At 39.8% G+C, this 243793-nt stretch overlaps 1 protein-coding gene across 3 annotated transcripts; it reads right to left on the bottom strand.

Moving 5' to 3' along the window:
- Positions 1–21918: 21918 nt before the first annotated feature.
- Positions 21919–169173, bottom strand: epha3 (eph receptor A3). Of its 3 annotated transcripts, XM_054787917.1 has the most exons (19): positions 169013–169173; positions 159412–159476; positions 147198–147858; positions 101593–101748; positions 98780–99139; positions 89905–90029; positions 79124–79286; positions 77627–77732; positions 77155–77219; positions 74831–74956; positions 69534–69719; positions 64015–64076; positions 57765–57974; positions 54683–54832; positions 54405–54598; positions 46859–47014; positions 42866–42987; positions 33293–38519; positions 21919–22469 (listed from the first exon to the last, which is right to left on the bottom strand). In XM_054787917.1, the coding sequence occupies exons 1-17, from the start codon at positions 169104–169106 to the stop codon at positions 42906–42908; spliced, it is 2961 nt and encodes a 986-aa protein (XP_054643892.1). In that variant the 5' UTR covers positions 169107–169173; the 3' UTR covers positions 21919–22469; positions 33293–38519; positions 42866–42905. The 3 variants fall into 3 exon arrangements, with proteins under 3 accessions (XP_054643892.1, XP_054643890.1, XP_054643891.1); XM_054787915.1 differs by lacking the exon at positions 42866–42987; XM_054787916.1 differs by lacking the exon at positions 42866–42987 and having other exon boundaries at positions 77627–77729.
- Between the last annotated feature and the right edge of the window lie 74620 nt (positions 169174–243793).

The following is a 243793-nucleotide window of genomic DNA, read 5'->3' as shown; positions in this document are numbered from 1 at the left end:
AAAATAATAATTCTGGGTGAACAGACTTGCACGGTATTGGCAGTGAGCAGGGGCATCCTCCAGCAAAAGGTCAGTCTGCTGGAGGTCTTGGTCAATTATGTCAGAACAACGGATCCGCAGTTGGCCACGAGGACATCCTGGTTTGTTCTTCGGCAGAGCTCCTCACTGGAGATGTGGTCATACCACCACACACCCTCAATGGCTCTGGGGTGGGGGGAATCGGGACCATAACCCCGACATGCATTAGTTTAGTTTGGGACCAGCTGACATGCAGTCCCTGCTTCACTGCCTCCTCATTGAACATACAAAGGCTCCCTCCAGCTCAGCATATGAGCCGCAGAGTAAAGTGGCGTCATTAGTGTAGTCCAGGTCGGTTAAGTCGTAGTCACTGATCTGTCACTCATCAGACAGTCAATAGCATAGTTACACTCGACTATGGTCATTACCTTTGGGTAGTGACCGAAAGGACAAGGCTTCGGGTACAAGTGGGCGAAATGAGTTTTCTCCGTAAGGTGGCTGGGCTCTCTTTTAGAGATAAGGTAAGAGGCACTTTCATCCGGGGGAAACTCGGAGTAGAACTGCTACTCCTCCACATTCAGAGGAGCCAGATGAGGTGGCTCGGGCATCTGGTCAGGATGACTCCTGGACGCCTCCCTGGGAAGGTGTTAAAGGCACATCCGGCTGGTAGGAGCCCTTGGGGAAGACCCAGGACACGTTTGTGAGACTATGTCTCTCAACTGGCTTGCAAATGCCTTGGGATCCGCCGGGAAAAGCTGGACAAAGTAAGCGGAGAGAGGGAAGTCTAGGCTTCCCTGCTTCGGCTGCTGCCCCCGCGACCTGACCTCAGATAAGCAGAAGAAGATGGATTGATGGATGGAACTGGACTTTAAATGTTGACTCTCATTCTGGCTGAACCATAACCACGGGTTACATATTACCTGCAGTAAACAGCTTGCCAGCAAAGAGTATCCAAAAGATGGTTTTGTCCAGTACGAATAGTCAGTGCTCATGTTTTCTTGACTCTTCAATAGTTACCTGCTTGGCATGCATACTTCAGCAGTTTCAGTCATCTGTGTCGACTGGCATCATTTTGACAAAATAACGACCAAAAAAAATTTGATTTTTACAAGATAATTTTAGTGCAAATGTAACAGTAAAACACAGGACTGAGTTTTGTCAGACGTCTTTGTCATAATAATGAACAGTTCTCCTGAGTTCCCATTTTGCTTTCTGTGGAGTGTTTATTGATTTTATGCCCCCTCACCCTCCACCTGCCTACCTGTCTTCATGTGCTCTGCGTTTTCCCTACAGGCAGTTGGCAGAGTTAGATGGTCTTTTTTTGAAAATAGAAACCTCTGCGGTTTGCTGTGTCTCAATGTTGCCAACAGGGTTGTATTTCTTCAGGCACTCTCCCCAATCCATACTGTATACTCATACCGCCATATTTTTTCCACACTCATTTTACTTTATTTTTAATTCATCTTTTTCATTTTGCCTATGTGAAGTCATTTTTTTAAAAGTTCAACCCTGTGCCAGGAAGTATCATTTACGACAATGAAGAGATGAAATGTGGTGCTGGGTGCAATTATCACATATCACTGAACACTATGGTTTCTCTACTCCATGGTATCAAAAAACTCTCCAGTAATACAAAGAAAGGTGGAGAACTCAATATTCCACCTTTGCCAGAGATGCGTAACTGTGGGGCAGAGTAATAACACATCATGTGGTAAGCGCTTTTTCACTCCGCTAACCTTGGATGAAGTCTCAGATGAGAAGAAAATGCTATTTTCACCTCACTCTTGAGCCAGAAGTGCCCTCCCGATGAATTATGTGTGTGCATGTGTGTGTGTTGGTGTTCCATTTTCAGGAACGTTATCTTCTAAAAAACCACGTATTTATTAGCTATTTGTGAAGTTTTGACAGGTTATGATATGCTGCAACAGTTTGGTTTATTTCCCATCAAATAATGTACGAGTTTATTCAATGTAGTTTTAAGGATGTCAAATTAATGTGTTAATTCATTGAATTATATGATTCATTTAATTAAAATTGTAAACAAAATGAACACATGAGCAGCAATCAAAATCCCACAATTCCGCTAAAAATATTCCCATTATCAATAAATGAAGAGGATGTTTTTACATTTTTAAATAAAAAAAAACATCAAACGGATTCAAAATAGTTGTCGATTGTGTTTGTCGATTGGTTGGATAATTTATTAATCATTGATTAATCAATTAATGTTGCAGCTCTATTCGTGATGGGCGTATTGATTCTGTTGTATCGATACTCACATGACTATTGAGTGAGTATCGATTACTGTGAAAAAAAGAGCATGAATCACTTCCACATCTTTCAGGGTAACTTCATCCAGGCGTTTGTGTATTTGCAGCCATTGTCTGCAGAGAATTGCATGTCAATGAGCAGCAAATAATTTTTAATGTTTACTATAAAGTTTAATGCCTCCATTCCAGCATCGGCTACCATACGTATTTTGGCTTTGGCCTTGTCTATCTATAAAGTTTTCTGGTTCATAGTAACTTGATATCTCGGGAATGCCTGCTGGGAATTTTGTTACATCTGGCATAGACATACACTTGGACTTCAGGATGGATTCATGACAATTTGTTGGACTAAGGTCAAGTTCACTGCCACCATCGCAAAACATGGGCTAAAACAACTCAACTCAGCCAATATTGCTCACGAGCAGCATGTCTAGAATGCCTGTGACATCATTCGCAAAAAGAACAAACCAAACGCCTGGAGAGGAGTAATTCTCATCATTATAAAGTTAAAGGGGATTAGCTTACATAGCCCTAACATATATAGTTTTTTTTCCTGGCAAGCTGTTCTTTAGGAGAGGCACGTAGATGTTTTGTCGTGATTGTTTATTCACTCAAACACAGATCAGATGGTCACATTGGAAATAAATACTCCACCTGGACAGGATCTTACACAGCACATCTTCTGGAAATTCTGACAGTGAAATGGCAGAAAGACAATTCAGGAGGTGATTTATTTCGTATGAGACATGGCCCTGAGATCTGGGAACACATCTGCTCTCTTTGTTGGTGCTGAGCGGGTCACTCTGGTTTAACTGCTGTGCTGCTGCCGAGATCGCTTTATAATCTGATAGACATGATGCAAAAAATGGAAAGGTTACACTTCCGAACCAAAGGCAAGGGAGGTTTGTGGTTGTTGGATGGAAATAGAAGCAACCTTCTTGCCTTTGGTATTTTATTTTAACATTTGTTCTGGACAGCATCTTCCAAGGTAACTACTCGGCTTGACAAAGTTCTGCTCACAATTCATATTTTTCCATTGGCAGACGGGAATCGAAGCACGTTCAGCTGATATTATTGATGATACAGTCGAATCTGTTTATGTCGACACTCCTCGAACAAGTTGACTGATGCTGACATAAGCGGTTGACGACATAACCGATTTGCTTGTGACTTTCGACAGAGACATTAAGGAAAATAAGCAAATAACATTGATATTTACTCTCATCTACCAGATAAGAGCCGTAGTGATTTTGTTAAATGTCTTGACAACAATAACCATTTTTCTTCTGTTTTCCTTCTAACACACATCAGCGGCAAAGCAAGAAGCTAGGCTATTGTTATGGGGCCAAATTACTCCACATAAATAAACATTATTGTACTGATATCTAAAAAGTATGTGGTGTCCAATCATCACGATTGTTATGACTGACATGTTTTGTGAGTGCAAGGTTTTATTTGCCGCTTTTCACGTTTCTTTTATTTTTTTTTGATGTGGCGGTGATTGAACACTACAGATAACAAGCAAGCTTTGAGTGCACTTCAACTTTAAATTTTGACTCACCTGTCAGGTTTTTAGTCAGCAGGTTTGGAGAATGTGTTGTATGTTTACTTTATTTTCCAGTTTTCCAAGGTAATATTTTGAAATGGAAAATTGACAGTCCCAAAAACGCCAATGTCTCAATATCGCAATGAAAAAGTTGGTTTTGATTCAGATTGACCAACAATACAGTCTGCATGTGGACAAAAGGCAAAAACAAATTTAAAACAAAAGGTATGTGGCCTCTGGCTGGAAAATCACTGAAAAACCCCAAATTCCCCTCCGTGTTCTTATGTGTTTATGTACCGAGCCACAGTAGGACATATCCCCCCCCCACACACACAAGTTCATTCCTGCGTCTCCACTCATCTTTGTCCTTGGCTCATGTGTCAGTCGTCATATCTCTTTCTTCTTGTATCTGTCTCTCGCTCTCTCTCAGTGGGATTCTGAACCCTAAACTACTTTCCCTGTGGCCTATATAACCTCTCGGGTCACATCCTCCCGGTTCCTGACCTTCAGACTCACTGCAGCCTTGGGAAAGTGTTGGCGGACTGATTTACTGATACATGGGACAGTGCATCTCCAAAGAGGTCAGCAGGGGCTCACATTGCCTCACTATCCCACCAACGAGCTCTGTACTTTGGATTAGTCATGATTTAGTAACAGGGTGTGCTGGATCTGATGAACAATGTTAAAGGATGTTGTGGGAGGCATGTGGGCGGGGGCGGGGTGGGGGGGGGGTAATGACATCATCCAAAATCAGGTTCTTTATGTGTATTTCTATAATGCAGTGTTTTCATATAATGAACGTATTGTTTTACAAACAACCCCATTTAAGGTCAAGGGTGGAAAATGTTCAGCGAAATATTTGTTTCAAACAAAAAATAAACCAAATGCATGCCCAAGAACGTGGTGTTGTTCCATAGAACTGCCCTTTGTGATCAACACAAATGATTCATGTTGGAATGGTGATGTGAGGTCATGTTTATCATCCAGCACATTTATGAGGAGGCGCAAACACTGCGTTGAAAAAGTCAAGGGAGAGATGGTATGAGCTAGTTGTACATCGGTGGTTGTGGTTTGTGCCTAAAGCAACACGGACAGTAATACACAGCAGAGCAGACAGCAGCACTGGTGGATTTGCAAAGTCCAATCTCGCTGGTTCTGAAGCTATGCACAGTAGTTTTGGACGATTTCTGGTTTAGTGTGTTTTTTGTTATTTTCTGGTTAGATTTAGGTTAGCCTAGGTTAGATGAAGTTCTTGATTTGCCTTTGCAGTGCACTGATTGACTATTTCACCTGAGGTCTGTACTACGAAGCAAAGCAGCTATGAACCGGTAATGGTAAAAATTTGATTTTTTTATTTTTTACATTTTCTTTGTAGCTAAGACATCTAATCCTTTACTTTACTTGGAGTTATAAATATATGCTCCTGATTTCCAGCATAGATTACATGCTTATTTGGGATTTTTTTTTCGATGATTTAACCTTAAAATAAAAATATTAATAGTGGAAGAAGACGCAAAAGTAATAGTAATGGCATCAAAATTGATGATGTAGAATTTTAACATTTTTTTTGTCATCAATAAAAATGACAAAACATCTGGGCCCTATGTCAGTGCTGAATATGCAGTATATACTGTATAGACGGCTTCAGACACCATCATGGTGGTCCTCTCTTTATTACCTCTATTAATCATATGGCAGTCATTTATTGAGCCAAACATTTGTCCCATAACAAACATAAGCCATTTCTGACATATTTGGAAACAATGTCAAATCACCTAATGGCAGTTCACACTAAACACACAGCTCAGTCGATGGAATGTTTTCCATTTTGTTCATGTTCATGGTCTTTGCTCAAACAAACATCATTAATATCATTCCACTATTGCTCCCACCAACCATTCTGGGAGAATAGTCTCATGAATGTGTACATGAAAAGGTTTCGGTAATGACTTGAAAAGAAGACCTCGGTTTTTTAACCCCTTGATTTTTGTATGATTCGGTTTTTGACAAGTATTTTTGCCAAAATTTTGCCTTAGATCTCACTTTCTTGATTACCGTACAATATTGCTCAGAACAAACAGTCGTATTTAACCTTTGATATGTTGTTAGAATTGCGATAACTAATATCCTGTAAGGGAAATTTAAATGATAATAAAAATAATCAGGTTCCCCTGTTCAGTATCATTCCGTGGACAAGTGTCCAAAGAGAGTGCCAGCACTTTGATAACGAAGGTGAGAAACATTACTGATTTCAAGAAAGAATTCATCTCAAAGTACAAAGACGGCGTGCATGTGGCCGATCTTGCCAGGATATCTCCGCATCAACAATAAGTTGCATCCTGGTGAAGAAAGAAGAAATCATCAGGGTCATATGATGTCATCTAAAACCTTATCTTTGTCTAATATGTGTGTCTACAGAGTCAACAACTTCTCTTGCAATCCTGTCATTCACTTGCCTCAGTCTCTCACATCTGAAAGTGCACAACTGCAGTCTTAAACATCAAAAAACGGATCAGCAAATCCTCTAAGAAGCCATGGCAGGCCAGCTCTTCACACATAAGAGCCACGGACATCATGCCAGCCGCATCAGACACCGCAGTGTGTATTTGTCGTATAAGCTTACACCAATAAGTACAGTATGAGAGCCATTTGAATGCCAGTCTTTCTGAAATGCAACAGTTGCTTTGACCCATCTGTAATAAGCATGCACAGCCCCGTGGCATGCATTAAACATTAACACCAAGTCTATACAGCCCTTTAATCCAGCACTCTCGCCCTTCATGTGGGCCAAGGGGACAATTCCGCAGTGCTTTGCAACACAGTTTGGGTTTTTTTCGCAATAAAATACATTGTATGCAGTTTCAGTGAAGATGCACCATATATGGGCTGGTGATGTGTTCTGTGATATTATTTTATTATATAAGTTGAATTTAGTTCAACTTGCTTTTTCACCCATCAAAGTCAAGATCAAGTCACTGTTGCTTCCAGGAGTAATACATTCTTAACCAATCTCGTGACCCGCAAAGCAAAAACCCTTTTTATTTTTTAGGATATCAGATGCAAAATAAATAGGGTTGCTGAGGTCAAAGGACAAATGAGTTCATGTTCCTTGCCACTGATCTGTCATATTTTTTCTGCATTCTCTTCTTGTATCCATAATGTTGGGGTAACCGTAACTGATCCAAGATGTTTGATGTAGTTGGAGTCGACGTCAAACCAGAGTTATGTCAGCGCTGCTCCTGCTGGGTAAATGTCCAACCAATTTTCCTGCCTACAACTAAGTAATCACTTAGGAGAGTTGAACTACACTGTCAAACTACAATAAAAGTGGCACAAGCTCATCTCTGACATTTCTGGAGGCTTCTGGGATGAGTTACCTACAAATCTGAGGACATGGGGCCTCATTCACGAACATCTTCTTAAAAGTCTTCTTAAGAAGTGTACTTAAGAAGGCGCGGGTTGGAAACTGCGCCACATTCACGACACGTTCTTAAGTAGGGATAATCGTTCGCACCGGTGTTCTTAGGTTGATGAATGCCAACTGCGATGCCCGTGCATGTAAGGCCTAGTTTGCATAGGTCACCGCCTATTATTTCCTATATAAGGTAAAATATGTGCCGCGCGCAACAGGCAGCTGGAGGCGGAGGTGGCAACGCGCAAGGGCAAGACTGAGGAGCAGCTGGACAACAAACGAAAGAAAAACTTCAATTCTACTGAAATAGAGGTGCTTTTACAAGGAGTGACCAAACACAAGACCACCTTATTTTCACGTGTATCCACCCGTCATCAGGCCATCCAAAAAGAGTCGGCATGGAGCACCATTGCAGGAAACATAAATGCCGTTTCCACGGAGAAACGCACCACCGCAGAGGTTAAAAAGAAGTGGTTTGACTTAAAATAGACTCAAAAAAAAAAAGATTGGACTGCACCGGAGGGATCTGGAGGAAACGGGAGGTGGGCCATCAATCAGAAACCAAACCATTTCGGAAACTCTAGAAAATATTTACACAATGATGATGGAAAAATAAAGTCAAAATACATAGTTTGTGTGTGACAATGTATTTTTTCTGTGGTTACATTTGATTAGACGCTGCCTAATTAATACAGCAGCCCCGTGCTCTGGCTCAAGACGTGGCTGGGGGCGCATGTCGTTATCTGGGGGTGCTCCGTGCGCAATAGACACACCACGTTTCATTGCGATGTTATTCTGATGATCCTGCACACCTGCAAGAACAGAGAGGGAAGCCTGAAGCTTGACATCAAATATTCGTCGCTTTCAGCAAATAAATCTACTGGTCCCTTCACATTCTCTCTCTGCGCAGCACACGTCCAGCCAGCTACTTTTTTTTTTTGATGAATTGGGATTTGAATATATATTTATCCATGGAGTATATTTTAGTTGTTTTGATGATGAATAATTGTTGGGATATTTTATTTGCGCTACATTTTTGGGATCAGGTTGCAAAATCCATCATGAGGGCGATTGCGCATTGAAAGTGCAAGCTTTGCTTGTGCGTAAGAGTCCTCCTGAGCGTTTGTAGAATTTGTTCTTAGATCTAAGAACTGTGAGTTAAGAACACGTTTCGTGAATGCCAAAAATCTTCGTAAGAAGGCTTTAAGAACACATTTGTGCGTAAGAACGTTTCGTGAATGAGACCCATGGTTCTCAGCCGGAAAAGGGTGGACTGCATCTTTCGGGTTGGTCTTTGCCCAGGTGGAGGAGTTCAAGTATCCCGGGGTCTTGTTCACAAGGCTTGAGCGTGAGATTGACGGGCAAATCAGCACAGCGTCAGCAGTAATGTGGTCACTGTACAGGACCGTCGTGGTGAAGAGAGCTGAGCTGGAAGGCAAAGCTCTCGGTTTACCAGTTCATCTCAGTTCCTGCCCTCACCTAAAAGCAGGATCCTGGTTAAAAGTGGCCGAAATGAGTTTCCTCAGTAGGATGGCCGTCTGAGATAGGGTGAGGAGGTTCGTCATCCGGAGGAGCTCAGAGTCGAGATTTAAGATGTCTCGGACATCTCGACCGGATGCCTCTCTGTTCTGGGCATGCCCAGCTGGGAGGAGGCCCTGGGCAGACCTTGGACAAGCTGTACGGATTATGTCTCGCAGCTGGGTACACCTTGGTGTGCCTCCCGGTGGAATTGGAGCCTGGTAAGTGTGGCTTTCCCTACTGAGACCGCTGCCCCAGCGATCCAGAAAAGTAGAAGAAAATGTACGGCTAATGCGCTCAAAGTTTTTGTCCCTTCCAGCCATGGAAACTGTTGTCTTGTTAGCAGTGGTTTGTTTTAACTTGACCCACCACAAAAAATACCACATGTTATATTTGTGGTGAAAATGTGTTGATTTGTATCATCAATAATAAATCGCAACAGATCTGGAGTTGTGTATGGAATTCCGGGCCTCATCAGGTAATCACACTTCCCCTCTCTTTTAAACAGACAACGATTCCCGGAGTTAGGTGATGATTGGGTGCGTGTAACATAATACATTTTATACTGAACGGCACATGCACATAGCAGGCCTGGGCTTGTTTAAAGCAGGGAATTACATTGCAGTGTTTAGTGGGTTCCAGTTCAACTCTGGTATTAATAGAAGGCTGGTTAATCTACTTTTATCACGACCAGATGGTGGCGTTCATGTGTTTTAAATTTTATTTTAGGGCTTCCAAATAGTCCTTTCTAAAAAAGGGTCAGAATGATATCCAAATTTTATTGGGCTCCAGAATTGTTGTTTACTTTAAATTTGAACATTCACTTTGTGGTTTGTTGAGAGGTTTTGACAGTGATACTGGCAGGCAAGGCTCTTTAGTGTTTTTCTTTAACCATTTGATTTCTTTGTCAGAAATAGTAAATTGAATAACAGTATAATCGTGCATACAGTCAACATCTGCAATAGTTAAAAAAAACAAAACAATTATCTAAGTATTTTATTTTTAGCTCAGATGTACCGTATATATTTATATACAGTATCTAGTGTTACAAGTATACGCTTAATTTTCAGCATAGATTAAAAAAAGGTATTGCTAAATATATATACATATATATAGAAAAATTGCTAGAATTTGCATTTTGCACATTTTGCACATGAGGTTTTAAGTAGAACTACAATATGCAAAAACAAGAAGGGGGAGTGAGACAAAAAGCATTTTGAAAAAGTCATTTATTGAAAACAACAATTAAACTGAAATAGGCTTTTTATCAGCTGATCAAAAGACTATAAAAGTCAAAATCTGCTCAAAATTGTCATTTTCTGTCAGGCATTCACACTGCCATGCCCTCCTGATGGATAAAGCTAAGAAGCTTTCTCTTTCGGCAGATTGTCGGCTGCATAAGCAAGGCCTCTCGCAGCGTGCCATTGCTGCTGAGTTTGGGTGCGATAAATCAGTCATTCTACATTTTTTTAAAGATCCTGAGCATTATGAAACAAAAAAGTCAAGTTGTAGACCAAAAAAAAAAGTCACACCTGCGCTGAGCCGGAGGATCCAATTGCTGTCCATTAAGACACAGGGCGGTCTTCGACCCACATTAAGGCCCTTACTGGTGCCGACTGCAACGCAATAACCATCAGCATCTGCGGGAAAAGGGTTTAAAAAACAAAAAAATAATTCAAAGACCTCGTCTCCTTCAACGCCACAAAACTGACCGTTCAGACTTTGCCAGGGAGCATCAAACATGGGACATTGAAAGGTGGAAACAAGTTTTATTCTCTGAGAAAAAAAAATTAACCTTGACGGTCCAGATGGCTTCCAATGTTACTGGCATGACAAGGAGATCCCACCTGAGATGTTTTCTACCCGGCACAGTGGAGGGGGGGGTCCATCATGATCTGGGGTGCTTTTTCATTCAGTAGAACACTGGAGATTCAGGTGGTGCAGGGTCGTCAAACGGCAGCTGCTTACTTGCAGATGTTGCAGCGGGCATCCCTCATGACTGAGGGCCCTCGTCTGTGTGGTAACAGCTGGGTTTTTCAACAGGACAACGCTGCAGTTCACAATGATCGCTTGACCAAGGACTTCTTCAGGGAGAATAACATCACTCTTTTGGACCATCCTGCATGTTCCCCTCATTTAAATCCCATAGAGAACATTTGGGGATGGATGGCAAGAGAAGTTTATAAAAATGGCCATCAGTTCCAGACAGTTGATGCCCTTGGTGAAGCCATCTTCACCACTTGGAGCAATGTTCCCACTAGCCTCCTGGAAACACTCACATCAAGCATGCCCAAACCAATTTTTGAAGTGATTAACAAGAACGGTGGAGCTACTCATTACTGAGTCCTACTGAGAACATTTTTTGTTCTGGTTTGGAAAGTTTTTTGTTCTTTTTTGAGTGATGGTCTTAAACTTTTGATCAGCTGATAAACAGCCTATTTCAGTTTTCAATATGTTACTTTTTCACAATCCTTTTTGTCTCACTCCCCCTTCTTGCGCTTGCATACTGTAGCTCTACTTAAAACCTCATTAAGATCCAAATGTGCAAAATGCAAATTCTAACAAAATCTTAAGACCAGTTGAAAAATTGCTAGGATTTGCATTTTGCACATTTGGATCTTAATGAGGTTTTAAGTAGAGCTACAATATGCAAAAACAAGAAGGGAGAGTGAGACAAAAAACATTCAGAACTTGTAATTAAAAAAAAAAAAAAAAAAGAAGCATTAAAAAATGCGAAAGGTGAACCGTGATAGAACAAGCGAACACTGTATGACAAAAAGTTGTACTACTTTTAGCACTTTTCAGACATGGATAATGGCAATTAGAAATGACAATCACAGACATATTTCATTCTTTATTTTGTTTGAAACTAATCAGCAAAAAAAGCCCCCAAACACAAACATTATGCCATATTATGGCAGGAGACAGAACGATGAAGCGCTCTTGCCAGCGATAGCACAGAAGTCCAAATATGCTTGCTGGCATGGTAATTAGGAGCCACATATTTTCCGAGGCAACTTGATGCCAGGGCGATTATTACCAGTCCCTCTGATGAATGTTTCATGAGCTGTTATTAATGCATTTTTTGTGTATATATTAATATAATGGGGATTCTAAAAAGAGGCAGACTGAGCATTTTTATTTAGCATTATTTATTTTACAGTCCAGACACAGCATTGGTTGGTTATGTGCAGATTCGCGTCGCATTGTTTGTCTGGGCCCTTAATACAGTGAGTCCGTCCATCAGCGATGTTAGCTCGCCATTGTGGAAAGGGAACATCGGTGTCTGGAAACTTCAAGCACAATAATCCACATGAAACGCATGTAAACCGAACACTTAGTAATGTAAATAAAACCCACTCTGTGCTTTCATTCATCTTCCACAAATGTGTCGATACACTCCGTAGTGACACATGCTTGCATTTGCGCACACACGCACACAAACATTGGTGCAGGTGCAGCTCTGTTTGACTGATGAGTCTGTGTTTCCAAAGAGCAGGCTGCTCCATGACAGCTGTCTCTACACCGACTCTTAGCACGAAACTCTCCATCCCGCTCTCACTTCACTTTCTTCCTCTTTCTCTCCTTCAACTTGCTGGGATTTCTCTGTCTGTCTCTCTGTCTCTGTCTCTGTCTCTATGAGGCATGCCGAAGTCAATTTTTCATCTCCAAGAGTGAACTGCCAACTCTCTAGGTACGGTAACAAGAATAAAATTCTATGTCATCTAAAAGAACTTAACTTTCCTCTATATTCCACTCCAGGGCAGAATGAAAAGCAATCTGTAGTGGTTTGGGGTAGGAGGCGGGGGTCAAACTAGAGAAGGGAAGCAGCTGCAGGTATCGTAGTGCCAGGATTGCATCTCCACATATTGACCAGAAAGTTCAACAATTACCTGTTAGCTCAGTCATGCAATATGATTAGCATGGACACTGATGATAATGGATTTTACATGCAATTACACCAAGGGGAGAATTAACCGTGTGTGGGAATAATGAGACAATTGTCTGCTTAGTGTCAGCTTTTTTTGGCGGACACACAAGAAGATTTTATATTCAGACAGTCTACGGTAAATCTTCATTATTTACATAAAGATAAAAATTCCAGCTGTCATATGGAGTGAATTATATTTTTTTAGAGTAGACTTGTGTAATTATTATTTATAATATTTACTGGTGCAGCGCCATGTAAGCAATGTTCACTGCAAATGAACCCTTAGTCGCTCAATGTGTTTGTTCTGACTGTGAGTGTCAGTACTCAAATTCTGCTCCCATGCAAGCCCAATGTTGCAATATTACAACATTTCTCTAAAAACTTACTAAAATATCCAAAAACTTAAATTTCTGCATTAGAGGCCTCATTTAACAACATCAGAGAGGTGATTGTTAAAGTCTAAAGGCCCTGTCACACCTTGACGATTTAGGCAGCGCATGCCTGGCGTGATCATTTTGATGGCATACGTTGAACTGCCGCCGTTTTTTTTTTTTTTTTGCAATTTTGGGCGTATACATAGCGTATTCATAACGAGGTCGACGTAAACATGACGTATTAGTAACTTATATAGAACGTTTGTCTAACTTATAGACAACTCATATCAACGAATGCGTAGCGTGTTGCCGGCGTTCACAACTTATGCCAAATGCCCATCGCCTGTCACACGTAGACGAATTAGCCAATACGCTGGCTAAATTTGGCCAATACGCTGGCGTACATCTAATAAGTTATGTGTAAGTTTTGTATAAGTTAAGAGCACGCTGAGGCACGCCGGCATACGTCGTAGTACGTCCAAGTCGTCCAAAAATTTGGTGCATCAACCAGCCATACGACTTGTGTGTAACTTACAAATAACGTGTGTGAACGGGCGTCAACGATCGCATCACTTATTGCCCGCGGATGCGGGACGTATGAATCATACGTTGACATATGTCGAAAAGTTTGGTTCATGCACCAAAGTTTGGACGACTTCGACATACTACGGCGTATGCCGGCGTGCTTCCGCGTACTGTTAACATATACAAAACTTACACATAACTTATTCGACGTACGCCAGCGTATTGGTCAAATTTGTCATACGTTGGCGTAAGCTGGCTAATTCATCAAGGTGTGACAGGGCCTTAAGCCATGGGTTTTTATTGGCCCATGGCACACTGTAAAAATACAATTAAATAAGAAAACAACAGCAAAAATGCAAAGCAGCAATTTTATGAATGAAATCATAATATTACGATAAAAAAGATGTCATCTGACGGGAAAGAAGTCATAATTTTATGCAAATTAAGTTGTAATATTCGGAGGATTTTTCAAAAAGATGTTATTTTCGAAAGTCCTAATATCATGAGAAACAAAACAAAAAGACTTAAGCTGCACATTTTGGAAAATTAGGTTGGGGAAAAAGGGGGGGGGGGGGGGGGGGGGCGTGCCAAGCTGGGAGGACTTTCAATATTAGTGCAGAGCTTCCAACATGTACAAATTTGTTGTACTCGGCATGCGATTTTACACTTAAATACACTTGTATGCTTCACTGCCCTCTATTTTGTTGCATTTCGCTGGTTTCAGTTTCGGGTTCAGTCTGTACAGTACATAAATAGATATTACAGTATCAGTTTCTTAAAAGTATTTCGAATCAGGGGGGAGCGAAAACATTTCTGTCCCCCAGTGGGAGCATGACAGGAAATAACTGAGAACCACTGTATTAGGAGAATAAAGTCGTAATATCTTACGGGGAAAAAAAGTTGTCATTTTACGATAATAAAAAAAAGTAATATTCTGAGGAAATTTCTGAAAGTCAAAACAAAACAAAGAATGGCATTGCAAATTTAGGAAAATTATGCTGGGAAACGTATATTAATATTACAAACTTAATATTACGAGAAGAGAGTCAAAATATTATGGAAATAAAGTTTTAACATTACAAGATAAAGAAAATCAAAGTGTTGAAATGTTTGGAAAAAACCCCAACAATAACAGACATGGAAAAACGGGCAATAAACATGTAGTTTAAGGAGAAAAATGTCAACATAATACACTTTTTCCAACTATATCACAAAACTGAGAAACAGGCTGCTTTTTCTTTAAATATATACAACTTCTTAGCATATCTAAATGGGTTGGTATACAAAATGTAAAATAACTAAGTGGCCCGTCCATCCTTTGATTTTTCAGCCCTCGATGGAAAAACTTTGGACACACCTAGCCTACGTTGTGAGTCAGAAAATGCGTACAGATCTGAATGAAACTGCAAGACCACAGTTGGACTCATGCAGTGTATTAATAACACGCCAAGACAGGCGCCATATAGTACACCAACTAGAAAATGTACGCAAACCGACGCAAATTTTTTTGACATTAGCTCGAAAAACAGGCTAACCAAACCATACGCTACAAGTGTTGGTGACCTGCCGTGAACAAAGAAATGTGTAAAAAGTGGCAGCTCTTGTTTGCAACAGCGGCAATATTGTAAAAAGAGAATATACAGTAATTGCGAAAAAGAAGAAAAACAACTCTTTCAGTCCTTTGGAAATATATCCCCCCCAGGAACACCTTACTTTGTAACTTACAATAACTTGATTTGCAGAGTATCCCATAGCACCATTGGTTGTGACCCAACAAGAAAGAAAACAATCATTCTTTCGCTGTGACACACTCTCAGGGCTCGACTGGGAGCCGAGCATCACTTAGAAAGTCATTAGCGTTGGCCCTTTCCCAGTGGGTGTGCTACTCTACGCATATATCAATGCTGGTGAATGCATACAAATGGTTTCCATTACTGCATCTAAACTCTGCACACACAGTTGCCCCCAAGGTAAAACCACCTCTGATCACAGATCTGACTGATAAGAAGTGTTTCTCGAAACTTTCACTTGTTTGGTGGGGCAGGGTGGCTGGCCTTGGTGTAAACAGATGGTCCTGGCTCTAATGAGCACTTGCTGATGTTATCCAAAGTTGGGATTCCGGCTGTCAGATGAGATTTTCGCACTCGACAGAAGTGAAGTGACCGAAACGGTTTGAAATATGAGCAGCGTGAATTTAAGACCACGCAGACATCCTGGTGTAAGATCGACTTGGATATTTGCATTGAACTGTAGAAATGCACTTGTGCCCAGTTCTATGCGTCACCTATGGTATCTCATATATATATATATATATATATATATATATATATATATATATATATATATATGATAATCAATACAAAGTAATACAAAACTGTTTATTATTATTGATGCTACAAGTTTAGAATCAGTCTATCAATAGCAATAACAATAGCAATAGCAATAGCAATAACTTCTCATGGAATGGAAGGCCTGCTTGACACACACTCACATAGCACAATCAGAGTTGTGCAACACTTAGATCTGACTCATGGAAAAACACCGGGATAAGAGGCACACAACCGGTGAATTGTTCTCTCTTCTTTCTCACACAAGATTAACGTTGAGTTGCTCACTTAAAAAAAACGCTCAGCTGCTCTTTATGTTCTGTTCATCCATAATTCTGGGCTCTTTGTCCATTTCCTTGTCAGAATCCGAATCAGAATCAGCTTTGTTGGCCATGTGTGTTACCACATTAGGAATTTGACTACGGTCAACATCACTCTCTGTTACAAAGTGCAACAATCGTAAATGTGTTTATTTACATAGAATGTTAGAATTTGGTATTTACAATGTTGCAGGTTACAAATTCACAGTGTTACGTCCAGAACAGTATGTAGTGCAATGTTCATGCATGCAAATGGCAGTGGTTGGTATTATAAATATGGATAAATGTTGATGTAGAGTCCAGCGCTGTAACTCAGGGGTGTCCAAACGTTTTCCACCCATAGTGAAAAATGAAAGGATGCAAGGGCCACTTTGATGTTTTGTGAAGCAACACATGAACATATGCTAAAAAGTTATATGTATTTCCAGAAAAAACTGAGTCTCAGCTTTGTGACAATGCTGAATTCATTAATTTGGTTTATCTGTTTCTCATAATATTCTGACTTTTAGGAATAACATTTTTTTCTTTTTATTCCAACTCTATGTTACTAAAATGTTTTTTTTTTCCTCATAATATTACAATTTTATAAAATAAAATTGTGATATTTATTTGTAACTCGTTAGAATATGACTTTTTTTTCTCTTAATATTTTGACTTTATTTTTTAATATTTTTTTAATTTTCTTTTTGTAATTGTGACTTTATTCCCATAATATTTAGAATTTTAATTTTCAATTAAAAACCGTTTCAATTTCACGTCATCAATGACTTGCTAGAAATTCCCATCGAAACAGCCCTTTCCCTTTGCTATCCCACTTTTTTTTTTTTACTTTTTTTGTAGCTATAAACTTGAATAACTTATTGGCGCAATCTTCCTGGGTTTTAACATGGTAACTGTTAGCATTGTTAGCATGCTACTGTTAGCATTTTAACCATTTTCACAGGTTTAAACTTACATAGACATTTAGACATTTTACAACTTTATTCGTTGTTTTGCTTGGTCCTCATAATATTACAACTTTGAAAAAAAGTAAGTCTTTCTCTTACATATTTCAACTTTATGATGTTAAAATGATGTTACTTTTCCTTGGAATATTACAACATTGTTCTTGTAAAATTACGACTTTTTCTTGTTTGAGTACAACTTTTTTTTTTTTTTTTTTTTATGTGCCGCAGACCAACAAAAAACAGCAAATGTCCCCTAGGCCACACTTTAGACACCATTGCTGTAACCAAATATATTGCTCTTATTTTTAAATGCAAACCCTTATAAATTGTATTAGTTTGCATGAGGTTTTTTTTTTTTTTTTTTTTTTTTTTTTTTTTTACCAGCAGAACTGTAATGAAAACAGCTTATGTTCATTTTAGTACTGCTTTTTTTCTAACTTATTTGCTAACATTACTATGGGATCAAAGCTATTAGTTAAAATATGCATAACACATTAACTTATACAGCCCGAGGTGCTTTAAATTGTGTAGTTTAAAAGGTGTGAACATCATTTTCTATACATTTTGTCAAGTTGACAAAAATAATATACTGTAGGATTTTATTTCTCTTTATTGAAACAGCCTCTCAATCCATATGTTAAAGATTATCTGGAACAAACATGAGCGTTGTGCTCGTTTTTTACCCAAAATTGACTTTTATTTTGTTTGACGTCACCTGTGTATAAATCGCACATCTAGTATGACCATGATGAATGACTAGAACTAATTTCCATCATCATGTGGTCTGATTATAGACATAGTATACACCGTAGAATGATGTGGGAACCTTCTAATTTATGACTTTCCAGAGTGCAGCGTCCAGATGTATAAACTTCCCCCTGAGGTTCATACATAACGTCAAAAATATTAAAATGTGCATACACACGTCTTTTATCAAATTTGTTTTGTCTTCTTTCACAAATGTCAGTCATATCAGTTGAGCATACGTGGACAAGCCAATCAGTCGAGGCAAAGACTCAATCATAAATCCGAGGAGAAGAAAAGAACACTACACACGTGTTTTTTTGTTTTTTTTTTTTACTCCTTTCATAACAGAGTTGCCCGCCATAAAGAAACATCTTGTTCATTTTTACAACCTATTACTCCATTATCTTTTAGAACATGTCCACACAAACACACATATTTTCATGAAGGCACATTTTCCCCATTCTTGTGTTAAAAAAACACACATTCACCAGCTGACCGGTGCATTTTGGCCAACCAAATGCCTGAAAAAGCAACCAGCGCTGACTTGGCCGCGCATTATAACACCTCTATTCATCAATATAATGACATAAACAAATCAGAGCTCGCCCAGGAAACATCATGAATGTGTTTTTTTATCGCCTGTGTGCGTTATAAGGGTGCACACATGCGCGTCTTCCAACCAACACCGAAAGTCACTCTATCAAGGCTTTTAAAAATATTAATGTGAATAAATCATCGCTGTTTCGTAGTTGACTACGGCCAATTATTAGTTGTAAAAAAAAAAAAAAGCATATTTATAAGTCAAGTATTTATAAGTCAATTTTACATATAAAATTTGAATAAAGTAAGCATTTTCAAACATAAAAATGCCTAAATGAACTAAAATACAAATACAGTAATCCCTTGTTTATCGCGGTTAATTGGTTCCAGACCCGACTGTGATAAGTGAATTTCCGCAAAGTGCGATTCCTTATTTATAATTGGAATACATTCGTAGTTAGAGCATAGAAAACCTGTTTAAGACCATCTAAATACGTTTTTTAACATTATTAGAGCCCTCTTGATATGAAATAACACACCCATTTAGGACATAAATAAGACCTGTGCTTCTGTGTGTTCTGATGTTGTCACGTCTTGTCTTGGGCATTGTGGCGATGACCCCAGTATGCAGAAAGCAGGAACCAATTGCAGGAAAGAAACATATCTTTTAATGATAGCTGCAGCGCAGCGCCAGGAACTCAAGAAAGACAGGTTTGCGGTAGCGTGTCAGGCTTTCACTAACAATGCAACAACAAACTAAGATGCACGCACCTGAACTAAATGGAAGGAGAACTCAAATTAGCAACAGGTGCAAGTGATGAAGGAAAAAGCAAAGCAGGTGGACACAAACCAGGCAAAACAGGAAGCACTACCAAAATAAGAGCATAAAACAGGAACTAAGGCATAAAAGTGGCAACAAACTAAACTGTCACACAGGCTGGCACTCATGGATTGTGCCAGATGTCAGGATTTCAGAGTTGAGTTTTAGCTTGGCTAGTGGTTAGCGCTTTTATTCAGTATCTTTTTAGGGATCGTTGTGCCTATTGTGAGATAATTCAGACCTGCAATAAAAGCCTGTTGTTCTGGCGACCAAGTCTGGTGTGTGTGTGTCTCACCGAACATTACAATGCCATTATTGACACCTAGAGACCAGTGCAGAATACTACATATCATCACAATGTCTTGCATCGTCTGAATGCCTTATATTTGTATTTTAGTACATTTAGCCATGTTTTTATGCTTGAAAAAATATGTACAATTAAATTAAACATGCATATTTTATGACTAATTCTCAGCCATGTTCAACCATGAGACAGCATGATTTATTAATTCATATATTTTTGAAAATCGATGATAGAGGGATGCCGCAAAATTCAAAATGTGAAGTAGCAAGGGGTTATTGCATAAGGCACTCAAAAGATGCGTTCAAAGACATGTTGCAATGTGTAGTATTCCATACAAGTACTATATGGAGGTAATGCTAAAAACCATACTTAGAAAGACAGGTTTTCCATAAACGAGGGATTACTGTAATGTCACACATTTCTTATGACACAAACCAAATAGCTACATTTTGCCCGTCCACATACACCCAGCAGGACTTTGGCTGCAGTTTCTAAGGACAAAAACATGCATGTGGACGAGAGGCCAAAACGCATAGAAAAATATGCGCTTTTAAAATATCCACAGTCATATGGAGATTGCCTTACATATACACAGTTTTCTTTCCTTTTTGGAAGTGTGCAGCACATACCATGATGAAGACCCAACAGCAAACCACACAACTACGTACACGACCGACGTATACCGACTCATTCCTCACACACTGACAACTTTTGTTCCAATTCGTGACGTCAGCTGGAAAGTTGCATACGCTCCGGACTTTCCGAGTAGGATGAAATGCTCATCTCTGTTGGTATTCACTTCCTATAACTTATACGCTTGACGATAACCAAGGGATCCAAATGAAGCTGTTAAACCTTAAATAAAAATCCTCCTGATCGCTCCACTTTATGCGGAAGGAAGGGGAAAGAGGTGGATTTTGGTATTTGGGAGGATTGTGTTTGATCACACTAAACCTTGACTCTGATCTCTCCTCACATTTTCCATCCATTGACACTGAAGCACTAGCGGACCATCACATCATTACAAGGCCTTTGATGGCCATACCTCACTTACCTAAAGTGGGCAATGTGCCATGTGTGTGTGCCAAGATTAGCTCTAAGCCGGAATGTAACGTCAATATAGAACATTTGTCTTGAATGTATTGTATGGCCCCTTGACTCCCTTCCTGAACACTTGGCTTTTGTTCAGTGAAAAGACGCAAAGCCAGTATCCTGAAAGCTTTGTGTCTGTACATTCTGAATTGATTTAGTGGTCCTCAATAGCTGCACTATGGCTAAAATGCTAACAGCAAACATACTAACATCTGACATAACGCTAAGTGTCTATGTATATAGACACTTAGCGTTATGTCAGCATTATGTCAGATGCGTTTATACCTGATAAAATAGTCACAATGCTAATATGCTAATGTTAGCATCCTAACAATTCTAGTATGCTATTAGTATGTTAACACCTAACATAACGTTAAATGTCTATGTAAGTTTAAACCTGTGAAAATGGTTAAAATGCTAACAGTAGCATGCTTACCATGTTAACATGTTAAAACCACTTACCATGTTAAAACCTCGGAAGATTGTGCCAATAAGTTATTCAAGTTTATAGCTACAAAAAAGGTTACAAAGTGGGATAGCAAAGGGAAATGTCTAGCAAGCCATTGATGACGTGTAATTGAAACAATCACTCTTTCATGGATATTTGTTTAATATCAGGTTTTCCAAATTATTCTTACCTAAATTACACCACATTTGAAATTGGTTTAAAAAAACAGAAATTATACTCAGTATTTGATTCCATTCCATACACTGCAGTAATATGATTTATATACGCAATCACAAAGGCAAAATGATTTTATAGCCCCTAAATGCTAGCTTCCATCCAACAATGCCCTGCTGTAATTCACTATTAACAACATAAAGCCTCCATTAAGACAAAGTGTCATGTTACAAAATCAATAGTGACATGTCTGACAGTCCTCATGACTTTATCTGTCTGTCTATACAGTATGTCCCCGGCATACTCTTCATGCCATTAGTGAATTTCAACAGCCACTTCCCTGAACCGTTTGGCTGACTGTAATTGGAGAGCGAGTGGGATTCAGAATGCATAAAAACCCAGATGATATTGCCTAGCTTGTTAATGTCATTTTCCCCCTTTATGATAATATCTGATGGGGAACGACTCAGTGGTTTGTGTCTGTCGCAATAAGCTCCATCCTGTTTCTGTAAAGCCCTCACCAGTCCAATAAAATCCTAAATATATACTGTAGCATATGCTATATTGGTGTTAAACCTCCACGAGGCTTCAGTCATTTGATGAAATAGGGTGACTAAGACGTTTATTAATGGCGTTAACAAAATGCATCATTTAGGAGGCAAAATAACATAACTACATAACTACAGTAGTGCCTCGTTTTTTTGTATTAATTTGTTCAGACAAGGTCAGACAAAAAAACGAAACCAAACTATTTTTTCTAGGAAATAATGTAAATCAAATTAAACTTCAGACAGCTTCTCACCCTGACAGCTGTAGGCCAGTTGGCCTGTCTGTCAAAAGTTTCTTAACCAGATTGCGCCATTCAGTTTTGTCAAGGGCCATTGTCTCGTTGGGTGATTTCTTTGATTCGTTCCTCCCAACGTTTTCTTGGTCAGCGCAAAGGCTGTTTCATATTGGGCTTCCGGTCGTCCAATATTCGCTTAGCCAGAATCCTTGGTCCAAGTTTGTTGGGTTAAATTCCTGATGGTCTGTCCGTTTCGAGGCTTTCCGCGTTTTTCTTGAGCAAGTTTTGATCCACCACCGGCTTGCCAGGCCTGTCCCGGCTTTACCGCTTCGGTTGGCATTACCTGGTGGGCACAAAAGGTTCCAGACACCACTGTTTGACAATTAATAACAGAAAAGTTTTATAGAGAATAATTTGTTTTACATTCACTAAACAATGCAGAATAATTACACACTGTCTCTGTATTACGAAAACCGAGCAAACATTTCATTACAACTTTGTGGTGAAGTTTTCTGCTAAAATAGGGTGGCCAAACCTCCTGTTTTCCCAGGACATGCCCTGTTTTCACATCCTGTTCTAGCCGTCCTTGGTGTTCCTCAGAAAGTTATGAAAATATCCTGGATTTCATTGTTTTCCATTGGGCAATTAAATTGGCCTGCATCAGGGCACTTTAGAGGCTGCTGTGTAGGTGGCTTTTGAATTTGTATTGCCAGAAAGCCAAAGAAAAAACAAAACATGCACACAGTTAATCCTCTGACGCTTGCCGGGTTGAAGTCTAGTAAAATTAGGGCGTTATGCACAACGGTGGTTCAAATTCCCAATTCTTGTGACTCTAGAGAGCACATTTTTCCCCAAAAAGATCGGTTTCATTCCAAAACAAGCATTCAACCTCAGGTTTCTGTGTCTTTCTGTTGTTGGAATCATTTTCATGCTGGTTTTTGAAAGTTCTTCCTTTGGAATTTGTGTCTCTACTTATCGTAATATATCAATTTTCTATCCATACCGGCGGGGGACATATTTTAAATGTATTAAAATTATAAGGCATGTTTGAGTCAACTTTGAGTATCATTTGAGTATCTTCTACTCCGAGTGTCCTGGTTTTTGTTAATCACAATTTGGTCACCCTATGCTAAAATAGTATCACTTCCTATAGACACACTTGAGGGAAAGTTCACAAAAGGACATGTGGATCCACTTCTAATGTCATGGCACGTAATCTAAAATGAGCTTGGAGTTTTCATGGAGAGGCGACCGGTGTCATAATGTAATATTTATGTTTAAATGACAGACGCTCTCGTGCTTTACCTAATAAATCAGCATAGGGCAACACAGGGAGGAAAGGTTGTTTGCTTGAGTCACGTCAGTCTGAGTTTCATGTTTCCAAGCACATGCTTTTTTCCCACTTTAATTAATGTTGTAGTAACTCCAACCTATGACACGATGCTCCCTGACCTTATCAAATGATGAAGACTTTGTGATCTTTCTCAAGCTAACCCTAACCCTATTTTTATGTCTTTTTCTACCCTTAACCCTAACCGAAAATAACCACCCTAACCATTGTTTGGATGATAATATTTTTGTAATGTATGATTACTATTGTGCACCACATTGAATGACTATTAATCTAAAAATATTTCACATAAATACAACTTTCTCACTAGTACGACCGTTTGCATCCTGACTATTCTTTTCGCATGCACAATAAAAGCAAACTTGTTAATAAGGACATTTGATCTTCTCTCTCTCTCTCTCTCTCACACACACACACACACACACACACGCGCACACACAGAATTCCAAACAAGAAGGTTCCCATGAAAGGAAAGCGGCGCCTTAAAAAAAGCCTTAACCAAATTTGACAGTCAACAGCACTGTTAAAGTTGGCCTTGCTGTAACCAAACACAGCGGTAATTGTAAATGTCAGGCAGAATTAGCATGAAAGTAAATAGCTTTACTTTCCCCCGTGCATACAGTATACACTACATTAGAGGGACAAGCAGAGCCACAAGATTTATATTTATGTACTAAAGGTAACAGAGCCCGTAATTCCAAAAATTAATGTGTATGCTGCAGAGGGATTATCATGTTTAGCACATTTTCCTGAATCTGCCCTGACATTACAGTCGCAGGTTCATCCACATTCTCTTTCTACACAGGATTACATTGCAAATGAAAGGGCTGAGGTTCTAACTGGGGGTGAGCTACTCTTCCCCTGCATTCCTGCAGGACGAGTGCGGTATAGCTGACTGACTGATTGGCTGGCTGACAGAGGGACTGTGGTAAATTGTGAACTGGCTCACTTTGGGGAAAGGCCGGAAAGAGCTTGTCATGTCTCCTTTGCAGACATGAAAACACATGAGGGAACAAAGATGAAGGGGGGGGGCTCTGGACGGAAAAGACGAGATAGAAATCTTGCTTTATGCGCTATGTGCAAGCATCCATGCATGCACGCCTCCGAGCCTCGGCAGCACGTGGGCTTGTGTCATTTGTTGTTTTCGCTGTTGTCCCAGTTGCCCGGTGCTGTGTTGTGCTAACTGGTGAGGTTGGGTCATGGTTCCTGGCCTGAGTACTGTTAACACTGAATGCAGATTAGTTTATGGTTCTTCTGGGAAGGGCTGCTCACCCAATAGCCTCATGACTAATATTAAGAGAAGTTTCATGTTGACACTCACTCTTCAGATAAACAACAAATAACAGAAAATAAACGGCACATTTTATAATCAAGGTTAACACCATATTAGATATTAATAATACATCATTAGATGCAGTCTAATAGCTCAGTGCAATATCAGCCTAATGACACACACACACACACTCACATAGCACGACTAAAGTTGCCCATGGAAAAATACTGGGAGACACACTTTTGACTAATTTCAGTGAATAGTTGTGCCATATCCATACCAACATTCAATACGCATCCCTATGTAGCAGCTGGAGAGCTGTTTCCAGGATCCTTTACAAAACGACTGTTTAAGTCAAAAGTAACATTAAGATGTGGCCTTGTGCCTCTCTGAGCCGAGGGAGGCGCAAAAACAGCCCAAGAGCGACTGGCCGTCGCAGACAGGCCTTGTCAGGAGTGTGTCCCTGCATCCCTGGCACTTGACCCTAATCAGAAAATTCAGAGACACAGAAGAAACTCAGCAGTAAATCAGCCTGCCACTCCTTCTCACATGTGGGGTTTGATCCCAGTGATATACGACTTTAATATGTGCATGAAAGGATGGAGAAACGCAGGAATGAGAAAGAAATATGAAGTGAGAGAAATGGAGGGATGGGAAGAAAACGTAAGAGAAACATGCCTGTAGCACACAGTTCACCTTTGTCACATACAAATGTACAAACTATGGATAAAAATACTTTTCTTGATACAAACAGAGCTGGGAGAAATGGTGGCAGAACAACTACACCGATCTGTTGATATGCTATGAAAATAGATTTCACAGTTTGATGTGAAAATTAAAAGACATTAAATAAAATATACACACACACACATTTGTATTTACATTTCGATTTAACATTTAGATTTATACTTAGCATTTAGATTTATAGTTAACATTTATTTTTACCTTTCATATTTATAGTTAACATTTTAATTTATATTTAACATTTAGATTTAGATTAAATATATTTAGATTGATATTTATCATTTATTTTTTTACCATATTCTAGTCAATATTTTAGATTTAGATTTTAGATTCAAATTTGCCACTTAGTCACCATTTAATTTCTACCTCAAATGTGAAAAAAAAAATTCTTAAAGGTGAGGAAAAATGAGCTAAATATTCATTATATACCAACTAAAAAAACTGTGATTATTTTTTTTTTCTTTTGGCACCCCATGTACCTCAACACCTTGCAAAAGATAATTAATTTAATGTGAGCAGACTCTGAAAGAGTACCTCAGTTAAACTTCTGTTTTCAAACACCTCAGTTTTTGTATGATTTCGTTTTCAATGAAAAAGTTGCCTTGGTTTTTTTACTATGTCTCAGTTATTGTACAATATCGCGTCAGAAATTAGTCTGTACAGTATCGCTCTACGAGTGCCCAAACAAAGCACCCTACGCGTTGCCGACTCACTGTCAGTGCAATCGTACCCCCCGCATTGATAAAGACAGAGAAGATGGAGACATTTTTTAAAATTCTAATTACAATTTACATATTTCCCTTAAATTGTGGTGATTGCTCAAAAACCACATCTTTGAATATGTAGTCCTAATGAAGCAATGCAACTGGAAGAGTGACGGGAGAGCAACAGGAGAAATGAGCTAAGGGAGGGAGGAGCTGTAAATTAAGGATGGGAGATGAGACGAGGCGAGGTGAGAAGGGAAGGAATAAGTGCGAAAGAATGGCGGGTGGCAAAGTGCTGACATCAGAGCGACGCAACATTCAGCTTTCACTGAAAATCGATTCTCTCTGAAAGGCGCAACGGTGTTAACAGCTGGGGGCCCACCTCTCAGTTTTGCTTCCATCGCCATTAACATTAGCAGACAGAGTGGTAATAGCACTGCCCGCTCAGGTATAACAGCGTGAAGACAGATATTCTCCTTGATCTTCCACTTTGGCTCAGACCGGAGGGATGCAGCAGGTGATGATGTAATGGCAACATTTAGTAGGGGTTCATTCTTGTTTGTCGAAATCAGTTACCTAATCCTACATGTAACTAAGGGCGTACCATGCACAACATAGCGTGTGCAACATAGCCAAGTCATAGAATGACTGTGTAAGCTCCTCTTAAGTGCTTAATGATAATTGAACACATTTCATAATACAAATCATATGCAAAGACACAAAATAATCAAAAATTGTAAGCCACAGCACACTCGCTCACCTGCATCTACTGCATTTGTGTGCGTAATAAAAACATCATTAAATTAATTTGTCTACCTGCACAAAATAAATCAGAACAACTCGAAACAAGATCTACAAAGTCAGGGAAATTCCATTAATATAGAAATGTAGAAGTGATAGGATAAGCAAACAGCATGAATTCTCTTTGTGAACGTAGGCTAGACAAAGGTGGACTCCCACACAACTCCAGCACGGTAAACAAATCCCTCATTTATCGTGGTTAACTGGTTCCAGACCCTACCGTGATAAGTGAATTTTCATAAAATAGGATTCCTTACTTAGAAATCAAATATTTTTGTAGATAGAGCATTGAAAACCTTTACCACCTAAATGCGTTTTTTAACATTATTAAAGCCCTCCAGATATGAAATAACATCCCTATAGTCATCACTTGTAGAACCAAACATAGTGGACAAAAGAAGATTAAATAACCATTGAAGACATGAATAAAACTCGTGTTGCTGTAAATGTGTTCCGGAGCCGAGGATGTTGGGGTTTCAGAGTTGACTTTCAGCTTGCCTCAACAGTAGTCCGTTTTAGGGATTATTGTGCCTGTTGTGAGTTCATTCAAACCTGCAGTAAAAGCCTGTTGTTCCGGCGATCAAGTCTGGCTCTGTTTGACTAATAACAGGCTGTAATGAATCAACCAGCATGATTTATTAATTCATATATTTTTGAAAAACCGTGATAGAGTCAAGCCGCGAAATTGGAAACACAAAGTAGCTAGGGATTACTGTATATGAACTAGTTACACACGTGCGGCGGAATAATAGGCACGCGGAGTAACGTGTAGTTGTGCAAAAGGACAAAATTACTTTTGTTCTTTTTAGTTAACCTTTTAACTTTAACCAGTCCAAGTCGCTCAAATGCCACTTTTGGCTCAATGGCTAGTACTCTCGACTGTCATTCTGCTCACTCTGGTTTGAGCCTGGGCGGAGAGTGGAGCTGGCTGGACCAAGTGGGTTACATAACTTTTGACCTCCACTAAAACTGAGCTTACATCACTGTCTTATGAAAGGAACGTGTTCATAACCCGAGGACCACCTGCACAAGCTAACATCTTGGGTAATCTGCCTTACTGAAGACTCGGTGCTTAGCACTTCTAAGAAATACAACAATAAGCAACTTGTACTTCATGCTCAGAAGAACAAACTCTACCTCATACCACCAAGGATGTAACGGGTTGCATTGTGATTATATTTCCACTTATTATTGTGCTACCATCATTTGTTAGAATGACAGAAGGTGCTGCGAGTAAGGCAGTCCTGGGACTTTTGTAAGTGTGCGAGGTGCACTCCATGTTACTTTGGTGATACAATGATCGAGGAGCCAGTGTGTTCTTAGGTTCCTTTGAGAGAACAGACAGTACAAAGCTAACATTCATCTTTGTGTGTCTCTGTGTGTCTGACAGTGTGTATGTATGTATGTAATGAAGACAGCATTTTGACAGCTTAGAGCACCAGAACACCGCAGGGAGCATCCTTGCAGCATACATGAGAACATAGACCATTCTCTTTGTGGCTGCATTACAATTCCTGTAAAAAGATAAACAAGTTGTGTAATACGGATAATCGAAATACGACATTCCGGTTGGTTATGTATGCGCTTTTAAACCCCCCCCCCCCGGCCCACAGCCCCCCCAGAGTGGACTTCCAAAGTTAAATCTCCACTGCAGCTTAGCAGGGAACCCGAGTGAAGTGTTATGCGTTTTTAACATGGTGTCAGGCAGCTGCACTCAGCTGGAGGCCGGTTTTCAACTGGAACTGAAAGGGAAGTCTGCAGAGATTGTGCATCAGACCACTGACGCCTAGAGGAGACCTTACCTAAACTAGATTTAAGACTTCCATAATTTCTTAATTAAATTCAAAACATTATTTGGTGGTTACGCTCAGGGCTGTCTTTGACTAAGGAGTTTCATAGTTGAAACTGATTTGTTAGATTTAGTTGACTAATTTTCGACCCTAACATTAAACAGATGTGATTAGCAACTTTTTCTACATCAAAGAAAAAGGCTACAACACTCAGATAAGCAAATAAACATGGCAGGTGTGCAACAACAGTGCCTATATTTATTTAGTGACCCAGAACGCAGAAAACAGTTCATATAGATGCACAGTCCTCCGCCTTTGGTTTTGCCGGTTTCAGCCACTGCTTTATCTTTACGAAGTGTGTGCCGGTCGGCTATCTCAATAGCGTTGTCCGGTACTCCGCTGGCTGGTCATGTCTCGATGAAAATAATGACGTTTGCAGTCCAAAGGTCTCTTACCGTGAGTGATGTGGCAGTCGTAACTTGTCCATTTTATTCACTGAAAACCACACATTAACAATAAAAATACTCAGTAAGGTACGTCTGTGCAGCGTTAGCTTCAGCTTAGCTTGTATTCCTGCGTGTCTTCCTCCACTTTGTTAACGTTCTCGACGCCGCTTTTGAGCACTTCTGCCTGGCTGGGTGGTGCGTGTAGACTCCAGTACTCTGGAGACCTCAGGGACGAGCCGAGGATCGGTGATAAAATTCAATATCCAAAAGCTCTTGTCGAGTGTGAGATGTTAAACCAGACCTGATATGATCAAAATAATAATTGAAAAACTGCAAATCTGGAAGAAATGCTGGGCTTTGCTGTGTGTACGTGCCGCCATCTTGTGTAAGTATAGGTCTTCTATTAAACACACACATCATTTTCAATTCTTTATTAACACAAATGAGGCTGAACTTGTATCACAATAAGCTATTCATAGTAAAAGCAAAGACATTTTATGTAAAAATGTAAGCTCAGGAGCAGCTGTGGGTACCCCCCAATGTAGTCAGAATGGCACAATCTTGATCACATGACATTTTCATAGGATGCGACTGCGAGATTGATAGTCAAATCAGACGCCTCTGAATTGAATCGTCGAATATTGTAAGACACCCTATGTTTTTACTGCCCTTTGCTCATTAAAAGAGGCCATCATATGTGATTAAACATTTGGGTTCTGTGACATGAAAACTGTCAGGAAAATATGGTTTGTTATAGCACTTATAAAATGTTTTGTGTTCATTATTTTATTTAATTTTACAAATATTAGTTATAGTTATGCACTAACATTCATATGTATTTCTGCGAAGATATACATTAATGTCACACTGACTTGCTATGATTATCTGCTTCTTGTCTCCAAAACAAGTCCGCCACATGCTTATCACCTGATTCAAATAGCCTTGGGTGTTTCGGCATGGCAGTCTGCCTTTCATTATCTCTGTCTCTCACTGGAGAAGGCGATCGACCCTCCCCAAGCATATGCTGTTTCCTATATTAACTAACATTTTAGCATGAATGGCCACATTTTCTCTAGAAGCCGTCTCCTCACGTTGTATCGATGTGTCTCCTTGCATTCAAACTTTATGAAAGTGCACCTCTCATTATTCTCAAAGAACTTGTCTCATCTCTTTTCTACTTTGGCGTAAGCAGCAGATTTTCCCTTGACAAAGGCCCACTGAGAGACATTGGTTGTTGTCAAAGGCTTTTGAACATAGCTGCATTGGTGACATACATATTACTCCTATTCAACTAGGGCAATGCATTGCATTTCATGCCCCTTCATGAAGTTGTTTTCTCATTATCATTGCTCTCCAAGTGGAACTGTGCTTCCTGCTGCAAAAAGGAATGCATTGCACCAAAGTGCTGCCAAGGTAGATGATGAATGGTACTGGTTAACCTTTGCTTGTTATACCACAATATTGTACGCCATTGTTCACAAGTTCTCCAGAATCGGACACAAGTGACATACGCATTGCACTCCAAGCGCAACAGTCTTATACTTTTTATTCGCTCTCGCTTCATCTCGCCTCAATTTTATTTCTGCCTCTTCCACTTCTAGTCTGCCTCTGTTTCCCCCCCATCGCCCAGATAGTTTGATCACCGGGAGGCTTTCGATAAAAACAGGACAAAATTGCTGTGTTCATTGTTTCTTGACATAGGGAGGGCAGGATCCTGTTTTCTCTCCGTGCACATCTCCCTGGAAACATCTGGACAGTGTCAACCTCACAACACCGAGCAGAGTGACCATCATTCTTTCTCTTATCATCACCACAGCAAACATCAAACAAAAAAAGGTAACATTTTGTGTAACCATGGCAACATAATTGACAACCACTTTATTAGCAACCCACCCTTTCAGGCCACACCTTGCAACCTGGAAGGATACAACGCTGGGTTGGAGGTAAGCAACAGGCAAGCCCATTCAAAATTTCCAATGAAATTTTTCTAGTTTTAGTTAACGATTGGGCATGATTTTTTTTAATGAATGTTGTTGAGCCAAAATGTTGAAAATCAATATAGTACTTTTTCCATTAACTTACATTGCTTATTGCGGTACGATAATCACTCGCCACTTCGCTCTTCAAATATCGCAGCTCACTCTTGTTATTCGTGGTTGAATACGGCCTATTGTTATTCACAAAATATGCATATTCAAGCAAATTTTACATACATTTTGCCTCATCAATTTTACACATAAAAATGGTTAAATGAACTAAAATAAAAAATATAAGACATTGTGATGTTATGTAGTATACTACAGTGGTCACTAGGTGTCAGTAATGCTACACTGATGAGACAATAGCTGCCAGAAGTAAAACAAAATTAAAACAATTTAAAAAGTAAAAACAAGATTGTATGACTATCTTATTTATACCTTATATGTCATATTTTTTCTTATTATGTCCACTATATTGGATAATACAAGGGTAAAAGTATAGGGGTGTTATTGCATGTCTACAGGGCTCTAATAATGTTAAAAACCGTATTTAGAAGGTCGTAAATAGGTTTTTTATGCTCTAACTAGGAATACATTGCATTTATTAATAAATAAATAATCCTACTTTGCGCAAATACACTTATCACGGTCGTGTCTGGAACCACTAAACTGCGATAAATTTTGTCTTATTTTGCACAAACAGCGCTCATTTGTGATATGCATCCCGTGGCATCACAGTAAAAGAAGCAGAATGTATTCATTCATGACACAAGATGTGCTGATGGCTGCTGCCTATATCAGTCAGGGATGTAAACCTCTGTGATGGACGATTCAATTCAAATTAGATAGACAAGTTACAATAAGATTCAAAAATGATATTTTAACCCATTGACTGCCAGCCATGTTCAGAGCAGAGAGCTTTTTTGGCATTTTTGCTGAACTTTCAAGACCCACGGAATATTGAGTTTTAGGACTACATAAACATTGAAATTATCTAAAGAAATTTTAGACTTTCTTCTTTCATCAGAAAAAAAACATTTGTTTCTAGCCTTTTTGTGTCTTTAGATATTGGTGGTAGAACATAGGGTAGTTTCAGCAAAAAAAAATAATTTTGACCAAAAAACAGGGAAAACAACTTTTTCTGCAGAGAAGCAAATTCAAGCAGAGTGACGATGGGGTCTGCTGGATGTGGGGATGAATCCCTGCTGCTGACCGATCCAGACGGCAGCCACTCGTCAGAAGAATCAGGGTAGGGTTCTGAGTCACCCGACTCTGAACTGCTTCCGGTGTCGCGCCACATGGCTCAGAAACGCTAACCACTAGCTTGTTGCTTCGGCTGCCATTGTCAACTGCATTTGTATCTACGTCACCTACATCACCCATGTCACTTCTATCTTTCGCGATCACGTCACTACTAAAGGCAGACGCACCGCCAGACAAGCTCTGTGACAGTGTTAGCTGCCTGTATTTTTTGTCTCCGCTCGATTTCTGCATGTGTTTCGCCATTTTCCTCTCTCAACCCACAATCCGTCTTCTTCATTGACAATCTGTCGCTGCCGGTTGGAGGAAAAGAGAACTGTTGCCCCCTACCGGGACAGAAATACATCGCCGACAAGTCAGAAATTCACACACAAGATGAATAAGACTTTGATCTGTAGCTCCCGCGAAAAAAAGCAAAAGATGTCAATACACGTCTTTGGCAGTGAAAGAGTTAAAAAAAAAAAAACAGAACGATTCGATGCAGTGTACAAACGATATGATTCGATTCTACGGTTAATGTGTGTTGATGTAGACATTAATCCTACATTATAAAATAAAGATGCCAATTATATGAAAGTGTCATTCTTACAGTATTTTCTAATGTGTAAAAGAGCACATCATATCACCAAGCATGCTGTTAGGCACTGGCAAAAAGTCACCAGAATAACATGGCATATGTTTATATTGTTTAGATACAGAGCAAAAAAAAAAAAAAGGCTTGCTGAATGAACATCTTTTTCATTGATCAATCCCACCCCTAAGATGTCATAACAATAATGACAATAATATAAGAATACAACATTTCAGCATGATACAAGATACAAAGCAAAAAGGTTACCATACTCACTTCTGTTGGTCTGGCTGCTCAAGTTTGGCGCCCTGCTTGTTAAATCCAAAGACGTTCGTAACTTTACTTTTTTGGGGGGGGTGGCGGAGTGGGGGTGGGGGTGTGGGGTGGGGGTGCGTGGGAAATCTTCCGCGGTGACTAGTAAATAGCCGGAAGTCGTGGCGACTCGTAAATAGTTGCGCGAGGACTACGTCATTTCCTCCTTTTGCTCAATTTTACGACAGCGCTTCTGCGACGTCACGTGTTGTGGTAGTTATTATTCTTTAAATGTATGAACATAAATGGTCGATAACCATACTTTATATATGTAATATGTTGGGAGGTTATTTTAAGAGTGACCCTTGTTAAAATACTTAGCATGGCGATGTTGCTACCGTCTTATGACACCCACCAAGACTGAGCTACGAAAAACACAGCGCAGACTTAAACGTCATATCCGGTTACGTGTAACGTACACAAATAAATGGAATAAAACACATAAAATGCAGTTCTATTTCAATGTAAACGACCATAAGCAGAGTGCAATGATTTATTCAGCTAAAGTATGGAAATACCATCCATCCAAACATACCTTCCTAGCAAATGCTTTTATGTGTATTTATTTCAGTGGCTAAAAAAAGGTAAAATTATTCATGGAACAAGAAGAGAGGGCTTATAAATTGTCCACTTGCACCATGGATAGGATATTTTAAAAAAAAGATTGATTATGTTGTTATTTCTCAAATTTCTATCTTAACGTTTTTGGGAGTGGAGGGGGGGACGTACTGTATATTACTTGCTGCCATAAAATAGATTGACGGATGGCGTAGATTACACATGCCTAACATGTGACTGCCAAAAAATAGGCCGACCACATATAGACGTGTTCTACACATGCGTATAGACCCAGCTGAACTGATTGTGTTCCAGGTACGTATTGCACGGTGACACGGCCTTCTACCATTTACACCCATTCTCGTCTTCAGCCATGTAAAGCTATGGAGCAAGCGTGACAATCCTTTGAGTTGTTTATGAGACACTGTCAACCAATTGCTTCTCTCGCGATACCCGGTGCACGTCTCCACAATCGATTAATCTAAAGATTTATGGCTGATCGTTATCGACACAGGAAGCTTCGGAATCGTTCCTTCGTCAAACCGGATATCCGGTCGCATCAACAACCCTAGCATGAGTTGATATCAGTATCAGAAAACGAATAGCGCCAATATCGAGCATCTCTAGTTTTTACACACTCAACATCACACCCACAACTCAGTAAAAACTCAAAGGGTAACCTTAGAAATGTAGTTTGTAACTGCTTACACATCAAATAAAAACACGGAACCAGGTCTGTCATCATTCCCTTTTTTGGAAAATATTTTGAGAATATTTATTATAAAAATATAAATGTTTCCACTACAAATCCTTTTACATTAGTTGACAAGGCCATCTACAATTGAACACGTAAACTCTCACACAAACACACAGGTCAGTCTTGAGACAGAATAGAAGGGTTCTGGGTATGGGGTGCATAACAGTATTGCTCTCAGATGTCCCAGGTTGATAAAGTAAGCAAAAAAAAAAAAGAAAAACACGGACACATAATTTACTGTAAGCTTTAAAAAAAAAGTCACTGTGCTGTATAATGTTAACAAATAAATAATAATGTAGCCACAGTTGAATTTTTATTGTAGAAAATAAAAACAGGCTGACAAATATAATTCAAAACAAGATAAAGTATAATACAGATGATTTTTGTCTTTTTTTTAATTAAAATTGTTGCACAATTTGTCATTATTCTTTTTATACATACAAAAAATTGTACAAAGAGGGATGGCATGTACATATTGCAAAATCTGTCTGGCTAGTTGCTATATCGTTATGATGGTTTACATTATATACACGCTAATCAGATCTCATAGCAGCAACAGCAGCATCCACAGGTAGAACACTGGACCGACCGATGCCATGAACGCAGCTGGGCTTCCCCAAAAAGCACCAAAACCGTCCCTGTTCATCGTGTGTGTTTCGTCCCCAGCCAACTGGTACGATTCCCATTTTAAGGAAAGTGCTCGCATATTTGTGTACTAAGTGCATTTCTACTGCACCCATCGTAGATGAATGGATTTCATCCAAAATTATAAAGTGGTACCAGTTCACAATACCGGTCACATGTGTAATGGACCAGAATACATGCAGATGTACAATCTTGACCATCTAAATTTAAAGGTGCATTCAGGGGATCCCTTTCTGGACATATGCATTCGGATTCCATTCCTCAAGTATTTATTTGCAGTTTTGACGGACGCTTCACACTTTGTTGAGGGCATTGATGATAAATAAATCACTTAAACCAGTGGTTCTCAATTATTTTCTGTCAAATTTTTCTGTCGATTTGAAATAATATTAATAACCTGTCGTGTCAATTTTCTTATCTGTACAAACCATTGTATGAGTTGCTGGCACAGCATCATTCAAGCATGAATGAAGACAGACCTTGAAGACAGACCTGCCAACTGTGAAGAAATTTTATGAGTTTCGTCGCCACACCTCTCACGACGCCCCAGAAGCACTGGTTTAAACCAAACTAAAGCAGGAGAGCTTGCACGGTGATCCCGAAATGACGCAACCCAACGAGGCACTCAAGTTTGTGCATGAAATCCATCACATATGAAAATAAAAGAAAATGCATTCATGAAGGTTAATTTTTTTGCTACATCATAATATGCTGAAAGTTTCGTAAAATAAACATTCATAAGCCAAATGCAAGTGTTTAGAAGTTTGTTTAAATATGTTTTTTTTTTTCTTTTAATTTGATCAAATTTCCATTCATAAAAATTTTGTGTAAAACAAATATTTGGATGTTTTAAAACACACACATACAGTACACTTACAGTTTTTGGAAGACCTGTGTCACGTGACTATGCACTTTATACCTGATTGGCTGGTTTTTACACATTTTCACTTTAGTCAGTCTTAATTTCCCGGAAGTGTGTACAGTAATCCCTCGTTTATCGCAGTTCATTGGTTCCAGACCCGACCGTGAAGTAGGATTCATTTTTTATAAATGGAATATTTTCGTAGTTAGACCACAGGAAACCTGTTTGGAACCTTCTAAATGTTTTTTTTAACATTACTGGAGCTCTCTAAACATGAAATAACACCCCTATAGTCGCATTTACACTAGTATTACCTAATAAAGTAAACATAATAACAGCAAATAAGACATAAATAAGACTCGTGCTTGTGTGTGTTGTTGTAAAACTGGTTCGAGTGGTGCGGACAGGAAGTTATGTTGGGGTTTCAGAGTCGACTTTTAGCTTGGCGCGGGTTACAGCCGTGTTTGGGATCTTTGTGCCTGTTGTGAGATAAATCAAACCTGCAATAAAAGCTTGTTGTTCTAGCCATCAAGTTTGGTGCTTGTGTGTCTGACCGAACATTACAGTAATATCACTGACACCTGGTGACATATAGAATATTACATATCATCACAACATCTTTGAATGCGTCTTCTGAGAGCCTTATATTTGTATATTAGTTCATTTGGCCATTTTTATGCGTGAAAATGCTTAATTTAGGCAAAAAAATGTTGAAATATGCATTTCTTTTTTTTTTTTTTTTTTTTTTACCAATAATAGGCCGTATTCAACCATGAAACAGCATGATTTATTAAAAAATAAGCTGAAGCTGTGAAATTGTGAAAGAGGCGAGGGACTACTGTGTGTGGATTTTGAGACAAATTTTCAAATGTATTTGATTTTTATTAACGGAATATTAAAACACTGTATTTGAGAAAACTGAATTTTAAAACACATATATTTTATGGAATGACATCTTCAGCATAAAATCATGTAAAAAAAAAAATTTAAAAAAACCTTCCCAAAATTCAAACGGCAAACATTAACTTTTATAACTTCAGTGCCTAAAAAAACTTTGGTAATAAAGAAACAAATGAATCTTTATACAGTATGTATTCCCATGACTTACTGTATGTTTATCTCAGAATAACAGACTAAGAATGTCTTTTGTCACCTTCAAAGTTTATGTATCAATCTCAGCTTTCTGACGGTGTGTGACTGTGTGTGTGGTTGCTGAGTCAAACTTTTGTTTCCCAGGAAAAAAAAAAACTAAAGTACAAACCCACCTGGACAAAAAAAAAACCCAACATCCGTTAAGACAATAAAAATGTCTGAGGGAAAGGTGTGAAAAACACAACTTCATCTTATCCAGCATCTCTTTTAAGAGTTTCCCGCTCTCCTCTTTCTTAACTCTCAGACTGTGCGCTCTCAGCTCCCTGCTTTGCTCGCCTCATCTGTTTCCGCTTGTTAGAGAAAATATAGATCAAATAATGTGTGCATCCTGAGATTTCACACAAAGGGTCTACGGGTGGCGGGAACAGCACTATAACGTTACAATATCTGCTCATATCACTTGAAACGTACGTATAGCCTATAAAGTCGAGTGTGAAGTGTGTTATTGCCCCTGTACCTTCAAAGCACACTGTGAGTGCAGTGTGACCGTGGCCCCCACGCATTGCAACCCCAACAACTGATTATCACAATTATTGCTTTTATGTGACGGGTCTGCAGAATGCCGTTGATTAGAACACATTGAGTTAATGTGTAGGTAGTTACAAAAGAATCTGAAGATTTCATTAGTCCAGGAAGGGTCCACACCGAATTGGCTGCTGCTGCTGTCTGTCATGAAGTGTCCCAAAAGGCAGCCACCTTGCTCCACAGGAGGAACCACCGAGCATCCCGGGATGCGCTGTAAAGGGAGGGCAACGTCGTCCAGCTTCACTGGTACCGAGTGGTTCTGCTCTTTTCCCTGCATCCCAGTCCTGCTAGTTTTTATACCTGACCGGTTATGGGCTGTGTTGGCTCTAACGTGCATCTCTACCATCCTTTATGTGTCTGTAAGGCATCTCAACTTGAGCATGGATCATCTGTGGGTTCATGAGTCAACCAGTGCAACACTGGGCCCTTCCCATTTCACTGCCAGGACTTTACTGTCGAATGAAAGCCCTCATTTTAATAATTTCTCATCAGTCTTCTGCCATTTCTGCTATGGATACACTGTCATTGCATACGCACGCTCCCATCATCAGTTGACGCACACCTCTCCTTTGTTGGCTTTGTCTTTTTAAACAGGTACTGGGCCATTCTTGGTGTGAGATTCTAGGGCTTTGAGGCTGCTCACGATCTTCTTCTGTGGTCCTGCAATTGTCACTCCAACCTTTTTCAAATCCCTGGTGAGGAGGAGTGGGGGACAGAGAGGAAGAAAGAGGGAGGGAGCGGAAGGTCATTTACCAGACACAATCAGGGAGCGGGACGTGACAAAGGGAAAGATTGGGAGAAAAAGAGATAGAAAGTGTGCATTAGTGATGAAGGATGTGACATCCCCGTGACATTTAATGGCATGCTCCCAGCACGGCTCCCTTCACGTTCCCATGCAGCTGCCATTCACACCGGACTGCATTTCTCAGAAGGCCACTGAGCTGCCACTGCTCTGAATGAGGATATGCCTCTGCTCTCCATCACTAATAAACAGCAATATAGGCCTGTGGCAATACACTGACAGTTGCAGTTATGACCTGTCAGTGGAAGAAACAATCACATGCAATGGTCTGGTTTCTCGCGTGAAACTGAATTGGAGCTAACAGGCAGGTGGGGATGTGGACAAAGGAGCACGGCTGGCACATGATACATAATTAAACATGCAATCCAACAAAGTCCATTCATTTAGGGAAGAGAAATTGCTCATTAACAGCTACCACTTCACTTCAACCTTGGGTGTGCACCACACAACTCTTGCAAATGTCGTTCGTGTAATTAGAAACTCGAGCCATTCGAGAACTCCGACTACTGTGGTTTGCAGAGTAATTTCAAATCAGGTATTAGTAGAAGCAGATCAGTTGCAGTCCAAGTGAATCAAACTGGTTTTAGATATTTTAGTTTGTTAAGTGTTTATTATGGAAGCAGGTTTTGCAAAGCAGCAGACTTTTTTAGATAGACATTGCTTTACTCCGTGCGTAAACACAAAAGGGACAGGTTACATGGCATGGGATGTATCAGGTTTGCAGTAAAAAACAAAAAAACAAATACAACAAAGGAGTTGCAGGAACAAGCAGCACTAATCTGCAAAAGGGAAACGATAGCCCAGTTTCCATCCACACAATATCAGTGCAAAATATTATTGAAGTGAACATTTACAATGAGCTAATTGAGCCGAATGTATATTAGCATGTGTAGTCAACTACACGGTCCAACATGTATGTCCAAATACCAATTAAGGCGACCAAATAAATGTTGTTAAATTAGGGTGACCATATTTTGATGACCGGAAACCAGGACACTCAAAGTTAACTTATGATTTCAATACATTTAAAGTATACCTCCACTGTATGAATACAAAATTGTTATATTACAAAATACTTTCGCCAGTTAAACCTCAGATTTAGTGTGATTCGATTTTCGTTGAAAAGTTTCGCTGACATTTTCTTCCAGAAAAAATTAATGACCAAAACCGAGGTTCCAATCTACAACCAAAGGCACAAATTCCAAAGAAAGAACCTTCAAAAACCGTCACAAAAATGATTCCAAAAACAGAACCGAGACATGAACCTCAATTGTGTGTTAAGTTTTAGAATGTAGCCAATATTTTCGGAAAAAATGTGCCCTCTAAAGTGACAACAACTTGGGAATTTGAACATCCCCAATTTTAGGAGACTTTAGAGGATTAACTCAGTGTGTATGTTTAACTTTTTTTTTTGTAAACACTAATACAAAAAGCCGCCCACACGGCAGCCTCGCGGGGATTAACATCACACGCAGCAAAGTGCCCTAAAACCAAAAGTAAATTTAATGGCCCAATGAAAACCAGTACATTTTCATCACTTTCTAAAAAACATAACAAAAACCAGGACGGCCAGCAGAGGACGTAAAAACACTACATGTCCTGGGAAAAGAGGACAGGACAGTTTGGTCACCCTAGTTAAATGTTGAAAAAGCAGGTCTGTGAAAGATGATGTTGATTTATGTTGTTTCTTTTATAAAGACTATAATGAGCCACACAATATCTTGTGTTCCTCTTAGCTTGACTCAAGATACTAAGTTAAGAATTGCATTCATATTTTTTATTCAAATCAGCACATTTAGGCAAAAGGATATATTAGAAGGTAGGGCTGAGTGATATGGACCAAAACTCATATTCAGTTATATTTATGTTGAATATCGATATACGACATATATCTCAATATTTTTTCTGTAACCCCTTTTACAAGACACAAGCATGTCCTTATTTTGTGCCAGGAACACCACCCTGTCAATTGCATCAGGCTTGGCTGACTTCCTGTCTGACTTCCTTGTACATTTTTGGTAGAGCTTGGTGTGCTAAATAATTGTGACTGCGAAGCTCGCTGGACATCGCGAGTCCCTTGTTTTCAGCAGGTTTATAAATCTGTTTTTTGCACTGCTGCAACGGGTACCATATTCGGCTGAGCCGCCGGGCTGCTATACACCCCTCCTACCACCTCTTGCATGCACGGAGGGGGGTGGGCCAGGAGCTCACACACAGTGCAGAGAGATGAGGAAGATACAGTGCAAATGCAGTCTATATCGATATTAACGATATGGTTGTTTTTGATATTATGCTTAAAGTAAATACCAATATATTAATAATATCACTATATCGCCCAGCCATATAGAAGGGATATTCGATAATATTGGCATACGTTTCGGCATAAAAATCAGTTCTTATCAGTATCGTTTTTTTCTACTGATAATGATATCAGTGCACGAGTGATGATGTGCTCCACACAGCAACAAGCTTACTAGCTTATTATGTCCACGGTCTGGAATTATTTCAAAGTTTGAATTTGAAAGATGCATTTTGCAATCAAAGCTCTCGTTAAACGAGGGGTAGGAAAGCGTTTTCCGTGACATGTTGAATGAGCCCAGTTTCTAATTTCACAAATTTTATTAGTCCAAATTGTCATTCTTTGCAATTTACTTTGTTCTCATGGGAATGTTTGTGCCACATCGAAATGTGCAGTAGGGCTACAACTCACGATTATTTTCTTAGTCCTCTGCGAGCCAGAGGTCATCATCTCTTTTGATGACTGCATCTGGCTCTCAGACATTCCTTAACATGATAAAATGTATTGAATTTTTTTTCCGCTTCCATTTCAAAGTAAAACATTACAGAAATCAGTGTTTAACTAACATTCAAAATCTAAAACATTCTTATGCATTTTAATCCGTCCATTTTCTACCACCATGCGGGTGGCCAGAGCCAATGTCAGCTTTCCTTCCGATATTTTTCAGGTCAGACACCAAAACTCGATTATTATTGGATAATGTGGTAGCCTGAGAAGTACACTTCCCTCCTTTAATCAAATAGTCAGCTAGCTACAGTAATTCTGCAGAACAAACCCTTTTGACGAAAAAGATGGGGAAAAGAAAGAAAGATGAGGAGCGCTGTGCTCAACCATGCAGCACCAGGAGTGCATTAATGGTAAGAAGAACATTATTAAAAAGAATCAATTCAGACACTTTTTATATTCTAAAATTGTTAGCCTTTCTTAAAAATACACGTGTTTAGTTGTATTCAGTGTTAAAAAATATTACACGGCTCTCACGGAAATACATTTGGAAATATGTGGCTTTCATGACTCTTAGCCAAAAAGTTCCTGACCCCGGTCGATTAATCTGAAGCTATTTTTTTCCATTAATTGAGTAATTTGTGTTTGGTTAGGCCCTAGGCCCTAACCAAACAGTCAGTGGTTTGGTCAGCAACATATCAGAAGAGGCAAAAACGTCAATCGCTGTTTTCCAAAGTCAACACTGATGTGTGTGAATATCTTCTTTTGCCTAAAACACAAAGATAACAGGCCTGCTTTCATGGATGACCAAGAAAATTAGAAAATATTCACATTTGAGAAATTAGAGGATATTTACATGTTTAAATCAAAAACATTTATTCGAATATCAAAATAGCTGTCGATTAATTGGATGATTGATTAATCATCGATTAATGTGCAGCTTTCCTACTTCCATCGTTGCCAGCATTATTTAATTGGATTTATTAAGACTAACCAGTAGGAAAACATGTTATTTTAGTTGAATTGGTCACATAAATACGACACTTTTTCTATAACTTACATAGCATATTGCAGTATTTGTGTTAATGTGCAACAGTGTTTATTTGTGAAATGGCATCAGTGGCATCACGGGAAAAGAAGCATAATGTGTTCATTTATCATACGAGATGTGACCTGACATTGCTGCTTATATCGGTTTCAGTAATGAAGTTGTGGACAATATCTGTCTATCAAATATGTTACAAGTTGTCATATTGCCTGTAGAAGTAACGACGAATGGTTCTTGTGTTGAAGTTATGGTCATCAAACATCATAAAGAGGACATACATGTTTGTTTTTTGTGGAAAGAGGTTACACTCTAAGTTTATAGATATGCATCTACTGTATGTGGGATGGAAACATAACCATCAAGTTATCAGTAATCCCTTTGAAACCCAGAAATGAAGGCCCATCAAAAGGTCCGCAGGAGGGCCTTGCTGTGCTGCACCACCCACCATCCAGAGTCCGAGGAATCGAAAGAAGAGCAACTGGCTGTTAGAGAGTGGTGATCCCCATGGATGGCTCCCATTCTGGGCAAGTTGCTGGTGTGACGTGGACCTCTGTCAGAATCACTCTACTGAGACACAGCCATGCCGAGCAATGTTAACAAACGGCATCACTCTTTGTCATGTCTTGGGTGGTATTTATCTTATCGTTTTGTCTTAAAGGGTGGTCTCACACAATATACTGCACACAATGTATACATGATCAGAGTTGCAGCACAATATAATTGAACAGAAAAGATGAAGTCATGCACAATTCAAACAATGCAATCAGAATACATTCGAAACATCAACACACGCTAATTAATCTCCGTTACCTTGTGAGTTCATATATTTGTGCTGTCATTTTTTTTCTTCATATCCGAAACCTTTTGAATGACCTCATGAGCGACGTGTTAGCTCCCCCAACCCCCACCCCAAGTCATCTTAATTAACTCGGCCTGTTTGTTATTTTCTCATCAGGACAGCCAAAAGGAATGATCTCAAACACAGGAAGCATTGCCAAAACACTCCAGCGATCTACAAATTTATGAAACCTGCAGGTTTGATTACAAACCACGGCCAGAGATCGGTATCTTACAGAAAAAAAAAGTGGAAAATTAGCTGTCAAAAGTTTCTTTTCGCAGTGTTTGTGCAGACATTCCCATGACCCCGGTGTAAAACCTCTGCAGGGTATTTTTATTTACAATAATTAAATGTGACAAAAGCACAGTGTGCACTCTATGGATTGCTGTCTGTTGACCAGATTGCTCCTCTTGGACATGAAAGCTATACTCTACATCAGCATGGGTGTGTATATATAAAGGGGAAGGAGGGGCATCCTTGAGAAGGACTAATCCGGTATGTTAGGACATGATCTAAAGTGTATGCTGGATTAGAGCTCTGTTTTTATGATAATTTCCTCAGTATGTCCTTGGAGGGTTTGAAGGGTTTTCCTGATTTGCAAAGGAGCACAAAGTCTGTGTGACAGGACTTAAAAAAAACTTTGAGATATGAAAAATAGTCCTGACTACATGATCCAAAAAATGTCTCTGTCTACATGCACGGAATTTAAGGAAAAGTTAATGTGAGAACGCATTTGCAGGATGTCAACCGCATGTCATAGCAACATAGTAGAGCCAGAAGTCTTCACTGGAAGAATATTTTAGCCCATGAGAAGCCTTAAAAGGCGCTGCCTGTTTTTTTAAATACATTTCTTGGTTAGTGACCAGAACATTACAGTCAATGGCAGACAATATTCAAGCAAATGAAATTTCGATTCTCTGGTAGACTGGTGGAGTCACTGCTTAGTGACTCTAATAAAGAAAAGTGATACATTTATCCGTCTAGAACTAAACCGAATAAAATATGTGTGAATTTTGCATGCATGTTATTCAAAGAGAACAAACTCTCCTTCCAAACTGCTTCATAGAACCGGACTCCAGCAGATGAGTTGGCGTACTGCAGCCGGGTATGATTACTCGTCCATGTCATGGTAATCCGCAAAGACTGCATCGAGGCAACTGAACTCTTCTTGTTTGTTGAACAAAATGGCTTCTTCACAAGGAAAGAGCTCCACCCTTGTGGCCTATCGTCCACAGCATCAACTCCCCCACCTAGCCACCACTCTTGCTCCACTGTGGTTGACGACACCACATCCACAACTTCACCAACAAAGTCTGTAACCTGAGACTTGCCGACCATGAAACCGACCTCGCTGTTCACATGGATCCCCACCACTGCGACCATTGGTGGGGTCAGGGAACGACTGAAACTCCAGTCTACAGGACAAAACCAACCTCACTCCAGACCAGTGATGCCATCGACTTTAACTTTGCTTTCGCACCACTTAATTCCATTTTAACAAATGTTTCTATAAGTAAAAACATGGTCTCCCCAGTCTCCTCCCATTGTGACCAACATGTAGTGAAGTGGAAAGAAAAGCACTAGAGTCCTTGATAGGAACTAAGCCCAGCTACTAGTTCAGGTAGGTTGTCGAGACATGGCTTAGGATCAAAACCTGTGAAGTTGATTTGTTTACTGAACACATCAACTCTACAGACAGAAACATCTGTTTCACTCCGGAGGACACAACAAAGTGTGGGAAGGGAAAAACGGATGCCTCAATATTGAGGTCCACAGAAAATTTACCCACATACACCAGTACCTGCTCTTTGACTCCCATCACCCGCTAGCTAACACAGGGTTATCAGAACCCTCAAGCACAGAGCACAGACGATCCATACCATCGACAACAGACACACATCAGGAAGGTTCTTTCTAACTGTGGGTATCCTAACTGGGTCGTTGTCAAATCCGCCAAAGGAAGAAGGGCCACTACGCCCGAGCTTGAGGATAGAAATATGAGGTGGAATTGTGTGGTTTGTCAGAGAAACTCAGAAAGAAGGAGTTTCTGTAAACATAACATATCCATGCATTTCAAACCCACCAACACCCTGAAACAAAAGCTGGTTCACTCAGAGGACAAGAAGCAAACTCAGCAATGTTGTTTATGCAGTGCAGTGTAATGAGTACAATTACCGCTACATTGGAGAGACCGTATACAGTATGTCAAATTACAAAGCCGTTACCAAACAAAGCAAACTTTGTGGCATCATCTATAGTCTGCTGACAACAATGTCCTGGCATCTCTCCCCCAAAGCTTGTCTCATTCCATAGGAAGGGTGGCCCCTAATGGACGGCAACAAAAACAACCCTTTTCTCCCACCCCCAGGAAACACAATCACTGGAGACATAAACAGGGAGACTCCACACTTGAAAATTCAGAACTGAAGAAGCCTTTTCAATTCAAGGCAAAACCTCTTCAACAAACATACAAAGTCCAGTTGCCTCGATTCAACCTTTGCAGAAATATGATTACCGTTTGTCGGAGGTCAGAGCGTGGCTAACACTTGTGCTGACTATCAAGGACTAGATTAAGTCTGCACGAATCAATAGAGTAATCTCAACACAGTCCCAGTCAAGGCTGCTAGTCCTGTAGTGGCGGTGGAGTCGGCCTTGGTTGCTATAGCCTCATCTTTCAGAGGATTAATACCGAAATGATCCAATTTAGCATCCAGCTGTAGGGGGAAAAGTGTAGGGCAATGGGATTTCTTTTGTGCAAGATTACTCTTGTGTGGTGTGTTCTGTCATCTACAAGTCTGCAGAGTAAGCATTTCTTGTTTGGGATATGTTGACTGTAGATGACTTTTCATTGATTAAACATACTCACTGATGGAAAAAGCCTGATAAATATCTGGAGGATATATACATGGAATAGATCTTTCGTGTAATGCATTTCAAACAATGAATGAGAGAGATTTGCCTGTCTTTTTGTTGATTATTGAGACAATAAATAGTTGGGCTCATACTGCAGTGACACACGTCTAGTAGTTCTGTAGTGTCAGCACTATTTTGGACCTTTAAATAATTTCCAATCATTGCTTGATGTTTCCTTTGCATTTTTTTTTCATAATGCACATTTGAGTGAACACCACATGCTTGCATACCGATCTGACACCCATGCCTGCATTTGCTCTTGGAAAGGCCTCCCTTGCTGCTCTTTTCACTTGTCAAATTCCCCCCTCTCATTCCAGCCTTGAATAGTTGCGCTTTTATTCCAGTCTCACTGTAGAAGCTCACAATCCCACTTGACTGTCTCTCCCTCAATCTCGATTCCTGTCCCTCTATTTATCGCTTCTTCTTTTCACATTCTCAACTTCTCCCTGCGTCGTCATACTAACAACATCGAGAGCGTGGCGAAATGCCTGTCATGATGAGTTACCATGAGACCTTTAGTAATGGCTCCATAGCTTTTTTTTATCTTCTTATGAACAAGACAGAAAGATTGTGTGTTCTTTATCAAAGGACTTTCTAAATTCTCAGTAACGCTTGCCTCACAATTTAGTCCCTGTAAAGACTGTTGACATGAATAGGCAAGAGTGGCCTAGTGTGTTTGTGTCTTACTCTGTGGAAGTCTTGGCCAGAGTATCACAGGAGCTGTAGCTGACCCCAGAAAAGGCCTCATTGCAGGGCAAGGTCCTCATTCCATCCATCCATTCGCCCATCGTCCCAATTGAGGGAACCTCTGAACTGCTTCTATCCAACAACAAGTTGGCTGGCCTGAGAGGGAGAGTGGAAGAAAAAAAGCATAAGGAAAAATGTACTTGAAGTTTATATGCACAAACAAATACATACAGCAGATGTTTTTTTTTTTTTTTTTTAAATTTATTCCAGTTTTCTATTCCAGGGCCGCAAAAGGCCCATGCTGGACCTTGAACTGAGCATTTCAAACGCTCTGACTATTTATAATGATCATAAATTGAGTGGCACTAAGTAGAGCATAGAACCCACCAAAGCAAAAAAAAACCTGACTTGGATGAGCACCAAATTGTCTCCAGTTATAAATACCTACCTCATAAAAATGCCTGATGATTTTATTACAAGGATTAATGCAATATTTAGTGATGAAAAAAGGATAATGTTCATAAATAATCTTAATTGTGATGTTTGCTACATTTCCTGAACCCGTATTCATAACTAGCGTTTACTTCCTTGGCAAATGCTCCAAATCTTTTGCAAAGTTTTGCGGGCATTGGTAATCCTATTCTGTATATCACACTTCCTCAGTGGAAGTAAAACATGCATCGTATTCACTACATGTCATGTGAGTTGGTTAATACTTAAATTCAGAGGAGGGCTTGACTGTATGCTTTTAACAAGACGCACCTCTTGTAGTATTTTTCTTAGGACGGCCAAACGTCCTGTTTTGGACGCGATAAAAATATCCTAATTTTCATTGTTTTTCATTGGGCCGCCACACTGCCCGGCACTGGGGCACTCTGTTGCATGAGATGTAAGAGAAGCAGCAGTTCGGGCATTTTTTAAAAATTAGCATTGCCAAAAAGCTGCAAAAAGCCAAAGAAAAATCGAAACATACAACAGAGCTAATCCTCTCATGCTTGCCGAACAGAAGCCTCGTAAAATACGAGGCATCATGCACAACGGCGGTTGAAATTCCCAAGTTCTTGACACTTTAGAGGGCACTTTTTCCACCAAAATATTTAAATTTACAGTTACATTCCAAAATGGAACAAGCATTTGACTTCAGGTTTCTGTGTCGTCTGTTTTTGAACATTTTTCCTTTGGAATTTGGCTTTGGTTACAGATAGTAATATATACATTTTTTATCCATACAGAGGAGGCCAACTTTAAATGTATCATTGAAATTATAAGATATCTTTGAGTACACTTCGAGTATCATTGAGTATCTCAATCCAGGCAGTATCCGGGCAGAGTGTCCTGGTTTTTGGTAATCAAAATATGGTCACCCTAATTACACTTTACTTATACAATCATAGCTACCAAGACCATACTTGATATTGAAAAGCTAGCTCATATCTAACAAATTCCAACAACTATGTTCCTTTTTTGGGAGGAAAATAACTAAGATGATAGTAACATTTCAGAAGAATGTGCCATCTTAAGAAATTCATGTAGTGTTAAAGCAATTTTAAATTATGTTTGGATGCTTAATCTATTGGGGTTGAGTGGAACTTTGGTTAGCGTCATTAATCCGTTCCAAAAGGTCCGACTCAAACCAAAACATATTCTAATATCTTTTCCCCTAAGAAATAATCTCAATTAATTAATCTGTCCCGGATACCCAAAAACGTAAACACAAAGCACGTATTTATAGTTTTACAATTATAGTTTTACGTGGAGAAAATGCACATAAATGACGAATGAAAGGGACAAATGAACATTTACTTTTTACCTTGATTGACGATTGCTGACAAAGACGGCTATGGAGCAGCAAGATCCGCACACACATCACCTTCATGTTTTTGAGTTATTTATTGAATTCAGTCGTGTTTCTAACGACTTTATCAAAATGCTGGCACTTGCAACTTTCTGTAACTCTGTTATGGGTTAATTTGCAGCCGTGATCAATGAAAAAAGCAGCGACTTGTGCCGCAACTGTACCAATAACTCTGGAATCAACCGCTGATGACATCATACACAGTCGGCTGAACTCGGGGAAAATGACTTCCGGTTCAATGTGATAAAAATACATTAAGAACACAGTTGGACTCACGCAGTGTATTAATAACACGACAAGACGTGCGCCATATTGCATGCTAGCTGGGAAATGTACAGTATGTAAAGCAAGAACATTTTTTCGACGTAAACCGAAAAACGCACTAACCGAGCATTGCTTTGCTACTTGGAAAATCAACAGCTGTGATCTTTTTAAAGTTTCATTGCAACGACCCTTGCGCAACCGTTCTTTGCTGTCTTCTATAAACACTGTACATATGAAATGAAACACACATAAATTGTTACTTCAGTCTTCTGTGTTTGTAGCTTTCAGTAAAACTCACACAATGTGACAAATGTGTTTGACATTGGATTTAACATACACAAGAATGTGATTATAATAAAAAATGCCTGCATCAGTTTCTCCCTCATGTCCTTACGTCAAAACCTCATCTCCGGATTGATACACCATGCAGAGATAAAAATAAATATACTATATTCACCCGGGCTTAAAGTTTGATTTGCATGAATTTCAATCTCAGGTTTCAGTCACCGATAGAAGGTGAAGGAAAGGCTACGGGTTCTGTTCTGACTGGCTTTGATTTATCGATGCCGGAGAAGATGAGGCAGGCAGGGTTGGTGTAAATTACTGGTACACTCAAGATACAAAGGAGGGGTAGAGTACAGCAGGAAAGATGAGGGGAATACAGGACAACAAAGATGGTAGTGTTAAAACTGTATAACTACTAGGGCCTGTGCAATATGGATTTTTTGGGGGCAGACTCCGATATTAGGGAATAAAAAAATTCCAATAATCGATATATCGGCCGATCGCATTTTTTACATTTACTTTCATATGCCCCTTCAGAACCAGAGTTCTTTTTTAGTAAAAATCTATTTTGTAATGACTTTAATCAACTACATTCCCCATGATCGTTTAGGTACGGATGTAAAAGTTTATCAATGTACGGAAAAGATGCTACCGTAATAAAGACAAGGGAGACACTCGATGGAACAAGATCGTGATTAATCTTACACCACTGAGTTAAAGGAAACAAAGAACTTACTGGTAACTTGTCAGTTTCACCACTACGTTAGTGTTCGTAGCATTAGCTGCGGGTAGCTCTTCCACCTCTAGGAATCAATCTCATGTCCGATGAATCCATATTGCAAAATTTAAATGAAATTGATCCATAATTGATCGAATATATTTGTTTTTTTTACCCCGCCTTGGGTTATTCCTGAAAAATAAGTGCGAACGTCGCCGTTTTGGCTGATGACCAATTATTCATTAATGGCAATCGGTTGATTATTTAGCTGTATAGACCGATTAATCAGTCCGGGCCCTAATAACTACAGTCCCTCGCGTATTGCTGTTAATTGGTTCCAGACCTGATGTGATAAGTGAATTTCGTGAAGTAGGATTCAATATTAATGGAATTTTTTTGTAGTTAGAGCATAGAAAACCCATTTATGACTCTCAAATATGTTTTTTTTTTTTTTTTTACCATTATTAGAGCCCTGTAGACATGAAATAACACGCCTATAGTTACCTTTACACTCTTATTATTCTTTGTTTACACTACTTTGCTAATGCGCAGGTTATGTGATCACTGCAGGGACACAAGAGACTGCCACGGCTTTAAGCATAGCATGCTAGCGAGCTAGCTGGTTTAGCTAAGCATGTATTTATTTTAAACTTAAGAAAGGGCTTCAAATGGAATGGGGAAGGACAAAGTAAGAAGACAAAAATTTCCCACTTCCACACGGAATGGGAGGAGAACCTTTTTTCACTCTATCATGTCAGGCATGCCATGGTTGACTACATAATGTAATGTTATGTCTCATCAATGTAATATCTCATCATGTTTTGTGTCATAACTGATGCCTAGTGACCAGAATACTACATATGACTTGTCTTTCAATATTTTTGGACTAATCATGGGCCATAGCCAACCACGAAAGAGCGATCATTAATTCATTAATTAATTAGTGAAAAAAAAAAAACGCAATAGAGTGAAGGAGCGATGTTCAAACTGGGTTGTATTAGTATTTAAACTAAGTTACTCAATTTGTATGCAATTTAAATGCCTTATTACCACAGGGGGTAAATATACGTTCAAGGCAGTGCCGTGGGTGTCGTTACATTGATTGAGTCCTTTCCTGCCAGAAAAGGTGCGTGTCAAAAAAATAAATGGCTTACAGAACCCACTGGGAAGACTGGTGTGTGAAAAGAGGGCACATTTGTGACTTGTGTAACTTTTGCGTGAGGGGGAAAAAGAGGATGGTTGAGATGGCCAGGTGGGATGGAAAAGCAAACACCCAAAACTGACTAACAATTGAACCAATGTTCTGTCAGGGCAAGAATGTTTGCTTTCCAGGCATATTGATCATCTTGTATTTGCTGTCTATCGCTTGTATCTCTTTCCTCTGATCTCCTTTCCCTTTATCATCTGCTTTCTCCTTGACTTCTGGGATGTAAACTGCAAACGACCTTGTTTTCCCTTCTTTATCATTCTCTTTGTTTGCTATGCCGTTGCATTTTGGGCTTCAGTACATCCCACAGAAACACCAGGCAGAATCACTGGCAAAGACGGCAAAGAGAATTTTAAAACCCCTTGTGGACTTAACACCATCAGAGTAAAGAAAACACCAGACAGAAGTAAAAATATAGTTGCGAGACAATAAACAAGATACCCCCGTCACATTTTTATTTCCCTCCCTTCCACACTATTTGTCATTCTTTTGACCTCCACATAACCAGGGCTGTGTAACTCTTGTTTTAGTGATCTTCAGGGAGGAGAGAAGGAGAAGAGAAGAGCTTGTGCAGACACACGAGGGCACGACCGCGGGAGAGCAATTCATCTCTCGCTGTGGTACCGGGACAATTCCCATGGAGTCCCTCGGAGAGGAGCGGCCGATACATGGAGTCAGCGATGGCCCTTTAAATTGAATTTCTGATATGCCTCTGTTGGATATGATGGATGTGATGCAGCGTTAATCAGTACTACTCAGGTGGTCTGAGGGAAGCTATTAACCTGAAATACTTCAGGTGTGACGCTTTGATTAGATTTTACTCGTGCATGTATGATTGTTACTCTAAATTTTGTGATTTATATTACACGGTGTAATTGGAATGGATGTCTATGATAGCTTTACTTAAAAACATTGATGTATGTATAATTACCACTTTAATGACAAGGGAATGTACAATTAGCACCCCTCATATTGCATATCTGACTATGTATTGAAGGTTGGCATTATTTTCATGCATATTGTTAAAATTCCATCATAAAAGAGACAAATGTCACCCTTTTTGTGTTATTTCTATGCTTTTAGTGGCCAATATGGAGAGTTGCAATGTCACATAAACCCAAAAGAATGCAGTTTTGGGTAACTTTGGACAGTGATGATCAACTGGTGGGATGTGGGTCGCCAAATGTCCCCTCGAGTTCTTGTCTTTGCTATTCGCTTGCTACGTGTTGCGCACCTAGGCAGCCGCGTAACCATTGCAAACAGTGCCTTTTAAATATAAGATATTGTAGGGGTGTGAGTTGAAAAATGTCTGCAATTTGGGTCGCCGTTTGTCATTGAGCACTGATGGTGGGTCCCACAGCCAAACCAGTTCAGAACCACCGACATTGGAGACTGGAATTACTTGCACAACGGTGAAATGATGAGACGTTAAGATCATTTACAATGTGTGTGTGTGTGTGTGTGTGTGTGTGTGTGTGTTTTTAAAGTCTGTAAGCTTTTTCTTCCCAGTTGTTGCATCCTCAGTTTATCAGGTCTTTTATGTATAAGCCATCTGCAAATTTAATTTAATTTGTGATATATTGTCTAAAATGTTTGAAACATGCCAAAAACAGAATTAAAAAAAGGTCACTCAGCAAAAATCCAACTATGTATGTAACAGTAAATGGCCGAGTCTTTAAAGCAAACACTGATTGACAAATTTTGTGTTGTCAATTAACATAATTTGTCGAGCACACACATACATTATTCAGTGACGCCATTACAATCTTACATATCTACTCTGGTACCACTGTATAGCCAGCGTGATAGACAGTGGCCTCCAGCCCTGTTTGGACTGTTGTTGGCCTATAATTAGTCTCTGACAGCCAACCTTGACCCACTGACTCCAGCACCTCTCCATGCAGAGACAGTAAACTCTGACCGGGTCCCACCCCTGAACCCTCCAGATGCTATGCTCATGGTCCCAGGCCCTGGTCTGGGCGTGGGGAAGAGGGAGGGGTGCTCCATTAGCCAGCCAGGACAGCTCAGTGACAAACGAGGTGTGCAGAGTTGAGTGCAGCTGCTCCCGCTGCGCAACTGCCTCCGCACACACACACACTTGTCATAAATCACCACACTAGACTCTGTCGGCCAGCCGGTGCTCACCCAGTGTTAAAAGCCAATCAGGAAAATTACATGCAAACTCCAAGGGACCTATTTTCACTTTCTTAAGAAATCATTAGTCAATGTTATGAGCTCTGACGTCTCCATAATACCACATGCGGCTGCTGGAGACCCCATTGGCTGCCTTGCTTCCTGCCTACAACTGACAACTGTACAAGCACTACCCTCATCCCCCATGGCTCTCTAGGACAGAACGGTTGCCCTTCCAAAGGCACAAGGCATTAAAAGGGCATTCACTGATTTTTTTCTAATAAAAACACATCAAGGTGATAATAATTTATAAATACAGTAATCCCTCGCCACTTCGCACTTCAAATTTCGCATCCTCACTCTATGGCATTTTTTCAAAAATATATGAATTAATAAATCATCACTCTTTCGAGGTTGAATCTGGCCTATTATTAGTTTTTTTTTAATGCATATTTAAGCAAATTTAACCCAAATTTATTTTGCCTAAATTACACATTTTCATGCGTAAAAATCACTAGGTGAACAAAAAACCCCAACAAATTAAGGCATTCAGAAGATGCATTGAAAGACACCAGTAATGTTACTGATGACTGTGCAATGTACTCTCCAGAAACTGAAAGTAAAAGAAAGCACAAGGTGTTATGTTTTATTTATGTCGTAAATGGCTTATTTCATTTTCTCTCCTCTGTTGGGTAATATGAGTGTAAAGGTGAGTATAGGGTTGTTATTTCATGTCTAGACGGCTCTAATAATGTTAAAAAAAAGTATTTAAAAGGTCGTGAGCAGGTTTTCTGTGCTCTAACTAAGAACATATTTGACATAAATAAGTCGCGGAAATTCACTCATCACGGTCGGGTCTGGAACCTATTAACCACGACAAACGGGGGATTACTGTAAACAGGAGAAAGAGAAAAGGCCATGAGAAGTCAAGCTTTTATGTCGAGACACACAGTATATAAGATAACGTATGTTGTTTGGTTTTTGGGTTTTTTTTCCAATGAAGGTACCCCCAGAAAGTTAAAGTTATAAACTGTTGAACAACACAAACACACACACAGAGACATTGTTATAAGTATAAGCATACCTTGATGTGGTGTTGGCTGTAATTTTCAGACTACCGGGGTTGCGTATAAGTTTATCCAGAATGCTGACTATCTGTTCAAACTTAGGCCGGTTGTTTCTTTCCTTCTGCCAACAGTCCAGCATCAGCTGGTAAAGTGTAGCAGGGCAGTCCATGGGTGGTGGAAGGCGATAGCCTTCATCGACAGCCTTTATCACCTGGATAGAGGAAGGGGAATACAAGTTAAATATAAATGTTAGTTAGTTGACTGTCTTTGTGACTGCGTATTACAAACTACTCACATCCTGATTGGACATCTCCCAGTAAGGCCGTTCACCATACGACATTACTTCCCAAAGCACGATGCCGTAACTCCAAGCATCACTGGATGATGTAAACTTTCTGTAAGCAATGGCCTCTGGAGCTGTCCATCGGATGGGGATCTTACCGCCCTGAGAAACAGAGCGTTAGGGGAAATTAAAGGTCCATTGAGTTTGTGCCAAACCTACTTAAAGGCAAAGTTCGGATTTTTTGACATGAAGTTGTATGACATCCCCATCAGCAGTGTAGTGCATCACTAATGAACAAGAGTCAAATTGCATGCTGAATACGACAAACATCAGACATGTTGGCAGGTCTGCACTGATATTGAAAGTCCTCCCTGCCTTTCACGCCCCCCCCAGTGGGACCCGCCCCACTACTTGAGAAGCACTGAACTATTTGTGTTTACTGAACCTACAGTTGTAACTGTCTCCTGGAATACAGTACATCATTTCAATCTCAACAATCTGAGCTTTACAATGCCGTATGACCCACCTAGACACACACATAAGAGGCAGTAAGAAAGGCCAGGGGTTAAGACTGTGGGAGGGAAACCGGAATACCAGGAGTAAAACCATGTATTACCGACTGTTTTGCCCCTGCCTTTAAATTATTAATCCAAAATGATTTTACAGCTCAATTATGTCTGGCAGTTGGCACCAAGATTCCAAAATGCTGTGTTTGGATGTCGCCTAAATAAGTGAAAAGCTCACCCGTCCAATGTGTCGTTGAAAGGCACTGTGGCTCTGCATGGGGCATTCAAGTTTTTCCATACCAAACTTATCTAACCATGCATTTACGGACCTTCCTTTGCACACTTGGGCACACTCATGCTGTTTCCACATGAGTGAATTAAGATTTAGATGAAACGAAGAGGTTTTCTGCCACATCTGATTGGCTAACACTGTGTCAAGACGTTCGTCCGTATAGTGCACGCTAAACACACAGTCGTTCTTCTGCCAGAAGACTAGCAGTGAAACCTCCCTCATGTGCCTCAAGAAGCCGCTGAGTCACATCTTATCAGCTTTAGTTCGTATACATTACATTGCAAAAATAACTGTACTAAAATATTTTCTTAAAAAATATATCTTTCCAAACATAATACAAAGTTTCCTGCAGCTTTCCCATTGCAATGTCGACTTCATTTGTCATTTCACTGAGGAACAGGACAAAATGAGGAAAATGGAGCTGAGGGAGGAAGGCGCATGGCAGCCAAAACCAACAAAAGTCATCGGCCAAGTCTAGTCAGTTCACGCGTGGCGGTGTGTAGTCACACACGTCGCCCTACACCAACACACACTTCTACTGCCCAAGGAAATACAGGGGCATGTATACGACGCACACAAAATTGCATACACATGTGCATTATAATATTAAACATAATATTAGATGAAATACAGACGTAAAACTCGATCCCCGACTTCAAATGCCTGATACATCACATAAAACCCACAATATAATCAGGAAACATATTTTGCCTAATGGATATCGCATGAATCTATTAGTATATTTGGAGCATTGTCACTTACTGCGGCATGAGGCGGTTTATTATTGTGTTTTATCATTTCCCATTCTGTATTTCCAGTAGAAAGGCAAATGGCACCGTGTTTATTTGACAAGCAATCTTTGGCTGGCAAATTACAGCATGTTTACGAACAGTCTAGACCACATTATCCTGTGATGAAAATGACCACACACATGCTGCAAAATAACACAGCTGCGAATCTGCTGCATGCCAGGCCCGCTGGTACTGTTAAGTGGGATGCCAGTCAATGATTGGCGGATCATTTGTGTTAGTTCCAGCATAAATACGCACAAGCCAGTGACTTTTATGCCAACATTATTCAATATTAATTTTCTATCTTAAAGGGTAGATTTTGCAAAAAGGTGCAATTTTTATATGAACTATACATTTTGGTGGGTCAACATTTTAACCGTTCAATGTTGTGGCTAGACTAGCACCTTTTGGAATGGATTTATGACGCTAACCAAGGTTCCGCGTACAGTGTTCACATTGCGGTTCACCTTTTGCGGACTCACTGTTTCACTGATTTTTTTAAAGTGCAATTTTGCATGTTTTTTTTTTAACAGCATATGAACGCGCATTGTGTTCTGTGTCCTTCTGTATTAGAGAGATCTATCGGTGCTCTGTTGTATGTGTCTGTTATTGCATTTACTATTGCTACCAGTAGAGGGCGTTGTATACTCATGTTAGAGTTGAAGACGTGTGCAGCTGGGGTAAAGATGGCCCCTCACCTCGTTTCTGTTTGTGTTTATGTGCCTGTGCGAGCCACAACAGTCTTGATTGGCTAAGGGAGAACCCGCACATTGTGTTCTGCGTCCTGATTGGCTGTAGACCATTGTCAATCAATCTCCTTCATGCTGTTTCCTGTTGTGGTCGATGGTGGCTAGCAAACTAGCTAACCGCCAATAAACAATAAGAGAAGAAGAAGCAGCTAACCGGCTTTAGGGTGCTATTAACCATTTTAACAAGGTTACAAAAACGCTACAACACACGGTCAGAAGAGTGAAATACGCCTGAGTCTCTCAATAATTTCTTGTGTCCAACCTAATAGGTTGATCATTATAAACGAAAACAAGAGCGAAATGTGAGAAAATGTTAATGCCTGTCTGGGAAAAGTGTATAAAGTGTATGATGAGGGTTTTTACAGCCTTAAAGCATAAACTTTGTGGATTTCACATATTCTGGGCTATTTTGTGAACCTTTCACCCGCGATAAATGAGGGAACACTGTATATGGTACAGAACATATACAGTATATAAACAATTGGAGGATGCCCAGTTAAGATACATTGAGTCCATGGCTGTTTGCTTGGATTTTTTTCTCTAAACCAGGTGGGAAAGTACCAAGGTTCCAAACCCATCAACTGATTCGGACCAGAGAAAGTGAAAGTGAAAAGCACACTAACATAGCACAGACATTTCATTCTTTTCATTCCATTACTACCCTCAGCGTTTTTACTGCATGTTCATTGCACAAATGGAGCTCCCAGGGCAATGCCCTACATAATTACTTCACTGTCAGGTTTGTTTTCAGCTTACCCTCGTGGTGTAAGCGGCCTCGGGGTCATCCTCCAGGACTCTTGACAAGCCGAAGTCTGACACTTTACACACCAGGTTGCTGTTGACTAAGATGTTTCGAGCAGCCAGGTCTCTGTGAACGTAGCCCATGTCTGACAGATACTTCATGCCTGAGGCGATGCCACGCAGCATGCCAACCAACTGGATTCCAGTAAACTGGGCGTCATGTTTCTAAAAAAATAAATAAATAGGGGGGAAAAAATTCAACATATGTGCAAGTTAATGTCACACTTCTCATTGAGCCACAACTCTGACCTTTCAGCAATTTGCATTAAATAAAACCACTCTTGTAGTAACCTTTAAACAGGCACCTTTGACATTTTGTTCCACATCTTAAGTCAAAGGTTAACCCCAGAAGTTCCACACAGCTCCTTGCGGAATTATGAAGGAAATCAGGGAAATATTGTCTTATAGTTATTGTTATTCATTTGATCAGTGTCTCAATGAAGTTTATTAAGGCAAAGCATATCTGTCTATTTATTAAACAAGACACTGAAATAAAAGCAATACATGTACTACATCAGGGGTGTCCAAAGTGTGGCCCGGAGGCCATTTACGGCTGGCGGCTGTTTTTTTATTGGCCCTCAGCACATTCTAAAAATACAGCCACAACAAGAAAAAAAACAGTAAAATTAAAAAATGAAAAATTTGTAGTAATTGTATAGGAATAAAAATATTAAAATAAAGTAATAATAATAAAGACAATTAATAGAAGCTGAAATATTAAAAAACGAAACTATGCAATAATTTAAAAAGTCGTAATAATATTAGAAACAAACAAAACAAAGAATTAAATTGCAATTTTAGGAAAATTAAGTTGGACAAAAGCCAAATAATATTATGATAATGGAGTAAAAATATTACGAAAATAACCACCTAATAGTCCAAAAAAAAATGTACAAGAGGAAAGCAGCAATATTTGTAAAAACAAAAAGGAAAAACAAGAAAAACATAAGAAAAAGTTCTTACTATGTTTCGTTACCAATTACACAAAGCTGAAGTGCAGGCAGTTTTTTTTTTTTTTAATATCAAAAACACTTCTGCATTTCTATTAGACATGGTTTTTACATTTTTAAATGTAAAAGTGGCCCCAGCATATGACCATTTTTTGGTATGCGACCCTTGGTGGAAAAAGTTTGACACACATACACAAGTATTAGGACAAATGGCAATTGTACTTACACTAAATGTAAATGTAAGACTATATGGACGTGTATGCCGTGGATCCTGGCACTTTTGTGATTCAGAATTCACGGGCGTGTTGGACATTGAGTCTTGACCATCGATGGGAAAATGTTTTCAAACGTTTTAATTTTGAGTTCTCATTTCGAGGACCAGAAAAAATAGCCACCGAACACCAACAAAGAAGAAGTCTGTGGACACCAATGTTGCAGGAACCGTGTGTGGCGGCACTCAAAAGTTTGCTGAACTTCAGTAAACAAATAAACAAAAAAAAGAAACATTTGCAACACAATTGTGTCGCGTGAAGGAGGGTGCATGACCAACATGATTAAAAACCTACAGATTCGTGGTGTAGAAATAATAGTGCCCTGTATTTCAAAAATCAAATAAAACAATAAATTGCATCTGTCTTATGCCAACATTGAAGCAACAAACAAATTATACCACTGCTAATACGGTGAGTCAACTCCAATATCCAGCTAATGTTAGCCCATGTACTTTTTCATGGACAAATGACCCAATGTTAACGCTAACGTTAGGCAGGCAGTAGACCAGATCTTTTGGGGAAGTGTACTCCTGTGGGAAGAAACTTCATAATATTTATATACAAGTTCAATGGTTTGATATTTATGTCCTGGTTGAAAACAGCTCTGTGAGAAATGCACAGTAAAGTTCACAAAAAGTTCATATAATTAAAAAATTCATGGAGAACTTCAGACATTTCATCCAAAAAGAACTCTGGCTAGAACCCTTAACTTTTTCTTAAAAGAATCGGAATTGAGAATAGTTAGGGACTGGAATGGAAACAAGGAATTGGGATCAGAATCGGAAATATTGCATTTTTTTTTATTGAAAACTAGCCATCTCATCCACCATAAGTCGGTAATAATATATAAATATGTGATAATACAGGCAAAATGTACAGCATACCACTGCTGGAAAGCCCACATTTGTCTTTATGCTTCACTGATACTGTAATGTTTTTTCATCAAGCATTAAAAGCACCAAAAGTTTGGCTATGGAAGCGCTAGCTTTGACAGTCAATCCGGCCACGAAACTTGCGGAAAGGTGAACTCATAGCAGGAAGGTTTTGGGGGGGGTGGCGCGAGTCGTGCGTCAAAAATAGACATTTTTACAGAAGTATCTATTGCTTGTGGTCTTTCGGGTTCTCCGCCGGTCGACTGTTTTTACGATCTTTTTGTCTATTCATTCCCAACACATTTTGTAAGTAGTAAGCAATTTAATGGGCTGCTACAGAACTTTTGCAAACGGTTTCAGCACCCAAGTCACAGGACACAAGAAATATACTTTCTGTTTGCCATGGTCTTCACCGGTTTATGAGTAGTTTTATATTTTCCGTGATTTTCTGCTGGATGGGAGAAAGATACAAACGCAGGAAGTTTGTCATAAAAGGGAGTAATGTCGGGCAGTCAATTTTAGCATATGACTAAAACTCTGAAGGTTTGTGGAAATGTTTTGTCTGTGCTTGTGAGAGCACATCCTTTTCAGGCTAAGTGCAAAAGGAGTATTTCATTTTGTTTTTTGTTTACTTATAAACCTAACTTGACCCCTCTCATTTCGACAGGAGCAGTTAGTGGCCAGACCACCTGGCATAGTCACTTCAAAGCTTTCCAGAATCAGACATATGTTATAATGCATAACCTATGAATTTGTGTGTGTGTTTGTGTGTGTGTGCGCATGTGAGACATCTACAGAGATGAAGTGCAGGCCTTGGGAAACATGCCAGCAAACAACAGCTACTCCTCCAGGATGAACTATGATGCAGTGCAGACATGTGGAAAAGGGCTAAAACATGAGTCTACCAGCTTTGATGTCACTGTTATGACTTGGCTCTCATGCTTTGACTAATTTCAGTGAGGCAGGTCAACTCCTTTTTAAGTAGCAGAGACATGGTAAAAATACAAAAAAAGTCCCTCCCAGTATGATGAATATGTGGATGTAATGGGGACACAATCTAGAGACATGGGTTGGTGGTTGAAGGAGCAAGGGGACTTCCAGAAAAGTCTATGCGAGTCTGAGAAGTCATGGAAGAACACAATAATCAGTCATGAACTCAGTTCAAGGATTCGTTGATTATGTAGTGCAGGGGTCCCCAACCACTAGGCCGCGGCCCTGTAACGGTCCATTGGTGGGGCCGAACCGGAATGTGAGAAGCTTTCAGGTGCAATGATAAATAAAAAAATACACTTGTGAACAACTACATCAAATTTTATGCAAATGCATATCAATTTTGGAAATAAGGGCCATTATTTTATTTAAAAAACAATATACAGTTACAAATCGCATAGTTTTGGCATTTATATGTTGTTTGTTGCAAGCGGCGACCTGTCCCACTTTGTGCGACGGCCCCTGAACGCCCCATCGTGCGTGTGCTAACTTTCTCTCATGCCGCACAGATAGAATACTACTGTATTTTTACCATTTTTCTTTCACCTCATATTTGGTGTCAAATGCTGATACTATGTGGGAATGCATAAAGGTAAGTTTTGATGACTTACTGAGTGCTAATGTGCACATTTGTCTGAAGTTAATTCATGCTAGCACACTGCCTTTTACCACACACGTCAAACAGCGATATAATCATCTCTGGAAAACAAACTCCAGGCTTGTACTGGTGGATGGTGGGTCTGCATTCATTTTGTGCTTTTAATTTGACGTTGTTCATGTCTTAGTTTTACACAATACATAATAAATAAGATCAATTAGATCGCTATAATGGACGAACATCCCCCCGGTCTGCGGGAGTGTTGTGGGAACTCAAGCCGGTCCGTGGGTCAAAAAAGGTTGGGGACCACTGATGTAGTGAACACAATTCTGCCTCGGGTTGGTTGGGTTGAAACTCTGTCTGTGCTTAGACGGTGTCTGAACAGTATTTGAATTTTTACGGAATTGTGTGAGTTGAACAGAATACTAATTTATATATACATTACTATACTAATTAAAATTTTACCGTGTCGGAATTAAGCGCTGCTGTTGGTGTGTTAAGGTTGGTAATAAACCTTAAAAAGAGAGTCAGACTGGGTGTCTTGTCGAGATGTTGCATTACTTATAAGACGTTACTCAGTATCACATTCAACACTTCAATCAGTTAGCTAAGTCGGCATTCATTTAGCACCAAAATGAGGCACCAGTAGCTACTTCTGTGCCATAGTTTTGGTATGCATACCTACTTCCACCTTTTATACACAAATTGTGTTGAGTGTTCGTGTGAAGCGCAACGGAGAAATGTGTGCAAATTTACCGTGTTGGAATTGAGCTCTCCTGTTGCCGTGTTAAAGTCGGTAATAAAGTTCACATAGTCTGTCAGACTCTGTGTGTCTTTGTCGGGACGCTGCATTAATTATAAGACATTACTTCCACAATATCACCTTTAAGCACTTCGGGCAGTTGCCTGAGTCGGCATTCATTTAGCACCAAAATGAGGCACCGATAGTTCCTTAGTTTGTCAGTCCGGTTACTACCTTTTACATCGGCATCGTTGCCATAACAATACCCCGTATTAGTACGCATCGCCACTTCTGCCCTTTATGCACAACTTGTGTGTGGGGCACGGCGGAGAAACGTGTGCGAGTTTCCAGTGTTGGAATTGAGTGCTGCTGTTGGCGTGTTAAGGTCCGCAAAAGAGTTTAAAAAGAGCGTCAGAATCTGGGTGTCTTTGTCGGGACGCTGTGTTACTTATGAGACGTTACTTGCAAGCAATTGTTGCAGGTCTGCATTCATTTAGTACCAAAATGAGGCAACAATAACTACTTAGTTTTTCGGCCCGACACGGTGCCATAACGACACATCCCTAATTTTGCCTTCTACGCAGTGGCGTCAGGAAAGACATCAAAACGGTTAGAAACATGATCCACTGTAGCAAACTCTGAATGGAGAAGTCGAAAGAGAAGATAATACAGTTACAGGCACTGTTCTTAATGTTTTAATAAGTTAAAAAAAAACACAAGAATAGGAAGTATTACTGGAAAAAAGCAGATAATAACATCAACATCACTGTGTTTTTGCATGCTTTCTGAATTAGACCAGGTAGCTGCTTAATGAGCCATGCTGTAAGCAAAGTCACCGCTGTCTGGCTGCAAATTGCTTTATTGCGTTCCATTTGACATTGACTAAAGAAAGAAAGCATCATGTCGCCTGACTCATAGTTTGAAATAACAGATGTGGGAAGTTAGCTCATGTAACCTTGCTTAACCTCAATTATTTTTTTTTCCCCTGCTCCAGGTCTTCCCCTACACTTGTGAGGTCTAATTGACTTTTAGGCCACGATAGTAAAATGAAATTAACAGCAGTAAACCTACATTTCTTTATTGACACACAGGTCGAACGTTATAGAAGGTGATTCATATTTATGTCCTAAACAGAACAGAACTTTTTGGCGTGGATACATAATGCTATGATAGTTTCGCCGTCACATTTGTGCAAAACACAACAGAAGAGATGTCTGGGCTGGTCCAAGAGCTCTTGAACATCTGAAGTAGTGATGTGGTTTCTCGATGATGTGATTCTACTTATTGTGAGCCAGTGTACCATCAAAATGACTTTGAGGATAATATTTGAAGAGAGAATTACCAAATGTCTGTGCTTAATTCAGCCATAACTGAAAACACAAGTACTGTCAGGTGAAAAATGGGGGAGGAAAACTCAAATGCAGAATGGTGATAGCAGTACAGGTAGCATGTAGCACGCCGCCTGTTCAGTTCAGATATCATACCTTTGTTTAAGGACAAATTACCTAACATAAAGACAATGACTGACTGGAGATCTGCTTTGTAACTAAAATACAATTAAAATTTTGCAGTCATACTGGAAATAAAACACAAATCCCTCACCTCGCCTTTCTTTTTGTCAAAGTATCTGTACTTGTGATGAAAGTTGGGAGTCCCCTGGCTTAACTACTGCACTTTTTAAGAAGAGTTATGACGTTGAGCTTTATCAGATGTGGAATCCTAACCACCATTGGTCTGAAATGTGCCTCGATTGTAGTGAATAATTCCAGATATGCACTCACCCTCAAAAAGCTGTCCAGTGACCCATTCTCCATGTATTCTGTGACGATCATGACAGGCTTACCTGCGAAAGAAGAGGACATTTTAAGTACATTAGTATCTCAGTTTTTGGTTTTTGTTTGTTTCTGGGTCAATTAATCTGAAGTGTGTTGTTTCAACTAGTCAAGTAATCAATATGAACGGTTGAATGTGGTTTGGTCCACAACATCTTGGAAAAGTCGCTGTCTTGTTTTGCTACAAAGATAATAGAACTGCTTTCCTGATTCCATCCATCCATCCTTTTTCTATGCCGCTTATCCGCATTAGAGTCTCGGGGGTGTGCTGTATCCGATCCCAGCTGACTGGGCAAGAGGCGGGGTACACCCTGCACTGGTCCCCAGCCAATCGCAGGGCACATATAGACAAACAACCATTCACACTCACATTCATACCTATGGACAATTTAGAGTCGCCAGTTAACCTAACATGCATGTGTTCTCCCCGTGCGTGCGTGCGTGGGTTTTCTCCGGGTACTCTGGTTTCCTCCCACATGCCAAAAAAAACCACGCATGCTTTCATGGAAGACTAAGGAAATGAAAGAAAAAAAAATGTAACCACCCAATGTCCGTGAATGCACCTCGCGCTCTTCTCTGTTCTATTCATTTGCTACGCCGCCACAGGGTGAGTGCCATGTTTACAGGCAACTTTGTCAAACTTTAGTGGGAGGCAACACACAGCTGCAGATACCTGCCGGAGAAGAGTGTGCCATAAGGAGAGAGACCGTGTCTCACCGCTGCAGGTCACGTTATTTTGCCTAGGGGACTTCCACCCACAATGATCTAGGCAGCCGCGTAACCGTCTCTTTAAATATAAGATATTTGAGAATGTCTGCAATTTGGGTCGCCGCTTGTCACTGAGGGGTGATGCTGGTTATCCAAACTAGTCATAATTTTTAGGAGCTCCACCAGGTCAGCTGTCAAGGAGTGACATCTTTACTTCAGTGTAAATCCATACAGCCTGTTGTCATCTGTAGTTGATCAAACTGCAGCCACCACGGGGTTTGCTACAGAGGAAAAACAATCGTTTTAAGCATCTTTTAAATCAGCCGTTGTTAAATCAGCAGGCCTGGTGTCAGGCCTTGTTTGTGTCACAGATGGCTTTGTTCTCTGTGCTTCACTCTTGACTTGCCACCAGCCATATGCTTCGTCTCCGTTTTATCCTGATGAATGTGACTCGTCTGTCTTTCCACGTCTCGTGTGAACTTCCCTCACATCTGGATCACGAAGAAGGTTGTGTGACACCAGTGGTGAAACTGGTTGTTAAATGTAACAAATCTATTACCCCCAATAAAACACGTTATATTCACATGGTAGTAATGATTGATTGCTTTCATTAAATCAAAGCAGAATGCAACCGAACTGATCTGATATCAATTACTGTTTGAGCAGCATGTCACATATGCCAGCCTAAACCACATAAGCCACATACGCTGGCCTCTTCAAATGTTTTATGTTCAACGAGGGAGTGTATATTTATTGTCATGCGATGTGTTGTCACAAATAGAAACAGACACAGACACACAAGTTACGATTTGAGGAACTGAGATGTCATTTGAGTTTTATATATATATATATTTATTCTGGTGTAAGGTTACACAGAATTCTATAGCCTGTAACTAGAGCCGGCTGGCCCATTACGCAATATAGGCAGACACAAAGGGAGCTGTGTCAAAAAATTCCCCTTCAATACTACGAATTGCTATTTACTCTTAAATGGAAAAAGTAATATTGAATCAAAGCAATGCCAGAGTAATACTGTATTAGTACAAATTATAAGAAATAACTCAAGTGTAATATCTGCGTGTGTGTTGCTGAGTGTTACCATCGTTAGCAGTGTGGAGAATACCATTGGCTGGCGTGAGTTGTGGCTGACAGCAGCTCCTATGTGAATGTTCACTGCACCATTGCAGTAGCATTCTACTACACTGACCACTAGGTGTCAGGAACGTTACATTGAGACAGCCACCATGTATGCTGTCAATGCTAACGTGTGAGTCTATGTACAGTATGTCCATTTCTATTATGTATTATGCATATTTTGTCTTATTATGTGAAATATATTGGGTAATACACGTATAAAAGTGACTATAGGAGTGTTATTTTTTAAACAATAAAACATTAAAACATTTAAGACATCAACTTGTAGTTGTGTGTGTTGCTGTAAATGTGTTTCGGTGCTAGGGGAGCTCTGTGGGGGGAGGACAGGAAGTGATGTCGGTGGGTTCACAGTTGAGTTTCAGTTTGGCGTGGGTTACAGCCAGTAGCCCGTGTTAAGGGTTATTGTTCCTTGTTGTTATTGTTGTGCATGTTGGCCACACAGCGGGGAGATCGGGAGGACCTGGGTTCGAATCTCCGCCGGGCATTTCTGTGTGGAGTTTGCATGTTCTCCCCGTGTGTGCGTGGGTTTTCTCCGGGTACTCCAGTTTCCTCCCACATTCCAAAAACATGCATATTAGGTTAATTGGCGACTCTAAATTGTCCATAGGTATGAATGTGAGTGTGAATGGTTGTTTGTCTATATGTGCCCTGCGATTGGCTGGCGACCAGTCCAGGGTGTACCCCCGCCTATCGCCCAAAGTCAGCTGGGATAGGCTCCAGCATATCCGTGACCCTAGTGAGGATAAGCGGCATAGAAGATAGATGGATGGAAAATGACAGAGTGAAGCTGCAAAATTCAAAGTTTACAAATACATTGGCTTTGTTTATTTTCATTTTGAAGACAGAGATTGTGTTCTGAAGTGAAATAAAAACATAAACAAAATCTTTACACAGAAAAGACTAGCTCCTGCTTCTGGCACCTATGTCCCAAACTCAGCTTTGCCATCCTACAAATTACAACAAATAAACCATTTGAAACAAAACAAAATCTCTAAAAAGTTTCAGCCAATGATGAAAAATAAAAAAATAAACACTATAATGCAGCAGAGGCCCTGAAAAGAACATCAATCCTCCCTTTTTATTACAAATCTTTAATTTATGTGACTTTTTTTCACTTTAATGGTCTAGTTTAACCATCTGAGCAACATAGTTTGTCTCAATAAACTCACAAAGCTTACTTTTACAATCATAGTTTATACATCTCTGTCCTAACTCCTACATCACGGAGATGGATGACTGTGTTTATTAGAGGAAGGTTTTATAGTAGCCGAGTGGAACACACAACCTGGTTCCTCCCTCGTGTCTTCTGGCCTCTTCGCTTCCCCCCTTTTTCTGTTCGGATTGGCACCAAAGATAAAAGGCCCTGCAGTCCCTTTGTTGTGTCGCTCTGCAGGTGTGGATGACTGAGTGCGTGTGAGCGTCAGACAACATCCGTGTGTGTTTGTGCCTCTCTGAAAATATGCAGCCGGTGGATCAGCCAAAAGCAGCAGCGAGGTAAATGGAGTGTGAAAGTCTCAGGATTATTAAGAATTAACAGGAGCAGCTTAATAAATCACCCGCATCCGTGTGTGTGCAGAGCAAATGGACCTAAAACTGAGCCTTGCTCCCGGGCTGCTCCAGCTCATGCACATATGTTCAGGGTTTCCCCTCACTCTCTCTCTCACAAACACATTTACGGCACTGAACCAGGTCCAGCGGCACCGAGCCAAATTGAACGTGGCATTTTGAAGGTGCAACATTAATATGAAAGTTACACGCAGCACTCATTTTGGTTAAATTTGATCTCCATGCTTGCCAAAACAGTGGGTCAGCTCATATTTTACACCCTTACTCACACATCACAAACCAACAGGACCTATTGAACCCTAAATGCCTACCTCACGCACGGCGCAACCAAAAATAACACAAGAAGTAACACATGTGCAACACATACTGTAATTGTACTATGCTAGGTACTATGCTGGTATCGTAATAGACATTTATACACTAATATACATGCATAACACCACTATTTTATACTAACTTATAACCCGCAAGGCATGCTGGGAAGCTCACTCACACACTTCTCCAACAGGAAGTTACCCAGCAAGTAACCTGAAAATAAATACAGTGAAACCTCGATTAGCGTACACTCTGGTTAGTGTGTTTTCTGGTTAATGTCAAAAATGCACGCCAAAATTTAGCCTCGCTTTGTGTACATTTTCCCGTTAGCTTAGATTATGTTGCACGTCTTGTTGTGTTATTAATACAATGTGTGAGTCCAACTGTGTTCTTACTGTATTTTTATCACAAAATGTCCTCGTTAGCCTCCTGTTCTCTTCCTAATACGTGGAAAGAGGAACCGTCACCCCTCTACGACGTCATCACTGGTTGATTCTGTAGTTTTTTTAGCTAACGAACAGAGTTATGCCACAAGGCTCTGCTTCTCTTTTGATCATGGCTGCAAAATAACCCACAATGGAGACAGGACAGGCCAAGTGCCAGCATTTTGAAGGTGAGAAACAATATTGAGTTGTCCGAGTGGATCTCGCTGCCATATTGCCGTCTGCTAACAATCACGTCTTCAGTCGAGGTAAAAGTAGTAGTAAATGTTCATTTATTCCTTTTATTCATCATTTATATTCATTTATTTGCATTTTCAGCACGTAAAACTACAACTTGTTTCGTGTTAACATTTCTAGCTTTCTGGAATGGATTAAATGGATTTACATTATTTCATCGGAAAAACTGATTCGGTTAGAGTACGTTTCGGTTAGAGTCGGACCTTCTGGAACAGATTAAGGATGCTAACCAAGGTTCCACTGTACATAAAATGTTTCTTTTAAACATTCATTTTTAACTTTTTTTTAAGGTTTTGGCCTACATTTGACTCCTTAGGATAAAAGTATTTTCTAAAATGTCAGACAATCCGGCTGGATTGAATTACAAAAGGGCAGAGCGCAATTAAGACATTGAGATCACACAAGAGAATTAGAGAATTAGAATGAGGGACCTTAAAAAAGGGAAAGCAAAAATTGAGGACAATTAAGTGAAGCTCTTGTGGTATTTTATTCACCATATAGCAAAGCTGCTTAACAAGACTCGTGCCTCAGGGAAAAATAGAGGCCAGCCATGTTTCTCCGCGACAAAGTTCAGACTCATTATTTCGTTTTTTTGCAGTCTTTCCTTTTTAAAGACTCCTTCTGTGTGCTAATGATGTCCTATAAAGAGACCCAGAGGGGAGCAAGCAAGAGATATGGATTTATGCCCGCTAAGGACACAGCTTTGATCACAGCACATTGATCTGCAGAGATTTACACCACGGCAATTCGATAAAACTGCTGCGCTTTTCACTAAAGTGTCGGCCACTTTAGGGCCATTTGTCAAAGACATTTCCAGATCAAAATCAGTAAAAAGACTCCTGAGAGATGAGATCTGTCATGGAATGTGGATACAAATCATATATCTGATCTCTCCACTTATATTCTACTACTGTCCGTCTGAATGAGCCAGCATTTTACCACTAAAGCGCTTTATTTTGAACAGGAAAACCTCGACGTGGTCATCAAGTGAGGTCAAGAGAGACTTGAACTGGTTGTGTATCATGAGGAATACATTTTACTTACTGCGTGTTACCACACCCTCCAGCCTGATGATGTTGGGGTGGTCAAACTGTCCCATGATTGACGCCTCAGCGAGGAAGTCTCGCCTCTGTTTGTCTGTATATCCTCCTTTTAAGGTCTTGATGGCCACGCAGATCTCCTTCTTGCTGGGCAGCTTCAATCGACCACTGCACACCTCGCCAAACTCCCCTAAAAGTCAAACCATTCAAGTTGTAAGAAAAGGTCAAATTGTGCGGATTTGAGTTTAATCGGGGTTTGTTGCAAATTTCAAACGATTTCCTTCCTCGTACAAACTTTGGGTGGGCTACACACTACATCACAGATCATTAGCTGGTGGACTGCGGTCCGAGTCCTGATACCACGGACCTGGACCTATAGTCATTTTTCTTGAAAGGGCATTTCTATTTTGACCGGTGCAGCTTCTTAGACTTTACAATACTGCCTGATCAGATCAAGAAACCCGCTGACCAGTTGCATGCACGTTAAGCCATCGCACATGATACTACTCAGCCAAGCAAATCTGTGCATCCAGGCGCTAAACATTCCAACTCCAAATACAAAGACAGACAAAAGTGGAGCGAAGTGAAGTGAGTGAAACGAAAGAACGAGTGCGATACGAGGAAAAAACAGAGAAACAAGTGAGACATACAAACAGGGAGGACAGTGAGTCGAGTGAGACACACGGAAAGGAAAGAAGCTAGTCAGACATACGGCGGGAGAGAACAGAAAGATGAGTGAGATGCAGGGAAAGAAAAGACAACCGAGTGAGACACACGGGCAGAGGGGACAGAGAGATGAGTGAGATACGGGTTAAGAAGAGCCAAACAAGAGAGACATTTGGAGGGAGAGGACAGAGACACGAGTGAGATATGGGGAAAGAAGAGCCAAACAAGAGAGATTTACAAAGAGAATGGACAGTGAGACGAGTGCGATACGGGGAGATAAGAGATATAGGGAGTGACACAGAGACAGAGGACAGAGAGACAAATGATATACGGGGGAAAGAACAGCGATACGCAGTGAGAGATACGGAAAAAGAGGACAGAGAGACGAGTGAGCCAGAGACATCAGAAAAATAAAAACACTCGGTGCTCTCTTAGAAGAGAAACTTGGACAGCAAAAGGAAAGCTTTCAACCCCTGAACGGACAGACTCATTTACGTTCATTGTTCTTTTTGGGAAGCACAAAAACAGTTTGTGTCATAATGCCGTGGCACTCATAAAAAGTGTGTGTGAAACACCACTATGAGACAAAACACAACGTTTTGGACCAAACACACCCATTCAAGTCTGAACTGAGGTCACAGAAAATAAGCAGCCTGAGAGCTCAATATGAGCAATGCATCCAAATCCTGATCCTGTAGGTCAGTGGTTCTCAACTTTTTTTTTTTTCTTGCGTGGGGCGGAAAAGTGGGGTTCCGGACCTTTGCTTGAGGAAATGTTCTATAACTGGGCCTATTTGCATTTTAGTTGAACACCCCCGGACTACACTTTGCTTGTTCACAGCATGTAATGCATACTAATATGTGCTACTGATGTAAGTATCGAGAGTGTTGAAGTTAATCCAATGATAACGCACAAGCAATGGTGTGTTTGGGGTTTACTGGAAAAACATTTACTGTGTTGTAGTAGAAGTTACAATCTTGAAGATGGCAACTGTTATGTGCTGATCTCATAGTAAACCCATTTAACAATGGGTGTTCCTGATTAATGCAAATAAAAGGCTTAATGGAGATAATTCCCATCTAATTGTCATGGCCTTATTGTCTGTTAGCACAACTGGATGCGGGGTGAGTCAACATGCTCTGATTAGCATTCCTCGCTGGTGAGGGGATCCGTGTGTTTAGATCTGCGTGTTTACTTCATCCTGTGCCAGCATGTGTGCGAGTGCGTGTCTGTGTGTGTGTGTTTTGCACAATGTACAGTAGGTTGTCCGTGGAGGCTGCATGCTTCAAATGCACCCATCAATGCTGCAGCTGGCTACAGGGATTTGGCCCGGCTTTAGACAAGCGGATCAAGAATGCGTGCACTACAATATACACTATATGCATATGGAGCGCAAGGTGATGTCAGAGCTAAGACATTTGCAGATCTCTCGCTCTTTCTGGCTCATACTATAATTTCCCACTGCAACTCTGGCTCACAGAGCATGGGTCAAAATCTGGACTTGAAGCAAAAGGGTCTGGAATAATTTAAGGCAGACTAATTACAACCTGTCTAAATACCAACATCATGCCTTTTCTTCCCTGCTCGGTTCTATCCAGCAGTGAACAGACCAGCCAGGGCAAAGGAGCGCTTTCTGCGGTCACCTTGAGAAAGTGGAGATCTCGGTTTAATAAGACTTCATTAGGTACGCTCACTTCCTGTTCTAAGAAAAGAAGGTATCTCACTTTGATGGGAAAAAAAAACATGTTCTGTTTTTTAACATCCAATCGCTGATTGTCAAGAACATCTAGTTGACCTGTTTAAAACAGTTGGATTTTTACACTGTCTCGGTTTATATGCAATATTGCACTTAACAAACTAGACCGGGATGGATTAACTGGATTTACATTATTTCCTATGAGGAAAAGTGCCTTGCAAAGAGTCTTTTCATACATTTGAGTTTTCGTCTGACCTTTTGGAACAAGTTAATGACAAAAATCAAAATGTATGAAAACTGAGGCAATTTTTCCCGGAGGGACTAATGTACATCCAATGAATTCATCCCGGATTAGTTTATTAAGCGCAATACAGTTGTCCCTCGCTTGTAGTGGTTAATTGATTCCAGACTCGACCACGATAAATGAATTTCCACTAATACTTTAATATATTCAATAGTTTTGTAGTTACCGGAAGCTAGGGCAAGCTAGCGAGCTAACCAGCGAGCCTCAAATTTATATCTTCTAAACTTAAGAAACCAAAAACGTACCACTTCCACACAGAATGGGAGGATAACCTTTCTTCACTCTATCATGTCAGACATGTCATGGCTGACTTTATGACTTCATGCAGTGTTAAGCTAATGTAATGTTCGATAATGTCTCATCAATGTTTTGTGCTGCTGCCTAGTGACCAGAATACTACATATCACTTGTATTTGAATGTGTTTTAGTTAATAATAAACCATAGACTACCAGGAAACAGCAGTTCATTTCTGATAAATATATCCAATACAGCAAAGGAAGGATAATCAAACTATGATATTGTGTAGGACGACTATATTGTATGAAAACCGAGACTGTACAGGTGACACTGTACTATATACTACTACATACACCATATACAACCCCTGGCAAAAATTATGGAATCACCAGTCTCGGAGGATGTTCATTCAGTTGTTTAAATTTGTAGAAAAAAAAACAGATCACAGACATGACACAAAACTAAAGTCATTTCAAATGGCAACCTTTTGGCTTTAAGAAACACTAAAAGAAATCAAGAAAAAAAGATGTGGTAGTCAGTAACAGTTACTTTTTAGACCAATCAGAGGGAAAAAATTACGGAATCACTCAATTCTGAGGAAAAAATTATGGAATCACCCTGTAAATTTCCATTCCCAAAACTAAGACCTGCATCAGATTAGATCTGCTCGTTAGTCTGCAGTTAAACAGGAGTGATCACACCTTGGAGAGCTGTTGCACCAAGTAGACTGACATGAATCATGGCTCCAACACAAGAGATGTCAATTGAAACAAAGGAGAGGATTATCAAACTTCTTAAAGAAGGTAAATCATCACGCAATGTTGCAAAAGATGTTGGTTGTTCACAGTCAGCTGTGTCTAAAATCTGGACCAAGTACAAACAACATGGGAAGGTTGTTAAAGGCAAGCATACTGGTAGATCAAGGAAGACATCAAAGCGTCAAGACAGAAAACTTAAAGCAATATGTCTTGAAAACAGAAAATGCACAGCAAAACAAATGAGGAACAAATGGGAGGAAACTGGAGTCAACATCTGTGACCGAACTGTAAGAAACCGCCTAAAGGAAATGGGATTTACATACAGGAAAGCTAAACAAAAGCCATCATTAACACCTAAACAGAAAAAAACAAGGTTACGATGGGCTAAGGAAAAGCAATCGTGGACTGTGGATGACTGGATGAAAGTCATATTCAGTGATGAATCGCGAATCTGCATTGGGCAAGGTAATGATGCTGGAACTTTTGTTTGGTGCCGTTCCAATGAGATTTATGAAGACGACTGCCTGAAGAAAACATGCAAATTTCCACAGTCATTGATGATATGGGGCTGCATGTCAGGTAAAGGCACTGGGGAGATGGCTCAATAAATGCACAAGTTTACGTTGACATTTTGGACACTTTTCTTATCCCATCAATTGAAAGGGCGTTTGGGGATGATGAAATCATTTTTCAGGATGATAATGCATCTTGCCATAGAGCAAAAACTGTGAAAACATTCCTTGAAGAAAGACACATAAGGTCAATGTCATGGCCTGCAAATAGTCCAGATCTCAATCCAATTGAAAATCTGTGGTAGAAGTTGAAGAAAATGGTCCAACCTGCAAAGCTGATCTGGCAAAAGCAATCAGAGAAAGTTGGAGCCAGATTGATGAAGAGTACTGTTTGTCACTCATTAAGTCCATGCCTCTGAGAATGCGAGCTGTTATAAAAGCCAGAGGTGGTGCAACAAAGTACTAGTGGTGTGTTGAAGTATGCTTTTGTTGTTGGTTTTTTCATGATTCCATAATTTTTTCCTCAGAATTGAGTGATTCCATAATTTTTTCCCTCTGATTGGTCTAAAAAAGTAACTGTTACTGACTACCACATCTTTTTTTCTTGATTTCTTTTAGTGTTTCTTTAAGCCAGAAAGTTGCCATTTGAAATGACTTTAGTTTTGTGTCATGTCTGTGATCTGCTTTTTTTCTACAAATTTAAACAACTGAATGAACATCCTCCGAGACTGGTGATTCCATAATTTTTGCCAGGGGTTGTATATATATGTATATATATATATATATACAATACAAAGACATAGAAGAAGGAGAACCGATTTAATGAATCCACCACAACAACTGCTGTCTTTTATCGATTTGTTCCTCCATCAAAGAGTTAAGCTTTAAAGAGGCTGGGACATTAAAATGCTTTATCATTCCCAGTAGCTCATTTTATGGCATACACTTAACATAACCTGCCACTGCACTTAAACCCAAGAGCCTTGCATGTGTTCCATTTTGGGTATGGTACACTTTTGTGTGACTAAAGTGGAAGATGTTATAGAAAGCATTTAAGGACGGCAAATTATTTGTCTATATTTGGATGCACGCCACTGTGTTTTTGTATTGTTTTTGTTTGGTCTCACCTGCTCCCACAACTTTATCAATGGCAATGCAGGAGGCATCCAGCTCCTTGGCAAACTCATGCACAGCCTGGCTTGGGTCCTCGTAGGTGTGAGGGTCTACGTAGGTCTTAATCCCCGGCAGACGCACTGCGGCGGAAAGAACAGATTAAGAACTGTCCGACTCATATGGTTTTAAATCCTGGAGTGGAAGTACCATGATTCAATCAAAACTAAAAAAAAACAAAAAAACACATGAACAACCATTTCCAACTTTTACAATGATGTAATCTCCTTTGTCTCGCTTAGTTCCAACATGTCAGGAAACACACAAGGATCCTCTGCAGAAGCCAGTTAATACACTAAAACATGTGCTACAACAGCTTTACAGATGTTTTTAAATTGATAAGTTTATCAGTTTAGGGAAATCCCAGCCTTTTCATGAGCAGAATTTTCTGCTGCTGGTTTGTGTCACAGTGTGCTCGTTTGGCTTCAATGGTGGAGGAGTAACCCAAAGAGGAAAGTCATTACAACACATGACGGCTCATTCAAGCCTAGGTCACAACTGGATGTACGACGTAGCTGTGGTGACCATGAGGGAGTAAGATCTCGACACGCATGAAGGACGTACGAAATATCCGAACGCGCGTTGGCCGTGCTAATGATGTATGTGGGGTGCACGTGTGGCGCATGACACACATAGGAGTCTGCAAGTACCGAAGAAATTAACATTTTGCCCAAACTTGACACCAGCAAAAAGTATGAAAGACACACGTTGACCTTACGAGTGATGCACGAAGACGTACGAAGTGCGTAGGTTTGTCTTGCAACCTGGAAAAAAAATGTAAGCGCCCGGAGTTCGAAAATCATCAAGTCACACGTGCACCTACTGTGCGTTTTTCTGCACATAGGCCGGCCGTAGGAGCCCGTACGACCCTTTGTGACCGAAGCTTTAAAGTGTTTGAAACTGCAAAACTTAAAAAAAACGTAAAAAAAAAATGCAAAAATGGCAGTAATTTGACAAAAATAACAGATGGAGAATAATGTTATCAAAATAAGAGATAAAAGTTGTAATATTACAAGAAAGTAAGTTGTAATTTTACAAGAATAAAGGACTGCAACAGGAGGAGGACAGTCCGTTTTAACAAGGACACAAAAAGGCTACAGTACAGCGGAACGGCGCCAGGATGAAAAGGCACGGCTACAGAAGTGAAATACACGTGAGTGACTTGATCATTTCTTGTGTTCGACCTGTGGGTTGATCATTAAAGTTCAAACAGAGGTTTGAACTTCTTTGAGAGTGTTTAAACCAGAGAAATGTGAGGGGTTTTACATCCTTTAAAAATAGATCATAATAGTAAAGAAATGAAGTTGGCTACTTTGCGGATTTCACTTATCGTCGGCTATTTCGGGAACCTGTCCCCCGTGATAAATGAGGGAATACTGTATTTGAACATTATGCTACTAAAATGTATTTTTCCTCATATTTTTCCAGTTTTGATGTTGTTTTCTTGTTAGATTATATTTTTAGAATGTGCCGCGGGCCAATAAAAAAAACAGCCGCGAGCCCCAAATGGCCCCCGGGCTGCACTTTGGAAACCCCTCCCCTGACACATTACCCCCTCTGAAAAATGTTGAATATTTTACATGTCACATGGTCCACAGGATCCAAATACAAGTTTACACCTTTATTTTTCTGTATATTCGATCATATTTCAACTTTGACTGAAATCTCAGCACAGCCCTGTTACCTAAATAATTTTTATGACGTTATTTGAGCATTTTTAAAATACATTTTTATGTTGAAACGCTGTAATGAGCCTTGTGTCAACATGGTATTAGCAGAAAACGCCGTGTGGCTACATTTGATTTACTAAATTCTATGCTAAAAACTCGCTCCAGTTGCTCGGTCAGAGTCATCGATGGCGTAGGACATTTGTGCAAAAATTTATACAAATTGGGCGTAATTCACAGGTGTATTATCAGACAAGAAATGTAAGTTTATTTACAACAATTTGGTGGAATGCCCAGTATAATGGTAAATTATATAAAATTTTCAGTACATTAGGTCATCAGAGAGAAGTTCTGCCTAAAAAGACTCCTATTAGATTACAGGATGTTTATAGTCCCTTTCCAAATTTAGAAAACATTTGTTTTCATACTATCACACTAACTTTGCCTACTTGACCTTTGCTTGTTTAGAAGTGCAAAAATGCTATAAGTAAGAAAAAAACATCTACGGGAATGAAACAATCAAGCAATTTAGAATGCAACCAACTAATTGGAGTTCAGTGACCCGTTAAGTAGAGACAGGAAAGACCGAAGAAGAAAAACAGTCCGGTACTTACAGTGCCCATTGCCAAAGTGCAGTCTTTTCTCATCAGGATGTTTGGATTTGCTGTGGCAACAAAACCTGCCAATCCAAACAGAGAAGGTCAGAAGCTGTGTCGCGTCTAATAAGGCCATTGGCCGAAAACGGAGGTCTGTAAAGCCGCATGCACGTGTGTGTATGACGGTGTACACGGTGAGTGTGCATCATCGCAACACTTATGAGCCAAAAGAGGATCCGTAAACTTTAACAATATGGGCAACCGATATCAGCCTATTATTAATGTCTCTCGAGTAAACACCAATGAGCACTAAGTTGTGTGTGCTGTCACCAAGCATTTAGATTGTTCATACGTCATGCAGACACCATGTATGTTTCAGATACGAGAATGAACTGATTGTCATTTGGGGGTAAGAATTCCGGGATATTTCTTATTTGATTGTCTAATCTAGCTATCCAACTATTCAGTGTTAGGTGACATGTAGACCAACCTGCCAATCAGGACGTAGAGCAGCACTGTCAGCAAGATGATGGCCACAGCTGAGGAAATGGCGATTAAAACAACCTGGCTACTCTCACTAGAGATGGAGAAGGCTGCTGAAAGACACAGAGCGACAGGTAGTGAGCGGTATGGTGTTCACAGCAATACATACTGCACACGTTTTATGTCTTGAAGATTTACAACAGGGGTGTCCAAAGTGCGGCCCTTGGCTGTTTTTCTATTGGCACGCGGCACATTGAAAAATATAATTTAACAAGAAAGCTAAAAAAAAAAAAAAAAAAGCAAACATAGAAAAATCAGCAGTAATTTTATAAGAATAATGGCAAAATATTAAGAAAAAACAGTTGAAATCTAACGAGGAAAAGTCATCATTTTATGAGAATGTTTGATGTTGCAAAAATTATTTTTGCAGCGTAAAGTTTTAAATATTAAAGAAAAAAAAGACATTTTTTAAAAAGTTATAAAAGTATGACAAGCAAACAAATTTTTGGAATATTAGATTGGGGAAAAACTTACAATATTACGGGAATAAAGTCAAAATATTATCGGAATAAAGTCATAATATTACAAGAAGAAAATTTACAAGAGGAAAGTTGAAATCAACAACAGAAACACAAAAAACAGCTGTAATTTTATGAGAATAAAGTCAAAATACTAAGAGGAAAAAGTTGTAGTCTAACGGGAAAAACTGTGGCAATTTTACGAGAATGAACTCGTAATATTATGAGGAAAAGTTATGTAATTTTAGCAGCATAGAGTTTAAATATTAAAGGAAAATATTTGTTCTTAAGTCGTAATATTACACGAAACAAACAAAACAAAGTTTTTGGAAAATTAGGTTGGGGAAAAAGTTTGAATATTATGGGAATAAAGTCATAATATTACAAGAAGAACATTGACAAGAAGAAAAATCAACAGAAATGGAAAAAAAAAACAGCTGTAATTTTACGAGAATAAAATCCAAATATTAAGAGAAAAAAGTTGTGCTCTAACGACAAAAAAGTCACAATTTTACGAAAACAAACTCGTAATATTATGAGGAAAAATTACATACATAGAGTGCAAAGAGAGTTTCAACATAGAGTTGAAACATGAAAGTTTTGTTTTTATTTTCTTAAAGTCGTAATATTATGAGAAAACAAGAAAAAAAACCAAAAACTAAACAGTTTTTGGATAATTAGTTTGGGATAAAAGTTATAACATTATAGGAATAAAGTATGAAGATTATTGAAGAACAAACGTTAAATGTTTGGAAAATAAGAAAAAGAGCAAACTACGTATATATCACAAAGCCGAGATGGAGTTTGTTCTTGAAATATATATAGATGATTATATCTACATGTGCTGCTTTACAAAATATCACAGTGGCCCCTCGTATCCTTTCATCTTTCACTATGTGGCCCTGGGTGGCAAAAGTTTGGACACCCCTGATTTATACGTTTGTGCAACTGCCCTTCATATCCTGTGCAACGCAGCCACCACTTACAGTCGGGACTGGTCTCAAACTGGAAACTGGGACTGCTGGCTCCGTATCCAGCAGCTGTGCGGGCTCTGATCTGCAGCAGGTAGGCAGTGTTGGGCTTCAAACCGTTCAGAGTCACGTTACATCCCCTGGCCCGAAGGATTGTGTAGCTGGTCTCCTGCTCCTCCTGGAAGATAAAGAGGCAGGGATTCGGACAGAGAAATTAAATACACAGCCTTGGGTCTACACATTAATGAATACAGCATGTGTGGTGTATCATATGAGAAGGTAGGCTGTCATAAGCGCGCACACCCAAACAATGCAGACAGTTTGACAGCGTCCCACCCCTTATCTGATGAATTACGGCCTTTCTATTTTACGACTTCTCTCATGCTGATCTACGCTGATAAAGCCATGCAAGAACTTCCACACTGACTCTACACCTTGCAACCAGATGTTCAGGGAAGAAAATATTGGAAAAAAGACAGTAGATGAAATGAAAATCATACTTTAGTTTTAGTTCCATGGAGGGACATTGTTGCTTGATAGTATAGTGAGTATATTAAAATGTTTAATAAGTTGAAGGGATGAGCTTTCTTGTACATTTTTTATTTTCTTATTTAAATAAGGATTTCTATTAAAGAAGTATTTTCTGGAGTATCAGTCACACGTTTTTCCACAGTTTGTGACTTATGATCAGGTGTGACTTCTATGTCTAAATATATATATATATATAGTTTAACATGTGCTGCCTTTAAGATAAAGTGGAGGGGTAGTTGGTTTTTCACGCAGCTAAACACACAATTTCAATTTTACATTTTCTGTACTACTTTCTAATATGCTTCTGCCTTGGCAACGTGTGGCTGTAAGTAATGTGCAACTATCATGAAATGATACCTGTGTGGATTGACAAATGTGGCATTTTAGACAGCAGTGCTGTTTAATTCGGACACTAATTATGTCTAGCTTGGAGATTGCGGCTAACTGTGCCTAACTAAATGCACATGTACGATTTTCCACTCTATTTTAATTCATTCGTGAAAACGAAAATGAAGTTTTGGTGTTAAAATACGGCTGCTTGATGCGCTTAGGTGCAGAAGACGTTCAATTCATACTGGCTCTGACTATGAATCAGGTGGGTGGGCATATGCCTCGTGAATGGATATACCCCCCTGCAGCTGTAGTAAAAATGCCATTTAGAGGAATTACTACTGACCCATTATGCTGACCCCCTATCACATTACTCCAACCTTACCTCCTAGCCTCACAAGACTCAATTCAGTTTAACGAGATAAATGGCTGAACCTAAACAAAGGAGATAACGCCAGATTAAAACACTTGACGGCAATCTATTTGGTATGAATTTAACAATCCTGAAAATAAACCTTGTTTCCCAACACGGCCTGAAGTCCACAAACCACGTCAAGGGAGTGAAATACCTCTTTCATTCTGGCTATGAACAGACAACACTTTTTAAAAGGCAACTTGCACAGACAGTATAACACCCAGTAATGGGAGGGATCAGGGTTTTATAGCACACAAAGCTTATTTAACTGGTATGTGTGTTAGGGGGTAACTGATACAGCAGGCCTGCATCAGGATGGCTCCTCATCGCGGCCATAAATCTACTCACGGCTTGTCACCATGAAGTGCTCGGGACAGCATGTGATCCCTTGAAAATTACACACAGGTGTGGTAAGAGGACCTTTGTGTGTGTTAAGCAAAGCATCGCAATGCCAAGCCGTGTGATTATGGGCTATCTATGTGTGTGTCTCACCAGAGCACTATAAGCCACTGCGATGTAGCAGGAATATAGCAGTTTTTTTTTGCTTTGGCAATCCAAACAAAGCTGAGGAAAATGATTGCCAGTGTAAACATACACACACACAACGGCTAAACAGGATTCCTTCCATTGAAGACCAAATAAACATACCAAACTAGCGCATGTGAAGGTCTGTACGCTCTCAAGGCTACAAAACATTCAAAAAACATCTTTTTCAACAATGCACTTAAAAACCTTTTCAAGTAGTGGGTCCTTATTTTGGCTAAATCAATAATGAAATGACTACCAATGCTCAGTATTATATTATAATTATAATACACTAATTAATAAATAACACTGTTTTGTGGTTGAATACTGCCTATTATTAGTCCAAAAATATGCATATTTAAGCAAATTTTACTTTTTTCCCCTAAATTAAGCATAAAAACATAAACACAAAAATGGCTAAATGAACTAAAATAAAAATACATAGAATCAGAAGATGCATTCAAAGACGTTGTGAAGATATGTAGTATTCTACACTAGGTGTCAGTAATGTTATTGTAGTGTTAGGTGAGACAAGCACCAGACTTGATCGCCAGAACAACAGGCTTTCATTGCAGGTTTGAATGATCTCACAACAGGCACAATACTCCACTCTAGTATTACTTATGTCTTCAACGGCTCTTCTCTTATTATGTCTACTATTTTTGGTAATACAAGTGTAAAGGTGACGATAGGGGTGTTATTTAATGTCTAGAAGGCTCTAATAATGTTTAAAAAAAACGTATAGAAGGTCGTAAACAGGTTTTCTATGCTCTAACGGCAAAATTATTCAATTTATAAATAAGAAGTCTTACTTCGCGGAAATGTACATATCACGTTTGGGTCTGGAACTGCGATATACAAGAGGTTACTGTACAGTCCTCCTTCCAAGGCACCAGTCTACTACAAATCATGATATTAAAGTATATTCTTGAATTGGTGGAACACACATGAATCCATGACGATTAACTGATACATGCCATACAAGTTGTATCTCTGTGGGTCACGTTCTTCCATTGATAAGTCTCCATAAGCCTTTATTTCTTGATAAAGGGCTTCAAATGCTACTGATTAAGGGAATTTAAGTGTGAACCAGCAAAGTAGTAGACACAAGCATTAAATGTGTTGATGTGTAATGAGTCCTCATTCCAAAATGCTTTTGAACATCAGACAATTGCGTCCTCCAGGCTAAGAGGAAAAGGACATCCAGATTTTTTTTTTTTTTTTACCAGCTTGAAGTTGAAATTCTTTGATGCCACATTGTGTGACTTTGTGTCTTCAGTGCCCGTGGCATCTGGGGTAACTTGCACATCTGTGAAAGTACCGTTAATGCTGAAAAGCACTTCCAGGTTTCCTAACTGCCACCCACAGAAGGAGCTTTTTTTTTACGGATGTTCCTGTGTATTCCTGCAAGATTAACCGAAGGCCACAACTTATTCACGCTAATGCAGTGTGGCTTGGTGAGAAAACGGGGTGGGTGCTTGAGTTGACTGAAATTGTGTGACATGCGACAAAGGACAAAACACAAGGCTAAAATAATAAATATGTACAATTGACTGCTGTACAATTAGAATTGTTTGTTACCAGTGGTTCTCAACTGGTTTGGTGTGGGACCCACCAACACCCCCAAGCGGAGACCCAAATTGCTAAAATTTGCAAAAATTTTAAAACTAAAATTTCTCACATATCACATAATTAATGAAAATATTAAGGGTTACTATTGTATATTGCTGCTTTAGCCATCATACCTAGGAGGATTAAATGTGGGCAGCAACACAACTTGTCTCTCTCTTTATGGCACGCTCTTCTCCAGCAGATATCTGTAGCTGTGTGTCAGACGGATGGCACGTCCCCACTCGATGTCCTTTCCCAACCGCTTGAGCTTGACAAAGTCGGTCAGAAACACAGAATGCACGTCGTGGCGGCGTAGCACAGGCAAAAATGGTAGGTGCATTCACGAACATCAAGTTGTTACATTATTTTCATATGTTTTTTTATTTTTATTTTGCCCGGTCAAAGACGTTACGGGACCAGACCACTTGAGAATCCCTGGTTTATGCAGTAGTTTAAGGAACCAACTTAACCTCACAGTAAAGCCAGAAAACACTATGATTTTAGCAAAAATAAATAAGAAATTAAATCCAAGTTTGTGTGTGAATGCTGAAGCTGAGCTGAAATGTAGAATGAAGGTTGTAAACCAATACATGTAGATATGTAGTAAGTATATAAGTATTATATATATATATGTGTGTGTGTGTATACAGTCAAACCTGTCTTAGCGGCCACCTGTATAGAACGGCCACCTGCCAATAGCAGCCACTGAAAAATCCCCCCCAGCAAATTTACATGTTATAGACCCTGTGTATAGCAGTCACCTGTCCAACGCAGCCAGCAGCCACCCATTTTGTCTCCCTTGGTCAATATCTGACTGCATATAGCGGCCAAATTACCAACTCAAGTAGAAGCTTCATGCACGAAAAAGTTTCATTTTTCAATCAATGAAGCCGTCGTGTGTAGATTTTAATTACTGAGTCCTGGCTCAGTCACAATCATTCACAAGATCCACACAAACTGTCAGTTGTTCCACATAAAAAAGCCGTCTTCTTTTGAGCTTGCTATTTCCTGGTCAAACATGTAACTTTAAAAGCATTTGCACCAAAACATTACTGCAAATTAGGCTGGGAACAGGACGTGCTCCCAGCGATGCTACAATAAAAAAAAAAACATACGCTAGCGTGCATGCGGCAGCGAGAGCAAAACTGAGTTCGGTTGTACTTAATTGAAGTATTTTAGAATGTACTCACGTTATTTTTCATCAATCCTCATCCACAAATCCATCAAAGTCCTCATCTTCTGTATTCGACACAAACAAAGCCGTCTTCTTTTCCGTCCGCTACTAGTCTGTTAACTTGTCAGTGTTATTCCGCTCCGAAGCAAAGAAGGAAACTTCTCCTGTTGCTTCTGCCAACTTTATTTATTGAACGCGGCCACCAGACAGCAGCTCAGAACACACACACATCTCTCAGCATCGTCTCTCCTTCCTGCTTGCCCACAAGGCAAAGGTTAAACAAGCCCCACTACATAGCTGTCCAGCCAATGCCTGTAAGAAATGACACCGTTTATTTCCTGGTGTGCACTGGTCAATACTGTAATGCCGCTTGTTGTGGGGAAGGAGAGACTCACGTCGCAGATGCCCTTTAATGGCTTTATTAACAGCGGAGAACACTGCAGGACTTTACATCCACGCCAACATAAACACACTTCCCAACTCTCTCCAAACTCACAGCTAGCACTGAGCCTAGCTCTCCTGCTCGGGACACCAAGAGGTGAATAAATGTATTGCAACTAATGTGAAACTGATGAGGGGTAGGATTAAATAAGCTTTGCTTCTTCCTACTCCTTTTTGGACATGCAAAATTGTGAATTGTACTATGTGATGTGCTACTGTTTGACTCATGCATGTTCAGGATTAAAACCATGAACCATGATAATAACAAGCCTAGTAGTGCTGTACAACTTTTATCCGCAGTCCGCAGTGCCCTCTACTGGTCAACATTATTATTATTTTTTTCCCCCACCCCTTTTTTTTCTTTTTTTTCCTCTTCTGGTCAACATTCAAACTGGACGCCAACCTGTCTATAGAGGCCACCTGTCTATAGCGGCCACTTTTGCAGACTCCCTCTAGTGGCCGCTATAGACAAGTTTGACTGTATATATATATATATATATATATATATATATATATATACTGTATATATATATCAGGTTTGTGATATGGGTGAAAACGCCTATTATTAGTATGACATTTTGCCTTTTTTTTTCCAAAATATTTCAACCTTCTTAAAAAAATCTTTGTAAATTTTCTTTTGGTAATTAAAACTGTTTTACCAAAATATTTGGACTTAATTTGAATAACATTCAAAGTTTTTCCGCAACCTAATTTTCCAGAACATTAAACTTAATTTTGTTTTGTTTGTTCGTCATAATATTACCAGTTTATTCTTGTAAGATTGTGACTTTTTTTCTCGAGGGAATGCAACCTTTTTCTCTTAAAATTTTGAATTTACTCTCATAATATTACAGCTGTTGTTACATGATAACTTATTCCCCAATCTAATGCTACTAAAATTACATTATTTTTTCCTCATAATATTACGTTATTCTTGTATTTTTTTCTCTTAATATTTTGACTTTATTCTTCTCAATTTACTGCAGATTTTAAAATTTTTACTGTAGCTGTTGTTGTTTTTTAGTTTTCTTGTCAAATTATATTTTTAGAATGTGCCAGGGGGGCCTATAAAAAAAAAAAAAAAACAGTAGCTGACCGCAAATGGCCCGTGGGCCACACTTTGGACACCCCTGAAGTAGAGGAATAAATAGATGAAAAATGGGGTACAGTTTTAATGCTTTAATGCTTTTCAGCATTCACATAACTACATAGGTTAATCATGACAAATAAAACAGTTACTGATCATTTTTTAGTATTCAAATGAGTGCCCAATAAAGCGTTAAATGTTTTCTTCTAAATCATTGTACATGATATGCCTTTTTTAAATCCTTGAATCTATATTTTGATAAAACGTGTTGCGAGGAGAAAAATACATTTATAAAAGTTACAGAAACGGTTATACGACCGGATGGAGCACACAGTGTTTCGCATGAAAATGCCCAAACCACAAACAAAATAGAGGAACATATGGTTTTTCGAACACATATTATCATCCTTTTACTGAATGTTCTTTCTTTTCATCTCAGTTCTTCTATTCTTCTGTCACACCAACTTTTTTTTCAATGTGTGGATTTGAGCTTATGTCTTCAAAAAACTTTGTTTGTGCTCCAATGTGGCCTTAAGCCTTGGCATGCAAGTTCACCTAAACCAGCCATAGGAAGAGGCCAGAATCCGGTGTTTTTATGGTGGCCTCCCACTGGTGTCCTTGTTCACTCATCTGCATGGAAGAACCTTTTGTCTGATGTTTAAAATCCCAGGCCGCTGTGGAGAATCCCGTGGAAAGTGTGTTGGCGTTTGTGTGCATGTCCTTACGTGTCCCTGGATGTGGCTAACAAGGATTCGTGCAAAGGCCCTGCACTTTTAAAACCCGCTTTTTCAATTTCTTCTTCTTGTAATGAAGTAGCATTTAGTGCTGTGTGCGAATGAAAAAGCCCAGTATCAGTCATTAACTTTTCCCCTTGCTGTTTTCCAGCCATGTATTAGCATCTTAGGTAAGGGTGGCTGAGCACCGAGCAGAGTTTAGAGAGGACACCGCTTCTGTCTGCCTACTAATCAAGAGATTAGGGGCCAGGGTTGGCACTCAAGCAAACTGTGATCTGGGGCACACACACACAATGAATTTACCCGAGTGACTAAACTTGCATCCATGGCTAATTTCACCATCAAATGTCAGCGATAGAGCAGCATCGGTGCTGAAAGCCAGCCTAATTCGTTCTGTGCTAATTTCTCTCACAGAGGAATGAACAGGACCGTTTACTGTCTGCCATAAAACTTGGCTCCATTAAGGAGAGAGGACAGGATGGATATCGCTTCATGCTGGTATCATTTTTTTCTGCTGATAATGATATCGGTGGGGAGTGATGCGTGCATGCTCCAGCGACAAGCTTGCTAGCTCAGTACTTTGCTTTGTTTTATAGGGATGTTTGTGCCACATAGAAATTTGCAGCTTTCTAAATTGTATCATTCTGTATGATCGGACCAAATCAGTATGAACCAAACACAAACAGTTAGTGGTTTTGTCCGCAACGTCTCAGAAAAGAGACAAAAATGTTATTGACTGTTCCAAAGTCAAAGCTGATGTGACTCATAATCTTGTTTGCACACACACAACACAAAGATAATAGGTCTGCTTTCATGGATGACAAAGAACATTTAGAAAATATTAACAATATCACACATGTCTAGAAAATACTTCAGGTGAGAATAAGTAAGATGGAGTATGAAAAGGGAAAGACAAACACAAGATGAAGAAACCCTATATTCAAACTGCAGGATGATGATTTTTTTGTGTTAAAATCCAATTTTTTAATGTAGTCGTTCACAACAAGAGGAGGCAGTTGAAGTGGCTCGGGCATCTAGTCCAAATGCCTCCTGGACGCCTCCCTAGTGAGGTGTTCCAACATGCCCAGCCGGGAGGCGGCCCCGGGACACACCTAGGACACGCTGGAGGGATTATGTCTCACAACTGGCCTGGGAACAACTCGGTGTCCCCCTGGTGGAACTGGAAGAGACTTCCCTACTGAGACTGCTGCCCCTGCGACCGGGACACGGTGCAAGGAAGTGGATGGATAGATGAGTTCACATTACCAAAAAAATACGGCTTGTATTTGTTTGTAATGTGAATGCAATGCGTCCGGGAAGTGACGCACAAACACGGTACAGTGTTTACGGAAGTCTCCCTGGTGCATCTCTGACAATGTCAAGGATTTTGTGCAACCGGAGTCAACAGTTTCCAACGCAACTGTTAAGCAAATTATTTTGCGTAGGAGTTTAAGAAGACAGAGGGCAGAACTTTTGGCTATGGCAGTTTGACATGTCTGTTTCGAGGAGCGTGTGGGTGGATGTCGAAGCCAGGAGTGGTGGAACATTAATGTGAGCCGCTTCACTGGCACAGATTTTGAAAATAATTCGGATGACAAAAGGAACTTTTGCCGACATCTGTGAGTACCTTTTCCCAACTCTGGAAAACATGTCTTTCGATGATGTATGAGTCAGATACACGCGACCCGAATGTTCAGACTGCAGTAGCATCCGATACATATTGGTTTTTATATCTACTGTACATACGAAAGAGGCCTGGGTCGCATTTGAACAAATTGGAATAGAACTGCTCACGCTGATGCAAAAATCAGATACAGGTCACATATGAGCACAAAAAGGCGGAATTGACCTGCAGTGTGATCATAGCCTTCGTCGACACATACACACACTACATCCCAACCCTCACCGATGGTCAAGAGCTTTGGGTAGTGACCGAAACAAAAAGATTGTGGGTACAAGCGCCCAAAATGAGAAACTCAGAGTAGAATCGCTGCTGCTATGCATTGAGAGGACCCAGAAGAGGTGGCTCAAGTATCTGGTCAGGATGCCTCCTGGATACCTCCCTGGGGAGGTGTTCAGGGCACGTCCAACCAGTAGGAGGCCTCGGGGAAGACCCAGGACACGTTGGAGAGACTTTGTTTCTCAACTGGCCTGGGAATCCCTCAGGATCCGCAGGGAGGAGCTGGACAAAGTTGCCTGGGAGAGAGAAGCCTGGCCTTCCCTGCTAAGGCTGGTGCCCCAGCAACCTGACCTTGAATAAACGGAAGAAGACGGATGGATGGACATTGTTGACAAAATCAGGTGAGAATGTTGGATAAGAAATGGAGATAAGCACTGAAAAGTTTTGGGCTGATTTTAATTGGATATCCTTGGATAACATCAGGCAATTTTCAGAAACACAAGAATCTTTTAAAGTCTGATTAGTGATTTACATTAAGATATAATCACACTTCACCACATTTCCATATTACATTTAACCTTCATCTTCCTGACGAGGGTATAGACCCAAAACGCTTCCCTTTAAGTTGCTTCTCACAGGTGTTTTAAGTCCGTAGACTTTTATTTTTAGCACTGATGTTTTTGATGTATCAGAATCCTTGGAGGACCCTTGTCAAATACAACCAATTCTGCACATGCAGTTTTAATAGTTTAAACTATTTAGAGAGTTCATGTTGTGTGTGTTACGTTCTCAAGAGAGATAAAAGGACGGGAGTCTTTGTCAGTCACATATCAAACACGGATATCCTCTAGGCTATTATACATAATTCCTGAATCATATTTAGGTGATTTTGTCTCTCCTCTAGTGTCAGATGGGACAGGCTCAGCTCCCGACAACAATATTGATGACAAACAGCAACACAATTCCCAGTCTTGGTCGGCTCAAACCGGGAAACGAGAGCTCAGTTCACCAAACATCCATGTCCCAGAACGTTTGGCTTATAAAGTACTGCTGCAAAACTAAAATACAGTGGAACCTTTGACAAGGTCAGACAAAAACCTAAAAGTAGAAAACCAAAGCAATTTTTCCCATAGGATAAAACTTAAATCAAATTAACCTGTTTTAGATGCCCAAAAACATGAACAAAAAATAAATTTTTATAGAGAATAACTATCATTGTACATGTAGAAAACAATGTGAAATTATTATAAATGACAAATAGATGGATGTTATTGTTGATGTGGATTTCCTGGACGTCCTGGTACTCGCAAGTTATTTTACCAGTCATACTCAACAATAAATGCACGGACAGTTAACCCGTAACGCTTAGGGTGCTTCGTGTGGGGTCTTGATTTTACGGAACGATACAGTACAGGTCAAAGGGACTCGTTTGTTAAGTGCGATATTGTATGAACGAGACAGTGTATGAAAACCAAGGTAAAGTTTTAGCAAAAATCTTCAACAAAAACAATCATGCGAGAACTGGGGCGTATGAAAACCGAGGTTTGACTGCAGACAATTAACAAATATGACCTTTAAAACATGTATTCTCACACAACGCAAAATATTTTCCGCATATTAGTATAATGAGTTAAATTATGGAACTAATTAAGCAAAGAATATGCCAATATGTGCCATTTGTAAAAACAGTGCAAGCCTTCGAACTAGAATACCTTTATCCTGCATTTATCTATATATTATTGATACATTAAGCAAAGTTGTTAACTCCTGTATTCATTTGTCTTTATTTATTTGCATTTATTTACTATTTAACGTGTGAAACACAGTTTAAAAAATTGTTACTGCTGGAGAAGGGTTAGGATAAAATAAACTACTTCTTCCTACTCCTTCGTGGACATGTTAAATTGTACATTGTTGAAGTGTAAACATGTGATGTTCCTGAATGTAAATTGGTAGGCATGTCCAAAACAAATTAACTGTGACCATGACCAAAAACCAGGCTGACAAACACATGATATAAAGTATAAACCCATCTTGTCAGTACCAACCTTTTCATAGTATTTGATCTCGTAGTCGAGGATAATGCCATTGGGTCTCTCTGGCTCCATCCAAGACAAGGAAACACTATTTCGTGATGTCTTCTCCTTTTTGATGACTATTACCGGAGAGGGAGCTGGGGTAGAAACACAACGAGAGAAAAGCAGAGAATGTGAGACAGTGAGTTCTTCTATAAAGAGGTTCAGTGGAAGTTCAGTTGCCGGTGTTGCATCCTGACAATTGTCTATGGTTCCTGTTAGCCTAATTCAGTTTTCTGCCCAGTGGGGCCCACATTAAAGTACATAGTCCCGGATTCGTGGGTTGGATAAAGATGATTTACACAAAGTAGCAAATGCAAACAACACACACTCACTCCCAAACACACAGTTCTCATGCAGAGACAGAGACGTACACAAGAGAGGAGAGTGCTTAGATCTCATATTTCAGTCTAACCGGTGTATATAACTAACATATCCAACCTAAATGAATACATGATGTCTCCTCCAATCCCCTGATATGGGACACAAGCGTACTTCCTGTGTGCCCGGTTTTGTTTCGCTTTGGTTGGGCTTAGTGTACACAAACACACTGAAGGACCATGGCTGGGTTACAGAAAGATTAGAGTTTGGTTAAAAAGTTCCAAGCCTCCAACAGACGGACAGAGGACTCATAGACCTTCATTCTTTTTATTAATGAACTTTTTGCACTTCATTATGTCTTAGCGTGAGGCAGGCTCTTCTGGTGGAAATGCACCGAGGGAAAGAAAAGCCTTTACCACTTTTGGGGCACTTTTGGTCTTAACCAAAACCATCATTTAGGATAAAGGCCATCTTAACCAAAACCATCATTTAAGATAAAGGCCATCTTTGAACATGTCAATGGATCTGCTCCTAAAAAAGTGACAGGGATAACTAAGCAGCGCAGTTATCTTAATTTTGGCTGAAAAACCAGAATCAATATCCCAGTGAGCCTTATTTTGATTCTGGAGAAGGGTAAACGATTGTTTGCCTCTTTTTACTCCTCCCAATAATCCGTGAAAGCGTTAAAAGGTAAGGAATTGTTCTTTCCTTTTTATTACAATAAATTACCGTGATAAGTGAATTTACGCAAAGTAGAATTTTTTTTATTAATAGAATATTTTTGTTGTTAGAGCACAGAAACCAGTTTACAACCCTGTTTTAACATTATTAGAGCCCTCTAGAAATGAAATAACTCCTAGTCACCCCTTTACACTCGTATTACCCAATATAGTAGATATGATAAGAGAAAATAAGACATTTTAGACACAATATAGACTCACACATGTCAGCATTGAGTAAGTTCCTTGTTGTCATTTCTTTTTTACTTCTGGTTTTTGTACAGTACTTCCTGCATGTAACATTACCGACACCTAGTGACCAGTGTAGAATACTACATATCATCACAACGTCTTTGAATGCGTCTTCTGGATGCCTTATATTTGTATTTAGTTCATTATTATCAATTTGAATGCTTGAAAATACTTAATCTAGGTGAAAAATACATGCAATTTACTTAAATATGCATAGTTTTGGACAATAGGCCATAGTTAACCACGAAACAGCAATAATTTGTCAATTGATATATTTTTGCCAAAAAACGTGACAGAGTAAAGCGCGAAGTGGCGAGGGATGACTGTAAATTTGATTTATTTGCAAAATTCATAAACTTGCTATAGCACTAAACCGACAAAACAAAATGTAAACAGCTAATAGCTAAATTATTATTTTTTTTAAATATAGGTCATCTATTGAAAAATTTTACTTTTTGTTGAAAAAAATGAATAAAGGTAATTTGTAATGGTGATTGAATGCTGTGACAGTCCCAATTACTACGAGAGGAAAAATAATTATTCTTTTTATATACATACAAATTTTAAATTAGAATATTATTTTAATTTTTTTTGCAAATTTTGTTTATTACTGCTGCATGCATTTGAAAGTCAATGAATCATCTTGTTTTGGTTGGTGTCCACTATCCACATACCTCAGGAGGTTCACATGGTCCCACTCTAGTCATTTTGTGTCCCCCCCACCTCCCTTTTTTCAGTCTCTTTCTATACGCTCACTTTCTCATTTCCCTCTTTTTACTGCTCTCTAATTGCCAGGCAGCTGCGGGGCCTGCTCTGCATCTGAGGCATTGACTTTTAATTTTATTAGACCACAGGAAAAAACATGTTTGTCTTTGAAATGTTCAAGCTTTGGTTGATTGGGATTATAAAGCCAGTGTGTGTCTTTGTGGGCACGGGTGTGTGTTTTTGTCTTTCGGTGCATATATACCCATGTGCATATCTGCAGGAAGTTTTTTTTTTCTTTTTTTCTATAATGAATCCAGATGGAGAGAATCTGTTTCCATACCCCCTGCTCCTCTTCTCCTCCTCTCCCTCTGGTTCTGATAGCGGGGTGACGCTGGGCTTTATATTGGCACTGTGGTTTATGGCAATAATGATTTAGTGCGTCTGAGCAGCTTGGAGGCATCACCACTTTTTTTCTTCTTCTCCACTTTTTGTCCCTTCTCTCTTTCGGCATGTCTATTGCAAATCACTTCATTTGTTGTCGCTTGCTTCGTCTATAGTCTAACTTTAAAACTTATACAGGACGCCAGGTCAATAATGGCTTACAAACTGGCCCGTGCGGCCATTAATAAGTGATTTAGGAGTCTCTTATGAGAGTATTTGTCATTCCTAAGGACCATTAGCCATGGAGCACACTGTAACTCAGTGACAATGTAGGCCTAATGCATTGAAGTCATTACTGAAAGTAAATTAAAGCCTCATTAAAAAAAATATTGAAAAAATAATTAAAAGGGTATTCCACAATATTGTATAATTACCCCCCTAGTTATCTAATCATTGTGCGGGAAACCCCAAATTGCTTAAACCATCCTATTTTTGTTCAATATAACATTGATATACTCTAACTGGCCACGGCATTTGGTACGGATCCAAAATTCAGCCTTTAAAGACGGAGAAAAGTGCTAAACGTTTGCATCCACCCCTTTATGCAGGTTCTACTGAGAATCTGTATTGTATTTACAGTATCTGTACAAACCACTGTATGAGTTGCTTGCACAGGCGCCGTTCTCACATGAATAAAGACACTAACAGACCTGCCAACCTTGAAGAAATTTCACGAGCATAGTCCACCCTGCTGTGTCACTTTTGCCCAATTTTGCTCACAAACAAAGCAAAATAATAACAAGCATATCTTTGGTGTACCTCTCACGCACATGCAGTATGTGTCTCGATGTTGCCAATAGTGAGCATATTGAAGGATTTTAAGATGTTAAAAATGACATTTAAGCATGATTACTTATGTAAAATCACGGTCTAAAACACTTACTTTTGACGAACATTTTTTTTCTTTTCTTTCTTATTTCTATACACTCCCCCAATGTTGATTTCAGATATTCTAGCATACATTTCAGATGGCTAGTACATGTTTAGCATACTGTATATGCCTTGTTTTTCTCATTCCATTGCAGTTCAGAGGGTTACACTATTGGAGCAAACTGCTCGAAATGCAGATCACAGGTACAGGTTGTCAACACAGCGATGACCATGAGTTGGAGGGCAAAAAGATGAGAGGAGGAAATCTATCTGACAGCACCTTGACAGCACCGCCTGGACACACTGCTACCACCCAGGGAAATACTTAATCCATCTTTTAACAGCTTTGGCATCTCTGTGTGTGAGTAGATCAGGTAGGGCTGGCGCGCCGACATACTTAATCCTTGTAAATTCCCAGGGCCAACGGAGAGTGTGCAGCTGGAGGCGGAGATATTCTTTAGGCTGAGAGACAAGTGTGCATACGTGGGGGTGTAGTCAGGTGAAGTGTGCCTTGTTGTCTTTGAGCTTCAAAGCATGTCTCTGCTCTTTGTACGATGATCAAAAATGTGCAAAACTTGATCTCTTGTGACAATCACTCAAACTTTAAAGATAGTTCTCAAATAACACTCTTGACTATTTGCATGTCGCTTATAATTCTTACCATAAATATACAGTAAAAGCTTTCTCGACCACACAATCAAAAATGTGTTGCTGTAAATCTCCACGGCCCTCTCTTCAAGTCAAGACATACATAAGTGAACAAACATACACAAACAACTATATGTGCCACTAATCCGTGTCCTGTCATTTGAAACGGGTCTGCTTCTTATCATGTATAATATAGTACAGCTGGAGCCGCGCCGTGTAATTACAGCGAGCATTCATACAAATGTTTTGTAACTTTAAGTTCACACGATCTGACTGCTGCCACACGATCATATAGACCGTAATCATCCCACATGTTTGCCTTATGTAGGGTCTGCTGCAGCTTCACCCCCCCCCCCCCCCCCCCCCCCCAACTGCCGTGGGTAAAGCATGCAACATTAAAAACATAATAAGTTGGGATTCAATCATAGCATTGTTTATCGTGCAAAATACTCGGAAATATGCAGGGCACTTGAACGCCTCATCACCGAACGGCGCAGTGCTTGAAAGGAGAAAGTAGGCAGACAGTTACGAGTTGTTCTGTGTGCATTCGATCGACAAAGACACCAGACACACACACATACACTACCAGTCAAAAGTTTTAAAACACTCCAATTTCTCTGCCGGAAAAAACAAAATTTTTAAATGTTTAGATGGTCTGTCTCTTTTCCATTGCAAATTCCCTTTTTTCTTTCCATTTTTGTAGCAACAAAGCATTTTCTCCAGTACAATGCTGTTCAACTGATGTTCACGAGGGTATAGTACCACAGTTTGTTCCGAACAATGTTTTTATGCAGACAGAGGAGGTAGTAAGTCCTCCAGAACTTGGAACACCTGTAGGAATTAGATGCACCAACTGCCAAGGCTTGATCAACCTCCAGCTTTTAATTTGTTGACCCATTTTGTGGTCCCTGAAACAAGGCCTTTTTGTGTAATTCTGAAATAAACATAATTTTTCAGTTTTGGGTAACCTTACCTTTTTTTTTTAAAGCTCTGGCACTTCACCACTTACCTTTGTACCATTTCAAGCTATTCATTGGACTTGAATTTCAATAAATAAATAGAAAAATTGGGGTGATCTAAAACTTTTGACCAGTCATCTTTTGTGTCCCAACTCTAAAAGACGGTCTATCCATTCTTCACAGAGACAGAGTCACCAACGCATGGATGCTTTGTTTGGCCACCACACTAGTTTGTTAGACGCATTGTTTAGCCATACAATAACAGCGACAGTCTACAAAAACCAACACGATGTTTTTTGTCGAAAACCCAATCCTACAAACACCGGGGCATACAAAAATCGAGGTTTGATTGTAACTCTAAATCATTTAATCACTCAACCGGGGGTTGGACGTCTATACCTTTTTCTCTTTATCTTGAATCTTGATTTTCACAAGATATTTCTATGCGTCCATCTTTGTGGATCAGTTTAGGGATGTCCCTTTTCTGTTGCACCTTGACTGTGGCCCAGTGGAGAGAGCAATATCCATAGTCCAATATATCCAAGAAGTGATTCCAACAGAAACATTAAAAAAAAGCTTTTATACTGTAATGGCTATTGCCTCTCTGTAGCCTTTCCTGGTTCTTTGGACCGGGTTGTTATCGCAGAAGCCAATGATCACACAATTTAAAAGGTTTACAAACTGTATTAAAAATAAGAGCAACATATTCGGTTACAGCGGTGCACTGTAGCATCAACGAGGAAGATCGACAAAGAGCCCGAAACGAAGTACACAAAATCTTTAGCAGTTGCCGCGCCCCTTTAGAAAGTGAAAGTTAAGTTTGTGTGAGTGAGACCAACACATCTGTTGTCTGTCTCTGCTACCAGTGTTTTCCCATTAGTCATATGTAAGTGTTCTGCAACTCGGATTGCGCTACGTGCATACGTGTGTGTGCGTGTGTGTGTGTGTGTGTGTGTGTGTGCATGTGTCATGAAGTGTGAGCTGTTAGACTGACAATGTACTGAGATATTAGACTGGAATTAAAAGTACAATAATAATAATAATTATTATTATTATTATTATTATTATTATTATACAAATTCACATATTCTATTTTTACTTCTTGGACACATGTAAAGGCCAGATATCCCCCCAAAATAATTGCCTATATAGTGTATAGAGGGAAAAAAGCGTAATGCCAGACTTTTTCCATTTTTAAACCAACTATCAGCAACTGCGACACAATGAATAGCTGAAAAAAGGGAGAAAAAATCTCACTCCAGATACAGACGACACTGAATCGAGAAAAAACCCCTCAAAAGACAGGCAAGAACAAAACTGTGTGAAAGTATTGCAAAATGCACATTTAAAGTGTGTTGTGTTTTGCTTTAAGTCAGTATTTTTACACCTGGAATGAGGAAGCGCCACGTCTCTTTGCCTGCTCGTTCTTCCGAGCGCTTTAAAAGATGGATGACATTTTTTTTTAGCCCATTGTTATACTAAAACTACTTGTAAAAAGGATGACATTTTCATTTCTGACATATCAGGCTCCTCCAGGCTCACTGAACATGATGGTGTTTACTGTGGTCTAGTAAACATCAAGGACTTATAGTAAGTGTAGTGCAGGGACATTAAATTTAAGGTTAGATCATTAAATAAGAAGCGAAGGGTGCTGATAATACGCTGCACTTTGTTTTCTTTGTGCACCTGCCACAACTTATCACTTCAAATGTCATCCGGGTCGTGCTGTATCCAGAAGGGTTGAGTCGAGACAGCGTTCAGCCCTCACGCTACGTGCTAGATAGCGTGCAGTTTGTTAAGGCTCCTTTGTGTCTCGTGCCTCCTTGCCTTCTCCCTCCTATGTCCTGCCGCGTGTGACCTAGATATCTATCCTAGTGTGTCATCTGGAAGTAAAAGACAGTTGCTGGAGGAAGGATGCAGAGGTGTATACTTTTTGACACCTGTGGTATTTAAAAAAAGGCATGGCGTACAGTTATATATTAGGGGTGTAACGGTATGGCGTCCCCACGGTTTGATACGTTTCTCGGTATTAGAGTCACGGTTTGGTTCATTTTCCGTACAGTGAGGGTACAAAATACAAACCATAAAACTACTTAGCTAAGAAATCCAATTCTTGAATAATCCTGGAGCCCCTTAATCTACTTGGTCTGGAAATTGAATCAAACGACCAACAATAAATACAGACACCATGGTAGGTCACAAGAAAAATGAATGATATCTGACAAAAGAATTGAAACTGTCTCTGATGTGTCTAAACAATATCATCACCACAACAGCTGCAGCTACAAACACAAATATAAAAGCACAACAGCCCCGCCCAAAACAGTGGTTCTGTTGCTGTGCATACTTTCATCCCATGTGCACGGGACAATAAAACTGAGTAAACGAGTATCAGACATAAGAAGAAGGGTCAATATTATGTACTTTGCTGTACATGCCTACCCTCGTATTCCACCGAACATGTTGGACCGCCATTGTTTCAAGTGTTTTTTATTTTATAATCCTGAATTGACCTGATTCCATGAAATTGCTGCATCTCTTCGTTGAAGGAGTCTTTGTCTCAATTGGTAAGCAGGTGGGTGATTCCCGTGAGCATCAATAGAAGGGTTGTGCCCATTTTCTCCTAAACCATCTGTAAAAATCCTAGTCCTCATGTAACCGCCAGAAAAACATACGTGGGTGTTTTATCAAAGCTTTGGGATACAAACTTGCATCCCTGACAAAAAGTCTTTTGGTGTCTGAAACTGAAGGTTTTTGTTCAGCTTCTCTTGACCCAACATTTAATTCTAGACACACCTTAAAGAAAATGTGCCCAATGTGAATTGAATGGACACATGTGTTGATAATCTTGATTGGCCATCCATGCGGTTTGTCTTGCTTGTTCGCTGTTTTTCTGATCTGTCATTTGTTATTTTCATAGCCTTTGGCCTGTTGCTACCGTTTAAGTTCTGTTTTGACCAATCAGTTGTAACCCGATACGGACAGAGCAACACTTGGCAAGGTTCCTACGTGTCCTGGAAAACCCGGAAAATGATGAGAACTAATTTTCCAGTCATGGAAAACATATGAAAAATGAGAAAAAAGCTCAAATGTCCTGGGAACACTGAAGTCATCCTTGAAAATGATATTTGTTCCCCCTGCCTCATGAACGGATGCTAGCTGATTGAAAGGTATGCACAGGCAGGTGTGTTGTCACCTTATTTTCAGGGCAACATTAAGGCTTCTCTGCTTCTGGTTGGCACAGCACTCCATGTGACACTACCAGACAGTCAAATTTGCTTTTGCTTCCAATTGGCTTTGTTGGTAGATTTAGAGAATTGCCAGACTTTGTGAAGGACTTAGCTCCTGGAGACAAAACCAATGACTGTAAATTGAAAGGTGTTGATCGTATCGGTCCGTGTGACTTTATAACTTGTCTCTGTAGTGTCTGAAAATGTCCTGGAAAAGTCTGGAGAAATAAATTCAGGCAGAAAGTGGGATCACTGCTCGGTAGTGGCATTCTCAGGGCATTGGATCACTCGCAACTGGACTGTTCAGGTTGTCTTTGAGGCCGTTACTAAAGCTGTTCTATCTGGTCAGACTAGAGCTGTCCCACGTACATGTTGAGCATGAACTGATGAAGCCTGCCTGAGTGGGAAGCCAAACGTCTTCTAGGACAACAGTCAGTTGCAATCGATGGGATGCCCTGAGAATACAATGACCAGGATGAATGACACGCTTGGTAGTGGTAGTTCCGCAAGGGATAGCCAAGGCCCTCTCCTGATGTCAGATGTCAAAGTTTATGATCTTTCTGTACACAAGTACTAAATCTGTGTTTTAAGAGGGGCAGAGCAACAGAGTCAATTTTGGCATGCTTGTGAAATACGCCTCAGCACATGCTGTGGGAATAGAATATTCACCGGGTATTATCTACCATCTGCTTTAACATCTTACCGGCTTGATTGGTGGTGATGGTGACAGCGGCATACTGCCTCATCTTGGGCGCCAGTAACGAGACGCCATTCTGTGCCTCAATCTCGAACGTGTAGTTGGTGTGAGCTAGCAGGTCTCCCACCGTCACCGTGGTGTTTTGTAGGCCCGTGGCTCTCGGTAAAAAGCGTACATTGCTCCGGCAGGGTTCACACCGTGGGCTGCCACCATTGCTTCCGTTTGCACCTCCAGCACGACATCGTTTGCAGAGGACAGTGAAGGTGATGTCCCTGCGGCCGCCTGTGTCCTCTGGCCAGCTCCAGTCTAGGATAACGGAGGTCTCGTTGATGGAGGAGATAACGTTACGAGGAGCTGAGGGAGGGCCTGGTGGTCAGAGAGGAGAAGGACATGAGTAGGAGGTGAGAAGAAGAGGAGGTCATTGGAAACTCAGGATGTGAAGAGGAAGCAAAAGTGGAAAAAGGTGAAGTCATGAGATGGGGAAAAAAGGGGAGCAGTGCAGAGAAAATGACATTTAATGGCAAATGGCAAATCCACTCACCGGCTATTTTATTGCTGCGATGTAAGCCAATACATCAGCTCAGCAGCTTTGAATTGTACTTTTACAAGGCTTAGGATTTTACAGTTTTTGTTGGCAACAACAGAAAGGTAATAACCTTCCTCTAATGTTTATTCCTGGTGTCAAAGTAAATGGTGGTTTGTGAGTGTTAAAAAAAGGTCCTGACTGCTATTAATGTGAAGATTTCCCCCCAAAAACCTAAATAATGCAGTGAAGTATGGGACTATTAAGACCAAAAAAGTCACTAATAAATTAGTTAGGTCAGTGGATCCCAAACCTTTTTTTCTGGGCCTGACTTTTTTGGCTATGAAACTTTGCAGCCCTCCTTCTTTCCCCATAATATCTCTGTGGTCACACAAATGTGATGATGCATGTCATATTTATCATTTTCTTTGTTGATTCTGTGACTTTAGTTCTGACATGGACAATTTTTCATATTCAAGGCCAACACTAAAGGACCTCAAACCACACCTCCAGCTGTTGAAATCCTTAATCACATTTCACGTGGTTGCACAATTTATCTTTTCTGTTTCAGCCCGTGTATCACTCTGTGTGTCCCAAAAGAGATGAGTTCTGTCCAGCTGACCAGATGGTGTTTAGGTAATAACAGCCTGTCATGACAGTTCTTCTAATTAGGATTCTGTCCATTACTGAGGGTCTCCATTTGCATGTTCTACTCTTCTCTTGCAATTGGTGAAACATGATGAATGATTTTCTCCCTTCGCACTTTAGTAATAAATTAATACGTAATCAGACATGAGGGAACGGGCTGATTTATAGTTTCATGTGAAATGGATTTTGGACGGCTCGCAAGACGAATCTGCAATCAATTCGCATCAGAGGAGGACAAACAGAATTGTGTCGGGAGCCGAAAGGGTGAATAAGCAATCGTAACGTTAGTGATCTGTGAATTCATTACTTCATTTGCTTATTGCCATTGTTTTATTTAGTGTCGATAGATTTTAATATGTTGATGTCACGATAGATTCTCCTTATATTTGAATTCACACATTGAAGGGTCAGAAGCTCAAGCCAACATCCAGATTCCTACGGAGTCCATAAGGGGACATGATTAAAAAAAAAATCCAGAAAAACTTTTGCAACATCCTGAGGAAGTCTTTAAAGCCTCATAGGTCCTCCTCCATGACCGCTGCTCATTTTATGATTGGCAATCAACAACATGTGCAGCAACTGACTCAAAAGTACCAGAAGTAAACAAATGCTCAAAAAACTCGGGATCTCTAAAAGGTTTCCCAGGAGCTAGCAAAAGTTTCGCTGGAAATGGCTTTATATATATTTTTTATTTTACAAAAAGCTAAAAAAGTGATACATATTATGTTACATATTGTGTTATTAGTTATTAATATCAGCATGTCAGCCTTTTGCTCTATTTTCCCATTTTTTGCTGATTTGTTCGTTGTTTTATTTCAACAAAGTGTCGCGGGCCACTAAAAAATGAGCCATGGGCCGCGCTTTGGACACCCCTGCTTTTATAGCGTGAGTCGAGCGTGAAACCTGACGTCAACTCTATGAGCAACCACAACTGTCATCGATTATTTAGCTCATGAACTTGTATGGTAATTAAAGAGAAAAAGGGAGTGTTATGGCAACTGGAAATAATCGATGCGTGACCACCATCAGTGGATCCAAAATTGGAAGAATAGGCGTTTACGGAGTTGGGCTGTCCGCCCTCTGAACGAGTCATATACAGCCAGGGAATAATACAAGCTGACCAATCACAGCCTTAAAGGTCAGCTTCGGCGCAGATCAAGGATTTTTTTGGAAGTGCACGTAAAGCTCCGCCGATGGTTTTGAAAGGGGAGGAGCCAGCTGCTACGCTTACGTCGCAGAGAAGCGACGAAATGCAACAAAATGCATACCTGAGAGGGTCAAAATGAATGCAGTGTACAAAAAATGTGCACATGTTGGCAGGTCTGCAATTGCAGATAGTTTAACCGAGTCTTGATGTATTTATAGTTGTGGATTTGTTTTCCAAAATTTAATCCCATGCAATATAATTCAGAGTAAGATGCATCTGGAAACATTTAGAGCATCATGGAACACTAAACCTCATTGACAGTCAAACTAATGGGGGGGATTATCAGTTCCTTAGGGCACGGTGTAGACAGGTTTTATTGGATGTTTTATTGCAAACTGAAAAATCCTTCCACACCACATCATACTTTTTCACTCGTGAGACATGAAACAGGGGTAGCTGATAATGAGATGATCAAAATGATGTGCAAACATGCACACTTACGAGTACAGGCCATGGAAGCCGGGTCTCCTTCAGCACGGAAGTAGTTTTTCTCGCATCCACAATGCAATGATCCTTCATGGTGAGCGTAGCTATGAGGCGGACACTTGGAACACTCCACATTTCCCAGCGTAGATTTGTAGAAGCCTGCCCTGCACACTGGGGACGAGAAGAAACAGAGACATTCAGTGTCATACTGAAGCTGCACATCGGTAAGCACCTAAGAGACACGTTCTCCTCCACAGCAGTGTAAGCCATGGACGATTGGTGGTATTCATTACACAGACACACACATACACACGGTCATGCACATTCAGACTCGGTGTATATCATCTGTTAATGTAACAAGAACCCATTAACTCCTTGTGAGGAAAGAAACAATGATTCTCTGAACTGTCTCAGTTTACGACTGCTTTGTTTATCAGAAGAGCAATGCAAATTGTGCACTAAGATAAATAAGGATGCTTCCTATAAATACAGTAATCCCTCGTTTATCGCTGTTAATCGGTTCCAGACCTGACCGTGATAAGTGAATTTCCATGAAGCTATGGAATGAATAAATGAATAAATGAATAAATCTAATATTTTCATAGTTAAGGACATACAAAACCTGCTTCCAACCTCCTAAATAGGTTTTTTGACATTATTAGAGCCTTTTAAACATGAAATAACAACCCTATAGTTATTTTTACACTCAATACAGTAGACATAATAAGAGAAAATAAGACAAATAAGACATAAATAAGAGTCATGCTCATGTGTGTTGCTGTAAATATGTTCCGGTGCTCGCGGAACTGAGTGGGGGCGGACAGGAAGTGATGTCGGGGGTTCAGAGTTGAGTTTTCGCTCAGTTTTAGTTTTAGTTAATTTAGCCATTAGTATGCTTGAAAATGCTCAATTTAGTCAAAAAATTTGCTTAAATATGCATTATTTTTTTTACTAATAATCAACTAATAATTCAATCACGAAAACAGCATGATTGATTACTTGATTTATTACTTCATATATTTTTGAAAAACCCTGATAAAGTAGCTGTGAAGCGCAAAGTGTGGAGAGATTATTGTATTATTTAGTCCCTTATTTACATGACTTGCTTTATATTGTCGCAAGGGTAGTTATATCATATTTTTTTGTATTCATTTGTAATTTGTGAACTATGTCAATTGGCTGACATGTTAAAAGAACATAAAAAATAACTATTGTACTGCACTGTGACAAATCAGTGATTTAACCCAGTGCTTCTCATGCAGTGGGGCGGGTCTCTCTGGGGGGGGGCGCGGCAAACTGGAGGGAGGACTTTCAGTATTAGCTCAGACCTGCCAACATGTGTGAATTTGTTGTACTCAGCATGCAATTTGACTCTTGAATACGGTTGTACGCTTCACTGCTCTCCATTTTGCTGCATTTCTCTGGTTTCCGTTTCGAGTTCAGTCTGTACAGTACAGATAAATACATTTATATCAGTTTCTCAATAGTATTTCAAATCGGGGGGACGCAAAAACATTTCTGTCCGCCTGTCGGACCATGACAGAAAATAACTGAGAACCACTGATTTAACCTGATACTACTGCACATGTACAGTACAAGAAAAAAACATGTTTTGCAGCTACAACAGAATGGTAGCAGAATATGTTGGCTCAGCAGAAAAGGACAACACTTTCCTGCAAATCCAGAGACACTGATACTACTACCTTATCCATCACTGACATTGGCTCACCACGGTCCCCATTGTACAGTAAATACTACACCCAGTCTAGTGTGTCTGTAGAATGACGGTTTAAATGGCCAAATGTGATCCTACTGGTGGAATGACAACCACAGTTCTTGCTGACACACCCAGAAAACAGACCACCATTCCAGGATGATACGCCAGGAAATTAGACATGACAGCAACAACCCCCGACCAATCAAAGAAAGAAGAAAGAGGATAATCACTGGGTCAGCAGAAATCCACCAGCATTACCAACCAGAAACGTAGACAAGTACAATGAATTAATTGCATCAAGGTGGCAACCTCTGGATAGCATCAGACTAGAGCTGTCCTACCTAGTCCTTGAGCATGAACTGATGAAGCCAGCTCTGATGAGAGGCAAAGCGTCTTCTAAGACAACCAGAACAGTTTAGGTGTGATCAATTCAATTTGCTGAGAATACAACTACCTGGATGAATGATGAAGGTGGCTACCGAGGGTAGATTATTTCATTACAGTCATTGGACAGCTAAGCACCGACCACTGCCCCAATTGAATCAGATTTCCTGTATGTACTAACCTGGAGTAGAATTACAAGTTACAATGTTGCAGTTTCGGCATTGGGCTATCCAATAATGCCTCGCTTATTGTAGTCTGGTTCCAGACCCAATCATGATGAGAGAATTTCCGCAAAGTAGGATTCCTTATTTATAAATGGAATATTATGATAGTTTGAGCATATAAATCCTGTTTACCACCTTCTATATATGTTTTTTAACATTATTAGAGCCCTCTAGATATGAGCAACCCTATAGTCTCCTTTACACTCGTAGTACCAAAAGATAGTAGACATAATATGAGAAAATAAGCCAGTGAAGACATAAATGTGTTCCCAAGTGGAGTTGACTGGGGTGCGGACAAGAAGTGATGTTTGGGGTTCAGAGTTGAGTTTTAGCTTTGCGTGGGTTGAAGTAGCCGTGTAAGGGATTATTTTGCCTGTTGTGTGATAGTTCAGACCTGCAATAAAAGCCTGTTGTTCAAGTCTTGTGGTTGTTTATCTCATCCAACATTACAATAACATTATTGACACCTAGTGAGCAGTGTGGAATACTACATTTTATCACAACACCTTTCAACGTGTCTTCTGAATGCCTTGTTCTTGTATTTTACTTCATTTAGCAATTTGTATGCTCAAAAATGCTGACTATATTCAGGAAAATTTGCTTCAATATGCATATTTTTTGCCTAATAATAGGCCGTTTTCAACAACCAGCCACCAATAGCATAATGTATTCATGAATACATTTTTGCAAAAATGTGATGGAGTGAAGCCACAAAATTCGAACTGCAAAGGACGACGTATACTCAAAACACAAAGCCTCAAAACCACAATAGAAATGTAAAACCGTTTGTTTATGCATTGTGCGTATTTGCTTTCATATTAAATAAATCATTTTTGTGACAAATGAAATTCAACAAATTTAGCAGGTTGCAAACTGTGTAACATACCGCTGCTAAAACTGAAAAAAAAAAAAAACAGAAACCAAAAAATTCACCATCCCGTTATGAACAACGAGCTGCTTCATCTCTAACGTACGACGTGAATACGTAGGCGGCGTTACCCACCAGAATTATATATCACAGTGAGGCTCTCATAACATTTTTAGTGCGAGAATGAATATCTTCTGCTTCACTTATGAAGTTTTCATATGACAGTCGTGATATGTTGTGTTTTCTTAACCACAACTGTAGAAATATTTTCCTAACAGCTGGAATCGGATAATACAAGTCCTGTTTTTCGGTGGGTCTGCCAGGAAAGAAAGGAGGGTGATGGCAAAATCAGATTCCACTCAAAGGAGCTAACTCCTCACTTCAAAATGTGTTCCACTGACATACACCAGCAGTGTGTGCAGGGGTGTGCTCAGAAAGTGTGATAGCATATGTGCACCAAGATAGAAACCCGGCACCTCTTCAGCTGACAGAAGCCCTTTTGCACAGCCTGTTCATGTTGGTAATGCTGTGCAATTATTCTAACTCTAAATGGAGTGTGCAGAGTTTGAACAAGGGAGGGCACAGGTGCCCCACTGTTATGCCGACCACTAAAATAGACACAGGGCTACGAGTGGGCATGAGTGGATAAACAGCTTATTTATCCACCAGCATGATTGTAATATTTGATAATACTCACCATAATTCTTCACACAAGGAAGGTCTGGTTTCAATTTATTGTTTAATTCGTTATGCTGAGTCTGCTGTTTTATTGAACCTTCTTGATGTATATTGAAGTCATTAATTCATATATTTGCTGTTGAGAAACCTAATTCATGGCAGACATGGCTCAGTGTTCTTGATCACACTGATTCTTAGCTGCATAGCAGAGCTTCTTAATAGTAGTTTAATGGGATTTCTAGTAAAAATCTCAAATGTCTGTTGGCATGTGTAAAAAAAAAAAAAATACCACACGCAATAACACATGAATCATCAAATCAATACCAGCGGCGGTAACAGCGTGTCTTCACAGAGAAATGCATGAAACGACTCAGAACCTCGTGAGGGTATATCACAGTGTCTCGCCCGTCTCGACAAATTGCCGCCTGAAATACAATCCCGTCATTCACTTGTGAAGAGCATCACAATTGCTCAGGCAAAGACACACACATACACACACACACACACACACACACACACTCACACACACAAAGACAACTGCCACATGATATGTTGGTTTTGTGAATAACTAAGGTTACAATTTTCTCAATCAATACCCCTGGTCATGGGACACCCTCATCAATAATTAACATGTCTTCTGCACAGCCGGGTGGTCAGATGTAGGCCCCGATTGAAACGAACCACTCAACATAAACGAAAAGCATTTCAACAAAGCTCAATGCTAATTTACATTGGAAATCCCATACACACGTTAGTCATTAGCATTTGTGATTTACATGGCAAAGACCTCCAAATATGACAACTAATTGCACATTTAAATGTACATTCCACCTAAACACATGATGCATAAGCATAATATACTTCAGGCAAACCGTATCTACATCTCCACAAGAGACAGGACTGACACACAGTACCAACTTCCTGACTGTGACACTTCTCAGAGGACAAACTGAACGCAAATGCATCCCTGCTGTCAAGAAAAAATCTGCTTCTGGCTCCAAAGTAGATAAGCGAGACGAGACAAGTGGTTTGAGAATAATGAGAGATACGGTTTAATAAAAACTTGCCTGCAAGGAGACAAATCAAAACAACCTTCTCAAGAAAATGCCTGACTATTCATGATAAAATGTTAGTTAATATAGGAAACCATCTACAGTGGATCTCCCCCTCCTGGGAGGGACAGAGACAATGAAGGTTATTTGAATCAGGTGATAAGCATGTGGAGGACTTGTGTTGGTGACAATAAGCCTGTCGCCTCTAGCAGATAATCATCGCAAGTCGGTGTGACATTAATGTCTAATACTAATATTAGTGAAATCAAATTGAATAATGGACACAAGACATTTTATAAGTGCAATAACAAACCATATTTTCCTAACACTTGCAAATGAGACATATAATATTATATAATAATATACGCACTATTGTCGCAAATTCTGCACTAAATGATTGAGAACTGTCTGATGGAATTTGTCCATTCCAGTGTGACTTTCTGGTCATGGTGTGTTTCGGACATGTTAAACATTAAGAATTAAGAATTATTACGTTTACACAGTCCAACATGCCCAAAAAGGAGTCTTTTAATCCATATATATTACCGATAATTCACTCACACCATGTTTTAACATATTTGTGAAAACTAGTACTAATTGGGCAACCTTACCTCATCATTGTGATATGCCTCGGTTATAAAATACAGTTATTGATTATCGGGATGAAACTGAACAAGTGGCTTTGCTCCTAGTTCATGTCCTGGTGACCTCTGACTTCAGTCTTTACTTATAAATCGATTGGTGTCACACTGAGAATGTGGGAATGTTCCTCCGTCATTGACCTGACGGCCTAAACTGAAGCTTCATTCCAAGTCGTCATTGCTCTCGGTAATCATGACTCAAACATCAGAGTTCAGTCTGGCAACAAACAGCAGTTGAGCAATGCGCCAACCCAACTATTGATTTCCTGTTTGCATACCACCTCGCGCTCATTTGTCATTCTGTCAGAAAAAAAAGGAAAGTATAATGGCCTAACTTCCTCTTGCTACTGATCCTCTACAGTTCTTCGATTGCATGCCCACCTCGGCTCATTTTTGTTTTGGAAGTTAGCAGTAAGAACGGAATAAGAGCATGTTTGTGAAGAAAGGGAAAAAACACATAGAGTTCATATTAATGTACCCTAGTTCCTCTTCCAATGAAGTTGATCAAATGCAAATTGTTGAAAGATATTCAATCCAACCAAAGCAGCGCTACCAAATTGCATTCAAGCAAAGCAAATACTGGCCTCATATGCTGGTCTATGTGTGATAATTATAACAGGAGGTCAAGTCTGAAGTGGCCTTCTCTTTGTTGTTGGTCTTTGAAATGTAAATGACTATTATAATCAACACATGTGATGATTTAAAGGCTTTTGTTAGCAGAGCCGCTTCACCCTGGCATGACTTTAACAAAAGACATTTTGGATTGAGAACTTTTTCAAAGACGCCACTAAAGTTACCACAATGTGGCGGAATCTAAAAGTGTAATAACATCTAACAGAAGTGAATATGAACATTAGAAAGCTCAGAGAGAGACGAAACGGCCACAACACTAGACTGTCGCGATCGTATCGTAACGTCTACCCAGGCGTTGTAAGGACGACAAAAACAATTTATTTTTTGACAAAACATAACAAGCAACTGTCGGCTTCAACCACAGCAAAACAACATCAGCAAACTGAACTGTCCTTTCTGCACAACTCCATCCATCCATCCATTTTCTATACAGCTTCTTCTCTTTAGGGTCGCGGGGGCATGCTGGAGCCTATCCCAGCTGACTTTGGGCGACAGGACTGGACAGGTCGCCAGCCAATGGCAGGGCACATATAGACAAACAACCATTCACACTCACATTCATATGGACAATTTAGAGTCGCCAATTAACCTAACATGCATGGAATGTGGGAGGAAACCGGAGTACCCGGAGAAAACCCATGCACGGGGAGAACATGCAAACTCCACACAGAAATGCCCAAGGGAGAATTGAACCCAGGTCTTCCCAATCTCCAGACTGTTACTGTGTTGGCCAACATGCTAACCACTAGACCACCGTGCAGTCCTCTGCACAACTCATCCTGCCATTTTCATGGCCTCACAAACAGTGGGAAATGTCAAAACTCTTTAACACTTCACACAACTACCAGGTTGCAACAGTATCCTTGAGCATGTTAAAGGGTCTGCTCCTATGAAAGCGACAGTGATAACTAAGCAGCGTACTTGTCTTATTATTGAGCTGGAGGAAGACCAGTATCAATGCTTTTCCTGCAGCTTCTCCTGCCTCTTCGACTTCATCCTCCCAATAAGCCACAGGGACAAAAGTATTTACAGTATAATGTGTGTGTAGGCGTGTGTGTATGTGTAAAGCTACTGTTGTTTGAAGGACAATAAAGTGGGCCAAAACAAGGGGGGCAAGTCCTATAAAACACACACACACACACACACACACACGCGGAGGCACGGATCAACTCCCTGCTGTATCCATCAAGGATGCAATAACCGTTTCCTACGCACTCCACACTCCAGAGATTAGCCGGGTCAGTGAGGAAATCCAGGACAACCAGCACACACGAGTAAGTCAGCGCAGCAAACCCACACACGCACACACGCACACACAAACATGCATGCATTGTGTGTCAGCGTGGGTATGCCTGAATTGTGCAGTGTTTGAAGATGACACTGACCCTTTAATGCCCTCACACTTGCCCATACATACGCACATTCCACACTTCCATTCCTTGGAAACAGACATGGGACAAGAAAACATTTAAAGCCATTTGCTTTCACCCATCCTTTACACAACTATTGTGCTGCTTTCAATAACCGTCCATGTACACCACACTCACATTCACACAAACACACTCGCTGTTGTCATCTTGGTGGGTTAGAGCAAGACACACCATTGTACTAAAATCCCCATGGTGACAATAGTAGCCAGAGCAACCATATCACCATTTCCAGGGGAATGTCACCAATACTTTCCACTAACCTAAACATTGCATCCTATTCTAAAAGACGCTACCTTCGTACTTTGCTAAGAGTCATTTCTTGAATTCAATAGTGCGTCTCGCATTCATTATCAAAGTGCTGGCACCCACAACTTTGCCGCAGATGGAAGCAGACCTGTTCATCGGTCTGTGTGTCTGTGTGCATATAATAATAAAGATGATTAAAAGATTCCCTTGCTGGAATCTGCCTATAGTGTCCCACTTCTACAGAACCACTATTCATTCTTTACAGAGACTGAGTCACCAGCGCCTGGATGGGCACTGTTTGATAACCATTGTACGAAAACTGAGACATATTTTTTTAAATAATTTCCATCGAAAACCGATTCCTATGAAAACTGATGTGTACAAAAACCGAGGTTCCATCGTGTATAAATACTGTAAATGGCTTTGTGATAATACAAGAACGTAATGCATAGGCATCATTTAAGCTTATCACTTCAAAAATAAAATATTTGAACATGCCGGAAGCAAACAGGTACACTAGCAGTCAAAAGTTTGGAGACACTTTGTCATGCTATTCAATATGAAAATGTCCCTAAACTTTTGGCTGAGAGCTCATAATGTGCACTTGCGATCTTATGAGTCACTCACTAAAGTCATTCGGACACTCGATTGACTCGAGCTGCCTGAAGAAAGTTGTGGATCGGGCACCCGATTCACTCGTTCACTCGAGCCACCCATCAAAGAGCTCATCACAGAACTCACACACACGCAACAGACTGTGAATTGGGTGGTACGGGAAAAAATAAAAAATTGCTCGAGTCATACGTCATAGAGCGCAAGCACAGAAATGCTTCAAACTTGACTTGTTACCCAGTTTCCTTTTTTAATTGAGCTAGAAGTAGCCAGTGGTGAGTAAAATGAACGAGTTAACAGAGACAGGTACCCGTGAGTCCCGATTCGGTACAAATCGTGCGAGTTGTGAACGACTCGCACGTCTCTACTGTGCAGAATAAGTGATTCATGCTATAGCAGCCACATTTTTGAATTTAAAATAAAATAGGTCACCAATGATGATGGGCGGGCACAAACACACACACACGCACACACACACACACATATGCACACCAATAATGTTGACCCACTTTACTGAATGTGCAGAGTCTGCAAGATTTGAACAAAGAAAATGATGTCTAATCAGCATGATACAAGTCAATTATTGCATCTAACTACAATTTTACTGAGGTTACAAAACACAGTGACTATATTTAATCATTTGTGACACACACTAACTCTGTCCCTAACCCTTAACTGAACTAATCTAATCTTTCCAACTATATGACCTCTACATTTAAATTCCTTATCATGTTTCAGATGAATAGAGGCCCACGTGGCTGCTGACACAGAGTCGCAGTCACAGGGAGAAGCCAGTGTGCCGATACCACTGTAGAAAACTCCACCAGGGAATACCACTTTCACTTCTGGAGCACCTGAGGACGACTGAAGGACACACACATATATGCACAAAGACACGCTGACAGACGCCTACACACACTCCTCAGTAAGGGGCCAGTGACATATGCTAAAGAGCCCCCAGACTCCCCTTACTTCAGACAACATGACAGTATTCCCCACTGCGGAACTCTGCACAGGCTCGTCTCAGGAATGGATGTCAGGGCCAATGAAAGAAACTAAGCTGTTGTCACCAGAGCACACACCGATCCTTACATTTGAGCAATAAGCAAAGTGGGTTTTGCTGTTTCCTTATCATTTAGAATCAAGAATTGACCCATTTTATTGTATTTTATTTTTACTTTTATATTGTACAAGTCTTTTATTGTTTTTTTTATTGATTTGTTTTGACTTTGTTTAGTGTTTTTTTTCATTTATTTTATTATAGCTTTAATTATTTTTAATGTATTATCCTTATTTGATTTACGAGTCTTTACCGTCTTAATTGAAACTTGTAGTTTTTATTATTTTTATCATATTGGGCAGCACTTTGGAAACTGTCTTTATTTATAAAATGTGCTTTACAAATAAAGTGGATTGGATTGCATATTATTTTTATGAATAACGCGGTTCTTTGCCTGTTCAGCTTGCTTAGCTTACTTTATTGTAATGTAAAACATAACAACAAAACATGAAACCTTTGTTTGACTTAGACGGCAATAACATATTTTAGAGCTGTCGTGTCTTAATTATTATGTTCAGACAGTTTCTGTTGTTAAATGTTCTCTTGACCACATTGTTTTATGATTTTTAAAAGCCATAACACCAACGTCTCATGTTTCACTATCTGGTTTTTGGAAGCAATAAGAACTTTAAGAACAAAATACAATAGTATCTCGCATAACGTAAACCTCCTTTTACGTAAATTCCACTGAACGTAAAGAATTTATGGAAAGTTTTTGCATCGTATTACGTAAGAAATTCCATATAACGTAAAGCGTCAAGTCGGTGCAAGTACAGAAATTCGATTTGAATAGCTGGCGCGACAGAGAGAGGGAAACATTTTCCATGACTAAAAGAGTACACTTGGTGACGCCTTCTGACGCTTCACGCTCTCATTGGCTGATTATCGGGGCACCGCCTACGCTCTCATCTCATTGGCTGACTTACACAGCGCGTACGTGAGTTTGTGTGAGAGACAGGCTTCTCCCTTCAACCTCTCTTCCTCATCATAGTCGCCCTTAAACTAGTTGATGTTTTTGTTTTTCAGTTTTATTCATTTACAGTAATCTTATTTATTACCTTATTTTATATTGGAATGTTACTCTACTATGTTTATGCTAACGTTTTCTTATATTTTCCCACCATATTTGGTGGACTTTGAATATTTTGAAGGGCCGAAGGGCTGAGTTTGGGAAGATCTTGGAACAGATTTGGCTATTTACATGTATTTACGCTTCGTATAACATAAAAAAACCCTCTAACGTAAACATTCTCAGAACAGATTATTTACGTTGTAGGGGCGTCTACTGTACATGTAAAAAATTGAAATTCAGTCAATAATAATGTTGTCTTGTTTTACGTCCCACGATTTTATGTTGTTTGTGGCACCTTTATGGCATTCATAGACAAAGCTGCTTCGACAATTTTATAAATGTAATAGATATAGTAAACATAGCCATATAAATTAAACATATAGTTTATATAAATATGGTTAGTTCAGCAATACTTTAAGAATTGCTTTACTGGTCATCAAAATGTACTTATTTCTTGCCACAATATGTATTAATTAGCGACTGAATGGAAAACGTCAATCGTATCTCTATAGCATCTCACATTTTGACCCAAATGTCCTTACGTCTGTGAGAACTCTTATTTTATTACATGACTCCAGGAGACTTTGTAAATAGTGTTGTGGAAAAATATATATTTACTGCCCGGGGGAATGTTCACATGCCTTTTGTGTCAAAGTTCAGGGCATGGCGTCTACTTTAAATAATTCTAATGACAGTGATGGAGAGAGGGTATCCAATACCTGATGGTGATAACAAATTGTCGTCTTTTCGGGTAATCTGGACTATTTTTGCATGCTGTCATACGTGTGGCCTTTGCACATGTTCAAACTGAAGTAGCTGCGGGTATCCTTTAGAATATGCCTATGTGCACGTGTGTGTCCAGTTGGTATGCATTGAGGCAGGTGTGTCAGCTGGTTGGGGCAGAGCAGCGCTAAATCACTCCTCAACTGACACACCTCACCGCAGGGTGCCCCGCCATGTGTTGGTGCACGGAGACAGAGAGAGAGACACCCAAGGGCAGCGGTTACCGGGTCACCGAGAGAAGGATGAACCTTTCTATAAATCAGCAACTTGTGATCTTACGGACTTGCATGTGTTGTATGTGAGACAAAACGGAAACAGTGTGAACGGAATGCAGGTTTTCTTGCACCGTATCGACAATTGCAGCACTGTACCTGTACTATCAACATTACGGGCAAAATACTGTGATAATACCACATTCTCAGTTCCTCTGTGATTCCCATCCTTACCGTGTGTGAGTGACAGACCAGCGCAGGTGAGCCAGACAGACCCAGACTCCCCGGCACGATCCAAGAACATATCAAGACTCTCCTCTTACTCTTGCACATTAACCATAACGCTCCTTTTGCCTCATCACCTGCAGCTTTCCTTTCCCGCTGCATCACATTTCACACAGACATCATCATCCACGCACAGGTTGATGAGAAATTCTTCTTCACGTGCGTTTTATATTTCAGAACTAATTCGACTTTCACGCTGACTTTGTGTTGTTTTTGCGCACGATTGGCCAAACGCTCGCAGACACCTCGGACACCTGCCACAAGTAAATCAAACACACGTGCAAAAGCGCAATGCATACACCCATAAGACCCGGAATCGCCTCGATGCTGATGGACGCAAGAATGGTCGGTATTTGCAGGGGTCCTCTCCAAACACCTCCCTGGACTAAACTTGGATCGCGCACAAACACAAATCACACTGTCAAAGAATCTTGTGGTGATTCATAAGAGTTCAGTGAAACAACTCTCCAGGGTCCAATTAACATCCAAAGACTTTTCAGCCGTGATGGGCACTCCTGAGTGTAATATACAGATAAAAGAAAGCTAGATGTAAAACATTGCTGGCATCTTCCTTTGTTGCTTTTCCCCCGCTGTGCTGGCACGGATTTCCTCCAGGTGCTCCTCTTTCCTCTCATAAAGCAAACATATTCAGAGTAGATGATATTTACTGATACAGTGGAGCCTTGGTTAGCGTCATTAATCCGTTCCAGAAGGTGCGGCTCTAACCGAAACGTACTCTAACCGAACTAAATCCACTCAATCAGTTCCAGAAAGCCAAAAATGTTCAACAAAAGACGTTTTATATGCAGAAAACAATTGGAAGGGCACATAAATGACAAATAAAATGGATAAATTAATATTTTAGGTTACTTTTACCTTCATTGAAGATGTGATGATGGTTATGGTTTAATTTAGGGAGCGTTGACAAAGACACGATGTGGCAGCGAGACCAACACGGACACCACCTTAGTGTTTTGCTATGAGTCATTTCATGAGTTCAGTAGTGTTTCTCACCTCAAGTCTCTGCTTTTATTTTGTTCCCGGCTGCAAAATAACGCAAAATGGAGTCAAAGAAACTTGCAAGTACCAGCATTTTGGTAAAGAAGGTGTTGTCCGTGTTGATCTCGCTGCCACATCACGTCTTCAATCCAGGTGAAATCAACCACAAATGTTTGTTTATCCATTTCATTCGTCAATTATATGCATTTCCCGTTGTTTTCTGCGTGTAACACTATCATTGTTTGACTATAAAAACGTGTTTTGTGTTAACATTTTTGAGACCCGTGGTGCAACCACTGATGACTTCCGGTTACTGTTTCCATGTATTAGCAAGCTGATAGAATACTACCTGGATGCTCCTCCCATTCCTTGTGGAAGTGGTACGCTTTTTGCTTCTTAAGTTCAGAAGAAATATATTTGAGGCTAACTGGTTAGCTTACTGGTTTGCTACCTTGTTATGTCGCAAGCTAGCATAAGAGTTGTGCAATGCGATGCAAACAATGAGTAATAAGAGTGTACAGGTCACTGTAGGGGTGTTATTTCATATCTACAGGGTTCTGATAATGTTAAGAACCACATTTAGAAAGTCATAAACAGGTTTTCTATGCTCTAACTATGAAAATATTCCATGTATTAACATTGAATCCTCCATTGCAGAAATTCATTTAACGCCGTCGGGTGTGGAACCAATGCTCTGCTATAAATGAGGGACGACTGCATGTACAATTTTTTAGCCTTTTAAATTTGAAAACACCTAAAAATATCAAAGTGTCCCCCCCGTATCTTTTGAATTTTAGAATGCGGCACTCGGGGAAAATGTTTGGACACCCCTGCCATAGCCCTTCTACACATACAAAAGCTGTCTCAGGGAGGCCATCAACAGTTTTCGACAGACATTTTGTTGTTATGATAGGCTATACATTCAATGGTAGCTAACGTCGCTAAACTTTGTCAAATCACTATCATTAGCTGCATTAGCTGACAGTACGTTCAAACGTCAGCACATTCTAACTGGGGAACTCGCTGCATAAAGCCCCTTTAGGACGTCCCCTAGAAGTGTACTTTTTGTGGAACTTGTGCATCCAACTATGTGGAAAAGGACTACAATACTGCCTTTCATGTCCACGTCTCCCAGTGCTCAGTTTAGGAGACAATCTATTTGTAAAAACTCGCATGTGAATCGCATATTCCATATACGGAATTATTACTCTCTATACTTTTAATCTTTGTAAGTTTGTGCCCTTGGGGTGTGGTGCAGCGGGTGGTTTGTGGCGGCGGGGAAGCGCAAGTTCAGCAGAAAGGCTTCTCCACGGCAGCACCCTCCAGTGTAAACAGTAGCGATGGAGCCCAAAGTTAATTTGTTGTAATGCTTAAAAGGTTTTACCAGTACTGCTGTACTCTCTCACAGTATGCCCGTTGCTCTCTACAAAACTGCTGTGATCATTCTCGGGTCTCATTAACAAGGATCTCTCAAGAAGATTTTAGTGTCACAACATAATCATACACAAGTTACACACGTACATGGACACACGCCTAAACCACTCCTCCGTCTTTGGGCAGCAAACACCGCGGCTGACTCATGTTATGAAGCTGGTTGGGGCCAGTTAATTGAAATCAGACAGTGGCAAATCTGTCATCCACATTTTGCTCCGCATGGCCCAGCTTGTGAAATGTAACTCAATGCTGTGTAAAACCAGCAATGAAATTCATTCGTCTGTTTTAGCATCTCGTGATGGTTTAAATGCTGTTTCAGACTCGGAAGAGCATTACTGTTGCAAAGAGAGCTGTGAAACCATCAGACTGAGCCTGCGGACATGTTTGTTTAATTTACAACAAGAATGTTACACAAGTACAGTATAACCGGTCTTCTTTTATCCAAAATAATTATCCCGTCATTTTACAGTGGAACCCTGGCTAGCGTATGCCGCGATTAGCGTGCTTTGCGGTTAACGTCTAAAATTTACTGCTAAATTTTGCCTTGGTTTGTGTGCGTTTTCCAGTTAGTGTACAATATGCCGCACGTCTTGTCATGTTAGTAATTCACTGCGTGAGTTCAACTGTGGGTTTTTTTTTATCACAAAACGTCCTTGTTAGCAACCTATTCGCTTGCTAATACATGGAAACAGGAACTAACTCATGGCAAAACCCAAAGTGGTGTCCGTGTTCAGTGAAGGTAAAAGTAACCTTAAATGTTCACTTCTCCCTCTCATTTGTCATTTATAAGCATTTACAATTGTTTTCTGCTTGTCAAACTATAATTGTAAAACTATAAAAACGTGTTTTGTGTTCATATTTTTGGCTTTCTTAACTGGATTTTCATGATTTCTTATGGGAAAAATGGATTCAGTTAGGGTACATTTCAGTTGGAATTGGGCCTTCTGGAACAGCTTAATGACACTAACCAAGGTTCTAACCCTTGTGGAACTATTCCAAAAAACTCAAATTTAAAAACACAGGATTGTTTTTAATTTAACTTTAATGCTATTTAATTTGGTCATATTAATTTGAGTTTTTCCCGAAACCTAACCCTTAATATCAGTGTTCATCTTTGTTGAAAGACAAATCCCATGAAGAGAAATGCATTAAACACCAATTTAAGTTACTAAATATGGTTCCAAACACAAAAAAGGACTATATATTTTTTAGCCTGGCAAAAAAATGAATTTTGGTCTTTTGTCACTGGTCCAAGTGATTTATGAACATTAATTACTGAGCTGCAAGAAGTTGGAGCAGTGTTTCCCATCGATTCATTTACTTGCGGCAGCTGGCCACAAATATATTTGGGCCGCTACAGATCGATTTGGCCCAAAACGCCTAATCTTAAGCCTAACCCTAACCGTACCTCCTAACCCTAACCCTATCAATAAACCCTCCCCTCTGGCCGGACTAATGCGTCATGGCGGGTTATGCAAATTAGACGATGACATCATTTAAACCCCCACAGTCCTGTGGGAATCACTGTGTAGCATTGCAACTCTGCAATGGGCGGGCAGGGCTATTTTAGGTAAGTTCAATACCCTTGTGCATTATTCTCGTTTTAAGCGGCTTTACTTGTTGTGTTTTTTACATTTTTGTCAATTAGTGTAATAGGGAGTATTTTTAACTCTTTCTCTAGGTGGCAGGAAGGCCATTCTTTCTTTCCTGAGCGCACATAAACATAAATACAATGGTGCCCTTCTTAATTTGGGGCCAATGGCAGGTTGAAAGGCGAGAGTGATAGATGGGCAGGGCTTAATCACCTTTAATCAGCTCTGTCCGTTAATGATGATATACAGCCGCCTTTTACACTTGCAGAATGTGGTGAGAAAGAGGAAAGGAAAGAGTGGAGGTCCAAGAAAGAAAAGCTGAATGCCCTTTGTGGGATTCATAAGTAGAGACAGATGCCGTCTGTCCTGCTTTCTTCTTTCGCTGCATACGTCCACTTTTGCTGATTTACGTAGAAGAAAGCATGGCATTCCTTTGTTTTTGTCAAACAGTCCAATTCTCATGTGTGTTTATCACACAGCAAAAGAAAACAAATGCCGTGGTAGCCTAATTTAGTTAGGTAAAAAGAAAGATTGGGTTTGTTTTGCTTTGTGACTGTCACTGCAATGTGAACATTCCGTGGAAAGCGTGGAGATGGATTGCACATCTGAGTGACATGTGAAGTGAATGCTAAAACATGCTTTTCGCCTGCTCCGTGGACAAACCAAAAAATACAAATATTTTGTGTTACAATTTTTTCCATATTTAACACAGGCGCAATCTGGCAAATAGGGCTGCAACTAACCAGGATTTTCTTAGTCGATTAATCTGAATTTGGTTGTTTAGATTAATGAAGTAATAGGTTAGGCCTTAGACCAGGGGTCGGCAACCCGCGGCTCTTCAGCCTCCTTGCTGTGGCTCCCTTTCCATCCATCCATCCATCTTCTTCCGCTTATACTGCCAGAGTTTTTGGGCATTTTTGCTGAACTTTCAAGACCCACAGAATATTGACTTTTAGGACTACATAAACATTCAAACTATCTAAAGAAACTTTAGACTCTCTTCTTTCATCAGAAAAAAAAATTCTGGCCTTTTTCGGTCTTTAGATATTGGCGGTAGAACATAGGGTAGTTTCAGCAAAAACACCTGATTTTGACCAAAAAACAGAAAACAAGCTTTTTCTGCAGAGAAGCAAATTCAAGCGGAGTGACGGTGGGGTCTGCTGGATGTGGGGATGAATCCCTGCTGCTGACCGATCCAGACGGCAGCCACTCGTCAGAAGAATCAGGGTAGGGTTCTGAGTTACCCGACTCTGAACTGCTTCCGGTGTCAGGCTCCGGTGTCGCGCCACATGGCTCAGCAACGCTAACCACTAGCTTGTTGCTTCGGCTGCCATTGTCAACCGCATTGTCCACCGCCAGACGAGCTTTGTGACAGTGTTAGCTGCCTGTATTTTTTGTCTCCGCTCGATTTCTGCATGTCTTTTGCCATTTTCCTCTCTCAACCCACAATCCGTCTTCTTCATAAACAATCTGTCGCTGCCTGATGGAGGAAAAGAGAAGTGTTGCCCCCTACTGGGAGAAATACATTGCCTACAAGTCACAAATTCACACACAAGATGAATAAGACTTTGATCTGTAACTTCCACAGAAAAAAGCAAAAGACGTCAATAGACGTCTTTGGCAGTCAACGTTACTTTTTGAAAAGACGTTAATAGACATACAGTATTTGGCATCGAAAGGGTTAACAATTAAAAGCAAAACTCGGAAAATCAATCCAAATGCACACACCAACAAAAACCAAGGTCATACGAAAACCCATCACAGGCCTTGTTCTTGTCACCTCTCCGGCTGTCATAATGGCCATCACAGGCTCAACGTTGTTGACATGCAGCTGAACAGCATTGCTGTCAGGGTGGCCAGAGACTTAAGTGTGGGGGGCCTGTCAGAGCGGCTGAGCCCTAAGACAATACCGTTACAGTGGGGATGAAGCCCGCATGAATGACCAGAGGAAATCATGGGGCTCGCAGGAATGTCCACCCGCTGGGCACACACATGGTATTTCGTTCTGCGAAAGGGTGATAACCCCCACTTACTCCAGTAACAGGCACGCAGAACAGTCTGTCATTAAAAAGAAATCTGTCAAAGAGTTTTGTTTGCAGACGAATGCAAAACGGAAGAGATGTTCCAATTTACGATCTTTCACCGGATTTCCAGCACGCGGTACAGTAAAATTCAGCTCTCCATGGCACAATTTGGAACAGTACACCCAGATCTGACTTGTTTTTCCACAGTGGGGTGTGTAGATGGGATAGCAACTTCAAATTCGTTAATATCAGGAACAGGAACACCCAGCAATGAAGTCAACAAGAAGATAAATGTGACACAAAGAATGAAAACTGAGACATTCAAACATGTGTGCTCTGTCTTCTTGACACATTTTTGTTTGTTACAAAACAAGGCTTCGGTGCGGTTGGTGTTCCTCCCATTCCATTACCATTGATGGATGGAAGTTACTTCCATTTAATATTTGTTTACCAGTCAGCGGACTGTGGAATGTATGTGGTTGGTAGCCCAAAGGTTACATACCTGAGTTAATTTGGTAGCTTTTATAATTTTAGGAAATGGAAACACCCCCAAATATATATTTTACTTCGACTTCCTCAAATTCTCAACTCAGAGCCTACATGAAAAATATGCTTCCACAGTTATGCAGTTCGGAATGTATTGAAAATCTCAATGTCAATGAATGAACTAGCTGGATATTTGTTGTTGCTGTCTGACTTTAATACTAATCAAAGACAATACATACAGAGAATCGATATTGATGAGCAATGAATAACTCTAAGGCATTCTCACCTGCACAAACCATCTTCTCTTGATCAAGCTCACACACACACACACACACACACACACACACACACACACAGAAGTAATCCATCAGTGCACTTGAAGCCATCTAGAACCAACCCCATGCTGCTCCGTTTCAAGCCAGACAGACGGCAACATGCACATGTTACAGCCTCATAAAGATTATCCAGTAGTGTGTGTTATACTCCAACCTGGATGCAGCCACAGTTTAATATATATTAATGGCTGGCATGAGTCTTACGGACCGAATTCACTGAACGTCTAACACCTTTACGGCAGAGAGGCTGATCTAATAGGAAACAGACTATGGTGACCAACTCAAAGTTGTGAATGGCTGTGGCTGTCACGCACTCAGCCACAGCCACACTTAACACCCCAGGGGCAAAGACAACCAAAGCACAATTTCCTTTCCCTACTTTTGATTTGTTTCCATTGACAAGAAAATAGCTGTGAGTGACCTTTATGTTTGTAAGCCTCATACTTACTGAAGGGCCTTACGTCCTCCTTAATGTTCTCCTTAGTGATCGATTGATGATTCATCCATTATCCAGTAAATGGACAACTATTTTGGCATTCGATTAAACGTTTTTTGATTAAAAAAGGTAAATATCTTCTAATTTCAGCTTTGCAAATAAAGCAGACGTACTATGTTTGTTTTTTTGCACACATCAGCTTTGACCTTGGAAAACAGTGATCCACATGTTTACCTCTCTTCTGATATGCTGCCGACCAAACCACAAACTGTTTGTGTGTGGTTCATATTGATTTGGCCTGTCTAGGGCCTAACCGATTACGAGATGAATCGAAAGAAACAAGTCTCACATCAATCGACTGAGAAAATCATTGCTAGTTGCAGCCCTGGTTCTCATTGTACACTGGAAATCGGGGATGTCCGACTGATATTATATGCCGATGTCGGCATAAAAATGAGATTCATATCGGTTTCAGTTGATATCAATATCTGTAATGAAGTTCTGGGCAGTATTGGTAAATCGCTAAAAAGTCAATATCGAGCATCTTTACTAGAAATTATGTTATGTGGATCACCCATTCACCAAATAGCGGCTGAAGATTTAAACATGTATCCAACACATATCAGTCACTTCACCATTTGTCACTGATTTGCTTTGAGATTTTATAAACATCTGCACTGATATATAGCATTTAAAAAAAAAAAAAAACATTTTACAGAGCGTGCTGTTACATGGGTCAAAACAAAACTGGTTATGACAGACTCTGCAGTGGAAGATCATTTTCAATATTTCCTGTTTGCAACCACAGGTTTTCACTTTTCCAAGTTAAGCGTGTATTTTAGAAACCACGATAACAACCATTTCAAGCCAAACCCTGATTTTTTTCCCCCAAACTCAACCTGATATTTCTGTAAAAAAAAACAAAAAAACAGAAAAACATTAGATTGTCAGTTTGGAGGACTTGTGGAATGTATCCCATTGCCCTTTCTAGCTAACGTATCACATATGGTCACAAAGAAAGATGTTTAAGAGGGCAGGGAAGAGTGGACATTAAATGATACAAATTGTATATTAAGAATGAATTAAATCTCTACGTTGTGATAAATATACATGGTAAGAGTCCCGCCATGACTGTCTACCCCTGTGTGAACAAACCATAAGCTTCAATCTGTCTGTGTTTGAGAAGACAGACAGATTTGTTTTCTTTCATTCCTAATTGCCAGAAAGCATGACTCTGCCTAATTTCCCTTCTGATCTAAACTACTGAACAGACGAGCTGTGATATGTCCAGAAACATACCGCGTATATGAAAACATCTTCCAATCTCAACCAGATGTTAAAAATCAAGAGTAATTAACTCAAAGTGATGCGGTATGCTCCATGGAACAGACCTCATCATTCCCCTGCGTTTAAAGCGCCTGCTGAGCTTTCGTTCTCGTCTTCTTTTGTTTCTTATTGTTTTTTATAGGCTCATAAATAGTCTAAGCTAAATGAGTGAGGCATGAGAAAGGGAGGCACCAAGGTGGTGATTGATGGCGTTATTATAAAGCGGCACATCTCTCTTAACAGAACTCTTGTCGGTGCTCCAAGTTGAATGTTTGAGCACACACATGCACGGTTAGGCAAAAAAATAGAGATGGAAACACAACTTGACGTGAATGATCGTATAATAGCCGCAGACATTAACATAAAACACGCAAATCAGTCACATTTATGACTCCATTCGGCGACTGTAAAGACTATATTACAGATGCATACTGGTTCTCAGGTAACACACACACAAACAGTAAGAATTAGTTGACTAAGTGAGATAAAGCCTATTTTTTCCTTAACTTTGGACAATTTGCGTTCTATCTACGAAAATAATGATCTAGTAGATCATTATTTCTTATCTTATTTGCTTGCGGAACCCACCATCACCCCTCAATGACAAGCGGGGACCCAAATTTTTCAACTCAAACTTCTCAGATTTGTTATATTTTAAACGGACAAACAGACTAGTTTGTTATGAGCAATATTGTACGAAAACCGAGGCAAAGTTTTCGTCGGGCATATGAAAAAGTGTACATGCGATCCGCACAAGGTTGAATCAAGGTAACTGGCCGCTCTTGTTGGTTGAAGACGTTTCACCTTAATCCCAAAAGCCTTCTTCAGTTTTAAAGGAAATAAATGTTGCCCATCATCCACATAACAATCGCTGTGAGACATGAACACACGACTTTCTCTTTTCTGTGCGTTCTAAAGGTATAAAAACAGACAAAACCACCAACCAACAACGCTCCAGTTACATATTGTGACCTGCATATTAACCAAGTTACAGCCACATTGTTATTATTGTTATTAACATTGTTACGCCGAATAACTACTTTACTGGTGTAGTGACACCTCGCCACACCACACCGGCTAGTGACTAACTGACTAGCTTCACCACGCACTTGCTCCCAGCGCTTCATTGCCGTACTCACAAAGAGTCAGGCCACTACCGAAATGTAACGCTAAATAGTGAATCTGCGGCCACTGCTGCTGTTTTTGTTTTGGAATTCGGAAAAGTTAACGCTGGGTGTAGCGTTCCTTTCTATGTTGCTATGTGAAATCAATGCGCCCACGAAGGAAATTCTGGGAATACTTCAAACGACCAAAATAAGGCAAAATACTGTAAGTAATACATGTTATCATGTGCTTGGTGCTACATGGTTACAGTATGTATGGAAAAACATGAAAGGCTGTTGGAGGTTTCTGGAGGTGTATTAAAAAGTGCAGTTTTTCCAGTTCTTATATGTCTCTGGTGGGTGTGTCACTACAGGTTGCTGTAGCCCGTGAAAGACCCTCTTGCATCACGATGGGTCGTTCAACTGGGTTCACATGGGTCGTGGCAAAACAACTCGACCTGGATGACTGAGAATCTACACAGACCAATTGATCACAATGTTGGCTTGATAATCGAAAGGTGTGTACACCTTCGACTGATTTACGAGCATTGTAATTAACAGCTTATTTCGTTGATAATTAGATGCAGCGCAATCTACTGGGCCATCAAGCAGCCATGTGTCTCTCATCACACATCTTTTCTCGCAACCTCTAAATCTCCTCGTGTGTGCCTGCCTGTGTATGTGCATGTGTCACTCTGCACGACATTAGCATGGTAAGTACATGCAGATGGCAGTCATAGCCAGTCACCTTTCAGGAGCCATTTACATGGAAATCTATGGATTAATTGGCCAAAGCTCATTAGAGTTGGGATTTCATCAATAACACACCTCTTACTCTCATGGAAACCAATAACCCATTAACTCATGATGTCCGGGTCCTGCTGAGGTTTTTTTTTCAAGCCACCCTAATGTAAACGTTTAAATAAAAAAAAATGTATAGATGAAAATAACCTTTCACTACAAAAAAAATGGCAAAAAAATGTGAGTAATTAAGACGGCCATAAAAATTTGACACTAATAAAGCCTGGGTTATGCTCAACATTTGCAATAAAAGTGACAGTTGTAATTATTAGATTACATTTTTTAGATTCGATTATTAGATTTGACGAAATTCACGACAATCAAACAATCCAAGCTTCAGCCCTACAGTCGTTCCTCACCACTTCACTCCTCACTAATTAATTTATCATTTGTGGTTGACTATGGTCTAAAATTACGAAAAAAATGCATATTTATACACATTTTAAAGATTTGTGTTATCATTAAGCAATTGCAAGCATAAGAGTGATTAAATGAACTAGAATATATATACAAGAAATTCATAAAATGCATTAATAAGAAGCATTCAAAAACGATGATATGTAGTGTTCTACACTGGTCACTAGGTGTCAGTAATGTTACATTGATGAGACAATAGTCACCACAGGAAGTACTGTACAGAAGTAAAAAAGGAACAACGACCACAAACTCACTGAATGCTAACATGTGAGTTGATATTATGTCTTATTTGTCTTATTTTCTCTTATTATGGCTAAGGTGACTCTAGGGGTGTTATTTCATGTCTAGAGGGCTCTAATAATGTCAAAAAACATATTTAAAGGGTCGTAAACAAGTTTTCTATGCACTAACTACAAAAATATTACATTTATAAATAAGAAATCTTACTTTGTGGAAATTCACTTACCAATTAACCGTGATAAACGAGGGATTATTGTCTAGTGAAATTATACTGTAGTGGAAAGGCACAAATGTCCATTATTTTCCCTCATTTTCCTTTTTTGTCCTCGGTTTTATTTTCTCAAATGCAAATGTTGACCGGGATGCCAGTTCCTACTGTTGACAGTATAGTATAAAAAACAACAAAAAAAATCAATCGCATCTCCTTAAACAGAGCAAAGGCCTTGTATTACTCAAAGATGTTCCTCCGAAATTATGTGAGAATTTGCACTTTGGCACTGGACATCTAGTGGCATAAGACGAGCAGAGTGGAGGAAATTGAAAAACTGGTCGCTCGTGTCGCCAACCGAGGCTCATGCTACCTTCACCTTGACAAAATACCTGCTGCCGTGTGTCTGAACAAGCGTAGATGAGAGGAAATGAATCGGAGGTGGTGGAAATCTGTGGATGATGAGTAAAGTAATCTTCTTGGACACATGCTGTGTGCCATTTTTCTCCTTTCTTCTCCACACTGCTTCCATGTCTGTTTGCGTGTGTGTGCTTGTGTGTGTGTGTGTGTGTGTGTGAGAATATGTGTGTATAATTTGTACGAAAGGTCAGTGCTCATCTGCACTATGTCCCAGAACCTTTAAAGGTTAGAAGTTTTGTCCTGGTATAAGTAACGCTTTATTTCAAATCTCAACAGGAGGAGCAACTTCAAGGCGAAGACAAGAGAGACATTTGTAGCTTGCACTGAACGGTTTTTGGCAGTACACGTCCCTTGCTCACCCACAGCAGTGGCGAGACAGTGACGCTAACGTCGAAGCTTCATTTGCACAAAACTGAATCATGCATTGAAAAAAAATGACTGAAATAAAAAATGTTAGTAAGTACAGGTGCAAGTACCGTTCCTATGACAAACTTATACCTAAATTAAGTTACTCACACTGTACACAGACCACATGAAGGACATAAAATACGGCAATTAAAAAAACTAAGAAATAACAAAAAAACACTACACTGCTTCGTTATTACTGTCGCTTTCATAGGAGCAGATCCTTTAACATGCTCAAGGATAATGTAGCGACCTGGCAGTTACGTCTATTGTTTTGTATTTTGTGAACCGTCTGAGTTGTGCAGAGAGGACACTTGAGTTTGCTGATGTTGTTTTGGCAGGGTTGCGAACCGACAGTAACCTGTTTTGTTTTTGCCATAAAGAGATTGTTCATCAACCACCTCCTTGTCATCCTTACAATGTCCGGTAGACATTAAAATACGATCTTTATCCTTAAAGATTTTTTGACATGGAGTTGTATGACATCAGCAGTGTAGTCCACTTGGTCTCCGAAGTCCAGTTCTGGTCGGATTTTGGTGATGACGAACTTAGTTCCACTTAGTTGTTGGGGGACATTTAAGCAAAGAGTTTGGCTTCTCAAAACAATATGCGTTCATACAGAGGCTGTGTTTGTGTGCATGCAGGAGAGGCACAGTTGAGTTTGCTGCGGTTGTTTTGGCGTTTATGCCATCAAGTCAAGTTTTGATGCACCAAGACATAAAAAAACAAAAAACACCACTTGTATTTGGATACTGTGATTGTATGTCAGGGTTGTCCATTTGCCTCTGTTTTTTTTTTTTTTTTTTTTTTTTTTTTTATTGGCCCACGGCACAGTCACAAAAAAAGGAAAGAAAAAACCCCTGAAAAAAACAGCAGTAATTTGACAACAATGAAGCTGAAATATTTGGAGAATAAAAGTCACAATATTACAAAAAAAAGTTAGTAAAAAGTAAAAAGTAAATGAAGTTGTAATATTGAGCAAAAAAACATATAATTCTTAAAATAAATTAAGTATCAGATTAATTAAAATTAAAGTTGAAATAAATTTTCTACAGTCATCATATTACGACAAATGGAACAAAAGAGTTGCAATTTTTGGAAAAATAGGTTGGGGAAAAAGTTAGACTATTACGAGAATAATAACAGTCCTTATTGGCTAAGGGAGAATCCGTTCATTGTGTTCTGCGTCCGGACTGATTGGCTGTAGACCATTGTCAATCTCCTTCATGCCGTTGCTAGCTAACCGCGTGAGCTGCTTGCTAACCACCAATAAACAATAGAAGAAGAAGAAGAGGAAGCTGACCGGCTAAATGAATATTCGGTTCAAGGAGTAGGACGAGGAGGATGACGACGGCAGTAGCAATATGTTTTAACAAGGATACAAAAACGCTACAGCATACAGGACGAGGCACGGTCACACGTGAGTCACTTAATAATTTATTGTGTCCAACTTAGCAGATTGAATTCAATTCAAACTAAATTTGAACTTTGAGAGTCTTTAAAATGTGAGAAAATATTAATGCCTGTCTGAGAAAAGTGTATAAAGCGTATTATGAGGGGTTTTACAGCCGAAAAACATATATACATTATATATATATATACACTGCAGTTAAGATTTCACTTAATGCGGGCTATTTTGGGAACCTATACCCTGTGATAAACGAGGGAACACTGTAATGCCAATGTTCCGACAAACTCAGGACCGCACACCTGAACTAAATAGAAGTGTAACTCAAATAAGCAGCAGGTGTGAGTGATGAGAGAAAAGTCAAGCAGGGAAACACAGAACAGAGCAAAACAGGAAGTACTACCAAAATAAGAGTGTCAAAGGCAGAAAAAGGCAAACAGGGCGTGACATGATGTATGTTAAATTTGTTTTCACCAATAAAAAATGTTCAACGATATTAAATAATGTAACGGACAATCCCTTCTAATATGATATGAAGACTTTTCTTTCAACCCATTTAATTTAGCAATTCCAAAATATTGTCCATCCTACACATTAGCCTATTTAAAATGTGGTTTTAATAGCACGCTTCAGCTGTGTTGCATTGCAGAATGTGGCAACACACGCATCTAAGTGAGCATTGGTTAATTAATGATGGTGAAAGCGCGTCAGGTAATCTTACAGCCACTGTTGTATTTAGTTTAGTTCAGTTTCAGGGAATCAGCAACGAGAGACTTAAACCTGAACACCGCAGCATAAGAATGCTAGGCATGGTCAAGAGAGAGAGGGTAAAGGCCAAGCAGAGATGAGGAAAGACACACACCCAAACATCCACACAGCTGCAGGCCTTTAAGGTCGTCCGTGTTCCAGTCTCCATGCATGGCTGCGCTGAGCATGCTCAGTTGTGTTTGGCATTCAGAGTGCGGGGCAGTTAAAGGCCTGATCGCTGAGGCCTGACCGCTTTTAATCAGCACACGCAAACTCACACACACTTATATGCATACACAGCAGTATGTATCTTGCACGCAAATGACCCACTGCCACAGCTGTGCACGCACACAAGCACACACTAGGGGGCATGTCATTCTATGTGACACCATTTCCAAGTCAAGCGCTAAGGTAAATGTCACTGCTCTGCTTCCTGCAAGTAGACAAGTAGTGTGCAGTGTGCAATAAATGAGTGTGCAATGGGATTTTCCTTTATCTCTATCAACTGTGGGAGTAAAAAAAGTGAGCGTATGGATCATTTCAGGGATCTTAGAGATGTTTTGAGAGGTTTAGAGAGGGCTTGAGTAGCTAAGCACGCTAAGTTCTTTGTATGCGTTCATGCAAAGGAAATGCATTGAAAAATCAACACTGGATCATAAGGCCAAGTTAAGTATTTGCATACAGGTTGTTAACTTTTTTATTCTGAATAGGGAAGGACATTGAAAGAAATTATAGTGGCACCTCCCGGTTTTCGTAGGATTCGGTTTTCGACAAAAATCTGAAAAAAATACGTCTCGTTTTGGTGCACTGTCTTGATTATCATAGAGCCAAACTTTGCACCCATTTTCCCGTGTATCATTCCCCGGTGTGCCCACACAAAGCATCCATGTTGGTGACTCAGTCTCTGTAAAGAATGGAATAGTGGTTCTTTTCGAGTTGGGACACTTATATTTATTATGTGTGTGTGGGTAATTTATTTGTCCCTAGAAGGCACGCAGAACGATGAACAACTCGGTATCTGTGTCTTTTCTTCCTCCTAATAAGCACTGTTGCATTCTGCGCTGATGAGGTGTTCAAGTGCACCGCATATAAGTTCATTCATCATTTATATGTATTTCACATTTTTTTCTGCATGTAAAACTATAATTATTCTGTCTGAAACTGATTTATTGGAATTATATTTTTTTTATGGGAAAAATGTATTTGATTTTCGCATTTTCTGGTTTTCTTCGGATTCATGACGAAAATTGATGCCTCACTTGTTCGGACCTGCCCTTTTTGCAGGGCGAAGTCCACCCGGATTCTTTTGTTCTACCAGCTGTGAAATAATGGTAAGGATTACAATTTAATATTAAAAAGAGTAGATACAAACTATTGCAATGCCATCGTTGGGGAGAACGGCCAGGCCCCCCAGGAAGGTCTAGCAAGGTCCAAGTGAAACTGAGTGCTTCTTCCTCAAAGGCCTGCTGTGGAGGTGGTCCCAATGATCAGGAAACATCCTGTTAACTGTTTGTTGGTGTATCGGTCTCATGTGGTGTCAAGCAGTCCTTGGCTAGGGGGCCGGGCGTCTCAGCCAAGAGAAGGAAGAGCGACTCGTAATGAAAGTATGTGTCTATGTGTGTGATTGATTACAAATAACAGGGTGCCTTTTGCTCCAAGTGAAAGGTCTTGTGAATTTGTTATCCCCGTGCTGTAGATAAGCACATATATTTACAAGTAGTAGTACCCTTTTAAGAAAAAAGTGGAAAAAACTCCATTCGTGTACACAGACTAATTAAATTGTATATTTTCATAAAAATGTCACATCATTCACTGTTAGCAGAAAATACTCCATAAAGGCTATTTACACATGCAAAGAAGACATTCCAACAAATCTGGTATGAATGCCTCATTTCATTCACGTTGCACCAGTATGTACTGTAGGTGTGTTCTGTAGGGCAAATCCTCTGTACAAGCCAGCAACAACATTTTAAAAATCCGTTATCCACCCTTTCATTAACGACATATCAAATTGCACTTGCACTGTCGAAACTGGAATCACTTTAACTTCTGAGCCCATTCATTGTCCCCATATTCAAATGAGTAGATTAGGTTTCTGCAGCCATTCACTGCTTGGTCTTTTGAAAGGTTTCTTGTCTTGTGCTTGGGTCAGCTGTCAGTCAGTGGTGCAAAACGTGAGACAGTGCAGCCCAGGGACGCCTCGGGCCTAATTGGGGCCCTCAGCAAAATGTCTGTATCACAAAACGCCAGTCAAAACAAGAGGAGGCTCGTTGAGTCTTTCCATAGTGGGATCAAACCCGCACCCTCTGCTAAAAGGCCGCAGCATGTACCATTACACCAGCAAGGACTGACAGAAGAATGGGTGAATTCTCTGATTTTATTCTCTAATTGGTGACAGAGCAGGAACAGGCAGGGAATAGGTTTGCTGTAAAATTTGATATAAAGGGCCAAACTATTGACCTTCTTTCCTTTTTCAAAAAACGGATTTAATTTTACTACAAGACAACACTGTAGCGGTTTGGTGCAACTACTGACTGCGCATCCTTTGAGTATTTGCTCAGAATGCACCCCCTTGCGTAAAATGGGCATCGTGGGGCCCTACACACGGCACGTGTTCTGCGTGTAGGAAGGGGCGGCCCTGGTTTAACCAAGCCCAAATGTTCAGCTCACTGAGCCATCGTCTTGTAACCATATAAAAAAAAAGGTGATGGATCCCCATGTCTCCACAGTGTCCTGTTGTTTCCTATCAAAATAAACAATAGCCTAGAGACCAATTGTGAACATGTGGCTTTCAAAAGGGCACACAAACCAGTGACAGTGAAAATAAAAATGTAATTTTCAAACAAACTCCCAGAACCTTCAAAAACACTCCCATTTCAAGTGTAGCTCTGTTTTCAATAGCTGACAAATATCACAAATTGAAGGAACGCTACGTGCACAACACCCTAACTTGTCATAGGCCCCAAATACCACATAACCACAGGATGTGTGTGAGTGTCTGTGTCTGTGTCTGTTGAGAATGCCTTTGTGCAGTGGTAAGCGCATCGTCTTCTCCTCACCACCACTGCTTTACTAATGACTGGGATGCAGTGTATTGACAGATGTGTCTCTTTCCCTGAAACTGTGCTTTTATTTTTCTCTCTGGGTCTCTTTCACACGCACACGTGGTGGAAGGAACATTTTTTCCGTATTCCCCCCCCCCCATGTCTTATCAGAATTTTTTTCCAAAAAGGGAAACATGAAAGGGGACAAATTATCCTGGTCATTTTAAGAATAACGGTACAAAAAACACTGCTTATAAGGTTCACAGAAAAAAATGTACTGAGCTGAGACAAGATTTCACATATTGCGCAGGCTCATTTTTAGGTCTATCAAGTTTTCTTTTGGATGTTATATCAATCTCACAGCTGAGAAAAAGCAGTTTCTTTTGAAAGAACAAAAAGATCATTTTTCGACCCGAAATTAAGACTGTGCTGCCACAAAGACGCGCGCCAGTAAGTAAGATAAAATGGAGAAAATGTCATTTTGATGTTAAATTGAGCTCAGTTATGTCTGGCAGGACTGAGAAGAGATCTTTCCACCGGGCTCACATCACACCCGCAGACCATAAAATTAGGCACACCTGCACAATTCCAATACATAGATCCAATAAAAACTGTTGTTCCTTGATAAAAACGGGATTTTTAATCTATCTCTTGTCTTAGATTGTGCGTGTGTACCTGCAGTATGTTGTCAATTTCCCTGAGGCCATATTCAAACAAATTAAGGTGAGAGACAAACCAGTAATACCAGGGTTAATATAGCAGGCACAGCAACAAAAACCTAGGAAATTAAATCAAATGTAACCAAAGAGTATTTTCTTCTGAGTCCTGTCTGTTCATGAACTAAGTGTGCAAATGTTATATTGACGTCAATATTCCTGTAGCAGCAGTTGTCCACAGATCACGGTACACGGTGTTAGAAAACACAAATAAATGTAATACACATACGTGACTATGCAATATATCTTTGTTAAATAAATAAATAAATAAACTAAAACACTGTCTATGCGAGCTTAATCAGAACCGTCATACAACAATGAAAGCTTTTCATGGCTTAGATGTTTTAATCACGATTAAGCGCAATCATTTCATAGTTAACTTGTGATTAACAACATGGTCAGTTTACCATGATGACAGTTCACATTCTAATCATGCTGGAGCAGACAGTTGTGCTTGTTTAAACAAAAGGTTGCTGTTTTTGTTCAATTATGAAATGATCCGGAAGAATAACAAAAGGTTTCCAGAATGTTCTCCATAATACTTAAACAACAGGCTACACCTGAAAGCCTAACAATGCAAACTTTGAGTAATAACACTAAAATAACATTAAAACAAATGTAAAAGTCCCCTGTTTTAAGCACCTAAAAACAAAACAAATTGACCAAAAGTACAATAAAGTAGGTCCACACTTTTCGCAGGAGTTCAAGCAATTGGCGAAAATTCGCAAGTAATTGGGACACATTTAAAAATGTCGATATTTGACACACGGCTCGCCCACCCACCCCGCGAAAAACACTCCTGCCATTGTACAATCCATGTTTAATACGTCTCACACACTTATTAAAACGCATTTTTAAGTATAAAATGTATAGATACTCACCACTAATGTATGATAATGTGAGGTGATCGATGAACAGATGGATTTATTAAGCTGTGGCAGCAATGGAGGAAGTTATAAATACGATGCAATTTTGCTTTGCATACAACGACGGTGTGTTCAAGGACCTCTGAACAAAATGGGACATCCCAACACTTAGCAAAAAAATATTATCAATGAAACATAAACTCATAAACATGTAAAAATTGTGGGCTGCTACCTGTATTGTCACATGTTTATATTTTTTTACCAACTGAAACCCCCCTGAAAAACAACATATTTTCATAGGGTTTTCCGGGGATCTACTGTATTACCCGATCCTTCACAACAACAGCCAAAAATGTAACAGAAATGATGTCCTACATCAGAAAACAAAAACAAAAAACATACTCTGACGGTGTACTCACACTAGACCACTAACTCACTTAATGTTTCAAGTTCCGCACATTTGGCTGACTTTCCAGGTTTGCCCATGCTGTTGCTCCCACATATCTCAACCGATTGAAACCAATCCGTCAAAATGTTCAGCTCATTCAGGACATGTTTTTTCAGGACGTACAGCCACATTTACAAAATTCCCACATTTACTGTAATTTCATATTTTCTGTGACAATTTTCCTTTGGAAAATGAATGGGCAATTTATTTGGCTCCCCTTATCGGTGGAAAATCATCTTCCATTCCTGTAACATTCTGCTTATTCTACATTTATTCTGCTTCAATCTACAGGTAGATTGGTTGTGTTTCCCAACCCGGTGGTTGCTGGTTCAATCCCCAGTCAACATATAATGATTCAACATATTTACATATTTCAACAATTATTATCCATTTTTACATTTTAACATTTCAAGTTCCACTGTTTATTTGTCCGCTACTCCCACATTTATCAGCTGCTTCAACCCCATTCCAACATCAACACGTCGGGCTCATTAAGGGCATGTAGACTATCAGGATTTTTCAAAAAATTCCCATACTTCAATATTCTCTTTGACAATTTTCCCTTTGAAAATGAATCGACCATTTCAGTGTCGCCCCCTATTGGTGGAAATTCATTTTAGCTTTAACATTACATATAACATTCCACTTAGTCTGTGCATGGTTGCATGGCTCGGGTCGTCTCCCAATAGATGGTTGCTGGTTCAATCCTCAGTCAATGAATATGTTTGAACCCATTTGTAGGCTATTCCAACATTCATCCTACATTTCATTTCATCATTCACACTCAATTTCTACTGAACTTGATTCATCTACTTCTTATTGCAGTTATTTCTTGTTATTAAGGCATTAGCTTTGATGATGGGCGTACATGTAATATGATGTGACTTTGAATGAGGTGCATCTGACAAAAGCCAGAAGGATTTCAGATAAAATACATAGTGAATTAAAAATCCAACCGGGCCAAACACTCCTCCCATTGTCCCAACGTGGTCCAGGCTAGTGTCCCAGCACACAGCAAGATGTTTTACAAGGTGTGACATCATAAGGAAATAGGCGCATTGGTGAGATTTGTCTAGCAGAAAACATCTGGATAGATGAGCAGAGCAGTTGTCATTCATTCGCTTTAATATGGGAACTAGAGAACGAGGCGGGGCCGAGCAGTCGCAATTATTTCCAGAGAAAGCAGATGTTGCTTTGGTGTCATCGACTAGTTTGTGGAAATGCTTGTCACGCTTGCGTTTGTGACAAAAGCGGCGAGATCAGACGGCTGCTGGGAGATCGACGTTTATGTGGCCTGGAGCTTCCTTCACAGAATTGCAGATGCACGGTGACATGATGCTCCTGACAACTAACTCACAATGTTGCCATACATGCCTACAGGAGCTGTTTAGATAAGTGAGACACTTGACAGACGCGGGGCCCCGAGATGAGTCTGAGGCAACGCCACATGGCATGCATGAAGGACAGCAAGCGTCACGTATGAGAGCTCTGTAGTAATAACCTCACACACTGGATACAACATTAGGTACAGTTGCACCATCCAGTACAAAATCTGTTATAAATACTGTATATCCTTTTAAAAAGCTAACAATTCACAGTAACAGCTATATGATATGTTTTGTATATACTATATATGTACATGTTTCGCTGAAAGTGGCAAAGTATTAGCAATACTTGTACATAACTGCCATCACAATAATAAAGCAAAATATCGGACTGTCTTCCAAACTGATTCAGTAAAAGCTAATAATAAATAGTGACATGATTGTATAAAATAAAATAAATGAAGAACATATTTTGCTAAAGTACTTTTTAAAAAAATCCACTCAAATCATTACAGTTATGGTTATTGTACAATATTGCGCGTAACAAACTAGTGCATTTGCCCTGCAGTGTATCATGCCGCAAAATCAAATGCCCAACCAAAGCAGCTGATGACTCACCGTCCGCGAGTGCCATAAAATTCTCTCTGGCTTTGCCAGCGGGAGTCTTTAATAATGGTAAAAATAAAATGTTCATTTGTCCATTTCATTCATCATTTACGGTATATGCATTTTGCATTGTTTCCTGCACGTAAAACTTCAATTATTCTTCAAAAATGTATATTTTGTTAATATTTAGGGATTTTTAGAACAGATTACTTGGATTTACATAATTTCCTATTGGAAAAATTCTTAGATTTTCATATGTTTTGGTTTTTGTCTGACCTTTTCAAGGCACCACTATATATTGTGGAAACAACTACAAGCGGTGCTTTGTTTACGACGCTTTGCGGTTATGATCCACTTTCATAAATTACTTTAAAACATAGCTTCAAACTAAGCGATTTGGTTCTTAAACATGTTGTTAAACGAGTTGTTCGAGAACTAGTTACATTCACGTGTCGGAACAAGACGTAGTCACACGTAGCTCCAATGAGGAATGGACAACATCGCCCCGCTCTCGCTCGCCAACCTCCCACCCTTCATCATGTCTCCGAAGAGCAAGGCAGACTCCCCCGTTGTCGGTGTGCCAAAGAAAAGGAAAGCCACCACACATTTAATGTTTTTATTACTGTATTTGATATGCTTTTGTGCATTTTCTGTGTTAGATGTTAACCTAGGTACAATTTAGTTGTAATTTAGGTCCTGACACAAACTAAAACGTGACTTACAACATGTGAACTTGAGGACCTGCTGTACTAGGAAACGTAAGGGAAAAAATGTCTTTCTCTTATCTTTATATATACTGCTCAAAAAAATTAAAGGAACACTTGGAAAACACATCAGATCTAAACTGGGGGGAAAATGATCTTGAATATCTTTCCTGATAATAAGTGGGTGATGTATTAGTAACAAAATGATGCCACATAATTTGATAGAAATGAAAATGATCACCCTATAGAGGGGGGAAATCAAAGACACCCCAAAAATGAAAGTGAAAAAATGATGCAACACACTGGTTCATTTTGCCAAAATGTCATTGTAGCAACTCAAAATGATTCTCAGTAGTTTGTGTGGCCCCCACGTGCTTGTACGCATGCCTGACAACGTCGGGGCATGCTCCTAATGAGACTACGGATGGTGTCCTGGGGGATCTCCTCCCAGATCTGGACCAGGGCATCAATGAGCTCCTGGACAGTCTGAGGAGCAACCTGGCGGCGCCGGATGGACCTAAACATAATGTCCCAGAGGTGTTCTATTGGGTTTAGGTCAGGTGAACGTGGGGGCCAGTCAATGGTATCAATTCCTTCATCCCCCAGGAACTACCTGCATACACTAGCCACATGAGGTCGGGCATTGTCGTGGACCAGGAGGAACCCAGGTCCCACTGCACCAGCGTAGGTTCTGACAATGGGTCCAAGGATTTCATCCCGATACCTAATAGCAGTCAGGGTGCCGTTATCTAACCTGTAGAGGTCTGTGCATCCTTCCAGGGATATGCCTCCCCAGACCATCACTGACCCACCACCAAACCGGTCATGCTGAATGATGTTGCAGGCAGCATAACGTTCTCCACGGCATCTCCAGACCCTTTCACGTCTGTCACATGTGCTCAGGTTGAACTTGCTCTCATCAGTGAAGAGCACAGGGCACCAGTGGTGTAGTTGCCAATTCTGGTGGTCTATGACAAATGCCAATCGAGCTCTACGGTATAGTATATGTATATATATATATATATATATATATATATATATATATATATATATATATATATGTATAAGTATGACTTTTCTGTCACAAATCTCAAAAGAGGCATCCTGGGTGTTTCAGTAGGGGTCTTAGTTTCAACTGGTGACGGCTTTGTCTTTTCTACCTTTCTCTGCCACCCCCTTTCCTTCCTATTCCACCTTCCTTACTCCTACTCCTTATTCGGCTTTCCCTCGCTCACCTACCAAGCAAAGAGACGGATTGATTCCTCTTTTACATTACGTGTGTACCCAAACATCCGCAATGTAAGTGAACACAACACTTACCACAATGTCCATTCTGACTGTAAGGCCACCCACACAAACACACACACACACTAAAAATCCATGTCAGGAAGAGTTCCACCCCCATAAATTGCATATGTGGTTTGCATGCAAACATACATACATAAATTATGTTCTTTTTTTCCTGTCTCTTTTCTTTGCAGTGAACGGACACACAAACCCATACGCATGGAGTCCTTATGCACACACGCTCACACACAAAGACTGACCACTGGGAAGTAGTGCTGTCAACCGGCCGGGCCTCTTTAACAAATAAACACCCCATCGATCTATCTTTTCAATGCGTGTCTGTGTGTGTGTGTGCATGCGTACATTGGGGTTTGTTTGTTTCTGTGTGTGTTAAGTTGAATTCCTGAGCCTGTGGTTACCAGCAGCTTTGAAGTCCCAACATTACAAGGGCCCCCGCGTGACAGGCTTACCCGCCACCCTCGGCTTGCAGTGGAAGGCCCTTAAAAAGGAGCACAACAGGCACTAATGCCACAAATGAACAAACCCTCCTTGCTCCTTGCCCCACAATGCGCACAAGACGTACAAAAGGCCGCTGCACCAGTACTTTGTATACACACAGATCAGCACACTTATAAAATAGATGGAATTCTGTGTGTGAAAGTCAGCAAATGATGAGTGCATAAATGTCTGTTTTTGCTCCCACACACACATACACTCACACTAGGACATGAACACGCTCCAGCGGTCAAAATTATTGCTGAGTTGCCTTGCTTAGTCAATTCCAGTCTTTGAATTAATGGTGTCTCTAATTAACTACACGCTCATCCTCTTGCCTCTTTCTTTTCACTTTTTCCACGCTCCCTTTTTTCCTCTCCCCCTCCCCGGTCAGATTTCCCTTCAGGCTGCTGTGTAGTGGAGTGGTATGATTACTGCATGTCCCTCACCAAGCTTTTTAATTAGTTTTTTTTTTTTTTTTTTTGGGGGGGGGGGGGGGGGAGTCCCAGAAAGTTCAACCATATAGGACGGCCTCCATATCTTGGAGTGGAAACTGCAGTTGAAATGCACAGCTTTACTTGCTAGTGTTATTTCTAGGGCTTTAAACATGAGTACAAGTTTTAATTAGATTAATCACTGTTTGCATATTAATTAATCATGATTAATCACCACTTGCAACTACAGTAATCCCTTTCCACTTCACATTTCGTGGTACAGTGGTGTAAAAAAGTGTTTGTCCCCTTCCTGATTTGTTATTTTCATGTTTGTCATACTTAATGTTTCAGATCATCAAACATATTTAAATATTAGTCAATGACAATACAACTAACACAAAATGCAGTTTTTAATAGAATTTTTTTTATTACTAAGGGAGAAAAAAAAATCCAAACCTACATGGCCCTGTGTGAAAAGGTGATTGCCCCCTAAACCTAATAACTGGTTGGGCCACCCTTAACAGCAACAACTGCAATCAAGCATTTGTGATAACTTGCAATGAGTCTCTTAAAGCACTGAGGAGGAATTCTGGCCCACTCACACTTTGCAGACTTTGTTGTAATTCAGCCACATTGGATGGTTTTCCAGCATGAAGCACCTTTTTAAGGTCATGCCACAGCATCTCGGTAGGATTCAGGTCAGGACTTTGACTATGTCACTCCAAAGTCTTCTTTTTTTTTCTCCAGCCATTTGGAGGTGGACTTACTGGTGTGTTTTGGATCATTGTTCTGCTGTAGACCCCAAGTTGGTTTCAGCTTGAAGTCACAAACAGATGGCCGGACATTCTCCTTTGGGATTTTTTGGTAGACAGCAGAATACATGGTTCTATTTATCACAGCAATTCTTCCATGTTCTGAGGCAGCAACAACCATCACACTACCACCACCATATTTTACTGGTGGTGGTATGTCTTTCTGAAATGCAGCGTCACTTTTACGCCAGATGTAATGGGAGACACACCTTCCAAAAATTTCAACTTTTGGAAGTAACCTTTGGAGTATTTTCCAAAAGGTCTTGGGGATCACCAAGATGTTTTCTGGCAAAATTTAGACAAGCCTTATTGTTCTTTTTGTTCAGCAGTGGTTTAGTCTTGGAACTTTGCCACGCAGGCAATTGTGGATAATGGCTCTCACTGTGGTTCGCTGGAGTCCCAAAGCTTGAGAAATGGCTTTATAACCTTTTCCAGACTGATAGATCACAATTCATCTCAGTTATGTTTTAACATGTAAGAAAAAACGGATTTGTTCTTAAAAAAGCCGCACCGGTGTATAAGTCGCGTGTATCCACGTCATAAAGTGGCATATTGTCAGGGTCATGTCTGGAACCATCCAGCCATCCATTTTCTATCTACTTAATCCTCATTAGCGTCACAAGGGTATGCTAGAGCCTATCCCAGCGGACTTTGGCCAGTTGGCGGGGTACACCCTGGACTGGTCGGGGTCTGGAACCAATTGACCAAATATTGTAATTTTCAAACATAGTACAGTAACAATAATAAAACTAAAAGATATGTGCCAGAGTGTCTGTGAATGCACCTTGGGATAGTGAGGTGGAGAATGATCAAGTGTTGTTCCGAAGACAGATGGAGAGATGTGTTTGTGAGTTGGAGATACATGTATGGTGTCGGAAATAAGCACTGCTGTTGATGTGCAAAGTTTTAAAATAAAGAGTGTCTCACGCTACATCTGTAGAGGACGCTGAACCGTCCAGCGTTAATTATGCCCCCACAAAATTATGTAACTAATTACAAAAATGATCGCTGTTTATGTTGTCGTGATATTGACTCATTAGCAGTTTGTAATTTTTCGAAAATGCAGTGATACCACCATTATGGCTCCCTAAGTGGAGCACTCAATCCAGGCCTTGTCCTTTCTTCTCATCTCTCCTGCTCCTTCTTAGCTCCAAAATGGCCACATTCCAGGCAGCACCCAGCCAAAAGGCTGCGGCAGAGAAAGCCTTCACACTAAACTAAAGTGACAGGAGGGGAGGGGGACGGATGCAATGGAACACTAGCCTAAAACACAGCCATGCACAGTATAACACTTCATTTACCCAAACAAAAAAAAAGCAGAAACGTGCACACAATCACAAGACAGCACGGTTTGATATAAATGTCTTTGTTGAAAATATGCGTGCTGGATGTATGTGAGTAGTATCAGTGAGTCCTCACTCAACCACAAAGAATGGAACAGCCCTTCAACAAGGATCTGGCAGGCCAGCCGTAAAAGCAGCATCTAGGGTATCATGTGTAGCTGTGTGCAGCCGGACCTGGGAACAATGGCTCAGTTTACTCTGGGAAGAGATAAATATAAAGGCTACAACACACAGATGCAACCACACAGATGCACGCCTGTGTGTGAGCAGAGCTGACATGTTCTCGTAGCGAGGCGAGCAGTTATATAATGGTCAACAAAAACAAACACACACTTTCCGGGGAAGGAGAGGAGAAACAATAGATGTGGTTTTCCAGAGCCCGGCCTCAAACGTCTCGCAGAGAAATACACAAAAGACTAATGATGGGTGCACCGATTCCGTAGTATCGATAGTTCGACTACTCTCACAAAGTACCAATACTAATAAATACATGATTAACGAGCACGCGTCACAGCCGCATCTTTTTGGGTCAAATTAGCGTCAAATTGAACTGATCCATTCATGTCACGTGAGCACTGCCCAGAAGAGCGGTGGCTGGAGTCGACTACGCCACCCACAACACGTGTTATGATATTTCAATCACAAATAACATATTACTATTACACTGTGCAACCCTCTTTTTTATACATACGTTGTGTTATCAAATGCACTTTTAATCATATATACCAGATGTTTGATTTATTTCACAATTTTAACCTTTATCATCTGACTGACAATAATATTATGATACAAAAAATATTATGGTTTTTGAAGAGGACATCTTTGTCCCTTAATGGTAGCAATGAAACTATACAATGTAACCTTAAGTTACATTTTGTAGAATAAGGTATTTTTATTTGTTGTGACAGTTAATTAATAATTACTATCTTATTAAAAATGTACATTAAAGCTGTTAAATGGCCCGTATTGGCATGTGTTTTATCTGAATAAAAATGCCAACATACTCATTGGTACTAGTACTGAAAAAAATGCCGAAAGAGGTAATCACTATGAGTAACAATTTTTTTTTTTTTTTAAAAGTCACCGATATCGGTATCTGAATCGAAAAAAATGCCTAGCAACCAGTCCAGGGTGTACCCCGCCTCTCGCCCAAAGTCAGCTGGGATAGGCTCCAGGATAAGCGGCATAGAAGATGGATGGATAGAAGTCACCAGTATCAGTATTTTAAAAAATGCCCAAAAAGTAATCGGTGTCAGTATTGAATAAAATGGCAAAAAGTCATTTGTATCGGTATAAAAAAAAATGACAAAAAAAGTAATCGTACCGGTGTTAAAAAATGGCCAAAAAAAGTCTTTGGTATTGTTAACGGAATCTAAAAAAATTCCAAAAAAGTCATCACTATCAGTTATTAGAAAACAATTCTACTAAATAATATATAGTGATATCAAAAAAATTGCCAAAAAAGTGATTGGTATCAGTATTGAAAAAAAATGCCAAAAAGAAATCAGTCTCTGTATAGAAAAAAATGCAAAAAAAGTCGTTGGTATCTGTGTTAATATTGAAAAAAATGTCGCCCCCAAAAAAGAAAAGTAATTGGTAGCGGTATTAAAAAATGCCAAAAAAGGCATTAGCATTGTATTGAGTCAAAAAAATCAAGTTTCGACCATCACTAAAAAAGACATCATTGTTTATGTGCAATGCAAGCCCTTTTGTCTTCGCTTAAAAGAAAAAAAAAAATAGAAATTCCTTCCAGTGAAAGCAGATGATGTAAACAAGACGAACAAGCCATAGAGGTGTTTTAATTCATACTGCTGGCATACTAAGCAAAAGTGTGCCAAGACATTATGCCAAGACTGAAAAATCAAGTGTTTTGTTTTTGTATTTAAGGTTATGATGTGTTATTATTATAAGTATTATAGTCTTGGCTGCTTGAGGTATTGTATGTCTTGATGCATCAAGCAACAGCATAAAGTTTGGCTTCTCATCATGCGACTGGACAGCTGCTTGCATTTGCAAAGTGCAAACATACACATACACGCACACACACACACAAACACACTACTTACCGACATTCATTTGCTGTTTTAGGATCAAATTAAGGTTGCAGGAATTTCACACTGATGCTAGACAGGAGTCGCTTCACCTGCTCCAGTTTGTTCTAATGACAGATGAAAGACTGACTTAGCTAGATTAGATCTGGCCTCGCAGTCTGCAGAAAGGCTGCTCTCCAAGCATACAGTCATCTGACGACCACCGTCATGTCCGCTCACACGCTAAGACCCCGGGACGTTGTCTGCCGCGGATGATGAAATATCCAAATGCACTCACAGCATTATAGCCTACATCCTGTGAAATATGTAATGACACACACATCGCAGACACCGGGCGCACGCACGTGCGCGAACACATCCTCCTAACTGCGACTTGCTCATGGTGTCCCGTTTCTAATACCAGACAGAATGCGTGCTCACTTCTGATGGCGCCACTAAAAAAAACAACTTTGCTTACGTAAACACTGCGGACTATGCGCGGAAATGTACTTACACATACACTGACAAAGCACTATTTTTAAATCTAGATAAAAAAAACACCCATCTCTCATCCCAACAAGGTTATCTGGAAATTTAAAAGATGCTGTGTTACCGCAACACACCACGCAAAAGACATTCAATATAGTGCACAATATGGAGACACAAAATATGTATAAGCGCCACCACTTGTTCATTCCACAGATATGTGACCTGATACGCAGTATACAGCATACAATGAACTACATTTCCCACACAGTATGACATCCCATTTTAATCTTAGGACCTGATATTGTCTACGGGTAATATGTGGTTTACACATGCTTGAATTTATCAGTTTTAGCTGTCTTCTCTATTGTAAATATGTGTTCAGCTTTCTGGCTATCAGTCTGTAAGGTGACCTAACCCCATGCACTCATCTGTCTGTTAACACAGAGGGTCTGGACAGAAAGTTGTGCACTGAGGCCCATGGTGGCTGCACGTGGGGGCGGCAGGGGCCTGTTGATGCAGCTGTCCCACTCCGGCGTAACATAAGACCTTATTAGAGTCCATTAGAGCACCCCGAATTCAATAAGAGATTGTCCAATACATCCAAACATTCGCACAATTCACAGGGAGATTGGAAACGAAAGACGGCCGGTCGGCTCGTGAGGGTGAGACAGGAAACAAGTTGTTATTTGTTAGCATGATAAAGTATTTAACACTAAATGTTGGTGTGTCAAAAACCTCAGTTTTCTAAGGCACTTGTTTTTGTATGATTTGGTTTTCCACAAAAATGTTATAGTATAGTACGGTAGTCAGCATAACAAACTCATCAGTTTGCCCTGTATTTTATCATTCCGCAGAATGGTGTTTCCAAACAAAGCACCCTACACTTTGCTGAGTCACTCTCCGTCCATTTTATATTGAGTGTAACTGCTACATAACCAACCAAACCAATTACTGTTTGTGTTTGGTTCATAGTAATTTAGGGCTGCGCCTAACGATTAGTTTCTTTGTTGATTCTTCTGAAGCTTGTTGTTTTGATTAATCGAGTATTTGGTTAGGTCCTAGACAGGTGACATTCATATGAACCAAGCACAAACAGTTTGTGGTTTGGTCCGCATCATATATGAAAAGAGGCAAAAATGTTGATCACTGTTTTCCGAAGCCGATGTTTGTGAATATCCTGTTTTGCCTAAAACACAAAGATAATAGGTCTGCTTTCATGGATGAATAAGGGATTTTAAAAAATAATCACATTTGAAAGGCTCAAATCAGAGGATATTTATATTTTTTTTAATCCAGAATGATCAATAAAATACCAAAACAGTTGCTGATTAATTGCCTAATTGATTAATCATCAATTTTTCGATTAATTGTTGCAGCTCTATATTGATTTGGTTCGTCTCGGGCCGAACCGATTTCTTGTTTAACTGAAACAACAAACTTCAGTTTAATCGACTAAGAAAATAATTATTTTCCCATGGACATTTCCTATGGAAAAAATTGCTTCTGTTTTCGTACATTTTGTTTTTTGTCAGACCTTTTGGAACAAATTAATAACATTATATAAAGAAAAGGTGAATCTTCCTTAATGTATCTCCCACTATAGTCATTTGAAATTGTATGTGCTGTATGTATGGCATCATAACAACAATGGTCATAGACGAATGCCATTGGCTGGTCAATGTGTCAATCACAAGACCAATACGTCATGATAATCTCCATGCGTCTGTGTTGATCAATTGTACATTTTATGTCCCCTATCTTGTGGACAGTGAAACTGCCAGAGGTCCACTGTCCCAGAAAAGAACTTCCCTTGGCCCCACCAGCAGGAGTTTGACCCAATAGACTCTCTTTGATCTTTAATGAACATTGGGCCAAGGAAAAAGTGCATAAATATGGAAGCGTTTGCGACCAGAACGAAGAGCTGCGGACATTCTCTCCTGTCTAAGAAAAGCATTACCGTCATGGCAGAAAAGCTACAGTGCGCATATGTCTGCTTTCCAACACATAATAGTACACAGAACATATAGAATGACATAAACCACAGCTGCCAGCCACATCGAAGACAACATGGGGGTTTTAAGGCACACGCTGCGTCTGCAAGTACTTTTGGTTTTAATTTAAAAAAACATACATACATATGCTTAAACCAGAGGAGTGTGAATAAAACAAGAAATTGAGCCCCGTTGCCAGAATAGAATTATATGTTTCAGTAGACTGGTGATATGTTTAGTCTCAGAGGTTCCAAAACCTTTTTTTTTTCTTAAAAAAAAAAGAGTAGGTGATCATCAAACTATTAAAACTACATTAATTGTTATGAAGCTGTGATGGATAAAACGGTGAGGAGACAGGGAATGTTAAAACTGAGTTTTGTCGTAGAAAAAAATACCGAGATGTCATATGTGTTGAGAATAAAAAAGCTTATTATGTAACTTAACCTCTGAACTGCTTGGTCTCATTGGGAATATCAGAGCCCCCATGGGGACATCATTTCCTATTTTGGATATATCAGGGGTTTTCAAAGTGTGGCACAGTGAGACTCCGTTCAGAGAATAAAATACATTTTTCCCAAAAACTGATTTTATAGCATGTTTTAAGGAGCTTTCTGTTGACTGCAGAAACTTGAAGTCAACTAATTTTATCTTGGATATTACTGAAGCTTTTTTCTTTATTTTTCTCAATCTTCTGGGTCCTCCTGCCTCAGACTCTAAAACACATTGGTACTTTTGTTAGCATGATTTATTTGTTCTAAAACCATCAGCCGAAAACTAAAACGTGCACAAACCGAAGCAAATTTTGGAAACCATGTAAATCCAAAATATATTAGCAAAAAAATACATTTTACAGAGGATAATTATAGATTTAGACTACCAGTCAAAAGTTTTAAAACACTCCAATTTCTCTGGCGGAAAAAACAAAATTTTTAAATGTTTAGATGGTCTGTCTCGTTTCCATTGCAAATTCCCTTTTTTCTTTCCATTTTTGTAGCAACAAAGTACTTTCTCCAGTACAATGCTGTTCAACTGATGTTCACGAGGGTATAGTGCCACAGTGTGTTTCCGAACACTGTTTTGCAGTGTTTTGCAGACAGAGGAGGTAGTAAGTACTCCAGAACTTGGAGCACCTGTAGGAATTAGTTGCACCACCTGCCAAGACTTGATCAACCTCCATTTTTGCAGAACAGCTTTTAAATTGTTGACCCATTTTGTGGTCCCTGAAACAGACCTTTTTGTATAATTCTGAAATCCACATTCTTTTTCAGTTTTGGGTAACCTTACCTTTTTTTTTTAACCTCTGGCACTTTACCACTTATCTTTGTACCATTTCAAGCTATTCATTGGACTTGAACGACTTGAATCTCAATAAATAACTGGGAATTAAATGGAAATGATCATTTAACATCACTTCTACCTTTATTAAATAGCAATTTATTCCCAGTTTATCTAACCTTCTCATTTGAGTTTGTCAAATGAATGTGCCTTACAGTACACCGTAGTATTGTGTAAAATAATTCTTGCCAGATTTGGTGTTGGGTGTGTCTAAGATGGATGTGATCTAAGATGGCTAAATAAACGAGCAATGCCGGAAGTAGTTTGTTAATATTGAACAATAACCAAGGCCGAGACCAAATTTTGGCAAACTTTTTGGTCGAGAACCAAATCTTACAAAAACTGGGGCATTTGAAAACTGAGGTCTGACTATAGCTGCAACAAATAATCAATGAATCCATCCAATTAATCAACAACTATTTTGGTATTTGATCTTATTTAATTTAAAAATGGAAATAACCTCTGACTTCAGTCTCTCAAATGTGAATATTTATTCATTTCCTTAGTCATCCATGAAGGCAGACCTATTATCTTTGCGTTTTAAGCAAAACAGCATACTCACAGACATCAGCATTGACGTACATTTGAAGAAAGGGAAAGAAAAAGGGAATCTGCGATAAAAGCACCGTTTAAAGCCAGTTTAAATTCGGCAAATGGTATATACACACTGTACATCCAGCTACCCAGTTTTAAGATCAATCCAGCCCCATAGCGAACGTAACTCTGATACAACTCGCATCAGTAAGCTGGAAATCATGCATGATGACGATGCAGGCAGACTTTCAACCACAATTTGGTAGCCTGATAACTTTTTAAAAGCTCCACCAGGATATCAATACATTTTCAAGGTGAAACTGAGTATGTCCAGACTTGATTTAAAGCCGACTGACTCACTCATGTCTCCACCAACACCCACAAGTACCACCACAGCTATTTCATTTTTCACCATCCACTCGCTAACCCTGTTCTTTCTTCTGCGTTATCACTTCCATTCTTACGTCCTCTGGTTCAGATCTTCCCAAAGTTAATGATGTGATGCGGAGAGGCTTACTATTAAACTACTGCATGCTGAACACGACAGCCAAGACCTGGATAACGCATCACACACGTACGGAAAAATAAATGTGCCACTGCTGATTCATCTTCCCCCACTATGGGTTTCTAGGGTTCTTTTGAAGGCCATACATGCGTGCACTTAAAAAAACACATGCATACATAAAGATTGGACGGTTTATGTTATAAAAGGTCCTGGGCTGACAATTATGAGGTGTGAGAGTATTCACATCAAACACTTCTGCTTTATATGACTGCCAATATTTCAAAGAAAGGGAAGGCTGACTGAGGAATGTATGAAAGACATGAGATAGATGAGAGACCAAATGAAACAATGCATGCAAAAATATAAGACGTGTCTTACTTTGACAGGTGTTGTTCCTTTCTTCGTAGCCTGAGTTGCACAGACACTTTCCAATAGGCACAAGCCACTCCCCGTCCGTGCTGCAGTACATTCGCGGAGGCTCCTCCTCTTTCGAGTGATTGACACAAGACCCTTTGACTTCCACCAGTGACTGGGAGTCCATGGGCACGGTATCAGGAAAGGAGGCGAGATTCTTCACTATGTTCGGGCACTTTTTAAAGTAAACCCTCACTGACACTAAAGCTACACAGGCACCCACGTCCTGGAAAGCCAGGTAGAAGCCCTTCTTGGTCATGGGGCCCACCTCACGCACCTCAGTGTTCAGTTTGAGAATGCGGTCGCCGAGGTCCATTTGGGTGAAACTCTCATCCGCAGCGATGGTGTCGATCTTGGAGAACTGGTGTTCTCTGAAGTGAGTGCCTTGGTCGTCATCGGTCTCCAAGTAAAGAAGGTTGAAGGTCTCTTTGCAGGTGCCCAGTACTAACGGGATGGAGTTGCAGTCCCTCAGAGTGAATTTCAACTCGACGTAAATCTTCTGGGCCGACTGACGGGGAATCCAGTTGGTGCGAAGCCAGTTGTTCTGACTGTACTCCATCACATTGCACACCTGGAAAGTCCTGATGGGTGTATAATGCTCATCCACCCCACTGATCTCCTCCCACTGGAAGATAAAGGAGGGACAGGGACAGAGGAGAGAAGCAGGGAAAGGCGAAAATTTGCAGGAAAGCCAAAGAAAGAAGGAGTTAGAGAATGAGGAAAGCATTTTGGGTGAACAGAAGAATAAGAAATAAGGAAAAATAGGGAAGGATAATAGAGAAAACAAAGTTATCTCCATCCTGTAAGCATTTAAACATAAATGATTTAGATTCAGACAAATTCATGCTGAAGTCTAAACAAATACGGGTGGAAAAATCCCACTACCAGATCTCTTACAAAACACTGCATTCAATTATTGGCCAAACTGATCTTTAAGTATGATTTCAATGTGCAATTTCAGAATAGATGCGTATATTTGTTTCCCAGAAAAAAAATATCTCGTAGTGTTTTTTTCCGCCCATTTGACTAACAGCTGATCTACGAGTGAGGACTGCAGTCTTTGTCTATCTACGTCACAGTACGACTGCGTCTAATAGAAACGTGCTGAAACTACTACGAAATAAAAGAAGCTAGGAAGTATTGAGAGATTTCAGTGTATACCAGGAACGTTCATGGCTATCTTACATTTTCCCTCCACTGGAAGAAAGCGATGAGAGAGGAAAGGAGAAAAGAAAGCGGGGGTCATTCCTTTTGAATTCAACACAGTGAGAAGACTCATTGATCATGCGCTTTGGCATCGCAGTTCAGGAAAATCAGTAGCGAATCAGAGAGATGATGAATAGGCAAACACCTGAAACACTGGCCGTATTGTCGGGAAATTGACAGCGATTAGAATGATTGGGTCTAAATGGATGCTTTGTCCTCTTCTGGCAAAATAAAGACCGGAGCGGCACTTGATTCACAAAGAAAGAGACACACTGTCTTGGTAAGTGGAAACGGAATGAGTGGCCCTTTTCGGCTAGCAGTGCTGGAAACAAACTGGTACGCACACACATGTACATTCACATACGGCTCAAGTGAAGTGTTTAAAGGCATGCACAGCAGGTGCCTTCAAGCATGAACACAGAAATTAATGACAAGCTATGAAGGTTTATGCTCTCGATTAAAACTTTGTGTGTGTGTGTGTTACGGTGTGGGTGGAAAGCATATCTTTAGAGTGTTCAAGGACCTCTCAGGCTTAAGGATAGCCACTTGCTTTTCATCTCTCAGCAAAAGACCTCGAGAGAAAGCCTGGAGGGCTGAGGAGGGGATGTTAGCTCGAGAAGTGCTACTGCGGCACCAAAAGAGCGGCGTGATGGAAGAAGGAGAGAGCACCAAAAACGACCAAAAAAAATGTGCCTGAAAATTCCAGTGGTGTTTATCCTCCACTGTCAACCTCTCGCAGCATCACCTCATTCATCAGAGCGGAGCTAGGTTCTCCAGGCCGTACAAAACGGGAAGAAATAGACCTACTTAAGTCCTCTGATGAACAAAAGAATTTAATAACTTCACCTAAACTTTAAGAGAAGTGTTGTACTTTGTGATGTAAAACACTTGCAACGGCTGACAGTGACAACCTCGCACAAATTAGGGGGAATTCTTCACCTGCCACCCTGATTAGTGAGTGTGTTGAAGATGTGGCATTGCAGATAAAAGTTGGCGTAATTGGGCTTCTAAATACAGTTGCACTCGAACTTTTTCAACCTCTAAAATCTATTGACGGTATTTGCAAAGTTCATAAACATTGAGCAACAAAACCAAAACAATAAAGAGTAATAAACCAGCAAAACAGCCATTCAAATAGTTCAATGCAACTAAACACTAAAAATCTTACTATTAATTAAAATTGGCCATCTTGAAAGTTCTTACAATTTTGAAACACATTTAATCGATAATTTAAGTGCAGCAAAAATGCGGTTATGTTATGTTAAATCAATCTGTGCAATGATTTCACTGACTTCCTCATATGAGTTGCAAGACCTGCAGAATTCTATAACAACGTATTAATGCTTTTTACATTAAAATCAATTACATATTCTCATTAAAACTGAATGAACTCTAACCCTAGTCTAACCCTAACCTTAGTCATAATGAATATTCCTCATACATAACAACATTGTCAAGTAACTCAAAAAAAGTACCGTAATCCGGTGTATAAGTCGCTGTTTTTTTCTTAAACCTTGAACCCTGCAGTTTATACAGCGGTGCGGCTAATTTATGACCATGTTTTAATCTTGTGACATTGTCCTCTACTTCAGAACTACTAATCGTTTAAATACTGTGCCGCTGGAGTCAGTGAGGACACGATAGCTCTTGCCTTGGCAGGAGCCAATCACAAGCTATAAGGAAACTCACAACGAGCCTGTCAACCCATTGGAAGTCGCAGCAGGTCATTGAGGAGGTTGACGAGCTTTTTGTGAGATTTCTCATAGCTCATGATGGGCTCCTGTCAAATAAAGAGCTGCCTGGTCCTCACGGACCCATGCGCACCACAATATGTATTTTTATGACGTGGACATGTGCGGCTTATATATGTACAACTCTGTTTTTCTTTCTAAATTCAGTGGGTGCGGCTTATACACCGGAAAGTACGGTAAAAGTACATTACTATGTGCACAAAAAGAAATTAGCCCCAGAAATGAAGACTTTCTAAACTTTCTTAACCCTACCCTAACCTAAACCCTGACCCTAATTCAATGTACAATAGTCCCTCGCCACTTCGTGCTTTGAATTTCACGGCTTCACAATATCATGTTTTATGAAAAATATATGCACTAATAAATCATCGGTGTTTGATGGTTGAATATGGCCTATTTTTAGTCAAAAAAAATATGCATATTTAAGCAAATTTTACATACTTTTTGCCCTCCTGTGCCCAATGACGAGTTTGATGAGTTTGTCAACAATTGATAAATATACAGGAGTCCCTCGCCACTTCGCTCTTCGAATTTCACAGCATCACTCTATCACGGTTTTCAAAAATATATGAATTAATCATGCTGTTTTGTGGTTGAATATGGTCTATTATTAGTCAAAGGATATGCATATTTTAGCAAATTTTACCGTTTCTTTTCCTGAAATAAGCATTTTCAAGCATAAAAATGTTAAATGAACTAAAATACAAATATAAGGCATTCAGAAGACACATTTAAAGATGCTGTTATGATAAGTAGTATGTTACACTGGTAACTACGTGTCAGTAATGTTGCATTGATGTTCTGTGAGACAAACAAGCACCACACCTGATCGACAAAACAACAGGCTTTTATTGCAGGTTTGAATAATAATGTAAAAAAAAAAAAAAAACATATTTAGAAGGTCGTAAATCGGTTTTCTGTGCTCTATGAAAATATTTCATTTATAAATAAGAAATTCTTCTTTGAGGAAATTCACATCACGGTTGGGTCTGGAACCAATTAACTGGGATAAACGAGGGATTACTGTATTCAGTTGTGATTGGATGTTTTGTTCCTGGTCTTATTCTTAAAAATGGCTGTAGCATTAACTTGCAAACACAAACTTTCAATAGATGGTTAATTTAATAAATAGTGTCTGTTTGTAATATTAGTTATATTGAGGTGTTACATTGTTTTGTTTTGAATTGTTTTTATTTAATAGTTTTATTTGTATACATTTGAGTGCAACTGTATATTTAATGTGTCACACATTTCGAGGGCAAAGTATTCCGACAAAATCTAGCAACTATTTTTTTCTTGACCTCTTCTAACAGCTTCTAAGAAAGCCCCCGCTGTGGATGTGGAGAAACTTCTTTCCCAAACATGTCTAAATAATTAAAACCAACAAGCGGACACGTCTTTTGTTTATCTCCAAGTGGGTGAAGCTCCCCTTCCAATGGCTTCTAATTGATATATAACAACACTAAGACCCGACACCCGTCCTTGTGACCTCTGCTCCCTGTCCCCATGTGTCACAGCTGGGCCAAAATTGGTGTGATCTTGTCCCTGGTGTCTCTGATCTTTGCTGTAGGTGAAGCAACTTAAGGGACAGTAAAATGAGAGTGCAGTAACCTGAGCTGTTAAAGAAATTACAACTATGGCAACAGGCACGTCTCAGCAGTTCACCAGTTCAGCAGCTTCAAAGAAAGGTCAATGAGAGTTAACGGACCGGTATATAGGCCCGTATTGGGTAACAATGCTTTTAGACCAAAACCTTTTAAGAAAGAAAACAGAATGCGCGCATCTTGAATAAATTCAGCAATAATCACTGTGACACCATGCTGTCAGCAATTATACTTTTAGACTTATACATGAGTCAGCTTTAAATTCATGTTTGCTTTTCAAACGCATAATTCATGACTGATGATCCCCAAAGAGTTGGTTTGTGCTTTTGAATGTTTGTAAGTCTGCAGTAGGACAGAACGCTCCACAAACAAGTGTGGAGCCATGTTGCACTCTGGCCTCTTGCAGGGCTCACTGGGGGTCACGGAGACGACAACTGCTGCAGATCAGTCAAAGGACGCTTCCTCAGCTTCTGTTAGTCAGTGAATACACATTTCATGCTTCTATGCCTCTACTTCCTTTGTCTTGCTAATCTTGAGGAAGACCATGACGCCAAATGATTTGGGCTGATTTTTAACAGAGAATGTGTTTGATTTTCACTATTTAGATGAGCTGGTATAAACAGAACCTCGCCAGCCTCGGTTCATGCCAGTTTTGCTGTACGCACTGTAATTATTACCGTATGCAACTCCTATGACGTGATGGGAAAAGGCACATTTTGTCAGTCTTGTGGAGCTTCAAGGACAATTCCACGGGCATTTCAATGTCTTTTTATTTACTCCGTGCTTCTTTATACTGTGGCCAACCTAAAAATGTTTCAAAAGAGAGACAATACTGAAGGAAAATTATATGGCAGACGATGATTTTGTTTATTTAAGCAAAGTCTAATACTTACTGGATTGGGTTTTTACTATATTAGGTTAAGATTCTCATTTTCAACTGGGCTGCAAATAACGATTATTTTCTTAGTCAATTAATCTGAAGCTTTTCGATTAATCAAGAAATCAGTTAGGCCCTAGAGCAGTGATTCTCAACTGGTGAGTCGGGACACAAAAGTGGGTCGCGGAGCCGTTTTCAGCGGGCCGCAGGTCTATGCCTGGGCAAAAAATTATGATAACAATCTAATGACCCGATTTCCATGAATGCACCTTGCGTTCTTGTCTGTACTATTTGCTTTCTCCGCCGCCACAGGGTGTGTGCGCCATGTTTATGAGCTACTTTGTCAAGCTTTAGCGTGCGGACCATACGTGCCGTCTGTCCAACACACAGCTGCAAAGATCTGCTGGAGAAGAGCGCTCGATAAAAGCAGGACAGGTTCTCACAGCTGCAGCTCACGCTGTGTTGCAAACAGTCCCTTTCAATATCAGATATCTGAGAAGTTTGAGTCAAAAAATTCCGCAGTTTGGGTCCTCACTTGTCATTGAGCGGTGATGGCGGGTCCCAAAGCCAAACCTGTTGAAAACCACTGCCCTAAAGCAACCAAATCCACATAAACCAAACACAGTTAGTTTGTATATCACAAACGAGGCACAGATGTTGATAACTGTTTTCCAAAGTCGAAACTGTGACTATCTTGTTTAGTCGAAAACACAAAGATGCTTTCATGGACAACTAAGGAAATAAAAAAAAAAAAATATTCACATTTGAGACGCTGACATTTTTAAATCAAACAATTAATCAAATACCAAAATAGTTGTTGATTAATTGGACAATCGAACGCTTGAACTGCTTTCCATTGACTGAAAAAGAAGAGTTATTGACAAAGGTTTGTAGTAAACCAATTAGGGGTGTATTGGGGGGTATGATACCAATATATCAGCCTTGAGTACTGGCTGATACAGATATTGGTGTGATACGATAATAATAATGTAGCGTTTAAACCCGACAAAACTCACCACCAACACGGGCTGTTTTTTTTAAATGTTGTAGCTAGTGGGAGTTTCTCACGCTTTTCAAAAGTTTCGGACAGAAGGGAGCCGTGGTCTTGCTAAAATCGTCATGCTGTTTTTTTTTTTTTTATGCTGCTTGAAATGCGCAATGAGGTTGTTCGTATTAAACTGTCCCGGTTCTGTGCCACCACATAAAACGTGTGCAGGAAAAATTTGGCGTCTTTTTCGGACTTTAACAAAAAATACTGACATGCAGCCAACGTCACTTCATGAGCTCCTGTTAGCTATATCCGGGCGCTACAGATGCTGGAGACTTTAAATGCAGGCCGATATAGTCAGATACTCCTTTTTTGTGGATTGGATCGATATCTGATATCAATATTGGATCGAGACACCCCTAAAACCAATAGACCAAATACAGACATTAGATGTATATGTAACACGGTTCAACGCGTCCAACTCAAACTTCCTTTCTAACTTTTGCACGACTTGTCAATCACTGGAATGTACCAATTTCTTGGCCAAATTCACACTGTACTTGTATTCTCAATTGGTTTTCATGAAAAATAGGACTTACTTACTTTGTGTGTACCCATTAATTCTATTTGCATGTCCAGAGAGAGTCTGGGGTGTTGGTTTGTTGCTGAAGAATGCTTTCAGAGCACTCAAGAATGTAATCTGTAACTCTCTTTAGTCTAGCGGACGGCTAAGCTCCCAGGACGCTGCTCAGCCATCAGCCTGCCTCCCAAACAGATAAGAGCATATCTGGATCACACACATTGGCATATGCTAGCACACAGCCACTCATCATTTCAGCCTGTCTACGCAGTGAACATCCTGGGAGGCTAAACTCTTTAATTTGCTCTGACCGGAGCGTGTTGTGTCTCAGTGGACCAATAGCCACTGCTTCTCCATCATTGTGAAGGAGCGTATGTGTGTTGCGTATGAGTGTGTGTCAGGGCTCCGTGCCACATTATGAGAAATCATTTGTGCGCAGCGGTGTCCCAGGGCAGGCTGCTTATCGGAGCAAGTCACTAGATGACGTGAGTAATTACAGATGATTCACCTTGAGGACTTCATCATCAGCAATCTCTCCCTCTCTCTACCCTTTTCTCTACTCCTCTGCCTCCTGTCCGCCATATCGATCAATTCCTGTCTTTTCGTTCTGTCATCTAATAAGGACACTACAGCATTGGTACCTCTACATATGGTCATTTTATCTACATATTTATAAGGTATGTAGTGTAATCTATAAATAATCTAGCTGGCTACAGCACATAAGCAAATAGATGAGCAACCAACAGGTTGGGAGCAAGAATAAATCACAGGCTTCATATATTTTCTAGCTGTACTTATGTCGCTGTTAAGCCATTTCAGGTATTACATGATCATTTCTCATCCGTAGTGGGCAAAGTTCAATTAAAACGAATGGAATAATGCTAGTGTGCCAGTCACTCCACCCTATCATTACGCTTAACCTTATGGTGACGCTAGGAAAAGTTATTGGGACATGCGGGAGTCTTATTTTTTCAATGTGGGCCTGCTTAAAGGAAAACTGCACTTTTTTAAATCCTTATGTGAGACATGAACACGTCTTTCTCTTTTCTATGCATTCTAAAGATATAATAACAGCTACAAAGAGGCAGCTAAGAATGCACCTAATGGGATGCAGCTATTTCGTTAAAAATGGCTTCTGAAAAAACAATTTCAAACAGCGCCAACAACACTCCATTCACATAATGTGACCTGCATATTAACCAAGCAACAGTGACATTGTTATTATGTTATTAACATTCTTAGGCCAAAGAACTACTTTACTGGCGGAGTGACACCTCGCCACACCACACAGGCTAGCTACCAGCTGGCTAGCGACAAGCTTCACCACAAACTCGCCCCCAGCGCGTCAGTGCCTTGCTCACGATGCCTCAGGCCACTACCAAACGCTAACACTACATATTGGCGCTGCCGCCACTGCGGCTGTGTTTTTGTTTTCGAGTTAGGAAAAGGTAACGTTAGGTGTAGCTTTCGTTTCTATGTTGCTATGTGAAATCAATGCGCCAGGAAGGAAGTTCCGGTAATGCTTAAAATGACCAAAATACAGCAAAATATTGTGTTTTAATAGCGAGCTTTATAGACGGAATAGGCGTGTCCCATTATGTGTATTATTTAGCTGCCTCTTTGTATCAGTTTTTACAGTATATCTTTAGAACGCACCAAAAAGAGAAAGACATGTTCATGTCTCACATCAGGATTGTGGATGATGGGCAAAATTCCAAAAAAGTGCACGGGCAACAGAGCGGAGGGAAAATGACTTCCGCATCCGATTTCTATGCTAACAGGGACGTTGTGTGACTAAAATATGTTACGAACAAAGTTGGACGCCCATAGTGTATTAATAACACGACAACATTGTATGCTAACCAGCACATGTACGCAAACCAAGTAACATTTTTTTAATAACCGGGGTGGACGCTAACCGAGGTTGCAATGAACTTTAGAGGCATACACTAATCCCTTGCCACTTTGCGCTTCGAGTTTTGTGGGTTTACTCTATTCCGTTGTGTTTCAAAATATTAATTAATAAATAACGCTGTTTCGTGGTTGAATATGGCCTATTATTAGTCAAATAGTATGCATATTTACATATTTTGGCCTATTAAGCATGTTACTGTAATGCTGGGTGAGACACACAAGCACCAGAATAACTAACAACAAGCTTTTATTGCAAGTTTGAGTTATCTCACAAGACAAAATAATCCCTAACATGATCTTCTGTTGCGGCCGTAACCCATACCAAGCTAAAACTCAATTTTGAACCCTGAACATCACATCCTGTCTGACCCCCAATTAGCTCACACTTACAGCAACACACACAACACAAGTCTTATTTATGTCTTAAATTGTTTATTTTCTCTTATTATGTCTACAATATTGGGTAATAAGAGTGTAAAGCTGACTATAGGGGTGTTATTTCATGTCTAGAGGGCTCTAATGATATTAAAAAACAATATAGAAGGTCGTAAACAGGTTTTCTATATTCTAACTATGGAAATATTCCATTTATAAATAAGGAATCATCAAGGTAGGGTCTGGAGCCAATGAACCACAATAAACGAGGCATTATTGTGCTCTTTTCAAATGTTTTGGTCAAATTCTGACTTGGACTTCTGAGTGTATTTAAAAAATGTTCAATTAAAGCAGAGTTTATTTATATCATTTTTATTTTGGTTTAGTTTAGTTTTCACACATACAGTATTTCAGGGCCCACTGCTGCTTCATTTATTCAGCATGATATCGACATTATATTTCACAGTTTTGTCCAAGACACTGCAAGTGTTTTCAAACTAAGCATCCATCCATCCATTTTCTATGCAGCTTATCCTCACTAGGGTTGCGGGTATGCTGGAGCCTATCCCAGCAGACTTCGGGCGAGCGGCGGGGTACACCCTGGACTGGTTGCCAGTCATTCGCAGGGCACCAAACTAAGCGCATTTAATTACAAATGTAATAAATACTCAATGTAGAATGTTTCTGATGGTGCCAGTGAAGTATATGACCGAGGAACACAATCTAGCCAACCTCTGACTGCATGAGAATTATTTAAAGTAAAAGTAAAGTAACTCGAACACTTAATCAAGGAAAAAAGAACCGTGTGGGTGTGTGTGTGTGTGTGTGTGTGTGTGTGTGTCGGTGGGCCAGCGCCAAGTCACAGTAGTCTAACCAGTTAGACAAATAAACTCTGAGCACGAACCCACTGGAAGGACTTTGTAGTGGCAAGAGAGGCTGACAAATGAGGTTTCAGATTTTTTTTTTTTTGCCTCAAAAGTATACTGGCAAAGGTACTAGTTTGTTTTTTTCAAAACGGCCTAATCTACGTCATGTTTGTCAAAATAAATAAATAAATAAATAAATTGGTTTGCTCTGGCAGCACAGTCAGGAATCCGGTTTCGAATCTCCTTTGGAACATCTCCGTGTGGAGTTAGCATGTTCTCTAATTGTAGGCTGTGAATGCGAGGGTGATTGGTTGTTTGTTTATATGCAGTCCGGTCCAGGGTTTACCCCGTTCTCACCCGAAGTCAGCTCACCTCCGACCCCAATGAGGACAAGCGGAATAAAAAATGGATGGATAGTTTGCTGTAGGTTTCACCGATTGGTTGCCTGCCAGGATACACAGGATTGAGCTTAGTCTAGCACATTTGTGGAGGTTCTTTGTCAGTGTTCTACTGGCTCATGATTGGTGCAATAGAAGCGGTATTTCTCTGTCAAAGGGGGTATCTATTTATTTTGGGATCATTGCCCTCTGTCAAAGCATGCGCCATATTACCGTTTCTTAAAAGATGCATAGCTAAATGAGGTCAAATGGAAAGCACTAAATGTTCTTTGACAAAAGGAACCATTTTGCTTTTTTTCCCGTTATTATAAGGATAAATTATGCTATGCTATTGCATAAAAACAATTACGTTTTTCAAATAAAGTGAGTTTGGAAAATGTTTTAAAAGGACCACTGAGGTGAATCTAAAATTGTATATATTATAGGGAGATATCATCAAATAACCACCAATAATTTCTTCTTCAAGGAACTGTACAAAATATAAATAAAATAAATGTATATAAATAATAAAATATATTTTTCAAAAACACCACAGTGTTGAAGAAGAGATTGTACAGACAGTAATCAGTTATCCAATTAACAACTATTTGGTTAATTGTTTTTTTTTAATGTAAATATCCTCTGATTTTAGCCTTTCAAATGTGAATATTTTTAGATGTCCTTAGTAGTCCATGAAAGCAGGCGTATTATCTTCGTGTTTCAGGCAGAAGTAGACATTCACACACTTCAGCTTTGACTTTGGAAACCAAACCACAAACTGCTTGTGCTTGGTTTATATTGATTCGGTCCGTCTAGGGCGCAGGTGTCAAACTCAAGATTGAGTCCTCCATATAGTTTCATGCGACCCGCGAAAGCCTGGAAATAATACACATCAAAAAGACATTTTTTTTTACATTTTTGTAAAATTTATATATATATATATATATATATATATAAATGTTAATATGTATATTTTATGATTGTTATTTATTTTATTTTTTTGTATTTATTTATATTTTTATATACATTATATTACGTGAAAAATCATTTTTAAACAATCAAAAAGACACAATTTTCCTTGCCAAAGATTGTGCGATGTGGCCCACGGTAAAAGTGCTGGTCTAGGGCCTAACCGATTACCCGATTAATCAAAATAACAACCTTCAGATTAATCGACTAAGAAACTAATCATTAGTTGCAGCCCTAAACAATACAATTACAGTGTTTTCACCAAACACTGCTAAAACACCTCATCTATTTTGAATGTGATTTGTCCAGAAAGAGGTTAAGCGTATCGAAAATTCCAAACAGGATGTTTTTGTCCAAACAACCCCCAAATCCTTTAATGCCGTAATCTTTCTTTTCAACATGCGCACACACAAATAAACACCAACACATACATTTTCCCCCTACGCATCCCAACCATATGGTGAGCCCAGAATGTTCAACCTTTAACCTGTGCGTCGGACCAAAATGTCTAAAGAGAAGTGGGTTAATCTACACTTGGCTTATTTGTCTGAAAACAATGATATTTTTCATGTGACGGGAGCTTGAACCCGACATCAATAGCCAGATTGGTGACATTAACAGTAGCTGAAGATCACATATGGGGAAACTTACTACAGATAGAAGATACTCACCCCGTGTGAAGGGTAGGAAATCCATCCTAACTCCCCTTGGCTTGCTTTAGAATCTAACAGGTTCACTGTCGGGAAGAAGAGAGAAAACAAAGAGAACATATGAGTGTCTAGTCCTTGTTAGCCCCAATTAGCCCTTATCTAATCCCACAGGAGAGATCCCAACCTCAAGCACTCAAGCGCTGATCATGCCACTGTTTACTCAGCTGCTACGCACACAGACACACAAAACACACAAACCCTACGCTTGGCAACAGTAAGGGGTGACTTTCTCGTGTTGCGTAGAGCATGAAAGCAGAAGTTGCTAGGCATAGATATCAGAAAAGGAAACACGCCCCGATGGGGGGGCCTCCGGGGGTCTCGGACCCATCGGAACCGCTGGCAAGTTACAATAGCCACAATGATACACGTTTTGGGAGGGATGACGCCAAATGTGTTTACTGTACAACTGCTAAAATACAACACATTTCACATGCTGGTCATTTGTACGTAGTAAGCATATGTAAGGAGACCTGGTCTGCGTGATTTTGTGATTTTGACTGTGAGGCCAGATCATTTTGCAGATAAAAACGCACATTTTCCCTCCATCTACATGGGTGGAGCTTTAAAAAAAAAAGTTTGTTTTCATTAAAACACATTCAACGGCTATCATATGTATTTTGGCAAACTTTAAAAAAGCAACCACGGCTGGCTTGGTCACGCCTGTGATATGATATTTTAGATGTACAATGATATGTACATTATCTTTCAAATCTGTGCATACTTACATGGAGCTCCGGAAAGGTTAATGTTGTTATTTTTTCCGCCCGTGCGTGTTATAACGCGTACGCACGTGAAATGAAACCCCAAAACCCGACCCGTAAAGTCAATAACTTTACGTTCTGTCGTGAAATAAAGTTTGAAAGTATGAGATAATGTCACACATTTGTTAGGACACAAAACCAAAAAAGCTCTGATTTACGTTTTTGAAAATCTCCACGAACAAAAACCTACATTTACATACGCATTTTTGAAATATCCATATGTGTGTGGCACCTTAGACCACGGGTGCCCAAACTTTTTCCACCGAGGGCCACATACTGAAAAATTAAAGAAAGCATTTTACATTTTGTAAACCAACCCATGCAGATATACCAAGAAGCTTGATACATTTAAAGAAAAAACAGCGTCCATCTGAAGCTTTGTGTTATACGTGACGAAGTATATTATTATTAATATTAAATATGTGTCTTTACATTACACCAGGGGTGCCCAAACGTTTTCCAACAAGGACCGCATACTGAAAAATTAATACTTTTACATTTAGAAAATGAAAAACCCATGTACAAATGCAAAGACGTTTTTTTTTTTTAAAGAAAAATACAGCCCACGTCTCAGTTTTGTTATCTGTGGAAAAGCACATTTTTCGGATAAACATTGTTTTTCCCTTTTTTTTAAATTTATTTTTACAAAATTTCTACTTTCTTCTTGCCGATTTTTTCTTGCAATACTATTTATATTTTTCTGATAATATTTTGACTTTATTGACATATCTTTAGAACTTTTACCCAACCTCATTTTCCAAAAATTACAACTTTATTCTTTGTTTCGTTTGTTTTTCATAATATTACAACTGAAAAAATGTACATTTTTTAGTAAGATTTCAACTTGATGCATTTTTTTCCTCTTCATATTATGACTTTTCTCCCTTAATATTATATTTTTATTCTTGTAAAACTACTGCTCTTTTTTTCCATTGTTGCTGTTGTTTATTCTTTTTTTTGTTAATGATATTTTAAAAATGTGCCAAGGGTGCTTTGGACACCCCGTGTTACACTTTTTTGCTCATTTGTGTGTGTTTTTTTTTGTTTTGTTTTTTTTACAAAATCATGAATCTTTTTTGTCATATTATGACTTTATACCAAAAATATTTTTTCCCACTTAATTGCAACATTTATCCTTTGTTTAGTGTTTTTCTCATGAGACTGCAACTTTTGAAAAAATAATGACAGTTTGTTCTTTAATATGCCAACTTTATGCTTTTAAAATAATTATTTTTCCTCCTAATATTATGACTTTATTCTTGTAAAATCATGACTTTTTTCTCGTAATATTACCACTTTTATGTCTTCATTTTATAACTTTATTCTCTTAATATTTTGACGTTATTCTTGTGATATTAGAACTCTTTTCTTCCATTTTTGCTGTCTTTTTTTTATTTTTTAAATTGTATTTTTAGAATGTGCTGCACTTCGGACACGCCTGCATTAGACAATACTCAAAATACTCCAATTCAGTATCTTTATGGATACTGTAGCATAAAATTTATAGCATAAAATGAACAATGAATGTTTAGCATTTGCTTTAGGAAAGCAGAAAAGAAAAAAATGAACGGTTTATAGCTAGTTTTGTTTTTTTTTTTCCCTAGAACCGAGTACTGTTGAACTTTCATTATTATTCATAATGGTAATTCTCTTTCCCAAAAGGACAATTTACATTTTAAAAAAACACAGTGCTGGTGAGAACGAGTTACAGTAACGGAACTTTGATTCTGATTATTCATCCCAGGTTGACATATTTATATGACGGCGAGATGCAAACGAGCAGTTTCTTGGCTGAAAAACACTCAATCCTGTCAGCACTGTTGGCGAGGGGTGGGAGGGGGTGGGGAGAACCACGTTGACTGCAGACCAATTTTCATTTGTGGTGATTATGCAGCGAGCATTTTATTTCTAATTTCTATTTACACAAATGGGAAAATGTTCAAGTGAGCCGAGGAGACAAATCTGCATGACGCTGTGTCAGTGTTACGTTTCTCAGGCATGACTTTCATGACGGAGCCAATCTGACCTGAATGCCAGTTTGGAAGGTATGCATTTTAAAATGTGTTGGCTCGCGCTATGCCTGACAAACCTGACACAAGCTCAACAGGCTGTCATTATGGTGTTGCTTTTATATCACAGTATTGCAAATCAATCACCGACAATGCATGGAGAGCAGATGTGATCCAGACACAGTTGTTGAGGGGGAGAAGACTGTTTTTTATAACTATCATTTGCTCACACTCAAACAATGAATCAAGGCTTAATCAATCAACAACTATTTTGGTATTCGATTCATCGTTTTTTTTATTTAAAAATGTTAACATCCTCTGATTTCAGCCCCTCAAATGTGAACATTTTTAAAATTTCCTCAGTCATCCATGAAAGCAGACCTACTTGTATTATCTTTGTGTTTGAGGCAAAACAAGATATTCACACACATCGGCTTTCACTTTGGAAAACAGTAATAGACATTTTTGCCTCTTTTCTGATATGTTGCGGACCAAACCACCAACTGTTCATATCGATTTGGTCCGTCTACGGCCTAACCGATTACGCGATTAATCAAAACAACAAGCTTCAGATTAATCGGCTAAGAAAATAATCCTTAGTTGCAGCCCGTATTCCCTATAAACATGAACAACAAGGAAATACAGCACTAGCAGGTCAAACAAAAGTAAAAGAAACGTATCATATTGGGATATGCTATTGGAAAACTTTTTCACTCGTTTTTTACTTTACTTACAGCATATTCAAATTTAGAAACACAAATTTCCGCATATACAGCGCATATATATACACATGCACTTATTGTCATGTGAACCAGAAGTGGACAATATTGAACTTTTTGACAAATTTCCCCGTTTTATAAGGTTTTTTTTATGGGACACATTGAATACATTCTTGAAATATTTCACTGGGTGTGTAGTGAATGATCTTTTCAATTCTAATTCACTGATATGCAGCTTTATGTGTAAAACGCGACGTTAAATGAACTGTTTAGCAAAATCCAGATTCCTCACCCTTTGAGTCAAACCTTCCGTCTCTTCTCATAAAAAAATGAGTAGACGTTTATATGAAAAGTGACACGTTATTAATAAATTCATAATAATCCATTTCATTCCACAACTAAATTTAAAATATATGGCAAGATATGGCATTTTTCCTTGAAAATACAGTTTGTTTATTTATTTATTTTTTGCCCCAGTATGCCCGCAGCATATCGGCCATGTTGGTGTAGTGTGTTCCAGCCAGGCTCCATTTTTTTCAGAAGGCATCGTTGTGGGGTTGCACTCATGTTCATGGAGCTCTCAGAGGCAAAATTATGCTCAGTGGCGTCAGTTGGCCTATTTTAGGAGGACTGAAGGCACCCTAAAATATTCTTAAGCCCCCCCTGAATTATTTGGTGTTGTTTTATTTAGCTTTATGCTTATAATTAGTCCTCTTTTTCTTTGTTTTTCTTTTTTTTTTTACAAAAAAGTGCCAATAAATTCAGTATGACGTGGCCAGAGTATGGCTTTAAGGTAATACTCATATTATTGACTTAAATATGATCATAAATTCCAAGGTAGTTGGAGCCCCTTCAGTGTGTGGTTATACAACACGTTCATATACAGAACACCCACATCACCGAAAACCCAGTCCATGTTTTCCTTGTGATTTTGCATGCACTACAACTGACTAAAAAGGCATGAGAAGAACAAGAATGTGTAATCCCTCGCCTGTAGGCGCTACGAATTTCACGGCTTCACTCTATCGCAGTTTTTCAAAAATATATTAATAAATCTTTGCTGTTCTGTGGTTAAATACGGCCTATTATTAGTCAAAAAATGTAATTTACGCATTTGTTTTGCCTAAATTAAGAATGTTTAAGCATAAAAATGACCAAATGAACTCAAATAGAAATATAAGGCATTCAAAAGACCCATTCAAAGACGTGATGATACGTAGTATTCTCCACTGGCCACTAGGTGTCGGTAACGCTACATTGATGAGAAAATAACCATCACAGGAAGTACTGTACAGAAATCGGAAGTAAGAAAAGGAAGAAGGAACTCTCCAAGTGCTAACATGAGTCTACAGTATATCTCTTATTGTGCCTAATATATTGAGTAATAAGTGTGTAAATGTGACTATAGGGGTGTTGTTTCATGTCTGGAGGGCTCTAATAATGTTAAAAGAAGGCCGTAAACAGGTTCTCCATGCTCTAACTACAAAAATATTCTATCCGCGATAAACGAGGGATTACTGTAACTATGTTGTTTTAAGAAAGCAAGCATCTCTCACTGCAGCAGTGATGAATACTTACTTCATGTCCATATTACAGGTTCTCAACGGTATTTCAGATCCAGCGACACAAAAAAAAATGTCTGTCCCCTTGGGGGCCATGGCAACAAATAATTGCAAACCACTGGCATAAACAAAAGATCACATAAACACTCGTGAGCCAAAATCCAATAAACTGAAAATGAGGATCTATTCTTTGACTCCACACAAGACAATCTCACACCTCAAAAGCTCATTTTGTAGTTTCACACCACAATAAAGATGGAAAGCTCCATCTTGTCGGCACGGTGTGACACGAAAACAAAACACACATTTTGAGTTGGACTCGTCCGAGCTCAAAACTGAACCCAGGGCCCACCTGAACTATAACCTCGCTGGACCAATCAGGCAGCTGAGTGGCAGCAGACACATTCCTATTAGCGTCTAATGAAGCTATCTGTTCATGTCAGATAATAGCAGCTCAGCATCCACAGGGCTATTGCCTCCAATTTACATTTCTCAATGAGCCGAGCCCACCGCTCAAATTGAGGCAAGCGGAGGGAATTTGAGAGCAGAAAATTAAACAGCTCTTATATCGCACGCTCCCTCCTCTCTCCAGCTGTACTTGGTAGACAACTCAGCACCAACACTCTCACGCACGTATATAAACACTCCGTCGGTGCACTGTTACAAAGAAATACACAAATCCACACCAAAAGAGCACTTGAAACCGTATGCTAGGATACAAACTAATGTGTGCACATGCAAGTACGCCCTAACCACAACGTCCTGGACACTTGAGCATGGACACAGACACCCAGCCCCTCTTCCATGGACTCACACTGTGCATACCAGCATCATGCAGTAGCCCTTGCCCCTCTAGCCGGGAAACTGAAGTATTTTTAGCAAACTGGGCTGTACATGCAAGGCAGTGAAACATACCAAAGGTCCAAACAGGTACATCAGTGTCTAACATTTACCTTTTTTTGTTATTTATTAGTGCTCCTATAGGTGGCGATAACACTCTGTAGTGCTATTTGAAACCCCGCTGTCATAGAAGACCAACAACTTTTTGTTAGTAGTCTACTGCCATTAAGATGTTGAATGTGTCGGTCCTGTCTCTTGTTGAGCCTGTTAGTATTTTATGCTTGTTAGATATCGGCTGTTTAAGTTGAACGGGCATCTTAGCTATCTATTTAATTAACACATTTGGAGGTAAAATCGCTACTGCTAATTGCTAGCAGGTATATGGGATGTCGTTGTAAATTAGCATTGAGCTAGCGTATCTGTGTAAATGGATTTTGTTGATGTTAAATTATGTTGTATCTTGTCTTGTGTAAGTTATAATTGGCATGCTTTGCTGAGCTAGTAAGTACGTAGTTTGTGGAGAGAAACGTATTACTCCTGAAATGTTCATGAAAGGCTTGCACTACCTCAAATTCAAACTGTGGTGTCTTTTCATTAAATATAAAATATTTGAGAAAAAATTCTGCAATTTGGGTCACCGCTTGTCTTTATGGGGTGGGTTCCGCAGCCACACTGTTTGAGAACCACTGCTATAAAGGTCTTTTTTTTTTCATTCCGACAGCCTTTCAACATATCTGCTTTTTTTTATATCCATTTTCAACTTTTGAGGGGTGGGGTAAGTTCAAAAATATACACCAAACTGCTTGGGAGAGGGGCAAATACTTCTAATTCATGGACTTACACATGGACGTACACGTCCTTGAGCCAAACACTCAATTCGGTCATGAAATTACCAACCCAATCAAATCAATACAAGAGAATAAGTGATCCATGATGAAGTATAAGTCACTATGTCTTGCTGTGTGCATGTGAAGGTTGGCAGGCTGCAGTGCAGGCAAAGCAAGGCGACTTGTGTCTGTGTTAAAGGATGAAGTGCTCACCTCCCATTATGAATAATTCAAGTGCACAGTCGCTCTGTCTGATGTTGCTGCTGCGTGCATTCCCAACCCCTCTGCCCCCATTCTTCTTTCTTGATTTTTTTTAATGCCCTATACTTATCGCACACCTAGACATACCAAACATATGTTTACACAGCGTGGACTATATAACCGCTTATGCACATAAGTGTTTTGTCCAATGGTGGTGCCCAAACGCACGCTGTCATCTCCAGCTCAGTGATTGGTTGAGGAAGGGGGTTATTTTTTGAAGGAGGAGACCGGAAAAGCACAGTTTGAGCATCCCTCAAAAAAGGTACACCCGAGCTCGTAAACGTCGATCCGTCCCAGCGGGACTCCACCGCGGGGCTCGCGGGGCCAAGCCTCCCTCGCAGCCGCCTAAAAATAGCGTGCCACCGGCCTCCCGACGCCCCAGCAAGAGCGGACCAACTTTGCAGCACGTTAAAGCACGCAATATAATAAATTTATAACCAATAATATGACATGATCATGTATTTAAAAAAATACAGGAAAATACAGCCTCCTCAGATATGCTAAAAAAGTTCAGAAAGTGACAAATATTCCCTTAATTTAAGCCTATTTTAAACTACAATCAAACTACAATATCAAATATTTTTAAAAATGTTCATCAGGTTTTAGCAAATTACATGAAAAATACATTTTCAGTTTTCTAAATTACGAAAAATGACATCATGCAATATTTTGTATGCAACATGAGGGGTTTTTTTTGCACACAAATGCATTGGTCAGTACATAATGCTGCACTTGTGTTGCTCAACAATAATTGAAAACTATTTTCTACTTAAATTACGAGTCCTGGACAGACTAAACAAAGTTTTCGCAAATGTCCACTTAAATTACTGGCAGCTTTAATCATGATCCCACTGCAATGTAGCTCTGAATAAATGCACATACAGATTAAAGTGATATCAGTAAAACATCTGAAATAAAAAAAAATGCAATATTTCTCTCAACTTGCAGTCCACATAAAAAGCAGTAGATTCATGTATTTGTTTTGTAGTCCAGCAATGTATGTATTAATTTGGAGTATCCTAAAGTTTTTTTTCTTTTTCTTTTTCCAAACAGACGTGAAACCCTCTGCCTGTCTTTAAAATTAAACTTTTTTGTGTTCATCCGATTGATTTTTTTCAATTCCTTTGAAAACACACACACACGCACACACACACAGATCTAAACTGTATTCAAACACACACTGCAATATTTCCAGGGCGTTATTTGTACTCCTGCTCCTTTTGGGTATTTTTTGTGGCATTTTCAGAAGTAACTGCAACGCTTAAGAGAGTTTTCATTTGATTTCTTTATTGGATCAGACCAGAAGACACTTTGGTTGCATGCGCTTAAAAACGAAATTAAGGGTAAGCGCCTGCTCAGGCCGGGACAAAAAGTTTTGTTTTTGTTTTTTTTTAGGTTTTGTTGAAAGTTTTGAGTCACTGAAAAAAGTGTAAATGAATGGATGTCTGCTCTTATTTTTCAAAAAAGTTATTTCAGAGTATTGTTTTCCCACGTGCATATAAGTAAAAGCTGTGTATTGCAAAATGGCAAACTTTTCAAAACTTTTATAAAACTTCAAACCAGTTAATGCACGGATCGAATATATTTTATATATTTGTTTCATTTGATACGTTTGTGGTATATTGGAGGTTACATTGCATTGTTGTCCAGTTATTGACATTATAAGCACGACAAGTTGGCCTCAAGAAGTGATTGAACGCACATAACTTGACTTACTTTGACAGTAATTCATCCAAAAGGAAATAATTCAAAGTACGGTCATGATTCGTGTGGCGACTTTTGGTCACAATTAAGGCTCTAAAAGGCGCACTTTACACACACTTCTCCCTGTTGCTCTGTGCAAAAAATATATAAAGACGGTGTCTGTGACGTAAACCTTTTGAAGCACCTTTAAAAAAAAAAAAGTTATCCAAACAAACAAGACGTGCGGCGTTCACTTTGTTTCCAGGGCAGTTTCAAGTGTTTAAACAGGTGACTTTGAGCCAAAGTGCAACCACGCTTCTCTCTCTCTGTCGCCGTGTTTTTTGTTTTTTTTTGTGACAAAGCTGAGGCAAAAATAGAAACGAGACATGTTGTTATTAAATCATTATTTGACTTGATAAAAACCGTCAGTAATCTGATCTGTTTTGCATACAGGCCAAAACATCACAGGTGAATTTGCGTATTTACGCACTCAAATCGTGTTTGTTGTCGATAAATAGGTGGGACGTTAGTCCAAAGTGGGCTTTCGCTTTTCACATATCAATAAACACCACATAACTTGGAACGATCTCTTACAAATGAGGTTTTTTGAACCCTTTTACCCCCTTAGAACTCCCATTTAATCCTCATTTGAGAGATAATCCCAAATTACGGAGTACCCTGTCTGGTTCCTTTGTGTCTATTTCTATGTTTTTTGGCGTAAAAAGTGTCTCTATTAACAATCCACATGCCATACACCGGCCTTTCTATTGTAGTGCTATGCGTTTAATTACAAAAATTTGGACATGAACAAGTCCGAGCCGATGCAGCGCAGCGTGTACTGTACACACTTCAATACAGCAACACACGAACACACACACATAGACGCGCAAGTTTGCTTACCTTCATTTGGGGGATAGACGATGGGAAAAGCTGGAAGCACAAAAGACAGTAAAAGAGGTAAAAGGAAAAGCAGTGATCGCGAATTGCAATCCATGGCGGCGCATCAGAGGTACATAACTCCATGAAGCCACTGACTGGTCTGAGAGCTTCTTCTATGCGCACAGCTCTCTCCCCTTCTATCAGCGCAGGCGCTTTTCCGCTGGGTCCTACAGAGTCTGCACTACCGAGAGCCAGAGAGAGAGAGACAGCACTGCTCCAGAGCAGCAGTCTGCAACAATTGTACACTAAACAGCCATGTTTTTTCTCCTTCAGCAAAAATAAACCGTGACAGGAGCTGCAAAGTTGACAATTAAATTACATTCACCCTTTCATTGTCTATGCTTATCCTGTTCAGAGTAATGGGTTAGTCGGAGCCTATTCCAGACGACGGAAAACGTCTTGACTCTTGGGTCACATTGGGCTAAAAAATTTGGCCGTGCCGTATATCTACATATATACAGCCCACTTGGAATTATGTGTCTTATTCTAGCTGTAAAGTTTGTTAAACTTCTGTCTGTTATTTTGAATTACTGCATGCTAAAAGTTTTATAACAGAGTATACTGGCAGGCAGACCAACTAAAAAAAAAATGATTGAATTTTGCAGGTTTTTACTGAATAAGACACCCAGAACGTACATGAGTCAATGGTTTGGGATTTCCGATAAGAACTAAACAAAACAAAAAAAAACATTGAGCATCAAGTATGTGAACCTCCATTCAGGTTTACTTCCCAGATGACCTCCTCAACATGTTTTCATGCAACAAACAATATGGCAAAAGCACGAAAACACCCAAATGTCCGATAAAATATCACTTTTCTGCAGAACTTTGTCGTAGAAAGCTTGTTTCTCAGTCCCCCTCCGTCATACTGGTTCGTGCTGCCGCTCTGTAAACAAACCCTAACCCACTGTGGTTTGTATCAAAGCCTCGTATTCCTGGAGCTGCCTTGATGCAGTCCTTGTAATTATAGTAAAGACCCATACAGTAATCCCTTGTTTATTGTTAATCAATTCCAGACCCAACCGTGATAAGTGAATTCCACAAAGTAGGATTCCTGATTTATAAATGGAATTTTCTTTAGTTAGAACAGAGAAAACCTGTTTCCAACCTTCTAATATGTTTTTTTAAACATTATTAGAGCCCTCTAGACATGAGATAACACCCCTGTAGTCACTTTTACACTCCTATTACCAACATAGCAGACATAATAAGAGAAAATAAGACATATAAGACATAATATAGACTGGGTAGAGACAGTATACAATCTGGGCGGGTCAATCGCAGGGCACTTAAAATACAGTAAACTCTATACTAGTATAGAGAAATCACTTAAGTTTATCTAACATGTATGAAAGCAATAAAGAAAACTGTCCCTAAAACATTTTTTTTTATTGCAGATGACATTTGCAACAATTAGCATCTCGGACAAATTAAGGTTAAAAAAAACAAACTTGTGTTTGTTGTCCCACATACAGTACGTAGAGCAGCAGTTAAAGCAAAGGAATTTGCCCAAGCTGTTTTCATTTTGTAGACATATGCACAGTAGCTGATGTTGACCAGGCACTGCACTGTTTTAAAACATCATTTTCCAAATTCCCACTGCACAAGTTAATCGCCTGTGCTTGGAAAATCCATCCATCCATTCATCCATCACAGGTGAGCTGAATGAAGCCTATCTGTCATGATTCTGTTTCTTACCTGTGATGATCAGTCTTGCTGTCTTCTCTGCTTTTTTCTCCTCGCGTCCATATTTGGCATTCCCTGGGCACATCTACCTGAGCACACCTGATTGCAGTCTGGAATCAGGCCTTCTTAAGCTATGTGGCTGCGGCAGGAAGATGTCAATGTTTTGTTACAAGCTTCTACCAGCTTCCAGTTATTTAACATTTGACATTTCATGATAGTGTTTTTGTTCTGAGCTGACACAAAAAATTACTCTGTGGTGTGTTTTTTTTTTTTTTATCTTTGGTAGATAATGACTAGTACTTTAGATTGCTGTGATCCATGTTTGAAATGGTTTGACAACAGTTGAAGAAGAACATGAAGACACACTCAGCTGCTAATGCTAAAAGCACAGCTTAAAACGGAACAATGCCAGTACGGTTTTGCATCTCCAAGTCGTCAAGAGCAATGCCTGAGCAGCAGGTGGTGCTAAACCCCTGACCACAAGACTGTTTTTGCCAATCAGGTGCTCCAAAAGTTCTGTAAAAAGTGCAAATAGCAACAATAAAAAGGGGATCATGTTTTGAGTGATAGACGACAAATTAAACAGTCAGAAGAAAATGACTCATACGCAAGTTCAAATGTTGAAACTTAATTATGACTCGGAAGCGTGTAATATAAGCACAAGCTTGAAATGACCCATTCTGACTTTATTCAATAAACATAACTCACCGAAGATTATGCCGTATGTGACGTTGTGGTTTTGTGTGATTCGTTTTAGCTTTAATTCTTCCTGTTCCATAACAAAGTGGTTTTACGTTAAATTAAGTAGACCAGTTGTAGTTTCAGGAAGTAATACTATTTTCTATGGTTGTAATGTATTGAAATGTAGAAATTTGGATCAAACAACGGTGGTTGAAGAGGATAAAGCTAATTTACCGCTGCAGATTGAAACGTTGTATTGAGGGATTTTGTGTATTATGCATTACTCATTATGTCCTACTGTGTGCATTTTTGCGTGAGGGCCATTAGGGGCCCCCGACACTACTGGACTTGATCCGCTGCAAAAGCCTGCACTGACAGTAACGTCAGGGTCCTTGCTGAGACACCAGCTGTTGTGGTGGGGGGTTGAAGGCTGAGAAGGCATTTGACGTATGGGGAAAGTTAGAGGCGACAGCAGCTAACAACACAGCCACTCAGTCGGACTCTTAGAGACGGCTTCTGAATTTAAATGACCCGATCCCGAGCCCACATATAGTAAAAAAAATAACAAACATTGAATGAAACTGTAGCTTAATTCAATGAAAAAACAATTTTCACTTTGTCCCTCAGTACTTCCCGCTTTAAAGTTATGCTGATGTCATCGTATATCAACGGCATTCTTGGAACATTTTTTGCGGTATTTAACTGAAACAGCATATTCTGTAGCATGACTGATTTCATATTTTTTTCCACAGTATATTTAATACATATGTATACGCAGGCCATTAGGGGCTCCTTCTCCCATTTCATTTTTTTCAGAGTTCAGAGAGGGTGTTCCCTGGTTGGCCTTACTAATGGTGACACTCTGCTAACAGTGGGCTTCGCTGCGATACCACTGTTCAATCCCTGTTTTCAACAGCATGTCAAGGCTGATTTTGACTCACATTATTATGACAGATGGGAGACCTCTGTTTATATCCAGTTTGGAACCGTTAGAGAAGACGTTTAAAACTGTGGGTTTTCATAAAGTCCTACCGACTGTTTATGCCAATAAGTTATATGAATGTAACTTTCTTTTTTGTCGTGAGTCATAGCATCACCTGTTCTCCAACTGGAGAACAAATGCCAACATATATTCATTTTTTTTGCACCGCACGCATTTTGACCCTTGTCTTGATGCTTGTACACTTTGCCGCTCTTAGGCTTATTGCATTTCGCTGGATTGAGTTTTTTGTTTCAGGCTAAAATATGCTACCTTGTTGTGGCACTGCCACAAGCAATGCTGGCTGGCATGACGTGAACCTTTAAAAAAATTGGTTGGCTTGCACTACATTATTTCCTGTCAGAAGGCGGACAGCCCGCCTCTGCAAACACCTTCCCTTGGATTTCGGATCTACTGATTGTTCGATTAGCGCCAGCTGCAGTAACACTTCATTTCTCTCTTTAATTACCACTCGCAACAGAGAGCTAACGAGTTAAATAGTCCACGAGAAATGTGGTCGCTCACAGGGCAGACGTAACCCTATGTCAACCCTAACATTGTCACATCATGCCCCCAACCCTACCGAAACCTTGGTTTGTGTCATTATAGTCGTCCCTCGCAATATCGTAGTTCAATTATCGCTCCCTCGCTATCTCGCAGATTTTCAGAAACTAATTAATTAAAAGGCACCTATTATGCTTTTCCTCTTTTCTGACCTATAAATGTTGTTACAATGTTGTATTCTCGTGTTAAACGATGCCAACATGTCAGATAATGAGGTTTGCGTATTTGGAAGTGAGACACTAAAGCAGTTTTGGACGGCTCTGCACGCTCTGTTTTACAGACTTCTTTTTCCACTGACGGCAAAGCAACCCCGACTTCCTTATATGGGCATGCTCAGGCACACGCTGTAGGCCTGCCCTCCCCCCGCTCTGCTTCGCTCTGCTCTGTTCACCTTGTTAGCACGTATACCTCCCAGGAAATGTTTGTTCTTCGTTTGTTGCTTAAAGAGGCAAGCATCAGGCAGAAGTGGTATGTTGCTGATTCCCGGCCAGCAAGAAAAAAAATATGCTAATCTGTCAACGGCACTTCACACGGGACTGTTTTGTGAACATGGGCCAATACTAAGCTGGACCATCTGCCAAACTGTTGCTGAAGTCCGACGCCTTTCCAACGTTACTTGGTCGTGTTGAGGAGTCAGAAGAGCAACTTGTAAGTTAATCATTTCTCATTGTCCTAGCTGTGTTTATTTTGTGTAAGTAATGGAACAAAAGCAGCTGTCTATGTAGCATTTATAGAGTGTGCATACAGCAAGCGGAGGGAGTGTGACCAATCACAGTGGAGGGGGCTTGGCGGGAGGCTTACCTGTAGCAGGGCCGGGGGTGGAGTAAATTACACAAACAGTTTGGGCGGGAGGCAGGAAACCCAAGGAAACATTGCAGGAAGAGGTGCAGAGTCTGGAAGATCTAGAAAGCTTTCTGTGCGGGTTATCACGTGTAGCTGCTCTATAGGAGTCCAGAATTCATTTCAAAAGGCCCAAAAATGAGTATAATAGGTCTCCTTTAATAAATTATCACTGTTTGGTGGTAGACTATGGTCTATTATTTGTCAAAATATATTGAAATACAAGTAATATGTAGTATTGTGGTCACTAGGTGGCAGTAATGACACAAAACATTGAGACATTACCTTACATTACATTACCTTAACATTGCATGACGTCATGAAGTCAGCCATGGCATGTCCGACATGATCAAGTGAAAAAAAGTTACCTTCTCATTGCGTGTGGAAGTGGTAACTTCTGGCTTATTAAGTTCAGGAGAAATAAATTTGAGGCTAACTGGTTAGCTCGCTAACTTGGTAGCCAGCGGCCGTATCGAGTCCCTGCAGCATAAGAGTTGCGCAATGTGTTGTAAACAAGGCATGTTATTTCATGTCTACAGGGCTCTAATGTTAAAAACTGTATTTAGAAATGTATTTATCACTTTTAACTTCATTGAAGTCGTGATTGTTGCCAAAGACACGATGTGGCAGCGAGATGCACATGGACACCACCTTCGTGTTTTGCCATGAGTTATTTCTTGAATTCAATAGCTTCAAGTCAAGTTTTGATCACAGCTGCAAAGTTGATCAGAGTTGTTTTATCTATGGGAAACTATAATTGTCCATCCATCTATTTTTTATGACGCTTATTCTCACGAGGGTCACGGGAAAACCATAAATGTAAAACTATAAAAATGTGTTTTGTGTTAACATTTTTGAGAGTCAACCACTGATGACATCATAGATGGGCGATGGAGCTCATAGGACGCTAACAAGGACGTTTTGTGATGAAAATACATTAAAACCATGGTTGGATTCAAGCAGTGTATTAATAACATGACAAGACGTGCGGAATATTGTACATTAACCAAAAAATGTATGCAAACTAAGGCAAAATTTTGCATGAATTTAAACAAAAAACATGCAAACCGGGCCGCGCGGTGGTCTAGTGGTTAGCACGTTGGCCAACACAGTAACAGCTTGGAGATCGGGAAGACCTGGGTTCGATTCTCCCCTGGGCATTTCTGTGTGGAGTTTGCATGTTCTCCCCGTGTGCGCGTGGGTTTTCTCCAGGTACTCCGGCTTCCTCCCACATTCCAAAAACATGCAGGTGAGGTTAATTGACGACTCTAAATTGTCCATAGGTATGAATGTGAGTGTGAATGGTTGTTTGTCTATATGTGCCCTGCGATTGGCTGGCGACCAGTCCAGGGTGTACCCCGCCTGTCGCCCGAAGTCAGCTGGGATAGGCTCCAGCATGCCCCCGCGACCCTAATGAGGAAGAAGCGGTATAGAAAATGGATGGATGGATGAACATGCAAACCGGAAATACAATAACAAATTTGAAACAGAGCAAAAGACATGCATCCTGCAATCCTTTCTTTTTCGTTGTAGTTGGCTGAACTCTGTAGAATGGAGGTATTTATGACTTCTGGCCAATTGATTGATATGTTGAGGGAAGACATGAAGGGATGTCTTGCCACACTGTAGCTTTGGCATGTAGATTTACAGCAAATTTGATTGACGCCAGCCTCCATCTTAAATCATCCCAGTAATTCACTATAGTTTAGCAATGAAATATATTCATATAACAAACGCCCTGTGGCTGTCGTTCAATTAAATTGAACTGGGGTTTGGTGGCTCTCTGAGCTAGGGAATTAATTTATTTTCAAAACAATCATTGTGGATTGACAGAATTAGGAATTTCTACAAAAGTGACAGATGAAACATGGAAGGGGAAAAAGGGAATTATCTTTCAGAGGAATTTCTTAGCTTTTTTAGCAATTTGCAGAGAACCATACTCTTTGTTTCGGCAAAGAAAATTATACAGTTCACTAGTATAACTATTTCAATTCCAGTTGAGAGAGGACACGGTCTGTGGAGTAAATTGACAACAAATGAACAAAATTAATCAATATTTTTGATATACAGCAAGGATGCTAAGCAATCCACGTTTCATTTCTGTAGTATTGGCCCTTGAGAAGATACACTCAGAAGATACAGTCATAAAAATGGCAGCTGAAATGTCAGGGGTGTACTCGCTTTTGGATTGGAAGATGTGTGAATTGTGGGGACATTCCAATTGCAGACCTAATGACTAGGAATGTACTGTAGGAGCGAGCGGACCCATTTTCAGTGAGTTATGGGTCTTAATGTTTGGCTTTTACCCCGAAGGGAATTTTTTTTATGCAGCGGGGTGTCGTCTAGTAATACTCCCATAGGTGGCGACAACGGCCAGTAATGCTATTTGAAACCCGCTGTCGTAGAAAAAGACCAACAAGGTATGTTAGTAATCTCCTACCGTGAAGATGTTGAATGTCCTAGTCCTGTCTCTTGTTGATCTTTAGCAAGTATTTGACTGTAAGTATTTTATACTTATTATATATCAACTGTTTAAATGGAACATCTTAGTTAGTTATTTGTACTTAGATTTGTTTCAAGTCAGTATGTAAAATTGCTATGCTAATCTCTAGCGCATATACAATGGAACCTTTGTTAGTGTCATTAATTCTTTCCAGAAGGTCTAATCGAAACAGACACTAACCGAATAATTTTTTCACATAAGAAATAATGTAGGTTAAATCTGGAGGACAAATGTAGGACAAATCCTCTCCAGAAAGCCAAAAATGTTAACATAAAACATGTTTTCATAGTTTTGCAGTAATCGGTTTAAAACACGACAAGAAGTGCTCCCTATTTATGGTAACCGAAGAATGCTCACAAACCAAGGCAAAATTACGGCATAAATGTTCACTGTTAACCTAAAAACATGCTAACCGGGGCAGACACTAACCAAGGTTCCACTGTATAGGATGTTCAATGTAAATTAGTGATCTAGCGCATTTGCTTGAACGCATTTAGTTTATGTTGTTACAGATAAATTATTTTGTATCTTGTTTAAGTTATAATTGACATGCTTTATTTTGGTATGTTCAGTTTTAAAGTGCTTCAAAGTAAAGGCTATGAAATGGAACGCAGCTGGAGTCTTTATTGAGAGCTTGTTATCTCTCTGCTGAGCTTGCAAGCCGAGACTAAATGTTATAAGTATTTGATAAATTTGTGTTGAAAAATGTCCACATTTTAGGTCACCGCTTGTCATTAAGGGTGAAGGAGGGTCCCGCAGGCAAAGTAGTTGAGAATCACTGGTATATACTAGGGGTGCACGATAACTATCAGACATGATAATTATCGGAATTATGAGGCAAGATTACCCGTACTGTGCGGGTGAGCAAATCAAACGCTTCTTTTTTCTCCTGCCTGTGACGTTAATGGCCTTTTGTAACTTCCACTGAGCTCACTTGTAAACAAAAATTCACTTTAAGAAGAAGAACGTTGTACCAAATGCTCCGCGATGAGGGGGAAAAAACCCATCGAGCACACACAACCTGATACCAAAACCTAACCTGATAGCACTGTTGTGGTCGTAGCGATGTCATGATATTTGTAAAATTATAACGGGTCCCTTCTGCCGATACGGTCCATTCCCTCCCGTTTTTCAACAAATGCTGTCCGTTCTTGACCATCTGCCAGTGGAACAATCCACTCTGAAATAGAAGAAAATATTGATTCAGAGCCACAATTGTAAATCACAATATATGTAAGCGCGGCTATAGAGAGGTTCTCACAGCTTCGAAGCGGCCAAGGCCTGACAGTGTTACACAGTAACAGACAAACAAACAAAGACGGGCTGGCTGAGTTACCCGCTTGCTGTCAGTACCTTCTTCCACACTGTGGTTCTCAGGCAGCACATTCCTCCATACTCACAGCATACTGAGGGAGGAGAGGCCAGTGGGCTGCTGGCATGTAACATTATCCCCCTACCAAACATCTCACCAGTGATGCTTTCCATGGCTTTTATCATTGCCAACACTTTGTCCTTTCATTTTCTTGCTGAAGTCTGACAATGCAAATTCTAATTAGCTTGCCATTGTTCAGTGAACACAGGTAATGCCTTTTCAATGTAAATACAAATTAATGTCCCAATACCCAGTCAGATTACAAATGTCAATTAAAGCCAAATACCCAAAATTGTAATATTTTCTCAGGAAAGCACAGGAATAGCCACAGTTATTTTGGCTTTGTGTGGGACGAACAAATTGCAGGCAAACAAAATACACTTGTCTGAACACTATGTGTTCAGACAATACAACTTATTTCCCACGAGGAGTTCCACGACATAATCAAGTGCAGAAGCAATGAAAGTTGGTGCCTCTTATCGAAATAGTTGCACAACTGCAGTCACAGGGTAGACAAATGTCAGTGTCATATGGGGGCGTGTTTAATTTACTATTGTTTGCACAAAGGAATCAAAAAGCCCTCTGGTTGTAGCACTGGTGAACTGGTTTATGCTTCATGTGGAAAATTCTGCTTGAACGACCTGCCACAACACAGAGTCATGCCTCTGTCCCACGACAAAGAATTTGCTGTCTTCCTGCATCCTCGTCGTGCCAATCAAATAATTTGATGAGAAATAGTTGGTGGGGAAAAAAAAGAATATGATGGAGTTAATTGTGGCGCTATTATTTATCTATTTCAGTCAAGTGAAATCAGAGCGAAAATGGTGCATATACTGTACATGTTGTTCTCGCATACGGTAATCGTTGATTTCTTAAAAGGTTATTAGAGTTAAGATAGTACATCATAAAGGGGAAAACATTTCAAGAAAAAAACAAAAAAAGCAGAGAAATGTAGCTACTGAACCTGTCACTCTCGTCGAGTGGAGCCGAGCATGAACCGGCTCAAGTTTAAAAGCAAAATTTATATTCAAATCAAAGTTAAAGTATTGCTGGATGCAAGAATGTTCATGAAAATGGTAAATGCAGAAAGAAAGGATCAGCAACAAGCAACGGAAGACTTTAAATTTCCTGCAAAGACTTGCAGACTTGAAGAGAACAAATGGAGGTAAAACTTGCTTTCCATCTACAAACCTAAATGTATGCAAAACAACAGGGAAGCAACTGGAAATCTAACTCAACATTGAGGCAAAACATTAACGTCACACACCATTAAAGCAACCGCAGACACCAAATTATAGATAACAAGACAATAAGATACTTGAGAGGGGGAATATGGAAAACGTTATAAGCGAATTGCTTGACAATACAGTACAGAAACCGACTTCGATCAACAAAGATCACGCACATGCATCAACATCACTTAATTCACGGACCCAACCAGAAATGATGAGTCTCCATACTTTTGTAGTTCTGAAATAAAAAAGTCTTTCTTCTTAAGAGTGTATGCGTCCACTCAATCCACATTCAGCTGTTTTTGAAGATATCTGGCTTGTATGTTTGTCTCTTTGGTAACTGAACGGTGGCCAATTGACCGCTTGCCCCTCCCCAGTCAACCCCATAAGTGACGCAGGGCCCGCCTCTAGGTCACGTGGTTGCTACCCAAGCACCCAGGTGAAAGGTATTAATTTGGTCACTATTTGTTTGCTAGTTCACAGGATTACATGAAAAATGACATTTGTGAAAATGATTTTCTTACCCTTTCCTCACAGAATTGCTGTCCTCAATCAGTCAGGAAAATGACCTGGTTAACATCTGTGTCTGTGCTTTTTAATGCTGCACATGCACAGGCCGAAACAAAAACAAGAGAAAGAAGGTAACTAATAGTGTTACCTGAGAGAACCTTGACTTGGAAAGGCATCAAGCTGTGACCCTGAAGCATAGGAGTCAGACAAGAGGCTTTGTTTAGTGGAAGGCGACTACACAAACCAAGAGAACGTTTAATTAAAGAGGAAGGAAAGAAACATTTGGTCTTTTGATGGTTTGGGTTTGTCATGGGGACTTGCAAAAAAATGCAAACAAGCAGTCTCTACACTCCTTTCCTGTCTAATTCAATTTCACCCCATTGGCATGAAAGTCAACACAACGTACATCCTGCCAAAGCCAAATGAAATATTATTGATTAATTACACATTTGATCGCAGATACCCAGCAAATGATCCCGGCATTAAGGGATCGTCAGTCAGTGTGATAAGATCTGTTTGCATGCCAGGATATGTTTAAATGGCTTTCAGTCCCGGAGTTGGCTTCCCCACTGGGAAGACAGTGAGCTCTATTGCTGCACTGTTGCAAAGACTTTTAATTAAAATATTCAGGAGAAAAGCACCTTAATTATACAGTTGTGAGGCCCTGCAGTAGCGTGTCTTTGCGTGCAATAAATAAATAAATAAATCCATATATGAGTGCCAGAATCTTCATAAATGAGTTTAATTGGGTATATCATTGTACCGACTGTTGCCGTACTTTGTCATCATCATACACGTTGTTATAAAGCACACACACATGTCAAAAAACCCACATACAGTCAAACCTTGGTTTTCAGACACCCTAGTATTTGTATGATTTGGTTTTCATTGCCTTGGTTTTCACACACTGTCTCAGTGTTCGTGCAATATTGCACTTAACAAACTACAGCCAATCCCCAGTTTTTGTATATCGCAGTTTGTGTATGATTAGTTTTTTATCAAAAATGTTTGGAAAAATTTGGCCTCCGTTTTTATACACTGTCTCTATTTTCGTACTATTTTCGCACTATATATAATATTTCGTGTAACAAATTAAAGTCAAACTTCATTTTTCCTATGCCCTGGTGATTTGATTTTTTAACAGTTTTTGTACACAGCCTCGGTTTTGTACAATATTTCATGTAACAAACTACAGTCAAAAACGTTCAACCAAATTTTGCCTTGTTTTTCATACACTATGCACGGAACAAACCAAAGTTAAACCTCACTTTTCGTAGGCGCCAATTTTTGTATAATTTGTTTTTCAACAACATTTTCTCCAAAATTTCCTCTCGGTTTTTGTATTGTCTCGGTTTCGCACAATATTGCTGTCAAAAGTCGTTTTCGTACACCGTAGTACTCATATGATTCAGTTTTTGGCAAAAATATTCTGCAAAATGTTGCCTCGGTTGTCGTACAATATTGCAAGTAACAAATTACAGTCAAACCTCGTTTTTCTACGCCCCAGTTATCCTAGGATTCGGTTTTCGACAAAATGTTTCCTTGGATTTCATACACTGCCTATGTTATTGTACAATATTGACCATAACAAACTGGTCGGTTTGCCATGTACTGTATCATTCCATGAAAATGAGTGTCCAAACAGAGTTTGGTGACTCAGTCTCATTGCTTTTTTTGTTGTTTTGATTAACTAACTGGTTAGCCCCTAGACATACCAAATATAGGTCTGCTTTCATGTATAACTAAGGAAAATTAAAAGAGATTCACTAATCATTGGTTCATCATTGCAGCTGTAGTTTTCTGCATGTAAAACTATAATTATTCTCTATAAAAATTTATTTTTTGTTCATATTTTTGGGTGTCTGGAACAGATTAATTGGATTTACATTATGTGTTGCCCGTTCTCTGCCAACGCTATTAATGGACCATTCCATACCCATTAATCATGACTGTTACCTGAGCAACGTACAGCCGAGCAGTCGTCCAAAGTTGCGTGCTAATAATGTTACAATAATACGGTTATTTCAACACTTACTCATTAAAATGTGCTCTCCAGGCCTACAGAGGGTGTCTCATTAGGGGTGGAGAGCTGATTTATTTGTGAACAAAATACACACGATGCCAACACACTACTTTAAGATGAATGTAGTCTGCAGCTGGATGGTGCTAATAAACAAGTGAGAAACTGTTAAACCAAGAAATATTGACTGTTGACTGTTATTTGAGAAACCTGATCCACTATTAAGACAAATATGTTAATAGTAGTGTGTTTTTTCTTCAGTTGTAAACATCTCCCTCTGGTCTCGCCTGCAGAGCTATGAATAGTTTGTCAAGTCTGGTGAAAGCCAAGACGATGGGTGTGCCACACATATTAAGGGTCGTGAAATCCCCCGTTTTAAAAAATGTATGTGAGCTATAAGGTACAAGCGCAAAATAATTATAAAGTACGCATATAATTAAATACAAATAATAATAAACTGTTGGGTTTAATTAAAAGCAGCTGTACATACCTTCCATTAAAAACACAAAAAACAGAAAAAAAAATGCATGCGTACATTCCATAATGACAAAGCAGAGTGATTTTTGTCTTGATTTTTTGTCTTGATCATTTACATTCATATAAATATCTTAAATCAAAACACTTCGACTGCGTTTCAGCCGATAAACATGGCAAATTCCTGACTTGAGCAAAACAAACAATTCCAAGAAAAGGCTCCCTAAAAATGAAAAACTTATTCCAAAAGAAAACAAATATCAGTATTAGTATGACACAACAAATGGTACATTCATGTGTATCATTATGTGCAACATTCAAACGGTGGTCATTGTCAACACGCGAGTATTACTGATGTTTCTGCTATTCTTGTCTCCTTCTAGTGGCTATTTCTAGTGTTTCTTTGGTTTGGTTTTTTGTCATCGCCATTGTGATTTCATCATTTAAACAAGACGAATACAACCACTGTGTAAAGTCGAAGGTTGAACACCCCTACAGTTGTATAATATACAACACATGCATACAATATTGTTCATGATAAAGCAGTTCACCCGTCATCAAGTACTTATGGATGCATGTTTTGCTTTTTCTTTGGCCTTTTGTGATGTTTTATGACACTTGTTACTAGCTAATATACAGTTAAACTGCACATTTTGAAGTGGCCTTTTATTGGGGCCATAAGGTACACCTAATACTAATAATCTAATAATGTAATAATCATACTATCTAATCAGCATTGATATGACACCACTGTGAGGTGGATGAATTATGAATTATGAATGCTTACTAACAGTACCATCGTCTGGTACTCCGCTATTTAGTCATGTCTCTGTGACAATTATGGACAAAAGACCACACATTAGCGAGGAAAATGCTCAGTAAATGGAATCTGTGTGGTGTTAGCTTGAGCTTAGCTTGTATTCCTTCGTGGCTTCCTCTCCTTTGTTTACGTTCTCGACGTCGCTTGTGAGCACTTCCATCTGGCTGCGTGGTGTGTGTATACTCCGGTACTCTGGAGATCTCAGGGATGGGTCAAAGATCGGAAATAAAAACGTTGGCGCTTAGAAATGCAATATCCAAAAGCTCTTGTCGAGTGTAAGATGTTAAACTAGACCCGATATGAGCAAAATAATAACTAAAAAACTGCAAATCTGGAAGAGATGCTGGGCGTGTTGCTGTGTAAGTACAGTTATTCTGTTAAACACACGTCACTTTCAATTCTTTATTAGCACGAATGAGGTTTAGTTTGTATCAAAATAGTGTATTTATAACAAAAACAAAAATGTAAAAATGTATGCTCAGCGGCAGCTGTGGGCACCCCCATATAGTCAGAATAACACAATATTGATCACAAGACATTTTAGTTTAGTCACAAGACATAGTTGAATCAGACTCCTCCAGATCGAATCGTCAACTACTCAAATATTCTATGACGCCCCCAGATATATACTTCTTTTTTACTTGTTCATCAAAATTACTTTGTGGTACCAATCTTTAATGAACTTGAATATATGCAAATCAAAAACCAACAGGAAAAATAGGTAAACATTGTCTTACAATACTGCGGACAACATATGAGCCATCATAGCTTCTGGAGAGGAAGGTAAATATGTTTTTCTTGATTAGTAAAATAAAAATGCTTTGGAGTGCTGTCAAAATGAAACTGCCATGAACTAAAACAAAATATTGTTCATATATACAGCACGTAGCGCTGTTTTGAGTGCAGTGATAAATACACATTTACAAAGTGCTAAAAGAGAATTAAACAGCTCTGTCGAAATGGAAAAAGCCGCTGACTCAGTCGACGTCAAGCAAAATGATGATAAACTCACAAGTCAAATGGAACACTGGAAAGAACATTGAGCTGAGCAAGTCAACAATGATGCATACTACTTGGACCAACTAAGGCGTGTTGTTTTTTTCGCAAATGCAAATTACCACAGCAACTCAAAATAAGACACTTTCATGTCCTTGAAAGTAAGAGAGTATGCAATGCTGACAAAGCTTTACATGCTTGTGTCTCAAAAATGTGAAACTTGGGGAGGGATGGCAGCGTGCTTCCTGAGAGGTGCCCTTGAGCAAGGAATTCTCAGTAGAACTATTCTCCTTTGGCAGAGAGTGTGCAGATTTGTTCTTTGCATGGTAAATATGTACACAAAAGTACGAGGTACCACAATGGAAGAAAGACATTTTGCCCCCGGGGATGAATAGGGAATAATACAAAAAAACAACTTCGTAAATAAACAGCCATAGATGGGAGCCTTTCCCAAAAGTATGAGTCAGGACAGCAACACAATAGCAGCATGTGTGACGTAGGCACTCCCTCTTAGACTCTTTCAGCATGCACACCCCACTGAATCACTCGGCGCTGACTCCCATTAGTGGGTTGGCATGGCGTTGTGAAAATCATCATCACCTAGATTGTGCATTATACTTTTAGTTTTTCATTTATTTTGTACCATATTTGTTATGCCATGCCCAGTGGGAGGCGCTTCATATGTTTCACAGTTAATCGTTTCCAAACTGTAACAACTGAATTTTGGATTCTGTATTTATTAGTAAATGTTACATATTTTTGCAGTACGGGCATAGAAAACCTGTTTATGACCTTCTAAATATGGTTGTTGACATATTTCCTCTAGTCATGTCCTCAAGACATGAAATAACACCAATAATAATAATAAAATAACATAAAATAACATAACACTAAATAACCCAATATAGTCAACATAATAAGAGAAAATAAGACATTCGACATAAATAAGACACAATATAGACTCACACATTAGCATTGGGAAAGTTTTTCTTGTTGTTCCTTCCTTACTTAATGTTTCGGTCAGTACTTCCTGCAGTGGCTATTGTCTCATCAATGTAACATTACGGCTACCTAGTGACCAGTGTTGAATACCACATATCATCACATCTTGTGTTTGAATGCTTCTTCTGAATGCTTTATCTTTGTATTTTTGTACTTTTACCAATTTTGATGAACTCCGTAACATATGGAGGCAAGACAGCTTGTCAGAAAAGCCCAACATACCTTTTTGGTCAAATCTGACATCTCACCAGAGACACACTTTTGTGGACCACCTGCTTGACCCACCAAATAGGTGACTGACAACAATCATCCCAACTCCCTCCATAGGAGAGAACAGCCCAAATGCAGTGTTAACCCTGGCCTGAGGTACAGTAAATGGTGGAAAAGTCAATAGATCAATGAAGTGATGGTTATCAACGACCAGTAGGTCCCTTCCTTGGTCGGCACTGGAAGCTCACTGATTAAATAAACCTTGATGCTATTGGTTGTGTAGATGACAGAAGATGAATAGACATTTTGTGTGTGTGTGTGATGATAAACATCCCTAGCCTGTAAATGACATCACTACTATGGAGGAAAAACACTACTTGCTGACTTTCTGTCTGTGGTTGTTATGCTGGACGTACTTGCTGGCAAAGTAACTTTCTTTTCAAAAATGTGCTTGCACAATGACTCCCAGACTGTGTCGCCAAAGGAAGATAAAACATTGAAACCTTCTGAAGAGATCGTTAAGGGATATGCATGGGAAATGAGACTTATTGTCAAAAGGTAAATGTTGTGTACTATTGACAATGACACCAGACATCTTGGAGTTGATGCTAGCTTTAGAGCACTTGACATGCACCATAAAACCAAGAAAGTTCACAGTTCCAACTGTTCCCCAGGCTTCGACACATCTGTTCTCCACAATGCGTATATACAAGACAAGATCCTGATTGGTCTAGGGAACTGCTAGCTATCATACCTAGGCGGAATATATTTCCACCTTTCCATTGTTAAACAATTCAACGTGAGGTGGAAAATGACGCTACAGATGTTTATGGAAGACACTGGCAATGAATGGGATTGATGGTTGCCATTTCTTCTCTTTGAGTACCAAAATATGCTCAGTTGAGCTGCAGTATGGTTTGGATGAACAAGATAAATTATAGCCACATTTACACTGCATAGTACCCACTCAACTTTCCACAGTTATACTTGGCTCTGCTCGCTTCAGTTTGGGGTCAGTTTTCCAACTAAAAAACAGTACCGCTTCAGTTATCGTGGGAAAATGATCAGATGTCGCCAGCGACAACGAGACAAACATCAACACTGGGGGAGAACTACAATATTTAAATTGCTTGTTCTAAAAATGTAATTGCATTCCAATAAATGATAGACAAACATGTCTGATGGTCATTAACAACATTGTACAGAACAGCAACTCTTATGTTTAAAAGTATTAACAGGCAAAACATGAATGCAGTGTCGTGTGTTGAAAAAAAGAAAAATGTGACTGAAAATGCACTGTTTTTTTATTTTTTTTTATTTTGCCCATCATCCACAATCCCTATGTGAGACAGGAAATTTTTTTTTTTCACTTTGTGCACTTAATAAGGGAATTATTTGGCCTTTAAAGCCCTCCAAAAAAAACATCCAAACCCTCTAACAACTGTTCATTTACATACCGTGACCTGCATATTAACCAAGCTATATCAACGTTGGTATTGTTGGAGCTAATATTGAGGAATGACCTTTCTGATGTATTGACTGTGTATATAGCTGTGATACCAAGCGCTATGTGCTCCATGTATCAATATCATGGTGACTTACTTGATGGACAGTTGACTGCCTGGTCCAACTGGCTTGGGCCATCTTTTCCAATTGATTTTGGGGAGGTAGAAAAAAGTTTCTGCCATTGCAGGGTTTGTTAGTGCAAACAATTCATTGTTTGTTGTGATGTAGTCTCTTGGAGCAGTGTCCTCCTCTCCAGATAAACAAAGCCTTTCCATTGATGGTAACACTGTGAGTCAGAGCAGCAGAAACACTCCATTCCTGTTGGCATGGCTTGGCAACCTCTACAATTACACCACCAAATCATGCTGGTTCTGACTCCCTGAGCCCCCATCTGCTGCAAAGTTTCAACCTCTCTTTTTGCCTGCTTAAATCCTAAAACCTGTAGCTCCTCCTTCGTATATTCAGGTGAAAAAAGATAAGGTTCTGGATCCTCAATTGTCCCAAAGTAGTTGTCACCATCAGCACTCACAAAGTCTGCCATGATATAGCAAACACAGAACGTGCACTCTATGCTGTTGTTGTTGACAGAAGTAGCAACATCAGCTATGCCCTCTGTGAAATCAATGTGCTCAGGAAAGAAGTTCCGGTAATGCTGAAAATGACCAAAACACTGTAAGTTATACTTTAAGTTGCATGTTATCATGAATGTGCCTTTTAAACTGCTATGAACAGAAAAGGGAAAGATGTCTCGTTTTGTCTCACATCAGGATTGTGAATGATGGGCAAAATTCCAAAAAAAGGCTAGTTTTCCTTTAATCAGATCCAAAGAATTTGAATCGTACAAAAAACTAATAAATTGTTCCCATAGAAAATGATGTAAACCCAATTAACCTGTTCCAGACACCCAAAAATATAAACAGAACACATTTTATAGATGACGATGATACTGTAATGCAAAAGTTACATGCAATACTGTACGATGACCGACACAGTGCACAAGAACCGAGTCATACGTCTTTGGAAAAGTGAGGTTTGACTGTGCTTGTGAACACAAAATGAAGATGCAGTGATGACCGGCAGTGGTTTCCAGCTTCCACATAGTCATTGGTTTGGCATGCTTGGAATACCTACTATACCAATGTCATTCTAACTGGTTTTTATATTACAAGCATGTCAAGTATAGACTGGCAAGTAGTTTCTGTGCAGCGTGTGAACGACAGTACAGTACAGCAGTGGTTCCCAAACATTTTACAGTTGTGTACCCCTTCAGATATTTGATCCTGAAGCCATGTACCCCCTACTCCTGCACACTTAAAAAACACACATTGATATTAATTAACTTGAAATATTTAACACAATTAATTGGTATTAATTTTATAGTAATTTCGGGTCAAAATTGTGTATTCTGCATGGTCACATTTTGAATAACATTTCACATGAGCACTAATAAATAGATAAGTAATCATCCAACATATATTTTACAAATATTGAACATAGTTAATTGGTTTAATTAATTTTAAAGTAATTCGGGATCAAAATGTGTATTTTGCATGGTTACATTTGATAAAGTTTCACATGCTGACTGATAAACAGTAATCACTCTACATATCTTTTATTCCAGTCTGATGTTCGCATTCTTCTGTTTGAATGGCTTGAATTTGAGCATCACTTTTTTTGTCCACTGACAATGGCTGTGGTTTAAATCTGCATAATAATGTATTACCAAATTGAAGGGGAAGGTTTAACAATCACGATAAAGCAGTATCTTAAGTACAAAAATACGTACAACCAACCATAAAACGCTACTCACAGTGACAGGTTGTCACCTCTGCACTGTGCGGGGACTGAAATCTTTGAGATTAAACACTATTAATTGACAAAATGATCATCAAACTTACTTATTTGCTCATATGATGCACATAGACCAAAGAACAACATTGTGTGCGGTCTCCTTCCTGCTTTCTGCTCTGTTCTCCATTGCACCGTGAGGTGTTCAGGCGCTAATTGTTTTTCATTTTTATTCAAATACCCCCTATTACAAGTGGCGTACCCCTGCGTATCCCACTTTGGGAAGCTAGGCAGTACAGTATATCTGCTCTGGAATGGCAATCATCTGAATGGTATTCGGAATAATACTGTATCAGTCGAAAAATTGTGGTCATTAAGTGGACAAGTCGCCTTGAATTGCTAACCAGGTACCAAGCGGCTACCTGGACCACAACAGTCGCTTGACTTTATGGTATCTGTCACAACAACAGTTCAGATACAGGCACTGCTCTGACAAGACACATTTGTAGCATACCTTTGCAAGGTTGGTGTACATTGCCAGCCTCAAAGGGGGTGGGGGTGGTATGATGGACTGTCTCCACATCGCACACATAGCATACTGCACACCTACAAGCATTCACACACCACACTTCCACTTCTTTGCATAACCTACTAGTATACTGTAAAATAATCATTCACTCCAGCCTCAGTAGTGGACATTTGATTGAGATATGGTGGTCAGGTCTACCCTGGTTGGCAGACAACAGGGACAAACTTGGAACTGAAATGGAGAATATGAACTCAACATGCATTTTTAAAATAGGCATGCAGTAGATTGTCCTTGGGTGTTTTTGGTTTATTTTATTATTATGTGCCTTTGGAGCCTGGCAATAAACAATAAACAGACTGACTGAATAATTGTTTTAATTTATGCTTTTTCCTAAATGCTCACAGTTATCATTGAGTTCTATGAACTAAGGAACGGAATGATTCCCATCGGCATGACTGAAACCACAGTTTTATTCTAATCTTGACATACCATGCTAAATGGACGCTGTGTCAGTTTGTTGTTTTAATTTATGACACACATAGCCCTTAAGTGGTACAATGATGAGCGTGTTTCCACCACATTCAGCTGAAACGGCGCACTAAAGCGACTTTTCAGTCATCACATCTTTCATGTAAGGAATGTCTGGTCTGATGCTCTTCCTGTCTTGTTTCAGGGTTCTTAAATGGAAACGGCTTAACTGTCGGCACGGGGAATTAGCATCAGAAGCTGTGATCCTTTGTGTTGCCATTTGGTCTTTGTGTTCAAGGTTGGTGGGAAACGTGTGTGGCACGGTTGAAAACAGACACAGCGGTAACTCGGTTGTTAATTTCTTCCACAAGGTCCGACAAAAACCAAAACTTTGCAATTTTTCCCAAAAGAAATCATATAAATCCAATGAATCTGTTCCAGACACCCCAAAATATTAACAAAAATAAATTTTATAGAGATATAAATTATAGTTTTACATTTTTACGATTTCTTCTTTCTTGGCCAGGATCAAACTTATTGTTGGTGTGGACTTCCCATACATCCTGGACGCCATTTTCATACTTTGCTTTGGGTTCCTTCTTGAAGTCAATAGTGATTTTGACCTCCTTTATCAAATTGCTGGCACTTACAACTTTCTTTGTCCCAATGGCGGGTTATTTAGCAGTCACACTCAATAAGGATGATTTACAAACCATGACACTCACTCCAGTCCACTTATAATTCGGAGTGCTCCGATCGATTGACCACCGAATAGTATCAGCTGATTTCTGCAAATTTTTTCCTTTCACAAAGCCAAAACAAGCATTGCTGCCGTGTGGGACTTACTGTCATTGCAAGAGTGTTCTAAGTTTTACACCCTGCAAAGCAAAAAATGTCTCGCCAGGGTGCAGCATTTGGGGGGTGGGCACTTGGCAAAGTGTGGTGAGTTATCGAGGATCGCAATGTGATCATTGGTCGGGCGGCGGCTAGTGTAGCGCCTGTGCCTGCGTGGCAGTCGGGGGTCTGAGGCAGACAGTCCGAAAAGTGGTTTGATTTTTAAAACGTAGGTCAAATATGTTTTTCTCTATCTCTTATTTTATGGTTCCCCTTTCATATCATATAGCAGAGGGGTCACCAACATGATGCCCGCAGGCACCAGGGAGCCCCCCACGACTGCATGAGACGCCTGCAAGCCTGCTTTTTATTCAGGTTTTCAATTAATAATGTGAGAACAGTAGAAAGAAATGCATTCTGAAATACAACATTAGAGTTTTGGATACCAGCATTATGTTATTATTCTGATAAAACAAGCATATTCGGTTTGTTTTGGTTGAAATAAGCTATGAAAATAAATGTTGCAAAAATGAGTAGCTCTTGGCCATTTTCATTTTGTAAAAGTAGCTCTCAAAAAAACACGTTGGTGACCCCGTCATAGCCAATAGTAAATAAAAAAATGTACACTTAATCTATGTGATCGGTATCGGCAGCATAAAGCCCAGTTCGGAGCATACCTACTTGCAGTACAGTAATAATTTCAATACATATACAAACAAATTCCACAGAAGGAACATTGAAAAACGTTCAAAAACCAGCACAAAAACGTTTTCAAAAACAGACCGACACAGGAATCTAAGGTAAAATACCACAAGAATTTGGGAATTTGAACCGCTGTTGTGCATGACGCCCCCAATTTTACAAGACTTGACAAGTGTCAGATGATTAACCTTGTGCGGTTCAGCCGCCCTGGGCTCAAACCAAGGTCCTCTGAATATAAGTCGAGAGTGCTAGCCATGGAGCTAGAACCCAGACTGTTAACACCACATCCAGCACAACTCTTCAGGTGAGGTGAAGTGAGGGTTACCAACGTACATCTGCACAGTCACACTGGCTAGCACATTTTCTATGCTGCTTATCCTTATTAGGGTTGCGGGCTATCGCGGAGCCTATCCCAGCTGACTTTGGGCGAGAGGCGGGGTACACCCTGAACCGGTCGCCAGCCGATCGCAGGCCACATATAGACAAACAACCACTCACATTCATTCACATTCATACCTATGGACAATTTAGAGTCGCTAATTAACCTAACATTCATATTTTTGGAATGTGGGAGGAAACCGGAGTACCCGGAGAAAACCCACACACACAAGGGGAGAACATGCAAACTTCACACAGAGATGCCCAAGCGGAAATTCAAACCCAGGTCTTCCTAACGACTTGGCCACCGTGCAGCCTCCTGTTATACATATGTGTTGCTTTTTCTGAGGCTTTTGGCAACACTAACTCAAAAAGCCGCCCACATGGCAGCCTTTCAGGGATGCAAAAACTAAGGTTTGACTGTATACGGATACACCAGTGACTGCTATAGTCAAGTATGTCTGTCTCTGCTGCAGGATTTATCCTGTGCATGAGGAGATTACCTTCATTTGTCTTCATTAGCATATTAGCTAACAGTCCCTGTGCTGTAGCCTGCGTGGGAAACTGCTGTAATTGCTATGATATCTTAAAACTAAACCACTGAATAAATCTATAGAGCGTAACATGCGTAATAAAGAAATCGTAGAGGTTAACTTCACCTTGACTCTTATGCTCCTTGCTGTTATCTTCTGCGTGCACACTGTATGTGAATGCATCGAGGAAGCAGCTCTCACCAGAGCGGTTTCTGCATTACATCAAGTATTGTAATTCTGGCATCAAACTTTCATGCGAGTATATTCGATGTGTATTTTAGTGTCTGCGCTTTAATTTGGATCAAGGCTAAAAAGAACGATCCTTGTTTGTTTGAACTGCCAGTGAGGGGATGTTATGTGAGCCGTTGTAATAAACAGACGATTGCAATAGACTGTGAGTCAAATTATGAAGCGTGTACTCAGAGCAACTGGCAGCTGAAATGTAACTAATTGCAGGGCACAAACAAACACAAATATTCCAGCAACCGTGCCCAATTAGGGAATATTTTTGCATCACTTTTCTGTGGTTGATCAGTTTCTCTGTGTAGGCACGTGGCAGCACAAGCGAAGTTCAGAGGGTTCAGATCAGAATGATGCGTTATATTGGGATGTGCAGGTCAATATGCATACAGTATGTACAGTTGGAGCGCTGCCTCTATGAAGTCAATAATTGATTGTACTCTCTCAGCTGCACACCAGTTAATGGGCGACTTGCATGTTATGTGTTACATGTTATTGAGCTGTCACTATTTAGATTAAAATTTTCATTATGGGCTACGAGAGATGAGTATTGCTTCCATGCTGCATGGTGTACATCAGAGCTGGGAGCAAGTCCAGGGTTTCCTCTACATGTAATTGACGACAGAATAAAAGCCGCCACAACTTGAAAATTAGTTGTTGTTTTTTTACTTGAAAACAATTTTAAGCAATATATTGTATGAATATATATAGTATATGCAATATAGATACATACATAGCGTATTATTTACGCACATATTGACCGCAGTCCATCCATCCATCCATCCATTTTCTATACCGCTTCATCCTCATTAGGGTCGCGGGGGCATGCTGGAGCCTATCCCAGCTGACTTCGGGCGACAGGCGGGGTACACCCTGGACTGGTCGCCAGCCAATCGCAGGGCACATATAGACAAACAACCATTCACACTCACATTCATACCTATGGACAATTTAGAGTCGCCAATTAACCTCACCTGCATGTTTTTGGGAATGTGGGAGGAAGCCGGAGTGCCTGGAGAAAACCCACGCGCACACGGGGAGAACATGCAAACTCCACACAGAAATGCCCAAGGGAGAATCGAACCCAGGTCTTCCCGATCTCCAGGCTGTTCCTGTATTGGCCAGCGTGCTAACCACCGTGTGGCCCCTTGACCACAGTCTGAATTTAAAATATCATTAAAATGTTTATATTATATTTTGATAAGCTAGCACCGGAATCGCATGTCTGCCCTGTTGGCATTTGCGCATGTGTGACCAGATAAAAAGTACACGACCGGTCTTGCGTTGACGTTCACATTGTTCCTTATTATCGTGAGAATGAAAAATACTCTGTAAAATATGGAGGCAATTGACGACAGCTTGTCACAGGCTAAGCCTATCTATGCCAGTGTGTGCGATTTCTCACCTTTCAGTCTCATTCAACATTCTGGCATCTTTGTTTACACATTTTGCCTGGCTCTCACTGACTCTCTGGTGGCAGCTAGCTAGTTAGCTTGTTTTTGTCCCACAGGTGAGCTAAAAGTGGCTATCACGTTCATGGGGTACATGCTAATGTACTTTTTTAAAGTGTCACTTAACAATCGTGCTCACTTGTTATCATTATAATACTTATGGCTTGTCTTCAAAATAGTAGATGTGTGTCTAATTTGTTCAACATAAACATGTAGTGTGTCCAGCTTTAAGATAGTGATGCTGTCACAGGGGTCTCCAACAGGTAGCTTGTATGCTAGCAGTGGCTCACCAGCTGATGTTGAGTAGTTCATCAAATAATATTTGCTTCACCTGTTAATATTTTTATATGTTGTATTCAAACATGACAGCTGTAGTTAATGACAAATGAGCACACTGTGTGTGTGGAATGGAATATTTTCCACTCTGTTTTGGATAAGTATTGCAACATACTGTTAGGAATGGAATATTTTCACTCTATTTTAGATGAGTACTGCATATGTGCATATGTGCGCTTATTCACACCAGGTGGAAAATATTCCATTCCGAACTGTTCTTAAACCTGATTGGACATTAATATATGCATTCAATGAGGCCGATTCAAAGGGAAAATATACTGGAAATTACATATCACATTCGTTTTACTCAACACATTCACTGAAAATCAAGCATTTAAGTCATCAGGCATAAAGTCTGAGTCAGTGATGTCATAGTCCAAGTCGGATTACAAGTCTTTGATGATATTGTCAAGTCGAGTCCAAGTTGCGTGATTCCCAGTCCACACCTCTAGTGTACATATTACTGAACATGCAGTATGAATATTACATAATTCTTGACACAGAAACGTAGAATGTGGAATGAAAGAAACCGAGCCATACAGTGAGAAATACTAGTAATTATTCTAGATAAAGGCAAACAATATGCTCAGTTGGCCTTAGGCTGCGGGGCTTGCGTGTATAAACCAACCAACATACACACGCATGCTTGCTAGACTGTCTAAAGCGTTGTGACACAGGCCCAGTGGCACAATTTCACTGACACACACGCTTAGCATCACGCTATTTCTTAGTTCTAAATGACTGTTTTCTTTGACTCCTTCACCTTAGTGGGACAGCAGACATTGTTTCCCTGCACCACTAAAACCTGGCATCAATCAGTCAAGTTTCTTTGTTTTCCTGTCCTGTTGTCGATGGATGCATTGCTTAAAGTACTGTGTCATTCTTTCTCCCAATTCTGTGCAAAAATTTTTAAAACTCGTCTTTCTCAAGTGATTATCTCAGGCTAGTGGAGTGTCTAACTACGGATGCCACTCACACATAAAGACACTTTACCTTTTTCTCATTTTAGCTTATCTGTCACAGCAAAATCTGCCATGATACCCCATGCTGCGAAGAGCAGAGCCTGAAATAGAATCAGTCTGAGCTGGGAAAACAGTACAGCAATCCCTCGCCACCCAATGCTGCGGCTTGCGGTTTTTCAAATATATATTAATTAATCAATCATGCTGTTTTGCCTATTTGTCAAAAAATGCACATTAAAGCAAACTGTATGTATTATTTGCCCAAAATAAGCATTTTCAAGCCAAAAATGGCTAAATGAAGTAAAATACAAATATAAGGCATTCGAAAGATGCATTCAAAGATACGGTATGTAGTATTCTACATTGGTCACCAGGTGTCAGTAATCTTACTGTACTGTTCAGTGAGACACACAAGCACCAGATTTGATCGCCGGAAAAACAGGCTTTTATTGCTTTTGAATGATTTGACAACAGGCACAATAATCCCTAACTCGGGCTACTGTTTTAGCCGGATCGCACGTCAAGCTTTGAACCCCCAACGTTACTTCTTGTCTTCCGCCCACTCAGCTCCCCTAGCACCAGAAAACACTTACAGCAACACACAAGCACAACTCTTATTTAAGTTTTAGATTGCTTATTTTCTCTTATTATGTCTACTATATTGGGTAATAACAGTGTAAAGGTGACTTGAGGAGTGTTATTTCATGTCTAGAGAGCTTTAATAATGTAAAAAATAAAGGCACTTAGAAGGTCGTAAACAGGTTTTCAGATGGTTGTATACAGGTTTTCTATGATCTAACTACAACCTATTTGGGTTGGCATGGCTCAGGTGGTAGAGTGGTCATCTCCCAACCTGAAGGTTGAAGGGTTCGATCTTCCGTCCTCCCGTTATCGTGTCAAAGTGTCCTTCGGCAAGATACTGAACCCCCAGTTGCTCATGATGCTGCGTCATCAGCAGGTAAAAGTGCTAGCAGTGTCGAAGCGGTTTGAGTGCCTTGGAGGTGGAAAAACACTACAAGTAAAAGACAATTTACCATTTTATCATTTACGAATAAGGAATTCTACTTTGCGGAAATTCACATATCACGGTCGGGTCTGGAACAAATTAACCATGATAAACGAGGGATTGCTGTACATAAAAGGTAAGATAACATTTATTACAACAAGAGTGAGTAAACTACGGCCCGCACGCCACAAGCCACAAGCATCCTCATCCAGTCTGCCAAGCGTTTCAATAATTTATTTTTTTTAAACATCAAAAGTGCAGCTAGCACCATGTCTTGCAATGCTTTTGCAACAAATTCAAGTCACACTGGAAAGAGTCAGAGCCCGTCAGTCACAGTGCACACGAAAACGACTAAGTCAACATGTGGGCATCTTCTCGCTGCAAAGCGTACTGGGTAGCTCGCGGGACACCCTATCCCAACATGTCGCAGTGTTTATAGCATTTTTTGTGTTTTTTATTCAATTTTTTGCCATTTTATTACTCTTATTAAAATTGTACTTTTGTTTTTAATTATTATTTTTAACATTTTTAGTCTACCTTTCCCTAAAACTGTGAATTTGTTAAAATTCCGATTTGCTTGTTGAAATTTTATTTTTTTCTAACACATTTCTTTCTTTTCTTTACGCAGGAAGTTGAGCAAAATCAAAATGGCAAAATGTAAGCAAACAAAATATTGCCTGCAACACCATGTCAAAGACATAGAGCGGATGAATGATCAGAAATAGACATGGAGAAGGGATAGGATTAAATGTGCTCTGCTTCTTTCTACTCCTTTTCACACATGTTAAAATTGTGCAAATGTAACCACCTGATGAAATATTGAAGCCAATATTTAAGGTTTTGTTGTTGAAAATGGCCTGAGGTGGGTCTGAATTAATTGTGCCCCCTGCTGGCTGATCCTCATAGTAAACTTGGAAGTGATTGATGACTGAAAAGTGCTAAACTGAAAGTGTGCTAAACTGAGTTATCATGTCCGTCCTTGACAACAAACATTATTGAGGAACGCCATATGTTTACACTTGCAAAATAAAGAAATGCTCTTTAATTTGGTAGCTTCCGTTGCATGCACCAATCAACATACAGTACATACTGATTTAATAAAATGTTCAATTAAATGTTTAAAACAGGGGTGTCCAAAGTGCGGTACAACCCTATTTTTCTATTGTCCCTCAGCACATTCTAAAATACAATGAAACAACAAAATAAAAAAAAAAAACAACAGCAAAAATGGAAAAATAGCAGAGAGAATAAAGAAGAAATAGTTGGCGAATAAAGTCATAACATTAAGAGGAAAAAAATAGCATAAAATAGCACAAAAAATAGCATAAAGGTTTGAAAAAAGTTGTAGTAGAACAGAATTTTCCCTTATTTTCCTGGAAAATGTATCGTATTTTGTGATGCAAATGTGGACTGGTGTGCTTCTAACAGGAGAGCCAGTGGAGTTTTTACTAGTTAAGTAAAGAGCGTACAGTCCTCCCTCACAATATTACGGTTCGATTATCACTACCTCGCTATATTTTTATTTTCAGAAATTAATTAAATAATAAATGGTCGCTGTTCCGTGGTAGACTTTGGTTTCATCATTACTCAAAACATATTGAAGCACAAGTGATATGTAGCATTCTGGTAAATAGGCGGCAGTAATGACACACAAGAGAATTGAAAATTTACCTCACATTACATTACCTTAACACTGAATGAAGTTAGCCATGGCATTTGTGACACGATGAAGTGAAAAAAGAAATCTCCGACGATTCCGTGTGGAAGTGCAAAGTTTAGAAGACAGTTTAGAAGACAAATGAAAGTTTAGAAGAAATAACTTTGAGGCTAACTGGTTAGCTCGCTAGATTTTTAGCTCGCTAGCTTGCTAGCTAGCCGCCGTCTCGAGTCCTTGCAGCATAAGAATAATGAATAACAGGAGTGTAAAGGTGACCTTAGGCATGTTATTCCATGTCTACAGGGCTCTAATAATGTTCAACGCCGTATTTAGAAAGTCATAAACAGGTTTTTTCATGCTCTAACTATAAAAGTATTCTATTTATTAATATATACCATATAATGGAAATTCATTTATCGTGGTCTGGAACAAATTCACTGCTATAAGCAAGGGACGACTCTAAATGTTTGTTACACCAATGGTGCCCGAGTGTTGCTGTTGCCCAACTGGAGGATTTTTCTTTATTAAAAGTCAAATTACGGAAAAAGTAAGACGAAGTATTATAATGGGAGGGTGCCGCGGTTCCAAGACTAGTTACGTTCTCATTTCAGAGGGGCCGATAAAGCTGACGGGAACATGATGGTGATATTAAAATGTGGCTAGCGCAAAGAGTAGTAAAATACATTGTAGGAATATATTACAGAAGGTGCAAGACAAGCGGAGCTGGATTAGCTTGGTTTGGACTTGTGATGTGATTAAAGGTGCCATTGTGGTACTATGGTACTATAGGGTTTTTTTTCACCTTTAAACACGAACCAGGGTCATAACCATACAAGTGAATCGAGAAAAAAACAGCACTCTGACTGGATTGTGTGAAAAAAATATTGAATTTCACTTATATTTGGATAAAGATGCAAATTCCCTCTCTTTATCCCCAGACGTGATTTCTCTCTCCTCCCTTGCTCTTCTCTATCCCCCCCACCCACTGCTGTCTACTTTAGAGCCATTCTAGGCCTGCCAGGTCAAAGAACTCAGCTGCATGTCAGACATCTCACTCTGACGCACTATCCCTCCCTTTATTCTTCCTCCACCAACCTCATCCTCCTTAGTCTCTCACGCAAGGTTGCCCTCTTTTTTCATGCCAAACACAGCGTCCAAACAATACTTCATTTCTTTCATGTCTTCAAGGGAGGATACTTCTGATGCTATTCATTGCAAAGCTGATCAAACACAGCAAAAGGATATTGTTTGTAACAACTGTTCGTGGGCGGTTTGATTGCTGGCATTCATTTTGAGAATATCACTTACAGCTGAGCCTCTTTTAGCGTGTGCCCCTGTTAGCGTGTTTTTCGGTGAACGTCGAAAATGTACGCCAAAATATGCGTGGTTACCTACCTACGAACCTTGGTTAGCGTGATTTTCAGTTAGGTTTGAAAATTTACTCCAAAATGTTACCTCTGTTTGCATACATTTTCCAGTTAGCATACAATATGTCGCGTGACTTGCCGTGTTATTATTACACTGCATGAGTCCAACTGTATTCTTAATGTATTTTTTATCAGAAAACGTCCTTATCAGCAGCCTATTAGGTTGCTAATACAACAGAACCTCGGTTAGGATGTTTTTCAGTGAACGCTGAAAATTTACGCCAAAATGTTGCTTATGTTTCCGTACATGTTCCGGTTAGCATACTATATACTGTAGTGCACGTCTTATTGCGCATGTTATTATTACACTGCGTGAGTCCAGTGTATTTTTATCACAAAATGTGCCCAGCTCCTAACAAAGAAGCTAGCTTGCAAAGTTACAAAATGGCAACCAGAACCGGAAGTCAGTTATAGCCCGTCTATGATCTTCCGGTTTCCATCCATCCATTCATTTTCTATGCCGCTTATCCTAATTAGCCTTGCAGGGGTATGCTGGAGCCTATTCCAGAGAGGCAGGGTACACCCTGGACTGGTCACCAGCCGGTCACAGTATGGACAATTTTGAGTTGCCAATTAACCTAACATGCATGTTTTTGGAATGTGGGAGGAAACTGGAGCGCCCGGAGAAAAACTCCACACAGAGATGCCGAAGCGGTTTGAAGTTCCTGTTTTCACATAAAGTGGAACCTTGGTTAGCGTCATTAATTAGCTCGAACCTAAATGGACACTAACTGAATAAATTGTTCCTATTATAAATAATGTAAAACCTAATTAATCCATTCCAGAAAGGCAAAAATGTTAAAAACATTTGTTTTTATAGTTTTACATGCCTAAAGCAATTCTAAATGCATATAAATGACAAATGAATGGGATAAATGAACATTTAAGGTAGCTTTTACCTTCATTAAAGACGTTATTCTTGATATGAGTGTTCCCAAAGACACGATGTGGAAGCGAGACACAACATTGTCACCATCTTCCTGTTTTGTCATGAATTATTTCACCGACTTGTTGATCTCGCTGCCTCGTCGCTGTCTTTGTTAGCAATCACGTCTTCAGTGAAGGTAAAACAAACCTTAAATGTTCATTTATCCCTTCCATTCGTCATCTATATGCATTTCAAATTATGTTCTGTACATAAAAACTATAAAAACATGTTTTGTGTTAAGATTTTTGCAACTGATTAATTGGATTGGCATTATTTCTTAAGGGAAAAATTGTTTCGGTTACAATAGAGTTAAAGTCGGACCTTCTGGAACGGATTAATGATGCTAACCAAGGTTCCAGTGTGGCTTTCCCCTACTGGCCTCATCCACATACCAGCAAAAAGACACAAAAGCAACAAGTTATGACATATCACTGGATGAAAAACTTGCATATTTAACTGACAAACTGTGATAAAATTAACTTTTGCTTTTGGTGCACTCTCATTCATTCATGTATTAATTCCAAGCATTCATCCAGAATCTGGTCAGATTAAAGACATCATTGGCATTTCCTTAGACAAACAAATTACTCGCTTTAATGAACATAGTGCATTTAGTATCATTTATTAGACCCTTGGTCGTTAAGCTTGACAACCACACTGAGGCTCCGTGCCAGAAATCAGAACTAACTTCGCACAAGGTCCATCCACATTCCCACCTTTTATACTTTATGGCCTCTTTTGTTCTGTTAATTCCCAAAGCACCAGAGGGCCTCCAAGACAGACAAAGATATGCACACACCCACTGCTTGATTCTGGGAGGTTGGAGGATTTCCACGTACGGAAGGTTATCATTGATGTCTAAACTCGGGAAAGAACGAAACCAATCACAGCTAATGACGAATGGCAGCTCATTGCAACAGAGGCCGACCAAACATAAGTCACACGTCAACAGTTTGACAGGGATGCATCAACAGTACATCCTCTGATGATGACATTGCTGTACACATAGTGCCTGTTTGAGTCGATGGAGTAAATATTTACCGTGTGTAGCGGATGATGAACAATGACTTTCATTGGGAACATATGAGCACTGTTTTACTGAGAGAATAAAACATTTACATCGTGTTTTGGCTGCAAAGTCCAAATTGATCTTGTTTTGCTGTTGTGGAAAGTTTCATCAAAATACATACAATATAATACATCTGACTGACCACATGAATGAGAGATTCAGGGTACGTTTGAGTGTGACCAGTGCGCCAGGTGGGCAACAAGTATGTAGTTTTACTTCTATGCCCACTTTGAGTCTCTATGCAAGAGTTACTGGACCAAGCTGCGCTCGCCCGTCTCTGTCTGCTACACTTGTTTCCCACCACAATGCAGTCTTCTCTTGGAGCTTAAAGAATTCATCACTCACCCAGATGACAATTTTTTTTTGCAAGTTCAGGCAACCTCACTCGACCCTCTAAGTCCTCATTTATTTGTCACCGTACAGTAGGTGACACACTCCCGACAAGGTGGAAAGGTTTCCAAAATGCAGTTTTCCAGCATTAATTGGGGTTAAGCAAGGCAACACAGTGGTTGGAGAATAGTCACTGTTGACAACACAGTAAAGGACAGACCTTCAGCAGCAAGGTAGCTAGTGGAATGTGTTGTCCAGATTCATGATCCCACCTGTGTTTGTCATTTCAGGGAATGTAATACAGTGGGATCTTGGTTTTCAAACAACCCAGTTTTCGTATGATCTTGGATAGCGACGGGGACCTTTCACATTTGAACCAATACAGTACCGATACCCAGTGACACTCCACAGAGACTGGCGTTTCGGTACCTTGATTTTATGTGTGAAGGAGACATTTACACTTCATTTGGTTTGTCCTGGGGTTGGCGTTTGGTTGTGTTTGGTGAAGCTATACTTTGTTTGACCACTGGTGGCAGTATGGTGCAGGCTGTATATACGTGCATGGTTTGGGGCAGTGAGCAGTGCTTCTTAAAAAGTACTTTCAATTTTAGTGCAGACCAGCTGCACTAAACCAGCTTCACAGCTCTCCATTTTGTTGCATTTTCCTGGTTTCAGTTTCAAGTTCAGTCTGTACAGTACAGATCAATAAATTAATATCATCAATTCTCAATAGGGGCGTGAAAGCATTTCCGTTCCCTGGGGTGTCATGACAGAAAACTATTGAGAACCACTGGGTTAGGGTAACGGGAGGTCATGTGATTTTTACAACTCACACACACACACACACACACACGCACTCGCTCATACACACCACTCACATATGTACCTGATGGCGAGCTTCCAGCAGCAAGCTTCATCCACACTCACCATTCATTCAACCTGACGTCATACAGCGACATTTTCGACATAGGATTCATTCATTCACTGTGCAATAAACCTGAATATACCACAAACACAAGTTGCTGTCTGGACGAGGTTGGTTCATAACCTGGACTGAAATGGTAGGACTTGATAGTCATTACAATGTCAATTGGTGCTTAGTAGTACCAACAAAATTCGGTCGGAAGCCAATCATGTCTTCAATCAAGGTAAAAGAGACGTTGAATGTTAATTTATTCCTTTAATTTGTCATTTCTATGCATTTCACAGCTTTTTTGCATGTAAATACTTTTGTGTTAACATTTTGGAGTAAAATAATTGGATTATATTGTTTGTTAAGGTGCCTCAGTCTGATACTGGAATTAGATATTAGTCTCATATTAGAAAAAAAAAGAGGATTGTATCAGCCTGCATGTAAAATCTCCGATACAAGCAGTCCATTCCAGACTCTTTTATCCAGCAGCATTCGTATAGAGCATGTCACGATACGTTGAAGCTGTCGGCAGGTTGACCCCCAGGGTGCAGAGAGAAAGCAGCAAAGTGCAAAAATAAAAGTAATTTTATTGCACAGGACAGGAACAAACTAAAAGTGACAGAGGAAAAACTCTGTGGGAAAAATAATACAAACTATAAACAGGTAGGTGACAGCACGGAACAATCAACGATGGAAATGACAACAACAATGAACCAGCGCGGCGCATACGACGGCGCTGGTCTTTTAACTGTCAGTGATTAGAATTGACCGCAGCTGTGCGGCCACCAGGCGTGGAGTGGCAGTTCCTTCCACCACCCCGGAAGCATCGCTTGCCAGAATAATGGCGCAGGACAGGAAGTACACGCTCCTGTCCTGCGAAGCGTGACAGAGCACGCTTGATCACAACAGCAGCATGTGCTAACGTGCTAGCATAGATAGCAAGGAGCAGCATCGACGTCGAAGTTTGAAAAAAAACGTTTGCAACGAATGCAAAACTTGCAATGCACAAGTCAACACAAAATCAGGACCCCTGCGCATCGAAAGAAACACCACTATTGCATCGGGGCACACCTAATGTTTCTTATGGGAAAACATTTTTCAGTTTTCATACAATTTGGTTTGGATTGGATTAATAACGAAAACTGAGGTAACCACTAGAAATTGGCACAGTGGTGGTCCACTTGCTATGCGCTCGACAATTCCTTGTTTCTGTTGTTGGTGTTTGCTTCTTTCTCTATCGGTTCCAAATCAGAAACTATCGACAAACACCTTGTGTCATGTCCATGGGGTATATATCTATGGAGCTGTTTGACACACGCGGCATATGGACAGCGGCTCATTCACCAGCCTTCCCACATGAAGGCTGGAATACCTCGCTGTGTGGAAGGTGATGCAGCAGAGCATTCTTTTACTGCAGAATCAGCACATGCCGAGCATCAACAGCTTAATGTACACCGCCAGCGAGGAATGTGTTTGGCGCATTGGTTTGCGAACAATGCCAGACAGCTGCTGTGTTTAATACACACATACTGTAAACATTAGTTATCCGTCAGGGCGGTGTGAATTGAGAAATGATGTCTCTTATCTCTCATTTGGGGGCTCGAAATACCCAAATAGGCTGAGGATGGGTTTGCTACACTCGGAAATGTGACATTCTTCCTTATGTTCTCTCAAGGGTGTGCACTGGACAAGGCCCAGAATGATCTTTTAATACCTTCTAATCGACAAGTTATGGGTTTGACTCTTAGACAGGTTGCTATTTGGGGTAGAAAAAAACATGAATAACGACTTCATCTTCTGGTATTATTTCCTGCTTCTAGCTTAAGCGTCCTTGTCTCGCTGCCTCCACAAAACATGTTTAAGCATGTTCGTGGATCACGACATGTTGACGACAGATGTCTTGTGTCTGGGCCAGCCATTGGCATTGCAAATTACCGGGTACCGATGCTGTGACGATAACAACCATCTCAGTGCGGTGACTGATCACAACACACACATGCACAGAAACTCGCTGTGGTGGTAAAGTTACTCACTCTTTACAAGGCAGTCGTGTTTGCTTAAGAAACCACAGCAAAAAAAGAAAGGCAAAACAAAGACAGTTAATTTTTCTTTCACCATGGCACAACAATAAAAGCACAAAGCGAACATTCAGGAAATCAAAAAATTCCATGGCTGTAAACACTAACAACACCAAGCTCCAATGTAGGTTTTTGTTTACCATTATTTATCATTGTAATACAGCCGTATTGGCCCAAATATAAGACCGTATTTTTTCCTAGAAAGCAGTCTGAAAAAGTCGGGGTCTAGAGGCTTGTACATGCAAACCAACAGGCCAACATTGCATGTGTCTGCGAACCGCTCCGTCACACACACACAGAGGTCCGTGTAGCATTGACAACTAAGGCTGTGTTCACACGAATAAAGATATTTTACAAACGTATGTTTTTATATGCGTTTTGGCCGCTCAGCCAAATGCAAACATATGTTTTTGTCCATAAAAATTCAGTTTTTGGGGTGGTGATTTGGGAAATTACGGAATATTTTTGTTGCTCAACCGCAGAACATGCAGTTATTGGCTTACGGGTGTTGGTTTCATTTCATCCAGCGGTAGACATGTTTGTGTGCGCCTTGTAACACGCATTGTATGGTGGTACCTCTGTTTTCCTATGCCCCGGTTTTTACAGAATTTGTCTTTCTGCAAAATTTATTGCCACAAATGTCTCGGTTTTTGTACGGCCGAACGTTGCACCATTAGTCCGCTCAGAAGTGTATCATTCAGCCAAGTCAAGTGCCAAAAACAGACACTGCCACTCGTCGGCGACTCAGTCTTGTCGTGTTATTAATACACCGTGTGAGCCCCGCTGTGTTCATAATATGTCTTTATTACAAAACATGCCTATTAGCCTGCACTCAAGTCCCACCCGGAAATCAGTCTCCTCCAGCTCCTCCGTCACTAAAGTTAAAAATGATGTTAAATGTTCATTTGTCCATTTAATTTGTAATTTATATGTATTTTTGTATTGTTTTCTGCATGTAAAACTACAATTTTCTCTATTAAAAAGTGTCATGTGTTAATATTTTTGAGTGCCTGGAACGGATTCATTGGATTTACATTGTTTCCAATTGGAAAAATGCGTATGATTCAATTTTTGACTAACCTTTTGGAACAGATTAAAATGAAAACCGAGGTACCACTGTACGTCTAAGATCTAAATTTACTGCTGAACAGAGGTGCTATAATGCGCGACCAAGTCAGCTGTGATTGCTTTTCAGCCTTCTGATTGGATGGTGAAAGTGTGAAAGTGTGAAAGTGTGAAAGTGGCAAGGGCTCGTTCAACCTACATAAAAGCTTTTCATGTAATCTGATCTGGTAAAAGAAGCACAATATTAAAATTATATACTTTTTTTAAAATAACCCTAATCAACCAATTAACCCACAGATGCATTTTGCTTTGGTACATTTAAGTTTTGCCACATAATAAGTCATAAAAGCTGCCTTTTTACTCTTCAGACCAGAGTGCCGAACCAGAACCAGAAGTATGAACACAAAGAAAAATGGTAAAAATACAGTAGTCTATCACTATCTGTGCGGCATGAGCTAAAGTTAGCACACGCACAATGGACATGCGTCAAGTGAGACGGATGTAACAGAGAGAATCCGGCCACTCTTCAAAATAAAACATTTAAAAAAATGAAATAATGGAAATTATTTTTTCTTTCTTTTTCTTTTTCTTTCTTTCTGGGGTTGGGGACCACTGCACTACATAACTCTGTCCATTTTATTTTCATTGAGATTTTTTAGTCTTTTGTTTGTTTAATTTATTATGTTGTTGGTTTAATTTATTTAAAAGCTCTCGACATTCCAGTTACAATGTTAAATACTTTTGAGAAATTCAAGTTTAGTGCTTTTGATACAATGTACTCTCATTATTATGCCATATAAATAATGAAAACATTGTCTCAAAAATTGAGTCAATAACATGACAATAATTTGTAGGACAATTATCGTCCAGAAATTTGTAACATTCTAAGTTTTTCTGCAACCTAATATTGCAAAAAATTACAACTTTATTCATTGTTTTGTTTCCAAAATACCATAAATTCCGGTGCTACTTTTTTCTCAAACTTTGAACCCTGCGGCTTATACATCGGTGCGGCCAATATATGGCTAAAAACTACATTTCCCATGATGCTTGGTGTGGTCATGTTCTAATCTCGTGACATCTCATATACTTCAGAACAAACTATTACTAATCGTTTAAATATTTATTTTCGGAAATCGCTATTACTAAGATAGTCCATCATAAGGGGGAAAAAAAGTCTAGGAAACAACCATAAAACGCAGAGAAGCCACCATGCTTTGGTAACCCTCTACTCTGCGTGCGTAGAGCCGGTTATGCATGCACACACTCCAGTTCACAGTGTGCACAATTTCAAGTCAAGTCAAGTCAAGAGAGTTTTATTGTCATGTGCATAGTACAACAGCAGTTATACCATGCAATGAAAATCTTATTCTGTTCATTCTCCCAAGAAAAGAAAGAAAACAAATGAAAGAATAAGAACATAAGAAACATAAACACATAAACATATATACCAATAAATTAAGCAACAACAACAGACAAGACATTAATACAAGTAAATAATACAAATAAATAAATAAATAAAGTGCTATGAGTGTGTGCGTGTGTTGCGTGCGGCGTGTGCGAGTGCTTCGTTGAGGAGCCTGATGGCCTGTGGGTAAAAGCTGTTTGCCAGCCTTGTGGTCCTGGACTTCAAACTCCTGTAGCGTCTGCCTGACGGTAGGAGTGTGAATAATGAGTGTTGTGGATGTGTGCTGTCCTTGATGAGGTTGTGTGTTCTGCGTAGGACTCTAGATTTATAAATGTCTTGCAGTGAGGGGAGGGCTGCCCCAACAATGTTCTGTGAGGTCTTGATCACCCGCTGGAGTGCCTTCCTATCACGTGTTGTACAGTTACCGTACCAAACAGTGATGGAGGCGGTAAGGACACTTTCGATAGTGCATCTGTAGAAGCAACTCAGGATTGTGGTGGACATGCCAAATTTCCTCAGTCTTCTCAGGAAGTACAGTCTCCTTTGGGACTTCTTCAGAATTTGTTGGGTGTTGTGAGACCAGGTGAGGTCCTCGCTGATGTGTGTGCCAAGGAACTTGAAGGTTTTCACCCTCTCCACCTCAGTCTCATCAATAAACAGGGGTCTATGCGGCTCCTTTTCCCTTGTTCTTGGGTCGATGATCATCTCTTTAGTCTTATCTGTATTGAGAAGGAGATTGTTATCACGACACCAAGCTATGAGGTCCGCCACCTCTCTTCTGTATGACGTTTCAACACCACCAGTGATCAGTCCGATGACAGTAGTGTCATCTGCAAATTTAATGATGCTGGTGTTGTTCTGGGAGGCCACGCAATCGTAGGTGAAGAGCGTGTAGAGGAGTGGACTCAGCACACACCCCTGTGGGGTCCCAGTGCTCACAATTCTTGAGCTGGATGTGCGGTTGTGGACTCTGACTGACTGGGGCCTGCCTGTGAGAAAGTTAAACACCCAGTTACAGAGGGAGGGAGACAGGCCAAGTGTGAGGAGCTTATTTGTGAGTTTGTGGGGGCAGACTGTATTAAAAGCAGAGCTATAGTCTATAAATAGCATTCTGACGTATGTGTCCTGGCCCTGTAGGTGAGAAAGGGCTGTGTGGATGGCAGTGTTGACTGCATCATCCGTGGACCGGTTCTGGCGATATGCAAACTGTAGAGGGTCCACGGTTGCCGCCGGGATGCTCTTTTTGATGTGGGTCATGACTAATCTTTCAAAGCACTTCATAACAATAGGAGTGAGTGCTATAGGGCGATAGTCATTCAAGCAGGTCACGTTGCTCTTCTTGGGTACGGGCACTATGGTGGTGGACTTAAAGCAGGTCGGTACAGATGCTTGTGCAAGCGACAGGTTAAATATGTCAGCAAGCACATCAGCTAGCTCTGATGAGCAAACCCGAAGTGCACGTCCTGAGATGTTGTCTGGCCCTGCTGCTTTTCGTGGGTTTGTTTTGTTTAGAACCCTGCGCACATCAGCTGATGTCACCATGAGAGGTGAGTCCTGTGTGCTCCCCAGGTTCAGCCACCCTCTCTGCTCATCAGGAGTTTGGGTGTCAAAGCGGGCATAGAACTCATTCAACTCATCAGGAAGTGTGGTTTGGCTGGACGTGGCTACGCTACTCTGCTGTCGATAGTCTGTGATGTGCTGGAGCCCCGCCCACATGCGCCGAGGGTCTGAGGTGGAATAGTAGCCCTCCAGCTTCTGTCTGTACTGTCTTTTGGCCTCTCGTATGGACCTCCTCAGGTCATATCTGGCCTTTTTGTAGTCATCAGCGGTGCCCATGACAAATGCAGTCGAACGAGCACGTAGCTTAGCCCTTACATCACAGTTCATCCACTGTTTTTGGTTAGGGTATTTTCTGTAATACTTGGTGGTGGTAACAGTCTCTATGCACGTGTTAATGTAGCCAGTAACAGCAGAAGCATATTCATCCAAATCAACAGTACAATCTTCCCTCCCCGCTGCAGTTTTAAACACATCCCAGTTTGTGCAGCCAAAGCAGTCCTGAAGTACTTGATCAGTTTCTTCATTCCATACTTTAACTGCTGTACGTACAGGGGGAGCTTTTTTAAGAAGTTGTCTGTATGTTGGATAAAGGAATATAGAGATGTGGTCAGCCTTTCCAAAGTGGGGTCTTGGAACAGCCTTCAAAGCACCTTTCATGTTGCAGTAGACTTGGTCCAGGATGTTATTTTCCCTTGTGGGAAAGCTCACATGCTGGTAATATTTGGGGAGGACAGTCCTGAGGTTACAGTGGTTGAAATCACCAGATATAATAAATACAGCGTCTGGGTGTTTGGTCTCGTGTTTATCAATGATGTCATGCAGGAGGCCTAGTGCATTAGCAGTGTTAGCTCGTGGTGGGATGTAAACAGCAGTTAAATACACAGCGCTAAACTCACGAGGCAAATAAAAAGGTCTGCATTTCACCATCAGCAGCTCAATGTCCTGCGAGCAGTGCTTTTCCATCGTCTGTACGTCTGTGCACCACCGTTTGTTTACGTAAACACAGACGCCGCCACCTCTGTGTTTACCAGACGCTAAAGTCCGATCTCCCCGGTAAGCAGCAAATGATTCCAACTGGATCGCCGAGTCCGGTATATCCTCCGTCAGCCAGGTTTCTGTGAAGGTGAGGACACAGCATTCCCTGATCTCACGTTGAGCTGTAATCCTTGCTCGTAGTTCGTCCATCTTGTTTTCAAGAGAGCGGACGTTGGCTAGCAGCAGGCTTGGTAGTGGTGGCCTCGTCGCTCTAGCTTTTAGCCTAGCATGCAGGCCGGCTCGCTTGCCTCGTTTACGCTTCGGATGCTTTGCTCGCCGGGTATTCAGCTCACCAGGTCCGCAGGCTGCTGCGTTCTCCCGGCGCAGAAGAAAGGCAAAGTCTGACAGGCTAAATGAAGGTTCATGGTGAACCCTGCCGATGTTCAAAAGTGTCTCTCTGTTGTAATGTACTGCGTGAGTGTGTTGAATGTCCAAAATGAACACAATTTATACTAAAATCAAATGTAAAACATTATTGGATTTGGATGATTAAATAAACACCATAAATATAGCGCCAAGATTGCAAAGCCTGTTATGTTGAATGAAAAATGTTGAATGGAATTTGGGCAGCGATCACGTTGACACATACTCTACCTGTATTTGCCGGGGGGATCCATGCACTATGATGACTCAAAGGCTGCCACAAAGGTGCCACTGTACTGTTGTTGTCATGAAGTCCAGAGGATAACTCCAGCAGAAATAATGTGTAATATCCAGCAATTTCACAAGAGACCCCAAGTAAACCTTACGCAAAGTACGTATATTCGTTGTATATTTGATTCATGCGGTACTTATTTTAGAATCATTATGATGACACTATGGCTTGCAGCATAGTGGTCCAGTGGTTAAAAACTGCGCCCTGCAGAATACTGTCACATAGTATTTTTCCTCTAAACAAAAAGTTTAAACTGGCTAAGACAATATTATTCTGCTTTCACTCAGCAGAGCGTCTTAATGTGAGTGATATTTATCCTGGAGGAAGCAGCAGTCAGTCCATAGAAGGGAGTGAATGATGGGAATTAGTCACTGGAAAGGAAAACCTCAATTACATTGGTGTAAGATTCTCAGATGTGAGAGTCGTGTCACCTCACAGAACAGGAAGCAGCCTACAGTGGAGAGAAGAGTGGAAGCAGCTGGACCACTCAGCTGGTACGCTGTTTTTTTTTTTTTTGCTATGGGAAGCAGCCACCATTTGATTAGAAGATCCAACTAAGAAAGGATAATCTTTACCTTGTTAAAACATACAGGCAAGTGTAAAGAGTCTGCATAGATGGACGATTCCAAATAGGCCCATTTGGGACAGAACAAAAATAAATCCTTTTGTCTCGACAATCAGAGGATTTGATTGTTTTCCAACAGGCTTCTCCTCCACTGAAGTTAGCCTTCGCAGTATGTGGACAATGACGTCGGCCCTGGAGGTGGTTAAGTGCTAAATTGGAACTGAAGTGAGCGGTTCTGCGTCCAGTGTAGAGAGCAGGGCCTCGAAGAACCCTGGGGTCTCCGGTCCCCCTCGTTAGCGGCCAGGCCAACATGTTTTTGTTCGCTAGCAGACTGCAGGAGGTCAATTGCTGTTAAATTACCAGCTTTGGCTGGGAAAACAGCATGCTGATAATTAGTTCACTCTGCCTGTCCACACAATTAGGTTTTCTGAAAAACAGTCCAGGAGTCCTCTGTTGCAATTAGACCAACATTAGTGCAGCATTTGTCTGCATGCATCCTTGTGCTCAAGTGGAAAACAGGAGGGTGGCACTATTTTAAAAACATTGTCAGGCATCTATAGAGAGGTGGGGATCAAAGCATAGTTGAGATCATGGCAACCTGTCTTTGAAATAGAATTTGTATAGAAATTTACCCCATTTTCTCCTGGCCTTCACAAGACACACGCTCACTCTCTTTGACACACATGCACACACATTAACAGTTGCACAACATTTACATACAACTGATGGAAAAATACTGGGAGACACAGACTAGATGCATTGTTCTCACACAAGCTTAACTTTCACTTCCACACAAACTTGACTTTCACTTTCTAGAGGAGTGCAGCAACTGCTATATACGCTCTGCGTACGTTCCTTCTGAGGTCTTCGTCGATCCTCCTCATTGGCGATAGAGTCCAGCGCTATAACCAAATATATTGCTGTAATTGTTTAATGCAATTTGAAAACCTTCTACATTGTGTGATCATTGACAACTTCTCCAACAGTAAAGTGGACCAACGAACCAGCAAGAAAGGGTAAAGAAAAGAAATGGCTCTTATGCTCTCTAAAAAGGAAGAAGCATGATGTTTGATTTGTTTCGTTCCTGGAAAAAAAGTGGGAATAATTGTAACCCCATAAAAACGTTTTTTGGACGCACAGTTGACTTGTGCCTCCTGCAAACCCTCCTGATGTTCTCCTCGATCAACATTTGCAACAAAAGTGATTATTGTAATTATTACATTAAATTCAACATCAGAAACTCTAGCTGTCATGTCGTGACATACTGATTTGTTAGAGGTGACCTCAAGGTGAAAAGTTGAGACCAAACAGGAATGTGTAACAAAACAAAAGCAAAGCAGACAACAGCCGTACGGCAAGCAGGGACCACACAAACAAGTACAATGCATCAACCCTCTAAAGCAACACGGGGCTGAACTACACAGAAGGGGAACCAAATTAGCGGCAGGTAGGTGTAATATTGAACTCAACGACAGCAGAACACAGAACGGAACGCCATTTCTCCAAGCTGCGTCGACATAATCCACACCACTAGCCTCTTGTAATTCCAGTAATGACTTACAATCACATATTGTCATGTGTTCAGCTTGCTGCAAGTTATGAGACCGAATTTTTATGTTTTACCTTTGCATCCACGATGCGTAGAAGGACATACATAAAAACATACATAGTCTTTTTTTTTTAACAGTGGTGCATGTGTATTTGAAATGCATTATCATACCTGTAGAAATTATTACCGACTTTGGGTGAGTGATGTGTTTTTTCCAGAAAAAAATAAAAACACATTATTTTTTTTAACCAAAAATCTGCAAATGGTTGGGGCTGAGAATGCTGAATTACAAATGTGCGGGAATCCACTGTATTTTCTCCCATAACATCCCTGGATACCTTGTGAAGCGTGATTTTAATAAATATAATCCTGTTGATTGCTGAAGGGATGAGAAGAAGAAGAATTATGGTTTGCCTGCTCGGTGTTGTGAGGTTGACACTATCCAGATATATAAGTCTCACAGCAACTTTGGGACAACAATGGAACAAAGTCCAAAATATGAGTATGCATGGTGTGTTGCATAAAGACATTAAATAATTGAAGGACTGTGAAAGCTTTTTTTTCGTGTCAGCGATAATGGCTGTAGCAGATGAAAACAGTGCTGCTAAAGACAGAAGTTTTACTTTTGCGTCTCGCAGCAACTACGATGCATTCAACGGCCGCCGTAGAAAGTGCAAAATTGCAACGGTTGACGAGAAAAACCTTATCCGCGAAGCATAAAGACATGGTGGGCTTTTTCAACAGTGGTACATTTAGGCTATACAATTTTACATATACTAATTTGTGGAAAAACAGAAAAAAAATATATATATATATATATATATACACAGTATACATATATATATATATATATATATATATATACACAGTATATATATATATATACAGTATATATATATATATATATATATATATATATATATATATATATAAATTTGCGGATTTTTGGTAAAAAATATCTATATGTATATATATATATATATATATATATATATATTTTTTTTTTTTTTTTTTTTTACCAAAAATCCGCATATATGTGTATGTATGTACTATAAATATGACTTTGGATGCAGTAGTAATATTAAATGAGGATAATTAATGAAAAAAACAATCATAAAAATGATATAATAATACATAATGATAAATGTTTTTTACCTTTGAAGAGGAGTGGTCGAGCATACGTCGTTGTGGTGGAGTCGGAGGAGGAGATATTGGAAAAAAGGACAAATCGTCGTCATTGTTTGACTCTTCTAAAAGAGGTATTGTTCTGTGGATGGTGTACAATTAAGCAGGCCTTTTAACTCTTCATAAACTTTTAATCACATGCTCTGTCCGGGTTGTATCATACAGCTAACAATGTAGCTTTCTTTGTACCGCTGTTGGTCCCATTAGCAGTGTCACAGTGCCCTCTGCTGGTCAAGCATGTAACAGTATAAATATGGACTTTATAAGGCAAAACACATGAAAATATAGACTAGTCGGCTTTGTTCGTATCTCCGAAAGTTCGCACGTCGGATGTTTGTTAGTAGGGGAGTGTATATACTGAGTGTATATACTGAGTGTATATATTTTTTTTACCAAAAATCCGCAAATTTGCCGGACTGTGAATGATGAATTGTGAATGTCCAGGGAGCCACTGTATGTAGTGTTTTCCTAAAATTACAACAGCATTATCGAGAAGAAAATTACCATCTGTGAATCTACCTTTATGACGTATTATTACAAAAATAATGAATACAACTGCAAACACTATTGCAGAAAGGGTTTCATGTTATGCACTAGTTTGTTGCAGATTATAAACATACTATGCAACATCGCTTGGCAGTCACATAAGAAGATTAATCACAGTTATGTAGCAAACATGTTTCATTTACCTTTTGCAATGCGTAAATCTTCTGCCGTCGATAATATTCAATAATAGTCGCACTGCATCTTCTGTTCCCGTTGTGCCAATTTGCAGTTGTGTTTTGAAGTTGGAGTTCGTCTTGTGGCCACTTGAAGTTGGGCTTCCGCCTCTGCCCTGGTGCTGTGGTTTTGTATTTGTGCTCTCACTATTGCATTACATCGAGTTTTCTAAATGACAACAAATGCATCCATCCGTTTAAAAACTATATATGACTACAGTATAGCAAATACTTAACTACAGTACACTGTATCCCACATTCTCCATTTTCTATAACATCATGGTTCATGTCCACGCTACACACATACACATTGTTTTTGTACTATGCCATGTTTATTATATCTACTGCTGGTCAAACAAGACAAAGGTAGCGTTTGCATTAAAATAAATTCACTGAATATATTTGAATCATTTTCTAGCATATCTTAATATACATCTAAGAATAAATATTTAACTGGAGCTGTTTTTTTTTTTAAATACATCTCATGTTTTTTTTTGGGGGGGGGGAGTTCTTCTATAATGGTGTCTGATACGGGCTGCCAGGTGTAAGCAAGACTGACGGGCTCTCTAAGCTCCTTTGTTATCTCCAGTCTTCAGTTTTAATCTATAGGGAAAATACAAAGTAATATTTGGGCTGCAGACTGAAAAACGCAAACACGTTATCTCCCACTCATGCGTGTGGCCAGCGGCAAACTGCTGAGGATTTAATGCAGCACTGACCGTACAAACAAGCCAACAGACTGGAAACCTCATCAAACCATGTGCACCAAATGCTTGCATGTGTGCAAACACATTGAATGCAGGGATTCTTGGATGTACACACACCACACACACACAAACATAGAGCGCGTAACTTTTATACACAAGGCATATTGTTATTCCTTTCGATTATCTTCACTCATTCCGGCTATCTCCATCACACAGGCCTCCAGTGACCCCATGGGGTCAAAGAAGAGCACGTAACCACCCCCACAATGACCTTTAAGGCTTGCAAAGGAGAACTCCAATGATCTTCACTAAGGACAGAACTATTCACGCACAAATTCTAAATCCAAATACTGTCTACAACTAGCCAAAATCTACTAGCAAACAAAAATGTAAGTAAAGTAGATTGTAGTAATATAACCTTTTAAATGTATTGTTCTTACATTAACATATAAAATAATCCATGAACATTTAAGGACGATCGTCCTCTGCTAAAAATAAATAGGACTCTTGTTTCAATATTGGAAAATAATCATTGAAAGTGTGAAGAAGATCAGTTAAAATTAGGACTTGTTTTATATACGGTTGGATATTGTTTGAATTTGAACGATTCCGGTTTCTAACGATTCTTGATTCATATGCTTTTAAAAGCACGCTCGTAAAAGTTTGCATGGTTTAAATTAGGCCACTAGGGGTGGCCATTGTGACGAGATCTTGCGGGATTAAAACGTGATGAGATTTCTCGTTTGGAGGAAGGCTGTTTCGCGAGAACAGGGCAGCCAAAAGCCAATCAAGACTGTGAACTATGGCATCACTACTATGGATGATAATAAACGTAGTATGGAAGTGGCAGTGACCTGGCTTTTAACCGTACTCCAGAAAAATCCAATCAAGTTGAGTTGTTGGTTTTGGGAAGCAATTCCACAATCTTTATCCATTCCAAAACCTGTGTTGATGTGTGTTAGGGATCATTGTTCTGCTGGAACACCCAGTTGTGGTTTCAGCTGTCTAGTTGTTGATTTGAGGTGAAGAATTGGGCGGTAGTCCTGCTTCATGATTCCATCCACTTTGTGCAGTACAACAGTACCACTGGCAGTAAAACAGCCCTATAGCATGATGCTCTTGTGACCCGCCTGGCTCAGCCAGCCCTGCGTTTCGCCTGGGCTCGAGCCAGGGTCTGCAGAATGAGAGTCGAGAGTGCTATCCATCGAACTAAAAGCCCGGACTGTCAATTCGATGTCTAGCACGATTCTTAAGGCGTCAGGGAGTGAGGTTTACTCTTGCACAGTTGCGTAGATATACACTGTACAGTGAAATGTGCCTTTGCATTTAACCCATCCTCTCCCATCTGCCTTCCTCCGTAGCCATCATGAAGTGCCTGAGACTGCATATGGGTCGTAGCATAAAACACCCATGTGTGGGCAGCCCTAGGGGCAATGTCTTACCTCAGTATACAACAGCAGTGACTGGGATGGAAGACACAGGATTCAAACCAACAACCCTCTGGACGACCTCTCTGCCTCTACCATATATAAGTACATATGTATAAACATTCAGTTCTGGGAAAAGAACAGTTCAAAATGTTTAAATGATTAAGGGCCCCAAATTAATATGCCATGATGAGTGTAATTGATGTTTGTTACTGATTACTGTCACCGTGGTGAAAAAAGAAGTGTTTTATTCAAACATCTGCAAGAAAGGTGCATTGGAAGTATTCATAACTTTGCGTTTACCTTTGGTGATACAATACAATAAAAAAAAAAGGAAAACCATTATACCGTATAAACAAAGGGTATAGCTCCCAGGTATTTGGCAGCAATCCAACTAAATGAATCCGAGACCGTGGGTGCTAACATTTCAACCTTAAGACGTTCCAACTGGGAACAGACTGCTTCAGTATCGGAAGACAGACAGGCTAACAACCTTCAGGTGTGGGTCTCTCTTTCAGAAAACTGAGTAGTCAGTGAACACAGTTTCCGCTGCCATCAAAGGTCCAGTGAAAAGTGGAGGAAACTAGCAGGAAGAGGTCTGTCAGATCCAAAGCCACGGCATAATCACAGGACCGGTTTCTGACAGGCGACCCAAAAGCCAACAACTTCAAGCGGCTTAAGAATCAGTTTCGACTCTGAAGGGAAGCCTTGGCTGCAAACTGCAGGTAGAGAGGCAGCAGGAAGGATATTGATAAAATGCCTATTAAGAAAAAGAGGTCTGTCTGGGTCACCAAGATAGAGATACATGTTAGGTACTGTGTTTGATTCCAATAAAAGCACTTTAACCAGGAAAAACACACGTTTTTTTGGACATGACTCTAAATAACTACTTCACCAATTTCCACACCTTTTGAGCGAGCACAAACACACAAATGTCCATCCATCGAGGTCAATCTGCTGAGAAATGTGAAAATAATACCCTAAAATTAAAAATACTACCAATTCAATTAAGCTTTATGAAAAATGGCCAAATAATTTCTGTGTAATACTGCTAACAAAAAAGAAATACATCCACACTCATGAAAACACAACCTCATTATCCTCAAAATAAAAAAAAATCCATTATATTGTTCATAGTCAATGTTGAAGAGAACTGTAAAACCTAGAAGTAGGCAATGATCACACGATTTAAAATTGTATTCAAAATAAGAGCAAAATATTTGGTTACAGCGCTAACCTCTAGCATCGACAAGGATGATTGATGAAGAGCCCGCAATGAAAGTACACAGAGTCAATACGACAGTTGCCACGCCCCTCTAGAAAGTGAAAGTTAAGCTTGTGTGACTGCGTAAGAACAGTGCATCTTTTCTGTGTCTGCCTTTTCTCACAGTATTTTTCCATCAGTCACGTGTAAATATTGAACAACTCTGATTGTGCTATGTGACTGTGTGTGTCATGATGGCCTTCGACGAGTTATTAAATAGAGTCTAAAGGTGTAACAATGATATCTAACACAACATTTTTACAGTGTTTCTACAATATTTGCGTTTCCTCCAATATACGACTTCTGCTTTCAGGTGTAGGACGCAATGACTTTTATTCTCTATGGGAAATTTGACGAGCCTCATTGGTCAAACTTCCTCGCTAACGGCGATTGGCATCCAGTTAATCCAGCTATTGTTATTCATTGCCTCTGTCTGTTATCGCAGCTCCATCTGTGACCTTTGCCTCCTCCGTCAAGATGGATTAGCTCATTGAGACAGATTCAGAAATCATCTGCCCCACCTTTGGGGTCAAATTCATTATGTGGCATCCTAATTCTAATTACAGATGTACCTTGTTGAATTGGATGCATTGGCAAACAAAGGCTAGTTGATGATAGGCTTATGTTTAAAAAGTTGTTACGGAAAAAAAAATAATTTCACACAGGTTATTTGGGAGAAGGATCATCTAGAGCATCTGCCCGCAGAGATCTACTTTGGCTAACTAAGTATTATCATTAAACATTTCCCAAGACCAGCTAGTAAAATCATCCTTTCTAAGCGCTTCCCCCTGTTTCCCTCAACTATTTCCAATTCTACCTCTTTATCTGGTGGCAGGGGACGAGAATGGTGGCTATAACTCAGAGAGATTGAGCGAGAGTGAGAAAGAGAGAAAAAAAAAAAAAAAGAGCCTCGGCCTTTGCATGAATTGTAGAGTGAAATACACACCTGATCTTCAGAAGGCCATTTGGTTTTTGAATTAAGCTGATAGAAATGGAATATATAATGAGGTTATATTTAGAGCTTAATAACATGACTGACCAGAGTAATGAAAAAGTATGAGTGGATATTCATTATCAGCTGTATTATGATTTATTCAAACTGCTCAAAATTAAAAAAAAAAATTCTCACACAATGGTTTCCGAGGTTTTGGGTCCAATTGACCATTCACAAGGCTAGAGGTGTTACAAAGAAGCTCATAAGGTGAGGCTGCAATACTAAAGGAGGAAGGATCTTCAATCTGATGTAATAAAGAAGACTGGGAGAAGGCTGTGTGGGAATTGGATTCTAAGATGTAGCATCACAATGCGCATGTGAGATTTGGGTCATCCGTGTTGCCAGACGTATGAGAGTTATCCTTTTTATACGGAAATTTCCTCCTCTGTTTGATGTACAATGAATTATGGTAAAAAATCCCATCATGTACGATAATTTAACCCCTTCAATACATGGCTGGAAGTAAACACAAACTGCATACATTCTGCATTGTCTCATGTAGCACGAGTGACGCATAACATAGTGTAACGGATGCCAGCCAGTGTGGCTGTGCAGTTGTACATTGGTAAACCTCAGTTCCTGAACCTTAAGAGCCGTGCTGGGCTGGGTTAACAGTCTTGGCTTTTATCTCAGTGCCTGGGTTTGAGCCCACGGCAGTGGCTGAAACAGGCGGGTTACAGTGTACTGTTCAGTGGATCCCCGCAAATGTGCCATTCAGCATTCATGACCCTGCAAATTTGAACAAATATGTTTTATTTTATTTTTATTTCTCCAAAAATGGGCAGTTTTTGCCTGCAGAAAACACATCTCATCTCATAAGTTGGTAATAAGTCGTAAATCAATTAAATAAAATACAGGTGTATTATATCGTTATCCTTCACTGATAATGTTTTTTTGTTAAGCGTTGAGATTTCGCACTTTGTTTGGTGGTCCTTAAATGCGCCATAGTTTTGTGCTGGCACGCAAAAGTTTGTTTGACTACAGAAGCATGAGCTTTGACAGTCAACCCGGACTCAAAACTTGCAGCGAGGCGAACACAAGTTGATATGTTATAAGTCGTTGGAATTGCTGGAATTACGACAGCCTCTAGCCTCTAGCGCTAGCTGGAAGACCAGGCTAAAGGCTACACCATGACTTCAGCTATATCCGTTTGTCAATTGTCTCACATTATCATTCATTATTGGTGGGTATCTATACATTTTGTACTTTAAATGTGTTTAATAAGTGTGTTAGACACATTTAGGGCTTAAAGCTGGATTACGTCACGAGTGAACAATGGAAATTGATGAGAGAACAAGAGATTCTGGAGCTGAATCTACTCTAATCCAGTGGAACCTTGGTTAGCGTCATTAATCCATTCCAGAAGGTGCAACTCCAACCTAAATGCACGCTAACCAAATCCATTATTCTCATCAAAACACAAGATAAGACATGTTATGTGAGTATTGATCACTCGCGATTTTCACCATTCGCTGGTGGTCCCCGACGTAACCCTTGTGAAAAGTCATGTATTTAAAGCCATGTCTTCTGTATTTTGTTTTTTTCAAACCACCACACCCACACTGGATAAAGTGAGATAAACTGCCGTAAAGTTACTTTATTTTAAAATACCAGTGTCGTTTGTGATACCCGGCTAGCATTTCACAACTAAATTGTGTTTTTCATCATTAAGTCTAAAGCAAAGGCTTTAGTGACTCTTCTGTTTATAGTTTGTTTATAGTTTGTCAGTATCAGCACGCCAGCAAGTTTATCTGTGAAAGAAGGTTGTTAATGGCAATGACCCTGATACGCTTGCTGCCACAGCAATACTTCATTTAAGATGTGCACTTTGCAAGGTAAACAGAGTTTTAAAAGATCTTAAATGAGGTAATCCCACCGCGGCCTCTCTTCTTGCTCCAGGCTGGGTTTTGAATGTGAAAACTGTTACACACCCTCTTTTATGTTAATCTGCTCCTCTGGCTACAAAATAAGAACCACATGTCTGCAAGAAAGTGCCTGAGAGTGCACTGACAGACCGGTCTTTCATTGAGTGGATGCTGCGGGTCCTGGCCGGGACACTGAGAGGCAGCAGCAGCAATTGGAATTAGGTTAGGTAGATTAGATACTTTATTGATCCCAAAGGACATCCTGGAATGATGAGAAGGATGAAAACTTGTTTCCAGTAAAGTTGGTATTGCAAAAATGAAACGATCCAACATCATAAACAGTGAAAGGGGAGTTAGGAAGTTGCTGTGTAAAAATGTCTAATGTCACAAGCTGTGATGTAAGTTGTTTAACGCATGGAAGTAGAACAAAACTGTGTGATTACCAAAGCGTATTCTCAACATGGATGACACTTTCTAACATGCCTTTAAAGCTTTTCCTTATTTGAGTCGTAGCCTCTACAACAGCGCTTTTTGTCAAAGGTCGAGAAATGTTGGGGCTTTGTTATCTTGGTTATAGTGAAAGCTGAAAATTGAATCAAGGCATAGTTGTTGTTCTAGTTGCATGGGTTCTCCAAACAAATGGCACTCTTTTTTGTATACATTGGACCTTTTCAGCATTCATGGGCTCTCAGATTTGTGGATTTTTGGTAAAAAGGAAATATTAGGGATGTCCGATATTATCGGCCACTGATAATTATCAGACTGATACTTGGCATAAAACCGTGATATCGGCCAACATCGATATTGTTTTTTTTCCCTCCAATAAAAGTCGATATATAACTTTCAGCGGCAAGGTTGCAAATTTGCAACACTGCTGAACTGGCTACATCATGGAATTAATAATGGGCTGCTCACAAGTCTGTGAGAATAAGGTAACTACAGTATATTTAAACAAGCAGAGTAACAACAAAGCTCACTATGAACTTACCAGCTCATTACAAATTGCCGGGGGAGGGTGGGGTCGGAGGGGGGTGTTACCATTCCACACACTTGTCTAACTCACTGTGTTTTAAAAAAAAAAGCTAAGAAAAACATCACACAGCGATGTAATGGGTAGATAACAACAGACAAGACACTACCAACGAATCATGCAGAATGACCGACAACTACGTGAGCTCTAAACATGTCACTTAGTGGCTATTTACAACAACAGTACAGCAGAGCACGCTGGGAAACAGGAAACTCTGCTGTCAACAGCAAGACGCCGCTTCGCTGAGCCGTACGTCAGCGTCGCCACCATATTGGATGTGTCAAGGCTGCGCTGCAAGTGAATACAAGGAAATGTAGTAACCAACCAAACAACCGTACTCATTTAAGAGTATTGTTACTTTACAACAACTTTACTCAAGAAAAAGATATGTGATGTTACACCTATCGGTATCGGTTGATACCGGAATCGGAAATTGAGAGTTGGACAATATCGGCATATCGGTTTTCGGCAAAGAAGCCAATATCGGACATCCCTAGAATTTTATTTTATTTTTTTCCGCAGAAAACGCATCTCAGTCACCCTAAGTCGGTAAACATTTATATTTATTATTTCGCACTTTATTCGGCACTCCATCAACGCACCGTAATTGCTGTGAGACGCTGTTAGATATTATTTCCACACCTTTAGATTCATTCTATTAGCTCATTGTATTTTCAGTCTAGAAGGCCTTCATGACACACAAACTCACATAGCACAATCAGAGTTACGCAACACTTATATACGACTCATGGAAAAATACTGTGAGACACTCAGTAGATGCCTTGTTCTCACTCACACAAGCTAACTCTCACTTGTTTACAAGCTTAACTTTCACTTTCTAGAGGGGCCCTCTAGTGTACGTTAAAATCATGTTACTTTCTGGTTGCAGTGTGCCAGCCATAAGGGAGTTTGAGGAAGCTCTAAAGCTGTATGGTTCACACAGTTGGTGTTGTTTTTGTATATATTTTTTACATCTGATACAACTGGGCTGATTCAGTGCTACTGCCAGTGAGCTGCTAGTCCCTGTCCTGCTGGATGTGTTCATGCACAATAACAAATCAGCCCTTAATCTTTCCTTAGACAACACTTCATGGTTCGGTTGAACTAGATCTTGTGTTGATTTATTTTTTCTAAATATCCTCAAAATGTGTAATCTACGCTATTTGTCATTCTATTCATTTCAATTTAAAATGCACACACACACACACATCTATATATATATTCGCTTCATGTTTGGTTTGCTGTATTTGAGTGACTATTTCTGCCACACTCAAACTTTTACTTCATGAGTTCTGGGCATTCAGATCTTTTGGCAAAGATTTATCAGCATGGAGCAGCATGCTTTCTTTATGCCTTTATCTCTGTAGCTATGAGTCACGCTGATAACAGCGGAAATTTTGTTTACATCACGACACTGAGGCAGGTCACAGTGTAAACCAACCAGCTGAATTCCTTGGTCTGGGTCGCTAGATTAGCCTCGTTTTCTCATCCCCCATATGGACTGACCATCCTAAACGGCACCACTTGGTCAGTAAATATTCTTTCTTTGCATTGTGTGATAAATGATATGGAAATGAACACGCTACTGTTTAAATCACACATTTTACAAAACAATAGATACATTTCAAATATGACAGTTCTAAACACCGACGTCATAAATGATTAAATCTTAAAATGAATTAAAGTTAAAATAAAGTTCAATAATAAGGTTCCTTTCATCAAATTAAGACTGAGGCGACTTACACCCACCTTGCAAAAATGCAAAATGGTTCATTCCACCCTGTAGCACTCGCAAATTGTAAAGGCTGCCCGAAGACAAAAGAGAGACTTGAGAGGGAAAGTAGGCAGCCAAATGCTAATGTTTTTTTTTTTTTTCCAAGAAAGGTTAGTTGTAGAATTTGTAGTATTACACATTACGTATGTTTTGCCTAAATTAAGCATTTTGAAGCATAAAAATGGCCAAATGGAACAAAAATACAAATACAAGACGTGATATGTATTATTTTACACTAGTCACTACGTGTCAGTAATGTTACTGTAATGTTCGGTAAGACACACAAGCACCAGACTTGATCTCCGGAACAACATGCTTTTACTGCAGATTTGAATTATCGTACAAGAGGCACAATAATACCTAATAAAAATCCCTCATAAAAATATGGGCTACTATTGTGGAAAGCTGAAACTCAACTCTAAACCCCCGACATCATTTCCTGTCTGCTACTCACTCTGCTACTATGGGGACACATTTACAGCAAGTCTAATTTATGTCTTAAATGGCGTATTTACTCTTATTATGTCTACTAAATTAGGTAATACGAGTGTAAAGGTGACTATAGAGGTGTTATTTCATGTCTAGAGGGCTCTAATCATTTTAAAACCATATTCAGAAGGTCGAAAACATGTTTTCTATGACTTTGGTATGAAAATACTGTATTTAAAATACGGAATCCTACTTCCTGGAAATTCACTGACCAAGGTAGGTTGCAAGGTGTGCGTTAAGCACTTAATGTGGGCTTACAATAATGCCTTGCACACTGCCACTTGCATATTACTGTATTATCATTCATAGTAGCGATGCAATAGTTCACAGTCTGATTGGCTTCTGGCAAAATCTTGTCACGTTGTAATCACACAAGTTCTTGCGACACCCCTATTCATAGCTACATTATAGATGCAGAGCTGTGACATTGAAATTGGTAGTGGTAGCAGCCTTTTGATATCCAATACTGTCACCTCAAATTTAAAACAACACAATTTCCAAACCATAGAGTAAAAAAAGTTAACTACATTGTGTGTCCGTGTGTGTGTGTGGTGCCACGCAACTGCATATGTCACTTGAACATGAATGTTTGTTTTCCTTGATGATCCCCTTTAGTTAATAAACTCCTCCCTCTTCCTGCTCTTCCATCTCAATAACTCTTAGTCTCTACTCTGAGCTTTGTCACAAAGAAGCCCTTCCTTCCGCTCAACTTATTGATTTCCCGTCAAGCTGCTCGTTACGACGTACCCTCGTTCAACCATCTCTAAGCTCTTAGATGTGTTATTGTGATTAAATCTATAGTACTGTTTACTATGTTGGCAGCCCATTCTCTAACTTATCCATCTTGTCCTGGAAAACAAAGTGAAATTCATTTGTTTTATTTGAGAGATTTTTTGGAATTGCTCCATGCTCTCCATCTGGGTCTGCTCTTTGCAGCTCGCTGCCGTTCGACAATTTCCTTTTCACATCTATTACACAAGGTAATGCAATGCAATGGCAGCAAACATCTATCAGGTGAAACAATTGTTATTGTTCACCTTAATGCAGGGGAGTCCAAACTTTTTCCAGTGAGGGCCACATACTGAAAAATTGAATTATGAAAAATGTAATATTTTGTAAGCAAACACATGTAGCTACGCTACGAAGTTATATTCATTTCAAGAAAAAACTGCATGTCAGCTTTGTGATATTGATGAAAAAACATAGTATGAACTTAGTATGAACTTCAGTCTTTGCTCTTTTTTTCCACGTTTTTTTAAATATTTCGACTTTCTTAATAGGGCCGCATGGTGGTCTAGTGGTTAGCACGTTGGCCAATACAAGAACAGCCTGAACATCGGGAAGACCTGGGTTCGATTCTCCCTTGGGCATTTCTGTGTGGAGTTTGAATGTGAGTGTGAATGGTTGTTTGTCTATATGTGCCCTGCGATTGGCTGGCGACCAGTCCAGGGTGTACCCCGCCTGTTGCCCAAAGTCAGCTGGGATAGGCTGCAGCATGCCCCCGTGACCCTAATGAGGATGAAGCGGTATAGAAAATGGATGGATGGACTTTCTTAATAAACAACTTTCGTAAATTTTCTTTTCATAAATTTTGTTATTCCCATAATATTTTGACTTTATTCCCATAATATTTAAACTTTTCCCCCCAACCTAATTTTCCAAAAATTACAACTTAATTTTGTTTTGTTTGTTTCTCATAATTTTATGACTTAATTTAAAAAATATATTTCAACTCTACGCTACTAAAACGGCATTATTTTTCCTCGCAATATTAGAAGTTAATTCTCGAAAAATGGCAATACTTTTTTCTTGAATATTCTCATTCAGTCACAGCTGTTTTTTTTTCCATTTCTGCCACTTTTTTATTTTGACTTTATTCTCGCAACATAACTTTTTTTTCGCAACCTAATTCAAACTCCAAAATTACAATTTGCAGCCTCCAAAAATTACAAGTTAGTTTTTTCCAATATTATGGCGTAAAAAAGTAACGTTTTTCTTTCAAATCTCAACATTATGCTACCTAAATGATGTCATTTTTCCAAATGCATTGACCTTACTCTCAGTTAATCCCAGTTTTCCTTGTTAGATTACAACTTTTTTTCCCTTAGTATTTTGACTTTACTCTTGTAAAATTACTGCTAATTTGTATATTTGTTGTTGTTTTCTTTGTTTTTTTTTAGTTTCATTGTTAAATGATATTTTTAGAATGTGCTGCAGGCCAATAAAAAAACAGCCACGGGATGGAAATGGCACCCTGGGCCACACTTTCGACAACCCTGCCTTAATGGTCTCCACGTGTAACTTGTATCTTGTATCGTTAGCCATATCAATTCTTTATGACATAAACAATACTTATACTTTCCACTTCAGGGAAAGAACCGGCGTCAAAGTTTCTCCCAAGAAAGCAAATGAATTACATCAGTTAGTAGGTGAGCAGTATGCATACACTACGTACCACCTTTCACAAAACCACGCCTTCCTAATCAAACTAAATGTCATTTTACAGCAGTTTCAGCCAAGGAGAAAAAACACAACTGTACACTTGCTAATTGGGTCATATTTTATCTTACACACAAAGCTGACCTAATGATATTGAAACGCATGTGAGACTGTAATGTTTTTACTGTAAGTTAACATCTGTCTGGACAAGCCTCTATGCTGCCAAAAAAAGAACTATTTGGGTAAAAGTGATTTTCTCCAGTCCAAAACAACTTCACTTAACATAAATCACTTCTCTGCTGCTGGGAAGGTTGCAGCCGAAGGGAGAGTCCATCATGTATACAATGTGTGTGTGTGTGTGTGTGTGTGTGTGTGTAAGAGAGCTATATAGACAGTACGTCTCATGCTCCTTTCTGAGCCTGGGCAACAGTCATTAACAACAGAGGGCGTCATTGAAGGGTTTCGTGTTAGTTTTCCCTCCTAATGCCATTTACCTTTGTGAGCCTTTAATTTCCACAAGCCACACACATACACACACACGCACACACACGCACGCAGACTCAGAGAAAAACACCTGCATGAGAATGGGAGCAAGCAAAGACAGGTTTATTGGTATAAGGTCTGACAAGGTAATTTGAAGTACTTTGAATGAGCCACTGAAGATAGAAAAAACAAAACAATATATATATAAATATGTATGTATATATTTCATATGTATATATTTGTATATGTATATATATGTATATATTTCTATCATGTGTCAGTAGGGTTGGACATTGTTTGAATTTGAACAATTCCAGTTCCTAATGATTCTTGATTCCAATGTTTTTTTTATAGGCATTAATAAAAGTTTGCATGGTTTAAATGAGGGTGCTAAACAGTTTTATTTTTTTAATTAAATGTCTGAACTTCTCCATGAATTGTTTATGATATGAATTTTTTTCTCTACTCTACTATGAATTTCTTACATTGCTATTTTCAACCAGTATAAAATATCACAGCATTCAACTTGAATACAAATGTTAGGACGTTTCTCTTTACAGGAGTTCACTTCACAAAAGATGTTTACTTTTCAAAAGTAGTATACTTTGTTCTACAAAGTATAAAAGTGCGTTTAACCCTCCCAAAAGTTGTTTTCCACATTTCAGGTCCCAACCCTGATTACTATGCTTACTAGACAGTTAAGATGGCTTCCGTAAGTAAAGGTGGGTTCTGTAAAACCTCACATGAAGCTTTTTTGCATACATAAGAGCCCCAAATTCCCATTAGCAATGCAAATCCAATATGTGAGCACTGGTTTGTGTAACTGAAAGAAAGAAGCTGGAAGTCCTAATCAGGATCCAGCTCACCCTTCACCTTCTCTGCACTGCTTTTCCTCCTCATCTCCGTAAGCCTGCTCATCTTGAGCATTGTGTTGATTGTTTAGGGAACATTTGCCCTTGCTGACATCGTGTTTTACCGGCGACATTTATCTGCAGGTTTTCCTCTCAGCATAATGCTAAGATCATCTACACGGTGCTGGTATGCCACCACAGATTGAAACTAGGCAACATGAGTTTGGTGCACACTCAACAAGTGCCACATGCACACAAGCAACACACACACACACACACAATGAAGCACACTCATACTGCCTCCCAAATTGTTGGATTTGCATCTCATTTCACCGGTGTGTGTGCAGTAGTTTTAGTGTGGGGGATTTTTTTTTTTACATAGTTCTGTGAATACCTTGGTGTCACACAAAAGCTCTCGCTCACTCGGTGGAAGCTCTCCTACCATTGCAATAGGGAGCAGATTTAGATGCTCAGTGACAGCTTAATAAACTGGATGTCTTTGGGTGCCTCCATCTGCAAGGGGGGGTGTCTGGGTGAGCTGCTCAAGATGCATCAATAGGAGGAGGATCTTTCTCTGATGGTGCTGCTGGCTGCACAATGCTCACAGTGGCTGACCTACAAAATGGTGGGCAGGATAGGGCTTTATGCTTTAGGACTGAAAGGGAGGAGAGGTCTGATTAGTGGGTTAGGAAGAGTTCAGTGGATCTGTAAGGCTCTGGAAGACCTGCTTACTGGGGATTTGAATAGGCCTGGTGGTATGGTAAACAAGCTGAATGGCAACCCAAAGCGAGGGGAGTGGGGCAATAGCTGAAGGTGGGAGTGGAAACACTTGTTCGGGTTCAGGGAACCCTCACAGACGCAATGTAAGGGCCACGGGCTGCGAGTCGAGGCCCCACTGAGGCTAACAGTTGGCATCTATGCAAATATGGTAAACCAGCCCTACTCCTCAGATAAAACGGGAGGATCAACTTCACACAAACCTTCTATTCAGTCATTTCTCTTTAGCGTAACGCAATGATTCCAGCAGGAAAAGCCTTCTCTGATCAACAAATACCAGCATGACAACACTGGCAAAACCCACCTTTAAACCATTGTCACATAATGCTATCCATTTGCAAATTCCCCCAGAAACAACCGATTTCCATTCCTCATTCCTAGACCTTTTACTCCTTCCATCTTGTCTGGTTTGAGTTTTGCCGATGACAAACTACAAAAGGGACTTTCTCATCCTCTGGTATTTTCCTGCAGCTTCATAAAGGGAGAAAGAAGGAAAAAAAAAACAACACTTGTATGCTCCAAACATGCTGCTGCTTCTTTAGCTCATTTTATCTCATCAAGGATTGTTGTGGTTTCTGCTGAAAAAGCCTCTTTGTTAGGTTAATTGCAGGCAGCCAGATGATTGTTTTCTCTGCAGCTGCCCTGTTCTTTTTCTTTCCCGTACTACCTTTCCCCCATGGCGAATAATATAAGTAATCATTCACTGCAGTCTAAACAGTGCTGCTTCATCCATGCAGTTTTATATCCCCTCTAACCATTTTACCAGATCCTCTTTTCCCATCCAAGAGCCATTCTTTGAGTTCAGTACCAGTCCTCTGAGCTCAATCACTGCGCTGTGCTCCGGTGTCCAGCAATTATGCTAATGCACAGCGGCGTCCCTGTATGTTTAGCCCCAGGCTAGAGGTAACGGACCATTCCCCATTCATCCGCTTAACCCCAATCTAATGCCCCATTAGTGCCACAATGCTATAGTTCTCAGTTTGAATGCTAAGGGGCTGTTCCCCCCCGCACCACCAAAGTCAGATCAGTGTCGACTGTCTCCAAATAAACAATTATATATAAAAATAGAGCAATCAGTTTCAATTTCCAAAAGAGATAGAGACTAATTTGTCTTTTCATTACTGGTTTTGGTCGAAACATCTACTATTAAAATCAAGGAGGTTCTTGTTAACTGCAAATCTAACTGCAAAGGGGAGCTCGCACATTATTTGATTTAACTCCAACGTTCAGGATACAACTCATTGCAAAAGCACGGGTAGCAGAAGAGAGGCAGCGAAAAGGTCATATGACTCACTGAAGATTCCACAGATGCACTCTGGGAAAGAATATCCATCTGAATGACTTTCATCTTGGGGGAGCACTACGTGGACATCTTTTAATGAGTCTGTCAAGGTCTGTTTTCTCTTAATATCCTTGAAAGCTACCTAACACTGTGACAACACTCGACTTTTCCGACAGAGCTTGTCATTATTAGATTCCGACAGATATCCTCATTCCGAGGTAGACTTGGCTCATTAGGTGAAAATGATGTGGATGTTTGTTTGCTACGGCAACAGAATAGCCTTCTAATTGCCTTTCTAATATGAGAAGACGTAAACTCCAAAATAAATGAAGCCAACTTTTTTTTTTTTAAATAATCACAGGAGCTAAGAAAAAACATTACTGGGTATGTCATACTATTCTACTATGTCTGTTATGCCTAATCTTTACTTATGTAAAAGATTCCCATACATATTATTATATGTCTGGTCATCAATCAGGTAAAATAACCAAGTAAACAAAGAAACCTGAAGCCATAAAAGAAGAGTAGCTCAACTTATTAACCAAACTTGTGTCCATCTGTCCTGTTGTCACTCCCACATCACACAAGAATGAGAAAGAATGAGCACACGTGATTGACAAGCAGCAAAATCCCTTCCTGCAGAAAGCGTGAAAACATCTTTTTGATCATGAAAAAACATCCAGTCTTCTTTTAATGGAGACATGTTCTTGAGTTCTGATAAAACTGCTGCTACAGCAGCACCCACGCGAATGCCTTTCGGGGCTTGCGGTTGTTTACAACTTGCAGCTGCAGCCTCTATCTCTTCAAAGGATGCTTCATTGGTCGCATCCTTTTTTGACAAGCAAAACTGGTCTCAGCTTGAAGTTTAGCAGGATGGAGATCTGAAAGAATTACATGCCCGCATTTTTGCAAATCTGCTACCTAGCCAGGTTATGTAACCTAGCACGGCCTTGTTTCTTCGGAGTTCAATGGGGTAAAGCTGAACTCACTCAAGTGAGCCTGTGTTTGTGCATGCTTGCAAACAGGATTTATTTAGCATGCCATGCACAAGGCTGTGGTGGGTGACAATCTGGATATAAGCACGAGGAAACTAAACCTCACATCATATTAAACCCTCTCTGTGTGTACAGAAAAACAGAGACACAGGGGAAAAAAAAAACAGCACGGGAAATATTCTAGACAATCCTTTTTACTTTGTGTTTGGAAACTGTATCCCAGACCCACACACACAGATGAAGCCAAGGCACACTTTCGTCAGAAACATTGCATGACTGTCTAGACACACATATGCAATATACTTCATGAACGTCTAAGACAACTGGACAATTGTCAGTAAGTTGTCCATGAGCTCTTGAACATTATGATTGTATCGTTAGCGTGACTGAAAACATGTCAAATTGTGTGTTAGAAAAAAATGACGATTGCTTTTGTGTCTCTGTTCTCGTTGGAGCAATAGCAAAACTATATACGTGGTATATTCCAAAGCTGACCACAATGCTGGTTGACTTCCACTTGACATCATTTCTTTGAAAAGAAACATTTTGTTTAGACAAATTCTAACTGAAAGAATTGTAATTTTCAGTGTAAATTGCTTCCACTTCTCCAGGTCCGGGTCTTGGGGGCAACAGTCTCAATCGGGAAGACCAGACTTCCCGGTCTCCTGCCACCTTTTCCAGTTCTACTGGGGGGAGGGGCACCGAGGCGTTTCCGGGCCAGCTGCAAGACCTCCCGGCTGAGTATGCTGGATCCACCTCAACTGTTTCCTCTCAATGTAAAAGAGCAGTAAAGCTCCTCCCGGATGACCAAGCGCCTCACCCCATTTCTACAGAGGAAACTCATTTCAGCCAGTCACTACCCAAAGCTCATGACCACAGGTAAGGGTAGGAACATCTACCAACCGGTAAATCAAGAGCTTTGCCTTCTGGCTCAAATACCTCTTCACCTCGACAGTCCGTTACAGCAACCGCATTATTGCAGACGCTGTGCGATTTTTCTCTCTCACACCCCAGCCTTCTCTCACTTGTGAACAAGATCCCAAAATACTTGAACTCCTCGGCCTGGGGCAAAACCTCACTTCCAATCCGAAAGGCGCAATCCACCCTTTTCCGACTCAAAACCATGGCCTCAGATTTGGAGGCGCTCATCTCAGAACCTTTACACTTGGCTGCGAACAGCCCCACTAAAAGCTGAAGGTCACAGCTTGATGAGGCCATCAGGAGTACATCATCCGCAAATAGCAGGGATGCAATCCTAAGGTCCCCACCCTCAGTGTTTAGGCTGGCCCTAGAAATTCTGTCCATTAAAATTATGAACAGAATCAGTGAAAATTGTGAACAGGCTCGACTTACTGTTGGCAATGCAAACCAGGCTCTTTGCTCTTGTTGTCCCAACACATTGTGGATAAGGTGAATTAAATATCTATTCTATTTAAAACACAATTTCATTGTGCAATGACATCTGCTATACTATTTGAGATTCCTACAGCCTCATGCATACACAGGAAATAAATTATACAGTATATCGCAATATTCCAAAAGCCTACTCAAGAATGACATGGCAGCTGCATGGAAACGTTCTGTCTCTTTGCAGCCTTCTGTTCTGCCTGCCAAAATATATGCTGTGTTTATAAGAGCAGCTTAAACATACACTCATCAATTAGCCACTTCAGACTTCCATATCCCCCTGGCTGTCTCATTCCTAGTGAGGTATCATACACACACACACACACACGTATTCACAGGGTTTTGGCTAACGCAAGCAGAAACGCATCTCCTCACAAGGACAAAGCTGTTGTTTTTGACCATTTTGTGCTCTAGTCAGCAGAGAAAAAAGAATATTCTCTCTTGTCTCAATGCTACTGAGGAACACCCGACTTGGGGGTATTTATAGAGACTGCTTTTGACATTCAACAATGTCTTGGGGCGCTCTTCTAACCCTATAGGTGTACTCTCAGATTGTGTGCTCATTTATGTATCTGGAGGTCAGCAGAGTGTTTGAATCTCCATTTGGGCAGATTGTTGTAGAGTTTGCATGTTCTCCCTGTGCGGTGGTGAGTTTTCTCCGGATATTCCGGGCTGGTGACCAGTCCAAGGTGTACCTATTGCTCCAACTCAGCTGGGACAGGCTCCAGCTTTCCTGAATAAGCAGTATAAAAAATGGATGGACAGATGGAGGTCAGCAGAGTAAGTCTCAATATGATATTTGAAGACAAATAAAACACACATTTTTCATAAAATTTGACTTCTGGACATTATAAAAAAAAAATACACTCGTCTTTTACAGAGTTAGTCAACACAAACTATGTTTTTGAAAACTATGTCAGGATGTTGACTTACATGAGCTATATTTTTTTGTACACCGGTACCTCTGTGTTAATAATCCGTTTCCCATCAAAAACCAAATTGCAAGAAAAAAAAAAATCATGTTTAAAAACAATCATGTGTGTACTTTACTGTCTTCTCATAGTGGGACACAGGGGTATAAACACAGGACATTTTTGTCTGGTTTGGGGGTTTTGGGACCCCCCAAAATCGGTGAATTATATTGTAGAATTAATCTTTCTGTGAACTTCAACTGCACTAAAGAAGCGGTCAACTTGACTTGAGGTTCTTTAACAGTTGTTCTTTCACAACATGTTTTGCTAAATTTTTTCAGTGTGAAGTGCATCCCCTACATAAACTTGGGGTATACCAAAAGCCACACTCCCTCAGATGGAAGGATGTCCAGATAAGAAGTAACTTCTGGTAATACCAAGTTATTTGTTATCGTTTAGAACTGAAAGAACTGATCACAACTCTTGCTGAATAAACCAGTGGAGCCTCTTCTCCTTCAAACTTCAGATGTGCCGTTGAGCGGTTTGTAAATACTCCACGACACCACCACCTGGGATTCTCCGTTTGGGCACTCGATTACGCAAAATAATACATAGGCAAACGGACTAGCTTGTGTACCATTCCCACTTGAGTTTGCCAAATGACTGTGCCCTGCAGGATACCGTAGTATTGTGTTAAAAAAGTATTGCGAGATTTGGTATTGGAGGTGTGATCCAAGATGGCTGAATAAACAAGCAATGCTATCAACAAACCAAAGAGTATGATACAACTGTTTGTTACAAGCAATATTGTACAATAACCGAGACAGCGTATAAGAATCGAGGCAGAATTTTTGTCGAAAAAACGAGTTATTTGAAAACCCAGGTAGTCTTTTTCCTGCCATTCAATTAGAACTCCATTTCATTGGCAGTCCACACTACAATCTCCTTTTTTCTGTTGTAATTGTGCTTTCTCAGGATATGAGCTCTATCTATCCAGTGCTTACATTTATTAGTCATCGAGGGGGAAAAAAACAATTTAATCAGTGAAACGCACATCAAAGTGTTTAGCTACAGTAAATGGAGTACACGCTGGAATGCAGTGATGTCTAAAGAGATTCATGGAGAGAGAAAATAAGATTTATGCAGAAAGCACACAACGGTTGGTAGCAATTTGCATCTGTAGAACGCAATTCAAAGTGAATCATGTCTACAGTGCCCCCTGCCTCCCACCCCGCAGCCAATATAAAGAGCAAAACACAGAAAACCAAAGAAAACATTTGTCTTTCTCAGTTTCTCTACCTCCATTTGTTTCTACCCACCCTCATTCTTGAAAGGGACCACGAGAAGTGTCGTGGTGACAGGTGGGAACTATTCATCACTTCACTGGAGCTCCTGAAGCCACCCAGTTCACAACGCTGCTAAAATGTGGGTGGGCTAAACAAGCAGCGCAATTAGTCTTGTGTTGGTGGAAGAATCACAAATGTGTCCAAAGAGAGGTGACGCTACAATATAAGCACTGCTTGGAAGACTACAACCGAGCTTAAATTTCACTTGATTACCGATGAAAAACATACTTTTCTGAGTCATGTGTCTCAATTTGGAAATGTATATCTGCTGAAACATGTAGAATGATGCGATTAACAAGAAAACTGACCTGAAAAACATATCAAATATGGTTTGGGAGCAGCAAAATAGTCAAAATTCTAATTCTAATTAAAGAAGGAACCCGCTTGGTTAATCAATTTGCAGTACGTAATATAAAAAATATATATTTTTAAAATAAATTAACAAAATATAATAATCAAATCAACCAATAAATCACATTATGAAATTATTTCATATATTCCTTTTAGTAGTAATATCATTCATAATTATATTTGACAATTAGAAGATCATTAATTAATAATAAAATACGAAAAAACTATAAATAAATTTAAACATAGAGCAGTAAAAAAAACCTAAAACGTCACCCAAAAACCCTAAAAGTCACGAGTAATGTGTCCGAAAAGGACCAGGAAAATGCAAAAGCTTTTAGTGTCATTCAGATGAATTTTTTCCAAATCCAAAAAGTATTTACAAAATTGTTAATACATAATTACCCGATTCATTCAACAATATATAGCTACAGAATAAAAAATACATAATTTCACAAACAAAAGAAGGATTAATAAATTACACCAATACAGTTTGTTTCCTCCTCATTTTTACAAATGTCAAACATATATTTTTATACGTCTTTTTAAATCACGTTTAAACGTTTTCATGTTTTTGTTAACTACGTCTTTGATTATTATTATTATTATTTTTATTTCTGTTAAGTTATACGAATACGTATATAGCGTGGTTTGTGTGGTGTGGTTGTCGGTTGCACTAAAACCTAAAGTCTGCTTTTGCGGACCACTCATTGCTGAGCTCATTGCTGTATTGATTTTTCTTTCATTTGATGAATGTAAATCTCTTCAGACGCTTTTTCGTCATTGCAAATGTTTCCATTTGTGCACTAATGACCCTTTATATATTGTTGAACATTTTAGTAGCACAACTGAAATGATTTACTTGACTTGACATATTGACACTACTCTCCAGAACCTTAATTAGTCTAACTTATTGGTTGCATAATTTGAATAAAAGAAATCTGAAGAGAATGGGAGATGACGCTCATAATAAGTCAATTCAAGCTGCAGCCAAAACGCAAGCTGATTAATTTAAGTTACCAACAACCATTTGTTGCAGACAGTGTATGCATTATTATAGCGCCTGGGTACCATTTACTTTTTATTCAACAACTCCCTCCCTTCAGTGAGAGGAAAGAGAAAATGGAGGCCACGGTCATTGTGGTGTGATTATACCCCAGCAATGAGGAAGGTCACACCGAAGTGATGGAGTGAGTGAATCACAAAGCTAAAGATGATCAACTAACTGAACTCTAATGAAATTTTCCTGCCGCAGTGGTTGGGGGAGGGGGGGAGAATGACGAGGTCAGCAGAAGAAAGAGTTTATTATTTATGAGCTGTCAAAAATACATTTACATAAATATACAAATTCTGGTATATCTGTTTGGTTGCTGTCATTTCCCTTGTTTGTAAAGTGTGGCATTCAGTCCAGCTCATTTTTCTTGTGTTTGTGCGTGTACATAGCAGAGTGAAGAAGTCAAAGAGGCTGCTGGATGCAGTGGGAACAATACGTCTGTAGGGAGCCATTTATACTGCATAGCAAATGTATCGTTCTCTAGAGCAGTCATTCTCAACTGGTGGGTTGCGTTTTCAGTGGGCCGCAGTTCTTCACCTGGTACAAAAAAATAATAATGTAATGACCCGATGTCCATGAATGCACCCTGACTTCCTGTCTGTGCTATTTGCTTGCATCTGCGTAACCGTTGCAAACAGTCCATTTCAATTTAAGATATTGGAGAAGTTTGAGATGAAAAATTTCTGCAATTTTGGGTCACTGTCTATCATAAGGGGTAGAGTCCACAACCAAACCAGTGGGGAACCACTGCTCTATAGTGGAACCTCCTGTAAACTATTATGAGCCATCTAAAAAAACAGCAACTTAAGCTTAACTGTTTAAAGTTAACTTAAATGTTCAGCTATTGTTAAATCCCCGTCACACTAAGCATGAATCAACACGAATCAAGCAGAACTATCCGGACTGAAAGAATTTCAAAATTCACGCTATGTTCGTGAGAGGATTTGGAATTCGTAAGCTTGGTTCCTTTATTCCTTTGTGTATGAAGTGATGTGAATAAGGCAATGTTTGGAATGCTGTTGGAATACCGTAAGAATATTCAGAATGCAGTCAAAGTGCTGTTAGAATACCTGTCGAATGCAGGTCGATATTTTTTGAATCCACCTCAAAAGTTTTTAGCATGTTCAAAACATTCGGGCCAGCCACAAGAACGGGCCTTGATATTTGCAATGCACTCAGAATTTTTAGAATACACTTCAAATATCCAGGAATAAACCCCTGATTTTCATTCCGACGACACTCTAGCTCATTCTACTTCTAGTATGATTAAGGTATAATGTTTTACGTTTTGACCAAGCAAGACAAGAGTAAGCTTGCAAGACAAGGTAAAAGTGACATTAAATGTATACTTATCCCTTAAGTGTAATTTATATGCATTTCACATTGTTTTCTACATGTAAAACTATAGTTGATCTATATTAAAAGTGTTTTGCACTAACATTTTGGGTGTCTAGAACGGATTAACTGGATGTGTATTATTTTCTATTGGAAACATTGTTTCAGTTTTGATGCGATTCGGTTTTAGATGGACCCTTTGGAACGAATAAATAACAAAAACCGAGGCACCACGGTATATCTGTATATGTCGTGGATGAAGCAAAGGTGCTGAACTGCACAGCATCAACCTGAGAACTCAATAAGGTAACCAAAATGAAAATACGTTTTCATCTAATGCAGTGCAAGTCAAGCAAATACAAGAAAAAATACTTCAATGAGTCGAATGTATGCAGAGAGGAGCATTTTCACATGCAGACTAAAAGAAATGAAAATATGCCATGCATTGTTGAAACTGGACAGTGTTTGTATTCCCATGGAAACATTCAAAATATTTCAAAATGGGTTTTCATATATCTTTGAAGAGTAAGCATGGTAACGGTTGTGTACTAGTGTTTTTCTTGGTGACTCTCAAATTAAAGAGGAGCGAGTCAAAGATTTCAGGAAGTCCTAAATCTTCTCGGTGGATGCAAATGAGGTCATCAAAAAGTGCAACACTAAAGCGCCGTCAGGGTAGGGGTGGGAAACTCGATTCCTTTTACTGACTCGAGTCACTCACTGAAGTGACCAAACCACTGCCATCTAAGATATAATAACTTATTTCTTACATATAAAACAATAAGATAACAAGTCAGACACTGACGATACACTTCTTGGATTCAGAACTGAATTTCTCGAATTGATGGAAAAGAGAGGTTGAAGGCATCATCGCCTTGCACCAATATAGTTTCTTTGGTTGAGTTCTTGTTTGATGTTTTGATGGTGAAGAATCCAAGTGAACCAACAGCCATCATAACAAACCACGTAAGGCTGCTCTTTTCTCTTCATGCAGTAACTCTTTCAATGCCAAAGACGAGTATTGACGTCTTTTGCTTTTTTTCGCGGGAGCTACGGATCAAAGTCTGATTCATCTTGTGTGTGAATTTCTGACTTATAGGCAATGTATTTCTGTCCCTGTAGGGGGCAACAGTTCTCTTTTCCTCCAACCGGCAGTGACAGATTGTCAATGAAGAAGACGGATTGTGGGTTGAGAGAGAAAATGGCGAAACACATGCAGAAATGGAGCGGAGACAAAAAATACAGGCAGCTAACACTGTCACAGAGCTCGTCTGGCAGTGGATCTGACTTTAGTAGTGACGCGATTGCAAAAGATAGAGGTGACATTGGTGATGTAGGTGACGTAGACATAAATGCAGTTGACAATGGCAGCCAAAGCAACAAGCTAGTGGTTAGCGTTGCTGAGCCATGTGGCGCAACACCGAAGCCTGACACCGGAAGCAGTTCAGAGTCGGGTGACTCAGAACCCGACCCTCATTCTTCTGACAAGTAGCTGCCGTCTGGATCGGTCAGCAGCAGGGATTCATCCCCACATCCAGCAGACCCCACCGTCACTCTGCTTGAATTAGATTCTCTGCAGAAAAATCTAGTTTTCCCTGTTTTTTGGTCAAAATCATGTGTTTTTGCTGAAACTACCCTATGTTCTACCGCCAATGTCTTAAGACCCTTATAGGCTAGAAACAAACTTTCTGATGAAAGAACAGCGTTTAAAGTTTCTTTAGATAGTTTCAATGTTTATGTAGTCCTAAAACTCAATATTCTGTGGGTCTTGAAATTTCAGCAAAAATGCCCAAAAACTTTGTGAATATGGAGCTCTCTGCTCTGAACATGGCTGGCAGTCAATGGGTTAAAAACTTTAAAAAAAATGTTTCGTAGGGAAACATCTAGTTTATATGCTAGGTAGGTTTTTATGTCATCATTATGTCATTTTGGGTCAAACCTTATTTTTAAGGCAAAGTAATGTAAGGTAATGTCGCCATGTTTTGTGTTATTACTGTCGCCTAGTGACCAGAATACCACATATCACTTTTATGACTAATAATAGACCATAGTCTACCAAGAAACAGCAATCATATATTAATTCATTTCTGAAAAAATGTGATATAATGAGGGAGCGATAATTGAACCGCGATATTGTGAGGCACGGCTGTATACTGAAAACAATGGCAACCCAAACTCCCCAAACCAGCAGTTTGGTTTGGTTTGGTTTGGTTTAGTTTATTTGAACATGAAGGTTACAATGGAATACATCTCATGAGTCATTCTTTGACAGTTCCACATGTCCAAAAGGAGTAGGAAGAAGCAAAGCTTATTTAATCCTACCCCCCTTCCCATCCCATCTACATCTTGTACAGTACATGTTGTTCACTTCCTGCATTCCATGTCATGTTTTCAGTGATAGTCAGGATAACACATAATAGGTAACGGTAAGATAGCCCTCCCCCCCAAAAAAAGAAAGAAGAAAAAAAAATTATATATATATATACTGTATATACATACACATACATTAATAATAATAATAATAATGATGACAATACTAAATAAATAAATAAAAAAGAACAAAGCTTTTTTCTTTTTTTTTTAAACACAACAAAGAAAATTATAAAAAAAAAAATAAATAAATAAATAAAAATAAATAAATAAAAAAATAAAATAAAATAACAAACCTGACAGAACAATCAGGACTCTTCTGCCTTGTATTTAGCAAACATCAACATCAGCAGTCATCCTTCCTCAACCTTACGGGAAGCATGAGGAGTTGAGATATCTGGATTTAGTCTACAACCTAAACAGTGGTTGCTCATTTTTCAGGTTGCCTTAAGGACATTTCCCAGACTCAGTAGCATTTGACAATTGGAGCACTTCTGTGTGTCTCATTCACACCGCCGGTGCCCTGGTAATGAAGGTTTGAGCAGTTACCGAGGGAATGACATGAAATATGCAGCAGGCCAGGCTATTATTTCATTTTAAGCCCTGTCTGCCCTACAAATTTTTTTTTTCCATATATAGTTCTTTTGACTTTTTTTTTTGTTTCACATTATCAGCTCTTTGTTTCACTTCAAACATTTGCTTTTGTGAACCATTATTGAACTACCTTTGAATCAACTCAATCCAAAATCCAAATGCTCAGTACTTTCGGGGCAAGTGAGTTTAGTTCAAGTTTTTAAATGGATTAGGAATTTTCCCACAACATTATTAAATGTGCAATTATATACTTGGGATTAATGATCATTTCACTTACTAACTGTTAGACCAGATTGTGTTGATGTCACTCTTGTGCAACTCTAAACCCCAGGCTACAAACTTGCATGGCATATCCAGATTGCTAGGTTTTGTGATTTTTTTTTAGTTTTATTAGTTATTAGTCATAGTAGCCGTGTATGATATTGCACAAGCCTTTCATTATAGAAATAACCCCGATGAATTCAAATAATTCACGGCGTCGGAGCCCACATTGTGTTTGACAATAGGAACAAACTTAAATCGCATAATTAATGTGTAAAACAGAGAGGGTTTCAGTGGGGTGAGATGTACTGGTTTAGAGCGGCCAAAGGTATGGCTGGATGTGTGTCCAAGTTTAAAAAAAATGGCAGGTTTACCCTCTGTGTAATGGATTTATTTGCAACACGGGGTGACAGGTTGTGCTGTGTTCCGCAACAACAAAGAATAATTCAACTAATGTTACACATAAACATAAACATGACCATGGACATGCAAAAATTATAGGCTGCCTAACAATGATTATAGTAATGGCCAACAATATCGGCATGTCAAAGATATAGTACTTTTGGCCATGAATATTCCTTTTGCCAACCACCATTTTGCAAAGAGCTTTTGCATATTTATACATATATTTTGCAGTCTTCAGCTGGGATAGTCTCCAGTTTACCCGTGACCCTAATGAGGACAAGTGGTATAGAAAAAGAATGGATATTTTGCAGCATATTTTAACCAGAATACAACCAGCAATGGTGCAAAAACATTGACACTGTTTTAGTGCAACATAATTGACAACAGGATTTTTATTTTGGGCATCTGACAAACAGTGACACTATTTTAAACTCATTCAGAAAACATCTCATGTCTCTGTGGCTGTATTTTAATAATAACAATCAATTTTATTGATAATCCATCATGGGATTAAATATCACAATAGTTCGATATATACATTTTTCGTCACATCCCTTTTACACAATAGAAGTAAACTGAAAGACTCAAAATAAGGCACACATCTGGAAAATTGGAGTAATACAGTAATGTATTACGAAGCGGTGGCACGCATGAACATGCTGAAGGACGGACGTGAACATCATTGTTTTAACTGTTCTTCGCCAGGAATCTTTTCTGTTGATATTCATGTCACGTATTGCAAAGGTCTGCACACTAGTGAGTACCTTTGTAATTTTATTCTGTCAGCATTTCTTAGCTTTGACAGGCAAATTTCAGACGGAATTACGATTTGTTGACATATTCTTTACTCAAAATGTTTACTGTCATTGTGGAAGTCTTCAGATGTATGCAAATGTCACCAGTCTTCCCCTCCAACCAAACACTCGGCTGCCTGTCGTGTTCCCAGTTAGTCAAAAAACAATTCATGGTTTCTATTTCCAAGGAGGTGAACCCTTACAAAGAGTCACTAAGCTTCTCTCTGGAGACTATGACAAAGGAGAGAAAAGAGTACGGGGAGATTGGAAGGCAATGAGTGCATTAATTAAACATTTTCAAAATCAGCCTAGTCTTTGATACAACACATGGGCTGGTCAATTACTTCTGTCCTTTGCCCATGAATGATCTGATTTGTGGCCTCTGATTGAGATGGGGTGCGCTCATCAAATTGTCCTTGTTCATGACCAGAAAAACAAATGCATGTTCGTAGCAGGTGAATCAAAATCTGGACTGGGACGTAGGGATTATAATGTTCATCTTCACATAAGCCTTATTAGATCTATGATCTCATTATGGTCACCGCATCTTCGCCCAACAGCTGCCCATATGCTCACCGTGCTCCCCTAAGGTTTGAAGATTTACACATGACCTGTCATTTCCAGTTCTTCTGTCCTTGTTAAGCATCTGAACATTGGGTTTCCAGTTCTGTGCCATATATGGCACGTGTTTATGCTTGTGTGTGGGACAGACAGCGAGGCCCCAAAGTCATTGATTGGGGCCAGGCAGACCTGACCTTCTTATATCTTACAAGCAAACCAAATCAGCAAGGTGGCTCCACGGATCTTGTACACTCACAAATGCACACACACTCCATCGATCAGTGCTCTTAAGATGACAGATACATTGGCAGTTATCAGCACTGAAGTGAAGATAGACCCTCTGCAGAGCCAACCCATTCTCCCTGCCTGCGACAGTGTGATAGACAGAATCCTGATGAACGACAGCAAGTGAAAACATGAAAGGTAGCTTGGAAATGGAGACATGAAGGATAAACTACCAAAACCAGAGGAATGAAAAAGGTCAACAATAGTGTATGTTGGAGGTCAGACTGTGTTCGCCACTGTTAGTAGATTGTGACTGTGGTGTATGGTTACATACACACACACACACCCACAGCTTGAGATTGGATTATCGATCACAGTGAGACAGACCTGTCTTTTCAGACAAGACTCCTTATAAAAGTATTGAAGATTACATTACTAATAAGACAATAATGGTTTCCCTTAACACACATAATTATGGAGAGAAGACACATTCACCATAAATTATGCCTTTAGGTTATTGAGTTATGAGATACAGAAAGAAGAAAGCTAGTCATGCCATGATTGGCATACGACAAACCAAGATAGCCTATAGGACCTTAAGAGCCAGGTAGAGTGACCAAACATCCTGTTTTCCTAGGATATGTCCTGTTATTATTTTTTTTTTTAGAAAGTGATGAAAATGTCCTGATTTTCATTGTTTTTTTTATTGGGCCCTTAAGTCAAACTGTACTGGGGCACTCTGCTGCATGTGATGTAATCCCTGAGAGGCTGCCGTGCGGGTGGCTTTTTGAATACATTTTGACAACAAACTGCAAAAAGCCAAAGAAAAAGCAAAACATATGCACGGAGTTAATCCTGTCACGTTTGCCGAGTTGAAGTCTCATTAAATTGGTGACGTCATGCACAATGGTGGTTCAAATTCTCAAATTCTTATGATAAAAGGGCACAATAGTTCCTGAAAATATTGGTTACGTTCCAAAAATTAACAAGCATTTGACCTCAGGTTTATGTGTCGTTCTGTTTTTGAACGTTTGACTTTTGGAATTTGTGTCGTTGGTTATAGATAGTATTTAGTAATACAGCCATCCCTCGTTTACTGCATTAATTGGTTCCAGATCCGAGTGAATTTCCGTGAAGTAGGATTCAGTATTAAAAAACGGAATATTTTCGTAGTTAGAGCAAAAAACCTGTGTATGACTTTCTAAATACGTGTTTTAACGCTATTTGAGCCATGTAGACATGAAAAAACACCCCAATAGTCACTTTTTTCAATTTGTTTACTTCACATTGTGCAGGCTACAGGTTCACTGCAGGGACTTAACAGATGGCCGCCACGAGCACAGCAAGCTAGCGAGTTAACTAGTTAACCTCTCCAATTTATTTACTGTATTCTAAAATAAAGAAAGTGTTTCAAATGGAGTCGGGAAGAAGGTCACAGAAGGTAAAAATTGATGAGAAGAGAACCTTTTTTCATTCAATCTCAGCCATGGCATGTTCGTCTCAGCCATGGCATGTTCATCTCAGCCATGGCATGTCGGCTCGGCTCTGCTGGCTCAGTAGCCAGTCTCCATGCAGTGTGCAAGGAAATGTAATCTAACTTCATGTCTTTCAATATTTTTTAACAAATAATAAAAACCATGAAACAGTGATCATTATTCATTATTTTTTTGAAAACTGGGATATAGTGAGGGAGCGATATTTGAACTACGATATAGCGAGGGACGAAAGTATATTTTTTTTAACTCACACAGAGGAGGCATACTTGAAATGCAATGAAAATATAAGGCATCTTTGAGTAAACTTTGATTATCATTTGAGCACCAGGCCTAGATTCAGTTTAGTAGCTCAGTGCATTTTCAGTCTAATAAATTCTCATAGCAGACCTTCGTGATACACACACTCAAATAGCAAAACTACAGCTGCACAACACTCACATGGAAGAATACTGGGAGACACACAATAGATTGCATTGCATACAAATGTATTTCTCAC

This window comes from Dunckerocampus dactyliophorus, chromosome 9, assembly GCF_027744805.1.
Source record: "Dunckerocampus dactyliophorus isolate RoL2022-P2 chromosome 9, RoL_Ddac_1.1, whole genome shotgun sequence".
NCBI classification, from domain to species: domain Eukaryota; kingdom Metazoa; phylum Chordata; class Actinopteri; order Syngnathiformes; family Syngnathidae; genus Dunckerocampus; species Dunckerocampus dactyliophorus.
This window is presented reverse-complemented; position numbering and strand designations above follow the sequence as displayed.

Coding starts and splice junctions, on each gene's coding strand:
- epha3 (XM_054787915.1), bottom strand. CDS start 169,106: ATGGATTGCAATTCGCGATCACTGCTTTTCCTTTTACCTCTTTTACTG. Junction 64,077..69,533: donor GGAGGGTGTGGTAACACGCA/GTAAGTAAAATG, acceptor CTTCTTTCGCAG/GTAAGCCTGTCATGATCGTC. Junction 54,833..57,764: donor AGGCCGCTTACACCACGAGG/GTAAGCTGAAAA, acceptor TCTGTTTCTCAG/GGCGGTAAGATCCCCATCCG.